The following is a 288,358-nucleotide window of genomic DNA, read 5'->3' as shown; positions in this document are numbered from 1 at the left end:
AGGTTTTGATGGGGTTGTGAAGGTAATGGCTGCTATGCTACTGTTCACAGGTGAAGCACACCTGTGCTTTACGTTCTGCACTTGATGCGTGTAAATGCAACACTGCATTTGATGTGTGGAGTACTGTATTTGATTTGATTTGTTAATTATATAGAAGCTTTTGAATCTAATAATTGCATACATGTTTATTAGTACATTTGAGAGACAAGTTTAAGTAAAAATACATTTAAAGTTTTGCTTGGCTTTGTAGATCAAGTGTTTATGATGGCAATTATCTTCGACATGTATTTATAATTTAACTACATTTTGGTTTGTTGCATATTCTTTTATTGTTGAGTGGAGTATCTAATTAGATGAGATATAATTCTTGTGCAGTAATTTAGTTTTCATGAGAAGATTTTTTGTTTTTTCTATTGTTGTCAAGTAGCAATTGGAAATACTACTGACATCTTTAATGGAATTCATTCCATTTTTTCTGACAAGTAGTAGTAATTTTAAGTATATATCTGGTTATGAAATTGTATTTGGCTTATTTATAATTGGCTAACAAAATAAGAAAGCAAGATGTACCAGGAACAAAGGGAAGAAAAAACAGTTAACAAAAAGAAAGACGATCCATAGGCTACATAAGATAGTAACATATTTTTTCTTGACAAAATGATGAATATAAATTTTTGGAGATTCTATTCATTTCCTTTAATTTTCTATTAATATTTGCTGGTGTCGGAGTTTTGTACATAAATTCTGTCAGAAAATTCAATGAATTATAATATAAGTGAGATTGGATGCAAGAGAACATAAGCAAAAACGAAATAAAGGACAAAAGAAAAAAAATGAGGGCCGAGAGGACCAAACTGAATGATGGCAAGTATGTGATTACACAGAAACTGTCGAATCCACTCCTCTACAAATGTTATAGAGGTAAGTTACTAGCTCTTAGAACATCTGGACGTGGGTTTCATTCCTAGGTTTAGTATTTTATCAAATACGTTTTTATCAATCTCACTTCATCATTAAACTACATATGTAGCATGTCTCAGGTCATAATAATAAAACAAACAAGAGAACTGAACTCATTCTACAAAATACTACATCTACATCCTACAAAAAAAATTTGTTTCTTTTCTATAATTCAAATTTTAATTGAAGATGCAGATGATTAAGGTATAGCAATTCTATATAACATCAAAATAATATAAATGTAGGTGAAAAAAAAACACTAAACAGAATGTTTATAATGAAATACATATTACTTTGTTTTCCAAACTACTCCTGGCTTATAAATCTAGTGAAGGTTCAATTTATAGTTATAAAAATAAATGAATTGCGACAAGGATGGAAAGTAAGTATCTTGAATAATCGTTAATGATTTAAACTAGTTAAGCGAACAAACTGTTTCTAGAATCTGACAGCAAATTAGAATAGTAGATTGAAACTAACGTAAAGGCTCCATGAAGTTTGAACTGAGTCATTCTAAAGTTACATAACTAGTGAAGCATTCATCTGATCAATTTTGAAAAGTTATTAATTAATGATTAAAACTCGAGACTGCTAAATTGAAGTTTCAGAACCGAAAATGTTACTTTGTTTATTTACTAAAGCTAAACAAAGACACACTTACACATCTTCCCAAGTAATATAATTTTAAAAAGTTTTTTAAAGTTACGAACACTGATTTTAATAAAGGAATTATTAATCAGGAAAACTTTGAGCAACAATATTTTGTTTAAACAAAATTAACAATTTTTCTTTAATTAAAACATATACAAGATAAGAGAATGTGATAACATGAAAGAAAATATAAAATTACAATTATCTGGCAGAAAAAATTTACTTTAAACATTTTTTTTTTTAATCTATTCATCATATACTTGTTTCATAATTCTTTACGCTGTAAGTGAAAGATTTGTATTTAGAACACAGATTATTTATATAAGTAGGGACAAAATTAATTATCTTTATATTTTCCAGCCATCTTAACATAATTATTTCAAATCCTGTTCATTGTTTAATTATCATTAGACAGATTAAGTGGTTAATTTTACCTAATAGATACATTTTTCATAATATAGATAAGATAATATAAGACAACATACATGTACAAAAAGACATTACTAAAGCATTATTACATCCATAAAAATTGCAATTGCAAATGTGCTTAACATATTGTCTCATCCATCTTCATACAGATACCTCCTTAGACCTCTTTATACCTAGACCTCCTTAGTGTTTGTTACCCTCATGGTTGTGACAATAATATTGATAAATAACAATTTAAGTATTCAGCCTTTATAGAAACCGGAAGTCCCGCAGTCCCCACAGGAAGCTTATTATTGTTAAACAGAATTTTTTTAAATCTATTTAATATTATTTTACTTAAAGTAAATTTAATTCATTATTTTTGTAATATTATTCATTCTATTGATTCTAATCATTTAGTTCAAATCCAGCTCACACAGTGATAGAGTCTCACAGTTCACAGTTCATCAATTCAATTCACTAAATTTGTGCTTTAACGGCAAATCCTCCACTACATTTTTTTTGAGAGAGATTTTTCGAGGTGAAATATATCTAAAAAAATCTTTTTAGTAATGCTAGGAAAAACGTTATGGCAAAAAAACTTCTAGGTTATGCCAAGAAATATGGGTAAAAATTTGGTTGCGATTTATCGAGTAGTTTTTTGTTTTTCCCGAACAAACAAAAACTCTCTTCCTCTTTATATAATAGTATAGATATAGATATATGCACTCATTATAATGATCTAAATATTACAAGAAAATTGGGCAGAAAGCTCTTCTACGCATTGTTTATAAAATTAAAATTAAAGATATTAATAAAATCAAAATGGTAAAAATAGTAATTATGAATGAAAATAGATTTTCTTCACATCCTAAAATGTTATTATTACAGAAAGCTAAAGTCCTTAATTTTTTTGCTTTACAATGATCTATCCCGATCTATCTGGCACATGTAAAGCACCTTATGTACAAGAGACATCAATCAGAATGCTTTCTCCGAGTATAATAATATTCATTACACAGTCAGTCTCTGGATGGGAAACCACTTCATTACTTTTCTCAATCTCCGTAATAAGCATGCACGCACGTAGCGAGCGGGGGGCTAAGGGGGATATAGCCCCCGAAATTGTCGGGCAATAAGGCCTGCTGCAGCTCCTATTTGCCCGACAATTATTAGACTTTATCATTCAGGGGTTAAATCTATTAAGTTGGGTCCAAAAAATGAAAATGTAAAATTTTCAGCATTTTACATTTTCGTAATGTAACATCTCAAAAGATTTTCACAAAATTTGAGATAAAACTGTAGGTAATCATCTCCCTAGTCAATAATCCCCTCCTACATACCTTAACCCACCGTTACTCTATCTTGCAAGAGTAACGCTTACTCGACGTGTGAGCGCCGCGCTCATTCTGACGCAATACTAATAGAAATAAATGATTACTGGGGATTTCTCACAAGCCAGAAATGCAACACTTGCTTATTGTATTCCAAACTTAAGCGCCGGCAGGTAGAGGCGTTTCAAGAATCTAACGTAAGCATAAAGATAATAGGAAAGAAAATAATATCAATGTGATGTTGACGCCCACACGTCGAGTAACGGCGGGTTAACCTTAAAAATGTCCTAATAATTTGTTGATCTGTTGGACAGATAGTTTTAGCTTTACTTAGCTAATGAGTAATTAATTAATGGCACATTAGATTAATGAGTATTTAATAAAGCAATAATAGGAGTTTTAAATTAAATTATTTTCTAAGTTTTGTGATGAAATATCAATCAGAATCTTTCGAGCTATGGAAAAGTGAACATCTATAAGTGAATGCATGCAATAGACCGTTGTGTTAAACATTTATTCATTATTCATGTTAATTTTCATATAATTTACACCAAGTCAAAGCGAAAAGCGACGTTTTCAATTACATCATTTTTAATAAAAAGAATAATAAAATAAATGTAACCTGCATTGCTAAATAAAATATTTCAAGTGAGATAATGTGTAAATGTGAGAATTTAAAATGTGACATTGCAACTAGAGATGTAGATCACCAGAAATTCGAATTGTTGCTAATAGTCAATTTCAACCTGAAATACGGCAATGATATCACGGAATATTTTATGCCAGATTATTCATTTAAAATTGAAGAAATTGACATCTGTTCTGTTGCTTGCAAATCCTTTGTTAATTTCAAGTCCTTTCAAGATCTGGTAAAAGGGTGTGGAAAAATTGAATGATTACAATAATCACGCATATCATCGATACAGTATTGTCAAGTCTGAATACATTTTACGCGTTACGAGTGGAAAAAATCACGATGTTATAATTCAACTGGATTTTTTGAAGGCATAAGAAAAACATGAAAATGAGCAGCAATAATCCTTATAATAGAAACAATTTTATTTTGTGTGAACAAGAAGTACCTGTGCGAGGTGATAATGACTATCATTATAATGACTATCATTATTAATATGTCCACTATGGACATATTAGCTTAGAAAAACCTGCTGTGAATGACGAAAAATTTCGCAGTCTTTTGCGATTTCTAGCTAACGCTGATGACCAGCCGAGTAAGGGTTCATAAGTACCTAGGTGTTTTATTTGATGACAAGTTGATTTTTAGTAACAACATTAAGCAAGTTGCGGCGGACGCCGTCTCTGTGATGCACAAACTTAGGATTGCTCGGAAGGATTACGGGCTGTCGGGCCGTCAAATGTACTTGGTGTACCGAGGTGTCTTCGAGAGCATGATCGCATACGCGGCGCCAATTTGGGCGCATAGGTTGGATAGAAATAGAGCACCGCTTCAAAATTCAAGGAGTGCCCAGCGCAGAGCCTTGATAGTATGCACTGGTGTTTTTAAAACAACCTCCTACGAGGCTACCACCGTATTGGGAAAGGCTCTCCCAATCGAATTAGTGGTGAAAGTTCGGGCAGCCATGTGGAAGTTGCGAAGAGGTCGGGAAGCCGAGGCATTTGTGATGTGGTTTCGAGCCGGACTAGAACCGGAGCGGAACGGCGATCACAATGCACCGGATCTAAATTTCGTTCAGTTGCTCATTTCCCGCCTGCAGAAGACGCTATGGAGCCTCGCGATGGAGGCATGGCAGCTTGAATGGCACACCACGACTAAGGGAAGATCCTTGTATAGGTTTATATAGGATCTGGGGGGATGGTATGCCTCGAATTCATTTTTAAGGGCAGCGGGTGCCCGAGTGCTCACCAACCATGTGGATTTGAAGCAATAGCTGTTTCGGTTTCGCCTAGCGGCTGATGAGTTGTGTGTCTGCGGGGAGGTCCAGTCGAACGAGCATATGATGTTCGACTATCCTGCTCTTGGGGGGGCCAGAGACCGAGCCACCCTGGAACTTAGAGGTCAGGGGAAAAACTGGCCGCTCATAAACGGCGAGTCAGTGTGGCGAGAGCCGCATTGTCGGACCGTGTGGTAGTTCCTCGATGAAGTTCAACCGTCATCGCTAGAGTTTTGTTAATTAATCTGGGTTATACTGATTCCTATAGCGCCGCTGTGGGAAGTTTTTCCTGAGATAATGGCTGTCCACCAGCCAGATACAAGCTCCAAGCGCTTTAAATGGTGGACAGGCACTAGCTGGCATACAGCGACCGAGGCGTGACAGCCTAAATTGCATCTTTTATTTTATTAACTTCAATGACTTTTAGTAATTAGTAACAAGGTGTGCGCCTCCCCGATCTAGATTTAGTTTGACAAGTGAATAAGCGGATGGTGAGTAGCACCCTGCTTAATCTGCTCACGCTGATAGGTAGCTCTCGGAGCTTTTAGGTAACGAGGTCGCTAAACTGTTTTAGAGGCACAGTATCCGTATCTTGGCACTGACATTTGGTCTATGCTCTAGGGCGACCGAATGGGGTGGTGGCGGGAGAAATGCCAGTTAACCAATAACGCTGATGAACTTGAAAAATCATCTTTTAAATTCTAAAAAGAATGCTTCTTACATAAGTCCGGACATTCAAAATAAGATCATCGATACAAGTGTTCAAATAATACAAGAAAAACTTATAAATAAAATAAATTGTGCTTAAGGTTTTTCTATTTTAGGTGATGAAAACGGCGGATGTTACAAATACTGTGCGATTGTGTTTACGCCAGATACGTTGATTTTGAATCACAAACTCTAAACTGCGGGAAGATTTTTTATGTTTAGTTCCGCTTTACGATGTAGGCGCTGAAAATGTGACCAAAGTGATTTTAGAAAAATCTGGTATTATGGGGCTGAACATGGAACATTGTGTCGGCCAACGTTACGACGGTGGTAGAACATTTTCTGGGAATGTTAGTGGTGTTCATACCCGAATTAAAAGAGATTATCCTAAACCCATATATGTGCACTGCGCTGGTTATCGTCTTAACTTAGATATTATGTATCCCATGAAAATTCTCACGATTAAAAATAGTATGTTACTTGTTGAAGAAATAACTATTTTTTTTTTTTTTTTGCAGTAATTCACAAACAACCGAGGGGCTAAAAAATTAACCGATGAGCTATTCAACTGTCCAATCAACATTATCATTACTGCAAGGAATGAGAGATGACGCAGAAAATATTTTTGTAACTGCCAAGTAATTGTCGCACAAGATTTTTGAAGCTGAAATAAAAACTCCGCGAATAAATGATAAACAAGGACAAAGAGAAAATCACAATACTACGATGACAGAAGAATAATACCGAGTATCTTTTTTTATTCCATGCACCGATACGTTGAAGGAGCATTTGGAAAGTACATTCAATGACAATTCTATCTTCTTAAAAAGTTTTCAAGTTCTTTTGCCAGGTTCAGCTAGTCCTGGAAAAGTGGATGAACTAAAAATCATAGAGATGTATTATGATAATAAATGTTCTGAATCTGTCCTCCAAGCGGAGCATCTTATTTGGTGCGATAAGATACTAGATGTAATTGAAGTATTGGATCACTGCAATAAAGAATATTTGCCGAATACCTATTACTGTTGCAAGTTTTAGCGACTCTTCCGGTAACATGTACTAATGAACGCTCGTTATCCACAATGAAGAGAGCCAAAACGATTGCGCGTAACAAGTCGGGGGATGGAAGATTAAGTTCGTTAATTTCTTTGTCAGTGCACAGAGATATTATGTTAATCCTGTTTTGAAGTTTTAGATATTATGGCGAGAAAGAAAAATCAATGACTAGCTTTCTAATAATTCATATATTTTAGTGTAAATGTGTGAGTGTGAAGTATAAATGTGGATTATGATAAAGATTCTGTACTAACATTAAGATTCTTATTTTCGTAGTAAAATACGTATTAAATCAAAGCATATGTTTTATATTTTCTAACAAAATAAAGTACAAAATACCGTTTCAGTATAAAATGATTGTCATTATTATTTTATCACCATCATCAGCTCCCTTAGCCCCCCGAAAACATCCTAGCTACGTGCCTGGCATGACTTGGGATGCTTGTTATTCTTAAAGTTGGCTATATATTTTTTGAGAATTATTCAAATCAATTTTTTTTAAAAAGAGCATAAGAATATAAGCTTTTCTGAGCTTACAATGACTGTTATATATATACAATCGTAATAAGTAAACAAATTAAACACGTATTTTTGCAGTGTTTTGTATATTTTTAGTCTTTTTTCCTGTGTTTCTGTAAGTATAAAAGAATAACATAAGTAAACGCTTAAACATTTTGTTAAAATACAATCTCTTGCATGAAATTATAATATTGACTGTTTAATTATTATGAGTTTAACAAATAGAAGTCGTAAAGTGATTGATTTATTATTTTTTATCAGATTTTATTTGTAATTTTAGACTTTAATTCACTTCACTGACACGATTAAAAAACCACGTGTTTTTTTACATGTAGTTAAAAAAAATGTAAATGCAGATGTTTGCTGATATCGGTAAATAAATAAAAGAAATTTATTAAATAATAAAAATTTTCAAAATTGAACAGATGAATAAACATAACAATATATAAGATATTTGTTTTATAAAGTTCGTGAGCAAATTGCTAAATTGCTTCATGAAATGAAGAGCAAAAAGAAAGTAACTAAATACATAAGTTAGTTTTTATTCTGTTTCTTTAACTTGAAACATGCACGCGATGTATATTCAAGCAAGTAGCTCAACAATAAAGTCTAATGTATATTACAAATAATGTAATGAAACACATGGGTGTATTTCATTTAGATTACTTCTTTTCACGAGCTAACTTTTTATTTTAAAGGTTGTTAACAGGTTGAATAAAATTTGACGGTCTAATAAAACTTGAAATTAATGTTACATAAATGTACTGACAATTAATTTTCTATATTTGTACAAAACTTAAATTACAACCATAAATTAATTTTTTTTTTTAGTTTTTTTTTACGGGCATCAACTGCTTTGGTCATTAGCTCAATGGAAATTTGTAGCATAACATGAAAAAATGCCATGCCTGATCAGGATTTGTACCCGGGACCTACGGATGAAAGGCAGGGTCGCTACCACTCCACTTGGGAAATCGACAAAATAATAATTATTATTTAACGATATTTATTCTATTATATATTTATTTGCATAATTCCTATTTTAAGAAAATTCGTTAAAAATATATTTTTGATTGAATTATAAAAACTAATTATAAATTTTTTCCATAGTTTATCTCTGAACTGAGATATATTTTGCTTTTAAGATACAGTATTCAGTTAAAATTGCCTCAAATTATGTTTCCGGCTATCTAATGAAAACATTAAGAATAAAAAAAAAAACAATTAAAAAGACCAACACTTGTAATAAATGTTGAAAATATTATTCCCACTGTAATAACACTCCCTCGTAAATTAAACAAGTCTATACTCACCAATTCAGAACGTATCAACTTTTAAACCATTGAGAAATAGAAAAATCTGATAGGGAGTGTCATTTTTATAGATGCTAATTCACCGTATTAAAGCTGGTGCATGAATAAACTAAAATCTTATACTCGTAGTATATGAAAAGCTTGATTGGAATTCAAACTGGAGACTTTCCGAATGAAAGGCTGAGACACTAACATTCCGGAGATCCAAACAGAGGAAAGAATCATCTGTTGGGTAACTATAATATTTTCCATTTGTTATCTATATATACATAAAAATGTTAAGTTCGTTTGTGTACGGCTTCAAAAACTCAAAATGTTCTGCACCGATTGAGCTCAAATTTTAGCACGATATATAACCCGCATCAAAGATTGTTTTCATCTATTTTTAATAAATCTATCTATCTATTTTTAATTTGTACATTTTTAATTTGGAAATGTAAACAAAGGAAAACCAATCAGATCAATGCAAGATGGACGCTGTCAAACACAACGACCAAATTTCTTTGAATTATATTTAACAGCTAAAACATTTGTAATTTATTAAAAAAAAAAAACACGATAAAAAAAATTTTAGCACGATATATAACCCGCATCAAAGATTGTTTTCATCTATTTTTAATAAATCTATCTATCTATTTTTAATTTGTACAGTTTTTTAATAAATAAGAGGCTAATAAATCAGATGGGAATGTAAACAAAGGAAAACCAATCAGATCAATGCAAGATGGACGCTGTCAAACACAACGACCAATCACAAAGAGCCCGTATGGCCGTTGCCAGTGTAAATAAAATCACAACTGATTAAGTAATAAATTTCTTTGAATTATATTTAACAGCTAAAACATCTGTATTTTATTTAAAAAAAAAAAAAAACAAAAAAAAAACACCAAAACAAAAAGAAAAGCCACCAAGAAGGATGACTTACAGTAAATAAATTAAAACACCCAACTTTCTTACAGCCCAGATAGACTTAAGACTATGCAAACATAAAAAGTCGAAATAACCAAATACACAGAAAATAATATCCCTACATAATGATCAATAAATCCTTTGTTAGGTTATTTGTTACATATATATATGACCAAACAATCGTTTTTTGGTTATTTAGCGTTCTTTGATATTTAAAGGCAAAGAATAAAATTCACAAATAGTAACACTGAAACCACACAACTAAGTATTCGTTTTTTTTGTTTTTTCTAACCTCCGAAACCACCGTTATGCATTGCTTCAGATGATGATATGAATGATTTATAGCGTATGAAAATGCCATGCCTGACCGGGATTCCAACTCGGAACCACCGGATTAAAGTCCGAGACGTTACCACTAGCGCCACGGAGGCCCGCAAACATATACGTTAGGAGCCGAATAAAAACACGACTTACCAATATGGCGTTGTGTGTCAAACCAATTTTATACGGACTATAATTACTTTTAATACTTGAAACCCTTTGCAATGATAGAACATTAACTTAAACCTCTTCAAAAATTATTCCTTTTGAACTAAGCCACACTTGGATATCGTTGTTTTTCTATAACACGGCTGGAATTCTTTTCGTTTAATGATAAGAAGCGTTGTCGAAGACAATAACCGAATTCTCTTCCAAAGGATATAATACACCGCTAAACTATTTCTAAATAATTCAAATTCGTGTAATTTAAAGGCTTTTTTTTGCAGCCAACAAATCTTTATATATAAAAATGTTAACTTCGTTTGTGTACGCTTCAAATACTCAAAATGTTCGGCACCGATTGAGCTCAAACTTTAGCACGATATATAACCCGCATCACAGATTGTTTTTATTTATTTTACGCATCAGTCACATACCTGCGACCGCGAGAAAACAGTTTTTTTAACGGTCAGCTGTGTACCAGTGACCGCGCCATCTGCCGGAAGCGAGGGGTACACTCGCCATACTAGCAAAAGACAACCGCATTCACATGTGAAACAATAGCTGTTCCCAATTACTTTGTTTAACAAAAAAAAAAAAAAAACGTATCCACTTGCATCTGATCCAGATTATTAATATAGAGTACGCCTAAAAAATACCAATATGACTATGGAATTTACAGAAGGCAATTACAACGAAGCACTGATAAATATTGAAAATATTTATCAAGTGCTTAGCTACTGTAAATAAAGTTCTTAGTCAATTGGGAATGCGCTCACCCACCCGAGCAGCGATTGCTTCATTTGATGTGGATTTACGCCGTGAACAGAGTTACAACATCGGTGATCTTCAGTCATATGTCCAATCAAACATTCCCAAATTAACGCGTGAACAGAAAGGCATTTATGATCGCATAATGCAAATGATAAATGACGGAGTTGGGGGGACCTTCTTCTTGGATGCGCCAGGAGGAACTACGATAACATTCCTCATTAGATTGATTCTAGCAACGGTTCGATCAATAAATGACAATTATCCTCTTGCGGAATATTAATCAGCCAAAACTCTGCAACGGCACGCGACTTGCAGTTAAGAAATTGATGAATAACGTAGTGGAAGCAACGATTTTAACGGCGCCTTTCAAAGGTGAATATCTCATTCCTCGAAACCGATAATCCCGACCGATACACCAGTTTAATTTAAAAGATTGCAATTCCCAATTCGATTGGCATTTGCAATCACAATCAATAAAGCTCAAGGTCAATCTTTAGAATTGTGTGGTTTAGATTTAGACGCGGATTGCTTCTCACACGGGCAACTGTATGTTGCGTGTTCCCGAGTCGGCAAACCAGATAGCCTTTATATCTACTCAGACAGTGGAAAAACAAAAAAATATTGTATATCCACAAGTATTGCAAAATTAAACTTCTATGAAACGTATGATTTGTTTTGTTTCTCATTTCTCATCCATGCAACCACAATGTGCCACAACGAGCGTGGCGGGTAGAGCTAGTATACTATAAAAACCAGGAATTTTAAAAATATTAATAAATAAAAATAGTAAAAATTATACAGATATAAGTCAGTTTTCAGATATAAGGACCCTTTACCAAATTTTTTCTCAAATGGTATTCAAAAATATTACTTTGAATGTTATTTGAAAAGGTAATTATTTTTTTTAAAGTGAAAAATATAAGTTACATTTCCATTAACTTCCAACTAGGTTTGCGACATAAGACTTCTCAACCTCCTCCTTTTTTATTCGTTTAAAAACTGTAACGGTTTCAATGCTCATTATACAACACAAACCACTGTAAAATATGATGTACCATTTCATATATCATTCCTGAGGTTCAAAGAAATGGACTGGACGTGGTGGATTTATCAACTGGTCTCCAAAGTGACTTAACACCTCTGGGTCATCTGGCCATTTATTTGTATCGTTAAAATTTGTTTCATTCGAAATCTTTCACCAGTTGAGCTTTTTTTTATTTTCACCAGTGTAACCTGAAAGTTTGTTAAATTTTCCGTGGATCAATCTGTATATAAGTTACCGTGAAATGAGGCGATTAATCAAATTAACCGCATTCAGCATGCAAGCACTGATGATGAAAGCTGAAAAATATTTTTATAAAAAAATTCAATAAAGGGCAAACCATCTGACCATTTATTTATATCGCTATCGTTCATCCGTGCAGTTAACATTTTCTGTACATCCTGATTGGCCCTTTCTGAAAAAATGGTTAAAATCTGATTATTTTTTTATATAAATGCGGTGAATTTGATTAATCGCTTCCAATGTTGAATAATAACATATTTGATCTATATATTTAACGATAATTAGACAAGGTTAGAGAGCGAAGCGAGCGTAAGTTATGTTTGGCATAAATTTAAACTTCCTTTTTTTTCGAGGGTTTTTCGTAATCTATTTACTTTAGAGATTGGTAGTAGGTGATTTTTTTAAATTTCTAGTTATCGTTTCAACCCCCACCAGAGCTTATCTGTTTTGTCGACATATACCGGCGAATGATCGAATAAGCAAATATTTCGGTCTTTCACCGACGTATTTGGTATGTGTCGGTCGACATTCACCCAAGAATATCAACATTTGCCAGATATCGATCTTTCACGGTAACATACATACTGTGAGTTTCGGTGATTGATGGTATTAATCTGAGTATACATTCGTAATTTTTAACTCAGATTTTTCTTACTTTTGGAATCAAGGAACTTAAAAACACTAAGAGGTATATGGAAATCCATGGATGACGTCATTATTTAATCCAGAGATTTCTTTTCAATACTACTAGAAGGGAAAGCAATAAAAAATAATAAAATAAAACACTTTACGTAACATTTAATAATGAGCATATAAATATAATTTTACGTACTAAACTTTCCTTCCGACAGATTGCAATTAATTATAAACTTACGTAAAAAAACTTACGTTTTCAATAAAAAATTCAAATAGTGATTATATGGTATACTGCTAAAAGAAAGAGATTATTATAAAGTACCAAATAAATAAAATTGTATATTAAATTATACAAAAAAAAGTTAACGTTGATGGAGTTTTGGTTCAACTAAAAATGAAAATATAAATAAATTTATCTATACGGAAAACTGATATTTTTGCGTAATAACCTCAGGAAATGTAATTACTGAAACTTCTCTTTTTTATCGGTATTACCTGAATTATTTGGAACATTATACTTTAGACTTGTAAAGACTTTAGATATGCATCAGACATTTAAATTTTCATGTAAAAAATAATTTACCTTATAATATTTAGTATGGTTTTAGGAAAAATATTTCTACCGATAACTGTCATTAATTTTTCAGAAATATAATAATCTAGAAAAAGAATCTTTTCTCTTGCAATTTCAGAAATATATTTAATTTCATCAAGAACTTAATAATTTGATTGAATCGGAAATATCAGGTATAGTATGGGATCCAACCAGTTCTTTTTTTTTATGAAATTAATCTGTTGTTTATAATGCTACGCTAGTCATGTCTTCTTTATGGTTTTCCTAGAACCTTTCTGGCAAATGAAGCAGTTCCTATTGGTTGTCCGTAGAATAGTACATCAAACACCAATGACGATATCAATACAAAATATAATTATGTTCCTATATGTATAAAATATTTATTTATTCTAATACAATAAATAATCATTTGAAATAAATCTTTATTTTTAGATATCGATAAAAGCAAACGGATCAAAAATCTCCTTTCTAGAGTGAATTTTCTTAACTATTCTCCCGATTAATTCATTTTTTTAAAGAAAGAGAATGAGGTCAGCGAATTATTTTATCTGTACAATCGCTATACAATTTTATCACTTAAATAGATTAATTTTATTTCTTTAATATTTACTTATGATAAAAAAAGGAACTGACTAGTAGCTGTATATTGTTATGCTTGGCCAAATAACGCTCCCCACTTGTGTATGTCGTGTTAAAGCAGAAATTAAATCCATTTAATCTTGAGAGCGGAAGGTAGACGGATCGAATTAACAACTTCAATTTTAATGTTATCGGTTCATCAGTTCCGACTCCTAACCAACACTTTTTATCAGTTTCTAATGAGTTTTCTTTCTTTTTTCTGTTTAGCCTTCGGTAATTACCTTTCAGATAATACTTCAGAGGATAAATGAGGATGATATGTATGAGTGTAAATGAAGTGTAGTCTTGTACAGTCTCAGTTCGACTATTCCTGAGATGTGTGGTTAATTGAAACCCAACCACCGAAGAACACCGGTACCCACGATCTAGTATTCAAATCCGTGTAAAAATAACTGACTTTACTAGGTGTTAGATCCTTTACGAGGACCGTAAAACCTTCGTGGTAGGTTTTAGAGCGCGTATGAACTGTCAACTCATAGGTGATGAATTGAAACAATGCCTTGTTACTTATTGAATTGTTATTTAATTTCTTGTCGTCTTGACATTTCGATAACATATAATTGAACTTAATAACATATAAGTATACAAATAATATAAGCGTTCATCCGAACATTAGTATGCGTGTCCATCCGGACTGAATGTACAACACGACCGCTCTGGGTCAGATTCTGGTGCCGAAAGAATAGAAGTCGCTACATCATAATGATCACTTCTTGCGATATTATGAAGTAGGACATCGTATGACCATTGCTTGCCGGAGAGCTCTAGCCAGGCAAAAGTGGAACGTAACACTAGGACTTGAACGCTGGAACTCTCGACTTCCAAATCAGCTGATTTGGGAAGACGCGGTCACCACTAGACCGATTCGGTGGGTTAGTTTCTAATGAGCTGAATATACTGATCGGTACGAAAAAAATCCAGTATATTGTTATTTCGTGTGGATGAAAATGGCTACAGGTAGGATTAAAAAAATCTGCATCAAATAAATCGGCTGCTGAGATTACTTACTTGAACGAGAAACTTGAAATAAATGAAGAATTAGATCAAAAACGTTTTAGATGATCATACGATTCAGTCAGTTCATGTACAGAAAAAGCCCTTTCCAAAAATTCCAAAAATTACTAGCTGCTTATTATCAACGGTATGTTTTAGCATATTCAACCAAATTATAATTTAAAATGGATAGATATAGAAAAAATTGTCATTTAAGATTTTATTTAGCTTTCCCTTTAACCAATTTGGTCATAAATCAGTCTGAACGTGACCCTTAAAATTTTTAACAGAATGGAAAAAAACCGGCTTCCGTGGCTCGAGTAGTAGCGTCTCGGCCTTACATCCGGAGGTCCCGGCTTCAAATCTCGGTCAGGCGTGGCATTTTCACACACGCTAAAAATCATTCATCTCATTCCTGAAGCATGCCTAACGGTGAACTCGGAGGTTGAATAATTATTTTTTATTGTAAACAATTTTTTTACAATCACGGGTTAATAAATCAATATATTTAAATTAAAAAAAAAAAATAATAATAAATTAAAAAAAGAGATGATGTTTGATTCTAACCGATGTTCCTTTGCTTCTCAGATGAAAATATTTCATTGATTAAAATTTTATTTGGCTATAACTCTCGAACCAGTGAAAATAAGTACCACTTATGAATATATCGTTGAAAAACTGTCAGTGAGAGAGCTTATTACTGCAGTTAAGAAAAAGTCTAAAATCCAAATGTGTTTGGATTTTGGGCTTTTTGGACACTTTTGGTTCAGTCAATTGCAATCAAAACGGGAGGGGCACAACTACATGTTACAACAGTTCTAAATCCAAAATTTCAACATCCTACGTCTAATCGTTTTTAGTTATGCAATATACATACGTACGTACAAGCGTCACGGCAAAACTAGTCAAAATGGATAATTCCGTTGAAATCTGAAAACCGAAATTTTTCGCGATCGCAATACTTCCTTGTACGAAGTAAAGGAAGTAATATAACTGGCTAACTCCACGGTTACTGAACGTGAAGATGTCCTTGAATATGATTAACGTCTTTAATTTAGCACGAATTTTTAAGTAAGCTGCGAGCATGGATTATTTTAAAATTTTTTCTAACATTTTTAATTTTCAGAATTTAGTTCAGTTCTTTAGAATTATGAAACAACAAAAGTATACCATCCGTATGTCCGCAAAATGTGTCAATAAACTGTATTTAAAATCAAACCGAATGAATTTTATGAATCAAAAGGTAAAATGCTGAGTTACCTTTTTTTTTTTTCAATTAAATTAGTATTGGCTTTCTTACGTTTACAAAAAGAATTATGTAAATTGAAGCATACGATTTTTGTTTCTGATAACACCATCCAAAACGTTTTTTTCAATTTTAAGATTCATTTAATTGATTAAAATATAATCAATAAGGGCGCAAGTTTTGTCTAAAGAATTTTGAAAAATTATGTTTTACCTAAAACTATAGCATTGATGTTATTAAAGAAATATCACACGGTTGATTATTATATTTTTATCTATAAACTGAGTAAATTAAACCGATTTTAACGTAAGCAGAGAATTTTATATCGAATTAATTTCAAACAACATAATAAACAATATTTAAATGACTAATTCATAATTTTTTTTTTAATTAGATTGCAAAATAATGCTGAGTGATAGATAAAATATGTGAAAAGTAACAATAGAAAAAAATTGAATCCATTGTTTGGTTAAAAAAACGGAAATTTGAAAAAGGGTTGATGCTAATATTCAGATAAAGTTTTTACGTTGATGACATTCTACGTGTACAAATTTCATTTTTTAAATGATTCTACATCAACAGACTTTATGTATGTATATATACATAATATATATGTATATATATTTATTTATTTACAATGCAATATTTAAGTAATTAATTTTTTTTTTATCAAAGATACTTCTTAAAGGACAATGCTTTTTTTTCAAAATGTATATTTTTACCAATATATAATTATGTTTTTTTCAAAATGAAGTTATTGAAAACGGTTTTATAATGATTTTATAAACTAGTATAGACTTAGAAAAATCCGTCAAAATTCTACCTTACGTTGAGACACTCAATATTAAGATATAATAAAAGTTTCTTAAAATTACATCAGAGAATACAATAATTTTATCATTTTAAGAAATATTAAATGTATTAAAATAACTTAAAGATTTATGCCAACTCCTGAGGTTACCAGAAAACTATTGTCACCCTAATAACGCCCAAACTATTAAAAATAATAGTAAGAAAAATATACAATAATAAAAATGAAGAAATCTTTCTTAGCGGTGAGGAAGAATTATCTAACAGTTGAGAACAACTCATACCCTCATTAATAGAAAAACAAAATTTACCCTGATTAGAAGGAAAGTTATATAAGAACTTCAAGTCGATAAGTTGAACCATAGAAAAAATAAATTTTTACTTGGTTGGGATCCTTTTACAGAAAACATTTCGCTTAACTTTTTAATAGTGTATCGAGTGGTATTTCTGATGATACTGAACTTTCAGATAAGCTTTAACTGAAAAAGAAATAGGATAAAAAAACCGCGTCAAATTTTGTTCTAACTTTCTACGCAGTTCTCTCGATCCTGTCAACCAGCAATTTTAAAAATAAAATTATATTAATTTGCTATTCTAGAATTTGAAAGCTATCTTATTTAATTTCCAGATTATAGATTAAAATACAAAGTTTACATAGAAAATTTTGAAACTAATATTTTAGTAATATTGATTCAGGAGATTTCAGAGAGCGTATAAATTCAAATATTTGTGGAGAGATTTTTACTTTCCTAGAATCATAGCTCTAGATCAATTTTGTAAGAAGGAAAGTATCAGTCAAAATACAGGGAATGGGTTTTTTTATTTCTCGACATTACATTACCCAGGGACCTCAATAAACAAAAAAAAGTGAGGGGTAATATTCGTACGTACGTATATATGTGTGCTTGAAGCTTAATAACGTTTGACTGGCTAAACCGATTTTGATGAAATTTTGTACACACTCGTGTATACGGGGAATCTTCTGGTAAAAGTTTGGGATCAATATCACCATGGGGAGGAGGTGTTTTTGAGGTCAATTTTCTAAAAATTTTGCAAACATAACTCCATTTTATATTAATCTCACTCAGTACATACGTGCATGCTTATCTTGCCGTCATTTAAAAAAAAATTGCCACGAAATTTCCTCTTCACCAGAAACCATATTTTTTAACCGAGTTTTTTAATTGCCTTCTAGCCATAGTAGTAGTAAAAACGACCTCAAAAAATTTTTTGGGAGCAATACCGATTTTTTTTAATTTATCAAAACCATTTTCGGTTTATTTTCATGTAACATTATTTTTCCATTTTATAACAATACCAGGAAAGTATTACAGCGTTTTTGTCAGCTTTTTTTTTATTTTACCAATGACGTTATTTTTCTTTTCTTATGATTTCGTTCTTCTTCTTTTTTCCAAACGAACAGTGGTTATATAATTTAAAAAAAAATCAAAAAAATTAAATATTAGATAAAACCTATCACATTTGTTATAATGAGTTTACTTTGTAGACGAATTTTAAATTAATTTTAATAATCTAATTTGAAGAATTATGCCTACTGGACTTAAATCAATAAAACTCCCATCATAAAAATTTAATATAAAAAATAATAGACATATATTGAAATATTTAACTCGTAAATATAAACATTTACCGTTTTTAATATTATGCATACGATGTGTTAATTATTATTATTATTATTATTAATTTTTTTCCAAAGATGAGCTTTTCATTTAAAGAGACTAGTATAAAAAGTGATAAATGTAGAAATTTTTATAAAAAAAGAAAGAAAAAAATTATAATATGCTGACGATATGAGACAGATGAGTGTCACATGATGATGAGACTATGACACAGTTGAAGTGTATTATCAACATTTTAAACCTGATTTTTAGAAGATAAATAAAATGGCCATCATAAAATAAATAAAAATTAATTTTAAATTTAACTACTTAGCAATATATTTTTTTTTTGTGTTTCAAATATTCTCTGCAAGCACCGCAGTACCGTAGTAATCTTTCTTTTAATAAACGTTAAAAACTGTTTTTTTTTAATTATATTCCAGTTTACACACAAGAGCACTTGGGTGAATGCCAACACATTTTCAATGACAACAGGGAAAAATTTACATATGAAGAGCTGTATCGTTATACATAGAGCGCTCGTCTTCATGAGTCCAAGTACCACAAGTACAGCTACACAGTGATACACAGGCTTTATTTAAATAATTGCATTAAACGTAACATATAATATTGCACTAAAATAAAAAATAAAAACCTACAAAACTGAATTTCCAAACACTATCAAAGGTCATTTACATCTGATATTATTAATTAAATATATAATATCTATGTGAGAATTCTACTCGGTTTGTTTAATGAATAATTACAGGTTTTAAAAAAATTCAGATAAAATACAACCAAACAGTTTACGAATTGAAATGATTTTATCTTTTCTTTAAAATTAATTTTATAAATCACTTAACATACACGGAAATTAAATAATAATTATAAATTATATTAGTGAGGATCGGACATATCTGTTTAAAATATTTGTTAATCAGAATATATTATTTTTCCTAATATGCACGTTGTAATCTGTTCAACTAGTGAACAATAAGCTACCCTCCACCCACGGTTCAATGAGATGAGAATGATATGTATGACATATAAACTCATTTTCTAGGATTTGAAGCTCAAAACTTCGAAAAAATCAGCTGTTAAACAACCGATTTAAGACGACGAGTTAACCATTAGACCAGCCCGGTGGACTAGTCCGAATATTTAAAAAATATTTATTGGTGAATTTTACAGGTGTGTCATGAATGGGTGAAAATTAACAAATAAAATCTGTCTGTAAAATACAAATATTTAAACTGATTAAATCAATCTTTAATCAGTTTAATAGATTTTCACGTTAGGAAGAACAAATTAAATAATTTTAGTTCGGTACATAAAGTAAGAAATTTCAATTTTTTTTTTTGTTGTAATTATCTTTAAAAAGTAAATTACTTTATAGCCAATTGATAAATAGGGTCATGTAAATGCGACCAGGCCGTCCTCTTCTTCTCTGGTATCAAAAGTATTACAAAGTTCGAGTTCCATACTATAAATAAACGCCTGGATAGAGGAAATCTTAAATTACAGCATACTGATTCTATATATGCATATTTATTTAATGAATGAACCAAAAACGAGTATTTTTTGGTTCTAATAGGAAAAGGAAATTAGGAAGTTACTTGTCTATACCGTAATTAAACGGCTGATGCACGGCTCCTAGTTTTATCTATACTTTGAATAGCAACTTAGTATATATTTTTCAAAAGAATCCTATGGCTGATAAACATACATACACCGATATATATTTTATTCAACAAAAACTAGCAAGCATTTACATTAACTTTACTGAGTGCCGTTATTATTTTAAAAAAAAGTTTATGGACGCAGAATTTCTACTGAATTTGAAGAAATATAAAAGAACAGAGTTTTTAGTTCGGTTACAAAAGTTTATTTTCTCAATAGTAAAATAAAGTTAGCGTACAAGTTATTTATTTCTTATGAATAAAAATAAATGTTTAAAAAGGGTTAACTGTGATCAAATGAGCAAAAACCATTTAAATATATTTAAATGTAAATGAAGTCTGAATATCCTTCACTTTTAAAAGAGAACAACTTTTTTGTTGTCGATAAAGGACAGGCTTAGAGGTATAAATTATTTTAAAATGAATTAAATAATAATTATAAAAATAATAAAAAAGTCGCGACATTAATCCCATTTATAAATAGGCTTCCCAAATATAACTGTTTCATTCTTTCTCAAAGTGGGCGATAACGCTCCCTTGTGGGCGCTGGAGGCCTTTAGAGGGGGGGGTAGAAGGCCCACAGAAAATTGGGGACGTTCAGGAGGTCTAGGAAGGCGACGGCTGATTAAAAAAAAGCCAAATTTATGTTTTGCTGATATTTCAAATTAGAATAAAATACCTACTACGCTAGTAAAAAAAAAATTAAAGGGACAGCTATATTTTTTGATAAAAACTGATATTATTCAGACTAGTTCTACTTTGCAACCAAGAGACTCAAGAGACGATTAAAAAAATTAAAGTTTGAATACTCTACTTTTTGACAGTATACTTCAGATTTAAATAATCATTAAATTAAAAAAAAATCAGTGAGAAGAGAAGTTCTAAAAATCTGAAAGCTTTTCTTCGTGTTTACTTTAACGCATGGCGGAAACGAAATTTTTTCATTAAAATCGTTTAAAAGCTTAAGACTTTAGTTTTAATTTCTTTTTTTGTATGTCTCTACGATTTTTCTGAATCGAAATATTCCACTTTAAAGAGAAAAGGCCAGTTTTATCTTTAATGCTGTATATCTCTCGATCTAAGGTAACGTATTGGTACAAATAAATATGGAAATTAAAGGGTTTTGATCTATCTAGCTGATGTAGCTTTAATGACAAATTGTGAGGTCTTTAATGTAGCCTTGCAGTTTTTGGCTTTTGTCCATTTTGTGCCATGGTATTAAAATCTTTAAAGATTGAGACTGTAACATGTATCACCCGCTCTCAGTTCCTAAGATCATGTATACTTCCAAATAAGATTAAATATGCGTTTTAACTGCTCTCATTTAAAACGTAAGTTTCAACTCAAAAATAGGATATGCCACGTTTAAATCAATAATTGCAATCGCTGTTTTTAAAAGCGCATCTTAAAAAAACAGATTTTTAAGATTTTTAACAGATCGTAAGTTTAAAAAGTTTGGGGTGCTAGAAAAGTGTTGATTCCCAATGTAGGCGGTGGGCGAGAAAGTTTGAGAACCAATGATTTATATGAACGTTTAATTGTTTAGAGTTTACTGTGAGTTATTATTATACTTGTGTTTAGAGGAGCAACTAAAGTATTACTTATGAAATATTAAAATTTTGAATGAAAACTAAAAATAAAAACTTTTCTTTAAAACATCATCGTTTAGATTTAACTTAAATGACGATCATTAATATTTAACCTTTCTCTCTTATTTTTAAGTTATTTTATGATTATTTTGATTTGCTTTTTAACATTTTTAGTGAATTCTTACTTCAACACTGTTTTGAAAATGGTGGGCAGTCATCGAAAGTTCGGAAAACAATTAAACATTTTGGTTATATATATGAGTGTGTGTATGTATGTGTATGCGCGCGCGCGGTGTGTGTGAGAAAAGGAAATGAGTCTCATTTTTTCATTCCCTGATCAAAACAAAAAAAAAAAAAATTATTCTATATTATCTAAGTATTTTTAAATTATTTTGTTTTATCAATTTAATTTAATTCAATTTCTACTCTTTATTTTATTAAATAAAGCTGCGTACAAACAAGCATACAAAAGTTTATTTAAACAGTTCTGCTGTGTTCATACCGATCTCCCTTGTTTCTATTGCTCCCTGGCATCTTCAGTCCTATTCAGGATAGTAAGGATTCACTGTAGGAGTAGAGGAACTGAATCAATAAAACAAATATATATATATATATATATATATATATATATATACACACACAGCTATTTCTCCATTAGATGTTGAAATTATTCACCATCAGGACAATAATACACTTTTTTAGATGTTGTATAGACATAATAATTTTTGTTTTACTTTAGAATAGTCAGTAAAATGAAAATTAGCCAGTATACAATTTTAATGATATGCGGAGAATATTTCAATGAATAACATATGTTAAGAAACGCAAAAAAAATCTAGATAATCTCTATATAAACCTTACTACTCTATTCAAGAATATCAGATTCATTTATAACTATTTTATTTATTTTCTATAAATGAAATTAATTAATTTTGTGTGGTAATTCTAAATTACATCTAATTTATAAACAGGTAAATTAAGAAACTTGTGAAATATTTTACCGAGAAAATAGAATACAGAATCTCTAATAACTCGTTCAATTATAAAAATGATTAATTACATTCAACACATATAAATTTATAATTTTATATATATATTTCTTTAGCGACTTCTCGAAGAAGAGTACGGTAATACTTTCGGTCGCACGGTAGGATTGGGGGACGAAATTGAATTTTGTTTACATTTTGAGGTATGAGGAGTACGATATACCGTTTACTTAAAATATTTTTTTTCTTATATATATTATATATAGCCAATGTATAAAATTTGTGGATCAAAAATTTCCAAAATTAATAAATGCATTTCTTTAAAATTTAGATATGCTGTAGTAGAGCATCTGAAGCTGTGCATGTAAAAATCTGATGAAGATTGGTTGATTCGTTCTTCAGTTACGTTTAATTTAATGTCGACAACCGACAATTGAGGTTATTTTGACTATGTACTGGTGTATTTTTCATTTGCGCTTATGCAGTGAGTTACAGTGGCGAGTGAGATGCTTGTGTGTACGGTCTACTCGTTATTTTTAATTATTTCATCAAATTACGGTTATAATGATTTAATCTTTGTAGAAATAGAAAAAATATTTTAATATTAAATATAATACTTCTTTTGGTTTTCTCATTGAATTTATATTTTGTATATTTCTTGCATAAAAATTTATACAAAATAAAGTAACGAAAGTCGGTCTTTTTTAGAACTGTGCAAGAATTTTTTAAAATTTTAATTACGACTATCATTAAAAAAAGTATTTATGAATATTTAAAATCCATATTTTTCATGAAACGGAAAAAACAGAAATAAGAAACCATTCAGAACTGTCAATTTTAATATTTCACTAAATAATAATAATAAAGTTCACGGGTAAAATTTTTTTTACAACATTTATTTCAAGTTTATTCTAATTAAAAATTTATTTAAATTTATTTTACGCTTGAAAAAGCAAAGCTTTACGTTTTTATTTTGAAAAGTTTACAGTTCATGTGAATTCTTTAGAAGTAGAAGTCGTTGAGTATTTTGATGGCGCAGTATTGCAATGACGTTCGTAAAGAGAGCAAGCACTCACGTCTCTATGTGTTACGGATAATCTTATTACGTATCACCAGCCCTCCTGGATGTCACCGATATTTTTTTCACTATGCATGCGTTTTTAGAAAGCGTGTTCTGTTTTACGAGGTCATTTTATCGAGCGGTAAATACAATTAGTTAACGTACAAACACAAGACACTCAATCGAGTTGTAGACTGAAGAATACAATAATACATTTGTAATATTCCAGGAACCCGTATAAACGTGTAATTGGGTCATATGACATAAAAGTAATGAGCCTAGGATATTTAAACTACATAAGCGGCTCTAAAATAAAGTTATTTGATAACAAAACTGCTTAACCATTAAATTTATTATTCTACATCATTTTCTAGTTCTTCATCAGTTTTAAGTGCTTTAACCTTAAACTTGTTTAAGTAAACAAAAGATATCTATAATTTTTATATTGCACTAACTTACACTAAAGAAATATACCCACAGAGGTTAAGAAAAACAGAGAACACACAAAATGCTTATAAAAATTACAACAGAATATTCTTTTTTAAAAACTTGCGAATTAATAGGCAAGAATAATTAAATTAATAACAAATTCAGTGATTAAAATGAAATTAAAATCGAAGAACTGTTGAAATCTTAATCGAAAGATTTGAATTTATAATTAAGACAACTAAAATTGAAACCTCCTCCACTGTCAGGAAAGGAACTTTACGAAAAAAATATGAAATGAAGTTATAAACGATTTTAGACTTTATTTTTCATCCCCCTGGTAATACAATATACAGTAAGTATCGTTTATAGTGAGTGACATATATAATGACATATACGATATAGTGACCAAAAACTTGTCTCTTGGTTGGTTTGGTATGTTGTTAATACCAACAGTATCGTTTATATTGACATCGGATATAACGACATATCGAGTATAGTGACCTAAAACTTGTCTCTTGGTTGCTTTGGTATGCTGTTAATATATAAATACATTATGTACATTGTTTATAATTACATCGGTTAAAGTGACATATTGGTTATTATGACTTATCTTCCTACTGCAATGTAACATTTTATCTTTTATAATGACGGATAGAAGCGACTCATCAATAACATAGTATATCTATATTGTAGCTACAGAAATATTTTGACGGTTCCTTTTTGTTTACATGGATACTGTAGTTCTACTTTTAACTTCGTGTACCAGATTATTGTAAACTGAAACAGCCACATTCAGTTGTTATTAATCTTTTGCTGTGAGCGTATCATATCGTGCGGGTACAATATTTTATTTTAGGTATCCTGTGTAAATCATTCAATAGTGATTTAATTACGACTTTGCGATAAAAATTCACGATAGAGGAATTTGTATTTATTATTGCTAGTTTTTTGTTTCTTTTTTTAATATATATATAATATTTTTGTGGAACTAAATTATTATTATGTTTAATAATTATTATTACTGTATTACAATATCCGTGTAGATGGCATATTTAAGTAGTACCATTAAGCTACCTAAACATCGGTTATTGTGACTATCGGTTATAATGACCTAAAATCGTCGATTCCTTGGAGATACCGATATAACCATGACCAGTAAACGATATTTGCTGTATAGCAAATATCGTTTACTGGTCATGGTTTACTGGTTATGGTATACGTATATATATATATATATATATATATATATATATATATATATATATACATACAGCAAATATCGTATATATATATATATATATATATATCAGAAAGCGAAACTGTTAAAAAAGTTAAAGCTTATTAGGTTAATGTATTTCTTAAGATTTTAAGGACACCATATGAAATAATATCAGAAACATTTTGAAATTTTCTTCCCAATGTGTGAATTTATTGATTAAAGGACATCACAATAAACTCCTCGGGTTTTAATTTATAACCAAAGAGATTTCATTATCACAGGAACCTAAATACTACTCCCATGTTGGTGAGAACATTCTAGAAAGGATATTTTTCATCCATGACCTCCTAAGGGATGAGCTATCGATTGGGATAAATTGCACCGATTTATAAGTTAATGTTGAAAATATATTTTTTACTAAAATGAAATGAATTATAGCTAAATTTTATTCTGTAAGAAATAAACATGTAAAAAAATACCATGTGCTTTCTAAATTTTAAGTTAAATATACGCCCGTTGACCAGGAAGAAAAAGTAAAGTTTTTAGAAGAGATTGTGAGAGGGGAAAGTTTTAGCCCGAACCAATTTGGATTTAGGAAAGGATATAAAACTACGGCGGCGATAAATAGAATCATGCAGATCGTTGATGCTGTGTCTGGGACGTTGAGAACCAGGTCCATCCCGGCGATGGTGTTGTTGAACGTGAGTAATAAGTTTAACTCACTGCATTTGGGAGGATCCTGAATGAACTTAAGAGAAGAGGGGTCAGCCCATACTTGCGGCGTCTGATTCAAGATTACTTAAGTAAAATAGTGGTGGTAGGCTGTGCTAAGGGAGCCCAGATTCAGATTGAGATGCAGGCCGGAGTATCCCAGGGTTTGGTGTTGGGGCTAACCTTGTGGAATGTAGCCTATGATGGAGTGCTCCACCTGGCTTATCCAGAGGGCGTGTACCCGACCGGTTTTGCCGATGATTTGTCGCTGGTTACATCGGCTAAAAGGGAGGATAAATTAGTGAGGAAGGGCAATGAGGCCATGCGGATGGTACATCCCTGATTGGAGGAGAGGGGTCTTCATTTGGCCTTAGATAAGACTCAAGTTGGTTATGGCACAAAGGAGGCAGTTGGTTCCAATAAGTTTAATGGTAGGAGGTGTGGAGATTGTACCGGTAACCATGGCAAAGTACCTTGGAGCCTGACTCGATAATAAGAGATCTTTTCAGCCTCATGTGGTCGAGGCTGTAGGCTATACAGAAACGTAAACGAATAGTAGCTGCGGTGTGCAGGCTAATGAGCAGGATTGACAGACCGAGTTTGGCGAAAAGGAGACTACTGGTATCGGTGGCTCGGTACGTAGTCATGTATGCAGTTCCGGCATGGAAACCAGCGTTGAAGTAGAAAAAGGCCCCGAAACAATTGTTAAGCCTTCAGAAGCCCTTGGTTATTGGGGCAATTAAGGCTTATCGTACAGTCTCGACCGAGGTGGCGTTGGTAATAGCTGGGATGTCGTCGTGGGATCTTTTGGTGGACAAAATGGTGGAAAGAGCGGAAGAGCAATCGAAGAGTCAGGCGAAAGGGGAAATGTTGGATAAGTGGCAGCAAAGGTGATCCAGGAGTCAGGTGGGTAACTGGACGAGGAGGCTAATGCCGCAGATTAAGCCATGGCTGGTCATGAGACATGGTGAAGTCAACTATGAATTGATGCAATTCTTGACTGGCCATGGCTACTTTAATAAGTGCCTCTGTCATAGAAAGAGAAGGAGGTCGCTGGAGTGTATGTATTGTGGGAAATCCGACACTGTTCAACACACGGTGTTTAACAGTTTTTGATGGGAGTAGGCTAGGAGGGAAGTGCTGGCTACTGTTAGTGCAATAACACCGGATAATGTAATAGAAGCAATGTTTCATAGCCCCAGGAACTGAAACCCAATTGGTAGGATGGTAGGTAATATTTTGAAAAGGAAGGCGATGTAGGAAGTTGAAGAGGAAGAGGATGGTACCTAGTGGGGTAGTGTAGTAGGTGGCTGGATAGCCCTGTTCATGAGGAGTGCGATGCTGAGGTGTCGCACTCCCGATAAGTGAACGAGGACTCCTGAGGTGAGTAGGAAGGGAAAGCGTAAAGATCGAGTCCCGGTCGGAGGTCCCCTGTTTGGGGAACTTCTGACTTGAGACAGGCAATTAAAGACCAAATCCCGGAGGGCTCCTAACCCATCTAAAACAGTTTGAAGCAGGCGATTGAGAGGACCTATTCCCGGCTGAGCGGGTGGTACCCCATGCCGGCATAGCCGGCTCCGGCATGGTCGCCCGGAAAGTTAGAAGCAATGACAGCCCTACGACCGAGTGTGCTTCCGCGGGGGGTCGGAGCCTAGGGGGATTGGATAAAAAAAATACCACCAAAGAACACCGGTATCCACGGTATTGCAACAACTTAAGTTGATTACAATTACCACAAAAATAGGACTTTCAAAATATTTACAAAACAGATTTTATACAACAATTGTTTTTTATAAAATTATGTGTATTTAAATAAATTGTATATTTATTCAAATTTTTCTTTAAGTTTATCACAACTTACAAAAGTGTTTGATTTTGGTGATAAAATTTGTTGTTCACTACGGAAAATATTTGATAATATTATTCGGATAATTCTGACTATAATTAGAATTGTGATGTAATCAATGAAAGCAGACCATGTAAATTAACATTTTATGACGTTTATATGATGAAACAACCGATATAAATTAATCTATCTCCGCTCAAGATTAAAATTGAATTATAAGTGTATATTTCAACGAAAGGGTAAACATTATTGAAATTAATGTGAATTCAGTTCTGATCAATGCTTATTAGCGGTAAAACGTAGAGATGGTATGGAACATAAGTGGTCATAAACTCATTACGTCGTCAAGAAGTTCTTTTATTTTCCCCTACAAACAAATTCAGTGAGATATTCCTTCAAAAAAAAAATTTTTTATTCATACATTTCATTCCTACGTAGAAGTAGAAGAACGACTTATGAATAGAGTAAATTTCAGACCGACTGAAAAAAAGCTTTCTATAAATTACAACTTGATGTAACTTACTAAAATCATAAACAGACGAAGATTTATATTTAAAATAGATAAGATCTTCTTTAAGTTCCAAATAGTTTCTGAAACTTATATAAATCCGTTTAACATTTCAATTGTAAGATAATGATGAAATCGATTGAAACATAACACACATCATCCAAATAAAACCTCAGTCTCAAGAAAAAACAGATCAGATTCTTTCTGAAAACTCAAATATTCAATACGTCTTCCTTGTGGTGGCATTCCCTTCGTATCCGCGCTTCCATCTGTACACCGAAGCAAAATTATCATACCTTGTAATTAATCACTTCGTCTTTTTCTAACTGTTAAGATTATTACTTCATGTTGTATTCTGCCCCGATCAAGTAGTATATAATTTTTTATGGTGTTTGCAATTTTTTTTAATATAACATAATTCTCGTATAAATCACAAAAACCTTTAAGGTTAATGACCGGTTCTTTCCTTTTCCGCTCTTCTAACAGAGGATTATACTCTTAACAGGAGAAATCTTTTTCTTTTAGTACATAAACTGGGCAGTTATATTTTTCCCGTAAAATTCACGAGGCGTATTTTTACAGTAAGGTTCGTTTTGAAATAAAAACAAAACTGAAATACAAGAACAAACTATATTATATACTCATAGAACTAACGTTTATTTTTTACTCTCTTATATAAGTGTCTTCAACTTCAACGCTTTTTTCTTAACGTTTCACTAGCTTCTTCATTCTATCTTCAAGAAATTACTCCGCCAGTGATTTTAACTCCACGCAGTAAGGCCATTTTTCAATTCGTCGTCGTCAAACATTTGGGATGCAAGCTGCTGTTTAGGTGAAGAAAAAGAAAATTATCGCTGGGAGCTAATTCAGGGCTATAAGGAAAAATTTCATAAATTAAAGATCGTAAAACATCAAAGACAATTGTGATACAGTGAAGCGCCGATTTTCCCAGAATATTTTGCCAACTTTTAAAACAAAACATCAATAACACCGGCGGCCAGCTGCTACGTTCTTCATCATGAACATTCATCCACTCTTCTCGAAATGAATGGCACCACTGTCTTCCTTTAGCGTAACTCATAATAAAGATCCGTAAACGTCATAAATTTGGTGTGAATTTCAGTCAGAGAAATGGTTTTTGCTATCAAAAATCGGATTACTTCTCGTACTTTCACACTTGGATAAAGAATTGTAGCACTTATTATAAATGCATGAATAAAACAACTAACAAAATGAATAACGTATTGTTGGTAACAGTTGACTATTGATTGGAAATAACTGAGTTATGCATGCCATTTGTTTACACCTCATAGACGCCAAATTCAAAACGTTGTTATCTTAAAAACACGCATTTTATTAATTTATTATTTATTCTTCTGTGGAATTTAAAAAGTTATCTAAGCGCATGAGCTTGGGCAGGATTTTTTTCTAAAGGAATAAAACACCCTGATAAATTTTATATTAACGAATTCGAATAATTTTAGTAATAGTGAGTCTTCATGAGTCATTTAAAAGACTATTCATTTATTAAAAAAGAACTAGCGCATTTGCTTTATGAAACAAAGTAGTATTTACTATGTATTGAACAAGGGATGAAACCAAGCGATTTAAAAATAAATTTACAGAAATATCATAAGAAAAGTCACATTTAAATATAAATTCAGTGGATAAATTTTTATAGAAACCAAGACGAATAGAAGGTATTATTTAGAATTTAAATAATATAAAAATATTTCTTTCTGCTATTTCCCTATTTTTTTACGTTCTTTTTGAGCTCAGTATTTTATGTAGATCCCTTTTTAGTTTAACGGGTTCCATTTCTCACCACCTACATTATAAAAGCTACAAATAGCCTTGCTTTTCTTTTTTTATTAGGTCAGTGTTTTACATTTGTAAGGCATTCCGGTTCAAACCCAGCATCTTCACTTGACGTTTCTACAAATTGAGCTCCTAATATACCCCCTAGTAATTATTTCTGTTAAAATACTTTTATACCACAGTTTCACAGTATTTTTACTTTTCCATTGATCTACAGGATAATTTCTAGGCGTACCGTTCCACTTAATTATAATAATCTATTTTTATAACAATTTAGAGCTCTTATGCATAAATGATTATAATAATATTAAAGGCCGGCATTATTAACGCATATTTTTTTAAAGAAAAATGCACATAATATAATAATCAACACCGATTATTATAAGTGTCGATTATGTTATGTTTTATTATAATTGAATTATAAAAAATACGTGTCTGTCAGAAAAACTTTTCCACTGAACTAGACAGTTAAGATTATTCCATGACCAACTAAGGAGAGATGTAGAAGTTTCCTGGTTGGAGAGTACAAAATTGTGGTTTCAAATATTTATGCGTATATATATTTTTTAAATTTATTTCGAGATAGAAATCTACCCTATACTTAAAAAGAAATTTTTTATTCCAAAATAGATTAATTACCAAACTAATCGTCTGAAAGAAAAGAAAATTAAGAATTAAACAAAATAAGAAAGAGTGAAGTTGATTAAAAACCAAACAACATTACCTATTGTTCTCAGTATTATTCTTGATGAAACAATACAAATATAGTAATCTGCGAGGATTTTCATGGAAGAAATTTTTTCTTCTAACAGCTATCATAAACCCCCACTTGGAGTTTTACAAATATGACAGGATTTCGTACTTAAAGTTGTTTGTACGCTATATTCATTATTTTTATTTATCATTATTATGTTATTTTCATAAACTTTTTTTAAATACTCATTCCTAGAAATTCTAATAAAAAATCTAGTATTTTTTATAACAAGAAACTAGGCAGTAATAAAATTAACAAAAAAAAATCTGATGACGACACCACATGACTTCCTTGTACGCCTATTAAATTACATATACACATTTATTTTTAAAATGAAAAGTACATAAAATGTTATTTCTTTAATAGCTTCTGATATTTTTTCATTTTATTATTGTTACTGAATTATTATTTATCGTAAAAACCTTTTTTACAATCAGAGGTTAATAATTATTAATAAATCAATATACTGAAATTTAAAAAAAAAGTTAAAAAAAAGGATATGAAGTCCGATTCGAACTAATGTGCAACCCTTGTAACATCAAAATAATTCATTAATTAAAATTTTATTTGGCTATAACTCTGGAACCAATGAAAATAAGTACCGCTTATGATACATCATTGATAAGCTCTTAATGAGGGCTTATTACTGAAGTTAAGAAAAAGTTCAAAATTTAAATTTTTTTAGATTTTAGGCTTTTTTGGACACTTTTTTCAGTAGATTGCAATCAATAAGAGAGGTGCACAACTAGATGTTACAACAGTCCATACATACATACATACATACGTACGTACAGACGTTACGCCGAAACTAGTCAAAATGGATCCAGGGATGGTCAAAATGGATGTTTCCGTTGAAATATGAAAACCGAAATTTTCGCGATCACAGTACTTCTATTACTTCGTATAAGGAAGTCAAAAATGATTGTAATTGAACCTGTTATGACTAGAAGGTTAGTAAATTATTCTATTAATAAAACTTTAAAGAATAATTAGAAATACTGAACAGTAAAACACTGTTATTCTTTGTTGATCTAGATATCTTAAATTTGTCACTTTTTGAGTCTCGGTGGTCATAGATTAAACTATTTAAAACACATTTTTCTTGATTGCTGTTCTTTTTTTTTTACATGGTAGCAATTTTAATTTTAAAACAATGAATTTCAAATAATTAAATGAACAACCTGTTATTTTTGTGGTTTTAATTCAATTGACTTTTAAAATACACATTAAAATAACAGTGTTAGTGTGTATTTTATCAGCAAGTATTTTTACCGTAAAAATACAACACAATTATTAAAATACACCCGAGTTGGGAAAAGTTTGAAAAAATGGATATTAAAACAAAAACATTAATTGAATTTCATCCATTATAATTATGTAGTGCTCTAAACTAATAACCATTAGCAGTAAGAGATTATTATTACAAAATCCTAAACTAGTGTAGAAGGTTTTTATATAGATAATTTGAATAAACTTTAGAAATATTTAAAAAAATTTTTATTAAATTTTTCCAAATAAAGAGACTTACTCACTCGAAATTTTAATCAAATTAATAAAATAAAAGAAGAGAGAAATGGGGGAAAATACGAAAGGAAACTTTTCCAATTTAACTTTTATTCTGATGCTTTTTTATAAATTACATATACTTTAAAATATTTTCTCTTTTAATAAACCCAAAAGTTATTAACTTGGCCCACTTTTAAAAATAGAGCGATTACATTTCGTGCAATTAATACTCATCAAGTCACTTTTTTATTAAAAAAACAAAAAACAAATGATTTGGAATGTAAGCAAAGTACAGTATATACAAAATATTTTAAGAATGAAAAAAAACGAGAAATGGATATTATGAAACAATTTAAAGATGCGTTGGAATGAATTTCTGAATTAGAATTTTTATATGGAGAAAAAATTATTAATTATAAACTTTTTAATACAATCAAAGTCAGTAAGACGATAATTTTTTCTGGATACAAAAAACAAAAAAAATACCTCCGGTGACATTAATAACAAATATGTAATGGCTGAAATTAAGAAAAAGTCTACTTAACTAATCTTATCTTACTTAAAATATGAACAAATTTGTATATTTTAAAAATATTTTTGAGGTAAATGGCTGAACAAATAGTTACCATTTTATTGATCTGAAATTATGAAATCTGTTCTATTTAAACCTAGATTCGTATGTCTTTAATTTAACTTTATTCACAGTTGCTGCATTCAGTATCTATGTAACGATATGCGTTGATCGTCGTCTCAATTATTGCTTTAGGACTAGTCGGGCTTTGACTAGGCAAGCCTAATAACAATTTCATAATGTTTGCTAATGGCTAAAACAATGAAAGTTAGTTTACTCAGTAATATAGCATCCAATGATAAGGCTAAAAATTAATTTTCCGTTATTTCGGAACTGGTTATTTATTTGGTATTTACTTATATAATGGAAATAGATTAACATAACATATTAATATAATAACAAGTAATAATATATTCGTAACTAATCTCTCACCAGAAGCAGTTTTATTTGAGCAGCGAATCATTACTGATTTCCTTTTGTGTCTTGCGTGCTTTTTTTATCTTGTATCTGTAATTTTGTTCATAATAGTTTCACAGTGAAACTATTATGGACATTTGAAACTATTTTTAATAGTTTCACAGTGAAACTATTAACTAACATTATCTTTTTAATCCTATTCATAATATTTTATCGTACTGTATTTGTCCGTATAATAGCTAACCGACAATAATTCTTTTGATTTAATAAACTCAGAAAAAGTCCTGAAAATGGCCTGACTCTTCAGAAAAAAAATTTGATAAAACTAATTTGATAGATAATAAAAACATTTTAGAGATGAGGAGGTGGTTTCAAATACTGAAGATTCATCAGCATAAGGAAGAGATGTTTATACCGAGAATAAGAGTCGGAAGATGACCGAGTCCGTGTGATGATGACGCAACCGGTGATTTCTACCTCGAAAAGTTCAATACCAGAACATATCTTTTCGTCTCAAATCCGATTAAACGTCGTACGTAATCGAGAAGCCGCTAGCATTAAATATAACCTATTCGGCCAGAACTCGAAGTGTTAATCATCCGTCGAAGAAGCGTAGCACCAATTATCACTCCAACACAACCGTAAACCGATTAATTTGAAAATAAAATACTGGTTAGGCCTCAAATTATTTCTCACAGGAACGACGATACGACCGCATTTTGTTCGCTTTAATTTATATTACCGTAAAACAAGAAAGTTATTTTAACTGAAACCAGTTCATTCCACTTAATTTAGGTTTTTTTCGGTCCATCACTGTTCTCTACTAGAAATGAAGTCGATTTAGGTTAAATCCGAGTGCAAGCTATTTGAAAATATCATTTGCGTTAAAAGAAATCGGATTTTATTATTTAAGTCGGTGGATAAATTAATATAGAACATTTTTAATTTTTTCCCCATAAAATATCTAATATGGCTACGTTTAAACATAAATAATACACTAAAAAAAATATTACATAATATTATGTATTTGCATTGAAAGTAATATCGCAACAACATCTGTCTGTGATAGACCGTTATTTTATTGACGGTATTAGAGTTAGTAAAATACCATTGCTACAATTCGTGGACTGAATCTCATTGCGTTGCAGGAACAATCGATTACAAGCAATCACTTTTTTATGGTTTTCTTACTCTTCCAGCTTTCTATTTCGAGATGTTTTATGATAAAGACAATATCCCAAGATTTTTTTTTACGTAAGTAATAACCATAACATAAAAACTAAGACGATTACATAACATACAATAAACAGTTACGGAAGGTTGTATAAATAGTTATTGTTAATGTCTTTTTAAAATATTCTATATAAACAAATCCTAAGTTTTTATTATAATATATACATACACACAAGAATACTTCTTTTTTCCTGTTGGCTCAGTGAAGCAATAATAGTAATTCACTACCGACATTATTTTCCATTCGCCTGTTTCACTGTATTCCTTGCAACGGGCGGATCAATGTAAATGAAAATTATAGCAAGTGGATTTTTGGTTTCTTAAAAAAAAATTTTGGCGAAGATATCTTTAAATTAATTATCTCAAAATAAATATTATTCAGATAGATTATTTTTCATCGGTATTCATAGATAGTCTGATCTTGGCATCAAGTATCATACCATTTCTTTGTAGCTTATAGTTAACAATTAGGTAGATTTCATAAGAAACATATCTATTGTAACGAGTACCATGATTCGACTTCCAGAAAATTTCCACTTATCTTTGCATGTCACATCCCTCCAGGACCCAAAACCACCGTCAGCTCAAAAGTTTATATATATTTCACTTTCTTGTGGACACGATAACTGCCGTAATTTTGCGCCAATCACTTTCAAATTGTTCCTTAAAAATAACTCGTCTCAAAATCTCAGTCGAGTTCATTAACGACCAAAATCGGACCATGGGGATGGAAATGGGGGGGGGGGGGTTTCCGAGAAAAGAAAATATTGCTACAACTTTCTTATTAAGTAAAGCATCGAATTTGCTTAAATTTCGATATTTTTTAAAGTTCCTGCTATTTTTTGGATAAGGGCCTAAAACTTAGGTAAGTAAAGATTTTTGATATTACCAATCATTGGCCCAAGGGCTGGAAAAAATGAAGTTTTGAAGATAAAATAATTATAATTAATAGGCACAATATCGAATCGGTTTAAAGAGGTTGTTAGTCCTCTAAAGATTTTAGAGGACATTTTAGAGAGACAGTTAGTCTAAAACTTTTTTCTGAAACAATTTTTGATTTTTACCCTTACGGTAACGGATGATCAAAATGTTGATGGAGTTGTAAGAAGATGGGGCTTGTCATATGCTAAATATGTGAAAATTTTTTCACATGCAACCATTTTCGTATTGAGTAAATTTGAAATTTTTCTTAACTTTAAAGTGGAAATATTTTCAGGAGGATATAGCACCGGTGAAATCTACAACCCTTTCGGCACCGCCTTCCGGTGTGCCGAAAGGGATTTTTTATTCAGGTAAGAAATTTCCGTTCGATCAAATTTCAATAAATTTACCTTTAATTAATAAAAGCCGAGAATAGTTCATTGCATAATTATGCAAATCAATCCATATTCAGAAGCAATGGTACAAAATTTCATAAAAATCGGTTGATCCAGTCTGAAGATGTCAAGCAAAATGATAACTGACAAAAAATATAAGTCAATTATCAATAAATTACTCTGTAATTAAAGTTTTTGTGACGGCCTCGATGAATTGGTTATTAATGGAAATATTTTTTAGTTAAAATCTTCGTATTTGCATTTGAATAACAAGCAACTGCAAATGATGAACACTTCCTGAATACAGGCGATGATTGCTACACAAATATGGAACATATAATGAAAGCAAAATTACATATAAATACTCAAAACAAAATCAGTAAATTAGTTATAAAAAAAAAAAGAAGTAAATTCTTACCATATTTTTCAACGATTTTGATGAATCTCGTTTTTTAAAACTAAAAAATATAATTTTTACATACTTTATTTATTTTCTGATAAGAATTATGCAGTTCAAATAAACATATGGTAATAAAATGAATAAATTATATTTTTGAAAAAAAGTACTACAAAATAAATAACTCATTACGATTTGGCCAATCCACGCTGAATTGATGAATGTTAATCATTTAAAGTACTACACGATGCTTCAAATAATATACGTATAGCGCCATTTTTTTTTTATCCAGCGCCGTGAAAAAATTATCAACAGTAAACGAAAGATCTGATGTGTAAATAGTAAGTGAAGAATTCCTTGTTCAATGAATTGAGCTATACCCATTGTAAATAGACAATTAATTTGCACCTCCATCAATTCTGAAGTAATTTTATTTTTAGTGACAAAATCTTTGTCCTTCCATTTTTGTAAATTTCCTGTCTAGATAGCGTTATAGCAAACCTAGAAGGGTCTAGAAGGGAAAGTATTATAATCGGTCCAATTTAGACATATTCGATTTTCACCGGATCTTGACGTTTCTTAAGGACCCCGCAAAAAAACTTAAGGAACCCCCAAAAAAAAACAACCGGATGGAAATTTTCCAGATGTTAATGTTCGGATGTACGTGCGTTCGATGTTGCCTTCTAAATTACCTTATATCTCCAGAACTACCAGACCGATTTTGACCAAAATTGGTCAGATTACTTTTATATATGGGGCATCGATGCTATTAAAATTTCAACTTAAAAGGTCATGGGGGTGATGCTGTAGAGCAAGGTAACTCTTAGTATCTCGAGATTTCGCCTAATTAAGGTCATATTTTTTTTTTAGCACATTTGTTAAAATTAAAAAATAACAATATTTATAAAAAAAGATTTGAAAAATCGCCCCCACCCATCACCCAAAAAATGCTTTTGTAGTCATCTGATATGTTATAACGTCACAGGATAGCGGTAGAATTAAATAAATTAATATTTAAAGTATAACAAATTAAGTCGGTCTGTCTGGGTCTCGAACTCGATCTTCCGCTTGACTTGGTACCTGGTGCGATAAGCCTCGCTGCTACACCAGTTTGCCAACCGTACAAGTGAAATTTGTTCTGTGTAAGTTGTGTAATTACATTAGTTTAATTACTAATTGTCGCTGTTAGTACGCCACACCGGCGCAAATTAAATACGGTATGCACACACGCTTTAGCAATTAAACAAAATCAGTGAATCAGTTAAACGAAAAAATATTATCTGTAGGCTACTATTATATAAAGAGGAAGAGGGTTTTTGATTGTTTGGGAATAACAAAAAACTGCTCGATCAATCTCATCCAAATTTTTACTCGTGCTTTTTTGCATAACTGAGAAGGTTTTAGATATATTTCATCTCGAAAAATATCTAAAAATATATATATATAGTAGTGGAGATTTGTGGTTGAAGCACAAACTTTAATGAATAGCGAAGTGCGATTGTTTATCATTGCGTGAGCTGGGTTTGAACTGAAAGATTATGAATACCTTAAACCAATTTCTAGATTTTTTTTGAAATTTCGATTTTCAAGGGTTAAATTGGATTTTTGAATGGTTTTTGAAATCCTGTTATTTTTTTTAATTTCTCGGTAAAATAGAAGAAATCAACCTGATTTTTGGTGAGTGTAATTTTCACGTCAATAAATCAATTTCTAGATTTTTGAAATTCGATTTTGAAAGGGGATGAAGAAAGGTACAAAAAGTTTGAATAATGATTGTAAATTTTCCTAATTCCGACTCTACTATTCGGGGTATTAGTAGATTTGGGCTTAAAAATATCCTATAAACATTTTCTGGGTGATTTTTTAAGGGGCGCAAAGGTATACGACGCTGTGGCTCAACCAATACAGCCACTGCTAACGTTACTGAATGTGTGACTGACGGTGGCATTTGCGGTAACTTAACTAAAAAACATAAAATAAAAAGATTGACCGTTATCGGAAACGCAAGTAACCATATTGCGCGGGCGAAGCTACGACGGAGAGCTAGTTTAAATAAAATGATAAATATTTTAAACTGAGTTGTGTGTAAGCCTTGGATCAGAAACAATTGTGTTGTCAGCTTTTTTTTTCTTTCGATATAGATTTTTTAGGGCTGTTTACCTCGTATTTATTGATTCCATCATTTAATAAAAGATAAATTAAGATTAAAAAACATTTATCTTTATAACTACTTATTTATCCTAGACATTTATCATTTACCTTATTAATTGAGCGACACCGATATTATACATAAGGGACCGAACTAAAGAATAGTAAAAACGTAACATACATCATCGGTCAGTTCCCCGCTTAGTGTTGCTAAAAAATCCTAGCATATCTAGAAGTTTTAAACATAAGTTACTTCCTGTACCGCCTTCATATATTTACTGTCATGTGATAGGGAAAGACCTACAGTATTCTAGATGTTAATTGAAGTAATAAAGGAATGTGGACCATTTCTTTATTGCCTTTTTTTTCGGACATTTCCTATTTAGTAAGAAGGCAATCTTAAAGATAAATAACAGAACAGAGACTTGGTCTTTCCTATCTGCTAATCAGGAATTCTTGTTTGCAACAGCAATGATGAAAACTCATAAAAATGCATAAGAACTAAATGAACAGACACAATTCACAATCAACACTCTTTTTGACCATATTTTAAATACACATCTATCTATTTGAAAGTAACTGCTAGCATTAAAATCAATTGATGCCAAGATGAACTACTTCTACAGTCACTAAAATCTGAAACAGGTTATGACTGAAAACTAGGTTAGGATAGGACTGAAAAAGGTTATGAAAATATCAGAACATTTATTAAATTTTTTAGTTTTACTTAATTGATATGATTATTATAATTATTGTAATATGGTATTAACCTCTATTTGTAATTTTTGTTTTGTTTTTAGGGTATCTGTGAAGCAGCCCTTTTTATATTACACTTGTTCGAAATTGCAACCGTTAAAGTAAAAAATGAACTTAAACAAATTTATATAGTTTAAATTATAACAATAATAATAATATTAATAATTTAATAATAAAAATTATTTGTTTATTTGTTTTGTTTGTGCAACCGAACAGTAACACAAAACCTTTGTATGTTGCACAATATTTCATAAAATCATCTAAGAATAGCCACAAGTCAACAACCCGCATATAAATTAAAAACCCAATATTCAAAATACAATAATAATAATAACAACAATTATATATTCAAATACAAAAAAATAATAATAATCAGAACTTCAAATACGGTAGCTATCGAGTGATAATAAAAACACATTCAAATAATAGTAGTAATAATAATAAAGTGATAATTTCCCGGTGCAAATTGTAACTGATGTTACAAGGAAAATATACCCCATCTCTAAAAGATGGTTGTTTGATAAGGTAGATTGGATGAGCTTCACGGCTAAGACGATACTCCCCGAAACAATTGGAGTTATCGGGGACGATGTCGACGCTGTAACAAATGCGATATTTGAGTCGGCATCGAGATTCATTCCCAAAACATCTGGGAAACTTACGAAGAAACCCGTTCCATGGTGGTACGATGAAATAAGTGAAGCTACAAAAAGAAAGAAAAGGGCGTATAAACGCCTTTAAGAAACGTCCTATCACAGAGAATATTATTGCCTTTAAAAAATACAGGGCGTATGCAACACGTCTCATGACAGATTCGAAGAACCGATCCTGGCAGCAATACGTATCATCCATTGACAGAAGTACTACTGCATCAGACGTTTGGAGGAAAGTGAAGGCGATTTGTGGGCGTAAAAATTTTGCTCCCATAACTAGCCTTCAAGGTGAAGATGAAATTAAGAACACTCCAAACGAAATTGCAGAGCTGTTATCCAATCATTTCGAGAAGGCCAGCAAAACAGCCTAATACGAAGATTTTCGGACAAAAAAAGAACTTGAAGGTCTACTAAACTTCATAAGTGAGTATAATTACTCATATAATGTACCATTTAAATTGGAATAATTCGTGAAAGCGTTGGACAAAGCAGGCAACTCAGCTGCTGGTTCGGATGAAATCCATTATAATATGATCAGGCAATTGAATACCACTGCAAAACACAGATTATTAGATCTCTATAACAAAATATGGCGGGATGGAATGTACCCGCAGCAGTGGAAAAGGGCACATGTTGTTCCAGTACCGAAGAGAAATAAAAATTTAACAGATCCCAATAGCTATCGTCCTATTTCTTTGACGTACGCTATGGGAAAAATACTTGAAAAAATTATTAATAATCGACTCGTTTGGGTTTTAGAAAAAGAAAACCTGATATCACCATATCAAGCAGGGTTTCCGCAATACCATTCTACCACAGATCAAATGATCAACTTAGAGAATACAGCTTTATCACAAGGAAGCATTGTGTCGGAGTCTTCTTCGATCTGCAGAAGGCTTTTGATATGACCTGGCGACATGGAGTAATGCTCCAGATACACGAATGGGCCATTCGTGGCAATCTGCCAGTCTTACTCAGCAACTATATGAACGACCGTACATTCAAAGTACGCGTCAACAATGAATATTCATCTGTAAGAATCTAGGAAAATGACATACCACAAAGTTCGCCGTTGAGCAGTACCTTGTTTATGATCGCCATTAATAAATTGATATTAGCCATTCCAGTAGAAATCAGCAAAAGCGTCTACGTTGATGATTTGGCAATTGTGTATGCCAGCAACAAGACTGCTATGGTGAAATACAAATTGCAACGAGCGATTAACGCTCTAAATGAAGTTGCAAGGAATAATGGATTTCAATTTTCAGCAGAAAAAACGTGCTGTGTACACTTCTGTAGGAAGAGAATTCCTCATCAAAGTCCTATTTTGACAATCGGTAATAATCCAATACAATATAAAGACAATGTGAGATTTTTAGGACTGGTATTGGATAAATCCCTTACGTGGGGATTAAATATACAGGACTTGAGTGATAGATGCAAAAAAGCCCCAAAACATTATAAAATGTTTTCGAACATTAATTGGGGCTCAGATAAAGAGATATTATTGAGATTGTATAAGGCATTGGTTCAATCTAAACTAGACTACGGATGTATTGTATATTCATCCGCTAGGAAGTCTAAGTTCTAAGGTTCGAGTACTTGTAAAAGCCTACAGCCTAGTTGTACGCACTATGCACACCAACGTTCCGGTGGAAGCTGTACGGCAGAGTGTTCTTAAGGATCCATCTTTTTTTTAAAATTCCGGGACCACCGTCAAGTATTGCTTCAGAGATGATGATATCAATGTTTTGTAGCGTGTGAAAATGCCTTACCTGACCGGGATTCGAACCCGGAACCTCCGGATGAAAGGCCGAGACACTACCACTCGCGCCACGAAGGCCGGCCTTGAGGATCCATCTGCCTCTACCCGTTGTCACTCTACTCAACTAGGCATCGTCAGAACATCGCTTCAGAAAATTGTGAAACCGGATTAAAAAATGTTTCCATACAAGATGCAAATGGTTCAAGCTTTTCTACTCCAAGATACTCAGCAGTGCCCGTAGTACGCCATTAGATTTCAATACCTAGTCAGAGATAACAACTTTCCGAATAACTTAATAAGTCATGAGCCCATTTTCATTTAAACGAATACATCGAAAAACAAAACTACACATTTTCGGGTACTGAGAATCCCAAGGAATTGCACTGTAGATTAATATTATAAATAAAAATATTAAAAAAAAAGAAAAAAATACTTAATACGAACTATTTGTGTCATATTTTATAATTAATCTTTATTTTAATATAAATTTTATTGTGATAATTTTATTATGGTGTTGCTAGCAAAGCAGCACTTAATAAAAGTAGCACATCTTCTAATAGTTAGTGTCTCGTAAAGCGTTTGACTAGGAAAATGATGTTAAATGCATGTCATTTTTCTTGTAGAAAGGTATAGATAAAGTAGAAGAGAAACTGTAGGGAGGTGTGTTAAGAGTCACGAGACGATTTATCAGTAGCTGAACTTACTGTGAAATTAAAATCACGTTTCTCGTTAATGTCTTTACAAACCTTCACTTACGGCTGGATATATCCTTAACTTAATTTTTTTTTACATAGCTTAAATTTAACTTTATCCTAATGGTGAGAACTGAGACTAAAAGATGAAGTCCTGTCAAAATGTTTTATTGGTTTAAAAGTTTAAACCAGTTCTACAAGTAACGGACGAGTCATCATAAAATAATAATAATACTAATAATTTTATAATTATGCACAAAAAATAAAAGATAAAAATTACGTAATTATTATAAATAAAATTTAAAGTCATTTTTGCACCCTTACAAAAAAAATAATAAAATAAATATAATGATTTATTTATTATTTGAATTCAACTATCAACACACATCTTTCTGTTTCTGAAAGATCGTCTTTGATTTTTGAATTAACGAGGTCTAAATTTGTTATTACAAATAAGACCTCGGTAATGCGTGAAACAAACACATTAATAAGAAACCGGTAAAAAGTAATAAAAACGCATAAAAGGATTCAACTACCAAGCGAAATGAGGACCTGTTATAACTCGACCTTTTGGCACTTATCTATTTTAGAATAGTACAAAATACCGTGAATTTGAATGTAACGAGGAGGAAAATATGTCCCCCAATAACAAATACTGTAATTTTTAAATAAAATTTTTTTTTGAAAGCTGAGTTAAAACATTAAAAATTTTACAGAGACTGGTTCTGCAGTACAATTTCACCGTTAGATTCGCCCTCACCACACTCCCTACTTGATAGTGACCATTGCATTCCAAAGAATTTTGCAGAAATAACGGGGCACGGAAATAATTGTGTACTTCTAAAAGGTTTCAAAAGAATCTGCACTCGCCAAAAATTCTTAAAATACTAAAAATTCTTAAAGAGTTGAAATATGATTTTAGTTTGATTTTGAGTGTAAAATCATGAGTTCAGAACACAAAAAATGCCGCAGAAGCGGAAATCACATTCAGTAGGAGACAAACTAAAAATTATCGATCGCGAAAAAAACGGGAAAACCAAAGCAAGTTTATCGCGTGAATGTGACATCCCAGAAGGAAAAATTACAGGATGAATGAAAGAGGAAGGAAGGTAAATTTAGAAATTTCGTGGAACAGTTAAAAGTGAAACCGGACTGCAAAGAAAAAACTAAATTAGGTAAATTTAGTGATCCTGATGGCAATTTTGGATTTAAGACTGTTGTAACATGTAGTTGTGCATCTCTCCTTTTGATTGCAATCGACTGGACTAAAAGTGTCCAAAAAAGCCTTTTTCTTAACTGCAGTAATAAGCCCTCATTGAGAGCTTTTCAACGATATATCATAAGTGGTACTTATTTTCATTGGTTCCAGGGTTATAGCCAAATCAAATTTTAATTAATGAAATATTTGGATCTTACAAGGGGAAGGCACATCGGTTCGAATCCGACTTCATCTGCTATTTTTTTTAAACTTTAAAAAAAAATTAAATATATAGATTTATAATAATAAAAAGATATGAAAAAAATCAGAAGTTATTGTGACGTAAAATTTGATGTACTTTTCATTTAAAAAAAAAAGAAAAAAAAAGTGTATATGTAATATAATAGGCGTACAAGGAAGTCATGCACAGTATCCACATCAGATTTTTTACATTTTCATTTCATTCATTCAATTTTATTGTAGAGCTGATTTGTTTACATTCAGTACAGAATGAATCAGAACTACTCTAATCAAAACTATTCGTTTTAAATTGTCGTCTATTTTATATTGATTACTGACTGTTTCAAACAGTTAAAATTTTAATACCTTTGGCATAGTTATTATTATACATTTCTGTTAAACAAGAGGTACCTAATGAATATCTAATTATTCTTGATTTTTGAACTGTAAATTAACCAGTCGATAAGCCAAAGGATGTAACGTACTAAGAATATTATAATAATATGACATTCAAATTAAAAAATAAATATAAAAATAAAATGCTACGTAAAAAGCAGGTTATGTTAAGAAATTATTGAATTTTATTTCTTAAAATAAAAAAAAATAAATAAAAATTCATTCAGCAATGTGATCTCATCTCTATACTTTATTTTGTATTATTATTTTTACCATTAAAATAAACATAAATACAATAAACATTTCTGTGTTGAACGTAGTTAGGAAGATGGAGAACGTAAATGATAACTGATATACTGACATTTCGCTATTTGGATGTATGATTAATAGCGACAGTAAATGCAACGTAATTTAGTTCGGTAATTATTATTAAATTGCAATCAGTCGTTTAGTACTATATCGGTAACAAATTACGAGTACCAGTGAAGAACTGATATTGAATTTACTCTCTGTGACGTTATCATGTACCAACAAAGTAACTGATACATTTATGTATATGTACTTGTAAATACATAAAGTACATCCGTTCAACTCCAAACTTGCAGTGATTCAGATACATTACATTGGAAATTAGATGTTATTTAATACTCGTAACAATAGTAAATAGTTGATAACACTCAAAAATGCGATTTAGTGATAAGTAAAAATCCAAAAATGTTAAAATCGAAAATAGATTTTAATTATATCTAATTAGTAAAACAAAAATTTAATTAATATAAATTTAATGATGATTTTGAATTACAGTTACAGTTTTCCCATTATTATTTTTTCTTATTGTTTTAAATAACTAAAAAATTAAAATGGAACCAAAGTAAACAGAATTAGATTTTTTTTAATTAACTACAACGGGTAAACCCTTACGTAATATTTTATTTTTTAAATGAACATTAATAATAAACTTATAAGATTAAACAGTTTCATATAAAAAAATCTAACAAAAAATCATAGCAAACCAAAAAACGAGATTCAAGCATCCTAAAAATCCAGAGCCCAAAATTAAAAAAAATTGGGATTTTAGAAACTTTTTCTTAACTTCAGTAATAAGCCCTCATTAAGAGCTTTTCAACAATATATCATAAGTGGTACTTATTTTCATCGGTTCCAGAGTTGTAGACAAATAAAATTTAAATGAATGAAGTATTTGGATATTTGGGAATGCACATCGGTTTGAATCAGAATTCACCTCCTTTTTTTTAACTGATTTTTTAATTTAAATATATTGATTTTAATAATTATTAACCGGTGATTGTAAAAAAATATTACGATAAATAATAATTCAATTAAAACAATTTTAAAAAAAATATGAAAAAAATATCAGAAGTTATTAATGAAATAAAATTTTACGTACTTTTCATTTAAAAAAAGTGTATATGTAATTTAATAGGCGTTCAGGGAAGTCATGTGTTGTCCAAATCAGATATTTATTTTTTTTTTATTTTGTAATTCATAAATGATGAAAAATACTTATAACCCTACAATTAATATTAAATAAATGACGTAAAATAAGTTAATGATTTTAACCAAATTCTAAAAGATGTGTGGAAAAAATTGATCAAAAACATTCTATACTAAAACAAAAACCCTACTCTGACATACAGAAGCTAATTTAAAGATTTATTTACATTTTAAGGGTAGCAAATAATAAATTGGAGAATAAGAGAACTCTAATATAAACAGTTTACAAAAATTTCTATTTAAAACATTAACACAGTAGACACGCATAAACGTATAAATAAAAAGAAACTAAACAAACAAGTTAAGAAAGAAGAAATAGTAAACTACCGTCTGATACAAGCAGTTGTTTAATAGTGCTTCGTGAGTACTGTTTATTTGTCAGTTAATATTTTTTATTTTTTTTTTACGATTATTTCTTTTTTTGATTTACTTATTTTGTTATTTTATTTATAATTTCTCTATTGTGTTTGCTAATGATGATAACAATTGAAATAGCTATTTAGGTTTTTGATGAGCAAAACTTGTTCTCGAATTTATTTCAATGTAATCGATTTCTATTTTTTCTTATTTGTTTATACTAAAATATTGTTTTTTTTAATAGATACATAATAAGGTTTTTCTTTTACTTTAATGTTTTTTATTTTGAGCATCGAGATTTATATTTCAACAAAAACCATAAATGGTCATGGCACAATCATTTCGTATACAACCATGGCACAACGTTTTCCTATAATTAACGTATAACGATAACTGCCATAACTAGGACAGTTGTAGGTAGCCTGACATAAATCACAAAAAACATTATAAAATTACATGGAAATTCTCAAGAAGAACAAGCTGTCAGATCAGGAAAAATAAAACAGTGAGTGTAAAAGAGTTTCCTTTTTCAGCGATACAAAAATGTGCAAAACTGCACAACGTGACAAATCGACCAAAAATCATGTAAACTAGCTCTATATAAGTAAAACAACCTTCATTCTGAAGTCAATTAAAATAAATGACTTTGTAAAAGAAATCATTACTCTCAGTGGACAAAAAGTTTTAATCAATCTTAAAGAAAACTATACGCATCATTTCCTTTTTATTTCTCTTCTTAATGTGTATATCACTTATGGCCATTGAATTTCTTTGCTGTTTAAACAGAGAATAAATGATAAATCACCAAATTTTCAAGTAACTTAATTTTCAGTAAGGATAGTATCATTAATCTTTTGAAAGTAATTATATTACTAGAGACACGAAATTAAAGACTCTTTGGTAAGCAGCACTGACATAACAAGTACCCTAACGGTCTATAATAACAAAATTTTGATAAATATTCTTCTCACAAGCTTTAAACTACGTAGTTAATTCAACTAAAAAATAAATCAAATTAGATATTTACCTTCATAGTAATATCTGTATTCCTATTTAAAATCTGATTCATCATGATTTGAGTCAATTTTTAAAACTCAGAAAAGAGTTATCGTGAACTCAAATTTAGGAACAAATATTTAATTATGCGATCAGGTACAAATTTAGAAATTGTTGTAAAAATGATAAAATTAGGTATACAATAAACAAGTGAAAATTTTCTGATTTCAATATTTTTTAACAAAGATAAATAAAGAATGAAGAAAATTTAATTAACAGTGCAAAAGAAAGTGTAAAATACCCTTTAAAGAAGTTGAAAACGATGCTGCTGAGTTTTCTCTACGTTTGAATAGAATTTAAAGTTTAACCCCTTTCCAGCGATAAATTAAAAAATTATTTTTGCTCTTGCTTATTTCTTTAATTAAAGAAAAATACAAAAGTTTTAAATTAATTTGTGGCTCTTGTAAAAAGTTATTTAAAAATGGCTAAAGGTTACTTTAAGGGGTACTTGCTGGTGAGGGAGAGACTTGTGGAGGAATGTTATCGTGGTGAGGGACTCAGCCAACATCAATTCGGCTTTCGTAGGGGCCTTACCACCGGACCTTAGCAATCAACAGGGTCATGGAGTTGATGAATGAGGAGGCGAGCAGTTCCTGGAGGAGGCAATCCATTCCGGTGGTGGTGCTATTGGACGTGAGTAATGCGTTCAACTCGATGCCATTCGGGTGGGTGGTTCAAGAACTTACGAGACGAAACATCAGGCATATTTGGTTAGGCTCATTTAGAACTACTTTAAAGGGAGGATAGTGGTGGGATGTGCAGAGTGTAAGAATGTGGAGGTTACTGGGCAAGGAATACCCCAGGGCTCTGTCCTTTCACCAATTCTGTGGAATATGGAATATGAGACTCTTCAGACTGCAGTACTCAAGAGGGTGTGTACCCTACCGGATTTACAGATGATCTCTCCCTTGCCGTTACTATGAGGACGGAAGAGGAGGTTTTGGCCAGAGGTAATGAGGCTATGCGGCTGGTGTACGACTGGCTATGAGAAAGGAGGCTCCACTTAGGCATTGGAGAAAAAATTAATTGCGATGGCAGGACGACGTCACTTGCGTCCGATAACACTCGCGGTAGGAGGTGCTGAAATTGCCCCTGTGACTAAGACCAGCTACTTAGTGATGGTCCTCCTAGTGGCCCGACACTAGGAGGTCATTCTCACTTCACGTGGTCGAGGCTGTTAACAAAGCGAGAAGGACGGTGGTAGCGGTCACCAGCTTGATGGGTAGGACCAGTGGACCGAGCTCCTCGAAACGACGGCTATTAGTGTCGATGGCAAGGTCAGTGGTGTTATACGCGGTTCCAGGTTGGAAGAGAGCACTGCAGAAGAAGATAGGCAGGCGTAGGCTTGTCGGATTGCAACGACTGCTTGTCATTGGTGTGTCATTAGTGCTTGTCGGACACAGTTTCGACAGAGGCGGCGGTAATTATAGCGGCCTTGCCTCGGTTTGACCTAGTGGTAGAAGAGATCACCAGGAGAGCAGAGGGTATGCCAAGGGGCCAGCCGAAACAGATGGTTCTGAAAAGCTAGCAGGCGAAGTGATAGGTTACAGGTGGGTAGGTGGACCTGGAGGCTAATTCCGGAGTTGAAGCCGAGGCTGACAACAAGACATGGAGAAATGTCATTTGAGCTGACACAATTCTTGTCCGGCCACGGATGCTTCAATAAGTATCTGTTTGAGAGGAAGCAAAGAGGGTCGGATCGGTGCTTCTACTACGAGAGCAGTGACTCGGCAGAACACACCATCTTCCATTGCATCAGGTGGACCGAGGATAGAAAGGAGATTCTTGTGGTGATTGACGAGGTTACACCTGATAATATCGAAGTACCTATGCTGCATGGTCCTAGAAGTTGGGCCATGATCACTGGCATGATTAGTGGTGTTCTGAGAACGAAAGCTTTTGAAGAACTACAATCCGAGGAGGATGGTGAATGAAAAGGGTCTGGAGGGAAAAAGGACTAATTGGGCAAGATAGGAGATTGTAAAAGACTATAGACCCGCTGGTTGTACTCCTTCAGAGGGCTCCCCATTAGAGGCAAGGCAAGGAAAATACAGAGTCCCGACCGTCAGGTTGTTGCTGCTGGGAACCGCATGGGTGGGATGCCGCATGGCTTAGTCCCAGCTGCCCGGATGGTGCTGCTAGGAACGGCATAGCCCAGCGTGGCTATTCGGGTGGTTTGAGACAGTGGCCCTACCACCAGGGCCGAGTTATGCTGGAAAGCTGGGTCTGGCCTTGGGAGGGTGAGTCGAGTAGATGGGAAAAAAAAAACCACCAATTTCAGCAAAGGGAACCAAAGTTCCCTTTGCTGAAATATTAAAGGATGTATTAAAAAGAAAAATAAATTAATTAAAATGCGACTCATTTTGTACATACTTGAAAATATACTACCAAAAGATATTTTCATAAGTACTGACCACTTTTCTTGTCAGTACTGCTGTCAAACAACTATATTGTCATCGAAAATATTTAGAAACCATTTTCCCATCGATAAGAAACGAGAAACAAAAATCTAATTAAATATTTACTTGAGTAAATAAGTAAAAACAAATTATCAAAATAAATTTAAATTATACTATTTTGGATTTTAAACAAAATATTTTTTTTTAAAAACAAGCTAAAAAATTGGCCCCTACAGTACTTCTTAGTTTAAGGCTAAAAAGTATTCTTATCCTTACAACGTTTAATTTACAGTTTATATTGTGTGTGTGTGTGTGTGTGTGTGTGTGTGTGTGTAAGAAATTCATAGATTCTTAACATCAAGGTTAAAATGAAATTATTTTCAGTTACCAAAATAGTAGAGATGCATTTTTTGTGATACTAAAAAGGATTTTTAAGTTCTTTAAATAGGACTTTTTAAACTGTTAAAAGGATTTTTAACAGTTTTTACTCTGATTTATAATTAAGTAGAAACACACAGTGAAACGTATTAAATTATTTTTTACCTAGTAAAACTGTTACATTACATGATATCATATTTTTATATTAGTATATCATAATTTATTTCTCTGTGAATCTTTTGTTTTCTCTCCATCTAAAAATAAGATTGCAGTATAATGAATAACATAATTTTTATTGGAAAATATACCAGGCCTTTATAAACCAAAAAGCTTACGAAAAATTTGACCCTAATAATCATTACTTTTTTTTTTTTATAAAACATTGTTAAATAGAGTTGAAATTCTGATGGTATATCATTTGCAGCAAGACAACCTGTTTCATACTTTCTCTTAAAAAAGTAGAAACATTTTTTGAAGACTTAATGTTGTAGAAGAAAGTAGATTATACTTATTGTATTTAGAGTTAGGCAATGTGCAGTTTTATTTTCAAACCCTCTAAAATTAATACCAATTTCTTTGGTATAGAAAAATATCATTAAAAAAATTCTAATATTTCGAACATTGATGAAATGACCATTACAAGTAACCACCAATCTCTTAAGCTTGTTCCCTTTGTTACTAGAGATTATTTCATTATATCAAAAATTTGGTTTAAATTTGAAACTGAGCATTTTATCTGATATGCATGCTATCAATCAAAATAATTTTGCTGTTAACGGTAGAAAATCAACAAGGATGGAATTTGCCAGCCTTCTGATGTAATCTGAAGAGTTGTAAAAGGAAAACTGGTAGAACTCATATCACTGTAGTAGAGAGCCATTGTGCCACACTTACATACTGCAAGGGCCTAAGATCAAATCAGTTCTATCCAGCATTCAATGCTGGGTTGTAGGGAAGAACATACACAGAACTATGCCAAGCATTCTAACCTTCTACGAGGGCTGTCCAGAAAGTAACTTAGATTTTGAAATAAAAACCAACCTAGTAAAAAAAAGAAATTTTATTATATATTTGAAAGGGACAATTTTAAATTATTTTTCTACATAGTCGCCATTTAAATTGAGGCACTTTATCATAATGATGCACAAGCTTTTCAATTTCTTCTCTGTAGAAATCTGCCACCTTAGATTTTTGACACCCACCTTGTACAAATAACCAAGCTTCCCAGATACAATTTCATGCAGAAAACTTTGTGAAATTTTGGGGAAATGAAGCAAAGTTCTGTAATCATAATACGATAGTAGGTACACTTAATAAACTTAAGGTACACTTAACGATTGATGATTTTCACAAATTTTATTGTTGATTTTGATCGTCAGTTCACCAGTCACAAGGCTAAGCTGAACACTGCGATCCTCATCATGAACATTGTTGCAGCCATTTTTAAACTAAATGCACCACTGCCTCACACCAGCTTCATTCATTATTCCATCTCCGTATACCTCAGAAAGTTGCCATGGTTTGAGGTTTTTTGCCAGTAAAAACCTAATCACTGAACACACCTCACAACCAGTGCGATTTTCTATTGAAGCGCACATTTCAATAATTCACAACAAAAAAAATAGAAAAATCATAGACACATGCTATGACAGCTTGCTGTGTACTGAGTGTAGAAACATTTTGATGCCAAGATGATGGCTCTATCCCTACCCATCTCCATGCTAGGTACAAACATAAGTTACTTTCTGGACCACCTTCATATATTTACTGACATGTGATAGGGAAAGACCTACCGCATTCTGGATGTTAATTGAAGTAATAAAGGAATGTGGGCCATTTCTTTATTGCTTTTTTTTAGGACATTTCCTATTTGGTAAGAAGGCAATCTTAAAGATAAATAACAGAACAGAGACTTGGTCTTTCCTATCTGCTAATCAGGAATTCTTGTTTGCAACAGCAATGATGAAAACTCATAAAAATGCATAAGAACTAAATGAACAGACACAATTCACAATCAACACTCTTTTTGACCATATTTTAAATACACATCTATCTATTTGAAAGTAACTGCTAGCATTAAAATCAATTGATGCCAAGATGAACTACTTCTACAGTCACTAAAATCTGAAACAGGTTATGACTGAAAAGTAGGTTAGGATAGGACTGAAAAAGGTTATAAAAATATCAGAACATTTATTAAATTTGTTAGTTTTACTTAATTGATATGATTATAATTATTGTAATATGGTATTAACCTCTATTTGTAATTTTTTTTTGTTTTTTAGGGTATATGTGAAGCAGCTTTGTTTATTCTCCATATGTTCGAAATTGCTACATTAAAAGTGAAAAAAGAATTACGGCAAATTTATATCGTGTAATAATAATAATAAAAAAATAATTCTCTTCAAAGTCCTAGTTTCATTCTTTATTCAGTAGTAAATGATTGTAATAGCAGTCTACTCCTTCCAGGTTTAACTCTCCACTTTTACAATGCAACAAATTATAACTTTTCATATGATACATGTGATAGATTATAGGCAATTATTCGTATTTAATATTCCATTATAGCAGAATGTAATATAAATGTGAATGAGAAGTTATTTACTACATTTATCAAGATAAGATTAAGAATTACTTAAATATTCTTCTATTGGTGGATAAAGAAAGTTTGCAATACCACATCTTCTTGCTTGAACTTCGCAATACGTGGTAGATGTGGCCATCTCATAGCACCTTTATTTATGAACAGAATGTTCATGGTCTTTGTTCCCGGATTGAAGATGTTAAGGTGTAGATACGTGCACAGGAAATTTTAGTAATGCTTCTGAGAAACGCACCTTCTACAAGAAAGTGGTGGGGTTGTTATCTTCACACAGGATGGCAGGATGGGGTATCAGCTACTAGGATGCCACTAGCTACCCACATCCCTGCAGTCGCCATAGAGACTGCTAAAAAATTTCTAAAAAATCGTAGCATATTCAGACTTTTTAAACATTTCGCTTTTAACTGTTTGACCCACATAAGACGACTATCGAAAAGTAAAACTAAAAATTTATCGTCAGGAGAGATAGCAATTGACTCTCCATTGAGAAGGACTGTTGGAGTGAAAGGGTATGTATGCGAAAAAAGAATACACATTTTGTTTTCTCAGGTGAAAACGTGAAGCCGGTGTGATCTTGGACCAAGTTTCAAGACGAGATATAGTATTCTGTAGTAGTCTCTCAGCTGTGGCTGTTGAATAGGCTCGTGATATATGTAGCAAAATCTCAACAAATAGAGACAGGTGGTTGCATACATTTAGTAATACTGTTCATGGCTATAGAAAACAAGGTGGTAGCACTTAATACACTTCCATGAGGCATTTCATTCTCCAATGTGGTGCTACTCGACAAAGAATCTCCAACACGAACACAGAATGTATGGTCATTAAGAAACCCTAATAAATCCAAGCATATTGATCACGACTACCCATTCTTTAAGGGTGTTTAGGATACCCCGTCAGTAGTAGGGAAATAGGCTTACCCGGCTGCACCATCCGGCTGCCCGGATGGTGCTGCTAGGAACGGCATAGCCCGGCGTGGCCACTCGGGTGGTTTCAGATAGTGGCCCTCCAACCAGGGCCGAGTTATTCTGGAAAGCTGGATCTGGCCTTGGGAGGGCGGGTCGAGTAGACGGAAAAAAAAGAAAAAACCACCAATTTCAGCAAAGGGAACCAAAGTTCCCTTTGCTGGAATATTAAAGGATGTATTAAAAAGAAAAATAAATTAATTAAAATGCGACTCATTTTGTACATACTTGAAAATATGGTACCAAAAAATATTTTCATAAGTACTGACTACTTTTCTTGTCAGTACTGCTGTCAAACTACTATATTGTCATCGAAAATATTTAGAAACCATTTTCCCATCGATAAGAAACGAAAAACAAAAATCTAATTAAATATTTACTTGAGTCAATAAGTAAAAACAAATTATCAAAATAAATATAAATTATACTATTTTGGATTTTAAACAAAATATTTTTTTTTTTTTAAAGAAGCTAAAAAATTGGCCCCTACATTACTAATTAGATTAAGACTAAAAAGTATTCTTCTTATCCTTACAACTTTTAATTTAGAGTTAATATTGTGTGTAGGTGGACACACACACACACAAAACGCGCGTACCGTTAAATATAATACAATATATGAAATCAGTACATCGAAATAGTAAAATCGTACAAAATCTTACAGAACTCCATTACTAAGGGTGGAATGCTGTGCCTGATGAAGTTTACCATGTCCTGTCTTCGGGACATGGAAAAGGAAATATTATTGAAGGACTTCCGAAAGTATTATTTTTATAACCTAAAAAATGGCGTACTTTCTCATTAAGTTAAAATAAAAAACCTTATACCTAATCAATCGTCCTGCACAAAATAACAACCAACAAAGTTTGCGATCAAAAGAGAAAGTTAAATCCTTTAAAAACATAAAGCACAATATACCCAAAGCGCAGCCACAAACACACACACACACATATATATATATATATATATATATATATATATATATATATATATATATGCGCACACACATTAAGACAGAATCGAAGAATTTTCTAGTCATACTTTTGTATTTTTTGGCGTAGAAATCTCCTCCAAGCGTCGAGAAGATAAAATTAGCAAAGCTAAATTTTTTTTAGACGATTAATACACCATATTTATACAGCTTTTATGTGGGATATGATATAGAAAATTTTTAGCGTGTAAAAAATGCCATGCCTCACCAGAATTCGAATCCAAAATTTTGCGGATGAAAGGCTACCATTCTATCACGGAGGGCATCAAAGAAAAAGAATTAGACCGATTTACGTATTTCACTCTGTTACAAACAGAGCGAAAGTAGATAGAACATTGGAAGTCAGTAAAGTATAAATTAAAAGCATACAATTAAGGGCAAAATAATAACATTATTAAAAAATAAAACAGCATATTTAATAGGTATCAGATAAACCTTAAGTACTGTATCTAATATGCTATAATTTTTAAAAACATTTTTTGTACAATCTCTGTCATAAAAGTTTTTTTATCACCGAGTTAAAACATCTGTAGAGTTCCCATTCCGTCGTAAAATATAAAATATAAAACTCGAGTGAGAAGCAAGCATCATCACTTCAGAATCGAGCTGTAAAAGGATTTAATAACGTTGGAAAAATCTATGTATAATTAAATCTCTAACACTTTAAAACATTACCTTTGTTAAATAATACAATTAACTTCAACAAATAAAATCCATTTAAGTCAGATGCTTGATACTATGGTAGTCTGCGATGTATCATGATTACTTATTATTTTTTAAGATATAATTTATAAATTATAATAGTTACTTTAAGTAATTATAAGTCTAGATGTTAAGGTTTGTGTAAAATTGTAAGGCTTACATTTTTAACAAAGACAATTACTTTATACATCATGAGGGTGATTCGTATCTCGTTAAAAAAAAAATTAAATATTAGAAAACAGATCTTCGGAAGTCAAGATTAAAAATTTCAGTAAGAATTTCGTACATTCAGTATCCCGTAGGAAACAGGTGGTTATTATATGTTTCTTAAGTAACATTACAAATTAAGCGAAATGAATGTAAGAATAAATAAAGCAAAACATCCACTTTCAGGGATAATAAGCAAATTGAGTAATAGAGGGAATTCTAATGATAAAATAAATACCAAACTTCATTACACTAATAAAACTAAACACAAGTGAATATCCTCCTAATTTATAAATATATAAAAATTCATTCCGTACCTCCAGTAGTAGAACACATCTCGATCGATTAAATTATTTTTAATTGAATTAAAAAATTAATAATTTCAAGTAATTAAAATATAACAACAACGAATATAAAAAAGAAGTCAACTAACGTGACAGACATGCAACTGGCCGCTCTGTACGGGCTCAGACAAGTCTGTTAACAGAGGGAAGTAGATAGTGAGTCATGCGTACGCGCAGTAGCAGAACATCAACCTACACAGAGAGCAGCAAAACAAGCTATTACATATTTAAATGAGTATGCGCCAACCAACTACAGATTCAAAACAAACTGTAGCGGCGTTAACCTCATCATCTGTTTATCATTATTTAAACCACTTCATGTTACTTGAATGTATAAAATTACATTTATTTGTTTTTTTTAATTTTTTTTTTTAATCGATAACTCTATTACTCTCATTAGTCCGTAACAAATACTAACGCATGCAATGAATTTTACCTTACGTAGATAACATTACTAAATCTACACATACAGATTCCCTGAAAGTGGCTTTTGTTTTTGATATTTCACCTTACTTTACAGTCTTCAATTTCTAGAGTGCTACACCTAAGATGTGGAACTACCAGGTTGTAAAGATATAGTTTGCGCTTTTATCTAGTATAATTTATTTTATAAATATTTAGATGATATTAAATAAATAACTGTTTAAATTTAAACAAATAAAATTAAGATAGATTTTGTTTTGATAAATTTGTATTACCAATTTTTTTTTAATATAAATAAAATCACGAGAAATTTAACAATTTTTTTTACCATCCTACCATAAAAATTAATACCGAATTAGATGGCATTAGAAGCTACAAGAAGTAACATTAAATTATTTTTTAAGATGTCTTATCTTCTTTATAAATATCTTACATATTTTTAGCATGATGTAAAGAACAGATTTGAAAATCTTAGAATTTATTATTTTTACTAGTAAAAATTCTCATCCGCTCAATACAAATTGTCAAACAACTTTACTAATTTTTTGAACACCTATTCAACTTTAATCATGAAGGCCTATATATAGAAGTAGAATAATGGTAATTGTGAGCCTGAACGTCCTCACCCTTAATCTTTTTCAAATTGAATTATGTTGAAAAATATGTTATATAATTAATAAAAGTACAAGTTTCAAAAGCCGGAAGATTGAAATGCCTACCTCATTATTCTTCCTCAGAATCTGTAATGGCAGCAGCGTTGTTATCAGCGGTTTTGGACAACTTCATCATATAGTCAGGATACAGTGAAGCAAGACTGGACCATAAATGACGTACTCGTTTCTTGTAATCCCTGTATTTTCTTTTGAAAAAGAACTCTGCGAAATGCTCGTGCAAGTGGTGCTTACAATTTCCTACCGAGAAACGTTTGAACGCACTTCTCTTCACGCACGATTGTCTGTGTATGAGCTCCCGTGTCCGAATGTATGAAATTAAATTTGTGGTTCATCGCTAAATTTTTGTAGCCCTCGTGTTGCAAACAATTGTATATCTTCCAGCACTCGCTAATAATTATTGTGCCGGGAATAATATACTTTTGTATGATAGGCAATAAGGGTGGCGTGTGTGATAGCTGGTGTAGCTAACTCTACAAGGTATTATATTGTTAAAAGTAAAAATTGTTAAAATTGATTTGGGAAAAGATCTGAAACAGTAATTTGGATTTATAGGGTGTACAAAAAAACACCGGTACTTATAGGTTAAAATATCGGTACTTATAGGTTATACGGGACTCTTACTGAAATACAATAGTTTGCGTATATAAAAATAAAGTCACCTATACGTATAACTAATTGTATATAATTTTTATTTTTAACGTTAATCAGAGAGGTTAGCGAGCGAAGCGAGCGTTGGTTATGTTTAAATTATTAAGTTATTATGGTTAGATTATGTTGATTCCGTGTAATGACGTATCGTGCACTATATCAATATAACCTAACCAAACATAACCTACGCTCGCTTCGCTCGCTACCTTCGTCTAATTAACGTTAAATATACAAATTATATATATATATATTTTAGCTATTTTATTTTACCTAGGTGGCCAGCAAACAACTTCATTGTATCCTGACTATATGATGGATTTGCCCAGAACAGCTGATTACAACGCTACTGGCGTTACTGATTCTGAGGAAGAATACTAAGGTAATTTCACTCCTCCGACTTTTGAAACTTGTAATATTATACAACATATTTTTCAACATACTTCAATTTGAAAAAGATTAAGGTTAAGGAAGTTCAGGCTCACAATTACCAGAATAATTTCAAATAAAAAACGTTTGAGATAATACAATTTTAAAATTAATATAATAAACAGCTGACATTTTTACAGAAGTAAATATAAAACAGTGAATTAAATAAAAATGATAGCTGTAAATTTCTAAGGAATAATCACTATCGGGTATTTACAATGCCAAATTGGAAAGAGGCTGGATTATTAAAAAAAATTAAAACATGATGCTGATTTGTGGTTAATTATCTGTTTCGGAATGAATACGTTAATAAGTCATTAACATGATGTAGGCTTATAAAAATACTGCTATACTGATAGTTAAAAAATTAATACAACAATTTATTACTCACACATTTTAACACATGTCTTAAATAAAATAGTTTTATACGATGTTCTAGCTCCATTTAAGAGTGTTTAAAATATAGAAAATACTATTAAGTATAATACATAAGAAAAAAAAATCACTAAGAAGGTTTATGAGCAGTACTACGCTCGTATATATTTATAGAATTATGACACAAGCATATCTCTTTATTTAACAAAGAAAGAAATTATATAATTAAAATATAATAGGTGGTCACATACGCATAAAAACAATTATTTAAGGTTATTTAAATCTGTTTAAATATTTGCTAACAAACTCCTTTTTTGATTGCATTAATGTAAGAATTATTTTTTAAAGAAGTTGGATAATTTTTTTAAAAACTTTCTCATATCAATTCTTTTAAAATATATATAATTAATTCTGTGTCTGTATTAATAAAACATAAAACTACATATTCACTTCTACTGCGCTACGCATTTCATTGCTAAAATATTTTGCTCAATAAATAGGTATGAAAGTCAATTTATTCACCTCTTTAGTATCGGGTTATTAATAAAATATTAAGTGTTTATAAACCGAAATTTATGTAAAATGACAAAAAGTAAATAATATGATACAATTATTGACTTATCAATAAGTGAAATCTGTGTGACATCTTGAACATCTCAGCGTTCCATGATTGCCTGAATATAACTTACGAACTCCAAACGGATCTAATGGTAGTCTACAAGATTATTATTTTAATCTTGAAAGAGAATTCACTGATAAAAAGCTACCTTGAGGTAAGGTAGTCGTACTAAAATCGGAGCACTATCTTTTCATTTACTTATAGTTAGTTTCCGTCCTTCCATCTAATCGCAATGTAAAAGTTTATACAAATATAAAAGTGTATATAAGATTACTGAATCCTAACGATAAAGAATCTGTGAATCATTTCTCGTTTAAAAAACAATTTAGAAATAGCGATTACGTAAGAATCTAAAATTATATTTGTTATTTTATAAGCGATGCTTCAACGTGTACAACATCGTTTAAGGTTTAAACCTTAGCAATATCGTCTGCAACAGTTATACAGAGCCTAGATTTCACTTGTGTGACGTATTGGAGAAGAGATAAGAATTTAATCCGGTTCTTTTTTCCCACAAATCTTTAGATTATCAAATAAAAATTCATGACTAATAAATAAAACTATAAAATGCTTCAAACCTGACAAAATTTTTCTTACGTCTTAATAAACAAATCTATTAAAATGTTATCAGCAAGAATAATGATTAAAGAAATTTTCTCGTATATTTACAAAGGATGCGAGGTATTTCGTTCGCAGAACACTTTGTAAAATAGTTTCTGTACTCGAGAAACCGCGTTTATATTTGCAAGCAGAAATTTGAAAGCGCATATTATTATGACGTGAGAAATTCTACATTAAGCTAGTTAAAAGTAATTTAAGCTGTTTAAACTAAACTATATACATTTAAGCAAGTAACTAGAACGTCAATCGAAATAAGAAGTTGTATGTTTGTTGTACGTCACTAAGTTGTATCTTATTTCGCAGTAAACATCTACAAACCGCATCTTCATAACTACAGTCAGAATTCTGTAACTTTTCTCATTATATGAATCCATTCATCCTTCTTGGAAGATTCAAGCCTCAATAAAAGTAATATTAAAGAGAGATATTTGCGGTAGACGCTTACCTTTGTACTACTAAGTTATTATTACATTCACAACCAAACCACCCACCAACACCTTCATCACACTGTAAGTGTGTTACAAGCTATTCTGTATTTTGTTATTTGGTGTACAGTAAACGAAAATCTGTTAAAATTGTTATACTTACAGCCAACAACGGCTTAAACTAAATGATTCCATCTAAATTAACAGTCTACAAAGTGATTTTCAGACGAAAATCACTTTTGCGAATATGAATGTATAAAGTACCACCTTCCGCAGTGCATCCAATATTCTGCATTGTTTCGTGCTGAATAAGGAGAATGCTGGCATTATTATATAGAGATTTGGAATGAGAGTTTATTAAGAGAAAAAATAATGTTTTGGAAATTGCAGGCTTCTATTAAAAAGAAACAGTTTGGTGTAGAAACAAGCATCATACAGAAATTAGTTTTAAATAATTTAATTATAATTTTGTATTATATGTGTGTGTGTATATATATATATATATATACAGTCCCAGGTCCTAGCCCCCTTGGAGGAGAAGTTGTGAATTAAAAATATTCATTAGAGAAAAAAGATTAATCCTTAAAGTTCATCATTACATTTCTGTCACTAAGGCAATAAAAATAAGCTATGAATTTTTCTTCGTCAAAGGTATGTGTAATTTACTTACTATAGTTACTACTATTCTATCTTTTGCAATTAGTTTTTTTTCAGATTTCTATAAAGACTGAATACTTTAATTGTTAAATATCAATTTTATTCTTACAACCGTAAGGTAACGATCACTGCGGAGGTTCAAGAAGCGGAGCCCTCTGGCTTGACAGGAACGGCGAGCCAAGCGAGCTCTGTAGCCATGCGGTAGGCCCCGGGGAGCTCCTGGGTCGGCTCTGGAGTTCGCCTGGGCCGACCTGGGCCCCAGAGATCCAGGTGGCTTCGTCCACTGGCTAGACAATCGGGCAAGTAAAGTGTGTTCCAACCGGCTAGTACATACAACAGTATATAAATGTTATCTTTGATATATAAATATATTATTTTAGTTATCTATATTTATATAGATTCATGTATTATCAATGTTTCCTTGAGTAACCTTGATTTTGTATTTTCATTGGACATATTCGCTAGCATATCGGTAGTTTTCTCTACATTTCTGCAAGAATTTAAATTTTATTAATCTAATTACTGCTTTTGTAGTACAAAGTACTTATATAAAATTTAAAAGGAAATGTGATATTTGTTATTTGTAAAAGTAGAATTTTCAACTTCGTTACTGCTTAATGGTTTTTACTTCCTTGTGCGAATTAAAGGAAGTATTGTGATCGCAAAAAATGTCGGTTTTCAGATTTCAACGGAAATATACATCTTGACCATCCCTGAATCCATTTTGACTAGTTTTGGCTGACGTCTGTACGTACGTACGTACGAATCTCGCATAACTCGATAAACGACGCAGGATGTTGAATTTTTGGATTCAGGACTGTTGTAACATCTAGCTGTGCATCTTCCCCTTTTGTTTGCAATTGATTAAATCAAAAGTGTCCAAAAAACCTCAAAATCCAAGACAATTTGAATTTTAGACTTTTTCTTAACTTCAGTAATAATCCCTCATTGAGAGCTTTTCAAGGATATCTAAGGTGTGTGTTTAATTGAAACTCAATCACCAAAGAACACCAGTATCCACTATATAGTATTCAAATCCATTTAAAAGTAACTGCCTTTACCCAGGATTTCAACCTTAAAAGTCTCGACTCTGAAATCTGCTGATTTGTAATGACGAATTAATAGCCCTGAGTCTGCGTGACTATACTTTACTCACACGCCACGAACAAAGGACGCGGGTGCCTACGGGCCCCGAATCCAGAGAGATGCATGGGATATCTGAATACTTACGAAATATTCGTAAGAAATGTGAAGATTAACTACAAAATAAGGAATTTTGCGAACATTCATCGAGCTATAAAAAAATTAAACCTACGTTATAAAATCTAAGAGGTGCTAAGTGAGTACTTTTTTAGATAGGTTCTGAACACTATAATTCAATAATTACACTAAAAAATCTACATCTAAAAGCTAAATAAGCAAAAGAAAAGACCAAAAAAGTGTTATTATGAAAAAAACGTTTTTTTTATTTAGTCAACAGATCAAAAATAGTAACCTATCATTGGTAGCGACCTAATAACCAGATTCCCTACTGTTTTCATTACATGACATGGATTCTCCGATGAACTTTTTTTTGTCCAGCGGGAATGACAGTAGGATAATTATGGCTCGTACGAGCACACATGGGATGAATATGTTTCCTGCAGTAATTTTTTATACTGATATGACTGTTTTTGCTTTTAAAATGCATAACACTAGTAAAAGGATATTAAAATTTATAACAGCTCTGCTATGATAAGAGAGAGTCTTCGCTGTAGTAGATTTCATATCATACCTTTAATACGATAACGTATTAATAAAACGACTATCAAAATATATCCATTTGAGCTGCTTATATTTATTTTTATTATTACGTGTGTAAATAAATAAAACTTTTAAAAATGTCATGTATCAAGAGACCCTCAAAAATTTTAAAAGAACATTTTTATACAGAAAATTGTTTACACAGTAAAATTTTTTTTACACAAATGCAAATTCATAAAATCTAAGTACATAATAATTTAAAATTATACTTGACTATCTCATATATGCAATGACCTAATAAACTTGAAAAAAAAAATGATATTGCTAAAAATCTACCTTTTTTTTGGAATGTAATAGAAATTAACTACCGAGTACGAAGTAATATCAACCTGTGAAAATAATAAGTATTCTTAGCATTTTTAAATGAAGAAATCTTTTTACAAAATAAAGAGTGATTATTATAGTAGGATAAATTGACAAGGGATGTTCTTACACAATATCGAATAATCCTGACATCCGAGGTAATACACGGAACTGGTAACGTCTCAGTCTTTCATCCGGAAGGTCTCGTTCGAGATGGAATTCATCTCGAGTTTGAATCGATCAGGCATGACATACTCATATTTCGTATTTTACATTTTAAGTTTACATATCACATTATGAAGAAAAAGCTTGAAATTTATTTGGTAAATTAGTAAGTCACTAACCAAAAAAATAAATAAAACAGAAAACATCGAGATTTTCTGAAATTAAATCCAAAAATGTAGTTCGTAAAAGATTACCGTATTTTGACTTAAATATTCATTTTACAGGAAAAATTTGCGCCACTGAATCTAGACAAATCTAGAAAATAAAAAGGATATTACTATATTGAAACTACAAGATTTCGATAAATAATTACAATTTTTATAAAATTTATAAAACATATATTCGGTTACAGATACTTTTTTTTGGTATCATGTATGTACTGTACTTTAAAAATAAACTGGAAACGTTGAATATTATTTTTTAAGATACAAATAACACTTTAACCTATAAAAACAATGAAAAGAGTTACAGAAATAATAAACTCAATATTCTATAAAACTATAATTTTATTTTTTCATTAAATTTTACATGTAGTATATAATTTTAACTTCAAATTAGTAAAAAAGTTAGAAACATTTAATTTTAAAAAACATAACAAAAACCAACCGGTAAACAATATTTAAAAGAGAATCGGCAGTTTAAGAAAAAAGACGAGAGATTTAAAAACTCATAATTTAAAAATCTGTTATTGAAATTAGTTTTAAAAAGGAGGTGTTTTTATTATTTGAGATTAGTTGATACGGTGGAATAATGTCACGCTTGAAGAACATTATTATAAATCAGTGCAACAATGGAATCAGATCAGAATTCATTTTTCACCTATTAAGAATTTAAGGATTATCTTTTCATACAATGAAAGTACGTCCTTAAATATACAGTTAAAATTTTCTTTCTCAGCTTTTCCGTCGATATTTATTTTAGGAAACATTAGGTAATGAAATAATGAAGAAGAAAAGATCAGTATAACAAGAAAAATACATTAATATTATTAAAAATAAAAAAAATCTGATGTAGACACCACATGACTTCCTTGTACGTCTATTAATTTACATACACACATTTTTGCTGCACTTCATTTAAATGTATTTCATTTGAAAGTGAGATACGATCCTCCAATTCTTTAATAAAAGTGAACAGTTACACAATTGCTAAAATATTAGTTTTTATTAGCATCAAATATTTATAAAATTATTAATTCAACAATTTTACCTGGAATATTAGGATACAGTAAAAGTCCGTTGATTACTCTTTAAATAAATTGTTTCTCAAAAATCCAGTAATAAAAACTGCTTATTCTACACCGTAAGGTCAAAATGAATTTTTGTAACCAGTATACAGGAGTTCACTAACCGGAATACTTTAATTATTATTAACTTTTATTTATATGAAACACCATAATCTTTTGCATATTACGCACAAGTGAAAAAATATTTTCAACAATCACTTTAAATTGAATACAATTCAAAAATTTATTTTACTTTTCTATCAAATAATTAAATAAAATTATTTTAAAAAAAAAAAATACAATTTTTATAAGAATTTGCTAAGAAAGTCCAAAAGTAATACGATTCTAAATTATAATTTTCAGTTAGTATTAAATAATCACATGTTTCACTAAGCATATTACATATGCACATATGTAATGCTATTAAATTACATTTACACATTTTTATAAGTACATAAAACTTTATTTCACTAATAAGTTTTATTTAATTTTATTTTATTATCATTGAATTATTATATATTGTAATTTTTTTTACAATCACGGGTTAATAACTATTAAATTAATATATTTAAATTTAAAAAAAAAGTTAAAAAAAAAGGAGAAATATAACCAAATATATCCAAATATTTCATTAATTAAAATATTAATTTCTATTGCAATCAAACAGGGAGATACACAACTAGATGTTACAACAGTGCTAAATCCAAAATTTCATTCCTACGGCTAATCGTTTTTGAGTTATACGAGATATATACATACGTACAGCCCTCACGCCGAAACTAATCAAATAGGTTCCACGGATGGTCAAAATGGACATTTCCGTTGAAATATGAAAACCGAAATTTTTCGCGATCACAATACTTCCTTTAACTTCGTATAAGGAAGTAAAAATAGTTTTTTGTAATAATATTAATCAGTTTCAGATATTAAAATCGAGAACTGGCGAAAGATCGTTATTAATATTAGAGCTGCTGAAAAACGTTCGGTTGGGAAAGATGGGAGTTATTATCAAGTAAACGATTCGCTTTTTATTAGGATTTTGTTATTGTATAGGTTAAACAATACAATTTAGGTAGAATGAAGCATTAAAACCTTATATTGGCTTTTTTATTTAGTTTTTAAATAAAAAACTATTATATTACAGAGAAATGTTTTATATAATTTTAAACAAAAAGCAATATTTCATTATAAAGTTTTAATATAACTTTTAAATGGACAGAAATTAATAAGTATTTCAAAGTGCACAACCAAGAAGGCAGATCTACTAAGCAAATAAAAAAAAGATTAAAAGAAAAGTTTCTAAGAGCAAAAAATATTTTATTTGATGTATGTAACGTGTTTAAAAAAAGTAGTGCCTTTACCAAGTAATATTAAAAACTTACAGAATAACAACGAAGCGATGGCTGACTCCAAAATAGTATTACAGAAACAACATGAAAATATCAACATATCTAAATGAAAACTGCTTAAATATTAGAATGAATAATTTTTATTCTAATACTTTAATATTTTATGATAATATTAAGCTATTGTGTTACATACTACTAAAAAAAACGTAATAAAAAATTAGCAGATATTTGTGGCAGAGTTCTGCCTTACAACCATAGGTTGTGGTTTCGAATCCCGTTCAGAAGTGGCATTATTTCGTACGCTACAAAAAGTTCCATTTCATTATCATCCAATTTTTATTTACGTTTATTAAATGTGAATGTTTTCGCAAGTGATAAAAATTGAGAAAAAGTTTTTATCAAATTTTACGCACCATTAGATACAATATTTACACTTCCCATAACATCTCACTTCCAAAAATACAATTAAAGTTGAGAAAAACCAAATTTCCCCTATAAATTAGTGACAGTAAACAATAAGTTAGCCTAGTGCAGCGTTTCTTAACCTGGGGATCGTGAAATTACACGTAAAGAAATAAAAATCTACATGTAAATAATAATGAGATCATTTTATGAGAAAAAATTAATTTATTATAAACATTTTTTTTACAATTAAAAGTACACATACACATGTAAAGAAAATAAATTAATGAGATGCTTGCGTTTGTTTTTCATTTAAACGTTTTTTCATACGTGGATCTACGTTAGAAACACGCAAAAGAAAATTGTTTTCATCTGTTAAAGAACGATTCCGATCGTAGTTTTTAGCGCAACCATGGACGAAAAACGCAAAAGTTTAAAAATACAGAAATAAGACGTGGCGAAAGGGATTAATATTTTCATGCTCCTGTGACTAAATTTCCATATTCAGGTCGACAAACTATCCAAAATGTATCTAAATTTTCAGATGTGAATTGCAGTTGTAACGTTTCACCGGCAGACATTTCCATTAGCTGTTCGTGAATTTCAACTGATAACTTAACAGCTGCAACAACGTTTTCACTAAATGGATTCAGTACCCATCTCTTCGAGAAATCATTTTTATCTTCCGGGAAATACTCCGCAAACTGAATTTTTAGCTCACGCAAATGCATCTTCATGTTATCCAAACTGTAGTGATAATAATGTCTCCTTCATCCATACCTTTCTCGATGTAATCGGAAGTAATGGAAACATATCAAAATTTTTGCTTTGAAGTTGAATAATCCGTTTAAATGTGAAAATACATCAGCTAATTAAACCAACAGCAACATATACTCATTATTCAGTAAAAAAATGAGAATGGCGTTTTTATCCTGGGAAAATATTACTCGTATTAATTCATCTTGTAATTCCAATAAAGGGTTCACCACTTTCCCCCACGATATGCATCCGACTTCTATATGGAAAAGAGGAGATTTTTTCTTTTTGCCCATTTCATCACATAATTTAGCAAGCAGCTATTGTGTAATAGGATTTTAATGAAATTAACCATTTTTACAGCTTTAAAAAGAATTTGATTGAGATTTTCCGGCTTTTTTTTTACCCATGTCCATTCTGTCCTTGGTACAAGATGATCTAGTAATTTTTTCAGAAATCCACTATTCTTTCCTGTTATCGCCTTTGCACCATCAGTAAATACTGCAATACATTTTGTCCAATCTATGTTATAGTTTTTAGTAGCTTCATAACAAAACATCAAAAAAGACTTGTCCTGTTGCATGACCAGGTATTGATTTGCAAAACAACTTATTTTCTTTGATTGATCTTTCCCTACCGCATTCATATCTTCCAAAATATAAGAACTGAGAAATGTTTGCCACATCTGTTGATTCATCAAACTGAATACTAAAAAATTCACATGAACTCACTCACTGAATTATCTGATCGCGAACATCAGCAGTCATGTCGTCGATTCGCCTTGATTCTGTGCGGCTAGAAAGTGCAGTTCTTTTCAATTTATTTGCTTCTTCCACGCCTATTACAACACTGACCATATCAATTGTAGCAGGTTTTCTGCGATTTTATGGGCTTGGATACCTTAGCTACTCTTAATGCTACGAGATAAGATGCTTTAAGTCTCATTTTTCAGAATGGCTTGATTTATAAAAAGAAGCTTGTTGATCTCTCAAAGAATGTAATTTTCTTTCGAAAATTTCAAGGGTTTGCTTTTATGATCTGGATGTTTAGTTTCCAAGTATCAAATTAATTTTAAAGATTCATATCTTCATCAGATAAGTTATCTTTTGAGGTCATCAGTTTTTATCCCCCCCCCCTCTGGAGCCGGACCCGAAACCAAGCATAAACACAGCTCCAGGGGTGCCATCGCCTCAAACTGCTTAGTTGAGAACTGACGATCCCCAGACAGCAGGGACTCAGTCTTCAATTATTCACCATGCCTCTAATGAGGGAAGCTCGTAGAGATCCCTCTACGAGCCGGGAATCCGGTCTGGACGCCACGCCTCAAATGAAGAACCCCAAAGGGATTCCCCACCGGGACAACGGTCTTACTTTACCCCCTCATCGAAGTCCAATCGGAACACTAAGTCCCTATCCAATCAACGGCAGCGGAACACCTAAGCGGTCCTCTCCCTGACCTCGACACGCCGAGAGTCCTCGACACCTACTTCGCCCGGCGACACGGAGTCCTTTACAGTGCAAAGGAAAGCCGCATACGTGCGGCTTGCCACTTTCACCACTACTGCTGCTGCGAGAGGGCCTGCCGATTTCTTCACCGAAATCCTACCCACTGTGGTACTCATTGATGACATATCTGTGTGCCCCTGGAGCTTACAAGAGCACCTCCGAGCCTCATATTCAGTCACTAGATACAAAAGAAGCTTTTCCCTCCCATGAGGTTCACAAAAACAGGCACTGACATTCTCACCCAACACCAACCGAGCTGAATCCATTAAGTGATTGGCAAAACGTTCCTCACCCTGCGATGAGTCCACTAACACCAAATAATTCAGTCCGCCTTCGTCCACTGACCCATCACAATCCATCGCACGGGTATTGCCAGCAACAACCTGATAAGCCCGCAGTGAGTCCGATAGAAGTATCGGGCCCGCCCAGGCATCTCCCCCAGCAACGCCGAGGTGGCCCAATGATCTGTCCTTCGTGCCAGTTCGACAACCCACGCAAAGCCATCAGCTCCACTGACATTCTCCAGTACCACAATGAACGTAAATACCTCCTAGAGTCATCTCTGAAGAAACCTCCGGGGCAATTCGCTGTCAACTACCCCACTTTCCAGTGCTTTCCGCACATCTATCCCAGGAGTACCACCACCCGTCGTTTGAGTGCCCACGTAATAAACAGTGAAATAAGTTTGCGTAGCTTCATCCACTAGGTCCAACTGAGTCGACCGTGCCCTCTTTGGGTCCTCAGATGTATCCTCCAAAACGTCTTGGAACAGTCCCACCATCCGAGCAATACCATCCACATTACGAGAACACTTCCTAATCTTTACATTCATAATTACATGTTGGCTAACCAGAGAACTAAGCTGCCTAACACAACGGAGAAGAATAGCCATATTATTAGTTAGACACCACCTCCGCTTGCCAGGATCAGAAGTCACACCACTCGTCGCCCGTTCCTCCTTGAGCTCCCCCTCTTCCATCGGGGAGGCATACCCCCGATCCAGTTCCGGGGTCTCCTCCCATGAGGAGAAGAAACTTCTACTGCCCGCTTTTGATTTCTTTTTCTTCTCCGTAGCCGGAGGAGAAAAATAAATTTTTGAAGCCGACCGAGAAACGACGCAGTCGTCGGCTTCATGCCTGATCTCCTCGACCGCCATTTCCACAAGACTGTCACTTTCACAACTCTCTGACTCAACCTCACAGACGATAATCCAGGAGGGCCTCCCCTACCGGATCTCCTCATCCCAAAACTGGAGTAATAACCTCACGCGGAGACATCCCTAGTCTGATCTTGTTCATCCATAGTCCAACAAAAACATAAATAAACGAAATCAGTTAATTAATTTAAATCAGTTAATGATTCAGATTAATTCAATCAACCAAGTGTCCGATTAACGAGAATATCCGGAAAACACAAAAACTAGAAGCATTTAAGTATAAATAAAATCTCAAAATCAAAAAATAAATAAAACAATACTAGGAGAGGGAATTTATTTTACAATTTCCCTGCTTGAAACAGCTGATAGAAAAAAATATTAAAATCTTTCTATGTTTTTATAAACATATAAAATTCGAGTTAGGTAGCTCCCTAACTCGAACGTAAACAAACCAAAAAAATAATAGAGGCCAAAGTATTAAAATAAAGTTTAATATTTAAAAAAAACAAAAAAAAAAACACTAAAAACAACGAAACAGAAAAACTCCTAAACGATAATTAATATGAAATTACAGACCAACAAAACGATAAAGGTCACTAATTAGCCCGTACAGAAAAGTTAACCAGTACGGCACTAATACAAACAAAGTAACAAAAACAAAAAACACAGGAACGTAAAATAATTAAATGAAACAACAAGCGAAACAACGAATATCAAAAAGAACAACAAAAGACATGAAAACGAAGACACAGTGGGCATCCAAAGACAGAGCAAAAATAAAACGTAGAGGACTTAAAAGCAAACAACGCACTGTGACTTTCCATCCAATGAGGTAAAACCATAACATAACTGTCATTGTAATCTTGTCTTTTTACCAATCGATTCACGGGATATATTTGGCTCACTTCGTTTTTTCAAATATTTATCTATTTGCATAAGAATATAATAAAAAAATAGTTATATCGAAACCTCAATTATTATTATTTTCAATGAAACTACGCTTTTAAAAATTTAAATGAAGGCACCCTTCGCATTCGAAACTAAACTGAAGTTTTGCAATCCCTTACACTTCATTTATACCGCTGAGAGCACGGCCTGTTGAAACGTATCATATGCACCTTCGAACGTAGCGCACTCACAGCGAATATTATGCAAGCAATCCAAATTACAAAGATCACGTACACATCAAGTTGGAACCTGTAAATTGCTCATTTTTGAACACTTCCTCCTTACATATTCACACCCGTCGCTATCAACACAGCTAAATAGTTTTAACTAGGTTCCATTCGGTTGTGGTTGAAGGGTCGCGAAATATTCATTATATATATATATATATATATATATATATATATATCTTTTTTATATTTTAGGGGTCGTGGAGCTAAAAAGGTTGAGAATCATAGTCGTAATAAATATAATCTATAGTATAATTCTAGTGTAATATAATCTTTATGTCTAATATAATCTTTCGACTTGGTAAACCCGTAAAAATTTACAAAACTCTCCACTAATTCAGAACAGTGCTAACATACTTGTCCTAATGTATCATAAAATAAAATAATAATATCTCAAATAACTTGTTTTTGGGTTATTTTAATAAAATTAATTTTTAAACATTGATTTACTTCCTCCGTGATCAATTCTGAAAATGTTTGATATCGACTCATTTAAAATAAAGGCAATAATAGCAACAACAAAGGATTCAAGTCAATAAGTAAAAGCGGTAGTTTGGAACTACGACTTTGAAGTTAAGAAATGAAGGGAGAGAAACTGATCTCGCCCTGATAACCCCGTTTTTAGAAAAACCTTTATCTTATACATGTTACAAGCGTATGTTACAATTCTGCCAGCTGTTAACCATATTTTCACTCCAATTTCTCGGTCCTTCCATACATTTTTATCGATGCCTCTGTTGGATATTGATGCCTCAGTTTTATCTTCCAAATTATTTATTGCCTCCCACATTTCCTATGTTCATCTGAAATCTATTCACACTTTCATAGATAAATTAATACCCTTCATTCTACGAAAATGATACATCAACACAAATTTACTCCTTCATATCGTCGATCTGATTACTAATTCCTATCTTTTTACTTATCCTGACACTATCTCTTGATTCATATAACAATATCTTTTTCAGAACTCCAATTTCCATTAAATTCATTCACTTTTACATTGTTATATTCATTATGCACATTTTCGAACCATAAGTAATCACCATTTTAAAAATTCCACTTTTTGTTCATAATATAAGCTTGGCATTCAAAGTATGGTAATAAGGTTTTTTTTACAATCATTCCCTTATAAACGTTTTTAAATATTTACTTCTCCTTTGAGTTATCATCTGATAAAATGAACCCAATATCTCATCAGAACACTTTATTTTCAAATAAGATCTAAACCCAGTGCCCCCAACATTCGGTACACAGATTTCTTCTGATTAATAATCTTCACTTAATTATTTACAGAAAAATATTTAATTTGAAACCGTTAAAAGTGAAAAAATCAGTAAACTTACGAATTTCTATAGTTGGAGGGCTTTTAATTAATATTTAATTTTTCTATTCTTTTCAAAAATTCTAAAATGAATAATTTTCATATGCATTTTGGTTTGTAACAAATGTTCTATTTGTAAACGAAATTCACTTACAAATGAAATATTCGTAAAGTCTAATCTACTTTGACGTAACAACCGTAGAATACCTTCGACGTAAAATAACTTACTGCATCATTTAAAAAACAATAATTGTACAAGATCAATTCATTCATACAAGTTTAATTCCCAATGATTGTGTAAAGAAAATAAACTATCTGTCAGGAGGTGAATAGTTAATCATTTTTTATTGTTAAGAGATATACGAATTATTTATTTCAGGCTTTGTTGCCGTTTTTTATTCTTTAAAATGTGATTTAAACAGGCCAAACTGTTGGTTTATTTAATTGAAAATTTAAGGAGATAAGATAACATTAAAATAATGGTTTACGAGACTAGTTCTGATAACCTTCAAAGTACATAATGTATAAATATATATTTATACACAATGTCAGTGTAACAAAATCAATTCAGAATGATCATACGGTGTGCTTCCAACGTGTTCTGTGTATATCACAAGGGAGGGCGGTTTTAGAGATGATAATGCACTGCATTTACTCTTGGCTAGATTCAGTACACCGTGCAGTGTGCGGGCGGTTATCCCGGCTGATATCGATTCCAGTGTACTAGACACCATCTGACCTACATTTCTTAGATTATATAGGGCAGATATTTCCCTTAACCGTACTATATTGTAAATACCATCACGTTGATCTGTACTCGGATATCGTCGGTTTAAACACTTAATTGGAGAAAAAATAGTAGAATATTATTAAACGCGTCGTTTAAATCCTTTTTAGATAAAACTATTACATAAAATTTAAAGAACAGTATTTTATGCAACAAGCAAAACTTATATAGAACAACTCCGCTGAAAAATAAAATGTAAACACATCATATAAAATATATATCATAAATAAGATGTGGTCAATAAGTAATGGCCGTAAATAAATAAATTAATAATTAATACAGAGTAAACCTGTAGATAATGATTTTATTATATACTATATGACGTAAAAATATTTGAAACAATTTTAATCAACAAAGATATTAACAATAAATAATTTTTAACAACTATTTTTGTACTTAACTCAAACATGTTAAGTTATTAATAATTCTATTTATTCGTATAGAAGCAACCGACGAATGTTGATGAATTTTGTAGCTTTTGAAAAAAGGCCATCATTTTATATTAAATTAATTTAATAACCTAAGAAAATTTGTTTTTTTACCACAAATATCTAAAATTTGATCTCTCGGAACAATCAATAACCGAATGTCAAATGTCTATAACCAATTTGAAGAAGAAACAACTACTGATTAATGATATTGAAATGAATTTTTTGTAGCCTGTGAAAAAACATGCCATGCTTGATCGTGATTCGAACCAAAAACCTCCTGATGAAAGGCAAAACGCTACCTGTAGGAAAAATAAAAATTAAATAAAATGATACTTCTATTAAAATACTTCTACTGAGCTGTTTGTGATTTTTGCGTGGTTGTTGTAAAAAAATTTGAATTTTTCCACGAAAATCTTTTGGAAGGATTTATCACAATCTTCCGTTTTAAAGCATCTTAAATAAACCTTACGCTTTACATCAATTTTTTTGTGCTTTTGTATATTCTCTTTTGAAAAATAGTATTATATTAGGATTTAAAAAAAAAGGAATAACGAGTTCTCAGGATATAAAACTAGGTTATCAAATAATTCTTTGAGCTCCATAAATATGAATTAAAGAATCTATCTTTTCCATATTTTATAGTCGCATCATAAATTTTAAGAAATCATATATGAGCTATTACTGCTTTGCGGAAAAAATTATTTTATTTTTATAAATTTTTAAAAGTAATAATACTTTTAAATACAAAACTAGACAAAATATTTATTTCTTTGTATCATGTTGTAACGCAACATAATACGAAGTAATACTATCCTACGACTTAGGATCTTATAATGTTTTGTAAATATTTTTAATTAATTATTCATCCGTCTAAAATATACTGTCAACAATTTAGTGTTTAAAGTTAAATGCCGTCTCTTTTACAAAATATTATTTTGTTGAAGAGTTCTCAAATAATCCTTTTATTATTTAATACAGAAAGTGTTCAGATATGAAATCAAGTAATCGTTACTTTTTTATTTTCTAAAGAGTCTGTGAACGGACAAATTACTTTAATTCCTTATTATATACTTTATTTGATTATTAACGAACGCATTGTTTTTTATTTCTTTAATCTTAAACATTTCACTGAACGAGTAACGTGTTTCATCTAATTAGGGTTCAAAAATTTAAACTATCTAAAGTGTTAAACAAATATAAAAAATTCTTTACTATTATTTACTGTTATTTAAATAAATTACAGTCTAACCTAAAAAAATTTTGTTCACTATATTATTTACGCAACTGGCAATTCTGTTAAGATTCACTACCTTAGTAGTTAAAATGTATGGAGATAATTGTAATAAAGATTGGTCATCCGAGCCGGATGTGTTAAAAAATTGTTAAAACTGTTGTATTATGATATTTAATATGTTTACAGTAATTAGGGTATCATTAATCTCCGTTACACTCAAGGACATCTCTCACGTCACTTTGAAACGTAACTATTAAACAATCACTATTCAATCATTCTCTTGATTAATAGAATTTATTTTGAGTAATTGCCATTATTATTATTATTCTTAAATATACCTTTTCTTTTCTTTCTTTTTTCTGTTTGGGCTCCGGTAATTACCTTTCAGATAATACTTCAGAGGACGATATGTACGAGTGTAAATGAAGTATAGTCTTGTACAATCTCAGTTCGACCATTCCTGAGATGTGTGGTTAATTGAAACCCAACCACCAAAGAACACCGGTATCCACGATCTAGTATTCAAATCCGTGTAAAAATAACTGACTTTACTAGGACTTGAACGATGGAAATCTCGACTTCCAAATCAGCTGATGGGAAGACGCGTTCACCGCTAGACCAACCCGGTGGATTCTTAAACATGCCTAATAGTTCGAAAGATACATAAGCGGCTTTAAGAATGCTGCAGATAAACATGCGGTTTTAAATCATCCATTACTAGAATTAAAACTTATATTAGCAACTTTACCCTTAAAAATAGTGACAGCTATTCATAAAAAGTTAAGTTACGGAATTTTCAAGAAGTGTCGCAAAAGTATGATACTATTCAACCTAAAATCGAAGAACTAGATTCCTATGATGTTGCAAACGACAGGTTTTAGATTGAAGATAACTTATGTATATTAGAATGTAAACTAAATGCATTAATCGATTGTTATATTTCTGATAAATTAAATTCAAATCAAAATACATCTCACAATTTATCCAATCTTATTCAGTTGCCATTTGACGGTAATATTAAATGACAATACTACTTTACTATGTTAAACGGTTTAGTTAAACAGATTTTAGAAGTGATCTGTCTGATATTCAAACTGTCAGTCCTGTTTGGCATCAATGATATTACGCGGCTATATAAACTGATCGAAACAGTTGTTGATAAGTGCGACTACAATATTAGAGTATTCAGGCCTAAAAAACTACGGATTGTTTCAAAGGATGTAGCAGCCTACAAAAAGATAATTAGCGTTGTGAGGGAACACATACTGATCGACCACACCTTCATCAGTAAGGATGAAAGAGACATTCGTTTATAGTAAGGAGCCTACACTTCACTGTTCAAATTGTGCTTATCAGAGAACTTGAGAGTCACGGTCATGAAGTCTGTAGCATAGTCAACGGGAGCACCGAATTATAGAAGAGTCATTATCAACCTTCTTTATTAATATTGAGCCAAGAGATAATAACAAGGAGCTGTTTGGGCTAAAATATATCACCAATTGTGGGGTTGTCACTGAGGCGGCCAGATCGTCTCCAGGGCTGGTGCAATGTATGTTCTGTCAACAGAACAGCCATACGAGAAATAATTGTGCAGCCTTATATGTGTGTATATATAAGGCTGTCCTCGTCGTATATAAGTCTTATATACGACTGACAGATATCTACTCCTAATGGAACCAACATAGGCAGGCTACTTACTTCAATTTGGATAATGAAATCTGATCAATATTACGTAAGAAAATGAGTGGTGATCCAGACACGAATTCTTCTACTCATCCGTAATCTTACGCTGCGGCTGATGGTCACGACGTCCAGAATATCTCTCAGGATAGGCTAGGTAAGCTAACATGCAAGGTAGAGTTTCTCATGCATCAAATAGGAAACTTAATCGAACCTCTTACAAATATAATTTCCAAACGCTGTAAATAGTTTCTGGGAGTTGCAACGTGGATATTAATGATGGTTTAGCAGGTCGGAGAGAACAACTAGGAGCTTGATTAGTTAGTTAGTGAATTCTTGTCTCGACTGTTAATGACATTGTCTTGCTTTCGGAAACGCATTTCACTGATCGGATTTATCTTCGCGTTTGAGATTATTCTATCTACTGTACTAACCATCCCGTTGACAGAGCACACGGAAGTACCGCGGTTATGGTTAAAGACATCATAAAACACCATCAACTGTCGGAGTATAATCAGTGGAAATCCAGGTTTGGCTTGGACCGCTTAGAGTGTCTGAATTACATTCCTCCTCAACACTTGACAACGGTTGCCTCTTTGTCTGATTTCTTCTTATTTATTGGTTCACGTTTTATTGTGGGCCGCAATTGGAATGCTAAGCATCCTCTCTAGGGATCTCGACTAATTTTTTACCTAAAGGCAGGGCTCTGAAGGATTGTGTTATTAGCATGTATCTAAATGTGAATTTCGGAATGCAGCCTACCTACTGGCCGTCGTCGGATCCTAATAAGATCCCTGACTTTTTAGACATTTTCGTATTCCCGGGAATTTCGCGGCTATACACCAAATTAGAAAACTTGTCTGATCACTCAGCTGTTCTGCTCACTATAGTACTTTCTTAATTAAGAAGACTGTGTCAGCAGTACTCCACGCCAACAGGACAGACTGGAATTCGTATCGTTACATCGTAACTGGATTGAAGATGATTTGGTAGTGCATGTTCGGTTGAGACCTGTTGCTACCGATAACGTGACGCAATGTTTGACTTCAATCCTACAGGGGGTCGCTTGACGATCGACAGTGAAGGTTAAACGTGATAGTCGAATGAATAGAAGCCATCACCCGAAGGAGATTATAAACTTTATTGCCACAAAAAGGAGGTCAGGAAAAGGTGGCAACGTTACAGGAGAGCCGACGATAGAACATTTCTAAACAAGATCTCTCGTAGGTTGAAACGGCTATTGCAAAGCTATAAGAATGAGATATTTAGGCGGTATCTTGAAGCCTACCGCCCTTACATAGAGATAATAACTCTTTATGGAGGGTCACGAGAAGCCTCAATTAACCTCGATTCTCACATTATCCTTTAAAAAATACTGATGGGTTTGCACTAAGAGAGGGCAAGGAGAAGGGTGAAATAATTACTGGTTACTTAAGTAATGTCTTTTAACTTAATGAGATACGCAGTCTTTGTGAGGAAGAAATCGTTAGTTTTTTTAGTATCTTGATCCCTGTGGGTTTTCCTATTGTGCCTTTATCTATAGTTAAGCTATTCAAGAAATCTAGAAGAGGAAAAGCTCACGGAAGCTCTGGCTAGATTTTATTACAATAAAATGATCTTTATGCTATCTTAGTACATCAATGCCGTTTAATAAATGGTCTACTTATTTAAAGACATTTTCCGGATAAAATAATTCCAAAAGGAGTGGAAAGCTTCTCAAATAGTCAAACCGGTACACGATGTGGCTTAGTATAAGCCAATAAGCCTGTTCTATTCGGTATTCGAAAGGTTATTCCTTTGGAGGATGTGGCCTGTTTTGGAGCATGGCCGTGTAATTCCTGACCATCAGTTCGGTTTCCGTTGTGGTTATTCCATTATTGAGCAAACACATAGCATTCTTGCAAACGTAATCAGTAGAAGCCTTAAAGAGAAAAAAATTTCTTCTGTAGCCTTCTTAGACGTCCAAAAAGCGTTTGACAAGGTCTGATACCCTGGTCTGATATCCTTTTTTACAAATTAAAAATGAGCATTGCTCAACCATACTACCTTATACTACGCGGCTACCTAGAAGGACGTTTCTTTCAGGAGAAATTTACCAGGAATCGTCCACGTTCTTCAAAATCAAGTTGGAAGTTCCTCAGGGGTCTGTCTTGAGGCCCATGTTATACTCCATCTTTACTGCAGACCTTCCAACTACAGAAGAGGTTACTATCGCTTTCTTTGTAGACGACACGGCTGTCCTCGTAGTTGATCCCAGCCCGATTATAGCATCAAATAACCTACTATCTGAGATGGATTTAGTCAAACAGATGATTGAGTACACGGAGAATATGCGTTAAACAAGCAAAATCGAACCATATGACATTCACAATGAGAGGAGGTGACTGCCCATGGGTCCGTCTTGATGGCGTTGTAATTCCGCAAACTGAGAGTGTGGAGGTAAATAGGTCTACACCTCGATCATCAACTAACGTGGAAAGTTCATATAAGAGAGAAGAGACGGAAATTTATTTAGTTCAAGGAAATTTTCTGGTAGTTGAGCAGACGTTCTCGTTTGTCCTTACCTAATAAGCTGTTAGTATACTCAACAATTCTAAAACCTATCTGGATCTACGGGATTGAACTATGGAGCACCGCGAACAAAAGCAAAGTCGACATCTTACAGCGGTTTCAAAGTAAGCTAGCGAGGTGTATAACAGTGGCACGTTGGTTTATAAGGTAATATGAGATCTAGGATTATTTAGAATTACGGCCCGAGCGGGAGGAAATACAAAGTTTCAGTTCAAAGTACGAACTTCGGCTTAACCAGCACACAAATCAGTTGACAGTGAACTTACCAAACAATGGAAATTATATTAGAAGATTGGACCGACTGCACGTTAGAGACATATATCTCCAAACAGTATCTTAACTATAGCAACCTCGAACGTGAGGTATTGTGCATTATCTATGCGACTCTTAATTTCAAATTTGTCACATATATTGCTCTTTTTTCTTTACACTGATTCATCGTTTTCTTGATAAAAGGAAATTAGGAATAATGTTAGGATATACAGAAGTAGGCTACCGAATTCTAGTAAATAACAAATAAGACACATTGACGTAAAAGAAAAAGCAATATAATTGATGATTATAAAAATGAATCAAATTAAAGTAAAATATTAGATTCAAGTAATGAGTGCGAGGAAAATGAAACTAATGAAAGTAGTGAGTCTGAACAAAATAAAACTAATGATGAAGATAATGAGATAGAACCTAGACGGTCAGTAATAGCAAGAAAGCCAAATAGTAGGTATGTAAATGATGATTTTGTAATTAATTATGTATATGTTAATTTTGTGATGTAACTGAACCAAATACATATGAGGGGGCAATGCTAAGCAGTAAAGCCGAAAATTGGAAAAATTTTCGGCTTCACTGCTTATGATTTAGAGAATAGAAAGCTAAATAGGAATAAAACTTAGAAACTAGTCGAAAACCCAAAATAATGTAATTAAAACAGAATCGGAAAATAATATTTCAGATATATTTAAATAAATCGTTGGATAAAACAAAGTTTGTAAAATTTACAGAAATATTAAATATTATAATAAAGAAAGGACAATAAGATAAAAATTTAAAGAGTTTTGAGTATGTAATAAATTAATATGTAATATTTAATAAATTTGTATTTATTTATGTTGTCGATGCTATGTAATAGATGGAAAAAAGATAAATAATTTCAGTTTTAATAAAATAGTATTAACAATTATAATTTTATGTTACTATTTTAATGTTTGTGAATATTTTATTAAAGTTTATACAATTTAATTCTAAAGAGTATTCAAATAGTTATTCACTCTTAAAATTTAATTTATATATGAACATAAGCAAAAGGTTTTATACATTTTATTAGTCATATACTATAAGTGATAATAGAAATTAAATTCAAAATTAATATGACACCAGTAGAATCTACTGGTAAAAATAATAACTTTAATAAAAGCGTAATCAATTCAGTGAAAGAGAGCAGTTAGCCTTTTGGAAACAATTGTACAGCACAATGAGGTCAGGACTACAATTTTCCAACACAATAAAATTGTAAAGCATTCAATTCAAATCTGCTAGCTAACGAAATTACATTAACCATTATTGATTTTTCATACGCTTTTATGTTTTGTTCGATTTAAAATCTGACGTCAAACAAAATTATTATTTTCTGTTCATAACGTTAAAAAAAAAACATTCTATTTTCATGCCTCAATGATTTTAATTCATTTTTATTAGATTTTCTGATCTTGTTACACTTTCAGTTTTAAGGAGAAAATAGTTTCTTATGGCATCAAACTAACAAGTACAAAGAAATCAAAAGAAATTAAAGTAGCAGTAGATAAGAGAATTACAGGCATTAATATTGTTTTTTAACCAGATCCATTTGTAATTTATATCATAATTCTCTTTCTAAGATCCTTCTGAGATAAACCAGAAGGATTTGGCTGTCATTAGTTGTAATTAAAATTCTTTTAACAGTCTAATTAGATTTCATAAAATATCCTTCTGATAACAAAGAAGAATAAAGAATTCGTTTTCATCAATTTCTTTACAACTTCTTAAAAAGATCATTGATTTTTTATGAATCAATAAACTACACTTCCAAAGTGAATTTACAATACGAAAGTGATTATTGAAGGCTTAGAGACTTAAATTGATTATTGAAGGTTTGGAGGGAAAGTGCATGAAGGCTTATTTTATTTCACAAAATTTTGTACTTATTAATGAATAGAGAATGAACTAAGCCATTTATATTACTGTAAAATTATAAAAACGTCAAATATTTAAAAAATAAATAATTATAGACATAAAATATCCGAATAAAACACATAAGAAAACAATTGATTTTGTTTCTTCCAAACGTTGGATAATTGCTATCTTGGTTTTAGGACTTGCTTGGAAAATCACACAACACGTTTATTCAGAAAATATTCAGTTAGGAATATACTTTGCATGTCAGCTGATGTTAACCCTATTAACAAATATATGCTCATTACTATCCAAAACAATTTTATCAACACTATTGTAAACATATTTTTATATAACATACAAAAATGTTTAACTCCATAAAAACTGAATTAGTTTATCAGAAAGAAATGGAGATTAACATTTTTCGATTGAATGAAATTAACCATCCGCGCGCGCGCACACACGCACAATACATATATTTAAAATGTCACTTGTTAAGAACTCTTGCCTTGAATTTTTATCAATTTATAGGAAGTAAAAACAATCTTCAAAATGTTAAAAATTAAAGAATAAGTAATAGGAACGAGGTAAAACCAATGTATTGCACAAGAAGATTTCCTGATCCTACAAGAATAGGGATGGAAATATTGGAATTAAAACAATTACTAAATTTTTCACGAATTCATGTTTAATTTATTGCCTTATGCCATAGTTCTTTATAATTCCATTTGCCTGTACGGCTTATTACCTTTTTATTTACGAGTACCTTACAAAGGATTCTATACAATTAGCTGGATTAAATACACTTAGCTGTATCTAGAGAATGAGAAATTCTATGTGGATGCAAAATAAAAAATAAAAATAAAAATTGTCATACTTTTCTTTTTAAATCTGATTGACAAATCAAAACTACTAAATTCTCTGATGAAATGAAAATAAAATAACGTTCAATACAATCAAGTTGGATTGAAAATTTTTTACTAATCTTTTTTATTGAAATATAACAAGAATCAGTTATTTATTATTTGTACAAGGATATATACTAGTGATAAGAGTAAATGATGGAAAAAATTAACTTCATCCAGAAATCGTTCTCAGTTTTTACGGAACAAAATGTTTTCTTGGGAGAGAAAGTTACAGTAAAGAAAAAGAACTACTCATGACAACAAGCTAAAAACATGATACACATGCTTCCATGATCGAACAGCTAATTTAGTGTCAAAAGTATTAATTTAGTTATTGTAATAAAATCAGGAAAATGTGGTGAATGGGACGATTTCATTTTTGGGAGAGAAATTCAGTTGAAAAAGGTAATGAAATATGACAAAGCAAGTAATGAGGGGATTGAATAATAATATTGGTGAACATAATGTACCAGAATTTTATTAATTCGAGAAGTGCATTAAAAAAAAATGAACTAAAAAATATGGAAAAGTAATTGGGACAAGAAAAGTGATTTCACTCTAGAAATGAAATCTACTAGTATAAATTAGACTAGGAACAAGAAATTTTTTTTTGAAATATAAGATTTTACTGTGGATATGGAAAGTCTGAATATTTGATAAAACATGAAAAATTGGGAGCCCATAAAGTAAAGAAGAGGGTTTTGAAATGTGGAGTTACAGGAGAATGTCTAATTATATAATTTAATAGATTATGAAACAGAGAGATTTTAAGATGAATCGGAGAAGAGAAACTAAATCCTGTAAAAAAACTAAGATGAATCTACGAAGAAAGAATGAGTGTTGCATTCATACATCTATGTACGTCACTGTCATTGTACTGGAAAAACAAAGAAATCCAAATGGCTTCATGCAATGCAAATTTTTATTTTTCGTTTATTAGGGTAGGGAACCAAACATTAACACATCAAGATATAGTTAATTTATTAATAAAGATGTAGATGATAAAACGATTTATAAGGCACAAAGCAGTCAGTGTGTGCACGATGTAATAGATATTTTGAAATTTGTTTTCAAAATAATCACACACATGAAAAAATTTACGTAAGTTGTTAACGCATCTTCACCTTTAATATAGTTTGTTATTTTTCACCTTTAATAATCAGGCGAAAAATATGAAGACAAAAATGAATTCTACAAACATCACTTGAAAAATTCCAAGTTTGAATCAAGAAATTTTCATTTTAAAAAATCGTTCAAATTATCTAAAGTTAAATTTATTATTTACCTTAATTTTTCAACAAGAAAATGTTACTGTAACTCGTATAATTTTCTATTAACATACGTATTAAGAAATTTGAATAACACGGGAATAAAACAATTTTACAGCTCCTTTTGTTAGTTTATTATAAAATTATGTAAACAATCACTTCAATAAATCAGATACAAATATCAATACTTGCAATATAATTTACAAACATGTTATAAACTAATTATGTCACATCATTAAAATAAATATTCAGTATAAATAGATAAGTATTATAGTCATTTAAGAACAATTACTGCCCGTAGGATGAGATAATTACGCAAAACGATAAGAGTATACTTAACACTTAACATGCAAACGACATTTTAGTATAAATATAATAAACATAGTTCTATTCTTATAACTCTAATAACTTATAAACTTATAATTAGTATAACTAAACTTAATTATAACTTATAATTAGTATAATTCTAATAACTTTACTCGATATCAAAAACAAAATTATTTCAAAAATAAATTACATTATACCTATGAAATAAAATAATATACTTAAATGAGATAATAATAACAAATTTAGTCGCGATTTATTTTTTCTGATAAGTTTGAAGCATATTAACTTACTTCATATTAAGAGTAAACAATTAGGGTGGTTTTAACTTCATTTTTCAGCGACCTATCTTCTATTTTCTAAACTTTCATTCAATAATTATTAAAGTTCATAAACAAAAAAAATAATGTAAAATCAAAATAAGTCGATTTATTTTAGTTACGTTTAAATATAGCGCGATGTAATCAGTGGCAATTATTTTAAAAACTATTAGTAATTTTCAATAATTTTCCAAGCAATACCTGTTTTTGTTAGGAATATTTTTTTCTTTTTTAAATAAAAAATATTTTCATGAGTTGAAGCAGTACAGTCACTTTAATAACGTAAATAAAAAAAAAAGTGTTTTCATAATTAAAATCAACTATATTTACGATGGCATAGCAGTGATATTTGAAAATGAAAACGTAATAAAATATTAACTTGAATGCGGACTATATAACTAACTTTTGCACGAACTTACTTGACGGTGCCACGCCTTCTGTAAGGAGTCTACCACCACCACTTTTGCAGCGCGAGTCTGTACTGAGACATTATGATTTCATTACAAGAAATAATAATTTTTACAAAACTAAATTTAACCTAATGCAGTGTTGGAATAATATGAACATTTTAAACAAATCTACCTATTATATAAATAAATAAATAATTATTTATTTATATTTGGATGATAATGAATTTTGTATCGAGTGAAAACTGTCATCCCTAACGGGGGCTCAAAGCCGGAACTTCTGGATGAAAGACTGAGACACCCCACCACGGACATCACTACACCAAATACCATGGCGATTATACAGTAATAATAATAATAATTTATTATTATTTTTTTCAATATTATTATTATTATTATTATATTTTATAATAATAATAATGTAATAAAAATAAATAATACATAAATAAACCAATAATAAAATATTATTATTTTATCTACGATATACGTATATAAATTTAACTTTTATTTTCCTACATTAAATACATTGGGAACACAAGCCACAACATAAAAATATAAGATTCGTATACAAAAATGAAATCTTTTATAACTTCTTACAGTTATCGCCATCCTTTCTTGGGTGCTGCAGAATTTAAATTTTCTGTATTAAAAAATGTCTACTTTATAGCAGTTAATATATTTTCTAACGCTACTTCATCTCCTTTATAATAATGATTATAAGTACAAATTTTCTTATTCAGCCAAAAAAACCTTTCTTTTTTTTAATTAAAAAAGACTGTCTCTGACTAAAATAGCTGTTGTATTTCTTGAAAAGTGAGTGATTATCGAAAAACTGTCTACACTGGAAAAACGAATTCCGAAATTTTTATGGACTATGTGGAAGGAATCAGGAGATTTCTTCTTCTAATTATTTTATGATTCCATATCTAATCAAGCATAATAGAGAAAAGAATAACGCTTACATAAAATTGGAACTGATCTACTCTAACAGAATATACATTAATCCAAGTGTAGTAGTAACTGCATTAGATACTTGATTGAAAGTACATGGATCGAAATCCGATTATAAACTGCTAATCTCAAACGTGTATTCAAAAATTTTCTTATTTTTTGGGACAAGTACAAAAGTTTGACTTTTTTGGGAATTAGCCTCTTATATATGCCATAATTAGCCAATATATCAGCCTCTTTGCCAACCTATATACTCTTAAGGTCCTATGTACTAATGGCTCCTTCATTAAAAAATTGAAATATTGATATCAAAACTTTTTTTCAGAACGTTTTCTACTTCGAGGACAAGAAAAGTACAGTATTCTTTCAAAAGAGCTTCGAGACCATGTACTCGTATCACTTCAGGGCCTATAATTCATTCATTTAAAAAAAGTAATTATTGTGATATTTACCTTCAAAATATTTTCGTTTTATCATTCTAGTGAAACTACATTTCACCAGATATCGAAGCGGTTTGGATTCTCATTGGACCCCGAAGTTCTCCTTCAATTAATGACAATTTTATGGGCCTCTCGATTAACATAACATTAAACGTAGCAGATATTAATTCTTGACTAAAGTATTTTTATTATACTAAAATATTTTTATCATACTGTATTTTTATTATTGTACTTGTAACATCAAACTTTTTTATACAAAATTTTCGCAGTGAGGTTTTTTTATGTTATGTGTAACAAATAATCATATGGACCAACCTAAATAAATTACCAATTCTGCAGCGGTTACGTTACTGGTTCGGTTTTATGTTGCTCACTTTGTACAAATAGTTTAAGTGTTTATATGAATGAGAAAAATTTGATTCCAATCGCTACTTCCAAATCATGCAGATTTGAAAATATACTGAAAATTTGTTCGTTTATACCAATGAACAAATTTCATCGGTATAAACCAATGATTTAGTAGTGGGTAAATAGAATGAAACGTGGTCCAACCACAACAAATGATCTTAATCCTTCAAATTAAAACCGATAAATATTAATCGATGACAATACACATTCATTCGATCGTATTACATATTCCAGTAGTATTATAGGACCCCGACGCAGAAAACTTCTTAAATTCGATACTCTTTCGTTCAGGAAAATTCGATTACACTGATTTCCAAACAATCGGTAGATACCTCCTCATCTTTTTAACTAATCACAAGTATGAGAACTTTTGACCGATTCTCTAATCACAGAATTGAAAAGAACTAACCAATCGGAACCCACTAAATATCAGCAAATCACAATTCGTTATTTTCTACCCAATCATAGAAGGGAAAAGAACAGACTAGAAGGATACAACAAATTTTTACCAATCACAGTAGGTAACTTTGAACAAACAAAAACAAAATTTTTATGGAAAATACTACAGCGCGACTACATAGAAAATGTTTTCTACAAAACATCGTCGAAATCTGTTCATTTGGTGAAAAGTAAGGTTTGAATGCACCTGTGAAAAAGATAAACGTATTGGTTAAATTTAGAAGTTTATCTGTTTTTGAACGAGTTAAAAAAAGTAACCCAAAATTTGTTTTTTATAGTACATTTTGCTATTTGGAAAAATTAGTACTGTTGTTTTCTTCTGTATTGCTCAGTATTCCGAGTAATAACTAAGTCTATTTAAGATTTCAAATTGTAAGTTATTTTTTTTAATTAGTTTAATCGCACAAAACTTTACTGTATTTTATGAAAAAAAAAATCTTTCATAAATGGGTAAAATTCTAAAGAAAAACATTATAAATAAACTAAATTACTAAATAGTACTCATTAATATCAAACTAGGCGAAAAATACGTAACTTAATAAAAAGAAAGATTTTGTAAATTTTTTTTCTGGTAATGATAAATAATGAATTTCTTTTGTAAAGGTATCTATTCAAATACTACACTTTTTTTATGAAAAAATTTTATTTTTCACGGTTTATAGTTAAAATTTGTATAGAATGCAATTCTTAATAATAGCTCTTTCAGTTTTATTCGATTTTTTTTTTTTTTTTTTTTTTTTTTTTTAATTACGTTATACCTTCTATAAAATTCATTTTTATAAATTGTGATAGAGATTTGTATTACACGTTACAGATGCAATATCATTTTTTTTAAATAAATTTATTCTTTTAAATAAAGCCAAAATTTAACTTCCGCACAGTATCTGAATTAATGATTATTTTAATTAAAGCAGGTATAAAAATTTCATGTTGTAAATTTATTAATAGACTCTGTGTATGGCTGTTTAAGAGTTCTGTGTAATTAAATTATAAAAACTGAATATAAAAAGAAAGTTTTAATTGTATTTGCTGTACATAGCGTAATATAAAATGTATTGATTTAAAAGTTGAATTTTTAAGTACTACAAGTATATTTAATTTTTTCCAAAAATGGTGAAGCATCTCCCTCCTCACGCGTGCGCGTGCATACATACTTCGAGAATTCTCTATAATGCCTATTGATTTCATTTCAGATGAAGAGCAAAAGTAGCGTTGTAAATTTATTTGAAAACTATTTTTTTTTTTTAAATGTACCTCAATTTCCATAACAAACTTGTTTTTACATTTTCTGTGTGTGTATGTTTGCTCGAATAACTAATTTCGCAAATAGAAGTCTCTAAAAGATAAATTAAATAATTTTGCTGAAAAATGTTTTTTATTAATATATAGACCGATATCGTAAAATACTTGCATATGACGTCTAATTGAAAATGTTGAAGTTGAATAACCTATAAACATTATCACATGAGAAAAATAAAGAAAAAATGATAGCTAATGGTTATAATTTACTTAATTTTCCAATTTTACGATAAGCCATGAATTGATCACTTGAATTATTTACTTAATTAAACAAATTTAATAAAAGAAGTAATAGCAGGTTTTTTTTTTTTAGCCTTCGGGACTACCGTCAGGTATTACATCACAGGATGAGATGTGAAATAGCAATTTTTTAGCGTGTGAAAATTCCATGCCTGACCGAGATTCGAACTCGGAACCTCCAGACGATGGTCCCAGATAATGGTATTCATTCCATTCGTATAACGTTTCGCTTAATTAAATTCTTGGAATACTTTTCCTATCATCCTGACCATTACTTTATTAAGTCCCCAATAAGCATATTACATAACTTCTGTTTCTTTTTAATTTCAAGTTTAAATTTGATAGCTGTATTTATATGCACAAAAATATTTATTAAGTGTTGCATACAGGACATATTAAAAAATACAGTCAATAAGTTTTTTAATATATGCAGTATTAATTAAAAAAAAAAAACTGCCGGGATTTAGAAAATTTCTATATAATTTAAATGTTATGCAATTAAAATTTATTATTTACAGCTAGATGCAGTTTATAAATGGGTAACGTAAACTTATAAAGTGTAGTATATCCTTCAAGTATATGAAAATTAATCCCTTAAAAAGGGATTACATTTATTTAATGTTTTCTAAATGATTCATCTTGAATAAGAAATGAGAAAGTAGAATAAACTTTTCAACCGTATCGTGAATATCTTTATGAAATTCCAGAATTTCAATTACTTTATACATGCGAGTGAAAATTATTTGTCTTTCTTTGTTGCGTAATTAAAGCATAAGATCACTTCAAAAGAAACAAAGAATAAAGGTTTTACTACATTCTTAACCGGAATTGCTATTAATCAAAGTTACGACATGTACGAGTATTACAAAAATGTTATTCATGAAATCACCTTGGGGGATACGTTGATTGCGTCATAAAATCATCACCATTATACGGTTATCAGTCCTGAGACAGGTCCTTTACAGCATTTCTCTCTGCATGCTCATCTATTTTCAGCTAAACGTTCGAGTTCGTGATATTTTCAAATTTCCTAGAAATCATCTTTATTTTTTTTTTTTTTTCGTCCTTGCTTCCTTTCTCACACCTTTTACTCATCCTTCTAGCGTTATTTTAATCGACTCTAATTATACATTCCTGGATTGTTAGGCTCTCGATGTAAACAGGTGACCGAATTTTTCGCTCCGCGAATTAGTACTCGTTTTCTTTGTTTTTCTGTTTATGATTTTTTTTTTTTTAGAGTTTGAGTTTGTTTTGCTTACGTTTTTGTGTTTCCTGTTCGTAGTTTTGCGTAAGAAGTCCAGGGCCGGCTGGAGTTCCTTATATTCGGCTGAGGAAGCCTCCGACTTGGAGAGATCCGCGAGTCGTTAGCAAACGTTTCCGGTATGTTGGAAAAAGGACCTGCAAAACAGCGGTGTGTGGAAGGTATGGAGCAGACTTTTATGAAACAGAAGAAGTATTTTGCACACAACACGGGGCTTCTCTTTCGTGGTGTGAAAGAGCTGAATTTGTTGTTTCGACAGCAATCGAATACTAAACTCGAAATTAAAGAATGCTTCGAGGATATGGAAAGAAGTTTTCGTATGTTGGAGTCTTTGGAAGAAGTTCTGCAACGATTAGAAGATGGATCTCAGGGACGAAATCAAATTTTCTGAAAATTCACTACTATAAAATAAATTTTAGTAATGAAAGCTTGCTATTCTTCTTCTACAAGTATTTCACTTCCAACTCTATATAGCTGACGGGTAAGGAATAGAGTTATAAAAAATAAAAAAGGATATTTTTATTCTGATGTAAAAATATTTTCCCCTTATTTTGCTACATGGCTAACAAAATTTTCAATTGTTCTTCTCGTAATATTTCTAAAACTTTTTTTCACTTGATAAGTTAAATTCGTTAATTTACCGCAGAAGCTTTGAAGCTTGTAAGCGGGAATATGGAAATGCAATCTTGTAGCGTATGAACACTGTCATGTCTGACCGGAGCTCAAACCCGGGACCCCTAGATGAAAGGCCGAGAAGCTACCACTCCGCCTCGGAGATCGGCATATTAAAATAAATTAGTTAAAAATAAATAAAGTCCTCTCAGTAGGCCGTACCCACGACGGTATTATATAACTACTTCTATTTATTTTATCTATAATTTTAATTTTATTAATAACATTTATTTTTTACTAAGTTTAAAATTATAAATGAAGAAAGAATCAAAGGATCATATAAATCACACGTATCAATAATTATATAACCCAATGTAGAATAACTAAAGTAAAACGCAATAAAATAACATGTAAAATACATACACATATATATACACACACACAGGCGCGCACACACACACATACAAACACAAATATCATATATTTTATACGATTACAAAAACTTCGACAAAACTCTATAGAGTACTAACTTTCAAACAGTACTTCATAGTTGCTGAAATTAAAAAAGTCTCATAAAAATATCCTAGAAAAACTGCAAGTATTTCGCTGGAACAGTATTTCTAAGCTTTTTTCTCTTTAATTCACTCTTTACTTTTCGAAGTTAAACACATATATATATATATATACACACACACACACACACACAACACATATACAATGGCAGGCTCATCATTATTCATCTGAAATTCAATCCATTACAGTCTACCTTTTCATCAAAAGTTAAAATATCATAATTTTGAAATATGAAGCCTTACGAAAAAAAAATTATGAAGTAAGTTCGTGGAAATAAAAACCAGTCGAAAATATGTTTTAAATAATAAAGAAAAATCATTTGAATTATCCAGACCGCTAATAGAGAGATGAATAATATGTATTCTCTATTTATTTCCTTTTTCTTTAACCAGATCAAAATTTTAATTAATCGTACGCTTAGAGTACGGTTGATGTTATAACTGGAGAATAAAATATTTCTTTTGAAGAGAAACGAATTAATTACAAAATTATTGTAGGTTTAATTAAAATTAACAGCATTTTAAATAAATATTCACTTATAATTAATTGAAGTACCCATAACTTTTAAAAGATATATAAGCTTTAATAAAAATATTTATAAATTATTCATGACTCGCCTTCCATTGTGGAAAAAAGGAGTTCTTGATTTGAAAAGCCTCCGTTTCACTACGTTCTGAGACAGCAAATTGACTTCAGTCCAAGTCATCTTTATCTGTGTTGTTTCTTCTTAATACAGCTTATCCCCAAGTTATTTTTTGGATCTTCTTTCTTTTCCCTAAGGGTTTCAATTCTAGGTCATTTCTTTTAGAGTTCCATCCACTCATATTCAGCGTATTTCATAGCTATTCCATCTCTATCTGATCGACTATTTTTCTATTAAATTTTATACTTGCCCCTATGAAATATTTTCAGTTCATTTAACGTATTTGAAATCAAGACATCTCTATATTAGACGGGCTAGAAATTTATATATATATATATATATATATATATATATATATATATATTTAAATAATAATTATTATTACTATACGTATACATAAAATAAGTTTCAGAAATTACACGTGTAAGTCAGTCAAAAGATAAATAAATAAAATCGCATTAATAATTCTAAAATTAAAATTGTTCCATTTAAAAATAGATGTCCATTCCATTTTTAAACAGTCATCATCGGTAGGTGATGAATTAGGAAATCAAATAACTATTACTTAATTAATATGCATAATTAATTATATATATATCTTTATATATATATATTTCTTGTGTGCGTGTGTATGAAAGTGAACTCCTCCTAAACGGCCGGACTGATTTTGATGAAATTTTGTGTGTGTGTTCAAGGGGATTCGAGAATGATCTAGAATCACAATTTGGTCCACTGGAAAATGCTTTTTTAATTAATTTTTTATTTATAAGTAGTAGTTGATTTTGGAATGTTTTACATTGGATCCGGCAGACTGCACTACCATCGCAGTATCGAATATTCAATAATATTCTATTTTAATTTTAGTTTGTCCCGACAGTTGGTGCTGCGATCAAATTGAGAAAAATATTTCGTAATTTTGTGTTATTACTGTGTTACAAAAAATCGCGAGAAAACAGTTTTTTAATAAATAAGAGGCTAATAAATCAGATGGAAATGTAAACAAAGGAAAACCAATCAGATCAATGCAAGATGGCCGCTGTCAAACACAACGACCAATCACAAAGAGCCCGTATGGCCGTTGCCAATGTAAACAAAATCACAACTGATTAAGTAACAAGTAGCCAGCACTGCGATCGCGTTTAGAATTGTGCGCATATTGAGAAATATTATATTATTTATTGAAATAACGTTTTAAATTGTAATTAAAAAATATACATTGTGCAAATTTGTAAGGTACAGTATTGAAGTGAAAATGTTTTTTAAATTTATTTATGTGTTGTTGATCTTGGGATGGTTAAGGTTCACAATTGGGTCTGGCGTGTGGGTCCGTTAGGCAGAGCTGCGATCGCGTTTTTGAAGTTTATTTTTTAATTTTTGGTTTATTAGTCGAACCCGGTAGTTGGTGCTGCGATCGGATTCTAGGAATTTTTTTTATTTTGTTGCTTTTTCGCATATCAGTTACTTGCGTCGTAGCTTAGTGTTGTTCTTACATTAAAATTCGTATTTAGAGAATAGTTTGAATTAAATCCGATAGGTAGTGCTGTTGTTTTGCCATTTGGATTTATTTACATTCTGACTTTTATAAAGTGAAAGGTTAAATTTTGTTAAATTGCTAATGTTCAGTTTTTTAAGGTTTTATGAAACTTTCAATTGTTGTCATTTAATCTTAAAAGCAACAGCGAAGCATTGCTGAGTCTGCTAGAATTGCGCGCTTATTGAGAATATTATATTATATTATTATTTATTGAAATAACGTTTTAAAGTTTAATTAAAAAATGTACATTGTGCAAATTTGTAAGGTACAGTATTGAAATGAGTATTTTACATGAATTTTAATGATGTATACACATGCATTCAATAACAATCAACTTAATCTACAAATTTAAATAGTCAGTTCTCATTTGATTCTATGCAACTTATGAAGTATTGAACGGCTCTTTGAAAATAAAAATTTAAGTTTGTAAAATAAATTATAACATTTATAAAATTAAAATTTAAGTTTAAATATAGTTTAAAGTATATTTAAAAAATTGAATTTATAATGTTTTATGATTAATTTTATAAAAAGTTTTCTAAAATTATTTTTAATTTACAATTATCTAAAATTTGGTAAAATAGATGTTAAAATAAAGAATGAGAAAAATGATAAAAATTTCTACTAAAATTTTAACTACGTTGCTTTTTTACAGTGTTTTAATTTTTTTATTAATTGATTAATTAAGCTGTTACATGGTTATGAAACATCAAAATTATTAAATTAAAAAAAATATATGTAGCAGGTACTTTTTTAGAATGACGTTAAGTGAAAATTAGTAGTAATGTGGATGAAAATTTATTAATTACACTAATTATTAATTTTACGACGTTTCGATTTTTTAATTCAATTTTCATCGGACATCTCAATATTTAGTGAAAATAACTACACCTAATTAATCAATAAACCCATTACAATAATACAACAATCACAAACTGATAATATCATACTAATAGTCATTTTAATGAAATTTAGAACACATTCCTGCTAATTTAAACTTAATTAAGTTACTTATATTTAGGTGTGTGCATTTATTACAGAATAATGCCGCGTCAGGACAACGTCTGTTGGGTCCGCTAGTATATATATATATATATATATATATATTTAAAAAAAAAAGAATTATATATATATATATATGCGACGATGCCTGATTGCGATGCAAGCATCACATTCTTATGTTATTTTCGGGAATACTCATATCAGGTCGGCTTCAAACATCAAACATTACGATTATGGTAAACTCTTTCAAGGTACGATTGTAAAATATCTTTCAACTCGGAATATGTTAAGTTGTTATTTTAATATTATTATACTGCTATATGGTGATACAAGATCTCTGCCATTTAATAGAAAACACTAAATATGTTTCACGGTAGTCCAATTCATGTACTAGCAAAAATAAATTTTCTTTTTGATAGCTACTTATCGTTGAACGGGATTCCGATTTTGGAAACGGTTCAACTGAAAACATTATACCGAGTGATTTAGAAGGAAAAGAAAATAATTTGGGAACTAATTCTAGAGCTTGAAATAGGGGAAAAAGGTCATACAAACTTATGTCCGAAAACGATTTGTTATAGAGTTAAGGTTACTGAAAAATTTCGCCCTGATTTCAATTCCTCCGGTGAAATGACGTCATACTAACATTTTTAAAGCGTTATATAACGGATAAACGTGATGGTTACTTATGTTTATTGGCTGAAAAATCAAATAAATTAAGCTCCAGAACTGTACCTCTCGTAGTTTTTCATGACATCCGACATAAAATAGAAAATATATATACTTTACGTCTCAGCGCTAGAGGAACATTCTCAAGCAGATGCGGCAATTCTTCTTGAAGAAAGTGCAAGTAGACCTCAGCATTTAAGCAGCCAGGTAATATGAACGGTCCAAACAGCTGATTGTGAAAAAGGCCGCACCATACACTGACGCAAAATCGGTGTAGAAAATTACTTTTCCCTGTTTCAAGACGTTTTACTTTGCCAATGTATGCTCATTGCGTAAGTTGCTGATACCATCTCTGAGTGAAATCTGCCTCGTCGGAAAACAAAACATTCATGTAGAGTTGTTGATTTGTATTCTACTAGTTGCAGAACTCCAAGCGACGCGGACCGTTTCCTAAGTGTAGATGTTGAACTGGGTGTTTATTACAAGGATAAAACTTGTTTTGTTTAATTGTCCTCCAAACATCGAATGCGAAACTCCGATCCGATCCGCTTAGAAAGACGTTGTGTGCTGACGCCTTGACTACGCTGAACTGCATCGATAAAAATTACCTCAATAACAGTGTCGTGCTGGACAGATCGTTCGTAGCCCGTACGAATACTACAGTAGATAGTGAACCTGTTTCCCGAAAGTTACGAAAAGTCGCGCTAATTGTTTTGAGATCTGGAATCCTGCGATTCGGATAAAGTATTTCATATTCCAGTTTTTTTTAAATTTGTAAATTTAAAAAAACAGTAAATTTTGTTTTTTTATCAACAATTTTTTCACATCACAAAAAAAGAGCTTGAGTTTTGTTTACATTAAATAAGTATTTTTTTTGACAAATGTAGTAATGTACTGTTTCTAAATAAAATTAGAATTTTACTAACCTTTCTTGGTTTTATTCTACTTATCTTTTACCATTTTTTTCAGGATTAAATTCTCTACAAATTTTGTTTATAAGTATTACTTGTTTATTACCCATTTAGTATAGTTATTGTACGTCAAACATAAATAACAGGATTTTAACCCAAATTTCTCAAAAAATATTACTGATATGGTTCTAAGACAATTAATTTTATTCGATTTTTCTGGTAAAGAATCACAAGAAATCACTAATTTTGTCCCTTACTTAACTTCACAAACGCAGCATTTTAGGACATATGTTCACAAATAGAATAGGTTATGTAAGTCCCGGGAGAACATCATGATACACTCTGTTATACCATTTGTAACTTATATGAAAATATGGTATTTTTAAGGATAATGTCACATTTCTTGGTTTAGGGTTCCATTCTTAAAACCGTAATCTAAAGGTTTTTAAATCGGCATAAAATGAAGGACTGATATATATATATATATTTATTTATTTTTTAAAGAGATATATATCTTTTATTTATTAATATCTTTTAAAGAGATTTATATATAGTCTTTTAAAGAGAATTAAAAAGTATATTAATTCACAGTGAAGAAAATTTTTTTGTAACAAGTTTAGACACTTTTAATATTTAAAAATTTGTAATTAATGAATAGGTAAGCCGTATAATAAGGGAAGTTTAAGATTTACAAACTGTTAAATTAAATTAGTTAGTTGAATAATTAATAATTCAATATGAACATTAAGAAGAAAAAGTAAGGTCAAAGAAAGGAAAACAAAAATTGATAAAGCAAAAAGATAGCATTATATACGGGTTATTCAATTACATTAATTAATGCTTAACTTTGAATTTTTGAAGCTAGCTTACCACAGCGAAGGACTAATTTAATTCCATTGTTTAAAATTGTCATAAGACGTCAGTAAATAATTGATTATACTTTAAAAAATAGACAAGATTTATACGTGCTGTTTATTTTCAAAAAAAAAGTTGTTAATTTGTTAATTATTAGTTGTTAATCCAAGCATTTTTATTTGCAATAAACGATTATAACGAGTATTATTTAACTAATTAAAGGAAATTCTTTTTAAATATTAGTTGATTAAAACGCCTAACGTTCCCATTAATTATTTATTGTGCGATAACATAAACAAAGTACAGGGATAGAACCCTTAAGGTGGTTGTAGTGAACTTACAGGAAAACTGTTACTTTCATCCTAATCTCTACAAAGACTGTTGCAGAATGATCTCTTTTGATAATAATCCGGCAGCGACATGCGAATTCTATATTGAGCTTTTAGAATTAGAAATTATGTTTTGTTAGTATCCTATTGCTTCATTATTATAATTATTTTTTTAATGCAGTTTACATTTTAAAAAATCATACCAGTACAAGGATAATACAAGAATTGGGAGATTTGAATTAATCAATCAGGATTATAATTATTAATTAGTATTGTTTTCATAGATTTACGTCGTCCAGCTATTAATAATTAAATGAAATTACATCGTCGAATTAAGAAAAATTAAAATTAAATTTTTAGACACTCGCGATTTCAGATTTAAAAAAAATTAAAACTATAAACATATAATAAATGTATATATATATATATATATATATTTTTTTTTTTAATTTATTTCACAAACTATACCACATCGAATTTTGAATAGTACTTACATAAAAGAAGAGAAATAATTTTAATTTGATTTTAAATTACAAATTACTGTTACATTGACCCACATTATTATTAATTGTATTACATATTAGTAGGTTACTCTTTTTGAACGATATCTCATTTCCTAATGTTGATGATGGATAAGAAAATTTATGTGCTTGTATTTTATTTATGTTATAACTAACAATAGAAGAGATAGTAATAGAGTATTACAGTGGTCTATTAACGGCTTCATTATTATGAGATACAGTTTTGTAACACTTATTTTGGATAGATAAATCAAGTATTACTTATTTATTGTCAAAAGGAAATAAAATTGGATTACTATGCATTCCACAAACCTGTTACGTAAAATTACCTTACTTAAAACTATATTTATACTTCATTTAGTTTAGTTAAAACTATATTTATTTATTCATTCATTCATTCTACGTTATATTTGATTCACAGTGAAGATACTGTAACTAAAGAAAAATAAATTACATTTATTAACCCCTAGTTTTGAATGAAATTGCCCAAATACATACCAAAGTGACATAATAATATAATGGAACCATCCAAAAAGTATAAGAATGTTGTTTTTTGAAGAATTCAAAAACAACAAAAGAGCCAAAAGGGTTTTTTCCCCACCCTTTTGTGAGCGGTTTGAATAAAAACAAACATCATCAGAAAGTACCTTTGATATGAAGCATTCAATTATATAAGAAAATTTACTTTCTGAGATCGGGATCCATGAGGTATGACATTTCCCTGCCTCCTTGATCAGTTGTGATCAAAATTAAATGGCGTACAATATTCATGGCATGCCAAATTTCATCCAAATCGGTCCCTCTAGTCTGGAGATATTAAGCAAAAATAGGACAAAATTCATTAATACACACGATACATTATATTTTTCCGGAATTTCAAATATTAGTGTTTTTCTAATTTACGGGAAACATGAAATAACAATCGTAGATTTTTGAAAAAACCCGAAATGCAAAACCTGACCTGATTAGCATACTTTCATTTATGCAGTAAAAATATATGTAGCTTACAGTATAACTTTACAGCGGAGAAAGCAAAAACACTAAAACTAACCGTAAATATAAATTAAATCAGTAGAAAGTATTTTTTTTAAATGACACTAAAAACCACAAGTAATTTAACAGTACAGGATGAATGAAGAATAGGCGAAATAAACAGCTTCCTTTACAGAATAAATCTTAAAATGAGAGCAAAGAAAATGTGTCAATAATCTATTGTATTTTATTAGGTTTTTTACTTATTCCTTTTCCCTGTTTTTTTCTTAGTTCATTACGCATTTACTCATCTTTAGGTATTCAGAAATTTAATAATACAGTTAATTATTCATCAAATAATTAAACAATTCATTTTTAAATTTATTAAAAAATCCATTTTGAACCTGTTTAGTTATTTATTATAAAGTCTTATTCCCATAAAATATAGCATTTAAAAATCCTATGCACTAGATGGAAGAATGACATTCCACAATATTTTATATTTCCGTTAGGACTGTCATAACTTATTTGGATGTTGCTTTCTACCTCCCTAGCATTTTAACTCTAACATCTGTAGTTAAAGCGTTACGAAGTACCTTCATTCTCAAAACCACTCTTAGCTCTGAGTTTTCCTGAGTTAGAATAGTCGAATAAATACCGTTGTTACGCTCCTCCTACTCCCCATACCTACTGTCACGGCCTCTTCTGTCAACATATTCCCAATCAAATGATAAAATTCATGAAAATATTAAATTATGCAAACAAAAGAACGCGTTGAAATATCCTAGAAAACATAGAAATATTTTAAGCTAAAATTAAAACGATAGGACATACTAAACAAATAATCACAATCACACAAGCCGATGTAAAGTTTAAAATTTTTAAATTGTTAAAATGAAGAATTAAAAAGATTACTTTCAAGAAAACATATCATCATTAGAGCGGGAGGGACAAAGAAGAGGCCATGATAATAGGGATGATGAGTGGGAGGAGCATAACATCTCTGTATGTTTTACGATTCCAACTCAGGAAAGTCAGCGCTAAAAATAGTTTTGAGATTGGAGGTACTCCAAAACACGTCAACTACGAATGAGTGAAAATGCTACGAGGTGCTAGGAAGGGCAGAAAATAACACTCAAATCAAGAAAAATAACTGTTTATTTATTTTAATGAGTTAGCGATACGTTAATACAGTTTAGGTCGTCTCCGTAAGCTATCGTTTCATATATGCATAAACTCAGGAAGTAAGGATCCTTACCACAAAAAAAAGGTCTTCATGTAGCCCTGAGGAATGTGGAGCATGATTAGAATAATTTTATTTTTTATAATAACAATCCTCTGAGATACTTTTGATGTCCCGCATTTAGTAACAATGAATTTAATAATAGATTAGGAATAATCATAATATACCAATAACTTAGGTTTCGCGACTAGTAATATTTTTTGTATCATTGTGAAACACTGTTGCTCAAGTCTTTTAGATAAGTATGTCCTTTCAGTTCAGAATCTTAGTCAATATAAAATTACAAAAATTTGTACCCTGGCATACACAATATGTTTTTACATACGGAGAGGATAGGAATTAATTATTGATTTTTTATTTTAAAATTAATTATATTGATTTTGAATTTATGTAAACGCACACTATTGGGTACTGAGATTTTGTTACTTCCTTGTACGAAGTAAAGGTAGTATTGTAATCGCAAAAAATGTCGGTTTTCAGATTTCAACGGAAATATCCATTTTGACCATCCCTGAATCCATTTTGACTAGTTTCATGTTGACTAGATTTAGGACATAATAAAATCCAAAAAAAAATTTTAGTTTTGGACTTTTTCTTAACTGCAGTAATTGAGAGATTTTTTATGATATCATAAGTGGTACATATTTTCGTTCGTTCCAGAGTTGTAGCTAAATAAAATTTTAATTAATGAAATATTTTGATCATGGGGAAGACACATTGGATCGAATCAAACTTCATCTCCTTTTTTTAATTTTTTTTTTTAATTTAAATTTATTGATTTATTAATAATTATTAATCTCTGATTGTAAAAAAATGTTTACGATAAATAATAATTCAATAAACAAATATGAAAAAATATCAGACGTTATTAATGAATTAAACTTTTATGTACTTTTCATTTTTTTTAAATGTGTATATGTAATTTAATATACGTACAAGGATTGTCTGATGTGATACACACATCAGATTTTTTCATTGTTGAAAGAACATCGATTTTAAACTGCTACAATAATAATATCAAGCATTTATCAAAGGCATAAATCACAATCATCCGTAACAACAGTTGTTATTTAATCAAAAATTCTAATTTAATTTCAACTTGCATTCAGTCCTAAATTAACAATAAAAAATAAAAAGAGCAACTGCACTGTAATTAAGGTCTATAACCAATTCGCATTCAAAATCGATCTTAAAATAATTTCTTGTTAGGATCTTTAATGTTTTAGCTTTATTACACTTACTAATTCTGCTAAAAAAAAATTGAAACAAATATTCTGATTACTTCTTAAACGACACTTTACTGCCATAAGTGCGTCAATATAGCATTATGGAATATTTTCCAACTTTCTTAACAGATTATCGAAATATTAAAGTTTTCTTATACACCAAAGGCGGGATTTTAGCTAGAAATAAATAGTCAACGCAATCAAAAGCCCTAGACAGATCAAATTAAGAATCATAACCTTCCACGATCTATCCAAGACCTGATATACTAAATTTGTAATTTTAATTAGAGATGAGTCAGTTGATAAACTTTTATATCAATCAAACTAACTATCTATTAAGACACTTTCATTAAAATGTTCAGAAATATTCTTAGGTTTCTGTAAGCTTATTTATTATTATTCTTAATTTCTGAAATATTTACCTGATAACGAGTTATAATCAATTAATTTTTGACTATGCACCAAGAAGTCTTATTTTTGCACTTTATACTATTAAGATATATCAACCGATATTCGCTTTTCCTCCTTTACAAGTTTTTTAAAATTACTTATTCTACGTTTATAACATTTTTCTACTTCACAATTTCTGGATATTTTAGACAATGTATGACACTTTTATGTGTTGGCTAAATAATCTAAATCCTTGTGTGATCTAACTCAAAGGTTGATTTTTTGTTTATTTTTAGGAACTATTTTATAACAATTTTTTTTTCGTTTACAGATTTACTACTTTCAAACCCTTGTTACATAAATTTTATAAAATAAAACTTAAAATTTCAAAAACTATAAATTACTATATTAAACAAAAAAAAACATGTAATTTATTTTACTGAAATTAATCAGTTAATATATTTTATTTTAATCTTTTACTTAAATATATCCAAAAGACGTTTTATGCATGATATCCATTAAAAAATGAATTTCCTTTCAGAATTCACATGATAATAATAACGTGAATGGTAAAATGTATAAGAAAAATGAAGGGAAATTTTAAAATATATATCCTAAGCAAAATATAAAGACTAACCTTTTCAACTGCAACTGATATAATTTATCTCACTTTTTGAAGAAGTAAAATCGTTACAAAAGACAATATTTACCTTTTCTTCTTACCATTTTCAATATAAATAATTAAAAAATATATATAGCCCATTTTCATTTATAAGAAAATAATATTAAATAATAAAATAAAATTTTGAACTATGTCTGTACTACGCGCGTGCATACAAACGTACGAATACACACGCATTTATTGTTAGCTGTAAAACTAAGAAGAGTTATTGGATTTCTGTTAGCAGCTCTATTCAGAAAAATAACTTTTAGTTAGAATATTTAATGTTTCAGCTTTGTACACTTACTAATTCTGCTAAAAAAATTAAAAGAAATATTCTGGTTACCTTTTAAACGACACTTTACTGCCATAATTATTTTATAATATTTTAATAGAATATATATTTTTCCAGATAACTTGAGCGAAAAATTTTAAAGAAAAAAATTAAACTTTTTACACAGACCATTTGAGGATACTTTTAATTGTCTTTTTCGTTGTTAATTGCTTAGTAATAAATTTATGTAGCGCATCGATTAATGGCTTGAAGTTATTTTTTATTCGAAGTATTTTCAGAAAAAAAATTCTGTTTAAATTATTTAAAAAAATTTAGACAGAGGTAGGTTGATTGTTAGACAGAAATACACAATCTTTCATTCCAGAGAATCATAGCTTACGTTCGGCCGATATCTACACAGTTCTCTCATCACACGTTTTTTAATTTTAACAATATGCAGATTCTTTTCCTTGCCTTACATGCTTTTGCGTTTCTTGTAATTGCCTTTTTTCATACCTGCAGCGTATTTTGTAGGTCTCCTTATGTTACAAACAAAATTTACGTAAGTAAGCTTAGAACAAAAAAATTTTGTAGTAAATAAAATTGACTAAAAACCGCTCTAAAAATTTTAAAATAATACAGTTTTGATTTTTTACAAATTTCGACTTTCTGAAGTGGCGTAAAATTAAAATACTATCAACAGCTTACTGAGAATCCTTGATTTGCCTCCTATTTCAAAAATATGAAATTAATGAAAAATTGAAATAACTCAAAAACTGGAAAAATTTTATTTTTTAACTCACATCTTGAGCTAAATGAAAAAAAAAGAAAGATGTGTGGAGTGCGCCAACTATTCCACTTTAGTCGAAGACTATTATCTATTTTATTTTATAAATATTGGAAGTTAGATGAAGATCTTTCAAAACCTTGAAAATAAAATTTTTATATGCACTATTGTTTATTAATATCTAACATTTTTAGCTGAGATCGGATTATTGAAGCAATATAGAAGGACTGTCTATAGATTCTGAAATTAATCACATGGTCAAACTCATACATGTATTCATTCCGCAGAAATACAGGTTGACTTTCCTAGAAACTGCATTTTATCTGGGGATGATTAATACCTTAAGAGATGACGAAATTTGAATGATGATTTATTAAAACGTTTTACAAAATGCATTTTTAAAAAATTAACAAATAAAAAGTTTGCTGTAAAAATTTTCCTATGGAGAAATTGCTCTGGTTTGGAAAAATAGTTTCCTTTTTGATAGTCTAAAAAAAATATATATATATATTTACATTTAATAATAAAAACAACTCTTTAGTACAGAACAATTACTATTCGGAGTCCCCCGACTGCATTTAAAAATGTTGTTGGACAAAATTTTCTTATCGATGTAAGATCCGGTGAGAACTTAATCATCAGAAGATTCATATGCCTGCTGTTTGAACATCAAGAAAAATATTTTTAAACGAATTAAAACTGTCTGAAAGTTGACTGGTACCCATAATTTTATTTAATTAAATACTGCATAACGATGTTTAGTCCATAATTTCGATACCTTGTTTTCTTCCTTAATTCGATTTGATGTCGTTTTTTTAGTTCAATTTATTTTTTTCTATTTTTTTGGCAGTTATAATTGTTTTTATTATTTAATATTTTTTAGTGATCATCGAGAAAAATTCACGATTCGAAAACTAATGGATGTAATGTATTTAACGTACTGAGTAAAATGAGGAAACTGCAAACAACTCAAATTATTTATTTAATTGGTATATAACATTCTAAACTTATTTCTTAAGCGATTAAGTTCCTCGAGAGACTTTTTATCGTGTGGATCATACAATAATTTTCTGGGATCCAAACAAATAATGGCTAAACTCTCCAGAGGTCTCACGCGATTCGGTGCTACGTAGGCCTGACCCTTGCCAAAGATGTGAGAGCTCAGATCTACAACAGCTCTATCTAGGGTAGTCCCTTGTAGTTTATGTACCGTCACAGCCCAGCACAATATTAGTGACAGCATACGCCGTTCCACTTTGTCTGTCTCCCTAATCAAATTCAGCAATAGTGGGCTCGATCCTCAATCCGATGCAGACAACATTACCTCTAATCGTACTCTCATTAAACAATACAAATACCGTTTGTGGGAGCTCACCGGGCTCAAGCTGGTCTCGGCATAGCGCACGCCACGCGATTTTTCTGAGTATGTCAGCTAATTTTTTTTCTGGTTTGGTTACACTGTGATTTTGTATTATACTAGCAAATACACCGCTTGAATTTTGAAAATCGAAAGATCGGTTGCGAAGACATAACATCGTTTCCGAATAACTGTGATCTGTTAGACTAATAGTGTACCTGATCTATGCAAAAGTTAGCCTTCAACCTATTAACAAATACCCCGTTTGAATTTTGAAAATCGGATGATTGTTTGCAGAGATATTATAAGAGCACACTCCATTGCAGCGCCCCAGGGGCACTTCCTTTGTTACCAGTTAATGGTGATGATTGGTATAGCCTAGCACGAGGTGTTCGTATCACCTCATTGCTCTAGCGTCACACGCAGTACCCATACGAGAAGCTCATTATTATTAAACAGAGATTTTTTGAATTTATTTAATATTATTTTATTTTATTTAACGTTAATTTAATTGTATTATTTTTGTAATATTATTCATTCGATTGATTTTAATCATTCAGTTCATTAATTAATGAGGCTCACAGTTCATTAATTCAATTCATTAGTTTGTGCTTCAACCGAAAAATCTCCACTACTACATATCTGTAAGTTGGTAGTAAAGTACACCATCTCCATTTTTGTCGAAAATGGGTTTATGAGTGAATTGTATAGAATTTTTTATGCTCTTTTCAGTGGTGTACGGTAATCCCCATCAAGTGCAGATATCATTATATACATCTTAGAACAATTTTGTAGCCCGGAGCTAAAGGACACCATCTCCATTTTTAAAATTTTATAGTGGAGCAGTTTGAAGTTTTGAAATGCGCTTTTTGTAATTTCCTTTGCTCATCACCATCCTTCTGTCATAACTTTTCTACTAAAATACGTTATTAAGAAATTAAGCCTCCGTGTATGTATAAAGTTAAGGATTATTAAAAGATTACTGAATTGCAACGGAATGAAATTTTTAAGATTTACTGGGATTCAAGAAGGGTGTCTCAGTTTAAAAAGACATTGAACTGCATTGAAACTAAGACCAAAAGAAATATGTACAGGTATGGATGGTACAAAACCAAAAGAGAATTCTTTTCATTATAGTTTAAACATAAATGATGTAAAAATACAGGTGTAAAGTGATGTTTTTAAACACACTTGTTATATCTAATACAGGGGCAGTTAACGCAATTAAAAAACAAAAACCTGGAGGGATCGAAGAAATAAACAAAAGAGGACGGCATACGTCTGTCATGAAAACACCCGAAGAAATAATTCAAAATGTTATTCAATACGTAAATGTTATTCCAAAATATGAGAGTTACTATTCACTTTTGAAAACTAAAAAACAGTTTTTAAGGCCCACTTTAAATTTAAAGAAATTGTATCTATTGTATCAAGAATTCTGCTGAAAATAAAATATGTAAAAAAATAAAAAAACATTGACTTTATATGGTATATTCAATAAAAAATTCAACTTGTCATTTAAGCAGCATAAACAGATGCCTGTGATTCATATCTAGCAAAATTAAAGGAGGTAATTTACCTGAAGTTAATTTACCTTCAGGTGGTAAAAAATCTATGTATTCAAAGTAACTATGAATTGCACCTGAATTACGGAAGCAGTATGAACAAAAACGAAATGATACTCAAGATACAAAGAACAGCCGAAGAATAAAAGTGTTGATAGCTGATTTACAAAAATGTTTATCAATACCACTGTTAACAAACACCGAAAATTTATACTGCAGGAAGTTGTAGACGTTTAATTTCAAAATTTATAATTCCAATGATAGACTTCATTCTCTATGATGGTGAACAGAACGTGGTGGAACTGAAATAGCTTCTTGCAGTATAAAATGGGCTGAACAAAACATTCCCAATTCAGAAACTGAGGAAATAGTATTAGTTTCAGACAGCTGCTATGGCCAGAACAAAAATTTTACTATTTTTATGTGGTTTTTCTCTATATTTTACACCGAAATCCACAGATAAAGTGTATTAGTCATAAATTCTTGTTAAAAAATCATAAGCGTATGTAAGCGAACAATGTCCACGCGTTGATAGAATGAAACAGGAGAAAATAATGAATTACTTACAGATATTGATACCTAGGGATTGGCAGCAGCTGGTTTGCCAATATTCAAAAGAAGAACATGTTTGCAATACGAAATTACTTGATTACAAGAATTTTGAATTACTACGGTAAGACATCTCCGTCTATTTACTGGAAAGGTTTTAATAAGCAGCCAATATTCCTTTCACAATTTTTTCGCATTAAAGTTCAGCAAGAAAATATTGGTGAATTATTTTATAAATATGAAACTGATGTTGACAAAGAATTTCTTTCAGTTAATTTACCAAGAAATTTGAGAAAGAATGACGTCAATTTCTATATGTTCTTGATGTCCTTAGAGTCGACCTAAAACCGAAAACACTATTGAATTACAAAATCCTGTTAACTCTATTTAACTTAATTATCAACTTATTTAACTTATTTAACTTAATTATTTAACTCTATTTAATTTATTTATCATCAGTGTCATGTTTTATCAAAACATCTGTAAATGCAGTGAAGTAAATGATTTTCTTGAAGAATAAAGCGATGAAGACTGGAGGAAATTATTATTATTAATGAAAGATTTAGTTTATAATATTAGTTTTATTAATAAATTGTACTTGAATATATTGTAGAGAGTTTCGATTATTTAATAATTTTTTATCATTAATTTTAAATTTTTATCGTACAATTTTAATTAACTCAGCTTCAAATAATGGGCAGGCAGGAGTAGGGTTCATAATGAACAAGAAGATAGGGAAGAGAGTAGAGTATTTCAAAACGCATAGTGATAGAATCGTTGTAATAAGGATAAATTAAAACCTAAACCGACAACGATTGTTAATGTCTATATGCCTACAAGCGCCCATGATGATGATGATGAGGTAGAGTGTGTATACGAAGAGATTGATGAAGCAATTAAACACGTAAAAGCAGATGAAAATTTAATAATAGTTGGAGATTGAAATGCAAGCATTGGAAAAGGCAAGGAAGGCAATATAGTGGGTGAATACGGGCTGGGCAAAAGGAATGAAAGAGGGGACAGACTTATAGAGTTTTGCACGAAGTATAATTTAGTAATTGCCAACACCCAATTTAAAAATCATAATAGAAGAATATACACTTGGAAAAAGCCAGGCGATACTGCAAGGTATCAGATAGATTATATCATGGTTAAGCAAAGATTTAGAAATCAACTCATTGACTGCAAAACTTACCCTGGAGCAGACATTGATAGCGACCATAATTTGGTGATAATGAAATGTAGATTGGGGTTTAAAAACCTGAAGAAAAGGTGTCAGATGAATCGGTGGAATTTAGAGAAGCTTGAGTTGGAGGAGGTAAAGAAGATTTTTGAGGAGGACATCGCAAGAGGTCTGAGTAAAAAAGATAAGGTAGAAAATGTAGAAGAAGAATGGGATAATGTTAAAAAGCAAATTCTTAAATCAGCAGAAGCAAACTTAGGCGCAATAAAGAGAACTGGTAGAAAACCTTGGGTTTCAGACGATATATTGCAGCTGATGGATGAACGTAGAAAATATAAGAATGCTAGTGATGAAGAAAGTAAAAGGAACTATCGGCAACTAAGAAATGCTATAAACAGGAAGTGCAAACTGGCGAAAGAAGAGTGGATTAAAGAAAAGTGTTCAGAAGTGGAAAGAGAAATGAACATTGGTAAGATAGACAGAGCATACAGGAAAGTTAAGAAAAATTTTGGGGTACATAAATTAAAATCTAATAATGTGTTAAACAAAGATGGTACACCAACATATAATACGAAAGGTAAAGTCGATAGATGGGTGGAATATATTGAAGAGTTATACGGAGGAAATGAATTAGAAAATGGTGTTATAGAGGAAGAAGAGGAAGTTGAGGAGGATGAAATGGGAGAAACAATACTGACATCTGAATTTAAGAGAGCATTAAAAGATTTAAATGGCAGAAAGGCTCCTGGAATAGACGGAACACCGGTAGAATTACTGCGTAGTGCAGGTGAGGAAGCGATTGATAGATTATACAAACTGGTGTGTAATATTTATGAAAAAGGGGAATTTCCGTCAGACTTCAAAAAAAGTGTTATAGTCATGATACCAAAGAAAGCAGGGGCAGATAAATGTGAAGAATACAGAACAATTAGTTTAACTAGTCATGCATCAAAAATCTTAACTAGAATTCTATACAGAAGAATTGAGAGGAGAGTGGAAGAAGTGTTAGGAGAAGACCAATTTGGTTTCAGGAAAAGTATAGGGACAAGGGAAGCAATTTAGGCCTCAGATTAATAGTAGAAGGAACATTAAAGAAAAACAAACCAACATACTTGGCGTTTATAGACCTAGAAAAGGCATTCGATAATGTAGACTGGAATAAAATGTTCAGCATTTAAAAAAAATTAGGGTTCAAATACAGAGATAGAAGAACAATTGCTAACATGTACAGGAACTAAACAGCAACAGTAACAATTGAAGAACATAAGAAAGAAGCCGTAATAAGAAAGGGAGTCTGACAAGGATGTTCCCTATCTCTGTTACTTTTTAATCTTTACATGGATCTAGCAGTTAATGATGTTAAAGAACAATTTAGATTCGGAGTAACAGTACAAGGTGAAAAGATAAAGATGCTATGATTTGCTGATGATATAGTAATTCAAGCCGAGAGTAAAAAGGATTTAGAAGAAACAATGAACGGCATAGATGAAGACCTACGCAAGAACTATCGCATGAAAATAAACAAGAACAAAACAAAAGTAATGAAATGTAGTAGAAATAACAAAGATGGACCACTGAATGTGAAAATAGGAGGAGAAAAGATTATGGAGGCAGAAGAATTTTGTTATTTGGGAAGTAGAATTACTAAAGATGGACGAAGCAGGAGCGATATAAAATGCCGAATAGCACAAGCGAAACGAGCCTTCAGTAAGAAATATAATTTGTTTACATCAAAAATTAATTTAAATCTCAGGAAAAGATTTTTGAAAGTATATTTTTGGAGTGTCGCTTTATATGGAAGTGAAACTTGGACAATCGGAGTATCTGAGAAGAAAAGATTAGAAGCTTTGGAAATGTGGTGCTATAGGAGAATGTTACAAATCAGAAGGGTGGATAAAGTGACAAATGAAGAGGTATTGCGGCAAATAGATGAAGAAAGAAGCATTTGGAAAAATATAGTTAAAAGAAGAGACAGACTTACAGGCCACATACTAAGGCATCCTGGAATAGTCGCTTTAATATTGGAAGGACAGGTAGAAGGGAAAAATTGTGTAGGCAGGCCACGTTTGGAAAATTTAAAACAAATTGTTAGGGTTGTAGGATGTAGAGGATATACTGAAATGAAACGACTAGCACTAGATAGGAAAAATTGGAGAGCTGCATCAAACCAGTCAAATGACTGAAGACAAAAAAAAAAATCGTACAAAATATTACTAATGAAGAAATGATAATAATTAATTTTTGTTGAGTGTCTGTAACACATAATAATATTATGTTGTATTAGAAGTTTTTGTATGAGAAAAATTATTTTATTCTAATTAATGTCTTTTAATTACTTTACAACACTGTTATAATGAAAAGAAAAAGGAAAAGAAAAAGAAAAGGAACTGTAAAATTGTAAAAATGGACATGGTGTCCTTACCTCCGGGCTGCAGATATATATATATATATATATATGTAATTAACAGAAATTTAAAGTATCAGTACAATAAGTTTTGACAGTGGAGTGGTTCCGAAAGGCATCAACTAAAGATAAATGAATGAAACTAAGAAAGGTAAGCAGTACCAAACATAGAAAGCAGAAAAGATAATACTAATTATTACCTTAACAACAATACACATACATATTTATACAGCCTATGACACTCCCGGTAACGTAAGGATTCCAACCCGGGGTCATATATTTAAATCGGTTCGGCCGTTGAGTTGTTACTGTAGAACATACATACATACATACACCATAATATACGTTACCCTTCTTTTGGGCAGTCATGTAAAAAGACACAATTAAAAAAAGAATTAAGTTTAGAAAAACTCTTGATAATAGAATTGCCATGTTATCTAGACGAAGTACACTTTCTTCCTCTTTTTCCTTAAAATCAAATAAAATCGTTATTTTTATATAGAAACCGATGCAACAATAAAAAATAAAATGTTAGTGGTTGTGTACTTTATTAATTTTTTTTATACTTAATAATTGCCTCAGGAAGGTGAGCCAGTATATCCGCGGATCAACCCTACTAAAGAAGCGAAAAAAGGTTATACGGATTTGTTTTTTTATTAACATCTGCAGTAATAAAAAAACAAAAATGTTCCGCATAAAAGATAAAGTTAAACTCATTTCTGTTATCATAACAAAAGCGTTTCCGACCATCGTAGCGGACTGGTAGCGTCTATGACTTTCATCCGGTAGATCTTTATGTTCGAACGCCAGTTAGGTTTGGCATTTTTCACGGCTAAACACAATTCGTGTCTCATCAGCAGTTGTAATTGGGAGGCTTATCAGTAGTTGCTTAGAAAAAGTAAATAAATAATAAAATTACGGTGCCTTACGAAACAGTAAATAAATTATAATTAGGGATAATAACTGCTGATATGCACAAGATCTGTACTGTGTTCTCCGTTTACGTGAAACAAATTTTCTGCCAAACAAACAAGAATTTTAGTAGTTTTAAAGGAAAAAATTCATCTACAACCCTTTTCCCACCTTTTTTCTACATGAAGCAATCAATATATACGAATACATTCTAGTGTTATTAAAAGCATCATTCAGTGAAACAAATTGTCTATGATTACTGAAACCGAAATAGAGATTTTTCTTCTCATAGCTACCGCATTGAAACGACTGAAAAAAATTTAAATACTTAATGAAATGGACGACGATTCTATTCTTAATTTTTTATGCAATCTCTTAGAATTTTAAAATTGCAGTACCAGGAAAACGATTGAAAAATGAGGGCTTTTCTGTATAATTTTTCTAATACTATAGCTTTTCTTCAAATAAATTGCACTCATAATATTAATGAAGAAAAGAAGGTCTAATAAAGTTTACATTTCTTTTTCCATCTAAAAAAAAATTGTTTAGATATAATTGTAGCAAGCTTTTTTTAGTGATGAACACTGCATGAGCCGTATAGACTAGTAAAATTGAACCCCCAGGTCTACGATACGTTATATAGCGTGTTGTATCTGCTGATGATTGTCAGTAAATATTAATTATTATTATTACACAGTACAATGATCATAAATAAAACAGTTTTCTTACGGTTCATAAGTTTTGCAGTAGTAGATCAAAGGACCAAGTCTCTACACTTATCGTTAAACTGTTTTCTATCTTATTCTCTCAAAGTATTGTCGTGGTTTAATTATAAATTATCGTTAATCGTATAAAAATGGTAAACAAATTAAAACCACGTTATATTATTCCATAAATAACGGATTACAAATAGCATAGACGTAAATAATTTATAAATAAACGTACAATTATAAATAATTAAAATCAATTATTGGCAATGAAGACGTGTAAAACAAGTACAACAGTTAGCGTCGTTAGATATGGATTTGTAGCCGTAACTTCGTATATGAAAACATTAATCAATTTCAAGCAGTCCACAAAACAATAAACCAAAAACATATTAGGTGTTATACGTTTATTGTTTTAGGCCAAGTCAAATCAGATATACCACATTTTGCTGATTGAAGTTTCACATTATTTACCTAACGAGAATATTTATTCATTTAATTTCCCTGAAAAGAGTTACGGGTATTCCAATGTTGTTCATAAAAAACAGTCAATTTGGGGATTGGAAAAAACATTTTTCCTGCTCTGAATATCAAACATATTATTACTTTAAAGATTAATTTAAATAAAACACCACACTAATTTCTTAAAAAAGTGTATATAAATAGATAAAAAAGAAAATAGATCTTTAAAAAATTCCCTTTGTTGGTTCACCTGAAATATTCGACTTCTTTAGGATGACTTATTAGTTTAAATGTGTAAAAAGTTATTAGATACTGCGGGTTACCCACCAGGTTGCTCTAGTGGTGAACGCGTCTTTCCAAATCAGCTGATTTAGAAGTCGAGAAGCGTTCAAGTCCTATTAAAGACAGTTAGTTTTATATGGATTTGAATATTAGATCGTGGATACCGGTGTTCTTTGGTGGTTGGGTTTCGATTAAACACACATCTCAGGGTCTAAGTGGATTGTACACTTCATTTACACTAATACGTATTATCCACATTCATTCACTGAAGTAATACCTGAACGGTAATTCCCGGAGGCTAAATACAGGAAAAAGAAAGATACTGCTGGGTTAAAGATTCTACTCTTTCAGTTACTGTGAAAAAAAAATACATTAGCCTTTATATTTTTAGGATTAACTAATCGCAATGCTCGTATTGAATAAATCACCACACACTCTTAAACTAAAAACACAATTTATTATAATGAAGTAATACGTACATGCTATAATGACAAGGATCAATACACAAGTGATTACGGTGAAGAAATAAAAACAAATTGATATGATATGATCCCAGACGCTGCAGTGTTTTTATCCCTGTTTTGACAACATATTCAATATTCAATAAACATTAAGTAAAAACAAATTCTTCGGTGTACGAATTAGATGGCCGGTTCAAGGCTGTGACAATACGGTGGTGAGATCATTAGTTTTACTGTGTTTTTTTTATAGACAGTGATAGGTAATCGTAGCGTCGTTATTTTGCTGAACACTAATTCCCAATAGTACATGCAAAACAATAAATCACAAAGAGAATCTAAATTTCAAATAAAACGGACAGAACTTCAAGTGGGTATATTATTATAAACAGATAAAACTAAACTGAACAAAAAAAAGAATTAACTAGTAAAATCTATAGCATACAATTAAAATAATTTTAAATAAGGTAATTATTTAAAATAAAAATAAGGTAATTAAACTAAAAATGAATACAAAACTATCAACTGTAATTTAATGAAAAACAAAAAAACACCGAATTAAGTAGATAAATTATTTTTTAGAAATAAATAGATTCTTATGAGATCACAAACAGAAAATAAGCAAGTCAAAGATGTAGTAAAAACATATTGGTAAAAAAGTATTTCATACGTTAAGGAAATAAATATTAATATACCCGTACACATATAAGTATACTACACTTATACGTATGTAAGTTTAAAAGTTACTTGTATGACTGATTACATGCGAGCATCACGTAGCCTATTAATAAGATGCGATTTATCCGAGTACAATATCGCTAACAAAAAATGTTAACTATTTATACTAACTACTTATATATATTAAACTTACCGTTCCGAAGCGACGTGACATGCTGAAACAGGGATGTCGAGGCAAAGTGGATATATGCAACAGGGAGCACATAGCCACAACGTCATCTTCAAACAAGACACGTCTCCTTCCACGACACTCGGTACCGCACAGGCCAGCAGTTCCTGTCCTCTTTACCGCTACAACCTCACTCTTTGATGGTTTTTCACCCTTTTCCATCACAGCATCCTCTTGTTATCACAATTCTTGTTAACACTTTGTACACTGATCAAACACAGACGTTTATGAACCTAGAAAGAAAAAATACACATCTCGTACATCAATAATAATAAAGGAATATTAAAATACGGACACCATCGCATATTTATACAGGTAATGGTTATATAATAAATAACACCAGTTAAATAAAATTTATGTTTTATTAAACTTTTCAAATGTAACTCACAAAAAGTGTCTTATAGGGTAAAAATGTAACACTTTATTGAGTAAAAAAAAATTATTCATTAACATTACAACATAATAAAGTATAATTAAATGTGAGAGTGAATTTTTCACTCCTAAATTACGTTATCGACAGACTTGAATTTTTTGTTACAACAAAATATTTTAGAAAAAGAATAAGAGTAAAAGAATAATTAACACGCTGAAATGAAAATCTTTATCTTCAAAACTTAAACATATACTACCAATAATAATAACTAGTTATGAAAGGAATTAATCAATTTGCAATTAAAATTTGAAAAAGTTTTGTAGCAGTTTTTCTTACGTGTACATCGGTCGCCTACGGTAAACGTTGAGCCTAAACGACCCCTTATATTTTTATCTTTACTTATTTGCCTTTTTTCATTTCATTTACATCATCAAATTTGTTAAATTTTCTTCTCTCCATGGCCAGATGTCATCATGAGGATCTTTTTAATATTAAAGTTGATATTTAAAAATATCAACTTTAATATTTAAAGAAATATGTTCAAAGATTAATAATAAATAAAAAAAGTATATGTATATATTTTTATTTATTTTCGTTTTTCATATATATATATATATATATATATATATATATATATGAACAAATTTAGAAATTTGTATTTTTATAATTATGATTTAATAATTTTTTTAACTATAATTTTTTTGTGCCGTATTTACTTCATAACCCACGTAAATGGTTCGAAGCCTTCAGCGTGGATACATTCCTTCAATGGGGCATCTAACATTTGTAAAATTAACAGTCTGCTGAAGCTTACCAACGCATTTTTTTTTTAATCGAAAAACGCTTTACGCGTTATCATCTCGCCCAGGACAAAACTACCAAATCATTATGCTATTAAAGTATATAGAATCATTCAAAATTTAGCAGAGCAATAATTTGGGAAATGATAAGAAATAGTAAGAAAAATTAATATAAGAAAAACATACAATATTTAAACATACGTCAAGAAACGCTTTATTTTCATGTTACGCTTAGAAAGAAATATTTCGCCCTGATTTCTGTCCCAGGGAGAAAATGAAGCCATAATAAAATTCTTGGGACTTAATTTAAGAGAATAATCTCGTAGTTTTACATAAGATTTATCTGATAAACTAAAGAAAAAAGGTCCCAGAACTGTATTTCTAGTTCATACCGAGAAAATTGATGCAAAACTAAACAAAATTGGAATCGAATAAAAATGCTTTTTTAGCTTTGCTGTAAATTAATTTTGTTAAATTTCTAATAAATAAACAAAAATTCCTATAAAAAATTGTAAAGAATTTAATTATGGAAAAAATGTATGATAATAAAGTCAAAAGAAAACAAATATAAATTTCAGAAATTTGAATTCAATTAATAATGCCAAAATAAATAATAAGAGAAAATAAACAACCTCTAAAACAAACAGATTATCTAAAAAGTTTTTCACTTCATGAGTTAACTGATAGTAACATTAATGAATAAATTAGATTCTATGTAAATATAATTTTGTGAGTGATTTTGTTCTGTTGCAATAAGAGTTTAGATTTTAAAAATAGTTAAATCTGAAAACATAAATAATGGAAGACAACATGAATTTGTATAATTTGGTGAGTGGACGGATGTGGTGTTAATTTACGGTAGAGTAAGTAATAATGCTGTAGCTGCGGTTCAAGAATACTGTGACAAATATAATCAGATCAAAGCGAATAAAATCGTTAAACGTTTGAAGCTGAAGACAGACGTCTTAACAAAACAAGTATGAGTTAATGATAGTCGACAATGGTTTGCAAGAAATAGAAATACTGATAAAGAAATACTCAGTGCTGCATAATTACCGTTTAGTAAAAGAAACAGAAGGTGTCATGTCTTTTAAATGTGTCAAAAACAAGTGTGTAACGAACATTACGGTAGCAACAAAGTGGCGGCTACGTCAATCAAAGATTTTAAATATTTGTTAGTACTTTTAATCATAAACAGGTATTTCAGTAATTTATTATTTCAGGTATTTCAGTAAAATTCCCATGCCGGCGGAAACTGAACTAATTGCTTATGCCGACTTGATCTTGCCGGATCTTGACCTTTGGCTTGACAGGCGGCACGGTGAGCTCGGTTATTACGTGACTCAATGTTTTACGAGCCACGGTGGTTTTGAAAGTTACCTGTACAAATTGTACAGAAGGTCCTCTCCCCGTTGCATGTATTGTGACGGGGAGGATGACGCAAAACACACCATATTTGTGTGAAATGAATGGCAGAATCATAGAAGAACGACCGGGATTAATGGGCTTCAGGTAGAGAATCTTTTGACATTTATTTTAGGGTCGGAGGCCAACTGGAGGAAGTTTGAGACCTTCGCAACCGAAGTCCTCACCGCCAAGGTGGCTGAGGGGTGGAGAAGAGGGTTCTAGATGATGTCAGAGTAGGGAAGGGTGGACAGACCCAGCCGTGACTGGTTGCATGCTTAGTGTGCGGCCAACAATGATCGAGTGGGGACTCCAGGGGCCAGTAGGTGAGAAAAAAGTTAAGCAAGACCCGGTTGCTGGGAACGGCATAGCTGGGCCTGGTTCTTCCCCTTCCCGTGGTTAGAGGCAGGCAATGCTAATTCTCTGGCGGGCGGGCTGGGAACGACTTAGTCGAACCTGGTTACCGTCCGATGAGGATTTGAGGCAGGCAACATAAGATCCAACCCGGGGGGGTGGCGACCTCCCGTGCCGGATTTTTAGCCGGTGGATAGGGAGGCCTCCTTTGAATTAAAGGACACGCCCCCGGGCCGAGTATACTTAATTGGACGTCCGGCCCGGGAATGTAGGGACTAAAAACAAGATGGTATTTCAGTAATAAATAATTATAAGACAAAATGTATTAATGTACTCATAATAATCATTTCCACAATTTTTTTAAATTAATTTTTGTACTGTTAATATTGCAATGTTTTCCGTCACATTTTGGTCTTTGCTGTTTTGAATTAAAGTCGAAATTTTAAATTTGATTTTATTTGCTAAAGAAATCACTACAAATTTTGTCGAAATTTTTTATTGCCAATTTAGTAAATTAACTTACAGCAAGCCTAACAAGGTTTTTTCGAACTTAAAAACTATCTTGGAAAGAATACAGCACAAAGATTTGTTCTATTCAATTTTTTAAGTCAAAAATGAAACAAGATTACCAAATTTGACCCTTAAATTGATCTCAAGAATTTCAGTATGGGTTCATTTTACCTTTGGAGCTGAAATCAGGGAGAAATATTTGCAATAAACTATACCGTGATATTTATGATGTAAACATCCGGAGCGATTTCCGCTTCTTTAGCACGCAATCCATAATATTTCTGTGGGAATATTATAGATTGTTTTGCATTATACTGCTTAATAAAAATATTATTAAAATTACAGGAATAATTACTGAAGTTATTGCCGTTATACAATAAGTTATGTAAGATAAAAGTAGTATCTAAGTAGACAATGAATTTTTTCTGAGTTTTTATGAAAATTATCTTGGTACGTATGGAATTAAAAGATTGAAGTAGACATTGTAATATAAACTAATATATTTTTTTAAGGATTTCATAAGTCTGTTTTACGTTTATGGTAATTTTTCTTAAAACAGTTTAATATAAATTTTATAATTTTAAATAAAAATTAAATATAGTAAAACAATATATATGTAAAATGTAAAACATAATATAAACATATTTTAAATTCGTACAAAGAAATAGGGATAGAATACAAAAAGTGAAACACAAAAAAAAATCAATAATTTCCTACCCAGTAAAATACGATATAAAACAATAGTTTATTTCCCACCCCATAAATAAGTTGTTAACACTTTTTCACAAAAACTGAAAATTTACAGTAGAGCTGATAGCGACGAGAACTAAATTTGTACAAAATTTAATAAACTGTGTTTTTCTTCAATGAACTTTCTTTTACATTCATAAAATCTATTTTTAAACAAAAAATTTGTATGTAATCACAAAAATCATCAAATATTACCAAAAATATATAAAATTTGTTTACAATTAATAAGTACATTATTTGGTAATAATTATATTGTTTGTGTTATCTATAACAATAAAAGCTGACAACAAATATTTTCCTGACGTTGGTTATTTATTCTTATATAAAATAAAAATAATTCTACTTGAAAAAAGTTACCTAATTTTTTTTTGGGGGGTGGGGGTAATTTATGATGAGATTTTATTGTTAAATTATCATTGTATATGATAATTTAACAATAAACCAAAAAAAGGTTTTAAAAATTTTAAAACTCTCTATGTTTTAATCTTTTTCTGCGTCTCACCTCCAAAATCACTTTCCAAGAAATTTCTTTTTTTAATTTTTCTAAGTTTATTATATTAAATGGACGAAGCTAAAGAAAACGCCACAAAAAAAATGTATAACCAATGAACAGTTACCTAAGATTCTTTTTCCGGGGGAGGGGGGAGCGAGGGGGTGAATTAAGATGAAATTTTATTCTAATATTATTACTAAAAGTTTATTTAAACCAAAAAAAACTGAAAAATTAAAAATTAAACCTTGATTCGCTTCGCCACTCCCAATATTGTTCCCAAAGTTTTTTTTTTGAGTCCGTTGCTCTACTGCTACGAAGACATTAAAAAAAAAACGGTTAAAAATATGCAATAAATAAAAGATTCAGTTTTTCAACGTTGGGGAAGGTCTAACAAATTTTTTTTAAATGCTAAGACAAACATGAAAATATGTACTGAGCTTAATATAAAGTGGGATTATGTTGGCAAAATTTTGAGAATATTGACCCCAAAGAAATTATTTACCCCACCCCTTGAAAATACTGTTCCCAAACTTTTACCGATAAATTGCCCCATCATATACAGACTCCGTAAAACATTTCATAAAAATCGTTGTATCCAGTCAAAAGTTATTAAGAAATTATTAAGCTTCAAACAAGAAGCCAACACACGTACATAAGTACGTATGAAGATTTCCCCTCTTTTTTGATTTTGGGGTCTCTGGGTCATGAAACTTTGAAAAATGAAAAACAACTCATACCCCATATTTTGACTGATTACCACTCTTTTCACCTTGCAGCATAGCTCTAGATCTATGATACCTGGAAAGTAAAAATATGAAATAAATGAAAATATATGAATACAAAAATGTATACCGATGAATTTCTGTAGTATTTTGCTCTCATTCTCTTTAAAACTATCATCTATTTTCTTTCTCAACTATTTTCTCAATACATATGACGAAAGAAGTAGGCAAAATTTCTAAATGATTCTTTACAATGAAAAAATACGTAGATGTGAGACAATCTTCCGTTTAATAATTTTTATATCCATTTATAAACCAAATGCAGTAGATTACATATAGCGCAACAGTGGATTGATATCATTAATTGATCGATCATCTACCTATATCAAATAAAAATTATACATTATTTTTTCTTAGATTAATAAATAAATCATAATATAGCATGTTTTTGACCTATTCTTCTCAGTTTCGTGCGAGATTATGCGATGGAGATGAGGATCCTTTCTGAGAAACTGGCCCGAGATATTTCAGATTTGAAGTGGCTTTCCATCCCAAACATTGAGTAGGTGATAACTTTTTTTTTAATTAGTTTTAAAATTCCACATGAAAGAAAACAGTTTTTTAAGACACAGTTAGAGTTTTGTTGGTGATTATTTTCTATGCTTTCTTTCCACACAAAGATCTACCCTGATTTCATTTTTATCTTAAAAGAATATATTTCACAAAAACAAATGAAATATTTCTGTCAGATTACGAACATATTTAATGTTCAGTATATACTTCTCGCAGTATATAATGACGATTATTCAAGGAGCTTGTGCTTCATATACGGTTGTCAACCACTTTTTATTTCAGTAAATGTCTTGTTACCATTTTTTCAAACAATACAATAATTATAAATTAAACAAATTTACTGAGCTTTGAATGCAGAAAGAATCGTGGTAAATCTAAAAAAGATGATAAAATAGTAAAAAATATTTTATTACAGCCAGAATTGCTACGTAGAAACAATCAAACTAGCTTATAACAGAAATCTTGTCAGCCTACGGTTTATGTTTGCTGACTTTTAAATTTAAGGTCTGTAGTTCAGTTCCTGATATAAGGATAGCTTTTGCAATAAAACAGATTATTTTTTCAAGCCTCTGTTTAATTAAAAACAATACTTTAAACATTAAACGATAACGCTACAAACATGTACTGCAGTTAACAACTGGATTTTCTGAAACAGTTTGTAACATCTTCAAATAAAGTATCGAGCTAGAGATAAAGTGTAGTTTGTAATGATAGAAATCTAACTTATAAAGATTTTTTAATAATACATTGAGAAAATTACATAATAAATAAATTCTTTTCGGTATACACATTTCATTCGTGTGTAAACGTGATATATTTAAATTTTATGGTGAAATAAAGAAAAAATACTTTAAGAAAAAGAAGATTACTTAAAAATCCAATAACTTCAATTTTATTACACCAGCATTTTTAAAAGGTTACTAAGTATAAAGAGTAAATGGACGAAGAACATATAAACGTAAAGATATATAAATCTATACAGGACGATGCAAATTATAGAGAAATAAAATTCCCATTCCTCAAACACAGAAGCTATATAAAAGTTCTGGGAGATTGAAATTTGAAGCAGTTAAGTAATAGTTAAACAAGAAAACCATGAATATTACGTATTATAATGTGTACTGAAAGATTATGAAAAAAGAACTGCTTTTATTCATAGACTGAATAAATACTTCTCGACAACTTGGATTTACATTTTATTTTATCGCAGGCATACGAAATTCTAACGAGATTATTACGATTTAAAATAAAAATAATAATATATCATAAATGCAAACCGATCTATTATCTTATTTTTATTTATTTGATTTATTATTATTTGAAACTTATTTTCGAAGTTTAGTTTATTTTATTAATTTAAAGAATTAAGTAATTTTTAATCAGCCACGAGTATACGGCCGAAGTCATAAATAAACAGCATGTTGAATACGGCATGAGCTAAGTTCATATTAAATATGCATAGAAACGAATTGCGGCTTTATATGTGTGTGTGTGAGAGCACACGTTCGCCTTTCCCATTACTTATTTCACATGGCAAGGCTGAAAATATTGCGATACCAATTTATGTATTTGTTGTCTACCATTAATTTCAAATGCATATCATATTCTGTATCGTATTTCTTCTTTAACTTATTCAATTCTATTTTTAAATACATTTAATTTTATATACTTAGAAAATCTAAACAGTATTGCTCATTGAGTAAATCAATAAATTGTTGCATCCAACAGTTTATAAAAAAATATTGATAGCAAAAAAATTATTTTTCTAAAATAGAAAAAACATTAAATTAATAAAATAAAAAAAAAATAATGGTCGAATAATTGAATTGTAAAATTAATTTTTATAAGGCAATAGGTGAAAATATGGAAAATTATCATCTTTTACTTATTAGAACCGAAAATAATTAGCCATTTTAAATTTAAAATATATTCACAAAGCCCTTTAGAGAAAGTATTTTTCTAACATCGTTAAAAATTTCTCTCATTTATTCTAATTACCCAATTTCTTTCCTTAATTCACTTTTTCATCCGCGTTTAATTTTATTTTTCTTAAATTAAATATTTTTACGTTACATACACATATTAAACGTCAAAATCATAATAGTCGTAGCTCATCTGAAATGAACCAAATCCATTCTCGAAAATGATTCAACCATCTTCAAGAACAACACGATCCGTATCAGGCTGACTAGGAAATTAAGGAATGAAATAGGTTATTTCCTAAAGGCCAAATATACGGTACAAATCTACAAACCAGCCTACCGAAATAGAGGTGATATTCAGTTTTACAAATGACACCTTCATACTGTACACTACAAGGACTGTCTGTACAAGCATATACAACGAACATCATACTGTTGGAAAAAAGCAATTTTTACTTACGTCTCTTATACCTCATATGTTTTACATGTATCACAGAAATAAGAAAGGCTGGGATAAATAGTTTAAATATCACTTATAACAGTGCAATATATCCCTTTCTATAGCGATCGATGTTGTACAGTATATATACCGCTTCAACTCCAGAATGGAGAAATTATCTTTTATAAACGAACAAAAACATTCTTAATTCCACTAGGCGTTAGAAGCACTTGAGCTTACGTCTAGCTTCAGATAATCTTTCCAGTCGTTTTCGAGGTAATGATAGAACGTAAAAATGGCAGGCTATCACTCAACGAAAAGTCTTTTCGGATTTCTTTGACGAACGCCTGTGAACATTAGTGATTAATTTCACTTCGCTAACAATAACAACATTGATCATCGTCCTACGTACCTTCCAAGAAGTTATATAGTTAAAAAGATTATCTTTCCCAAATCCCTTGTTTATTATTTTATACAAATTCTCTTCACATATTCTTAATTGGACTAATGGATAACACGGATAACAACTAAAACTGGCAAGCGATCTTCTAATACAAATAAATTTTAAAAATGGTAACTATCAAGGAAAGATTGCATTTTTAAACTTAATATTAAGAGAAGCAGGATGAAAATAATAAAAAGTAACGAGAAAAATATTTTTCATGTTAATCAAATTAACTAAATAATTATATATATATATATATATATATATATATATATATATATTACATATTTTCCTTTGTAGATTGCTTAAGTATTGGATAATGCAATTAATAAAATTTGTATGAGGTACAAGTTGTTCATAAACATATTGCATCGAATACACATGATGGATTCTATATTTACAATCTTTTAAAAATACTTGATTGAGCAACGAAGAGAGTATGTTTTTTATTTTGAGATCCTTTAAATCCAGAAAAGTTTAACCGATTTTCATAAAATAAATATAGAATAATTCTCTCAAACGCTAGTGTGTCACTAAATATTTAAACTTTTAGTGAAAATAAATTATCGTGTTAAAGGACTTTTCGGAAAAAGTACAGCATTATTTTCGGTCACACAGTCGGATTGGGGGGAGGGGGTAAAATTGAATTTTGTTTACGTTTTGAGGTATGAGGAGTATGAAAATACCATTAATATATAACACTTTTGGCTCAAAAATATCCAAAACTACTTGATCAATTTCATTGAAATTTGGATATGCTGAAGTAGTGTACCTAAATTTATGCAAGTAAGAATTTGTTGAAGATTGGTCGAGTCGTTCTTGAGTTATGCCCAATTTTTCCCAAAAATTTGAAAGTTTTGTGGCTCGAGAGTCTCCAAAACTAGTTGATCAATTTCAATGAAATAAATAGATGCTGTAATAGTGTATCTAAAATTGTGCTTTTGAGAATTTGATAAAGATTGGTTGAGTCGTTTCTCAGTTACGCTCAATTTAACATTGACAACTGACAAAATAACCTCAATTTGAGATCATGTTGACTTTGTATTGGCATGTCTTTCATACGAGCTTAGACTTTTTTTAAGTTACAGTGGAGAATGAGTTTAAACTTGACGATTGTGTGTAGTATCTACTTGTTAATTGAACGTATGTAGGCCACCGATTTCTTTGAAAATCAGTGAGTTTCTGACTGCGAAATAATGAGGATATCGGAAACGAAAAGTCGGTTTTCTTGCGTAGAACTGCACAAGAGTTACTTTTTTAAAAATAATTCAACAAATAATTGTATATGAAACTGAGTTAGCATGATGAAATGTGATTAAAGATTCTGAAGGAATTTAATAAAAATAGTTAACTAGTCATCAGCATACGATAAGATAATAGCTAAAGCAAATAATTAAGGTAATAAAACATTGTTATATTACTATTTTATTGCTTTCAGTACGTATGATTGTTTTTTTAACTTAAATTTTATTTAAAAATTTGAATCGATCAGCAAAGAACGCAGCTGGTTTGTAAAAAAAGCTTTCGCAAGAAACGCAAATTTGAGATACATGCGTCTTCATAAAAAATAAAAAAAATAATAAAAAAATGCAAAGAAAATAGTTCTACAAAAGACAAACAAAAATATGTAAAGTGCATATTTACTTATTATCTAAAGACTAACTAGAATATGTATTTTTACCTTATGCTTTCGAATTAATGTTATTGAATTTCGATTGAAAATCCTTTGAATAAAAAGAAACCCGGTTACATATATTAATATTCTACAATAATCAATAATATTTTACAATATATATATGAGAAAATTGTAATTTTTCATTTCAAGAATTTTCACTTAAATTTTTTGAAAATCCTACAAGAAGATACCAGAACTACTACGAAATAAAACGAATCAAGGGAATATATCTGTGTGCTGTGTACGTGGGAACATTTTTTTCTATTGAAGTATTGAAAAGACTATACGTTATTATAAACGAATCATTCAATCAAATAAATGTTTCACAGAAGGCTAATTCTACAAAATTTAAACGTGTTTAGTTTTCATAGTACCTTATCAAATTATTTATAAATTTTCTAGGTATATATAAATTCGGAAATTAGAGTATTTAATATTTGGAAAGCCCTTATCGTTATTTCCAGATATGAGGAACCCAATAAATAATAAAATTATCTAATTAACACTTTCCGTAGATATTCTGATCCAGTACAATTCAAGATAATCCTGAAACTGCAGTGAGAGACATTGTTCGGAAAGCAAGTAGAACAACACTATTAGTCGTTAGTGAAAGAACAATTTTTAATAATATAATAAGAAAAACAAAATTGATGGGAATCATGTTAGCCCTAACAAGAGATAAATATAAAAAATTAATAAAATAGAAATTTTTACATTGTAATTAATGTTATGGTTAACAACAAACTGACAAGGAGAATCAAGGAGTATCATGAAAAATCAAATCGCCCTAGGCGATTCAAAAATCAAATCAACTAATGATTTACAGAGCACATTATTCTGAATAAAAACAACAAAAATTAGCTAAATAAATTGATATTTAAAATGAAAAGTAACAATAAACTTTCGTAGAAATTGGTTTTATTAATGACTTCACTGAGAGTTATAAAAAATGAAGATTTATCATAACTGAAAAAAATCGTTCAATAACTTTTTATTAATATACCGTAACAAAATTGAGCCCATATTATCAAGCCTCACCCACTAAAAACGATCAGTACATATCTTATATTTTACTTTTGTCAACATTTTTATCAATTTTCTTAAAATATACGATTTATTTTTAAAGATAAGATATTTTTGTTATAAGTTTTAAGAAAAATGAGGAAAAAGACTTTTGGGTGCATGTTGACAACGTCCACGTAGGTACCAAACATATATAATTTTTTCTATCCAATAAGTGTTTAAATAAACATAATCGAAATCGTTTGTTTTTATATTTGTGACCGAGATGATAAACATATCTCTCTATATTTTAACTATGTTTTTAATTCAAAGTATTCCTTACTTATACGTTCTGACGAAGCAGATGTCTATCGCGAAGCGCTTAAAGTAGAGAAAATATAAGCAATAAGTTAATATTTATTTTTATAAATATATATGTTCAACTCCTAGAATGAAATTTTTTAGATAACTCATCGATTTGAAAGTTTCAATGGGAATTGAACTTTCAGGAAGAATTTTAATAATCCAAGACAACGAAGACAAATTTTTAGTAAATGAAGCTGTTGTATATTTAAAAAAGTACCGATGAGCAAATTTTTTTTGTTTTTGTCCTACCGATAAAAATTCAAGTCCATATTGGATCTAAGAGACTTCAGTAAGTTATATATCACACAGCATTTATTTAAAATAATATCCGACCAAGATAGCTCCAACATGGGTTAGAAAACACAAAAAGTAATTTTTTCTAATTTAATAAGTAAACAGTTTTCTAGTGCATAAATTTTAACAAAAAGTTAAAGTTACGTAATATTTTTTAAATACAAAAAAATTAACTACTTAGACTAAAATATTGAAAGTAGCAGATAAGATTATTATGAAAAAGTCTGTAGAAAGCTTTTGTAGTCTGGCCTACGCTTTTTTATTATAAAAATATTACCGCTCTAGCATCGGTTTACACGCGGCAATCAGCAATTGGTAGATGAACAGGATACCCGGTACGACACTACAGGTCATTCTGCTGACATGTACCGTGTTGATGCAGCATATGTTATTTGATTAATAATGCGGAGACATTTATTGACTCATTCAGGTACAATCATTATTTGATTTTTAGCAAGTTCTGGTTAACGTTAGCGAAAACTATTGCTTTTGTAACTTCACACTTTTTATTCTTACGTGATCATACAATTATTAACAAGACAGTAACTTTTCTTTTTAATGTAATTTAAAGCGCTCGAACTAACAATTCCAATAAATAGTTATGTTATGAAATAACAGCGCTATAGGAAAGAAAAGCAATACTTAGTTTATTATCTTTATTTAATAAAGATAATATATCTAAAAATAAATTAATTGTAATAGACTAATTAATAAATGGACCTTATAGAAATTTTTTTAACGCAATCATTTTTTATTTTATACCTACTAACCACTAAATAAATCTTTTATTCTGACCAGTACATAATACATAACTTCAATAATACAATAACTTTTGAAGTAGATTTTGAAGTAGACTCCACAAATAAAAAAAGAAAGTACCCCAGCAATCGCCTTAATGAATCACCAGAATCCGTGATAAAACTTTCATCAAATCGGCTTCGTAAGATAACCAAATAATTTATTTAAAAAAATAACTGGTTAAATTCCATATTAATAATTAAACGTATAAAGTACGTGAAATAATTGTAGTACATTAAAAATAGTAAAATTAAATAGGAAAAATTAAATTTAAAAAGTAGTAAATTAAACACGTGAAATACTAAGGAAATAAATAAAATAATTTAAAATCAATAATAATTCAAAAGGCGTTATTATTACTAATTTAATTAATTTTTTTATACACTCTTAACACTCTTCTTTGCTCAAAATAATTATCATTAAGAATTGAAAAAGAGTTAATGAAAATTATTTGAGATCATATTATCGTACATATTTAACAAAGATGCAGAAAATTCAGTTTTTTTATTTTTATTTTTTGTTTATTACTATAATTAAAAATTCATCGAAACAATAATATTTCTGTAGAAAAAAATTCTTTTAATTTTATTTTAAGAAAATAGATGGATCAATAATTTATTAAAAATTGTGATACCATTTTCTAGCAAAAATCGTGAATTGATTGATTATATTATTGTAAAAATAATTCAAAATAATGTATTTTAAAAACAATACAGATCTTATTTCATTTTTAAATCGGTTTGGTTCATTCATTCATCATATTACGTTTTAAAAAGTTTTGCGTGCGCGCGCGCGCGTGTGTAAATTATACAATATATATGGTGAGCAAGATATAAATAAACACGGAAGTTTATTAAATATATTTTAACGTGTTAAATTTCATGATTTTTTTATGTCGATATGAATTTAAGGAAAGTATCTACAATGATTTTAAAATAATAACTTAAGAAGATTACTATCTAAACGAAAGATAGATATTAGATTAAACGAAAATAGAGTCAATTGAAAAATAATTATCGTTCGAAAAAATTAAATAATATAAATAATGTGGATGGAATATCTTGCATAGAGAATATTTATTTAAAGAAGATTTATATAACAGAACCGGTTACATAGAAGTCGCATTCCTTTTTCATTTTGTGAGACGCTTTAATTTTTTCTTTAGCATAGAGTTTATTACATTCTAAAAAAAATTTTGTAGAAGTAAAATTCAAAGTTATTTCAAATGCGAATAAAATTTTATGCTTTTTAATAACTGCTTTTAGGTATAATAGTCATCATAATATTTAAATTGTGTTACAGTTAATTCGAAGCGGTGTCAGCTTTTAAGTTCTACTGTCGTGAAATTTAGCATTATAATCACAAAATATTCAGTATCGTACAAAAATCTACAGAGTTGTTGGGAGAACAAAAAAAATATAATTAAATTGTACGTGTTTGTGTTGTGTGTAAAGTTATTAGTTCAATAAAATATTTTAATTTTGTGTGCACATTTATACAAAATTAATTAAAAAGGAATATTTAGAAAAAAAAATTTAAATACAATACAACAAATTTTTAAATAAATTGATAGAACTATGCATTAAATAAAACACATTAAATCTATTAAGTACAAATGGATGATAAGATGTACCACTATAATTACGTCACAAAAGCAAGTCCATGGTCATGCACACAACTGATGCGTTTTAACAACATAAAATAATTTTAATGCAAATTGCACATACTTCATAAAAGTCAAAGTAGTTAACCACGTGCAAAAAATTGAGTGTTATAAGATTTTCTATTTTATTGATATGTCTTTTTTTTATTATTTCATATTTACCGAATATGAAAAATAAATTTACATAAATATATAATTAAAATTTAGGCCAATTTATAATACACTATTTATTACATAAAATATTAAACACTCGCGGATAATACGTAACACGGAAGTTATCGACGTGAAAACAGTTCCTACTCAGTTAGAAGCGGGAGAAATAACTGGTAACTCTATCTAAGCATTTACCAGCTGATGTATGGAATTGGTAACCACGACAACAGAGATTCTGCGCGTACGCAGAATCATTTCTGAACCAACCACCATGCTCACTCCTCTTTCTCGCCGTCTGTCTGTTAACCTTTTATCTCTTCACTTCTTTATCGTATTCCTTTTCCTCCTTTAACTCGTTAAGATAAATTACTAATGACTACCGAGAGAAAGTACTGGAAGAACAACAGAATAAAGTTATTGTGAACTGACTCCAATTAGAAACTCAGCATTTTAGAAATTTAGACTCTGTGAATATTTAGAAACTAAGAAGATCAGAGTAAGCATTATAAAATGCACTTCTTCAACTTTATTCATCTCTGCTTTATTTCAAAGAAGATTAAAACATTTCTATGAGGGCATTATTATTAACCCGCTTTTAGCTAAAAGTAAGACAATAATTTCATTACAAACACTAACACTCTGATACAATTATAAATATTTAAAAAAAATCATTAAAACTTAAATAGTGAATAGTTCAAATAATCTTATACATAATACAAAGTGTCATGACAGTTTGACTCTCAGCGCACAGTTCAAACAGTTCAATCTAAGAGGTGAATATTGGAGGATACATTGTTTTTATAAGGTAGTTACAGTTTTTATAAGGTGTTACAGTCGTGCAAATTGGTATTTAGACATTTCTTTGGGAATAAAATTATATATATTTCATCATTTTTCAAAAAATCCAATTTGGGTTAGCAAAGTAGGGGAAAAAATCTTTCATGAAACTAAATGAAGTCACACGTAAAGGCCAAAATCCTTGCCAAACTAAATCGACCAATTTGCTAATATGTTTACTAAGACAATGGTAGAGTTTTAACAAAAATTTAATGTTTCTTTTGAAAACTTATTCTAAGTACAGAACTAAAACCCCAAATTAGCCACTGCAGAAGCCTCACAACCGGAAAAATTCTGAAATTTTTTAAAGAAAAGAGCAAATTTTAGTAAGCAAATAAGTAATTCATGATTCTAGATAAAGTTCTAAGGTTCAAGTCTTTGTAAAAGCAGTTGGCTTTATATGAATTTGAATACTAGATTTTATTCTTTGGTGGTTGGGTTTCAATTAATCACACGTTTCAAACTACACATGTTTACCGGTAGATTTACACTTTTAAACTTATTATATCGCATTATATCTGTAATTACGTCAGACTTGGCAAGCCGGCGGTAATTGCATTTGCTTCTTTTTTTTTGTTTTACGTCGGAAGAGGGAAAATCTGCAACCAGACGCCCAGCAGCCCGTACTACTGGCTGTGTGGTGTTTTCTGCTGAAACAGGGACCCATTAAAAACCCTCCCCCTCACACAGCATGGGGATGGGATCGCCTCAACAGGCATACATCATCCCCACGAGTGTCTCGGTTCCACCTCTGTTGTCATCAAGCAGCGGCTTCAAGCGTTCCCCGAGAGCATCCAGCAGCGACGATCCTGTAGGACCGTCACTACCCACCTCCGAGGGCTTGCCCTCCACCACCACTCTCGGACTAAACATCACCCTACCTTGTTTCCTCTTCTTCCATTTTCGTGGACAGTACTTTCCGGAACCAGCAAAAACAACGACTACAACCGTCATTGGAGCTAAGCATAATGCTCATAATTTCCTCCCGGGAGATCTCACCCCCAAACGGTCTATTCGGAGCCCATCTTGAGCACCGTAGGAAGGTATGCTCTGCATCGTCTTCAAGCTCACTATACGGGCACCCCGGCGACGCCCATCTCCCTCTTTTATATAAGTATGCGTTGAACGATCTGTGGCCAGACAGCCAATGGACCGTCCAAAAATCTATCTCGCTTTATTGTATTGTTAGCCAGTAGCGTCACCTCTTGAAGACACTTCGCCGTCACTACAACGATGAGGTCATCCGCGTAGGCTACCATATCCACACCGGGTGGCAAATCCATTCTCAGTGACCGTCGTAAGCCACGTTCCAAAGTAGGGGGCCCAATATTGACCCCTGGGACACCCCCTTTCCTCGGGCACGACGATCTCCTCACCCTATTTCGACAGGATCTTCAGCTCCATATCCACCAGGTATTCTTGAACCATCCGAACCAAGAACGGGGGCCACCTTTCTATCATGCAGCTGACTCAAAATAGCGTTCCATTTGATGCTATTAAGTCCATTTTTTATGTCCACAAAGTTCACCACTGGGATACGTCTGGTGTGCCTCGTCCCCCTAGCCGCCGCATCCGCGAGTTTCATCACTCTCGCTATAGCATCGACCGAAGATATGCCTTTTCTAAATAAAACCATATTGTCTAGCAGACAACCCGCTCCTTCTGAGATCATTCCTAGCTAATCAGTTTAATGTAAGTCGATCGGATTCCCGCAATTTCTGTGTTCTACCAGTAAACTGGTCTGTATCTTTTTCGGTTATCCCGACCACCCAGGGCCTCTCTGCAGGCTTCAACTATAGCATCATGAAGCTTGTCCGGCTCTAACTCATCATGTCCAGTTACCTTCTTCACAAACCTTTCCCGAAGCCTCGGTATCTGTGTCTTACGTATCTTTCGTACTCAGCGCGGCTACTTAGAGGACGCCCAACAATCATTTCAATATACAATCAATCTATTATCGCTGAGCGTCTCATCCTCCAACACCTGGCAATGAACACTGCCCGTAAAGGTCTCTCTAACGAATGTTAAGTCCAAAACAGATCCTCCATCACCCCTATGAAATGTGTGAACGCCGAAGGCATTCACACACACCATGCCAAAAGATGCCGTAACATCAGCGAGTTGTATGCCCCTCTCATCGGATATCTCACTTCCCAGTTCCTGGCATTTGGCATTAAAATCGCTTCCTATAAATACCAGGTCCCTCCGTTTCCTTATTTCTGAAGCTATATCTTACACAAACTCGCCAAATTCCTCTATATGTAACAGTTGAAGAAGGACGTTCCCGTAACAGCGACCCAAACAACTCATTACCTCCTCCCTAATCAGTGACAGTGTACTGTCTAGTCACTACGGTGATGGCACATGAGCATTCTGGATCCGTGATCTATCATCCCTCACAACATTGAAATTAGGTTCAGAGACCAGTAGGAGGTCTCTGAACCTCTGGCCATTGCGATCCATATCTCTCACAATGGCCCACAAGAGATCATGAGATTGACGGCTCCTGTTTGGATCCACTTGCAATATCTTCATGGTTGCTTACATAGAGGGCTCCCCTGTCTGTGGCCCTCCGCACCACATTTCCGGCAGGTCATAGGCTTCCTGCAACCAGACTTAAAATGAACTTGCTTGCCGCAGTTAAAACAATTGTAGGATTTATCAAGGCCTTGACATTTTGCGACCTTGTGGCCCATCTCCCAACATTTGAAACATCTCTCGTCATCAAAGCAGGGTGTTACCCTACAGGACACTATCTCTACGCGCCATCCACTTCTTTACATTAGTTTATCCGCCTTCTCACTATTAATCGTTAACAAGGCCACCTGCGTCTTAGAATGGGCAGGTCTTAACTTAATAGACTGCATTCTCTCATCATCAATCTCAATTACAGCAGCCACAGCACTGATCAGTTCTTCCCTAATTGTTAAGGCATCTATATCCTTAATGTTAATTTTCCGGGTTCGAACTTTCTTTTTTAATGCAAAACCTTAACACCTTGAATCCCCCTTGGAGTTTTTTTAAATAGCTTCTCAGGGCCTTCAGCTTCATCTTTAACTCTGATCAAGATGTCCTCTCCCTGCCCCTTTACGGACAGAGAGAATTTCCGAGTCTATATCCGTATCTCCTCCCTTGGCTTCCCCAAGGAGGTCAGTGAAAGTCTTCTTCTCGTGGTCTGTCGCCCAAACAACTAGAGTCTTCGCCCTTTCTACCGTTGTGCCACACTGGTAGATCTACCTCTTTTGGCTTTAGTTTTAGTCTCTTTTTCAACATAGAGACCTGTCGTCCTATTAGTCCTTCTACCCGCGTATTCCAAAACGTTTCTTGCAATCCTGACTGTTCGCCCTCCTCGATTCCAAAGATAACATCTAGTTTAGCTTGGAGAAAGATTTCGGTAATATCCTTCCTTAGATGTGAAATATTCTTTTTTCTCCTATCAATAACGAGAATCTCCAGGTCATCTCCCCAGAGAACTGTGGCTGACTCCTTACAGGCAAGCAGCTGACCCGTAGCAATCAAATGTTTGACCCTTGGAGACACTTTAAATGTTGACTCCGGAAATCTGCTTTTCGGCTTATTGAGATCGAGTATGATAGCAATATCCCTCTCTCGTTCCCGAGCCGGTTCATTCAGTTCCACGGTCTTGACAAACCATTCTCTCCTCCATTTAGCGGCCATGAGGACATCTATGTTGTCATTCTTGACGCCTTCTTCCAATTGCCATAACAGTTTGCTGCTACCAGCATCAGTCCTGGTCGGACATACAACTTCTCTCAGTTCCAACTTTCTTTGAAATGGGTTTGATTCAACAAATCCTCTAAATGCCATCACAACCCTCGCCATATCTACAGCAAGCTCTTTCTGTTCTCTGGCCGTGTGATTTTTCTCGGGATGCTTAGTGAGCGTACTGCTCACACTAAAAAACTCCTTAACATACTTAACTAGTTCCCCTTGAGGAGTGTTCTCTAGATTAGCCTCAGACTTCTGCTCCATTTCAGCCGGAACCGTTTTAGCAGAGTGGCTCCTCATCCTCTGCTCATTACTCTTCTTGACAGTTGACGCACCACCCGTCAACTTGCAAGTTGTCGAGTGTCTGGAGCTAAAACCGTACTGGAGCGCCTGCTGTTGTTGGCTTCAACTCCTTTTGACCATTTTACCAACCAGGGGTTGGCAAAATGTATGCACTCAAATCCGCGTACCCACTACCACTACTAACACAGAATCCCTGCGCATCCACTACTGTGGCAAAAGCAGAAGGTACAGGAATTCTTAGACCTTTCTATATTTCCAATTAAAAAAAAAATTAATCGCGAAATATACGCAATGGAATATCAATATATTAACATTAGATATCGACTAATATAAACAAATATGCCCCGCCAGTGCTATCAAGCAATGACAAAGCCACCTGCTTACCGTTACCACCCTAGCTATTGTTCAGATAAGATTACAATAGACTACCCGCTGGGAAACCGTCGTTAACAATGAAATATCTATGTTACACACAGTACAACCTCACTAATACACTTACAATTGTTTACTACTAAATGTTAAGACACGCAATTTTAATCCTTATTGCCTACTGGCAAATAAGTTTAAAGTGATAAATACGCCTCAAAAACTCCTCTATCCAAATCACATAAACAGTGGAAAAAAAAGAAAAAACTTCCAAGAAATTTTCCCCTAAACTTTGTCCACGTCCACACCAAAAAAGAACACCAAAATCCAATAATAAAGAAAAAACAAGCAGCAGTGCGACAAACACGTCCGCTCGCTATAAACGCCAACTCAGCACTAGGGAAACTGCATTTAGACAATTACATTAAAGATAATTTCCTAAATTAAAAACTTTGAAATTAACACCTTATATAAAAAAAAAAAAACTAACCTAAGCTGACTGCAAAAATCATAACTTTACAGGCTAGGCCATGAGCACTAATTTGTAAAATTTTAAACAGATCTCACAAAAACAATTCTAACGAATTCATGAAATTTTAGTAAATACAATTTTTTTTTTAATTTTACGGTGATCTTTAAAATTAGCAGAAATTACAGTTTATTTTTAAAACTTTTTTTTTAATAATATCATTAAAAATCGTAACAAGGAACCGTTCGTTTGTTTGTTTGTAACAAATCACGCGAGAACCAACCGACAGATTGCTTTAAAATTTTCTGTTACATCGTGTTATCTCAGGAAAGGTTAATAAGTTAATGTCCTCTTTCATCATTAATTTTTCTTCTTTTTCCTTCCATGCAGTTTTTTTAATCTCATTATGGCCTCTAAGAAAAGATCGAATCTACGATCATCGTCAAGTGCCACTAAGCATAGCTGGGTTTCATGAGAACAAGAAATCAAAGAGGAAAGAGATTAATGCCTGGAGAAGGAGGGAGCCCCGCCCCACGGCTTCACAGTCAAGAAGTGAAGTAAGCCTTGACAGGCTAGTAAGTATATGCTTTAATTTACTTTACTTTTACGAGGTATTTACTTTAGTTATGCTTTAATTTTATATAAATTAAAATAGATTATTTTTTTATTTCTTTTTGTTTTATATGTATACTATAGTTTATACTGTAGTACTATAAGAAAATAGCATTATTGTTCAGGATAAAATGGTAAACTGCATCACTAAGATCAATGTATTACTGATCAAAATTACATTTAATAAACTGATTTCCATAGATCACAGAAGTTAGACCTTCTTATTTTTAGCTATTGATCATATTTTTCAAACGATATAAAAAAAAATGTACAAATCATGCCAAATATTACTCAACATATAGTTACAAACGTAAAAATTCTATGTAAGATTAGAAATAAGAATGACAATTTTAATTAAGATTTAATTTTTGCTGGAAACAAATTATTTATTTTGAGTAGCTAAATATTCTACTTTTAAGGAAAATAAATGTCTACAATGTGTAGTACCCTAACCAGTACAGGTTTAAGTCCTCATAAAAACTCACTTCTGGAAAAGATTATTTAATACTAAAAAAATGATTGAATATTATCTCTATTAAATGCTGTCATTAATATACAGTGTATAAATAAATAATAAATTGCATAAGAATGTAGATATTGATTTCGAATGTCTTAACTATACAAATAATTATTAAATTGCAAAAAGCAATATCACTGCTGAAATCTGTGAACTGATTATTAATCTAGAATATACTTCAATATGAAAATCTCCTCGATCATCATTGAATAAAATTAAAAAATGCTTACAAGCATACTCTTATAATCTTTGTTAATATTTGAAGTGACTACTTTAGTAACAGATTTGGTTGGATTGCTATATCGCTGTCATTTAGCAACTATGTTTGTGATATTATCTTGTTGAATTGACGTACTTGGGTTGGTATTTTCAAGAATTTGACGTCTTAAATCGATAAATGCTAGGGCTAGGAAATCTTGAAAGATGGGAAACTGTTGAGTTAATAGTTTCTCTTTCCATTTTTTAGATGTGTTGTAAGCTAATTTTGTAGTTAAGAATTGAATTACAATGAATTCATATATGATAATTTAGAATCTGCAATACTTCTAAGATCTGCACTTACATAAGATAAATGCTTATCTTATATAAATGCATAAGATAAGATGTAATGCATACAGATTTACTAATAAATCTGGACATGTCCAAAGATTCTCTCTTTAAAGAATTTAATTTTAAGATTCGTTTGGCATTATGAAAAGCGATTATATACTTATTGTCAAATCGCTTTTTTAATATCTCAAGGGCTATGATATAATTTTCATTTGTAATGGGCAATTTCTTAACAACTGCCAAACACATCATTCTTCAAAGAAGAATAAATAATGCAATGCAATGGTAATGCAATGCAATTTTTGTAGGTTAGTCAAATCAAGTCTACTATGAACCAGATCATCGAAAATGCTATAATAATACTGCCAATATACTACATTGCCTTTAAATGTTGGTATATTAATTGGATGCAATTGTAGTTAGCTAATTGCTGTGTTTATATTGGCTTCTCGAATTAGTGTGGAATAAAACTTATCTTCAACCTGATCATAGTCTGATGAGACATCATCAAATTCTGTTTCAAGGCGGGATTGTATATCAAGAAGATGTCTTAATTTGATTTGAAAGGGTGTAAATATCATCCATTGTAACATCAAAATTATCAATGAATGTATTAATTCATGTAAAGGCAGATTTAACAGTCATCCCTGTTTTAATAATTGTTCTTTATCCATTATAATGAAGTTCTTAATAATATAAATTAAGTAAAAAAAATAAATAAAATAATATTACCTCAATTCCAATATAAAATGGCAAGTTAATTAAATCCTCTTTTATATATTACTTGGTTCCAGTTGAAGATTTAAGTGCAATTGTAATTTGAAGAACACATATTTAAATCTGCACTATCACAGATAAATCTTCAAATCCACGGAGAAGTACCAAATGGTTCACGAACAACACTTTTAAAAGAAATCCTAGATCCCCGTGATCCTATGTAGAGTTCATCTATGGCATTACACTTAGTCTGGCCATTGAATTCATCTTCACTCTAGTTGAGCCCCAGGAACTCCACTTTGAAGTAGTGCCAGATTTATGCATCCATGGTGATGTTGGGCACAAAATATCCATTGGCATGACACTTAGTCTATCCCTGGATGCACAACTTAAGACATATTCTATATTTATTAAGGATATAATCATAGATCAATCTCATGAATCAAAATTATCTATGACTGTAAAGGCATATAATAAACCACTTTTTATGTAATTGAATATTATTATTTATTATTAATATAATATTATATTATGTATGTTCAGGCAACATGTTATGTACTGCTGAATCATAACTCAATACAATATGTTATTACTGTCTGAGTTGGTCTAGCATTCATTTGTATTACAATTATTGTAATAACAGGACTAAAGTGCATTAATATTTTTTTTTTTTTTTTTGTAACATGAATGATATTTATAAATACTGTATTAATATTTTTTATTTTACAATTATATGTTCTTTTGCACATTTGTAATTCATGTAATGTTATATTATTTATTTTAATGTACAAATATAAGATTACAGATTAAAACTGTTAATGTTATCATTGTGTTATTACTTATGATGTAATAACACAACTGTTACTGTAATCTTAAGAAAAAACAACTCGTTGATTTTTTGGCGGGCAGTATGTTCAGCTCCACATACAATTTATTTATATTTCTTGTATTATATTTTGGTACTGTCTCGTTTTCTTCTTTTTTGTTATAACTATACATAACATGTTCATCTCATCTCATTTATAATAAAATATGACACAACAATGTAAAACATGTAAAAATATAATCATTAAACAATCATTTGAACAAGTGAAAAAGTGCGTTTTATTTAACATAAAGTTATTATATGGATTACAGTATATAGAATAGTGGGCATGATTGCAGAAACTGTTCGCATCACAATTTTGTGAAAAATCAACTATAAATTTACAAGAATTTTCTTTGCAATACTGTTTTGTAAAATTCTAAGTAAGTAAAATTTATAAAATGTTATTGCTGAAAATAAAATTACTTCTAACAACAAAAACTTCTTTAAAAATCTAACAAAATAAATGAGACAGATGACAGTACTGACCCTATTAATCCAGAGCAACAGCATAAAATAAAAAACTACATATAAAATAACTTTAAATTTAGCCACTGTTATCGACATGTTAGTCATTTAATTAATTAATTAATCTTTTTAAAATCGATAGGAACTAAAAGAATTTTAGTGAATTATTGTAAAAAAACTACTATGAAATAAAATAATGAAAGTAACTGAATAATGAAACAAAATACATTAACCTTTTTCTTAATTATAAAGGCACTTAACTGAAATGGTCATTAGTAACCTTTCATGAGTTCCAAATCACTTCCTAAAATAAGATTTAGTCAAATAATAAAAATCACTAGGCTTACTGGTAATTGAGGAGTAAAATGTGGTGTCCTGTTCTTCACTAGTCAGATATACAGTTCCATATCAGCTTTCAATTTTCACTGCAAATGCAAGTGATTAAGTCCTACATATGGTACATTCATTCTGAACCACAGAAGACCTTTCTATGGGCTTTCCTGCCTATTCCTGACAATTCTTGCCCAACATGATGGTCTCTCATAAACCAGCATCAACTTTTGTATGAAAAAAATGAAAAAATCATTTAATTTGAATTGGAAAATCATGAATATGTTTTTATGTAAATTTAGATAAATGTTTTTCCAGCTTCTCATCCCGTTAAAATCATTGAATTTATACTGATTTAAAATAATATAAAACCATTGCTACTCAGTTGTTTGAGTGAACCACCAGTGAACTGAAATACTCTCTAAAACAAGAAGTAACATTCTCACTTAATTCTAACTGTTTTTACCACTGCAACTAAAAATTTATTTTCTTTTTTTTGCAGATGGTTACAGTTCAACCATTATTTATAAACAACATTTATAAAGACGTTTATAATACAAAAACAACCTAATAAATAGTTATTATATTACCAATAATATGTAACCACTCAATCAATGTAATGTAAACTTTCTGTATCATATTCTATAATCATACAGAAATGAAAGTAAATATTAAATTAAATACATTTCATTACACAACCAAATGGAAAATTACACAACCAAATTACAAACTTATTGGGCTAAATTATTTAGTGTACAAATGCTACAGTCCATGTGCCAAGAGTTTTTGTTATGTACAATTGGCAGAAATGATTTACTGGTAACCCCCACCACTATAGACACTCCAATTCTATCACCTACTTACATTCACCCTTCATCTTTGTTTAATTCAGATTGGTTTGGTATATCTCTAATGACTATTTCAGTATTACTTAATTTTTGTGTACATATTGTTGTTTTGTGATTTATAATGTTTGCAATGGCTGCAAGCTCCAGCAAGAAACAGAAAGTTTCTAATGAAAAAAATCTTGTTTAATGACAAGTCTGCAGGTCTGTATTTATTTGCTAAGGTAAAAGAAACACCTCTATTCTTGATATGCAATGAGTCTAAATCTGTGATGAAGGAGTTTAATATAAAACACCATTATGAAACTAAGCACAATAGCAAAATGGACCAATATCAGGGACAGATGAAGTGACAGGTTTAATGAAGAGACTGCAAATTCAACAATTTTCATTTAAAAAGTAAAATCATCATTTGACTTTTTAAATTTAAAGTGAATTAAATGTTAAGGCTAGTTATCTAACAAACAAAAAAATTGCCTAAGTCCAAACCCTTCTTGATGGAGAGTTTGTAAAGGAGTGCATAGAGTCATCAACTGAAATTCTATGCCTTGCTTAAAACATTTATTTTCGAAAATTAGCTTATCTGACATTACTGTTTCAATGATGGAGGAATTGGCTGAAAACACTGAAAATATTTTGAAAGAGACAGCTTCTAAGTTTGTGTTTTATCCTGCAGCTCTTGATGAAAGTACAGATGTTACAGATACTACTCAGTTGTGCATTTTTATAGAAGTATTGACAAAAACTTTAATACTACTTTAAAAATGGCTGTTCTATTTCTCACAAAAGGAAGTGACATATTCAAAGCGTTATCCTCAACTTTATAGAGATTCAATCTAAAGCTGAGCACTCTCTCAGGAATTGCTACTAATGTGGTACCCATCAATGGTTGGCAAGAAAGAAGGCATCATTGCTCTAATTCAAAATAAAGCAAATTGTTGTGGAAACATGCGGTTAATGCAGTATCACGTATTCTGTAACAAGAACAATTGTGTGTAAAAAATGTTTCTTTTAAGTAATAAATGAAATACATTATAAACATAATCAATTTCATTCAATCTCAAGGACTGAACCATAGGCAATTTCAATCTTTCCTCAGTGATATAGACACAGAGTTCAAAGATGTACTTTAGTACACAGAAGTTTGTTGGCTCAGTATGGAAAAATGTTTTACGAGAATGTTTGATGATCTTAAAAATTAAATTTCTCAGTTCATAGACAATAAAGACAAAATGTTTCATCAGTTCAACGATCCTGAGTGGATGTCTAATTCTGGTTTTTTCACTGACATTTCCATGCACCTCAATGACTTGAACTTGCATCTTCAAGGCAGAAACAATTTGATCCATAACCTATTTGACCAAATAAAAGCATTTGAAACAAAGCTACACTTATGGGAACTTCAGTTAAAAGTGACTTTTCACTGTTCCCTACAATGATTCTCAATGAAATTAGAAACAAAGAGAAATATGTGGATGCCATTGTTTCTTTGAAGTTTGACTTTAGTAATTGGGTTCAAGATTTCAAATCAAATGAACATTTGTTCCTGATCTTTTCTACACCATTTAGTGTTGAAGTTGAGAAAGCTCCGACCTGTACGCAAGTGGAACTAATCGAATTGCAATATAATATGTATTTGCAAGAGAAATTTAGAAATGCTGGACTGTTGGAATTTAATTCGAAACCATTCTTTGTTTGTAGCTTCAAAATGAAGTAGGCAAAATCAAAAGTGAGAAATCGTTTGTCTGTTACACATTTGGAGAACACCGTTACAATTTCTTCATCCAACATTAAAGCTGATATTGAGAAACTAGTGAAGATAAAACAGTGTTTCATGTCTCACTAAACTAATGAAAACTTTCACTTTTCATACAGTGGTACATTACCATAATTGGTCAATATTTTCATATTTGCTATGCGGCCTGCAATTCCAGTCAATTTCAGTCATGTGCACCGTTATTACATAAATGTTGAAGACCAATGATTTAGAATGTTGTTAATGGTTTTTTTTTTATATTGAATTACATAAGTGAGTTGAATTTGTTCTCTTTTCTGTTTATGTGTACGATTTTCATGGTGTTCATTTATATTAAAAAATTATATTTAAATTATATTTATTTTATATTATAAACGTTGTTTTTGCATGAATGTTCCAGAAGTCTCCAAATATTTCATGCAGCTTTCTGGATTAAGGGCTCATAGGCAGTCATGTCTCTTGTTCATAGTGTAAGTGAGATGTAGTCTTATATAGACTCAGGCTAACCATACTTAAGACATGTGGTTAATTGAAACCAACCACCAAAAAATAGTGGTATCCATGAAAAATAAAAATACAATGTTTGAAAGTTAAAAATAAAGATTAAAATATAATAAAAATAAGAATAGAATAAACTTAATAAATGGCAATAGAAATGAATTACGATAATCTTTGGCAATGTTATAAATTCTACCAGTAGCAGAAGCCAGGCTTGTGCTAGTAAGGGAAGGTCAGTTTCTACGAATCATTTCTTTGTTTATTTCTTTGCTTATTTTTACTACTATACTGATTCTTATGGTTATTAATTTTCAAGTAGAAAGAAAGAAAATTAAAAAAAATAATGATTAAATAATTAAATTTATGTAATTTAATTTGAATTTAGAAAAAAGGAAAGATTTTCAAAACATATCCTTAACAATATACTGAATATATTTGAAAAACTCACTGAAAGAAAACCATTTTTCTAAAATGTATCTCCAAAAAATTAGATACGTTAGAAACGTAAAATTCTAAACTAAAAAAATGATTACACTACTGTAGTTAATAAGCAGCTATTTTAGCTTTTTTAAAAGCACATTAAAAATCACCTTTTACCTTCAAATTTAGTTTAAATAAGAATTTTTCTTTAAGAAAAACATAAATAATATAACAAAATGTATTTATATGTTATGTGTTGAAAAGGAAATGATGCATAGAAATTCATTCTGTTTGTTGTTAAGTAGAATTTATTACAATCTGAACAGCTAAATTTTGAGTATATCAGCTATATCAAATTTTTTGAATTGTTTATATGACTTATTCAACAAGCACCACTGATCTGGCACTATACTGGAATGTGCAGGGCAACTGCTACATTTGTGGCTGGAGCTCACATAGGCTGCATTATTGCTGTATAAACAGCACCTATGCCAATTAAACTTAAAGGATTCCTTGGCCTGTGCTCCTGCTGGGGTGAGGATGAATCACTAGAGCATTTCTGCTCAGGTGCTCTATAGTAAACAGAACACAAGAAGTACTCAAAGTTTGCATTACAGAGGAGGGGGCCTTAACTACATTACTGAAGAATGAACAATTGTGGGTACTTACTGCTGTACCATACCATGGACATCAAGCCATCAGAGTTTGCTCTCTCAAAGAAGTAAAGTAAATTTATGAGTTATGTTCTATAATAATGAATATTTTGTTAGATTTTTCTAATACATTAATTTAATTTTTACTTACTAGCTGAATGACTGATTTGTAGGATAATCCAGTTTCCAATTATTTAATGTAGCTTTGTTGATCTGGGTCCAAATTACACTCAGAAAAAACAACTCTGACTATTACTGCTTATATGCTAGGTGATTTAATGTACCACTTATTGCAATAAGACAGTGTACCCAATTGAATCCAGTTTCTATAATCTTAAAATCCCTACAGATCTATATTTTTTAACATACTGTAACTTTCATGTTATGTATATTGTCATGTGTTTTGCAACATCAGCATCAAGTAAGTTATTAAAAGCATTAATTATTAAATGTAATTTTTTTATGATATATGATATATACTTTTCTACAAATAAAATCCTGGCCTAAATTGGCAAATCACTAATTATTTTAAAGATCACAAGAGTGGATAAATTGTTTAAATTTTTTTTCAGTAACACTTTAACCATTTTTAGACAAAAAGTTCAAACCAAAAACAATTAGAAATGCAAAATATAATTTATAAATAAAGATTTTTTTTTACTTAAATCACTTTTAAAACCAATATAAGAAATAAGGACAGTCTCTTCATCCCCACCCATCCCATGATAATTGCTTCAGTTCATCTAAACACTCTTAACTAAATTTTTAAACTCTTTCTAAGGAATATTTTTTAGTCAATTATTTTAGTTCTTGAAAATCAGCCAATTTAAGTACAAAAATACTGACTGGGATTTTTGTTGTGAATAATTAGTTCAGTAAAACCTAATGCACATTCTAATCTAGCTGGTGAATGGATTGCAATCTACCATAACAAAGTTCGATGCTGTTGAAACTTTTGCTAGTAGTTCACTTGGCAGAAACAGCTCAAGTCAATCAACATCAATGAATAATCGAATATACTTATTATTTTGAATGTACTAATCTATTTTCTATGCATTAGTTATTTAAAAGTATTTTATTATTTGAGCAAAAGTTGCCTTACCTCTCCAATAACTGAATAATAATAACATTCTCAATTCACTGTTTGCTGTTTGGCAAGAATAGGCAATTGGTTTTCCTCAATTTAGTAATTTTTTTAACAAGTTTTTATTATTATTTAATACAGTTTGAAAAAGATTCATCTGAAAATGTAATCAATAAATCATTTAATGTTAATTACACAAATACTTCAACAAAACTAAAAATATTCATTAGATTTACATCATTTATGGCACAATATGTTAGTAAAATAAGATGATACAAGTAAATGCTAAAAATGTACTAATTAAAAATAATATTATTAATATTTTACTATCAGTAAAAAGAATAATAAAACCACTTACTAAATACTAAGATGTTTTTAAAATACCATTACTGAATTAAAAGGGACATGCCATATAAATATCCAATATTTAAAAATTATAATATACGCAAGCAGTAGTTTTACTTACATGCTCCTTTTTATAATTTTCTTCCATACTTAATTGAAAAAAATCAAACTGATTTTAAGATTCTGTACAAGATCTACTGATCTGTACCTGTTTTTTTTTCTTTTTTGTAATTTATCATATTGAGCTGTACAATTTTAATTGTCCACTCTCATAAAACTCTCAAGTCATTAATTCTAGAAGATCTTTGTTAAAATTATTCAGTTTATAACCCAACATAGGAAATTTCAAATTTTTTCAAAAGCAGAAAATACAGATTTCATATTACAAATACAGGATTCTATATATGCATACAATACTTTATTAATGATATATATATTATAAATTCTATTCTGCAACTGCGATACAGAATCAGCACCTGAAATTAAATGCCATATCACACTTGGATTAACCGTGATGTATAGTATGCAGAAGATCTGGAAAAGTAGAGATGTCGCATTGGACACAAAATGCACTCGTGCAGGCAATAGTTTTTCCAACTACCATGTACAGTTGTGAGAGCTGGATTCTCAGGAAATCAAAAGGGCAGAAAATCGATGCGTTCAAGTTGTGGTGCTGGTGAAGATTGTTGAGAATCCCACGGAATCGAAGCTAAAATTCAAAAGACTTAAATCGACATACTTTGGCCAAGTCATGCGCACTAATTTCTTAGAACCTTCAATTATGCTCAGTATCATCAGCGAAAAAAGAAAAACAGGATGACCATGAACACACTTGCTTGTTACATCAAAATCAACACCAGCAGGGCAATAGTGCAACTTAAAGAAGTTGTAGATGATAGACTATCATGAAGAACATTTGCCTATGGAATCGCCAAGGGTCGAACACAAATAAACGGCTAATCATCAATCATCACTTAATAAATACATGATTCATGTTCTCCTTTGATGTTACATGCTGGGTCAGTTACAAATACCTGGCTGATTTATTTTTTCATATATTTCTAGAGAGTAAAGGTACTTGAAAAAACTAAGTAAACAAAAATTAAACTTCTTCTTTCAATGCAAATTATTTTATGAGAGTTCTAATATTTAAATAACTTGAAGCTGTGTCACATTTACAAAAAAAACATAAATTTTCTTAGGAGAATTAACAACAAAAAATATGTAGAATACCAAAATAAGACAAAAATAAGAATGGATTTTGAGAAATTAATTTTGTATAAAAATTCAGAGTTCAATTATAAACAGATAAATGCAAGATATGAACTATTATATAGAAATAACTGTCAAAAGTTTCTAGTATTTTTTCACTTTTTGATAATTTATATTCATATCTTTGAATTCTAAAGTGCTACACTACACTATAATGTAGCAGAAAGCCACAAAATGATATGTACATTCTTACTCCTCAGTTTTATGTATTGCTTCTGTATAAAAAGGTTTTCATTAAAATAATTCAGTTGATGCACTTATTTTAATACATTGTGTTACAAAGCAGTGAATAGAAAGCACGTTTTCATGTTCTACACTAGAAACATTTTTTTTTGTCATTTATCTATTATATTTTTGATAAACATAAATGGGCACCATTTAATGCATATTAGCACTGTAAAACAATCTATGGCAAAAAAGAACTGCCTTTAATTTTGATTCACAATTGCATAAAATACAAAACTATCAGTAATATAGTATTAATAGACCTATATTAAATAGTAAATATAGTAACTTATAAGGAATTCCCACAAAGGGTAATGAATTTTTACACTGATTGATGTACATTGATAAATCAAAATATATTTTAACAGAAAGTAGATGGTTGTAGGTACATGACACTATAATATAAAATTACAATGAGAAAAGTAAAAAGAACAATGAATTTTACAGTTAGTTGTTTATGCAACTATCATATATTATTATCCTCATACAAAACTAAAGCAGAAACACAGAAGTACCTTTGAAAATAGGTAATTCAATAAAAAACAGAAGAATAGAAATGTGATGTACAAAAAAAATCTTCATTGGAAAGAAAAAAAACCATTAAACAAGACACGACAAGGCAGTTGTGTAGAAGCCAAATAAGTTTGAATTTCATGAAACTTTGATGATTTGTGTAGTATACTGCTACATGATTTTAACCAAGTTGGACTCTAGAAGCATTTCAAAATTATAATTTTTTTTTTTAGCCATATATCTGGCTTTTTTGTGGAACGTAACTACAACTTCTTAATAGAGGCCATTATTGTCAAAGTTTTTTTTTTTTAATGAAAATAAGCCAACCTTCAAATCAATGCCATTCTGCAAGTTTCATGAAAACAAAATACACCATCCTTACATGAAGTGAAAAAGAACAAAGGGAGAGAAAGAATGGTATACATAAAAACATAATATATAGATTAGTATTTAAAATAAGAAATTGTATGAAGAAATTATTCGAATAATGAAATTAATTGTGGAAAAAAATAAAAGAAAATGTTAAGTATTCATTTTAAAGAATAAAGCTGTAGAATTTATAAGTATATTCGGTGAATTTTTACATCCAATAAGGAGTTCATAATGTCCTGTAAAAACATTTGAAAGAACTTTGTACAAATAACAAAACTTAAAGGTACACATACCTTTGATCAGGAAAACTTTGCAACTTATTTCTTTTAGTAAGATTAATTTTTATTTCTTTAGTTGGCAACTTCACTCCAAGGGGGTTAAAGCCTCGATCTATAGCTTAAAACCTTTTCTGCTATAACATGAATGTTCCTGAAAATTTGAAAGCAATCGGTTAGTTGGTGGACTATCACACTTAAAAACACATTACTCGAAACATGAGTCAGATCCAGTAATCAAAAACGAAAGAGTAAGGCTGTACTGGAACAAAGAAATTACTGATAGAACTATCACATACAATAAATTGGTCATCACATTAATTGAAAAAGCAATGAAAGAAATATTCCTGGTCAAAATCCTCCTTGGCTAGATGGTCAGATGAGTGAAGTGAGCCCTGACTTACTAGTATGAAATAAAATAAGTTATGTTAATCTGACCTTTCAAAATTAAATATTGATGGAGTTTCCCCACTATAAAATCTATACATACATAAGCCACTAACTGCTGCAAATCCTACAAATGCAGTAGTAGTGAAGAGTCCCAACAAATCAAAGATTCACATTTTCAGATTGGCTTGCTTATAAATCTCAGTTTTTCTATTTAAAAATATGTAAAAAGTTTCTGTTTGTCATTTCTAGAACTAGTACAAAAAAATGTCTCCCATACTTGTTACCAAAGAATTGATTTTATGATTAAACTATGTCAAATCATAAAGATCAAATCATTAATTCATCAATTATTTTCACAAAATAATTTATGAATAACTTTTATCAATTTTTTCTTGTAAGTAAAATTGAAAAATAGTTCATAAATTTCAGTGGTTGTGCTATTTAGGCCAATATATATTTTTTAATGAATTATATTAATTTTAATAACAAATTTGGTTGTATTATTAAACAATAATCAGATAATAAAATCAGTAATGATACAGAAACTGAATTTATAAGTGATTTTGAGACAATCGCAGGATATGATTTTCTGTTACCATTTATTATTTCTGCAATTAATGTTCTGATGAAGACGTAATTGTTATAAATATTATTATTATTAACAGTCACACTGAAACTACAATCTCAAAAAGTATTTTTGATTGACACTAATTAAAAAAATAATAAAAGTTGAAACTAACTTATCTGAAATAATGTCTGTAAATGTAATTAGACGATGGATAATATATACACAATATTTAAAGATTTTGAATGATCTCCTTTTGATAATTGTGATATTCATTCTTCAAGAAAATACACAAATATATGTATCACAATATGGTACATCCTTTGGGTGTGCTCTTGCTACTGTTATTTCATATAATGAAAATCACTCCATTCTTTGGGCAATTTTACATGGTATACTTTCTTGGATATATATTGTTTATTACTGTATAAAAAATTGAATTCATTCTGAAAAATAATTATCAAATACATTCTTTTAAAGTACAAATATATTTATTGTAAATTTATTTTTAATAATATTCTTGAGAATACCTTCCCAGCGTTCATGTTAAACCAATACATTGGGATGGAAGGAAAAACATTCTTTTGATAATATAGCTAAGTTCTACAGTGGCACACGAAGAATTTCTACACGACTCAGCATTCCACAAAATACAATATAGAGGATATTATGTGCTCAGGGGCAGCGCACTTAACATGTTCAGGCAATAATGATTTCTTATAGTCTATCTTCAAGAGCAAGAGTACTTGTTCATTTTCTCCAATTATTGCTCAGTAGTTCATAATGACTTTAACTATTACGGATAACAATCATAACTTTATTTTGCTGTTTTCTGTATGTTTCAAAGATGAAAGATACTATTTAATATTTATGTTTAGTTACTTTTTCACATAACTGGAATGTTCTCTTTGCCAGACTAATTAAGATGAACCCTTATTTGTAAAACTATGATTAAGACTGTGCAATAATCAAAAGCTAAGTTTAATAGGATGAATGCTTCAGAAAATGAAAATTTTAGAAGCTTGAATAGCTTTAACTTTCAGTAATTTAATCTTTAGTGTCATTTAGAAAAAAATAGTATTGTAACATATTCTATAGAAACATATCTAACATATTCTATAGAAATTACTGAAAAATTAAAATAGCTATTTTAATATTTTTTGAATAAGATTACAACAATAAATGTTCATAAATTTAGAAATTGCAAAATCAATAGTGAATGAACAATAACTAGCGGGTAATGAATAATATTGTACGTGGAAACGGATTAATTTGAGTTAGCCAAAAAAATTAATAATCTCTGAACTTCTAATTATTCTATATAAAGTTCTCATCATTCTATTTTGCCTACAAATTTAAACACAGTTTAAGGAAAACTCTAAATTCCTCTAACATTTTCCAGTCTTGGAGAAGATACTTTTCACTGCATGTTCTTTGTCACATCAGATTTGGTCTGGTTTTGTAGGCCACTTCCAAAAATTAGGCATCTTTCCATTTTGTTTCATGAAATTTACTTCATATTCATTATCTTTAATGCTTTACAACTAATCTAGGAAATTCTGAACCACCGTGCAAAGCTATTATGTAATTACAAACACAAAAATTTTCACAATTAGGTAAGTCAGAACTATTATTATTAATAAAGTTCATAGGTATTTATATCACATTCATCACTATCACTGGTATTTATTTCAGCTTTGTTGCTCATATTGATACGCAGGTAATATCTCATCAGAAATCTTTTTATTATGTTTTTCTTACGCTTGCCTTTTTTTTCACTGTTTCAACACTTGTTGCATAATTAACTGTTTTTCTTTCTTCTCCATATATTTTTATTTCTGTGCAAATTTTGCTTTTTTTATGATAAGCATCAGACATTTTTTTATTTATACTTATGTTGTTTGACTTTATTCTTTTTACCCCATCATTCTTTTTTGGAAAATACAAGTTTTTTTTTAATGAGATGTGCAAGCATCAACTACTATTTCAGATTTCATTGGTAATAAGTTTTTTAACCAAATCTTTGATATAAAATACATTTTCTGAAGGATCAGAGGTGACAGATGAATTTATGATAATATTATTAACGAAATGGTTATCACAAGATTCTATTAAATCTATATTTAAATTCTATTTATCAGTTGCTTGAGATTCTGCTTTTCAAGAATTGGAATCAAGGTTTTCTTTTTTTTATTTAACATTTAACATTCCATTATTTTCTTTACAAATATTAACAAGAACTACTAATGTTTTTGGTTTCATTCAGTACTAAAAACAATCTGACCTTGGTTTTTGCAGTTCAAATATGCTTTTTATAACATTCCTGTCTTGTTTCTTGTCCAAATTCAGTTATTTCAATGATAGGTCAATAAACAGGATCAATTACTTCAGTTACTTTTATTGCAGTGGTATCAGCCAGCCTCATTCTTTCAATAGTCCTATTTTCTGTGGAATGTGGCATACATATTAACGGCGTCTTTGAAATGTTAATATGATTAAAACTTAAGCAACAAAGTTCAAATCTACGGTAAGTTTAGAGACTAAGTTTTGTTTACTTAAACCAAACTGATATACAATAATGATCATGGACATGTGTTGCAAAGATACCCAACTGCATGTCTATGCCTTAGAAAGTTCATATTACTAACATTTCACTTTTTAGTGATTGCTTTACATACTTTAATAATCTATTTAACACTATTATATTAGAATAGTCTTAATAATAAAGGTGTTAACAATAATTTTTTTATTCAACTATGATAAATAGCTACACAATCATCAACAACAAACATTTGGTGTGCCTGCCCAGTTTTAATGTTTTTAATTATTACTTCTCTTCATGTCCATACATTATATAATTTCAGTAATTTGATTCAGCAAGTATAATACTGTAATTTTATTAAATTATTTCTTTAACTTAAAATAATCTATTAAATTTCATTATTTATTATTACTTTCTATTTCTTTTTTATTAAATCTATTCAAAATATTTACCTTCTGTTGGAAAACTAAGGCCAAACCAGAAAAATGACTAGTAAGAATACAGATACGATTATTTTAAGAGAATATTTTAAATTGTAAAAATATATTGTCATATTTATTCATTTGTAGTGACAGAATATAACATGACACAGAAAGATCATATTAAAAAGTTCTTTGAAAAGCTCTTTTTGTTATGAATTCAGTATACGAATGAATACTTAATAATTGAATAGTTACACCCATCACTGTTGATGAAGTGAATGCTATAAGAAATATAGATACGCTTAAAATGCATGTCATACATATGTAGGGGCCAAATGTTTAAGATGTAATTTTTAAATTAGAATAAATGAATATGCTTTCATATGTGGTTGGCATATACTTGCAAATAGTTATTGATATTCTAAAGAAATGTGTTTAATGTGTCTTAATAAAAGACTAAATTTGCTTTTTCAGATTTTTAAAGGATTGTCCTAATACATACATATATACTAAGAGGGTTGCTGAAAGTCTTATTAAACAATATGGTAAAGGGCTTCCTGTTATTATTGTAAGGCCCAGCATAAGTAAGTATTCTATTCCCGGAACCTTCTATATTAATTAATAAAAAAATAATTAATATGGCACATAAAATTAAAATAAATTCTCAGTCTTCTTCAGAATACCAGCAGCTAGTTATTTTTATCAAATCTGCTGATGCATAAATTAGTGAATAGAATCATAGTTTAAGAATTGTTATGTACATTGCTGAACCCAGGTTCAAATCTAATTAAAGAAGTAATTACTACTATTTGGGTTTGAATACATATATCACTGTTTATCTTTGATAATTTGGGGCTCAGTTATTTTCAATGTCCAAAAACAATTGGCCTGAGATTAGAAATCAAAAAAAAAAATTCCAGTATAAGTGATGAAGGAAAATTCTGACATATTAAGGAAAAGTGGAAATCAAGATAAATGTCTGAAATATTCTTAAATAATTCAATATCAGTACAACAGCTGAGTTACTGTTATAAGCACTCCAATGTATAACTTACTAATATAAGAAGTCCAATCAGCATTAGAAAATGCAGTAAGCTAAGAATTTTTTAGATTATTGCCATTTCCTTTCTTCTTATTAGCATATATTACTAATAAATTTCACTGATAGAAAGTATTTAAACTATAGAAAATAATTTGTAATGTTGTTTTTAGAGTAAATGTGTAATGTGAACAAACAAAATTGGAGTTGAGCTTAAAATACCTTGTGGGGGAACAACTAACTTGAGCTAACTTACTTTTAAGTGAGTAGGGGTAAACAGGAATTACTCAGGAGATGTATTCTAACAAACTCCTAATCATGACTAGCAGATAATTAAGTAGATTTAAAATTACTCATAGCTTAGCTTTAAAACAACAGAAAAGTAAAACACAAGAAAACAATAAATGAAATAAAAGTAAAAGAGAATTGTTAAAAAGTGTGTATAGAAAAAATCTGAGGGGTAGTTATAAACATGTAAAAAATTATTTTTAACAAAAGAGAAAGAGGAGGACCAATTCTTTTGTTAGGAAGAAGAAATTATTAATCTAGAAATACATTAATTGTTTAATAAAATACATCAGATTTTTTAAGCAGAACCAACATGGTTTTAGATAGGTTTTTTCTTTTTAATGTGGTGTTTAAATAGAATTGGATATTTATTCAGTTTTAATTTTATTAAATATTAAACACCTCTGTGCCATATAGTTTATTGTAGTATTTAAATTTGATCGAAAATAATAGGCCTACTAATAGTAGGCCTATTATTTTAAGACATTATAAAATTTTAAGACCTTATAAAAGACAGAATAAAAGTAAAATTTTTTTTATGAATACAAAATCTAAATAAATATTCACAATGTACCTAATATAAAACTGTTTTTTTTTTTATGTTTGTCAGTGGTGGTATGCAATAAAGATTGTTTTTTTTTTAATTATCGACTCTTTTAAAGGCCATCTGAACTAAATTAATGAAAATTAAAAAAAAATGCTTTCAAATATTTTGAACATTATTATGGCAATCTTCAGTAACTCAATGCTATTTTTAATTAAAAGAATGAGTGGTATTTTTGAGTTAAGCAGAAAAATATTTAGTATGATACAAAAAATGTGTCAGATTTCAAACGTGTCAGTTCATTTCTTTCTTTTATCACCACAAATTTATATATACTTAATATTGTTTGTGTTGAAATCTGAGCATTTGTTTTGTGTATTTATGGAAGTTTTCCAGTTTTGGTAGATCTATAACTTTAATTTAATTTAATATCTCTATGATATGGTTAGCAAACGTTGACTATGTATATATTATAGGCTATTATGTGTGTGGTATAGTAATTTGTTTCTCTATGCAATGGTTAACTTGAAACAAAACAAATTGTTTGTTTACACATGCTTTTACTTTATATATAAGCATGATGTACTTTTATTTGCGCAGACAATGACAACTGGAGCCTTATTTAGTGAAGTATTTCTGTATATAAAACCAATATCTAAAAAATTGGCAATATTAAATTTATTACAGAAACTATTAATAGAAGCTTAGTGAATCAGTTATACTACAAATAAACTCTGCCAAATAAAAATCAGTCTTCTGAAAATCAGAACATCTACTCAACAACCTAATATTTTAAGAATTTTCATTTTTATAAGTAACATTATTTTAAATTAAAATATTGTTTTATGTTTAAATTAAAACTATAATCTTTATGATTAACATAACTTAAATATTTTATCTCTGGAACTGGGTTTAATTTTAATTAGTCTACGAACAACTATTGAAAAAAATTGAATAAAGAGAAAAATAAAATCTGTTTATTGAATAAAAAATTTACTTCAGTAACTAGTTTTTGTTTTATATTTTTCAGTCACAGGTTCAAGTAAAGAACCTGTCCCAGGTTGGATTGATAATTTGTATGGCACTACTGAAGTTGGTGTTGGATATTCAACTGGATTTAAAAGAATAATGGAATGTGATCCTAATGTTACAGCTAATATAATACCTGCTGATGTGGTAGCTAACATAATAATTGCTTCAGTATGGAATTTAAATTGTAGGTGAGTTTTAAATTTTAATAAAAATTATAATACAAAAAAATATTTTTAATCATAAATTGAACCAATTTTAATTTTTAAGAAATTAAAACTGGTTTCATGCAAGCAACTCTTTTCTGCAGTCTTTTAAGAATTTCTTGGTAAACATATTGATTTACAGTCTGTGCTGTAGGCAAAAACTCCTTATGGACAATGCCATTACTATCGAAGAAACAAATTATCATGATTTTGATTTTTGATCTCTTCATTTTTGCTTTTTTGGGACGTGGTGAGTTTGAAGTGTGCCACTCCTTGCTGTGGCATTTTGTTTCAGGGTCATACTCAAATATCCAAGATTCATCACCAGTATTAACATTTCTTTAACTGATACACAATTTCTGTCCTCCCAGGCTTCCAAGTTCCTTCTACCATCTCGAGATGTCTATGACGGGTGGTGGATGATGTGCTCGAAGAAGCAAAACAACTATAATTGATTGAGTGAGGCAGAACTTGAATCTCTGCTTATTAAATGATGAGTCATACACTTTGGTTATCTTCGTCTGGTAGATTCTCATGCATCAATTTATTCTTGAGTTCAGCATCCCTACTTCTATATCATACTTGGGTCATGTCCAGAAACTTCTTTCTGTTTCTTCAGAAACAGCCAAGATATGCTGCTCTGCTAGACAACAGAGCTCAGCACTTTTTTTAGCTCTAGATTTTCAGATATCTCCAGTACTACTGTTATTCAATGTTATTTCCTCCTGTAGCGGCCTTCTCCTGTAAATTATTGTTTTAGTTTTTGTATATAAAAACTACACGCATCCGGTTATCTTACAAAAAGTTTAATAATATTATAAACAGCATGAATTCTGATGCTATAGTTCATACAGATGGATCTGTATAAACTAACACGATAATTCTGTTGGTTGTGCTTTTGTGGTTGGCAATAGAACATACTCATGTGTTTGGCCTTCCCAGCATAGTCAGCATTTTTGTCGCAGAGTTGTATGCTATTAATAAAGCCTTAAGTATAATTAACCAAACATATGACATGTAGTCATCTGTTCAGATTCCATGAGTGGCTTGCAGGCGATTAGTGCTACCAGACACGTTGGTGTCTGTGAGATTCACTCTATCATATCTGAGATAAATCAGCGTAACACAAGTGTGAGCTTCTGCTGGAGCATTTATAGCAGTCTTGGTGAATATTTTTAGTGAAAAAAACTGTGTTAAACATGTTATTCATTTTATTTTTGTTGGTATACTTTCAGGCAGCTAAAAATATCAGCGAATGTTGACAAATTTTCACAGTCAGTATCACATTTCTCTACAAGACAATGGGATTTTTCTAACAAGAATACTCAAGATTTGTGGAAATCATTAGATCAAAAAGATATATTTCCATTTAATATTGAAGATATTAATTGGGAAGAATATTTTTATAATTATATGAGAGGAATAAGACAATACTTATTAAAAGGCAATTTGTCAACTATTCCAGCTGCAAAGAAAAGGGCAAAGTGGTTAGTTTTTCTAAATATTTTTTTATTAGGCATTACACTAGATGGTATTCTCTGTTTTTATTCTTCTCTGCTAATCTCAAAAATATTTATAACATTCTTCATCATGCGATATCATTAAACAAATTTTATTATACTTTCAAATAATACTACTTCTAAAAACCTACTGCTCTGAGAATGAGTTATTAATGTTTTATTTTATACTGTTATCAATTGGTACAAGCAGATTTATTTGCTGCATAAATGGTTCTCTTAGTTGATGTTAATCTGTTTTTAATATCATCTTTACTTTCCCATTCCTTTGTGATTTTATCATTTAAATAACAAAAATTCTCATAATTCTGATATGTCACCTCTTTTCAACATTTTTGAACATCTACCTTTATATCAGTCATATTTCATTACTTATATTTTGTATCAAAATACTACCAAAATTTATTTTAATATATTTTTATTTCCACTAGAACAACTATATCATTAGCTAAATCCTTATTTTTAACCTATATTTATTAAACTTGCTTTTTCATTAATTATAAGTACAAGTTAAGAATAATCATAGGCTGAGGTATTCATGTCCAATTCCTTACAAAATTAAATCTTGTAAATTTTCTCTTGCTATTATAACAGCAACTATCTTTCTACAAATTGTATATATTATTCATTAGCTATACACCAACACAATTTTAAATATCTCATTCCATTTGACATTATCAAAAGGGTTCTTAATATCTACAAATAAAGTGAGTAGTATATTTAGGCAGATTTATTTGTCTTAGTGTGCCTCGGTTGATGTATAACAAATAACACATGGATTTTTATTCAGATGATTAAAGATATCACTATACTTTTTTAATAAAATTGAATAGCTTTTTTGTAAGATAAATAGTCATTATTAAAAAAAATGAAAGTACTTTTGTACTAATACAATACTACTATTATGAGATTAAGTTCCAGTTAATCTACATTATTCTGTGGACTGTAGATTAGTATTCAGTGAAATATGAATGCTTTTGTAAAAGTAACTTGTCATCACTGGTTCTCATTTTAAGAGTTCGTGCAATGATAAAAATTAAAAATATGAATTACTCTATTAAAGTGTTTAACAAGTCTCTGCAGGTGGCAAAAGATGGGATCAATCAACAAATGGCAGATAGACCTACAGACTGATCCCAGAGATCAGAGATGGCTGGACATGGGGAACTGGATATGAGTTGAACCAGCTCCTTAACAGTCACAGGTATTTTAAAGCATACCTGTGGGCGTGAATGTTGAGACAATTTGTTTTTTTACAAAAAAAATATATTATATTATAATATAATATATAACATATTATATTATCAAAAATAATAAAAATATTAGTAATAATAATACATAATTGTTTGATTCTCAATAACATTTTTTTTTTGTTTTTTTTCCAGGATATATTTGTCAAATTGCATATTAATATTCTTCATTTTTGTATTTGGGTGCATCATTGTTTGCTGTTGGTTTCATTACAAGATTTGGTTCAATAATTATAGCCTTAATTTATGATTATTTTACATACAGCTCAACACATTTACATGTTCTAAAAATGAAGAAAATAATGCAAGCTTTAAAATATTTAGATAAATATATGAGGGTGATATACCAGTTCAAAATATTTCTTTAAGAGGTGGGATGTTTATATTTAATAACAATAATGATCTAAATGATGAATATGTACATGACTAAAATCACCATTCAATTCATTTTTTTTTTTTTTTTTTTTTTTGTTTTGCAATGTAGATTGTAAAATTAAATATTAGTATTATATGAACCATCTAGGATAATTAGTGTTAAAAACATTTTGCTATTTATCAAATCTTTTATAATTACAATATATAAATGTTTAATTAAAATAAAATAAAAATTTATATATTTAAATTTGTGATGACGAATATCTCCTTCAGTTGGCAGGCATGCTATTGTATAACAAAATATATTTTGTCAATAAAGAAGATGAAGTTAAACTTCATTCATCATGATGAAGTAGCTTACTGCTGCAGATACAATCTTAAAAAATGAAACAAACGTTTATACTTGAAAAATATTCAGCTCAAAAATTTACAAACATTTTTATCTCATATGGAAAAGTTTACAATTTATTACTGATTTGTGGCATTATGAAGAAAGAATTATATAATGCTTAATTTAAAACTTTTAGAGCATTTACTATTTATAACTAGCAAAATAATGTTGCTTAAACAAACTGGTCAAAAAAATTAATTACCAATGCAAAACAAAAACAAACTATTTTTTACCTTCTTATGCTGCTTTGTGATTTATTCATAAATTTTTACTGGTTGTAACATAGGGTGTAAAAGAAACTTATGTTTTAAAGAATACTTATTTATTAGTTTCATAGAGTCATTTCAATCATACCCCTACTATCTACAAGAAAATGATAATGAAATTGGTTTTTATAGCAGATAATGCTATTCATAGTAGCTGTAGAAGTACAATCAGAATACTACCTTTCCTGCAGCAAATGAGAAGATCAATTTGTTTTTTTGAAGTCTTTTTTTTGAGGTCTAGCTTTAAAGCAACACCACGAATGAAATTTTTGTGGATGAATATTCTTTTACCTCAGTCCTAAAAACTAAACAGCTTAAGAAACAAAAGGAAAGGATAAGAAATGGATTGATTTTGGTGAATTAAGTTCAAATTCAACATGAATTTCGCCTTCAAAGTCTGTAAATGTTGTATTTTGAAGGTTGGGTTTCAATTAACAACTCAGTTTGAACTAGTTGGCTAGAGTCTATGCACTACGTAAATAAGCTATTGTCCATCACAACCAAAATACGATCTAAAGCAAAATATCGATCAACAATCACTTTTTGTTAATACATGCTGCAGATGTTTATTAACTAAATCTTATTTTTATTAGGAAATTTTTTTTTAGAAGTTAACATAAGTTAACATTTATATTGACTTTAACTTATTTCTAATCTGATAAATAAATTCATATTTACAATAATCTGGGAAGTGAAATAATATAAATGTAAAGTTTACAATATGTTTATAACATTTTCTTTGAGTTTGGATTTTTATTTTCTTTCAATTTTCATTTGGTTTTGAGCACTGTATGACTGAAGAAAAAGAAAAATACATCCAAAATATCTGTGGATGTACTTTCATTGTGTTCAAAGTTTCTTTTAATTAAAAATTATGACATCATCTTACCCAAATTATTCTGCAGATAAAATAGTACCCGAATCCCTGGGACACCTTAAATTACATAAGCTGATATCTAACACCTCATATCAGACATGCTTGGGAAATATGCAGAATGCCTATATACAAGCAGATGAGGTCATTAGTAAAAATGCAAGAATAACAAATTTCAAGAATAAATAAACATGAATAGCAGTAACATTACCTGAAATTGCTTGGCTCAGTTGTATAATTTTTAGAAATTTTTTTCTATTCTGACAGTTGCAGCACAATGAATTGTTATTGCTATATGTCCTTAAAACACTTTTTGATTTGTAGTTGAAAGGCCTAACATTGCTTTACTGCAATCTCTTCAGATTAATACAATTTTCTCAAACAAATAGAACGATGGGTGAAATAAATCTGGAAAGGATATCCATTCACAGTCTTAGTTAATCATAATTGCTTTATTTGTGTTATAATTTTAAAAATAAATGAAGTATTCATAAATTATTGAAGCAAATTATATGATAGACAGTACACAGTCATCTGTGATGATGACTGTGATAAAATTTATAAATATAATTTAACACTTCTCTAAAATTTGAGATTATTTCACATTTTTACAGTTAAATCTTCCTCAGTTTTACAAAGTACTATTCACAAAATTAAACATAATTTTCATAAGATACACCTCTAATGTTTTTATTCATAATATTATTATATTTTATTTTTCAACGTTTTTCATGTTTGAAAGCTCACATAAAAAAATTTTATCACAAAAATTTGTTGATTACCTTGAATTTTCTGTATGCTTTCAGCTAACTTAAATAAGAAGTTCATTATAATATGTTATTTTTCAACTAATACTCTTCTATTAATGAGAGTTATATTTTTATTATTGTAGTCACATGAAAGTTCACCAATATTATTATTACATCTGTCATTCTTGATATTAATAAATAATTTTTTTATCACTTTAAAATTACATTTAAGAAAAAGTATTTTTAATTATCTAAAATGTCATATATCAAAAGTTCCATTATTGATATTAATAACCGTTATAAATTTTTTTTCTTTCATTCTTGGTTGAGTTAATAAATATAACATCATACAATCAATCAAAATAAATTTGCATGATAAATCATCAGAAGTACGGCTCATAACAATTCTCTCGTGAATTGTTAGTCCAACAACAAAAACAATACTTATTCAGTAAAATCTTAAGGTTCAGAAATGTTTTTTCCCAGTTAGGTTTTGTAAATATTCAAATCTGAAAATGTGAGATACCTAGATTTTGTAACAAGAGGCAATATTAATATTTCCATGATTAGCTTGTAATAAAATGCACTACATTTTTTTTAGCATTTGACAGAAGGCTAGTTACTTGAAAACAATCCTACCAGAAAGATAACATTTAATAACATTATTGAAGGCTATTTGTTTTGCAGTGACAGCAAATACTGTAATATTAACATAATTAACTTGGAATTATATGCAAATACGATAGATGTTTAAGTAAGAAAAGGTAAGCAGCCAAATATAGAGAGTAGGACATAGTTTTGTAATTTTCATCATAGATTTACACTGAAGTTTCAATTATAAATCTTTTGCTAAAGTATCAGGCAAAGCAACTTCGTGTTTAATTGCTTACTCACAATACCATATTCCAGCTGGTCTGAAATAGGTCATCATAGGTCAAAATTGACCATTTTACTAAATTCTTCAAATTGAGTGGCTAATAGTTCAGCAATTTCATTTGATGATCTACTTTACTTCTTCAGATTGAAGGCAATGTATTTGGTTAAAGCAGGTGTAGCTAATAGTTTTTGCCTGCAGACTGAATTAGAAAAAAAACTGTTTAGTATTGGCCAAACGGAATATTAAAATTAAAAAATATTAAATACAAAAACGATTCAAGTAAACAAAATTTTATTATGGAATTTGTTGTACTTTTATTTAGATTCATTAAAAAATAGGTTTGTTTACAAATATATTTTGAGCTGAATATTACTAAATATTTCTTGGCAAGTTTTTTAAATTTCTGTATTTTCCACTATTTAATTGCTTATAAAAAAAAAGCTAATATTGAAGAATTTTTCACAGGCTGCATAAATTCATTACACGGACCATATGTTGGCCATGCCTGGGTGAAAGTATGTATTCTCACAGAAAGCCTTCACTTTCTTTCAAATGTCTGCCGCAGTCATATTTCTGCTAATGGATCACACATTATTGCAATATTTTTTTTTTTTAATCTCTTACACCTTTTTGTAAATACTGTATTTTTTAAAGGCAACTAAAGTTTTTAATGTTGGACATTTCTTGAAAGCATTGTATGTTTTTTCTTTTTTTGATCACTTCACAAATCTCATTATTCCACCATTCATGGTGGTTTCCTGGGTCTCCCTGATGTTCTGTAAATAAGTATTAAAGCCAAGTCAAATATAAAATCAGTTATTGTGATGACATCACTTTCAATAACTCAAGTTTTTTCTGGGAGGTTTGTCTTAGCAATGAAGCTTGTTCAAGCTGCCTTGTCGAATAACCATCTTTTACAGATGGGATTCATTTTCATTAGAGTACCAGTTGAATTTGCACCAAAAGTGGTCACTTTTGTGAAGGTTTTTTCAAAACCTTGAAAGAGTACTTTGATGCAATTGATGCAACTATAAATCTATGCAGGATTTCATTAAGCTTCTGACATTAAAATAAGTTCCTGAGCCATTATTTAATACAACTATTTCAGAATTTATAAGGAGCCTTTCCAACTCTCTTCCTCAGGGATTTATTCAGTCTAATCCCCAAAGAGTATTATGTGCATTAGTCACCCATTAGTAGTAGGGTAGTGGATGGAGGAAGCTGGGCAATTAATTGCATTATGTCATCCTCTTTCCAGTCAAAGTTTGGTAAGTGAATGTTGCAGAGAGTAATCTAATGGGTGCTTCATTCTGATTGTGACCTCTGACCCTTATACTTGAAGGTTGATCTCACAGATGAATATTACACTTTCTTAATTTAAAATATCATCTTGGGGAAAATGGGTTTCTTACAGATATATACAAATAGGGTCCAAATCATTTAACAATCATAGAAACTCAAGGATACTGTCAAATATCCTTGATGCTTCACTGCAAATCAATTTATTTATGTAAGAGGATTAATTTCCGAGTTTGCCTTTTGGCCAACCCTTTATCTTCTCCATCCTAAAAATTGCTTCATTGTCTAAAATTATGTGAAAAAGGAGAAACAGTCACCCCTTATGTTGTTTTAAATGGTCTCTCTGGTTTGGTAAGTAAGATCACCTGAGAAGAAAATGGCATCAAAGGCTCTTTAGAGTTGGTTCTGAAAAAATTACTTTCATAACTGGTTCATCTGGTAGATTATGTACCTGAACCTTAGCCTCAATTTTATATAGTTTTTTAGTCTGTCAGATGCACTTTTATTTTCATTCAAAAGAATTTTAAATTTACTCAAACAACCATTGAATTTATTTGTAAACTTTTTCATGTAAGTAAATACTTAGCAAAACTTCCCATTTGAGAGTCAAGTGAATTTCCACTAAAACCTCAAACACAAGAAAACGATGAATGGAATTATTTACAGTAATGGTTATTAAGCTTCTTATGATAAGTCACAACATTTCGTTCACCAAAAAAACATAACTAACATGATAACCAGTAAAACAGTTTCGTTATGTAATTTTCTTTTCTTTATATAATGGTTACTTTTGTTAATGTTTTTTTGGTAGTTATGATTTTTTAAAAGAACAATAAGAAAAGGCTTATCTTCGCTAAATTACCACCTTCCCTCATAATCACCAGGTATTAAGGTCTGAGTGAACTCTTCTAGTTAACAGCTCTCTGCAAACTCCTTACCTCATTATGAACACATACTAATTTAAATTATTCAAAAAAGAATAAAATTATTCAAAATTAATTATATCAAATCAAATTATTCAAAAAAGAATAATTATTATAAATTTGGGCTTTTGTCTTTGAAACTTTTAACCTGATTTTATGTGATTTTTTTTTAATTCGTGTTGCATTATATGGATTTTTACAGACAAATTAATTCATCACAGAAGCTTACGAGTAAGGTTTTACGTAAGAATGTGAAAATGGAAATTTGTAGCGTATAAAAATGCCGTCCCTGACTGGGATTCGAACCCGAGACCTCCTGATTAAAGGCCGTAGCAGAGATAAGCTTATATGATTTAAATAATATTAAGAGAAATGGAAAAATTACGAAATATTTAACAGATTTTTATAATATCTAAATTCATGAAAAATTAATGCAAATTTCTTCTTTTTTTGTTGTTTAGAAAACTACGTATTCTTATGCCGTTTAATACGGATAGTTAAGTCTAATGATGTTATAAAACTTTTCTCGTTAAATTCTGCAAAAAAACTCTGCTTATATTCTTACATTCTTTAAGGGAAGTATAACAGACTTGTTACCAATGTGGAAATCTTTAACCCCATTTTACCCGTCTAACCATTTAACTATTGTGCTTAGTGCTTTGTGAACGATAAATCTAGTAGAAAATTTTAACACTGTCACGGTTGACTTATCTCTAGCTAACCAGCTGGTTATGGTGCTGTTTTTCCCTCTTCTTTCATTTCGTTTTTTTTTTTTTTTTAGAGGAAGTGCAAAAAAGATTAACTTCGTTCGTGTCTGACAGCTTTTGAGAATAAAAATATTTCCAGAGTTAAAAATAAAAGTTTTAACTAAATAGAACAATTTATTTTTTAATTACTGGAATTTAATATAATTTATTTATTTAAATCTCTCCTCTATGAATCATGAGACCTTGCCATCGGTGAGGGGGCTTGAGTGCTCAGGGATACAGAGCAGCTGGACCGAAGGTGCAACCATATCGGAGAGGTATCTGTTGAGAGCCAGACTAAGGAATGATTCCTGAAAGAGGGCAGCAGCTCTTTCAGTAGTTGTTAGGGGCGTGAGTCAGAATGACTTAAACGGCCATATCAACATCACTCAATCCTCTGAGTACTGCGCAGCTGAAAGCAATGGAAAACTACAGCTGCTTTTTTCCAAGAAAATGTGGCTCTCTGCATTTTCATATAGCAATGATGGAGGCGCCTTCTCTGGTAAAATATTCCAGAGGTAAACTAGTCCCCCGTTCGGATCTCCGGGTGGGGACTACTAAGGAAGGGGTCACCAGAAAATTAAAAAATAACATTCTACGAGTCGGAGCGTGGAATGTTAGAAGTTTAAAAAAGGTTGGTAGGCTAGAAAATTTAAAAAGGGAAATGGATAGGATAAATGTGGATGTAGTAGGAATTAGTGAGGTTCGGTGGGAAGAGGAAGGCGACTTTTGGTCAGGTGATTTTAGAATAATTAACTCAGTTTCAAATAATGGGCAGGCAGTAGTAGGTTTCATAATGAACAAGAAGATAGGGAAGAGAGTAGAGTATTTCAAAACGCATAGCGATAGAATCATTGTAATAAGGATAAAATCAAAACCTAAATCGACAACGATTGTTAACGTCTATATGCCTACAAGCGCCCATGATGATGATGAGGTAGAGTGTGTATACGAAGAGATTGATGAAGCAATTAAACACGTAAAAGGAGATGAAAATTTAATAATAGTTGGAGATTGGAATGCAAGCATTGGAAAAGGCAAGGAAGGAAATATTATAGTGGGTGAATACGGGCTGGGCAAAAGGAATGAAAGAAGGGACTGACTTATAGAGTTTTGCACGAAGTATAATTTAATAATTGCCAACACCCAATTTAAAAATCATAATAGAAGAATATACACTTGGAAAAAGCCAGGCGAAACTGCAAGGTATCAGGTAGATTATATCATGGTTAAGCAAAGATTTAGAAATCAACTCGTTGACTGCAAAACTTACCCTGGAGCAGACATTGATAGCGACCATAATTTGGTTATAATGAAATGTAGATTGGGGTTTAAAAACCTGAAGAAAAGGTGTCAGATGAATCGGTGGAATTTAGAGAAGCTTGAGGAAGAGGAGGTAAAGAAGATTTTTGAGGAGGACATCGCAAGAGGTCTGAGTAAAAGAGATAAGGTAGAAAATGTAGAAGAAGAATGGGAGAATGTTAAAAAGGATATTCTTAAATCAGCAGAAGCGAACATAGGCGGAATAAAGAGAACTGGTAGAAAACTTTGGGTTTCAGACGATATATTGCAGCTGATGGATGAATGTAGAAAATATAAGAATGCTAGTGATGAAGAAAGTAAAAGGAACTATCGGCAATTATGAAATGCTATAAACAGGAAGTGCAAACTGGCGAAAGAAGAGTGGATTAAAGAAAAGTGTTCAGAAGTGGAAAGAGAAATGAACATTGGTAAAATAGACGGAGCATACAGGAAAGTTAAGGAAAATTTTGGGGTACATAAATTAAAATCTAATAATGTGTTAAACAAAGATGGTACACCAATATATAATACGAAAGGTAAAGTCAATAGATGAGTGGAATATATTGAAGAGTTATACGGAGGAAATGAATTAGAAAATGGTGTTATAGAGGAAAAAGAGGAAGTTGAGGAGGATGAAATGGGAGAAACAATACTGAGATCTGAATTTAAGAGAGCATTAAAAGATTTAAATGGCAGAAAGGCTCCTGGAATAGACGGAATACCTGTAGAATTACTGCGCACTGCAGGTGAGGAAGCGATTGATAGATTATACAAACTGGTGTGTAATATTTATGAAAAGGGGGAATTTCCGTCGGACTTCAAAAAAAGTGTTATAGTCATGATACCAAAGAAAGCAGGGGCAGATAAATGTGAAGAATACAGAACAATTAGTTTAACTAGTCATGCATCAAAAATCTTAACTAGAATTCTATACAGAAGAATTGAGAGGAGAGTGGAAGAAGTGTTAGGAGAAGACCAATTTGGTTTCAGGAAAAGTATAGGGACAAGGAAAGCAATTTTAGGCCTCAGATTAATAGTAGAAGGAATATTAAAGAAAAACAAACCAACAAACTTGGCGTTTATAGACCTAGAAAAGGCATTCGATAACGTAGACTGGAATAAAATGTTCAGCATTTTAAAAAATTAGGGTTCAAATACAGAGATAGAAGAACAATTGCTAACATGTACAGGAACCAAACAGCAACAGTAGTAATTGAAGAACATAAGAAAGAAGCCGTAATAAGAAAGGGAGTCCGACAAGGATGTTCCCTATCTCTGTTACTTTTTAATCTTTACATGGATCTAGCAGTTAATGATGTTAAAGAACAATTTAGATTCGGAGTAACAGTACAAGGTGAAAAGATAGATGCTATGATTTGCTGATGATATAGTAATTCTAGCCAAGAATAAAAAGGATTTAGAAGAAACAATGAACGGCATAGATGAAGTCCTACGCAAGATCTATCGCATGAAAATAAACAAGAATAAAACAAAAGTAATGAAATGTAGTAGAAATAACAAAGATGGACCACTGAATGTGAAAACAGGAGGAGAAAAGATTATGGAGGTAGAAGAATTTTTGTTATTTGGGAAGTAGAATTACTAAACATGGACGAAGCAGGAGCGATATAAAATGCCGAATAGCACAAGCCAAACGAGCCTTCAGTAAGAAATATAATTTGTTTACATCGAAAATTAATTTAAATGTCAGGAAAAGATTTTTGAAAGTATATGTTTGGAGTGTCGCTTTATATGGAAGTGAAACTTGGACAATCGGAGTATCTGAGAAGAAAAGATTAGAAGCTTTGGAAATGCGGTGCTATAGGAGAATGTTACAAATCAGATGGGTGGATAAAGTGACAAATGAAGAGGTATTGCGGCAAATAGATGAAGAAAGAAGCATTTGGAAAAATATAGTTAAAAGAAGAGACAGACTTATAGGCCACATACTAAGGCATCCTGGAATAGTCGCTTTAATATTGGAAGGACAGGTAGAAGGGAAAAATTGTGTAGGCAGGCCACGTTTGGAATATGTAAAACAAATTGTTAGGGATGTAGGATGTAGAGGGTATACTGAAATGAAACGACTAGCACTAGATAGGGAATCTTGGAGAGCTGCATCAAACCAGTCAAATGATTGAAGATAAAAAAAAAATCTAATTTAAACCTCTTTTTTCTTTTTACCTCTGACAATACGGCTGGTTCATAACTATAGGGTTTATGTGAACCCTAAGTTACAATAGATTGTTCAGCAATTAAAAATTAATAAACAAGAAACTGAATGTCATGACACAAACTCCAAACAGTCCTTTAAAGAATTAAAAAGTAAAATAGAATAAAAAAACAAAAATCTATCAACAAAAATTTAAAGTACAAGAACAACTTTCCCAAAAATATTAATAAAAAAGAAATCTATGAATTTAAAAAACAATTCACCAAACTAGAAGAAGAAGATAAAGAGAAAGAAATAAAAATGCAAGAAACGTCAAATAGAATCAAAATATTCTAATGTAACCAACGAAAAACTAATCTTGAAATCATAGGCATAAAGAAGCAAAACAAAAACCTACAACAAATTATTTATAAAATAGAAAAGAAACATGTTGAACAAGTTGGGGGAAAAGACATAGAGGAAATCTACAGATATATGCCCAATAAAATAAATTAAAGATAAAGAGAAGGAAATATCATAGTAAAATTCATATATAACTCAAACAAGGATTAAAATGTATAACTAAAGAAAAACAATTATAACAAATATAGATGTAGAGAACAAACTGGATTAACAGAATTTCATATGCATGAAAGCTTCACAAATCAATAAAAAAAATTCTTTTGGGAAGTAATCCATTTAGTTCTTCAAGGAAAAGTCCTTTTTGAATGGTCAGGACTATGAGAAACAATAGATCATATCTCAGTCAAAAAAGAGGTAATGGAAATGAATCAACAAAAACAATATGTATATATAAACCACAGATTTACTTACATCAAAATCTTTACAAATCAACAAAAAAGATTCTTCTGTAAATCAAAACTATACATCTGATAAGAACATATAGTAAAACCAACTCCAGATCCAACTAAATCCAAATATAATTTTTATATAAAGCAAATAAAAGCTTAGGGACCTTTTTCAGTAAGTGGGTACAACCTTTTTCTTTTTCTTTTTAAAAATAATAAAAACATTTTTACATTTATATAATAATAACCAAATAACATTTTTTTTAACAATTATTATTATATTTATTACTGAAATATGTGCCTTTAAATTATTACAAAACTAGGTGGACCTGGAACAATTGTAGTATTGATGAGTCTCTGTTTTCCAAAAGAAAATATAATAGAGATTGAATGTTACCACAATAGCGAGTTTTTGGAGAAATTTATCATGAAACAAAAAAATGTTTCATGTGTGCTGTTCCTGATAGAACAAAGGAGACATTAATGTCTACAGTTGTAGCATGTATTGAACCAGGTACTAAAATCATATCAGATTTATGAAAAGTTTTGTATAGAGATTGTATAGATGTAAAAGATTGTATAGAAGATTTAGAAGGTATGAATTATATACTTACACAAATGACAATAGAAATAGACAAGTCCTCATTTTCAAAAAGAAAGTACAATACGGGCAGAATTCTTTCAAATCAGTGGGCATTTGTAGAGAAATTATAAATATAATCTAACCAAACTTATCCTACACTCGTTTTGCTCGCTAACCTTGACTAATTACAAACAGATACAGAAAACCATAGTGAAAACTTTGTTGATCCAAAAACAGATGCATATAATCAAAGTAATGAAAGTTTGTGGTGGTGAGCTAAAAATCACAATAAGAAGGAATGTGACCCTAAAGAGCTATTGGGTTATTTTAATAAAAATTATGTTTTGGAGATTAATTTGGTTATTAAAAAACAAAAAAAATATGGGTACTTTGTTACTTTTTGAAAAAATTGGTACCCACTCACCGGAAAAGGACCAAGCTTAGCCACAATTTTATATATACTGGTTTTGATGTTTCTTCATTGGACAAAAAGTATATATAACACTATAAAAATTTATTTACATACTCAAACAAAAATGAATCTGAAAATGCAAAATCATGAAATATTAATGAATAATAATGAAAAAATATATAATACAAATTGGAAAATACAACAGTACAAATAATAAATACAAGCCTAATCTAAATATAATCCTCATTAAACAGAAACAGCTTAATGTAAACTGGTGTACACTAAATATGCAATTAAAAAGAATGAGAATTGAAAAAGACATAATTTGTCTATCAGAAGTCAATTTATGTAAAAGTAATATTTATAATGTAAATGGATATAATAAAATATCAAAACAGAGAACATGAAGAAAATGGAATTATAATATTTATAAAAGAGAATGTAAGGTATACAATCCAAAAGCCAAAACTATAAAAAGTAAAATCTATAGAAATTGAAATTATCAAGAGTTGAAAAAAAAATCACTTAATAGTAATACATAGACCACTATCAGGAAGCATAATTGAATTTATTGAAGAACTAGAAGAATATCTGAAAATTGAAATAAATCAAGGGAAAATTAGCAGTGATTTTAATATAAATACAATAGATGAATCATTAATTCTAGCAAAAAAATATCTGAACACACTATCTGCATTATGGATTACTACTAAGCATGATAACCAAACCAAAATCAGAAGAATTTGTCTAGAAAACCTTAACTCAATATGAATAGATCACATCAATTACAATTTACTACCAGAAAAAATAATACTTTATCCTCTTTCAAAAAAAAAAAATTTTTAGTTGAAAAAAGACCCAAAAAACAATTGTTTATTCTGAATCCAAAAAAAATTGATGTACAAAGAAACTGAATACTATTTGTTACTCTCAACATTACATAGTAAAGTGTATAGTGAGTACAGAAGGGTCTCTTTACACCTGCTATCACATCAGCCCTGGCTACCACATTACCAGTTATAATGGTGGTGTAAGTTCAATTCCAAAATCATTTTCTATTATACATAATCTGCAATAAGCCATGACCATAGTGCCCAATCAATGTAGGATCATTATAAAGATGGCTACATTTCCAGGTCTACTCATTTTATTACATTTGTTTTTGTTTTCACTATATACAATATACTATATACTATATACAATAAATTAAAGAGTAAACAAAATAATCGTTTAAACAACCGAGTAAAAATATTAAACACCTCTTATGATTCCTGAATCATTCCACTTTTGAAGTGAATGGCCAATATGAATAAAGGGGATTAAAGTTAAGCAAACTGTTTTAAATACTAAATAATAAAATAGCAAAATAATAGATGTTGCTCTTAATGATTGAGTAGCTTACATTTTCGTGTTTCTTCTAAACCATTTGTTTTTTACATTTGGATTCAATTACAAAAAAATGTTACTTTAAATAGATGTTCTTAACAATTGAATAGCATGCTTTTTTCAAATTTTTTCTTAACTAATTGTTTGTTATAAGTTTTTTATCTTTTTTTACCTCATAAGTTTGTTATAAGGTTTATCATGTTTGCATGAATCACCGATAAATATGTTTTTAAAATACATAGGGCTCAAAAATCTACCACACTCTTGAGTCAGACTGACATACCTTCAAACATAATTTTTTCTTAGCTTTAGACATTATTTTTATTATTATTATTATACTACAATTAACACTGCATATTTTTTAAATCTTTTTATTTGTTAAAACTAATTTAAATTGTTTAGTTTTAGGTGCTGCTTGGTAATTTTGATAATTATCAATATGTTATATATAGTGCCATATTATTTCTCCAAGTTCCACATTGAACTTGTTAGAGCCTGCCTGCCAAAATGCCTTATAGCTACTCTTCAAAGTCATAAGAACAAAAGAATTGCAGTCTTTTAAATGTACCAACAATATGTAAAATATTGCAAATCAAAGTTCCAAAAGAAACAAATATGACTCAAATCGAATTGGCAATTGAATGTTTATTTCCAGATGAAAGAGATCTTAATGTCAATAATCATAAAACTGAGGAGATGCACATGCTGTTCTTCAATTGTACCCTTAAAAAGAATACACCATACAGATTTCAAAGACTAGCATTACATGACCATGTTGATAGGTTGTACTTGTAATTTCCGTTCAAAGAAATTACTTAAAAATTTTACATTCTAACATCATTGGGTATGTTGTGCTATTTTGATGGAAAATGCAATGTTTTCACTGATGATTCTTTAAATAGAAAATGATTGGATCATGATCAAGAAACTGTTATTGGCCACAACTTTACACAACTTATTTTCCACAACTTTACTCTATGATCAGTTCAGTTCCCAACATTTCAACAATAAACTTGTACATTGACTGTGGCATATCACTAGTATTTGGAATAAAACATGAAAAAGTCACATTCACTGTTAGCAAAATGCAAAAGGGTTTGCTGGAAATGGTAAAAAAAAAACACATTGTTAATTTTCCTAAAGACTTGAATGTGAATTTTATCAGATTAGATGTTGCTATTTACAAAAGAAATGAAGTGTTACTTTTACCTTACATCGTAATGTATTAAGGTAATCCGAATCCAATGAATATGCTCAACCAAAAGGCATCGCCCCTAAAAAAATTTTTTAAATGTGAAAAAACAAAATTATACAATATTCAAAATGAAAAAAACCCAAATTTATTATTTCGGTGAACATTAATTCATTGGTGTCAAACATCATTATTCTGAAAATTCCATAATCAAACATGATGTTGATAGGTGCAGTGAAAAGCCAGTAAGTGTGAATGAAAAAGCACATTATTGTAGGTAAAGCTACTCAATCAAATTCAACAATTTCAAACCAGTTCAACAAAAAGCAAAAATTGAAAACATACATGACAAGAGATGTAAAAATGAATTTGATACATTTGAATGATAATCACATGAAAATCAGACAAAATAATCAATGGATAAACAATAATCAAAAGGTTGCCTTTAGATCAATAATTCAAAACACTACAACTTATTTACCTTATGAAACTATTTACTTTTAACAACCCAAAAAGAGAAACCCACTTCACTATTAAGTAGCCACTTCTCATTAACTACCCAAATAATATATATAATACTCATAAAATAAAATACATTCAATATTCATGATGAAAGTAATTAATCAATTGAAGAGAATAAATAAACAAAATTTACTTATTTACCAAGAAAAATTATATTTTGCCATATTTTCAACACTATCATATCAAACTGTGTGAAATATATAACTGTAATTTAGCCTGGGTCATTGTGATCACTATCTTTGGATCACTTCAGAAAATGTTTTATATTGTTTATCTGATGCATTTTAGGTGTTAGACTGGCAGAGATTGTTAACCCTAACTGCATGTGGGAGATTGATAATTCAAGGCTGAATACTATACCCAGCCACCATTTTGTAATGAATAGTACACACCCGGCGGTCCAGGGTTCGAATCCCAGTCAGGCATGGCATTTTCACACATGCTACAAATCATTCATCACATCCTCTGAAATAATACCTAACAGTGGTCCGAAAAGTTAAACAAAAAAACAATAATCTTATGGGAGTTTATCAAGCTCACCGATGTTTTTATAGATGCGATATTATAAGATATAGACCACAATTTGTTTAAAGCAATGTAAACAAGAATAATGCTTACTCGTATGTACAAACTTAAACAAAAAAATTCAAATTGTGATAAAAACGAAATGTTTAATAATAAATAAAAGTAATAAAATCATTTGTTTAAAGTAATAAATAGTATTTAATAAATGAAAAATAAAATAGTTCAATAGGCATTGCAAAATATTTATAAAATATTTTTTGATCATACGGTGACAGAGGAATATTTTGCAGAGGTATTTCAGAGGTAATAATTTTTTGTGTTAGCTGGATGTACAAGGTGAAAAGATGAGTCAGCGGGTAAGTAATGGGAGGACGGCATGAGACAGAGAAGGTTGATAAACAGAACGGGTTCATTGCAGCCTTTACCGTTTCTATAGTAAACCATGGGAAGTATGCTCACTTGCATACTTAAATTGTGTACATACTTCTGCACTAAACACTATTTTGTTTTTTTTCAATTATTATTTTATTAGGGCATGTTTTATAACATATTTTTAGAAATACCGGTATTTTTACTTTATCGACTGCAGCTCTATTGCTTCTACGTAAATGCTACAACTATAAAGAGTTTGTATAACATATTCATCGGCCCAAAATTTCTATATCGGGTTTTTTTGCAAATGTCGACGTTTCATAACCTCCCCGAGTCCAAAAAACGGTTTTTGAAAAATCCGTAGAAATTTAGGAAAGATGTATGTACATTTGTTGGCCTGTATTTTGATTAATATCTAAGTGTAATTAGTGGCTGAACGAACATTTTCTTCGAAAATGGCCCAAAAATTTTCTACATAAGGGACTAGATGCCATTAAGTTTTGGAGAAAATTAAAAAAGGGAGGGTAGTTGTTGCCATTTTTAATTTTTGTTTTATGTGTAGTGGTCGAAACTTTTCTCGCGGTTCTCTTCATTAAAAATTCCAAATTTTTAAGTCAATCAATATATGGGGGGGGGGGATATTCAATATTGTATCTAAAACGAGTTGACCAAAAAGGTTGAAATATGGCACTAATATTTTTCTACATACATGTATATTTTTCTCCCACGAAAAAAATGAGAATTCACAGGTTCGTGAATTAATTTCATTGTTGCTTCCATTTTCATTGGGGAATGTCCTTCTTTTATTAAATGCGCTACATAATTAAAATCTTGTTTTTGATTTTTAGAAATAAAATGGAAGAAAAAGATATATAGAAAGTAATGGTGTATATCCAATATAAAATGTTAAATGCAGTGCAACATACATTGACAAACGGAAAGGAAATTAAAATTAAGATGTAACTAACACATGAGATTTTTTAAAAATACTTTCACAAATGTGTTAAAGGAAGAAGAATGAACATTTTACAATATCTAAAAATCTTTAAATTAAAAAGTAACAATAAAACGATCATAAATGAACAGATCAACAGACAAGCGGGTGTCCTTTTCAACCTCAATTTATTAAAAGCAGAAAATAGATAAATAAAATTAAAAGATAAGTATAAAAATTAATTTCGAAGTCGAGAGTTCTTAGTTTCATGTCCCAGTAAAGACAGTAACTTTTATATGGATTTCAATACTAGATCACAGATACCAGTGTCTTTGATGGCTGGGTTTCAATTAACCACACATCTCAGTAATGGTCGACCTGAGACTGTACAACATTACACTTCATTTACATTCATTCATATAATCCTCTGAAGTAATACCTTATGGTCGTTCCGGAGGCTAAACAGGAAATAAAGATAAGGCATGATGTCAAATATAAGGAAGGGCGTTGAATAAACGCTATATAAAGATTAACAGAAGATTAAAATTACTAATACAATATCATTTTTGACAATGAAGTATTTCGAACACGCGTCAACAAATTATAAAAGAATAAAGCTAAGAAAGGTAAAGAGTGCTCAAAACAAAACCTATAGTGATATTAGCAGAAAAGATAATAGGAATTATTATTTTAATAACTGCAATATCAATCATTCTGAGAATTTCGTTGACAGTATTAAGGATCCAAATACCAAAAAGGATTTCATTGCTTTCGACGACTGAAAAACAATCGAGAGTGCGAAACAAACAGGGCAATGATAGATCCTATTTAAATGAACTTACATGCAGTACAAAAGTGTGAATCTGTGTGAACAAATACAACGCGATAAGTGGCATAAATCCCTCCTAACGAACAGGTGAGTGGCATATTTGATTACGGAATTAGTAATACTTTTATAAATAGCAAGGTCATTTAAAAAAAAATACATGTTAGTTACAGTAAATTATCTAAAAAGGATTTTTTTTTCAATTCAAGAAACAATTAACTAGGGAATAGAAGACGTACATCAAATAAAATATTTTTGAGGAAAAGTCAACAACGGAAAGTTTATGTAAGTTGCTGTTCCTTGAGAATACTTAGAATTTCGATTATTAGAGACGTTGGAAAATCTTACAACGGATGCGTACAGACGTATGTTCTTGAAATCAGATTTTTGTGTAACCTTACTCTCTCGTCACATTTATATTGAAGAATATAAAGGAATTGTTTTTGAAAATTTAAATATTCTCCGATCATTAATTTTGAAAGGGTGTATGTAGTTAGTGATACTGAAATTTATAAGAAATAGATTTAGTCTAAATATAATTTGCTACTCATAGAAATACTTACTTAACTCCTAACAGAAACACAGTATGAGGAAAGAGGGGAAACCAGGTGAATTTAGTTCAATTATTATTAATTCTTATTTCAGAAGCCTATTAACACAATAATTTTTATCTTTTAATATTAATATTATTTAATAATAAATCCGATTGCTTGATATGTTCATGCATCCTCACGCGTTCAAGTAAAGCGCCAAGAGTAGTGTGGCGCGTGACTACAATCGGCCTGTTTCGTTGAAGTTCGGCATCCTCACTTGCCTGTCGCGAGACAAAAGTCGTAGGGAAGTCACCCGCCTAGTGACTTTCCGGTCGCCATCCCCACCCATCGTTCATTAGCAGTTATGGTATGGAACGGAGGGGGGGAGCTATTGTGTCCTTGACACAATAGCCGGTTGACCAGCACGATGATCAGCTGTTTCGAAGAGTCCACGAGGTTAGCGAACGACCCAATAAAGTCACATATACACAAACGTAAATCCCTCGCGTGTGAAAACGTTTCTCTTCATTAAAAACGCACTTTGCAAAAGTATCTTTTATTTTTAAAATGTTATTCGCTTACTGATGTAGTATTTGTGTTTTTTCCTTATATACTAAAATAGAATTTATAATGTATTTTTATTTTTTTATTTATGAGGTCGTAATACAAATAGGCTAAGCTGATGCATACAAATTGAGTATCAAGCATGACTAAGGTGCACTTATTTCATTAATGATAACAAATTAAAAAGCTCAATTTACTAATAAAGTAATAAAATATATTTATTTATTTATTAGCTTACATTATAATTTTGGGCAGCCAAATATATTTAGTGCCGACGTCCGTTTATCAGGACTCTAGTAAAAATTATACGAAACCGTAAACGAATGTTTTTTCTACACCGTTTGTTATTTTTTCTCAGAAAAAAACCCGTTCTTTCTGTTAATAATAAAATGCTGTGTATTTGGGCTATACTCCAATCGAAATATAGATCGGTCGGTTAGTTGTTTTCCGTTTACGATTGGTTATGTTGTAAAAGCGTCTTTGTTAGTCGGGTTATGTTGTGCTTTGTTCCAGTTTTGCGATATTTTAAGAACAACGAGAAACGTTGTACAAGTGGACGAGGTAAAGATAGATAAATTAATATTTAGGTGTACCATCTTATCGATAAAGTTAGTTACGTCAATAACTGATATTTTCTTAATTATACCATTTTTACGAAGTAAAAAAAAAAAAACAATAAAAGTTAATTTTATATACATATATATGCGCGTAGTGCGTGTGGTTTTAAACTTTTTTATACGAATATTTGTAAGAGAAGAAACAAACATAACCATTTACCTAAAAAAAATTATTCCATGTACTAATAAAACACGCGTTAAATTAATAATTTAACTTTTAAAGTTCCAAAATGGTAGAATGCATAAAAAAACTCCTAAATTTCCTTGTTAACAAAGTTTTCCAAAATAACGAAAATACTTTCTTACATAGACAAATCGTAGTTCTTTACTTTATTATTTACAGCAAAAAATACGTTAAAGGGAGTATAAAATAAAATAAAAAACAGACATACTTAAAAAGTTTAATCTGTACAAGATAAAAACATTTACATTAAACTAAAGGAAATTACTTTTTTTTTTCGTTTTGTTTAACCTCCGGGACCACCCTTAGGTACCGCTTCAAAGGATGAGATGAATGATTTATAAAATGCCATGTCTGACCGGGATTCGAACTCGGGACCTCCGGATGAAAGGCCGAGACGCTACCGCTCGCGCCAAGGAGGCCGGCTAAGAAAAGGAAATGACTTGAAGTACGTATTATTCTTTTTAAAATAAAATTTGACGCGGACGCCACATAACTTCCTTGTACGCCTCCTAAATTACATATACGCATTTTAATACGATCGGAGATTAATAATATAAATAAATAAAAATGTAAATGTTAGTTTGTTCAAAATCTTAAAACTCCGAAAGTTCTTCACCGATCGCTTTGAAATTTTGACACGACGTTGCATTCGAATACGCGCGTGTTTTTATATACCTAAAATTTTACACTTGTTTTAGGTAAAAACATGTTTAAAAAAAAAAAAACAGCGCCATCTGTTGGACGTAAAAGCAACACACACTATACTAAATATTTTACGATTCCATTTTAATGTTTCCGATACGCGCGGAGAAAAAGGAAGAAAGGGAAAAATCTAAAAAGGGAAATGGGGAAATTGGGAAAAAGAAAACGCAGAAAAGGAAATGGGAAAGGAGAAAAAAGGAAAGCTGAAGGGGAAATATGGGAAAGAGAGAGAGGAAAGTAATTGAAAGGGGGAATGGAAAGGGGAAATGAAAATGGAGACGCGGGGGAAAGGGAAAAGGGAGAAAGGGTAACAGGGAAAAATTAACTTTTGCGAAGTCCGTAATGTTCATTTAGTTTTAATGTTTTATCAAACTTTCAATTGTGTTCACTTAATTATATATATATATATATATATATATATATATATATATATATATATATATATATATATATACTCAAATCTAGCAATAGCGAAGCATTGCCGGATCTGCTAGTTATTAATAAATCAATATATTTAAATTTAAAAAAATAGTTAGAAAAGTTAACATTTTTTTTTCAATCGGAGGTTAATAATTATTAATATATCAATATATTTAAGTTAAAAAAAAGGTAATGAAGTCGGATTCGAACCGATGTGTCTTCTCCTTGAACGACCCAAAAATTTCATTAATTAAAATTTTATTTGGATATAATTCTGGAACCGGTGAAAATAAGTACCGTTTAAGATATATCGTTGAAAAGCTCTTAATTATGGCTGTCAACTGCAGTTAAGAAAAAGCCCAAAATCTAATTTTTTGAGGATTTTGGGCTTTTTTGGACACTTTTGGTTCACTCTATTGCGAAGGTGCAAAATTAGATGTTACAATAGTCCTAAACCGATGTTTCAAGATCCTGCGGCTAATAGTTTTTGAGTTATGCGAGATAGATATTTTACGTCGGTCACGCCGAACTAGTCAAAATGGATTCGAGGATGGCCAAAATGAATATTTCTGTTAAAATTTGAAAACCGAAAATTTTCGCGATCACAATACTTCGTACAAGGAAGCAAAAATCGCAATTTCACGGTCGGCCGTGGGAAAAGGAAATGAAATATTTACAATTGATATCGCATATCGTTTAACATTTCCATGTGTATTTATTTTTATCAACACATTACGTCATTACTTTTAACAGTATATGTTTATAAATCGGTTGACAGATTTCGACATTTAATTGCGATTAATGACCGATTATAATGTTCTGATTCATACAGAAATCTTTCCCTTTACATTTAAACCTCTACGTACCGGATGATCATCTGAAAAGTTACTACATTTAAGGTCTATTTACGCACATCAGTATCAATGTTATCCTGATCGATCAGCGACGCCAATTAGGACTGCAGTACTTACTGTGTGATATGTACTACGGATAGATGTCGGATGTTTCGCGTCTTCCCAAATCAGCTGATTTGGAAGTCGAGAGTTTCAGCGTTCAAATCCTAGTAAAGCCGGTTATTTTTACACATATTTGAATACTAGATCGTGGATACCGGTGTTCTTTGGCGGTCGGGTTTCAATTAACCGCAGATCTCAGGAACTGTCGAACTGAGAATGTACAAGACTACACTTCATTTATACACTCACACATATCATCCTCAGTCATCCTCTGAAGATTTATCTAAACGGTAATCTTACCGGAGGCTAAACAGGAAAAATAAAGAAAGAAAGATGTCGGATGTGCGTGAATTTGCATCACTGATCGACCACGGAGAACACCGATGTGTGTAAATAGACCTTTGTTATTCAACAGCTTTCAGTCTCTTCGTATTTCTATTTGCCGGCAAGTATACCGTTGTCGGGGGAACCTTTCTACAGTTATCTTCAAAGGGAATGAAACCTATACCCTCTCTGCTACACCTACCCCAAACTCAAGAATCTTATTTGGCAACGGTAACATTTAATTCCATTAATTAACAACCCGAAAAAATAATGTAATGTAATGAAGGAGCTGGCGGATTTTAATTCTCTTTTCACCAAAATTCATTATTTTTCGGGTTGTCGATTATTGTAAATTAATAGAATTAAATTTTGCTATTGCCATATAAGATTTTTGAGTCGGGGTAAGTGAAGCGGAGAGAATATGTTCCACCACTTTGAAAATAATTTTAGAAAGGTTCCCCCTGAGAATGGTATACATGCCTGCAAACAGAAATACAATTGGACTGATATCTGTTGAATAATAAATGCGGTAACTTTTCAAATGATCGCCCGGTATTATAAACTATTATTTAATTATTTGTTGAAACGTGCTTTACGTTACTGCGTGAACGGAACGCAGCAGTGAAATTGTTTAACCTTGAAAGGGCACTGATTGTTTTGGTGGAGGGGAGAGTTGTTGACAGTGCTTCGGCAAGCAGAAAGTCGTTAACATTATTACACGTTATTATTAAACGAATACTTACAACCGGTATATCTTTTTATTAATTTATTCGTACAGACGACAAAGATCACATTTTTTTCCATTATGTTTTTTTATTTTTTAATGTAATGAATTTTACACCGTACCGTAAATAGAATCCAGAACGTTTTATCCGACAGTAATGTCCTCTCGCGATTATTTTCATATCGTTTACTATAATAAAATTAATATTACCTTATAATTTATCTGCCTGTTTCATTATATATCTTTATTACAATATATAATGAATGATTTGAAGCGTGTGTGAAGATGCCGTGCCTGACCGGGATACGAAACCGGGACCTCCGGATGCCGGTCAGGCATGGCATCTTCACACATGAAGAATGCCTAACGGTGGATCCGGAGGTTAAAAAAAATACATATATATTACAATAATTGAAGCTAAATATATAATACTGTGCCGATTTAGTAGAAAAACATGTGAATTATTTAGTTAACTAAAAGAGTGGAATAAAGATTCTTCCGCTTCCAGGTTCTTCCGCAGGTTCCAGGAGGGAAGAAATGATCAGTTTAAATTACAACAAGCCACCTGCCACCTGTCAATTACATTCATTTGTAAAACGAATGAGTTTTCAAATACAGCCTACCTATTAAGAATAGTACACGCTGTTAATCAACCGCCGGGAAGGGTACTCTTATATAATTTTGTTTCATTATTATCTGTTAATAAATAACTGTACTTAATAATTTATATTCATACGAACAAAGACCACGCTTTACTCCTAAAAAAATGAATATACGATTACGTTACCGCTCGGATCACCGTGCTACAAAAATTAAATGATACAATTACTATAACACTTAGTTATTTTACTAATCCGATTCTCAATTACCCGGACTTCCGTGTTTAATTTATCCGTAAAATATGCATAGTTTTATTGTGCAGCAAAAAAAACCTAGTTCTGTTAATTTTACAGAGGTGAATAAAGTTATTATTTAGGAATGTTACTACTCTTTTCAGCACAAATAACATACATTCTTTCATTTAAACGAATGAATAGAAAACATAAAAAAAATAAAATTATCTGTAACAATAATTTTATCGTTTATCATACAGTTCAGAAGTAATGATTGCGAAAAGTGAACATTGTTTCTGAACAAATTATTTTGTAATTTAAATACACCACTTTTCTTTCAAAATTATTCATGTAATTTGTGATAAAATTGCTATCATTAAAGATTGTTAATTTTTTATCCATTCGATGGCATAAGCATGTTTGCCTGTTAAACAGAAGGCCCCGTGTTTGATTCCGATATAATCCCTCCTAATAACGAATCAACCTTCAATGTAGTTACTGATCCGACTTAAAAATTAATATATCTAAAATGGGATATGATAAATTTCATGTTGAAAACCTCTTTCTAACACATGAAATACACTTGGCTTACATCAGTAAATTTATACAATAAATTTTACTTCCCTAGTTAATTAATGGGCAAATAACCTATATAACCAAGCATATAACTCATTTCATTTTTTGTTTATTTTTGCGATTCTGGTTCTCAACTATTTAAAACTATTTGGATACATTGTCAACAGATAAACACAGTAAATAATTATTAATTTATTTTGTAAAAATAAATGATTGTAAACTGAGTTCTAACATTTTTAATCTAATAAATAATTTGAATATAACAAATAAAACAAATGGGAATTATTGTTTCAAAGATGTTATAATATTCCGTAATAATATTAATAAAAAAAATAAAACTCACCTTTGCCAATAATAACAGACGTCTCATACAAAAGATATAAACTGGATGACGTTAACAACTGGATTAGGTTATGTTAAAAAAGAGTGAATATTAACTAGAGGCACTAACTGAATGCGTATGCGTAATCAATCTATCTACCGACAATTTCCCGCTAGTCCAGTACTAGAGTTGCTGGCTTGGTAGTTATTTCTCTGTTTACACTCATTATGTTTGCCTGTTTTCTCTCCACTACGGCGCGACCGCCAACAACAGACATCTTCTAACGAGTACTTTTAAACATTAAAGTAATGAAAAAATTATTCCATCTAATTTTTTTTTTTTTTTTTTTTTTTTTTTTTTTTTTATTAACAACTCACCATCCAGCGTAGGTTGTCTAATATTAAATTAGTTTTACTATATTGTTATTATTTATCAGACTTGACGAACTTATAATTACATAAAATATTAAAATATCTTTTATAAATGCACCTATTACTAAAACAGCCAGCGTTATAATGACATTTTTACTTAATTAATTTTATCTAACAAACTGTTAGATATTATACCTGCAAGCGCATCAATAATTCTTGTTTAGTGGCACTATTATTTTTTAAATATCTAATCAGGAATTAAAAAAACAGGGCATCTTTTATGACATAGATTACAAAAATCATGAATGGTACGTAAGGAGGTAATGATTAATATTATTTCTAAAGTTCAAAGTTATCATATCTAACCGACTTCCATATTTTACAGTTCAGCAACATTCAATATTCAAATCAAATGGATGTGTGTGTACGCGCGTGCATACACGTACACGAATCTACTTATAAATGAACTTTAGTATACACGTAAAGCCTAATTTTATTTTATTTAGATCTTTTAAAATATAATTCTTTGTTTTTAAATAATACTTGGCTATCAATGAATAAAACACTTTAATCCAAAGATTCTATTAAGTGACATGAAATTAGATTTTGTTGGGTCTCATTTTCATTTTTATAATCTATTTTGTCACCTCCGTAATATAAAAAACAAATGATGTACTGAAGGTTTTGGGTTCTATTCTCGGCTTGGACACTAGCTTATATGTTTAATGCTTGTTTGAGTATTGGCAATTAAAAAAAGGTTACTCAAACGATTTTGTCCGGATTTTTTCTCAGCTTGGAGACAGTTCACAGTATAATATGCTTATCCGAGTATCGTCTTTAAAAAACACTATTCATGATCTTAAAGCCCCGGGATTGACTCTTGGTCACTACAAATAATTACTTGCGTAATGCTTCTGTCTCAGCTTGCTTATATTCATGTTAATATTAGATACGGAATTGATTTGTTCTTCACAGTTCAATTTTATTTACTTAATTATCAGCTGTAAACAAGTTTGATTAATATGTTGGAAAGAACCGATTGAAACGCTGAAGGTCTCGGGTTCGATCTCAACTTAGACATCAGCTTACAAATATACAGTTTAACCAGATTAAAAAAATACAATACAATACAATACTTGTATTGTATTGTATTCCACTCTTTGAATTAGCGACTTTTTTTTAATATCCTCATTTTTAATTTGCACATAAAGTAATACTTAAGATAACAAATTCAAAAATAAATAAATAAAAACAATCAGACGGTTAAAGCGAAAAGTTGAACGTTTTATCTGATATTGTCGACTTATTTAATTATTTTATAAAATAGCATACTCAATTCTGCTCTATTCTGGGATGTATTAACGTGGTAGCCTGTCTAACCTTGAACGTTTATACCTAGATGGAGTGAGGAAGGGTTACACAACAAAGAGACGCAGGCCAGACAGCGCGGCAATTAACGGTTATCGTCTTCACGCATTACTAAAACAAATATTCATAATCTGTTCGTCTTTATTAATTAATTCGATTGACATCATATTAATATCTAATTTTTTTTTCTCTTTAATTATGAAATGAAGAGGATGTAAAAATATTGAGTCATGTTTTTATTTTCAAACGGTTTATTTTTGTAAACACGAATTCAACACTGTGATTTATTAATCTATCGTAACGTACGTATTTTTAAAATTTGACAATGCAATAGTTAAAATGAAATATTTGAACAGACACAGATTTAATAACTACTATGTCAGATAGTTTATTTATTGTGTGTAAATAACACACAATAGCGGTTTTCGGCTGTAATAACCCACTCAACAGTTTCAAAGAAGGGGTTAATAAAATCTCTCTCTCTCTCTCTCTCTCTCTCTCTCTGTGTGTGTGTATATATATATATATATATATATGTGTGTGTGTATATATATATATATATATATATATATGTGTGTGTGTGTGTGTGTGTGTGTGTGTGTGTGTGTGTGTGTAGCTTGAAGTACATTATATCGAACTATGTTCCCCTTCAGTGATCCTAAGCTTTCTATGAAAGAATTACTGTTAAAAATTTTTTTTTTTTAATTTCGTCCTATTTTAACGAAAATAATAAATATTTCCATCAAAACAAGTACCGTATACTTTGAAAGTAATATCTGCGCAAGCATATGTAGTTCTTCATATTTAGTTTATTTTTTATTGCATTTAAGTACATATGTTAACATTTTTATCTCACGTATTTTTCAAAAACATTTTTTCTTTAAATCTTTTTACTCGATAGAATCGTGGCACGTTCTAATTTAACCATATTGTTGCATATTCCTCAGCTTTCTATATATATATATATATATATATATATATACACACACACACACACACACACACACACACACACACACAAGTATATAGAAAATATAAAATATATTGATGTAAAATAAAAATATATATATTGGTTTGCTTGGCATTTCTCCCGCTACCACTCCATTCCGTCGGCCTAAAGCATAAGACCGAATGTCTGTGCCACACACGGCAACTGAATCTTGGCCCATGCATGATGTTTTGACGGAATAGAAGGGTTGTTTTCCTATTTAGCAAACCCCAAGAGTACCAGTGCAGCTACCAAGGGGAGCTTATTGCCTCGTCTAGAATTCCTCCGAGCAGCTTTCACAGCTCTCGTGAAGGGTTTCGAAAATATTGCCTCAAAGCTTAAGGAAGTAACCGTAGTTCAGAAACTGGCCCCGGCGCAGCCGCGTAGGTATACTGAGGTGCTTAGAGGCATATTTAATTACGATTTGAAACAGCTTAGAAAGTACCATAGTTAAGTATACCTGATTACATTTTTGAAGTCGTAATTTCTTTTTTCAGAAAATCTTTGAAATTTATTTAAGATAGTGCAATTTTGATTGAAAATAATAAGGATTAAAGCAAACCAAATCTAATTATCAATTAGAAATTCTTTTTTTTTTGTAAAAGATTATTAATTAAATTTAAAAAATTTCTATTTAAATAAATATATCGAAAATAGTTTAAAAGTGTAGAATGTAAAAAACTATTAACTCAAAAATTGAAACTAAATGATTCAACATTAATAATATAAAAAGATATCTTTAAACAATGATAGAGTTGAAGAAAAACTGTAAGTAGTACGGTAACTTTGTTGGTAGTAGTGATTGTAAAGTAATGTTTACATTAAAAGCGTATATTGCGTAATTGCTGATTGTATATTATTATTTGGAAGCTGATGTGTGATCAGATTCTGCTTTCGTCCCATACCAGTTGGTTCTTGCTGCAATCTGTCAAAGCAACTGCATGTGTCAAAATATGTATTGTTACATTTAAGAAAAATTATATATGTTTATTAATTGCTTCCATTATCGGTGTAATAACCAAAAATAGAACTTATATTTTAACTTATCTAATACGTACAAGTTTTTGATAAGTTATTAATCTAGTATCAGTGTTATTAATGATTAACGTTGTCATATTCAATAAATTACATTATAAATGTAATTCAGAGCCGTAGTTAAAATTAATCAAATTCTCTAGCGTATTCGCTGTGTTAAGTAGTGTTCTATATGAATCAACAGTTTAGGAAGAATTCTATATATAAACTATGTAAGTACTTCTAATAATAATATTTTATATTAAGAAAAATAATACACTATTAAATAATGTTGTTTGGACGTAGGTTAATGTTAATTACGTGAACGTTAAGTTAGTAGCAGAATTGCGAAAATTTAAAAACTAAACGTTTTGACATTTACACACTTATAAAGTTTTAACATTTACACACTTTTTACTTAAAAATTATCATTTTTAGCTTAGCCAAATATGTTTTTATTCTTGTAATTTAAGTTTAAACTGTATAAAATTTATATATATAGATTACTTTATAAAAATACAAAATAAAAATGCGTACTTTTAAAATAAAATTGAAGAGGGGGTTACTGATTCTTTTGAAGACTAATTTTGGTTTTTTTTTAAATGATTTTTAAATTAGAAGACTATTTTTTTTTCTATTTAAATGATATAATTGCAAATTATTATTTCTTTTAAATATGAGTATTTTATTGAACTTCTGTTTTTTGTTTTATAAAAGTTATGTTTTTGTTAATAAGAAAATCTTTTACCTGTGTTTCCATCTGGTGATTAAGTAGTTATTTATTTTAGAAAGGTAAAGTACCTTTGTTGTTCAGTATCAAATATTTTACTAACATTTTTTTCACTTTTTTAAAACATACATTAAACAATTAAAAGGAATATAATGTTATTCCTAAACTAAATATTATTTAGTTTTATATATCTTGTTAATGTATCAAATTTAACAGTGATAACGTTTTTCAAACATAAACTTTTGAACAGAATTTGATGAGATTTAAAATTTTGACATATTTTTAATTGTTCCTGTGGTCATGTTCAATGACTGGTACTGCCATTGTTTCATCTTGGATTCAATTGATGTTATTATTGGCAATTTTTTTATATTAAGCAAACATCTCTTTAGAATGTGGTCAAACAGCATGTCGGATTTGAATGTGTATTCATTGTGGACATTGTTCTGTTTTTGTGTGTATATATTTATTAAGAGTATTGTCTTTAGTGTCTGTACCTTTTCTCCACTTATCCCATGTTATTGTTTTTACCTTTTTGTACATTAGTTTATACAACCTGTTTTTTCTTAATTTTCTTCATGTGAATGGTCTCATAAAGCCATTTCTTCTTTGCTTTTTGTGTTGCTCTTCTTAATTCATTATTCAGTTTTCTCCACGGTCTCTTATCTTCATTATATTTCTTGTAAGACGAAGAAAAAGATAATAAGTTGGTAACCTTGGCTTCCTTAACCAAACCGATGATTAGTGTTTTATTGTTTTTTTTTATGGAATTTTTCATATTCACACTGAATTCATTTGCTCTTTGGCCTTTATTTATTTCCTTCAATAAAATAAATAAAAGAAAAGTAAATAAATACATGTATTAAGAGAGCCTTTTATAATGTTTCACAAACATTTAGATATAAAGTATTTTTACTTAATAGCTTTTTCTGATTTCATGAAGAAATATGGTTAACTTCTTCAGTTACATTGATAAACCTATGTTTTAAAATCATATTTATTGTATTTGATTCATTTTAGGTTATTTATTTTTATCTTTTGAATCAAATCTTATCTTTCAGTGCTTAATATCCCAAACAAGCTGTATATTAGTTAACCAGTTTATTATAGTCTGTAAAATCTCACATATTTATTAGCCTAATTGCGTTTATCATTTTACAGCATTAAATGTATAACTGTAAGCCTATTTCAAAAATAAAGTAAACTAATTTATTTTAAGCCAATTAAATATCAGTCACATTTAATCTAACTTTTTCATTATCTAAATTTTTTTAACCATTCTAAATAATGTTATTGAACTTTTCATCTTATTTTAGTTAAGGATGTCTTACATTTTCTTTAATTTTCATTATTTACATCAGCTAATAAAATAATTAACTATTTCAGAGGCATATTATCGCAAATCACCACTACACAACAAATGTTATTCATATTACTTAGTCCTAGAACAACCACGAAAAAAACAAAAATATGGCAGCAAACAGTCTTACTATAATGTAATGTTTATTAATAAACATTATGTAGCCCTTATGTTGTCAAGAGCAAGAAAAATATAATATTTGCACTAAACCATAGTTAATTAATTATATTCTATTAAACTATATTTAAAATAATTCATCAACATCTTCCTATTAGTATTTTAGGATATGACAAAATAACAATTTTAAGTCTTAGTTATGAAACATTTGTGCATATATATTACAAACAATATAATCATCATTATCATTAAAAGTGAATAATGATAATGTCTTATTACGCTTCAGTTTCCATTTTTAACAAATTACTAGCCTTTTTAAATAGCTTTCCATCAATTTATTTTCAACAAAGTTGTAAGATTTTCTTTCACAAAAGTAATAAAACCAAAATGGTTGTAATTAATGCTACGCTTTAGTTAATAAACTCTGAATTATGTTTATCATTGTTTGAGGTGTACAAAAAGTTGTGCTTAATTATTTGCATTTCTATCTTCTAAATTGGTATTCTGTATTTATGTAATATATTTAGCATCTTCATAAATTTATCTTACTTTTATTTCATGTATAAACAATTATTCTTCTATGAAGAGTGTTGTGGGAGGTGTCTAAAAATTTAAGGGGCTGATTCAGGACATCAAAATTTAAAAAAAAGTTCATGTGGAAAAACAATCCAAATCACTTAATTTTCCTTCCTTCTAACATTTGGTTTTTTTTTCAATAAAAATTTATATCTTAAGAATAATTGGAATAATTTAATAAAATTTTGTGTATGTGTACTCAATAATACTTTCAATAATACTCAATAATTAACTTTGAAAATCCAAAACGGCAGCCTTTTAACTTCTTATCATTAATAGCCCCCATAGATATTTGTTTTATTGAATTATGTTGTATTAAATTAAAATTAAGTCTCTTATTATGAACAGAATTGAAATTTATTTGTTCAGATTAATCGCCAAACATTTTCATTTTTATTTGTTTAGACTCACTTAAACAATTTCATCTGTAACAGGTAAAATTGTTTAAGTGGATTGTAAAATTATGTAGTCTTAAAATTTTGCACTTGTTTTACTAAAAGTAAAAATAATAATTAATTATTTTAAATTCACAATAGTGAAGGAAGAGAAAATGAGCACAAAATTGTCAGACTGCATAATTTTGCAGTCCATTTTCCTAGGATGTTACCTAGGAAATTCCAAGTATTTTCCTAGGTTGTTTTGTTTATTCTAGAGACATTTCTTAGTAAATAAATTTTTTAAATGTACGAATGACAAGTTCCAGCTGAAATAACTATGGTCTGCAGTTGACACTCATTCATTTTAACTAAATCAGGCGTGAAAAATAATGATAAGCGATATTACTCTTACTTCTTCCATTATTTCTGTTAATAAACATAATCTTTAATAGATAATATCTGAATAGTAAAAAGCTTTTTGAAGTTATAATTCGAGGAAAAATAAGTCGATCCAACTGAAAAAGAAAACCAGGGAATTTAAAAAAATAATATTAAAAGAAAAAAACAGTTTATATTTAATTATATGAGTATGTAAAGTATAAAGTAACTAGCCGTTTAACCAGAACCTGGAACCTTGAGGCTCAGGTCAGCCCAGACAAATCCTGGAGCCAACTCAGGTGCTCCTCGGGCTTCCTGGGGCTATGAGGCCTACCCTATAGCCACAAAACTTGCTTTGGTCACCATTCCCATATACCCAGAGAGCTCCACCCCCTGAACCGTGCGGTGTATGTTATCTTCATGGTTGTGAGAATAATACTGATAAATAATAATTATAGTATTCAGGCTGTATAGAAACCCGAAAAAGGAACTAAGTTACAAAAGATAGAATAATAGTAACTATGGTAACTAATGTGGTACAAATACCCAGTTACAATTTTGAAAATCATAAAATTGTGTGGAGAGATATTATAATAGCATCTCATTGCACCTCCCAAAACAGTGCCCCAGGGGCATTCCATTTGTTACCAGTTGATGGTGAAGATTGATTTAGCCTCTCACGAGGTGTTTGCATACTTCATCACTCTAGCCTCACGCGCAGTTCCCACAGGAAGCCCATTATTGTTACAGAAATTATTTTAATTTATTTTAATATTATTTTATTTAACATAAATTTAATTCTATTATTTTTATAAAAATATAATTAGATTGATTTCAATCATTCAGTTCAAACCCAGCTTACACAGTGATAGAAACGCACAGTTCATTAATTCAATTCATTAAACTTGTGCTTCAACCGGCAAATCTCCACTGCTATATATATATATATATTTTATTTTTGAGATCTTTCGAGATGAAATATATCTAAAAACCTTCTCATTTATGCCAAGAACATGGCTAAAAATTTGGTTGCGATTGATCAAGTAGTTTTTTTTGTTTATCCCAAACAAACAAAAATCCTCTTTCTCTTTATATAATAGTATAGATTTATAGATACCCATTAATTTGGATTTTACATAGTCTGTTACGGTTACAAACATCATTTTTTTAAAGTCATTTTAGAACACTTCACACAAGCAATAGTAGAGTTGAAGAACAGTCTGTTTGCAGTCATTCGCATACTATTTCTTATTAACTATCAAAATATAATATAATACTCATAAAATAAATATTCATGATGAAAGCAATTAATCAGTTGAGAGTAAATAAAAAAAATCTAATTATTTACCAAGAAAAATCCTGTTTTGCCATATTTCAACTCGTCACTGTTAGAAAACCTTGTGAAATGTATAACTGTAATTTAGTCTGGGACATTTGTGATCACTATCTTGGATCATTTCAGAAAATGTCCTTCAGTATTTTTCTGATGTATTTTGGGTGTCAGATCGATAGATATATGAGGTCTATAAATAAAGTAATAAGACTGGTTCAGAAAATCTTTTTATTTACAATCCAATTATACATGGACTCTATCATCTTTGAAATAGTTCTCTTGGGAAGCCATGCAACACTTCAAACGGTTTTCTCACTCTTCATAGGTATGTTGGAACTCAGAAACCGGAATATCCTTCAGATGGTCGGTTACATTTTTTTTTTGTTTTCTACTGTTCCAAAATGCAGTCCTTTGAGATGTTTCTTTTTAAAGTCAGGAGCAGGAAAAAGTTGCAGGGACTCAAGTCAGGTGAATAAGGTGGTTGTGGAACTGTTTTTTTGCCAAAAACTCATTAATTGAGAGGGCAGTGTGACAAGGTGCATTGTCATGATGCAGCATCCAGTTGTCATTGATGGCTGGTCTCATGCAAGCAACTCTATTCTGCAGTCTTTCAAGAATTTCTTGGTAAACATATTGATTACAGTGTGTCCTGTAGGCAAAAACTCCTTATCGATAATGCCATTATTATCAAAGAAACAAATTAGCATGGTTTGATTTTTGATCTGCTCATTTTTGCTTTTTTGGGACGTGGTGAGTTTCAAGTGTGCCATTCCTTGTTGCGGCATTTTGTTTCAGGGTCATACTCAGATATCCAAGATTCCACCCTGTTGTTTTTCTGTTCAACTGTGAGGTTTTTTGGAACCAATTTTGCACAAACATTTTTCACTCCAATTTTTGTCAAAATTTGACGGACTATGATATGCTTCAAATTCAATTGTTCTGCAGTCATTCTGACAGTTAATCGCCGGTCGTACCATATCAAGTCTCTGTTTCGCTGTACATTATCGTCATTTTTTGACGTTAACGATCTTCCAGAGCGTAGAACGTCTGCAATTGATTCTCGACCATCTGAAAATGCATTAAACCATCTAAAAACTGGGGCTCGTGACAGAGCGTCATCTCCATACGTCCTTTTCAATTTTGAAAAAGTTTTAGTAGTATTCTCATCGAGTTTAACGTAAAACTTGATTGCAGAACGTTGCTTATAATTAGTATCACTCATTTTTGTAACGCATAATAAAAATTCGTTTCACAAAAGTTTGTTTACGTTTCACGGGGCAACAATAGATTAAAGATATTAATACTTAATATAAATCAGCTTTCATATAATTATAAGTTTACTAGTAAGTTTATTTAAGGTCGACCGTTTCTGAGGTGTGTGGTTAATTGAAGCCCAATCACAAAAGAACACCGGTGTCCACGATCTAGTATTCAAATCCGTATAAAGTAGCTGCCTTTACTATGATTTGAACTTCAGAACTCGACTTCGAAATCAGTTGATTTGCGATGACGAGTTCACCACTACACCATTCCGAAGGGAAGATACGGTAGACCTGAGTATTGAAGACTACACGTTTACCGGTTCATTTGCAGTTACACCCCCGGTCTCGCCAATGACTACTTTTTTTTTTAGATGAAGTGCATCGACGGCTTTAGTCATTTCGCCCTATGATAATGGAAATTTGTAGCGTACGAAAAAAAGCCATGCCTGACTGGGATTCGAACCCAGGACCTCCAGATGAAAGGCTGAGTCGCTACCACTCCACCACGGATATCAGCATTTTAATTGTTAATGCTAATGTAAATTAAAAAAACGATAGGTAATTACAATTATGAGAAACTTTTTATTCTTTTCGTACTTTTTGTTATTTGAAAACGTAATTAAAAAGTTTTTTTTCTGAAAAAATACGTCTTTATTTTATCAAATTTATTTTTAAATAAAATCATATTAAAGAAAAATCGAAAAAAATGAAATTTAAAAAAAATAAAATTCAACTATTTTAGGCAACTTTTAATCGATTATTTTTTATCATCAATAGATGTTGGGAAGCTGATACGGGTGGAAAATTTTGCATATAAAAGAAAAAAATGTATAATAAATTTTTTTTTAATGTTTGTGAAATACTAGAAAAAGAAAATATTTGTTCGTTGCCTAAAAACTTTAGACAAAGATATCAATGCAAAGGAGTAGTTAACTTTTGTTTTTAAAAATAAAAATTCTGAAAATAAAAAACTAATTTGTGTGTAATTTTGAGTAAATCTTGATATCTGAAAATAAATATATTAATTAATTCCTTTGTGTTACTCATGTTATTGAGGCATGGGCATGTTAACCGTACAGTGTATTACAAATTATGATATGTCAACAGTTTGTACGTGATAAACTAATTAGTAGTGTGTATGCCGGTTACCACATAGAGCATAATGCGAGTGCGTATGCCGGTTTTCATCGAGCAATATGTGACCTTCGGCAAGTGTTTGAAAACATGTTAGTTGAATTTTATATTACTGTTTATTTTCTTGCACCCATCCAAGGACAACAAAATCAACGTTGTCAGATTCACGGAGCTGATCGTCAGACAATGCATTTATTTATTTTTTTATTATGTCTGTGAAGTGGTTACTGATGTTAAGCGATATAATATTTTTTACTTTGTGATACTGTTTTACTACTCTTTAACACACAATCTATTCGAAATGCAATAATGTTATGTCAGTGGGGAAAATTTATATATATATATATATATATATATATATATATATATATATTTATATACGGCAGTCTCTCGGGAGCTAATTCTATAGCTAAAAATAGGAAAAAATATATAAACATAGGCCAGAAAACGCTTCGTTAACTAGTTCGGCTAGCGAAAGATTTCGTCCGGATTTCGGTTCCTCCGGGGAAATGAAGACTTCCTGAAATTCTGGGAAGGTAAATTAAGGGGCGAATTTAATTGTTTTTTATGATGTTTGACCTGAAAATATAAAAAAAGTGGGTCCCAGAACACTGCCTCCATTAATTTTAAAGATAACCGACGTAAGACACAAAAACTGAGGGTAAAAAATAATACAATGAAATTGATCTTGTAGTTTTGGAGATTTTTGTGTCTCAAAATTTTCAATTTTTGGAACAGTTGAATGTAGCTCAAGAACGACTCAACCAGTCTTCACCAAATTCTCACATGCTCAACTTCAGATATAGTACCACAACTGACATAAATTTCAATGAACTTGATTTAGTAGTTTAGTAGTGTTGTGACTTTCAAGCCACAAACTTTATACATAGGTCTATACATATATATATATGTTTAAGGAAATTACATTTTAAGTAAATGGTATTTTCTACTCCTCGTACTTCAGAACATAAAGAAAATTCAATTTCATCCCACAATCCCACTGTTCAACCAAAAGTAATACCAAAAAGTAATTTTTCTTTGAAAAGTCTGTAAAAGGGCGAGACATAAATTTGGTCCTTACAGGATATCAGTGAGTGAGTGACAAATTGGTGCCATAAAAAAATATCAATGTAACAAATATTTCAAAGGACTTCTGATTAAGCATCACCAAAACATTTTTTTCAATTCTTTAATTGCTGATTTATCAACTTATGATTTTTAGTGTCTACTCAAGGTTTATTTTATATATATGTATTTTTATTTTTTATTTTTATTGGGTTTAAAAAAGGAAAGCTAATGATTTTGGTCTTACTAGTTTAGTTGTAGTGAATATTTAGAAGATAACAGTTTAAGAATTAAGATTGCTAAATATTACACAAGAGGATGTACTGTGTAGCTATACAGTACCCTTTCTGAATCCACTCTTAACAATTTGAGACTCTCGGCTTTTTATCAACCAGTTTAAACAAATGAATTTTGTTCATAGTAAAAGATTTAATATTTTATATAACAAAAACACTATTTCATAAAAGTAATAATCATTAAAAGATTTTAATCACTACCATTTTAAAATTTTAAGAGCTAAAATTTTCAAATATTTATCTTCTGGAAGATATTGTGGTACACATTATATTTCGTTTAAATATCGCCATCTACTCTAAATAAATTAATTTATTGAAAAAACACCTAATGTTGGACAGAGGGAAAATGAGTGAGATAAGGAATTTGCCCACATGAACCTTTTTGTTTATTTTGATGCCCTAAATCAGTCCATTCAATTTGGCCAACACTTCCCCAAACACCTATACTGTTTTATATAATAAAGCTAAAGATGAGTGGAAAAAGATGGATCAAATTTGCTGATGAAATTAAAATTGAAGCTGGACGTATTAAATTAATTTGCAGTTAGCAAGTATAACCAACGAATAGTTAGTTATTCTTAATAGCAAAACATGAAGATGTTTTATTGCCATCAAGTTGGTACAAATGCATCTAATTGCATAAGTCTATTTTCTATTATCTTTCCTTGACTTTACTTTCAAGGTTTAAGGGAGTTTTTATATGAGGGAGAAGTGAGTCTGGTTATAATTACAAAAAGATTATTGATTTGTACTGGAAATAGAACTACAAACCTGTAACAGATTGTAATAATATTAATGCAATCAACATTTGCAGTCAAGATGATCCTGATTTTAAATACTCTGTTTCTCATATTAAAAAAAAAAAACATTATTTTTACTAACATTAATTTTTCTGATATTATGTTCAGTAAAACCAAAGAAATTTTAAATACTTCTTTCCAATAAATCATCAGGTTTTGCTTGTTTTCAGAACTTTGGCAACCAAGACAGAAGCCATTTCTAAGCTAAGTAATTTCAAACATGCTGAAAATTTTTATAGAACTGCACATAAAACTGAGGGAGTCTCAATTTTTGTTTAAGATTAACTATTTTAATAAAGTTAACATTTATTCTGTTGTAGAAGAAATTAATTCTGAATGTTTTCCAAAGTCTAAAGTTGTTGGTAATTAAAGAATTAATTAATGGTAAGTTATATATCTTTCTGTGAAGTATTAGAAACTGTTTTTAAAATTCCTAATAAATTTTACATTGTGTACGGAGACTTAAATTTTAACCTTCTAGACAATTCTAATATTGTAACAAAAAAACTAATTTAATTTGAGTTAGCAGGACTAAATATTTCTACATCACAGTCAAATAGAATTATAAGTACCTTTGCTGCCTGTATTGGTAATATTTTTTACAAATTTACTTACAGGTAATTTGTTGTTGTTTTGCACAAATTACAATTTTTCAGACATTAACTGTCAAAATGCAGAAGAAAATTTTGAAATAAAGTAAATTTCATGAAATAAGTACTTTTATTCTTTTAAAGAAGTGGTCAATGAACATATAATTAAAAGAAATCTTGTCAGAAACAAATTAGGAATGTAACAAAATTAGCCTTGATGAAAAGTTTAATGATTTTCTTAATGTTTTTCCAAGTTTTCTCTCTTCTTAGTTTCTTTGCAGCTAAAATTCTTTAGTAAAAATAAATAGTTTAAACACAGAAAAGGCTTTAGAAAAGAATTAAATTTTCTATAATTAAACTACAAAAAAATGATCTAAATATAATTATCTGATAACTTTCAAAATTATTTAAAAAAAATTTAAATGAATTTATATAAAGTTATTCATAAAGGTAAAAGATTATACTGTGATAATATTTAGTTCAAACAACATCCTCTGAAATAATACCTAACAAAATTGAGTTATTTTTTTAACAAAGTTAAAAATTATGTGGGGATTTGTTAAAAGTAAAAGTGCATTCCGAAATAAGACAAATCAAATAACTTCACCAAAAATACAAAAGGATTCAACTAATGACCATTATTCACCCTCTATTTTTGTAGCAGAACAATTCTATAAATTTTCAGTATTTCAAACAGCAATAACAGTGATCCATTTCAAACACAGCCATTTTTACTTTGAATGTTTTTGTTGATAAATCAGTATTTTTATTTCCTGTTATTTGATAGCCAGTAAATAAAAATACCGTTTTAATACTTGTTTTATTTTAATAAAATAAGTAAATGTTAAAAATGTACACAATCTGTAAATACTGATTAAATCCTGCCAATATTAAAAAAAAAAAAAAAAAAAAAACCATAGATGCTGTCATCTTTATACAAATTTAATTAAGGAATCTCAGCAATGGACATTTCCCAGCTGCTTTAAAATTTTCATTCTTATTCATGTCCTTAAGAAATGATGTTAACTTAATTAGAAAAATTATAGCCCAATTTAGATATGTCTGTATTTTCCAAACTGTTTGAAAGAATTATGAAAAATGGACTTTTAAAATTTATTGCTAAGCATAGCATATTTACAGATTTTCAGTATAGGTTAAGGAAACGTTTGTTTACTGATTCAGATATTTCCATTTTTACATTCTTGTACAAAGCTAAGGAAGTATTGTGATCACAACAAATTTTGGTTTCCAGATTTCAATGGAAATATCCATTTTGACCACCCCTGAATCGATTTTGACTAGTTTGGCATGACATCTGTTTGTATGTGCATACGTATGTATCTTGCATAACTCTAAAACGATTAGCCATAGCATGTTGAAATTTTGGAATTCAGACTGTTGTAAATCTAGTTGTGCACCTGCTCTTTTGATTTCAATTGACTGGATTAAAAGTGCCCAAAAAAGACAAAAAAACAAAAAAAATTGATTTTTGACTATTTCTTAACTGCAGTAATAAACCCTCATTGACAGCTTTTCAATACTATGTCATAAGTAGCACTTATTTTCATTGGTTCCAGAGTTATAGTAAAAAATATTTTAATTAATTAAAAATATTTGGATCTTACAAGGAAAAGAAGGCACATCGGTTAAAATCAGACTTCATCTCCTTTGTTTTGATTTAATAATAATTATTAACCTTTGATTGTAAAAAAAACGTTATACGATATATAATGATTTAATAGTAACAATAAAAAAAAAGAAAAAATATCTGAAGTTATTAATGAAATAAAATTTTATTATGTACTTTTCATTTAAAAAAAATGTGTACATGTAATTTTTAATAGGCATAAACTAAGTCATATGGTGTCCACATCAGATTATTTAAATAATATTTTAAATGTTATTTAAATAACATTTAAATAACATTAAATATGTTATTTAAATAATAACATATTATTAAAAAATGAAAATATATAAATGAAAATATATATATAATTTATATCATTTATATAATTTATATATATATATAAATGAAAATGAAAAATGAAAATAAGTCTTTTTGCAGTAGCAAAAAGACTTATTTTCATTTTTCTTTTTTTTGTGATCTCTGTAAAACATTCAATTTAGTTTCATTTTTTTTTTTTGCCGTTTAATAATTTTGGTGTCTGTGCTCTTCGAGAAGCATTTGAACCTTCTGACCTTAAACAGGCTGTTGAAATTTATGAGCCTACAGATCTTTTTTTTAAACTGATATACACTTTCTTACACTGTGTTAGATAGATATTAATGCTTTAAAGACACTGAAATCTTCTTTTATTCACGTGTTTCATGCCTATGATCAGAGGAAACATTGGAATATCACCATGGTAATGAATTTCATATCTATCAACAGGTGAAAGGTATGATTCCATTTAACTACAATCATCTTTTTAGAATAAACAGAATTTAAGAGAGTGGATATTTATAAACACAGCAACCAAAATGTTTATAAATAAAAAAAAAAAACAGTAAAAACTGCAACAGTTTTGTTCTAAAACACAGATTAATATATTAAACTTTTGTAAATCAATTCACAAAAGTAGAACATGTATAAATACTTTATAACTGACAAGTAAAATTTTACACAAATCACTATGAATCAAGTTCAGAATACGTTTGAACAATTGTGAAATTTATAACCTTGACAAAAACAAGATATTTAATAAACCAAGATAAATCTATTGTTTAACTACATATTTATGATAGCTGATGTTAATAATACCACTAACTGGGCTGAAGAAAGAACTGATAATTATTACAGGAAGTGTTTGGAAGAATAATTTCCTAAAGTTTGAAAGTGAATTGTCAACTATTTTTCTTATCTTTAAGCTACAAATCAAAAGTATTTGATGGTATAAAGTTATATTTATATTAATAATTTTTAGGAAAAATGTGTTAAAACAGTAGGGGGCAGGAATAGTTTACAATCAGAAAATGTTGTTCTTGATTCAGTTCTCTTTAGAATAAAATAGTCATCTGGTAACATGGATTGAAAAAATGTTGGCAGATTAATTTGTTGTTTATTAATTAATTAATAAACAGATGGAAAATTAATTTAATGGCTGATTTCAAAAAATCACAAAAAGTAAAAATTCCTTAATTTTCCTTAAATTCTAACTTTTTAAAATTACACCAAATTAAAAACACCTAACAATCTATTAATTTGGGACAACCAACAAAAATAAAAAAATGTAAGAATATTTTAAATAAATATATTTAAATTAAAAAAAAAAGAGATGAAGTCTAATTAGAACTCTTGTACCTTCTTCTCTTTGTAAGATCCAAATATATCATTAATTAAAATGTTATTTGGCTATAACTCTATAACCAATGAAAATAAATACCACTTATGATATATCGCCAAAAAGATTTCAACGATGGCTTATTACTGCAGTTAAGAAAAAGTCCAAAATCGAAATCCTCTGTATACAATTTTTGCCCTGTTGATTGCAATCAAAAGGGGACGTGTACAACTAAATGTTACAAGAGTCCTAAATTCAAAATTTCAACATCATACAGCTAATCATTTTTGAATTATGCGAAATACAAACGTACATACTGACTTCATGTAGTAGTCAAAATGAATTCAAAGGTGGTCAAAATGGATATTTCCGCATAAATCTGAAAATCGAAATTTTTCACGAACACATTACTTTTTTTTACTTCGTACAAGGAAGTAAAAAAATTAAAATGTGTATTAAAAAAAGATTATGAATTCGTGTGAATTAATAATATATTATAAATATAGATAATTTATTAATTTTTATTTATTTTTCCTTTTTTATTAGGTTCTTTATAAGTTCCAAAATAATACTGGTTTTAATACATTTAGTAAGATTTACAATTTATTTGTTTCCCGGGTAGACTTTAAAAATCAAAATGTCGGCAGTAAGGATTTTCCGGTTTAATATTGACGTGACTGCGGCAAAGTAGCGTCCTTTCAAACGCTACGTTAGTAGCTGTTATTCAATTAATTTAGTGGCGTCGGTTTGTGTGTTCTGTAGGTCGCCAATGCTTACTACGAAAACTTATTTTATAGATCTACTGATTGGTTTTTGTGAATAGTGAAATAACATTTTTCAGCCTTGCTCCTCGTACTAAAAGTGTGTAATGATATATACATATTTAATTTGTTCTAAATAAGTGGATGAAAAAAGTAAGTAATGGCATTTAGTTAATTTTGTTGAATTACTGTAGTAATATTAAAGTTAGTTTTTGAAGGCGGCCTTATACATTAAATATTTGTAGAGGTATGCTTGATAAATTGTGATAAATGAACAGGTATACTGGTATACTAGGTAAATTGAAAATATAAGTGATTATGACGTTAACATTTATAGTTAATTTGAACCAAATTTAGACCTAAATTTCTGGAAACTTTTTTTACTGTTTTAAACTTATTTTTTTTGTGTTCATCGACTAAGTTTCTTTTCATTATTTTCTTGTTATCAGTTCTAATCAGAATGTAAATGATTTTATTCAAAATTATCAGTTGCATGTTGGTTATTCCTGCTGAATATTAAGTACCGCTAATGATTTCCCAATTCTAGCTGTCTATTTTAATGGTTTGCTTACAATGTTTAACATTTGTACATAAAGAAACGCGTAAACGTTTATGAACTGAGACAAATGATTTAAATTAAAGTTTCAAAAATGTTATTCATAAACTTAAATTTGTTATACAAATGTGAAAATCATAGTACATTATATTTATTCATTTAACAGCATAACAAAAAAAAAAACAAAAAACAAATAATACTTAGATTATTAAATTATTTTCAAATTGATAAAATGTTTCTTGCAAAAATCTTTTGAAGCACCTTTTTATATCGGCTTCCTCTTGTAGGAATGAGGTAAAATATATATATATATATATATATATATTGTATATTGTATTTTTGTGAATTGTTATATGCTGTTAATAAAAAAATTAATTAGCTGCATATGATATTTGGAAGAAAGAGTTTTATTAATCTGAAACAGACTAATATAAAAACTTTAAACATAATTATTTAAGTTTTCCTTTTATAAAAAAAAATTGTTAATTTAGTATCATCCATTCAATTCAAGTGACTCTAAAATTTGAGTTCTTTTCTAAATTATAACATTTCAAAATCTCTTCTAATTTACTTAATTTATACGAATTATCCTTGAGTTTTCTTAAAATTATTTTTTTAAGTTACCAGATTTTTCCTTAGAAATTCTGTAGACCTTACATACTACACAACACCTCTCTAAAACTATGCTTTCCTAGTGTAGTGTCTTAATTATGGGTTTTTGAATAAGAATTTCTTATTTTGTTGAAAGCCACTTTCATTTTTTGTGTTTTGGTTTTTACTTATTATTTCACCTAAATGTTTAAATTTTTGGACCTGTTTGATTCTTATTCTGACATTTTCATGGTTTGGATTCTACTTTTATTATTGGAATCAATTATATGAAATTTGCAGCTTGATTTTGTTTGTATATTTTTCTAATTCTTGAATTCTCTAATGTCTATTGCCAAAGTTACCAAATCATCAGCAGATGCTAAAACATTTACATTTAAACATTTAGATGTTGTGCCCCATTTTTATTAAGTATTTGTATTATCCTATTCTATTTCTCAGTAAATTTTTCCAGAGTGCAGTTGAACAATATTAGTGAAGAGACCATCACCTTGTCTCACTATAGTTTTTGTTTCAAAGGGTTTGGAAATTCTTCCCAAAAATTAAAATTTTGAGTATGTTTATTTTATTATGTTTAGAGTTTTATTGTTAACATTTAGGAAGTTTTATCGCCTTTAGGAAAGTTTGCAAAAATAAACTATTAATTCCAGATTTGTAATTTTTTTATACTTTTATAATTATATAATTGTTTTTTTTAATCAATACCAATTGTTTGTGATCATTATTTTCAAACCATCTGTGGTGGAAATATGTGAATCTTTTCTAAGCTCAGCTCTCTCAAACCAGCTGATATTTTAAAATTAATTCAACTTGAATAAAAAGTGGTTTTACTTTTTTTAAAAAAAAGGTAACGAAAAGTTTAAGTTTTTCTAATTTTTACAATCTGATGTAAACAATCATTTTTGTAAATGGTGATGTCATTTTTAAGAATTTTTTTAGACTTATTTTTTAAAGCAAATACATTCTGGTTAAGTATATTGAAATTAGTATTTCAATTATAATAAATAAACATAAATTAATTTTGAATTATTCAGACTAATTTAAGTAAGAGTTTTGGTAAAACATATACTGCTCTTTTCCTATTGAAAAAACTCAATATTTAAAAAAAAAATTTTTAACTCTTACGATCAGGAGCAATGTAAACATCAATTTTAGCTTTGTACCATATTGGGTGCCTATAGATGTGGATTGAGAACATGCCAATCGGCAGATTATTATTGTTTATAAAGTACATACTTAGTCGTAAATTCTAATTTTATTGAAAATTATTAAGATTAAAATATAATTAACATCATAATTTTCCTTCAGGCTTTAACATTGTTCTATTGTTTTTTAATTATAGTAAATCTTTATTTTTATATTTTCCAGACAGAAGTGATGCACCAACAAAGATTAAAATAACATGCCCAGGTATATAAAGAATTTATGTAATTAGTAAATGATCATAAAAAAGAATCAACATCTGAAATAACGTTAAAGGTAAGAACTCTTATTATTTATTTAATAACATTTCAGAATAAAAATCAATTCCATATTTATGATAGAAGGTAGATTTTAGCATCAAAAATTATATAATTTTGTGTTAGCAACGATGAAAACCAGAAAAAGATTTTTCCTACTTAAGGCACGGTTTCATAGATTGCATTGTGTGTGTGTGTGTGTGTGTGTCTCTCTCTCTCTCTCTCTCTCTCTCTCTCTCTCTCTGTGTGTGTGTGTGTGTGTGTGTGTGTGTGTGTGTGCGCGCGCAAAAAAATTGTTAAGTTATCAGTGGTCCCACAACAGCTACCGTCTTCCTTGGAGCAAGTTTCATTCCTTTCCTCCGTAACCAGACACTGATTCATGTTATTGCAATATTGGCGGTGTTTTCCACCTGTCTTTCCGTGCGGCTAGCAAGTAGTAGTGCCAGGTCGTTGGCATACGTGACCACCACCTCTGCCCCCGTCTTGAAGCTCCATCTTCAGGAGGTCGTTGTATACCGTATAACACAAGAGTGGACCTAGCACCGACCCTTGTGGAACCCCCACACGTAGTGACGAAACGCATCACCCCATCTGTATAGGCGATGATACTCCGATCGTGGAGATAGTTGTTAGCTATCGCCACCAGATATTCACTCAGGCCCCTGCTCCTGATCCCTTCCAGGGGACACTATAAAATGCGTTTCGCCAGGTGCCTACCGCAAAGTCTTGACCCAGTCCACAACGTAACGAATAGAGTCAACGGTCGCTTTCCTTTGAGAGTCCTCCCCTCGCCAATTTCTTCCCATATTCGGTTCACAGTCAGCCTCTCGCAAAGCTTCACCAGCTCGTTTAGAAGACAGACTGGTCTGTACTTTTCCTACTGATGTTTAGTAACCGGTTTCGGGAGCAGAACCAGTCTAGCCTCCTTCTAATTTTGAGGGAAAGTCCGATTCGTCAACGTCTTGTTCACGAGCTCTAATACTACCCAGGGGTGGTGGCTCACCAGGTTGTTAACGATAATGCCAGGAACTTCGTCCGGCCCCGGGCCCTTCTCTCCTGTAATTCTCAGGGCCGCAGTCCGCAGCTCCTCTTCCGAAGGCCTGGGAATCGCGCTCTCGATCTCCACCCGGTCCAGATACATGACTGGGAAGTATACCAGCTCTCGTCGTTTGATCCTTGGAAAGGAGGGGGAGTCGCTTACCAAACCTTTTCATGACGATTTGATAAGCCCTCCCCCACGGTTTGTCAATCAGATCCTATATCAAGCGATCCCAGGCCTTCCGGATTTCCTCCCTGAGGCTTCTCTTGGTCCGGTGATATTCTTCCTCAGCCAAACCCTCTTATATGATCACTACTGTAAACCACACGCACTGATCTCTATAAAATTGTGTAGGGGATCCCGTGTATTGGAATTGGTAAAATTTGAACACTAAATGAGTGGTAGAACTAACTAAAATGAATCGTCGCTTGCGCAGATGTAATATAGGGATAAAACCATGTTTTAAACCGATGCAGTAGAAGTATTCTGATTTTGTATTTTGAACGCTGATCTCTATATAAATTTTCTATAACTGTCCGTAAATTTTTGCTTGTGTAGCAAAAATGACCGTTCTTTTGGTTATCTGACTTAAGTACGCATCCCTACAATCACTATTATAGTCGCGCATGCCTACAATGGTTTTATTTATTTCTCAGCCGCTCATTCCGCAGCACTGGAGTATGCTTCAATATTGAACACTTTTTTCCTGTTTATCATCGGGGAATTACCGTCAGGTATTACTTCAGGGGATGATATATACGAGTTTTAAGTGAAGTACAGTCTCAGGTCGACCATTTCTGAGATGTGTGGTTGAACAGTGAGACAAGAAGAATTTGTCAGGGACCACCACGCATCATCTTTACCGTTGGACACGTCCGGCCTGGACAAGTTAGAGTTTCACTTTAGAAACCTACAGACAGTGACAAGAGATGTCGTAGACGAGGTATCGAGTATGTTCTGATCACGTTAGAAAGATTGTCTGAATACGTAGAAAATATATGCAGACATGTTGGGTTAATGGAAGGTCCGAGTAAGCGTAGAGTCTATTGGCGGTCCTCTGTCATAGCCGAAAGGAGAGCTGCAATTCTTGGCTCGAGGAGGAGGCTGCAGCAAGATACTAAAACGAACGGTAGGGTTGACGAGGGGCCGTGTTAGGAAGGCATTAACAAAGGCAATAAAGGACGCCAAGGTCAGAGCATGGCACGAACTGCTGGAAGACCTTGAAGCAAACCCTTGGGGGGTGCTTACAAACTTGGGGGTCCAATCGGTCATGGACCGATTTGGACGATCAGCCCCGCTCTTTCTAGTGAGGTGGCGTTGCGACCTCAACTCTTCCCAGTAGTTGAGTCAGAATAGAGAGAGATGACAATTAACACAACGCGAGGTTCACGATCGGGGAGCTCAAGAATGCTGTGGTGACATTACACCCCAACAAGAGTCCAGGACCAGATTTAGTTCCAGGTAAAATAGTCAAGGAAAAGGTGGCCAGATACCCCTGGATTGTGTTAGACGCCTTTAATCAGGCCCTAGAGGGCTCTCGTTTCCGGTGTGCTGGGAATTGGCACGACTGTTTCTGGTACTGAAGAAGAGGGATACAGAGATGGAAGGAGTCACGTATCGACCAATCTGTCTGTTAACAAACACAATCAGTAAACTATTTAAAAGACATTGTTGATCGTAAATTGGCGGAATTAGAAATGACGGGGGATTGTTCCCTAGACATACGATTTTGTGAAGGGGAGGTCCACGTTTGATGCGTTACAATACTAACTAACTGGTCTGCATACTGAGCGGGTGGCACCTGGCGTCAAAGGAGGATTCCTTAGTGGTCCTGCTAGACGTCAGGAAAGCTTTCGACTGTCTCTGTAATCAACGAAGAATTACGAGAAAGGAATATTAGTAATTATCTGAGGGGCATAATAAACTCTTATCTCCTCCAGAGTAAAATACATGTATGTACCGAAGAGGGCGAAATTCCGGTAGAGATATTCGGGGGGGTTCCACAAGGGTCTATCCTTGGGCCTTTGACGGAGTATTGAGACTGGAGTTTGAAGGGGATGCCAAACTGATAGCTTATGCCGACGGACAAGAAGTGGAGGATTGTGCAGCAGTCGCGGTCGATAGTATACAAAGATGGCTTGAAGAAAAAGTACTGACATTAGCGCCTAATAAGTCACTGGCGGTCGCCTTAACAGGCAGGAGAAGAATCAGAGAAATAGGAGTCAGAGTAGATGGCATGATAATCCTCATATCTAGATGTATTAAATATCTATGCGTATGGTTGCAGATCGTAGGCTACATACGGAGCACTTGAACAAGGTAACGCAGCATCCCGAGGCTGTGATTGGTAAGCTAAGCAGGCTCATGACCACATACTGAGGTCCATGTTCATCGAAAAGGAGACTGATTTTTTCAATCGCAATGACAGTTATTTTATACGTGGGGCGAGGCCTTTGATAAGAAGAACTTAAATAAGATATCTGCTCTGCAGAGAGCTGCAATACGAATTGTGTCTGCATATATGACTGTATCGATATACTGATGTAATAGATGGGACGAGATTAGACACTCATTTGGAATAAGTCAATTGCATCCGGAAAACACGCTGCAGTACATGCTAAAAGGAAAACATAAATGGGATAACGTAGCCTGTATGGTAACCAGAATAATACAAATCAAGGGGAGAGACGCTAGGGAGTGGTATGGGGACAGTTACTGGTGGTAGGGAAATGCAAGGCAGCCCTGCCTATGAGAGGGCGGTTCGTTGAGGTGGGCCGCTCTCGATGATTGACCATTGAGTTAGGGGAAAATTGAAAGACCGGAGATCCCTCCTTGCTTTTTGGAGGGGGATCTGGTTTGAGATATGGTGCAAAGGAAAGATCGAGTCCCGGCCTACTGGGTGAGCGACCCCCACAAGGCACGGATTCACCGGATCCTGTGGGGTCCCGGGAGGTTGGAGGCCATGCAACCATTTAGAATTGCAATGCGTAACTGGTGAACCATCATCGGTGGTCTTGGGGAATAAAAACCACCAAAGAACACTGGTACCCACGATCTAGTATTCAACTCCATATAAAAGTAACTACTACCTTTACTAGGATTTGAACGTTGGAACTCTCGACTTCGAAATCAGCTGATTTTCGAAGAAACATTCACCGTAGACCAACTAAACTTGTGGGATCAATATTGAACATTTTATTGTATTTTACACCATAAGGATCCCTTATCCAGTTATATAGAGATCTGTGATATACAATATTGTATGATATTGCTAACAATTGCGCACAAATATGTACTTACTTCTTCGACCCTCCAGATAATATGCAAAGCATTTTAAAGCTAGACCTTTAATGTCTGCACTATACATTTTATCTAATACAAGCAAATGTTTAACTGTATCTGTTGATTTATGAATATCAAGAAATAAGCCAGAAATCTTTAAAACCGTAAAAGTCAGAAACCATAAAATTATTAGCAATTTTACTTTCATCAGAAACAACTTTACCATATACACATATTATTGATAGTTTATTTTTGATAGCAGACATACCAGTTCACTGATTTATAATTCTCCACTGATTCTTGGCAGGTAATTCCTTCATATTTTTAAAATATTGTTTTTTAGCTGTCGTAATCCCATCAGTCTTTTTCTTCAGTTGATCCCCAGCAGTGCTATCCATAATTTAATTTTGAATAAAGTAGTAAAAGTTGATTTGTTGAAGGACACTATTGGAAAAATATTTTTTAATGCATATAAACTAATATCTTTTCACTTTGTATATGCAAATTACATAAAAATTTGTCATCTACCATCAACCTTAAGTATTTAATAAAATTCACCTGAGATGACTCAGTTGCATTGTAATTCACAATCACCATTATAGTATATTAATGGAGCTAATAAGCTGGAAGCAGACGTAACAATTAGATATTTGGATTTTAAAGCATTAAGAGCTAATATATTGACATAAAACCATAAGCCTGAATTTTCCAGATAAGTCTGAAATCTGAAAAGATTTTTAGATGAATATACTAGAGCAGTATCATCTGCAAAACATGTAGCTTTACCATAACATTTATGTAAAAATAGGTCATTAATAAATATTATAAATAGAATAGGTCCAAGAACCGTATCCATTAAAAATATTCTCAATTTCATTCTCATCAGAATCAACGTTACCATTTACAAATTTTATTTTTAATAGTAGGAATACCAGTATAGGGGTTTATCATTTTTCACTGATTCTTAGTAGGTAATAAATATTTTTAAAATATTAAATTTTAGTTGCCATAATCCACACATCTATCTTTTTTTTTAATTTAATGTATTCAGTATAATTTTGTGGCTGTGAGGATTTTTACACCCTTTCTTATACAATCCATCTGAGAAATTGTAATGCACAGCCCAACTTTTGTCCATGGCATAAATTAAAATAACAGATTTTGATTAATTAATATACCGTAATAAAATATCAAAAAAGTTATTAAAACTGAAAATCAACATCATTATCAAGAATTTTACAGTCACGTTCATATAAATATGACCTTAATTTATCATAATCCAGAACCTCTTTAAAATCATTAACAAAATTATTTTGAGTTCTGTCCTTAGAAATAAGCAATGGCAACAGCCCTATGACCATTAAAATATCAGAATAACAACACTACAAATATTTTGTTTATATAAACTTGATTTATAAAAAATGTGATAAATACAGGTTAGCTTATTATCAGTAACTCTAGTATCCGAGCGATGATAATGTGAAAACATTTTTCGCCAAAAAAAAAAAAAAATAGTGTAACAATTAACTAAGGAGCTGTACCCATTCATAGTGAGTGTTTCTAGATATTGTTAATCATTATTATCCATTCTTTCATTAATATTTATGTTAATATTAACCATTAATAAGGTATCGCATGTTGGAATTGTAGGAAGAAGAAGGTGAAGGTCAAATTTCATGTCTAATTTTGCTTATTCCAGCCATAAACACTGAGAATGTAAAAACTAAACTAAATATATTCCAAAAGAATAACATCTATCCAGTACACAAACTATTGTCATACAAATAAAACCCTCCATTACAGATGCAAAAAAATAAGCCCAGTAGCTTTAGAAAAATTACTACACACAAAAAATTATGTAATCCATTATTCTATATAAAGAAGCCTCATCAACTGATTTCATGCATGTTTCAGATAGAAAGACAATATCTTGTTTAATCTTCCAGCTGCTTACCAAACACAAAAAAGTATCAAAATTCTTAATATTTTGGTGAATTATCAAGCTATTGTTTACATCATTAACACTCTTCCACAACATTGTGATAACTTCCTCCCATTATCATAGCAGAATTTAAAAATTCACGTCTAACGAGTAACCAGTAAAAATGAATTTGCATAACATGTACAACAAACATAATTTTTTCACACACACCCATAGATATCACTAATATCTCCTTGTCAATTAAGTACAGACAAAACAACTGTCTCACACACGCATTCATACACTCTTATCACACACAGATTCCCATAACCAAAAAGAAAAAATCATCAGTCTATCTATCCAGAGAAAGACACTACTCGTATGAAGCTCCTAAACAAATCGTAGGTTAACTCTTCATTAATTACTGGTGGTATACAATAGAATACAAAGTGAAAATGCTTAACTTAAAATATTGTAGAAAAAATTGAGTAATTACTGTAATTAAGTAATTGACTGTTTCTATATAATACACAAGCAGAAATTGAATTGAAAAACAAGTAATTTTAGTAACTCAACAGTCCCCTTTAAGATTCTTATTTCACTACATTTATGATTTAACTTGTATTCCAATAATCATTAACAATATGTATTTAATTATTACATATGCACTTCAGTACATGGCTTTAAGGATTTAAGTCTGAAGATAATTATAAGGATGACTATAACTTTAGCTGCAGACATATTATTTATTTAACAGTACCATAAGTTTTCCCATTGTGGAACACAACCTTTCTCTATAGATTTAGCTGGCCACCTTGAAGCCTCCAATTTTCAGTAGACATAGATTCATTCATGTAAACAAAGTTATATCATATCAATTCTCCCAACTAATATCTGAAAGTTTTAACAATTTTACTTTAGGAACTCAACTTTAGTTCAAAAGCAATTAAATTTGACTATTCAATAGTGGTAGTCTGCAAGTTTCAGAATTTCTTTAAAAAATTGTGCGATAATTGTCAATCATTACTTCATTTAACTGCAACCCAATTACAGGTGATATTCTGTTCAAAATTTCAAAAATATACCCAAGTTTCCTCAAAGGGATCCCAAGTATATTTTCTCAAGTACTGGTTTATATTATTATTTTTAGTATTTAAGTTTTTGACAAATTTTATTTAACTTTAAATTTTCATCATTTATTTTCAACAGTTTATTAGAGAAATATATTATAGTCATGTTATTCCATTTTTGAATTTATGGACGTATCATTTCAATATCATCAATTGATAATCCTTTTTTTCGTGTTTCAGTTAAAATTTCCTTTTCAATGTTATCAGATTTGCTTAAAATCAAATCCAATTTATCTTCAACTGATAAACTCTTTAATTTGTCTTTCCCCTTTCTTTTTCTCTTTTGTACCAGAACTTGTTCTTGATATCATTTGAAATTTATGAATTATTAATTCTGTTAAAAATTTTACTTAATAAAAATTTAATTTTCAATAAATACTACCAGTGTTATACTACACAGATAAGGTTATAGATGTTGAAATACTTAGAAAATACTGCCAGTGAAAATTAAAAAAATGCTCAAGAAAAAGTGGAAAGTACTGCTTTAGGATGAACTATTCTGGAGGAAGTTGCAGGTGTAGCAACTTCATATTTGATGATCTGCGAGTAATAGTAAAGATAATTCAAAGTACCTGGGTGATAGTGATTGCAAAGCCTTCGTTTAGGTACTTGAAGATTACAAAGGAAAAAACTTGAAGTAAATTCCTATTTGGTACTGGAAGATTGACTGATAGGGAAATAAACAGCTTGCAGAATTATTTTGGTCTTTGTCTTGCTATTTGATGAAACCCAAACAGTTTAGAAAAATGAGAAGACATGGTTTACATAAAATATACATTTATCAAAGACCGCACAAAAATTCCTGTTGGGGAAAAATTTCTGGTGCAAATTCAATAGATGCAAAATCACAGGTGAGCAGTGTACTCATAAACATTCTTTACCACCAGCTGTAGCTCAAGTTATCAAATCAATCTTTGAAAGCCTATCAGATAGAAACCTGTTATGGAAATATTTACATGTCATTACCTAAAATCCCATGGAATCTTTTTATAGTCATCTGGAACAGACTTCCCAAAATGTTTTCATTGGACTTTATGCATTCAAAGTTGAAGTATATGGTGCTATCTTGTTCTTCAAAGTTGCTTAGGAAATTATGTTTAAATAAACACTTAGTATTTTAACCCGGTCATAGTGCACTAAATATCTTCAAAGAAATTGACAGAGCAAGAATTAGTTAGGGACTATTTCATACAGTTCTATTTCTGAAAATTCTTATTCTTTAGTATAATTTTGTCAAAAACTTGTTGAGCTAGGAGATGAAATTTATGCTAGAACCTTATTAGAATGTTTAAATTTGCTCTTTGTAGCTATTAACCATACAACAGAAAAATTTGTTCATTATTTTTTATAGCAAAAACAGAAAAATTGGGTAAATTAAAAAAGTTTTGTTTAAAGTTATTTAACTATACAAAAGTCAGTAAAAAGTGAAAGATATGAGGTAAATAACTTTGTTTTTGAATAAAAAATGTATCATAAATATTTCTAAAAATGTACAATTTACATTAATGATGTAGTCTATATTACCTCCCCTTAAAAAAATTAAAAAAGTTTTCAATTCTAGTGATGGGTTGATCTCATAGAATCAAATATCCAATTTAATGGTATATTTTCTTACAGTCGGGTTTTATTTTTTGTAGTTACAAGTTAGTATTGAATGATATTAGAATGAAGGGATACCAAGGGTGAAATTGGGTAGAGAAAAGGGTTATGAATCATATTATATAATACTATAGGTTTTAATTTTGTAAGTATATTATGTTTTGTTATTTGTAAATTATATTTGACATTGATCTAATTAATTGGTCCTGGGTAAGACTTTTAACTACTTCAATCTGCTTCTTCTCTTACACTGTCTACTTCCTTGAAGAGATAGGAACCATGAAAATTGTATCACTCACAAACATATATTTGGGCAATATAATTTCCAACAAGATCCCCATCTATTGTGCCACGGTGGTGGTATCCTTAAATAGCCAGCTGCTTCTTTATTGGTACTAAGTGGGATGTAACCTAAGTGGGTAGTATGTGGGTTTCCACATACTACCTGCGGTAGTATGTGGAAACATTGTTTTCTTACTAGTAGTTGTATAATAAGCCAGAAATTAGCTTAGATGCATACTGTAATATAATAATTAAAAAATATAATAATATAATTTAAAATTACTTAGATTTAATTTTATCATTATATTTTTGTATTACACGTGACTGGTGTTGTGGTTAACTTGTTGCAAATCAGTTGTTTAACAGCTGATTTTTGAAGTTGAAGGTTCTGGGATTAGAATCTTAGTAAAAGCTATTTAATCTTAGTAAAATGGGTGTACTTTGGTGGTTGGGGTTCAATTAACTACACATTTCAGGATTGGTAGGTCTGGGTCTGGTACGAGACTACATTTCATTTGCTTGTCACTTATATCATCCTCATCTAATTGGGCCATGGGGGTTGCTTATTGTTCACAAGTTGAACATATTGCAATGTACCCTTTAGGAATATAAAAAAGTTTTGTATAGTACTATATTTTTCAATATTATTATTTTTCTTTCTCGTTGATTTTATTAAAATCTTATTTAAAAAGTAAAAGCTATGCGTGAAATTTAATATTGTTATATTGGTATAACAATATTTGTTATAATATTATTATATTTAGAAAGTATATGCAGAAATTATCTTGTTAAGATGAATTTTAGAAGTACAAACTAACCTCCACTTCAGCTACCATGTAATCAAGATATCAGATCTATTTGAATTCTGATTAAAGTTAGTAAATCATTATTGATAGAAATGGAAATATTACATAATTTATTACATCTAGAGGTCTTCACAGATAAAATGGTTTTGGTATGCATATGTGTTTGCTGGTACAGAAAAGATAACTTCTCCCTCTCTTTTACTTAAGTAACTTTTAAAGCAGAAGGAAAGTGATCAAAATATAGTTATTTGACCAACAAAAAATGCTTTTGCTGTTCCCATCCTGGGCAAAATTACTGTAAACCGATGAGTTGTGGGTGGAATGAGCATGTGCTGCCTGGAAGTAACTTTTACTGCCCCTCTTACCGCTTTCTTTATTGGTAGATTGCCCATACTTACTATTTATCTCTTTTCCTATTCACTTGATGATGAGTTATGTGAATGCCAGTCAGATGCTCTACCTCTATCTGTGGTCACTGAGACCTTGACAGCCAATGCAAAGACCTTTAATTAGCAAATGTATTGCCTTTCGACTTGACTATCATGTAAATTTTAATCATCATTGTGTGAATGCCCTGCCAGAGAAATCAGTGGACTTAAAAGTTTTCATGATCACGATCACAAACTCGGTTCATTTTGTTCTGTTTTGGGTTGCATATGTAGTGTGATGGACTACTACTATACTTCTATATTATTAATAATTATTTTTAGTGGTAAGTGTTGTATTGTGTAAGTCTAAAAAATTCATATGCAGTATAATTATCAGGATGAAAAAACACAGAAAAACTATACAGTTTATATTTTAAATTTCAAAAGAAAAAAAGAGTTTGTGATCATCTAGCTGAAAGTGTTGCTTTGACATCACAGGACAATAAGTGACTAAATGTATAAGTAATAATGATTCACTCTCAGATAACAATTTACCTAGCTCAGCTAAAGAACAAAAGTTTAGTAATGCCTAGTTTGATGATCCTTATTAAAATCTTGGATTCCGCCTATTGATGATAAAAAAACAAATGCCGTACTATAAATAGTAATATTGAAATTAACAGTAGCAAGAGTCTTATGAATAGATATGCAAATACCCCTTAGTATAAAGCAAATGTTGAATATACAAATCACCATCTTTAGTGTAGCCACCAGTCATTAACAGCATCTGTTCCTCATTACATAATAAAGTTACTGAAGCAGAATTGCAGAGCATAATCTTCCTTTAGAATTAATGGGTACACTACCATCATTAATATAATAAAAGCAATTGCTCCTGATGTGGTTGCACTGATACTTTATATTTAATAAGTAATGCTTTAGCGGTTGATGCTAGAAATATCTTATCAGAAAAACTCTTTCTCTTTGATTGCTGATAAATCAATAAACATTTCTTTTACAAAATCATTAGCTGTTGCTATGAGTCAAAATGGTAGAAGACTCATTCTTGAGCATCACTGACAAGTCAGTAGTTCATCTTTGTTCAAAACAATTATTTTGCTGCTTGAAAAATTGGAATTACCACTTACAAACTTGTTAGGATTTACCACTCTACAGAGAATAATGCCTCTGTAATGATGGGACAGCAAACAGGAATTCAAGCTAGGCTTAAAGAGTTGAATGAACATTTATATATATATATATATATATATATATATATATATATATATATATATATATATATATCTAGATGCATTTGGTACAGCGTTAGTTTGTAGACTTCACAAGCTTGTACTGTAAATACCTTCCACATGCTGTTGAAGAGCTCTGTAGTGACATATTCAATTTTATTCTAAAGAAACCAGAAAGATTAGAAGAATTTAAGGTGATTCAACATTTATTGAATCTTAAAGCTCATAACTTAAATTAGGTGAAATATGATGGTTGTTTATAAATGATGTAGTTCAAAGGATTGTAGAACAGTCGAATGTTTTACTGTCTTATTTTAATTTTTGTGTTGAAGATGGAATAGAGCAAGCCCGGTCAATTTTAAATTCTCTTCAAGACCCTGTCATAAAGGTGTATTTTTTTATTTGTGGCCATTTTCCTACCACTTGTGACACACCTAAACTTAAAGTGTATCAGGAGACTTCATATAGGTTTCATCAGTTGCTCTTAAATCTTGCAGACAATAGAGGTTCTTATACTGCATATAGAGGTTCTTATACAGCAGCTGAAGAACATGGAATAAATTAAAAAAACCATAAGGAATTTTAAGTCAAGTGTCTATCCTTCTATTTTGGATTCTGCAAACAAGTTTTGAAGAGAGTGGATTTTTTTCAATCCTCTTATCTTCTGTGCTGAGCCCTGAAAATTGCAAAAGAAGTGTTAGTATCATGCTATTAACTGTACATTTCCCTAATGTAATTGCAGAAAGTGTTTTGATGTAGGCGGGGAATGACAGTTATCCAAGTCCACAGAGTTATTGAAAGAGAATCAAGAATTTATGAAATTTTGGAACACTGCTTTTGAAATGAAAAATCCTGTTGGTGATACATCATCCCAAATTTTACAACATTTTTTAAGGTAATGCTCTGCTTACCACATTCTTATTCTGCTGCAGCAGGAGGTATCTTTTCTGCTGTTGCTATTAACAAGACCAAATTGTGAAACAAAACTCCAATCCTCTACAATATGGGCTCCTAATAAAGGAGAAACGTATAATCACTACACAGTGCATTTTATCGTAATCTTTCTTTCTCTTCTATAACTCATACAAATTTTATTAAAATTTTAAAACTTATTCACTCTATAGATAACAAAAAAAAAAAAAACTAACCGCTCAAAGTTGTCTAAATTTTACAATTTGACCAAATACACTCTAAACTTATTCTCTCCTAACTTTCAACCAAAATAGAATTACAAGTAATAAGTAATTATAAGTAATTTTGAACGTAACTGGTTTATTTATAAATTTCCCTTGCGATTTCGAATATACTTAGTGTCCGAATTTCGTGCATATAAAACTGTGTAGAAGCTGGTGCAAAATTATATTTCTCGTACAAACTAATTTACAGGTGAATTTTAATTTTTTTTATCTCTAAATAAAAGAAATAACTTTTACAGATTTAAATGAATTTACTAAGAAAAGATTTCTGAAAGAAGAATCTCAAAAATAACTAAAAATTATCTTTAATCGCTGTAAACATAAAAAATACGAAATAGATAAATCCTTATTTTGATTGGTATATATTAATGCATTACATAGCTCCACGCCAGGAATGTATACAATTAATTAATTATAAAATGAAAAGATCAGTTTTGAAGTTCGTATTTATTATTTAATACAGTGCAATAATGTTAAGATTTATTCAAAATTATTCACGATTTCAAAGGCGTTATTGAAACAATAACAATTTTAGCACATTTATGTTTATATTTAAAACGGGATGCAGAAAATTCAAGATGTTTATAATAATAACAACTTATATTCAAAATCATCGTGATAACATAACCAACGGTATATTTGGAAAATCATAATCTGTTAAATTTGTGAAATATTGTTATAATTTTTATAAATTAATGAAATTCAATAGTAAATTTTGAATCCATTTAAAACATCCTACCACGTAACTTTTCACGTATATTATATAATTTACTTATGAAGGGCAAGAAAAATTTAACTGGTAATCGTAAAAATAAATGCGTAAAAATTTATTAATTCTTGTACAAAACCTTATTATGGTAGAGGCTAAAGTAAGAGAATGTAAAATTCGAACAAACCGGTGTTCACGAGTATTCAATAATAGTGCAATTTTGTCAAATTTATTTAACTTTTGCTAATTCATAACAGTCATCACATAGCATTCGTTAGAAAAAGAATGAGATACGACCCAAAACTCGATTCAATTCCTCCCACAACTAAGCCACTAAAAATAAACCAATGACAATTCACATTCATCCTCGCATAGATAACACTTACCCAACTTCGTCACTACAGGTTATATTATTTCAGCAACAAACCAATCAGCTTACAGCATTAGCCTAAGCAATCACTAATAAGAATATGATTTAAAATCAAAAAATATATTTTTTTAACGCAGAAATCACAGCTGTGAAAGAAACTGACCAAATGAATAGGAGTGAAGTAATGCAATAATGAATTAATCAATAAAAAGGCAATCATAATCCTTTTTTTAAACCACGTATAAGGTGTGAGTAAATACATCTGTCGAAATACAACAAATTTCTCCTGATAAAATACGGACCGCCTTGAACGCTGTTAACGCTTTATCATATAGGTACAATCGTCAAACTTCGCATTTCATAAGACAAAGAATGACAACCATCTGGTAAACAATTAATTGTGACCAAACCAAGGAGAGATATGAAATTTTAGTATAAGAGCTTGACTAGAAATATGTAAACGTCAGTCAGTGTTAGAGTATAGTTAACATTTTTAGGAGAGACTAGTTGGAAAATATAATGGATGTTTCGTAGATAAATTGTTACATTGTCATAAATAAATGTTTAATATTAAAATTATTTCGGCAAAAATTAAAGTTAAATATCAGTTTCATAGATTTTCAAATCTCTCTATTACCTTACATTCGTTTGCAACTTTAATGAAACATTTAATGTTGCATTAATGCTACAAAAAAATGTTTGCAACATTTAATCTCTGCATAATTACTATTTTGTCATCTTAATTCGACCAGAAATCTCAATGATTTGACAGGGCAACGCATCTTAAATTGTTAATGGTGATTATAATGAATGATGTTCGTCACATCGCGAGAATATTTAGCCAACATCACTCACTGTATGCGCTTACAGACCAGCATACAAATGTCTGATTTATTTATATATTGATAAGGAATAATAAAATTGTTTTAGAATTAAAACACATCATCATCTATATAAACACTGAAATTCACCCTCGAAAATTTCTATTTACGACAAATAAGTTTGGAATTTTATAACTGAATGTGCTACAAAACTGGTTGTTACCCCAACTTCAAGAAGATCTGAATGACTTTTTTTATGGAAGATGATGCCCCACCTCACCAGCATTGGGGGTCCAACATTGTTTAACGGACAACTTTTACAAGATTCTGGATTGGAAGAGGTGGATTAAAAGATCTTGTTCATCATCTATAGCCTCCCAGGTCAGTCGATCTTACTTCCTGCAATTTATATCTGCAAGCATAAATAAACAAAAAGGTGTTTCTACACCTATAACTGGAATTTTTCAAGATCTGATGCATATAGTTATGAATTCAATAACTAGGGATAGGTGTGCGCACGCACACACACGCGCGCACGGTCACGCTTACGTATGTTTTCCATAATGTGAAAATGAGATCCATGCACGTTTTGAAATGAGTAGAAATATGTCAGGTCTTACCAGATATTACACTAAAAGGCAGATCTGAAATGTATCTTAAACATATTGAATTTATTTAATTTTAAACCACTTTTTTTAACTTTATGTTGAAATACATGCAGTGAATCCACTCCATCTTGAGTTCAATTTCTAGTCCACAAAAGAATTTCTTATCTAAGTTTTTTTTTAATAATTAAGATATTTTAAAAATAATAATAATTTTTTTTTCAGAGGGAGGTGGAAATACATTTACACACGGAAAGTCGGACTCCAGCTGATGGTATTATCCAATCACTATCACCAGACTATCAACTAAAACCACTCCCCTTTCTACCAGGACTCGACCCAGAACCGTTTAACACATTACTTCTGGTCAAGTCCTCCGATACTAGCCTGATTAGGTGCTACCTAATTTTCAGGACTACCAGGTCAACCTTTTTGGTCATGAGAATATTGTTGATGAATCGGGCTACGCTTTCCCAGCTGCTCAGATTACGTAGCATCATTGCACAACCACATTGTGGGGGCTCAGTGCTTCGAGATCTGCCTATAGTGTCCCTCGACCTGCCGCCCACCAAGCACATTTGAAAAGGGCAGTGTCATCCCATACAACGGGGCAATAGAAGCAGTCTGGGGATGGCGCTTTTCCTATGACATGGAGATAAGCGAAGTACCCGTCACCCATTAAAAATTGGGTCATGTAGTACTCCACCTCTCCGCGCCGCTGCTTCGTGCATGGTCTGACCAGAGGGATAAGCCTTGCGGTCCATCGTCCTCTGATCTCATGCTCCTAGGTTTCTTGCCATGCGAGGAACGTGTGAGTGCGTTCCTTGCATGGCAATTGTTTTTGAATTTCTCTTAGACTCTGTGGACTTGAAGAAAATCTTACCAAAATTCTGAAAAGTTCTGGAATTGTTACATAAACTGATATTAAGGGACTACATTAAAAGTAGTATGATAAATGTTAAATTTATTTAGATGATATGTGACAGATGTAAACATATTATTTTTTTAAAAATTATTAATAATAACAATCATTCATTACATACTTATCAATAATTAAAATTCTTTAAAAAACATATTACTACTTACAATTCTAAACAAATGTTCAAACAATTTCATTCAAAAAATGAAAATTACAACTAAATATGTATTTAGATCGTTCAACAATCATCATCAATAGTTAAAAAGAAAGTAATTAAAAATAAATGTAAATTAAAAATCAAAATATAAAAAAGTTGTAAATATTGAATAAATTCTGTATTAGATGAATGTATATACTTATTTTTCATAATTAATTCCTTTTAACTGATTATAATCATTTTACAATAAAAAAGTCTATGTAATTGTGTAGATTTTCATTTTCTGCAAACAGTTCTTGAGTGTTTCTTTTTGCTATTTTATTTCAAAATTCATTTATCACAACCCTTTTTCTTTATTTATTTTTATTTACATAATTAAAATATACATAAAAATAAAAATATAATTTTAACTTAAAAATAATATCTTGACATTAAATTATATGGTACATAATGGTAACATTTCCTTAAGAAAAAATATTGATTATAATAAAGATACTAATATAACAATAATTTCCTACATTACAGTCTCTCATTATTTGCAAATTTAATACTTATTGCTTTAGTTATTTTATAGTAGTAAATTATTAATTATTACAACAATAGAATTCAAGGTAGTGTTTGAAATTTTTTAATTTAGAAAAATGGTTGAAAGAATTAATAATACAGAATCAAAGATGTAGGAAAATAATGGCAAAAATGAATAAACAGATGACAGACATATTTAATTTTATAATGAATCCCATAAAATGAAATTCTGCATCTAACAAGGGAGTTGTTTGCCAATTTTCATTTTTGAGCAATAATAGGCACAACCTTTTCTGCCTTTAACTTGAAAAGCTTAGGGTTAAGTCCCTAGTTAGAAATTCATTGTAAACACAGTAATTGTTATTAGACGTCAGCCTGTTACAGTTTGAATGAATAGTCAGATATATTTCTTTGATATATTTATCAATAGAATTAAAATAAAAATTTAAAAGGTTGAAACAGCAGTGTTACTGTAAAAATATATCTTCAAAGAAATATAAAGTACTAAAACTATTGAAACTTGTATTTTTTTCAAGCAGTGAACAACAAATAATTAAATACTCAAATAATTAATGCTCAATGGAGTGGAGTTTTGCCTGAATAGTACCCTTCAACTGAGCCAATAGTAAAGCATAATGATGATCCTCTCTTTTTATAAACATGCTTCAAAAAAGGAGGTGTCCTCAACTTGACCTGTAAGTTTTTTAAGCATATGATCACTTCTTATTCTTCATCATAAAAACAGACTATGATAATTTTATGTTTACTTTAGTTTTTTATGATTAATAAATCACATAAGCAAAAAGCTTGTGTGTGGTAATATGAAATGGAAAATTTGTAGCATAAGAAAAATACAATGTCTGACAAGGATTTGAACTGGTACTTTCCAGATGAAAAGGTGAGATGCTACCATTCCATAATGGAGTCAACAGAATTTTGTAAAGGAGATTTTTTTTAGAAGATTTTCCTGCTAGAAGATAATTTAAGGTAAAAAGATTTTTTAAATAAAGAATTATATGGTCAATGTAAATATCTTTGTGGTTGATAAAAATAACTTATTTTTTTCATAATCATCTCATAGCTTAGAATTGGATTGTTGTAACATAACTAATTTGGTGACTACATACAGAATAAAACTAATTTTGTTTTACTGAATTATCAAAGAATACAATGCTCTTTTTTCCATGTCACTGACACATAAGAGTTTTTTATATTAGCTTGCGATAAATTACTAAAATGTATCACCCTTGAATAACAAAGAACTTATTACAAACTTATTTACGTTTGTACTGAATCAGTATTTACTATTTGAAACTATATATTATAGTAATATTTTTTCATATCTATTATAATAAATAAATAAAAATCTAATAATATGTAAGTAAATAAATATTTTTGCTTATCTTGTAATTAAATGCTGTTAATTTTATTATAATAATGAAATATAAGTACTAGAGGAATAATCACTAAAAACTAAATAAAACAAATTGAATGATCAAACACTGAAGCCATTGGAAAGCAACAGAACAAAATTATAATACTAGTAGTAGTAAGAAAAATAAGCAAACTTGAATCACAAAAAAAAAACAAACTTAATTGTAGTCATGATTAATATGAAATGATAATAGACAATAGCAACAAATAAGATAAATAAAAAATAAGTAACAAAAATTAATATCAGTTATTTAAAAAAAAAAAAAAAAAAAATTTAACAACTCAATATAATCTACTTATAAATAGGTTTTCTTAGATACCTTAGCACAAACTTTCTAATTTAATTATATTAACTTAAATCCTAATGGTAATAAAATACAATAACAAATACTTGAATGCTTTTCTATTAATATATACACATAACAATTAGGATAGCTTAGCTAGAAGACTAAATCCATTTAAGACATGATTAAAACCACGTAGATAATATTCTATTCAGTTTCAGTGAACAGTATGTACACTTTCATCAATTAGGATAATTAATGAAAGCTAATGAGTTATCGCACCATTACAGACAGAATTTTATAAAAACATAAATATTTTAACACACTACAAATCAGCCAATAAAATAAGTCAAAACCGATTTCATCCAAAATTGAGCTGTGAGGTACTGATGTTGCTGTCTATTGAACTTCAACAACAAAAACTGAATAGGTACCAACAAAAAATCAGATTCAGTAAAAAATAATTATATTTTTAAGTAGATCAGAACCTGAATTCTGCAATAAAATCCAGGAAATACTTTTAAGACTGGAAACCTATTAGAATAGATAGGAGTGAAGAAAGTAAGAAATTAATTATTAAAGTATTTTTTTTATTAATGACTTCTTGGGTTTTATTATGAGATCCATTTGGTAAGTTGTTGGCCTGACAAAGAAGACACATTATTTTCAGACAATGTTTTTTGAAAAAATCAATACATTTAGACCAACAATTTTCCATATTTTTAATACCATCAGTGTTAGGAAATACGTTGTTTCAATATGTTATTCAATAAATTACTTTTCATAATTTATTATGTGGTTAAAGTCATGTTCATTGTATATTGGACGAGTCTAATAAAAAAAATCATCATTTTTTTAAGTTCATTAATACTGAGTGTTGTATACATTTCTAGGTATAACTTCCCGCACTAACACTCAGTCTAATCCGATTTATCCAACTCTGCAAAATCAGCAGTTGATTCAGCTTTGACCTCATTATTTGAAGTGAATTTTTATCTGGTGAATAATTTCTTCAGGTTTGGGAAGAGAAAGTAAAATTCTGGTAGTCAAATCCAGTGAATACACACATCCACTTTGAACTGTAGGTGATGGAGTTTTGCAGCAACAACAACATAGATATGCTTACAAGCACATTATCATTGTAAAGAGCAGTTCTTTTTGGGCAGATGTAGGTGTTTTGCCTGAATAATACCCTTCAACTGAGCCAATAGTAAAGCATAATACTCCTCAATGATGATCCTACCATTTGCCAAGAATTCTGTGACCACATCACAAGAATCTCAATAAACCATAGCCATGACTTTTCCTAGAGATGGAACCATTTTTGCTTTCTTTGGTGCATATTCATTTGCTCCAACCCATATTTGGACTACTTTCTTTTGGTTTGATTTCTAGTAGGTAATGGTGAATCCATGTTCCATTTACTGTTATTGTTGAACTGCATTTTCTTTTTTGTAAAATGTAAATTTTTTTAAAAACTTATTTTCATTAACCCAAATAGTCTTTCACCAACTTACTTTCACTAACACCAATTTATAATATTGGTCCTACATAAAATAAGAAACAAATTCAAACAGTAACAGAATTCAGAAACAAAAATTCAAAGATTCTTCATTAACACAAACAGTAACAGAATTCAGAAACCAAAATTCAAAGATTCTTCATTAACACAAACAGTAACAGAATTCAGAAACCAAAATTCAAAAATTCTTCATTAACACAAACAGTAACAGTAACAGAATTCAAATTCAAACTGACATTGAATAGAAAACTTTTTCACACTCAAAATATTGTGTAAAATATATTAAACACAGTCTATCAAAAGGTTTACAATGATAGCAATCTCGCATACTTCAGTTGGCAATCATTTATTAAATATGGTATTGTGGATTTTTGTGACAATTTAAGAGCCCAAGCGTTCATCATGAATGTTTTTTTCAACCATATACAATTCAGCAGCCAAATTTTTACTTTCAAAAATGATACCAGACAGCAAAGACTCCTCAAAGTAGAATCTAACAGCTGGTACTTTAGTTTTAGCCATTTTTAAAAAAAAAAGAAGCAAAACTTGTTTGCTTTACTCATACTTTACAAATATCATATTCTTTTGGCCTTACTTACACCATCTTTGTGTCAGGCCAAGAACATATTGAATGTCGCTAGTATATTATCATTCAAACACTAAAGATAAAAAAAATAATTTTTAAATTAATGAATAATATATTGTTAAAAATTCAGTTAAAAAAAAAAAAAAGAATAAAAAAGGTTAAAATTTATTTGTGTATTACATACACAACAGCTTATAAAAATTGCAAAAATACATTTACTTTTCAAAAACTATACGTTAAAACGTTTTACATGATATTTTCTTAGAGTATTTACGTTTTACATCATCATTTTTACGTTTTGCATCATTATTCATTTTTGCCACCATTCATAAATTTATTGGAACTCCTGGAACCTTTCTAAAAACCTACTTCAGATCCTTTTTTTTTGTATAGAAGTCATTAGCATCTTGTATGGGTTTTCCTTCAGAATTAATTTAAATAAAAAAAAGAGTAAAAATCAGTTGGTGCCAAACAGAGAAAGTGTGGTCAATGAAGTAGAGATATTACAATGTGCCATATCAACAAACTGCTTATCCAGATTGAACTGATGTGCTGGCAACCTCTTTGGAACAATGTATTGACCACACATAATATGCTTTCAGACAATTGTGGCAATTTCTCAGTCATATTCAAACATCTAATTCTATTTTCAATAGGTTATTTTTAATCATTTAGAGCACATTCAATCTTTCAATATTTCCGTGGTGAATGATTACCTACTATAAACTTCATCAACTTGAAGACAGCTCTCACAAAAATGCTTGCGTCATTCTTAAATTTGTTTTCTCTATACTATTTTACTTTATACTTTTTGAAATAATTCTGGATGTAATTTGTTAAATGAAAAATGAAATTTAACATTGTGTAGTTTCAACAACAGACTTTTAAACTTTGACAGTGTAACTCAAACATACAACTACTATTGATATTGTTCAAGAGAAAATAAAAATCATGTAGAAAATAAAGACAATCAGAGAAAATAAAAATAAATCACGGTTTTGTCCATATAATGATGTCACGAACATTGCTAACATATGAACTAATAATTTTATCTTATTGCTGTTTAAAAAAAAAAAAGACGGCGATTCTGAGAACTTTTTGAAGCAAATTTTCTATAAAATATATACATAAATAAAAGACAATCTTTATTTTGTGTATGCCCTAATAACTCAAAAACTACGTAACCGATTTAACTGAAAATTTCAAAATTTATTATTATTTGTCCCATAAGTGTTTACATATTAATTTCATGTTATTAGTTTACATATTTAAATAACAATGTTTCCAGAAAGACAAAAAAATATTGGTCTCACAAAATAACTGTTCAAGGAAGTCAATATTGACATAAACAACGATCAGTATAGATAATGACAATCGATATAAACGATACCTCTCTATTTATACAATGACATTAAATTTAATAAAAGAAGTTTTAGGCTATTTATTTGCACTTTTTTTATAAATTATATAGTAGTGAGATTGGTGAGGTTTGAACTGTGGTAAACATTATGGGAATCTAAGAAGAAAGGAAAATGAAGAGTGAATTAATATTGTACATATACTGTTCGTAATATTGTCTGTTTCACTGTTTTTGTAGGTTACAAAAATGTAAAAAATAATATTAATATTTATATAGAAGATAAAACTTTTACTTTTTAAAAATAACAATCTATCCAAAATGATAAAATATTGGTCAACACACAATTTGAGCCAAGAGAATAAAAGAATACAGAAGAAATGAAAAGGAGGAAGAAACAGTACAATGAAATAGATTACATATGTCAAATTTAACACTAAATTTATTTAATTCATACACTTAAATGTAACAATAGCAAGAAGCACTGCCAGGTCCACTAGTTATAAATAAAAAAGGGATATTTCAATACTGTTTAACAAAATTAGTATTTGGTTAAAAGTGGCTTTGATAAAGGTTTACCCCAGTTGAAATTGTAAAAATTATTTATTAAAGAACTGAAGATCATTGCTAAATCTATAAAAATTAAGAAAAGATTACAAAAAACAGCATGTAACTAACAGGCTGCAAATAAACCTGAACTAATATATCACCTGTGATATTGCAGAATCTTTGTTCAAATCGTTTTCACGATACTGTTATTTTGAATTTCATTTGCGCAATCATGTCACTGGTATACTCTTGGTCATTAAAATATCAGCCTAAATCATTTTTATAACCAGTTTATACAAAAAAAGTACATTAATCAAAAACTTTAACAGAGAGAATTTTTTTCCTTAAATGAAAATTACAGAGATTCTTATTTTAGTCTGTGACATTTTGTACAATTTACTCTGCTCAGATTACAATTCATTTCTTTGTTTGCTTTTGTTTCTAAAGTCATTTAAAATAAAAATATTCAACTTCACTCATACACTAAGAAAGAACATGATCATGAAGTGTTTTCTATATACAAAAGGAGTTCCGCAGAAGCTGAAATTCATATGCTGTTCATATCATATAATATTAATACTTTAAAAATAAAAAAATTATGAAGACATAATTGAAATTAAATTAAGCATGATTTTAATGAAAAATTCAGTAATGGTTCCCCAAGCATTAAGAAGTTGGGTAAACATCTACTTCTGTTCATAATTTTAAATGTGTTCATGAGGTAATTTTGCAGGATAGAGAAGATAATGGCGATAAAATTACTGTTAACCAAAGTTTCAGCTATATAAAACTTGTATATAGCTGAAATAAACTTGTATATAATATTCTATTTGCAATAGAATTAGCTATAATAAAGTCTCTATCTATAATGAAATCCACTGACTAACAACTGTCAGTGTAGAGTTGAGAGTTGATTTATTAATAATAACACTGATCAATATGATTTTTGTCTCATGAGTACCAATAGGTGTATTTAATGCAGTTTTTTATCTTTTTCAAATATGTATTCGGAATCACCCACAGTTTTTTTTATTATTTTAATTCTTTTAATTAGTTTAAAACATTTTTTCGTCCATTTGTTCACTGTAAAGTAAAAGCTACTAGAGCATTGTAATTATGATGAGACCAAATGAGTTAACGCAAAGGGTAGTGTTGCTACTGTTGTGCAGGTTCAGATGTGTATAGACATGTACAATGTGACCTAGTGTTGCACACACTCATCAGAACGAAGCCAGTTGTAAGGTATTAGTGAACCAGTAAACACGTCATTGTAAGTGCTTTGTGTGTCTGAATTATTGTGTACTACATATTTACAACTTCATTTCTTTTAATTAGTCTTTAGTTACAAAATGCCTAGAGTTTGTTTAAATCATTCTAACAATTTTTGTTATGTATGTGGTGAAGTGATGCTCAAGTCCCAAAGGTGAAACCTTACTCCTTTAGTAAAAAAATGTTATGAATTTTATTTTGGGTGTAAAAGTCAGGGACCAAACAAGGACCTGGGCCCCACATATCTGTTGTTTGTCATGTTCTAGGCTTCTCACTGCATGGAAAAATGGCACATGCCACACACCATTTTCTATCTCTGTGATTTGGAGGGAACCCAAAAAATCACTCTTCTGGCTGTTATTTCTGCTTAACAAACATTAAAAAGGTTACTCAAAATCAACACATACAGTGGTGTACCCTAACTTGCAACCTGTAATGAGACCAGTTCCACACTGTGAAGAGCTGCCCATACCAAAGCCTCCAGAACGTTTGACAATAAATAAAGAGAGCTCAGAGTCTGATGGAAGTAAGGAAGAAAAAGAAACAGATTCTGGTAACACAACTTTTGAACAAAGGACAGTTTATCTGAGCCTCATTTACTGACTCAAGAAAATCTTAACAATCTCATACAAGATTTAAATTTATCCAAAAAACAGTCTGAAATGCTTGCTTCCCGGCTAAAAGGATGAAATCTTCTTCAAAAGAGTACAAAGATATGTATTTATTGTAATCATCATTTTGAATTTAAAGACTGTTTTTTGAAGAAAATGGCTTTGTGTTTTGTAACGACATTTCTTCTCTTATGGAGACAGTTTGTAATGAAGATAAACCAACAGAATGGCACTTGTTCATTGATTCCTCTAAAGTTAGTTTAAAAGCTGTGCTTCTGCATAATGGCAATAAATTCTAATCAGTACCTGTGGCTCACTCTGCTATTATAAAACAAACATATAAAACTTTAAATTTATATTGGAAAAGCTTCAATGTGCAATGTATGAATGGAATATTTGCGGTGATTTGAAGGTAATTGCACTTATTCTTGGTATGCAGCTTTGTTAAACAAAGTACTGTTGTTTTTTGTGTGATTGGGATAGTAGGGATAGAAAAAACCATTTCATTAGAAAAGAATGGTCTAAATGTGTATCACTCAATGCTGAACAGAAAAATGTGAAACATGACCCATTGTGTAACCCTAAAAATGTGTATCTACTTCTGTTATACATCAAATTAGGATTAATGAAGAATTTTGTCAAGGCCATGGACAATACTACTGGTTTCATGTGCTTAAAACAGAAATTTCCTAAAATTAGTGATGTAAAAATTAAAGAAGGAATATTTGTGAGTCCACATATACGATCACTAATACATGATGAAAAGTTTGAGGAACTATTTATTGAATCCACTGGAGAAACCAGCTTGGCAAGCATTCAAAAATTTTACTCAGAGTTTTTGGGGAAATTGAAAAGTGGAAAATTATCGTGACATTCTCAACAATCTTATAACATCTATAAAAATTTGGGTTGTAATATGTCCTTAAAAGTACACTACCTGCACTTGCACCTAGATTTCTTCCCGGAAAATTTGGTACAGTTAGTAATTACTATGGGGAGCACTTTTATTAGGAAATTTCAGTTATGGAAAAGTATTTGCCCTGAAGTATCAGGGCAAATGGAATCCTAATATGCTAGCCGATAATTGTTGGACTATCAAGAGGGTTGCTCCACAGGCAAAATATAGCAGAAAATCATAATTTCTTACTTTCTGGGTGAGTCAGATGTTTGAATATTGTGTAGTTAAGAATGCAGAAAGTATTAAAATGTTTGAAATTATAAATACCTGCTCTCGGAAACCTTGCATGATGAGGAAAAACCGATATATTTGATTTCAGAAGAAAGAATAATATCAAAATCACACATTTTTCTTCCAGAGACAAAAAAAAATTCTTTTTTGTTCCCCAGCGAAACTGAAACATTTTTTAAATGTTCAATTCAATCATATTCATTATGATAAAGTAACACTATATTACATGCAGAACCTTTGAAAAATTTCAGCATTTAAATCCTTCCTATCCACACAAAACATTTCCTTACTGTTCAGCAAAGAAAAATGAATTAAGATGAACTGACAAACAAAAGTAACAGAGATCTATTATTACTTGTACTAAACAGATCATATAAGCTAACAGTAACTCATTTGGTTTAAGCAAGCAGTAACAGCACCATAAAGAAAGAATAATTCTTATATAGCAAATAATTTCTGACATGCTATCATGTTATAAAAATTTGGTATTATTATCAAGTATCCTTGAAATATTACACTTACAATTACATATAAAACTGAGGTAGATAAATTTGTTATTTTTTCATTCACTAACAGATACTGCAATACAGACAGCTGATTGATTTTTTCCAACTCCTGACCAATGAACATTAGTATGCAGTGTAGCTGAATAATGGATTAGGATTCTGTCATAAATAAGGTTTAATATTATGTAACACTAACAGACTTAATTATAATTTAGCCTATCCAGTGCTAAAATCAGTGGCTATAAGAAGCCTAGATAGAAATTATTAGAAAGGAACCATGGCTACAGTACTCCACCTCATAAGCAGGCATAACCTGTTAATGACTGATGTAGTAGCTGACAAGATTTAAATTATAATATTAAACATATGCAGCATAGTCAACCTTCTTAACAAAGGACCAGCAGTTTTCTTCTTACCACAGATCCATTAAAATTTGTAATAGATCTGAAAAATATTCAATTCTTAAATAAGGAATCAAGTGCAAGTTATTCTATCCTTTACATTTAATAATATTACTATCGATATCAACTTATATTAATTAATATAACTATCAGTCTTCACAACCTCTCTCTAAAACTATATATAAAATAAAATAAACTAACATATAAAATGGTAAATTTCAACATATGAATCATATTGAAAAATTAATTTTCAGTGCATTACTCATTAAAGACATTAAATAAGTTTAATCAAATAAACAACATTCAGTCCAAAATATGTTATACTGCTTCTTGAAATAGAGCTGATAAACTGTAAAAAAAAGAATAATATTTTTAAGCTATATACATATTAAATTGTACAGGGTGAGCAACATAAAACCGAACACATAGTGAAACCACTACCCAACATTATTTATGAAAGACTCTCACACAACTAGTGTGACTAGTGGATGTACGTATATGTTACTACTAATTGTTGTTTCTGTTTGTCAGATGGTTACATGTCAGTGTAGTATACATTTTGTTGCGGTGCAGTATTGTGAGTGCAGTTGTGTTTGTGTAAAACACCTTATTCAATCCAGGAGAGGATAGCTACAGTTGAGGCCTACATTCGTTCTGGGTTGTATGAAGAATCACATCAAGTATATGTAGAAAAATTTCCAAATGCCTGAATTCCAGCGAAGAGTAGCATACATGATTTAGTTAAATAATGGTGTACAACAGGTTCAATTTCAAATGCAAAACGAAATCATTAGGACTCCACAGGCCACTGCCGATATTGAAAAGAGAATTACTGCCAGGCCAAAAAAAACTATACACAATTTATCCCAACAATCTGGTGTTAAATACACATCTTGTCATAAAATACTTCATGAATTAAAATTGAAACCATATCGTGTTACAACTGTGCTTCAACTGAAGGAGACAGACAACAAGCTGTCAGCAGAGGACGGTAGCTTCCATGTTCCCCAGAGAGATCTACTTGTGATTTTTTTTCCTTAGGAGCTACTTAAAGGAAGTTTATGCATCTAATCCCTCACAATATTAATGAACTGAAGGTGAACATTAATGAGAAATAAATGCAATTGACAATGTCTTGTGTGACGACTTTCAATATGATCAGTTGAGCACAAAAGTGCATCGATGTCCAGGGTGGTCATTTTGAACATCTTTTGTAACAATAAGGTAAATAAATACAACATTTAAATTATATTTTATGTTTTTCTTATTTAATTTATGCGTATCAATCATAAAATTTCATTCCAACATAGCCTACTGATTCTGCAGCGATTATGTTACGGGTTCTGTTGCTCAGGGTTGTTCAGGGTTATGTTACTCACTGTGTATTATTCAAAGTAAAAGCTACAAATATAAATTTATTTAAAGACTAGTGGTTAAATAATACAGCTTTGTTTAGTTGCCATAAATATTGTTTTTTTTTTTTAAGAGCCACTTTATCAAAATGTTCTCTTTTCCCCTAGGATGTTTCAGTCTAGTACTACAGTGAAGTTATAGTAAGATTCATTCTATCACATCTTTCAAAACATGGCAATAATTCATTTTTATCTAAATAACAACAGAATTTACAAATTGAAATTTTTTTATTTGCTTATTTAAGAAGCACAGAAATAAAAAAATCCAATAATAAATATTTATTCACCTCAGCATGTTAATTCAAATATATAAAAAAATGTTTATTTTTATAAAATGAAAATAAAAATACTGTCTTTTGCACGGAATAAACATTTCAGTTACGAGAGCTTCAATAAATCGCAAACTTGTCAGAGAACATGACGTTCTTTTTTATAATTGTTCTCAGAAAGCATTCAGTCAATAACTGACACGCATAAACACAGTGATCAAGGCCATTTAAAGTCCTTCTGCATACAGTCTCGCATTGTCCATCTTGTAATGCTTAATTCTGCAGAACGTCTGGGCATTGATTTCATCGGAGATTGTTGAATCGATGTCTCCACAGCAACATGTCTCAGCTCAAGTACTCGATATCCCATTACGTGGTGCATCAAGAACACTTCCCAATGCAAAAGCCTTCTTCTCCCATGTCAGTAACATTTGCTGTGATGGTGATGATTTCCCAAAATGCACAAAGAAGTTATTCATAATATTCTCCAATGTTTTACCAGTGTGTGGACGTTCATGAACCCATACACAACCTAACAAATGCTCTTCAACAGTGAACATACTCATATCTGCCATCATTCCATAGTCAACTACTACTAAGGTCATCCCACCATGAATGAACACATTGGATGACCCCCACCATGGCTTATCCTCCCCATCTTTTCCAGCAGCACTGAACAATATCAACATTGAGAATTGGCAGCAGTAGAGAGCCCAATTAAGCTGTATTTATTAGTCTTAGTATGGGTGGGGGACTTCCCACCCATTTAGAACAAATATATATACTTGTAGCGTATCTTATTAAGAAGAAAATTATATAAAAATTTTAGTAGAAAAGTTGTATTTTCAATTAGTAGTTGAGAAACAAACTTAAATTAGTAAGATTTAGCACTTCATTATTGTTCCTCTGAGATTCAGTTCAAAATTATGGCTACATAATAGGAGACAACGCAATAGTCTAAATAACATTTTGCAGAAACCATTTACAAATATTTTGTAGACTAACAATGATCAACTTGGAATATTTCTTCATTTCTTATTTTTTTTATAATACTATTGTAAACATACTACAACCAAAACTAACACTAAAATCTGATACAATTTCACAGATTGCATTAACTACTTTCAAAAATAAACTACTTATAAAAAGTCAGATCTGTGAATTACCACTACGTTGGCTTACATCAAGTAACTCATGAAATATTTTGCAGTTGTTTAGCACAGATCGGGATCATAAAAATTGGGAAATATATATTAACTAATTTAACATTGTGAATAGTTTCACACAAACCCTATGGATAACAGAAATGTTTACAGTTTCTAACTACGATGACAAACCATATCTAACACAGAAAAGAATTAAATAAATATTTAACAAGCAGATTAAAAAAAATCATTTTATTTGTATTAACCTTAAAGCTTATGCACAGATAAAAATTATAATTAATTCCTAACAAAAATCTTTTTTATCAAGTGGTCCTCCCAAAATATTGATCTTTCTATATGTGTTCATATTATGTTACCTAAATGGTAACATAATGATATAATGGAACATAAATTTTTAGGTTGTAATATTTAATGTTTTATCTAACAATATAATCAAAGAATCATTATTATAAATTAAATAAACAACTACTTTTATTAAATGCATCTTAATATCTTTGATCATTGTTATAAGTTATATATTTTATTGGAATATCTCTGGTGATATCAAATGATGAAGTACAATAAATTTTTCTTAAAATAATCTCTACCCAAAAGACTGGAGCAAAACTCATATTTTTAAATAAAAATTGATAAAGCAATACAAATTATATACCAATTATTTCTACAAAATAAAATATAATTTAAGCACTGATGTGATTTTTTTCAATTGTTTGATTGTTTATATATAAGCAACATATATTTATATATGGAGTGTACTGGGATGTATTTTCCAAACTTCAGGAAGTGATTCTGAGCACCAAAATGAGCAAAAAACCTACTGCAATTAAATTTGGCAAATCTAAGAATAGTGTCTTGTTCTACAAAATAAAAAATTTTGAAAACGTCACCTTCAAAGATTTCAAAATGGCCGCAATCTTAATTCTTTAATCTTCAATAGCTTTGTAATTATTTGTTTGATCAAATTTTCACTTTTACAAAATTTTATTTTGAACAAAAGTACACCTTATTCATAAAAATCTATTGATATACAATTGAGTTACTGCAGACAATTAACCTGGCAGTACACTTGGGCACCGTAATGCAAGCTGATAATTTTTTGCCTGTTTTAATTTCCTCCCCTAAATGTAATAAAAATTGTTAATATTTTGTCGATTCTGCTTTCTTTTTTTTATCCTACATAAGAATTTGAGTAATCGCTGCCCCTGAACCTTGTCAGCAAAAGTAAGCAAAACATGAACCTCTCTCCACCTAAGATACGTAATACTAGAATGGCTCTAAGCAGATTAATGATTGCCAAAATGATGAAATAAATCAGGAGATATTAGTTAGTGGTCTTAGGATGCTAACTGAGAATACCAAGCTCCAGAAATAACTACTGAGGAAAATTATGAAGGGTGATAAAACTAGATAAAATTTCAGTATACCAATTTTATCATTTTACCCTGTTTATGTAACATAGTTTAATCTAAGCACTTTCTTAGAAAACATAATCAAAATCTGTAATGTGTTGCAAAGTTCTAAGTTGATATGCCAATTAACATATACATTTAATGAAAATAACCACTTCAATGTATTCATTTTTATGAGTATTCAACACGATGAAACAATGATGGCAACTGAATAAAAATCAAACTAAATAAACTTAACCAAGAACTCTGCCTAAATAATACACTGCTGTTTAAAATTAAACTCATATCAAAATCCAAAATTTGGACTTCATAAAAATACAGGAATGTACAGATTAACCCTCCTAAAATAATATAATAATATCAATAACAAAATCCATGCAATACTCCCTTATTTTCTTAGAAGTTAAAATAAAAACTGAAATCAGGTCGAAAATACAAGCCATTTTAAGTTTTCAGTAAATAAACATAAAATGCTGAAACAATTTTCAATTTAAAGATTAATAATTCATTCTTATTGCATTAATAGAAATAATTAAAAAATTCACTAACTAAATACTAAATTAATTAATTAATTTAATCTAATTAAATACTAACCTTTTGGACAAGCATTCATCACATTATAAGTTCGTAAAACATTCAAATAACCATACACTGTTTATCAGCTTGTTCATTTTAGCTTATAATCATCCATCCATTGGCTGAACATTTTTTTCTTTATTTTCTAAAACTTATATGATTAAAAATTAAAATGACTTGATAGGTAGTATCATTGATGATATGTTTACTACAAAACTATTTTTTTTAAATCAGTGAACACAGTGTATTATACTACAGTGTATTATTATATAATATCACAGTCAATACTTTTTTATTTATTAATAATTTTAAAGTGTTATCTGAAACAAATAAAAGTGACTAATTATCATTAAAAATATAAACAAAACAAAGTAATAATTTTAATAATTATAAGTAATATTAATCACCATTTATAGGTATCTGATATAAAATCAACTCAAGTTGTACCAGAAGAGCATATAATATGTAAGCAATGATATTGATTTCCCACCACTAGTTTAGACAGCAAGTACTTAAAGCAAAAGAAAAAGAAAAGCATAAAACATAGACGGAGTTATGAAGGATGTAATACCATAAAAAAAAAAATACTTTGAATAAATTTTCTCACTATTCTCAAATTTAATATTACAATAATTGAAATAGGCACAATGTATCTAAAACGTTTCTTGTTTTAGACAAGTGACACTATCTATCAACAAATGGCAGAACTACATAATAGTTAAATCACTCATTAAGAGGTGGTACTTGAGAAGTAAGAATTTTGACTTGAATTTTTTATTTTGTTCCAATTTTGTGATGGAAAAGAGAGAATTTATAAAATTTTCTATAAATCTTCAAAAAAAATTCTCCAGCAACTTAATTTGATAAAAGCAACATGTAATAGTATCCTTATGTGCGGTAATGATTGGCTATTGGAGTGTTTCAAGTAATTAAAATGGAAATCATTAGTTGATAAAATTTGCTTTCTGGCAAATTTGAACAAATCAAACGGTTCAAAGACATAAAGATTGAAAATTATGCATCATTTAGAAAATATATTAAAGTTTCATAAGATTGAAACAATTAAAGAAACATTTTCTTGATTTACGATTTTTGTGGGTGAAGCTATATACTACTTCTTACCCAATGAAATAGAAAAATTAAAATCAATATGATATATAGCCAAGGGCTACACAAATAAATAAAAGTCAATTTTTTTTAAAAATGCATATAACATAAAATTGTTTATGGAATTTTACGGTACTGTAACTACCATACTTTAACTTTGGTGATCTATAGAAACCAGTTTGTTAAATGCGAGATTTTACCTTTCACACCTCTCATTTTCAACATCCTACTCCCTAAGATGTTGAAGGTATAGCAGAAACATCAGGTTGAAGAAATACAATCTATCACATTTTCCAAGAGTTTAAACATTAGATTTTGATTACTTCAATGTATTTGTGATAATACAAAAAAGTAGATAAAAAATTATAAAAATGATATTAATCTTGTACTAAGATTTCAGATGAGATGCAAAAAAAATTAGGAAGACTTTTTTTATCAAAAGCAATTTTTTCTTTCTTTTATGCAAGCAATTGTTATGGAAAACATGGTGAAAATTAAGCAGTTAAAACTGCAGCATAAATTCAATAGAAAGAATAAAATTAATACCATTGAAGTTTTTTGTTAGAGGATTATGTACTACTATGTTACATAATGCCAGATGCACACAACTATTTTTTTATAATGAACAACTTCCTTTTTTTTCCTGGTTAGCCTCCGGGAATTACTGTTCAGGTACTACTTCAAAAGATGAATAAGGATAATAAGTATGAGTGTAAATGAAGTGTAGTCTTGTACAGTCTCAGTTTGACCATTCCTGAGGTGTGTGCTTAATTGAAATCCAATCACCAAAGAACACCGGTATCCACAATCTAGTATTCAAATCCGTATAAAAGTAACTGTCTTTACAAGGACTTGAACGCTGGAACTCTCGACTTCCAAATCAGCTGATTTGGGAAGACGCATCCACCACCAGACCAACATGGTGAACAATCTGAAAAGTTATCGCCTAACTTCCCAAAAACAACACTGCTATTGCACAGATTACATTAAAGGAGAGAATAAACATTTTTGGAAAACAGGCCATTTTACATACAGTACACAACAAACACCATTTGGTTGAGATCCATAACCTATGCCTTACAAAACAAAAAAATCTGATATGGACAAGAAACTTGACTTCCTAGTACGCCTTATAAATTACATATACACATTTTTTTTCTGCACCTTGTTTAAACTTATTTCATTTGAAAGTGAGATATGATCTTCCAATTCTTTAATAAAGTGGATAGTTGTGTGTAGATGTGATATCCACCACAATGAAATTGTGGTGAATATCACATTTTTTGTGGTATCAATATCAGCATTTTATGTTAGTTTATATATTAATTTTGTTTCATGTCGCTCAAGTAGATACGTAGTGTAAGTGAGAACGTGTTGTATCCGTAACCATGTGCACAATGTTCGAATCCGACTTCGTATACATATATTTCTTTTAATTTTTTTTTTTAAATTAAAAATATTGATTTAATAATTATTAACCTCTGATTGAAAAAAAAATTTAATTAAAATGAATAGTATAGAAAATTTTATTTCGCTAATAATTTCTGATTTTTTTTTCATATTTTTTTTATTGTTATTATTGAACTATTATTTATTGTTAAATTTTTTTTATAATCAGAAGGTAATAATTATTAATGAATCAATAAAATTAAAAGAAAAAAAAAAGTAAAAAAAATATTTGTATATTAACTTGGATTCGAACCAATGTGCCTTCCCCTTGTAAGATCCAAATATTTGATTAATTAAAATTTTATTTGGCTAAACTCTGGAACCAATGAAAATATGTACTACTTATGATGTATCGTTGAAAACCTCTCAATGAGGGCTTATTACTGCAGTTTAGAAAAAGTCCATAATCCAAATATTTTTGATTTTAGGATTTTTTGAACATTTTTGGTGGTTCGATTTTAATTCAGTTGATTGCAATCAAACGGGGAGGTGTCCCCATTAGGAAGTCCTAAATACAAAATTTCAACATTCTACAGCTAATCGTTTTGGAGTTATGGGAGATACGTTCAAGTAAATTTGAAAGTGAATCATGAATAAAAATGAAAGTCTTGCATGTAAATCTAAAAATGATATCTACCAAAATAAATTTTTAGAAAATAAAGTTTTAGAAAAACTATTCTTAAAATGCACAGTACTAATTAGCACAGTACTAATTAGTTTATCAATAAATACTGATTGATAATAGTAAATTGCAAAACTCACCGAATTATACCAGTGCTATAACATTAATATATTCTGTAACAATCTCCATGGTGAAGAAGTACAAACAGCTTTACTACGTGGACATGGAAGACTTCTAAGACATTCAGCTAATTTACGATCGCATTCACATAACCTTTGACCACATGATGGTCCTAATGCTGTAAAATAATAATATTAAAATTAATAGATACACAGTATTATATTGAACTCCATAAAAATACAGGCTGTTCCTCACAATATGAGGGTAATAGAAAAATTTTAAAAACTGGAACATGTAAAGAATCTTAATGGATTCAAAGTTATGCAAAAAATAAATTTTCCCAATTCAATTTCAGATTAATTTTTTTGTTGTTTGTGTGACTGATCAAATGTATAAAATTATTGAAAAAAATATAAAATTCTAGCAAATGTTAAGATTGAGTTTTAAGTATAAAATATTCATCTCCATATTTCATAGGTGTATCACAAATACATAGTGATAACATTATGGCTGAACCAGAAGTGATATAATTAAGTTTACGGTGAAGATCAAAAGACTGCTCCAGTCTGAATAATGAATTAATAAAAAATTTGATTATCTAATTTTTCAGTAAAATGTTTTCATTCTTGATAAATTGCACTTGAGAACAAGTTACTCATAAGGTCAATTTTAAAAAATTTCAAGATGTTTCATTGTAAAATTGTCACAAATATGCTTGGGATAAAATATCTTTGTTGGTAGACTGTTAATAACCGATCAAAAAAAAAAATTTAGATGACCTTGACTTAATCAGTATGAACGTATGGTCAGAAAAAAAAATAGAGTTTTAAAATAACAAAAGGTGAGATATACATAGATCTCACCTTTCCATAAAACCCATGAAGTAAGTGACAAAAACTAAAAATGCTATTAATGGTAGATTGAAATAATTGACGTGGGCATTACTGACGAAAAAATGCAAAATATATAGTTGAATACTGAAAACCTAATACTGTAAAAATGATAAATTGTACTGCAGATTATTCTTTAATGCAGAATTATAATACAGAAAACTGAAATATAAAAAAAAAAACTTAAAGTATTGATGAAATGTATTTTTTAAACCAGATACATAAGTGGGATGAGGAAAATTACTAATTTTTACTAATAGATTGCCTGACTCTGTTTATGCAACAATTGGAAAAGAAAATTTTTTAAAGACAGCATGTGCAATGGGTATTACTCAATAAACTATGTGATGTCTACAATAGGTTAGAATGGACAGGACATCCAAATTGGATGTAATCCTAAACTTTGCTCTTTTTAATCAGATAACTATACCAGATATTATTTCATCGTATAGCATTAACATTCAACATCTCAATTTCTCCCCCCCCCCTACACGAGGGAGAAGAACCCTTGTGACGTCTCTGGTCGCCAAACCACCCCCTCTGTTCCTAGCTAAGAGTAACTTAATTGGAGGAATTTTCGTTCAACAGTAAATATTTCCATTGCAATGGAAAAGATAGAACAGCAGCAAATCACATTTAACAGTCTAAAGGAAGCCATCAATTTAAAAGAGAGCCTTCTGAAAAACCAGCATAGTTGCAGGAGAGGACAAGAATTTAATACATGGTTTGTCATTGGCATCACTAGGGAAATAAAAGCCAAAAGGTGGTGGAAAAGAGACTAAAACGTACTATGCTCTTGTTGCATACACACTCAACTCAGTCAGGTGGAATAACATATTAAGTGCCCTGGATAGTCCATCATACTGCAATCTGAGAAGACCTGTTTATAACTAACACACAAATGAGGTAGTACATCATATTATCCGACAGTGTCCTGAAGTGCAACTATGTAGCTGAAAACACAGAAAATTTCATTTTCTGTGTTTAGTTCTGCATTTAGTGCAGTTGTTTTGAGGAGTCATGTGGTTGAATATAGCTATTAAGAATATATTGAAAGAGATATAAGCAGTAGCATACTGAGATCTGCAGGCCATTAACACATGAGGTTTTAAAATAATGAGGAAACTCTTACCTTTTTAAAGAAAAAAAGAAGCATGCTCTGATGTAACACAGAAGAGCTTCAGCTGTGCTTTCCTTAGTAAAATAATGTTTAACAATAGTTTGTTGAGGTCAAGTAACTGTACTGAGATAGGGTAGGCTGAATCTGAAGTGTATGGTGATTGCTGAACTAGTTATATCCTGAACAAAGATATTAGTGACATGTGGCTAACATAAAGATGAGGCTAGGCTGTGACCTACCTAGGTTTCAGCTGATGCTTCATATATAATATTAGGTTCGGCCATAGCTGTGGGTAATTAAAAATAACAGTAGGGAGGTAACTCTGGTGACCTAAGTGGGGGTGGCGTGAAATTGATAGAGTAAAGCAGACTCAGTTGTTGACTGTCTGCTATTCTGTCATTAGCAGAGGAACCCTGCAACAATGTTAACTCCAAGTATGATTTAGATAAAAAAAAACTGTGAATGTGAGTAAAATTGAAAAATATGTTTAGGATATTAAAAAAAAATAATCAACAAGTTTGTGTGAACACTAGTTAGACATTTCTACATTATAACACAGCACAAATACTATTTACAGCTATTTAAAATAAATACAAACAAACTTTGTCAGCTGAGTTTAACAATAATGAAAGGGATCTTTTTATTAGTATTATACATCTATACAGAAAAAAAAAATATATATTATAGTTTGTTTTTGATAAATTAATTGGATTTTAAGAATATGGCCTTACATGTGTGAAGTAGTATGCAAATTTGTTAAAAAACACAATGAAGACTTATTTTACTGACCGCATAGAGGTCTTCTTCTGTAACAAGTCCAAACATATGGTACAAAGTATTCAAGAAACATTGGACAATCAGCTGTGGAGTAACACCAATCATGCATCTTACAATAACTGCAACAAAAAATTGAGAATTCCTTAAAATATTATCATTTTAAAAAGTTAACACGCTAAATTAAGCAATCAAAAAATATTAAACAAACAGTATCATAAAAAGTGACATGTAAAATAGACCCTCTTCCATACCCAGTAAATACCATTTACTAAACTACATCAATGTATTTATTATCAACGAATAAATAAATCACACTTATGAAAAAAAGAGCATACAGTCTCTGATGACTTAAAGCATCAGAAATCCACAAAAAGGGAAGTGGCTACAAGACCTTCCAAAATACAAAATTATAGTTCTAAAGCTATAAGAAACACAAAGTTTTTTAATTATCATATTCCCAGATTTATAGATGCACATCAATGAAATATTTTAATGACATTAAATCACAAACAGACTAATTTAATTCATAACATGTGATCTTTTCTCTTACTTTTTTCCAGTAATGATTAAAAACTATTTCATAAAAGAGTTTCCAGTGATTTAATACAACTTGATTTTAAATTACCAATTTGTATTTACTTTCATATAACTGATTCAACGTTGAAATTAAATTTTACTACATTTTTTAACATTTTCATGATTATTTTAAATAAAAGCTATATAATTTTAACTTTTACAACAGTATTTTTTATACATAACATTGTTAAAGAAACCTAAAATGTAAAATGACACAAGGAACCATTCAGTGTGTAAAATTTTATATTTTATCCACAGCGTAAAATGAGCACCTTGGTAGATAATGTCTTGTAAATTTTCATGGATGACTGAATTGATTTTGTCTGCAACAAGATAAAACTTTCACTATTTCACTTTGAGATATCTCAATCTATCGATAAGTTTGGTATTGTTAACTATTTATTATGTCTACGTCTATTGCAGTCTAAAATATACATCTTGGGGTTGTTTGAAAAAGTCAAAATGAACTGATCATTAGATGTCTGTCTGCTTATTTTTACTGGCAAATTTTTAGTAAATATAAAAATAAAATAAATGAATAAATAAACAAAAAGCACAATATTAACATAACAAGGATGTGTTCCTTGTGTCAAACCAGGCAACACAATTATTTTCATGTTACATTACAAAATAATTTGACTTTCAAGAATGATCCAATGTTTCCGTTGATTTATTTTTTTATTTTTTAATAAACTACCTCAAGATCTAAAAGATTTCAGGTTCAATTTATTTAAATGAAATTAAAATAATTTATTTTACATAAACATTATTACTCTCTCAATGAATTTTAAAATAACATCAACTGATTATTAGATAAACCTAAATGTTATTAATATCACTGATAGACAAAAAACATTTTTTTTCATGTTTCTCTAAGTGTGATACCATTTCTTGTATTGCTTTTTTGCATACATTACAGATCTGTAAATACAATTTTTCTATCACCCTTAGTTTTATAAAAAAAAAAATAAGGAAAAATATAGTTAAAATCTGTAAAATTTATAATTTGACAGTGTTAGAATGATTTAGTTGATGGTTTTCTTTTATAAATAATCTCAGGCACATCCTGAATTAATGTCCAACAGTAATCAGCTAACAAGTTAATATTCAATTTTTCTTTATAGCAGCTTTCCATTACTGAAATGTGTTGGTGTAAACATTCACCATGTTCGTCACTTACATCTCCAAGATTGTCCAGAAAAAAAATCCAGATGTGAGTGGAGGAAATGTATTTTCAAGGACATATTACATCCCATTGCTCTGTATGAAGTCAGAAGTTGGATAACAATAACATGGTAATTGTCATATATTTGTTTGCCGAGAAAATGTTTGCAAACTTCTTTAAATGAAGCCCAAGCTGCATTTTCTACATTAGTTAACATTGAGTTAAATACATCATCTTTGACCAACTCTCTTATTTGAGGACCTACAAATATTCCTTCTTTAATTTTTCCTTCACTTTCATTCAGAAATTTCTGCCTGATGCATAAAAATCTGTGACTATACTTCTTCATTGCTTTTAAAAAATTTTTCATTAGTCCAATATGGAGAAGGGGTAAAAATATTTTTTTGGATTCAACTAAGGGCTCATAAATAATATTTTTCCCATTTGGAGTTAAGTTGTCTCGTTTCTTCCACTCTTTGGTAACATAATGTTTATCCATAGCTTGGCTGTCCCATTCATAAAGAAAACACATGTACTTAGTATAGCCTAATTGCATGCCTAAAAAAATAGCTATAACTTTCAAATCACCATATATGTTCCAGCTATGTTTTTTACAATTTATATTTTCAAGAACGTCTTTCATCACATTATATTCTCTTTCAAATTAATGCTATAAGCGATTGGTATCAAAGGATATTTGTTACCGTTGTGTAGTAGAACCACTTTTAAACTATACTTGAACAAATCTATGAAAAGACACCAGTCCTCAGGTTTATGAACTTGTTCTAAGTGCAATATAAGCTCATCAATATTTGTGAAATAAACCAAATTATTTTCATCAATAAAGTACTGAGAAAGTACTCATATTCATAACATCAGATAGTAATAATAATTTCTTGCATGTTATACTTTCGAGCTGTTGTTCAAAATTATTAAAATATTTTTATAAATTTGAAGAAACACTAGTTTCATACATAACCTTTTAAGTAGAGGGTCTTCCTTCCATGGAGAACTCCATCAGTAACACCCTATTCTGCATCAAAAATATCATTATGTTGATGCATAATGATATCAAATAACAGTTATTATTATCATCAAGGATATCAAATAACAGTTATTATTATCATCAAGGTTATCAAATAACAGGAAATAAAAATACTGTTTTAAAACTTGTTTTATTTTAATAAAAAAAGTAAATGTTAAAAATGTACACAATCTGTAAGTACTGATTAAATCCTGCCAATATTTAAAAAAAAAAAAAAAAACCATAGATGCTGTCATCTTTTATACAAATTAAGGAAGTTGCCAGCTGCTTTAAAATTTTCATTCTTATTCATATCCTTAAGAAATGGTGTTAAATTAATTAGAAAACTATAGCCAGATTTATATATGTCTGTATTTTCCAAAGTGTTAGAAAGAATTATGAAAAATGGACTTTTGAAATTTATTGCTAAGCATAGCATATTAACAGATTTTCAGTATAGGTTAAGGAAACGTTTGTTTACTAATTCAGATATTTCCATTTTTACATCGTTGTGCAAAGCTAAGTAAGTATTGTGATCGCAAAAAATTTTTGTTTTCAGATTTTAATGGAAATATCCATTTTGACCACCCCTGAATCGATTTTGACTAGTTTTGGCGTGACATCTGTATGTACATATGTATGTATTCCCCATAACTCAAAAATGATTAGCTGTAGGATGTTGAAATTTTGGAATTTAGACTGGTGTAACATCTAGTTGTGCACCTGCTGCTTTGATTACAATCGACTGTACCAAAAGTGTCCAAAAAAGACAAAAATCCAAAGAAAATTTGATTTTTGACTATTAAGTAACTGCAGTAATAAGCCTGTTTATCTTTTCAATTCTATGTCATAAGTAGTACTTATTTTCATTGGTTCCAGTTACAGTAAAAAATATTTTAATTTATGAAAACTATTTGGAACTTACAAAGAGAAGGCGGCACATCGGTTTGAAACAGACTTCAGCTCCTTTGTTTTAACTTTTCTTTTTTTTTGTTCTGACTTAAATATATTGATTTAAAAATAATTATTAACCTTTGACTGTAAAAAAAAGTTTTACGATAAACAATGATTCAATAGTAACAATAAAAAAAAAAAAAGAAAAAATATCACTAAAATTTTATTATGTACTTTTCATTTAAAAAAATTGTGTACATGTAATTTAATAGTCATAAAGGAAGTCATATGGTGTCTACATCAAATTATTTAACAAATATTTTAAATAATGTAAACAGCAAAAAGATTTTATTTTCATTTTTTTGTGATCTCGGTAAAACATTCAATTTAATTTCATTTTTTTTTTCGCTGTTAAAAATTTGGTGTCTCTGCTCTTAGAGAAGCATTTTGAACCTTCTAACCATACACAGGCTGTTGAAACTTATAAGCCTACAGATCTGTCTTTTAAACTGATATACACTTTCTTACACTGTGTTAGATAGATATTAATGCTTTAAAGACACTGAAATCTTCTTTTATTCATCTGTTTTCTTTTATTCATGCCTGTGATCAGAGGAAACATTGGAATATCACCATGGTAATGTTTCATATCTATCAACAGGTGGAAAGTATCATTCCAATTCCACTACAATCATCTTTTTAGAATAAACAGAATTTAAGAGAGTGGACATTTATAAACACAGCAATCAAAATGTTTATAAATAAAAAAAAACAGTAAAAACTACATCACAATTTTGGTTAAAACACAGATTAATATATTAAACTTTTGCAAATCAATTCATAAAAATAGAACATGTATACATACTTTATAACTGACAAGTAAAATTTTACACATCACTATGAATCAAATTCAGAATACCTTTTAACAATTGTGAAATTTATAACCACACAACACATTACAAAAACAAGATATTTAATTAACAAAGATAATGTAGATAACATGTATTGTTTAACTACATATTTATGATAGCTGATGTCAATGTAATACCACCACTAACCGGGCTTAAGGAAGAACTGATAATTACAGGTAGTGTTTGGAAGAATAATTAACTTAAAGTTTGAAAGTGAATTGTCAACTGTTTTTCTTATCTTTAAGCTAAAAATCATTAGAAAGTATTTGATCATATAAAGTTATATTTATATTAATTTTTAGTAAAAATGTGTTAAAACGGTAGGGGACATGAATAGTTTACAATCAAAAAGTGTTGTTCTTGATTCAGGTCTCTTTAGAATTAAATAGTCAGATGACTATTTTATTTCAATTCGTGTTACCACTGGTAACTCGGATTGAAATAAAATGTTGACAGATTAATTTGTTGTTTATTAATTAATTAAACAGATGGAAAATTAATTTGTTAATGGCTGATTTCAAAAAACCACAAAAAGTAAAAATTCCTTTTTTTAATTTTCCTTAAATTCTAACTTTTTAAAATTACACCAAATTAAAAACGCCTAACCATTAATTTGGGACAACCAAAAAATTAAAAATTGAAGAATATTTTATATGTTTATAATTGAACATGATTGACAATAAAAGGTTAATATACCCCATTTATAAAATATTCGGAAATATGAAAACCGAAATTTTTCATGAACACAATACTTCCTTTACTTCGTACAAGGAAGTAAAAAAATTAAGATGTGTATTAAAAAAGATTATGAATTCATGTGAATTAATAATATATTATAAATATAGATAGTATTTTAATTTAGTTTTCTTTTTCATTAGGCTTTTTATAAGTTCCAAAATAATATTTCTTTTAATACATTTAGTTAGTTACATTCATAAGTATTACAATTGGCTTGTTTCCCGCGTAGACTTTAAAAATCAAAATGTCGGCAGTAAAGGATTTTCCGGTTATTAATGCGATTGCAAAGATAGCGTCTTTTCAAACGCTATGTTACTAGCTGTTATTCAATTAATTTAATGGCGTGGGTTTGTGTGGTGGTTTAGTTCTCCAATGCTTACTACGAAAAATTATACTATAGATCTACTGATTGGTTTCCGTGAATAGTGAAATAAATTTTTCGCACATGCTCCTCTTAATAAAAGTGTGAAAATGATATATACATATTTAATCTGTTCTAAATAAGTGGATGAAAAAAGTAAGTAATGTCATTTATTTATTTTTGTTGAATTACTGTACGTAATGTTGAATTGAGTTTTTGAAAGCGGCTTTACATATTAAATATTTGTAGAGGTATATTTGATAAATTGTGATAAAGAGGTATACTAAGTAAATTAAAAATAGTGATTAAGAAGTGATTAAGAATAGTGATTAGAAATAGTGATTAACAGTGATTAAGAAGTTAACATTTGTAGTTAATTTGAACCACACGGTAATTTAGACCTAAATTTTTGGAAACTTTTTGTTACTGTTTTAATATTATTTTTTTGTGTTCATGGACTAAGTTACTTTGTATTATTAAGTTACTTTCTTGTAAGTTCTAATCACCATGTTAAAGATTTTATTCAAAATTATCAGTTGCATATTGGTTATTCCTGCTGAATATTAAGTAGCACTAATGATTTCCCCATTCTAGCTGTCTATTTTAATGGTTTGCTTACAGTGTTTAACATTTGTATATAAAGAAACGTGTAAACGTTTACCACCTGAGACAAATGATTTAAATTAAAGCTTCAACATTTTTTATTTGTAAACTCAAATTTGTTATATGAATGTGAAAAGCATAGTAACTATATTGAATAAATATAATGTACTATGCTTAACAAAAAAAAAAAAGAAATAATACTTAGATTATTAAATTATTTTCAAAATGATAGAATTTTTCTTGCAAAAGTCTTAAGCTCCTTTTTAAATCAGCTTCTTCTTGGAGTAAATAGGAATAAGGTAATATATACATATATTTTACTTCATTGGACCTGTAAGTCATATTCAGTAATATATATATATTTTATTTTTGTGAATTGTGTATGCTTTTAATAAATAAATTAATTAGCTGCGTAAGACATTTGGAAGAAAGAGTTTAATAGTCTGAAACAGACTAGTTTAAAAACTTTAAACATAATTATTTAGGTTTTCCTTTTATAAAAAAAAATTGTTAATTTAGTATCATCTATTCAATTTAAGTGACTATAAAATTTGAGTTCTTTTTCCAAATTATAACATTTCAAAATTTTGGTAAATTTCTTCTATTTGCTTAATTTATAAGAACTATACTTGAGTTTTGATCATTGAGTTTTCTTAAAATTATTTTTTTAACAGTTACTAGATTTTCCTTAGAAATTCTGTAGACTTTACATACTATACAACACTTCTGTAAAATTATGATTTCCTAGTGTCTTAATTATGGGTTTTTGAATAAGAATTTTTTATTTTGTTGAAAGCCACTCTCATTTTTTGTGTTCTGGCGGCTATTACTTCTTTTTTTTTTAAAACATTCAAAGTAATTATTTCACCTAAATGTTTAAACTTTTGGACTTGTTTGAGTGATTGTTATACTGAAATTCTCATGGTTTGGATTCTACATTTATTATTGGAATCCAATATATGAAATTGGCAGCTTGATTTTGTTTGCACATTTTCTAATGTTTGAATTCTCTAATGTCTATTGCCGAAGTTACCAAATCCTCAGCAAATGCTAAAACATTTACATTTAAACATTTAGATGTTGTGCTCCATTTTTATATTTTCTTTTTTATTAAATATTGGTATTATCATATTCTATTTCTCAGTAAATTTTTCCAGGGTGTAGTTGAACAATATTACTGAGAGACCATCACCTTTTCCCAGCACAGTTTTTATTTCAAAGGGTTTGGAAATTCCTCCCAAAAATTAAACTTTTGAGAGTGTTTATTTTATTATGCTTAGTGTCTTATTATTGACATTTAGGAAGTTTTAACGCCTTTAGAAAAGTTTACAAAAATAAACTATTAATTCCAGATATGTAATTTTTTTTGTACTTTTATAATTACTATAATTGTTTTTTTACCAACACAAATTGTTTGTGAATTTTATGTTATCATTATTTTCAAACCATCTATGGTGGAAATATATGAATCTTTTCTAAGCTCAACTCTCTCAAACCAGCCAATATTTTAAATTTAATTCAACTTGAATAACAAGTGGTTTTACTTTTTTTAAAAAAAGGTAAGGAAAAAATAAGTTCTTCTCATTTTTACAATATGATATAATCAATCATTTTTATAAATGGTGATGTAATTTTCAAGAATTTTTTTAGACTTTTTTTTTAAGTAAATATATTCTGGTTAGTATATTGCAATTAGTATTTCAATTATAATAAACATAAATTAATTTTGAATTACTCAAACTAATTTAAGTAAAAATTTTGGTAAAACGTATACTGCTATTTTCCTATTGAAAAAACTCAATAATTTTTAATTTTTGTAACCATTGTGATCAGGGGAAATGTAAACATCAATTTTGGCTTTGTATATCATATTGGGTGCCTATAAATAGTGGATGGAAAACACACCAACAGGCAGATTATTATTGTTTATAAAATATAAATTCTAATTTTACTGAAAATTGTTAAAATTAAAATATAATTAACATAATTTTCTGTCAGGTTTTAACATTGTTCTATTGTTTTTTAATTATAGTAGATTTTTATTTGTTTATTTTCCAGACAGAAGTAATGCACAGAGATTAAAATAACATGCCCAGGTACATAAAGAATTTAAGTATGATCATAAAAAAGAATCAACATCTGGAAAAACGTTAAAGGTAACAACTCTTATTATTTATTTAATAACATTTCAGAAAAACAGATATGAAAAATCAATTGCATATTTTAGATAGAAGGTCAACAATTTCATAATTTTGTGTTCTATTAGAAATGTTGAAAATCAGAAAAATTGATTTTACCTACTTAAGGCATGGTTTGATATCATAGACCACATCACACACACACACACACACACACACACACACACACACACACACACACACACACACACACACACACACACACACACACACACACACACACACACACACACACACACACACACACACACACACACACACACACACACACACACACACACACACACACACACACACACACACACACACACACACACACACACACACACACACACACACACACACACACACACACACATATATATATATATATATATATATATATATATATATATATATATATATATGTGTGTGTGTGTGTGCCAAAAACAAAATTTTTAAGTTATCAGTGGATGAATCAGCACTGATACACTTTAAACACATATTGATCAATTTATTTGTTATAATTGTTTGTTTTTTTTTTTTTTTCAATTTTACTGATCCTTGAGATTTTGTTAAATTAATTTTGCTTTTGTAATTGCTAATTTTTTACTTGATTTAATGATGACATACTGATAAGGTTTTAAGATTTATACTAATAGAGTATACGCATGAATATTGTTGGAGATGCATTTATTTGATTTTAGAAATAATCATCAGGATAAAACATTGTCAGTATTTCCCGTTTCATTGTAATTGTCACCATCATTTTGTTAGTTTTAGAAAGGATGAAATTACCAGTTGAATGAGACTATGAATTTGAGTGGGGTCCATTTGTATGTAAATTTAATTTTGCGTTGTAGTGATTACAACAATGCCTTCCTGAGAATAATTCCAGGTACTTTCTCTCCCATGGGAAAGTCAGCTTTTTTTTTATTTATAGATAAGACCAGTCATTATTACTGATGTGGAATGATTTTGGTACTTACATATTAATGCCACCGCAGCTACAGCTTTATTTAAAATTGAGTATTTATTTTATTGAGTCTATTAATTTTAAGAAATGGTTATTTATATTTATTTATTTTATAAATATAATTTAACCAAACTTAACCTACGCTCGCTTCGCTCGCTAACCTTGACTTATTAACACAGCAATTTTTGAGTATTTATTTAATAAATTCAGTAATTATTGTTATTTAAATAATAAATAATTGCACAAGGTTAAGTTTGGTTAAATTATATTTATAAAATAAATAAAGGTTATTTTTATTTAAACTATATCAGCCCATTTTCCACCGAAATCCTATTGACTACTTTGTTTTTAAATAAAGCTGTAGCTGCGGTGGTGTTAATACGTAAGTACCATGATTTTTTATTGGCATATTAATAAATGTACTATATTTTATACTATTAATAAATATAATATATCTTTGCAATAAATTAATTTATTGCATCAAAATTGTCTTAAACTTGAGCTGCTTTACTTTACTACTGCGGCTGAAGATACCTGAGGAAAGTTTTGTTTGTGAATATTTTAGGTGCAACACTTCATTAAAACCTCTCCTCCCACTTTATTTCTACCTGTTGAGTATGGGTATAATCTTGACATTTGAAGGTTATCATTTCATTAGTCATAAGGAGGATTCAACCAGTGTAATTTTTCTGTACGTGTTTTTTTTAAACATTTTACATATGCTTAAATTGTTTTTGAAAATAAATAAATTATTGCTGAGGCATCTTATTAATTACATCTGAAGATGGGCTGCTGTCAGATAATGAAGGGTGTGAACAAAAGAATATTGTTGAAGTTAATAATATGGAAATTATTCGCAAATACAATAATTCCTTTATATTGTACAAGGAAGTAAAAAAATTAAGAGATGTATGTGTATCAAAGAAAGATAATGAATTCATGCAAATTAATAATATATTATAAATATAGATAGTATTTTAATTTCTTTTTTCTTTTTTATTGGATTTTTGATAAGTTTCAGAATAATATTGGTTGTAATACATTTAGTTAACTTTACATTCATAAGATTTACAATTGTTTCCCGCTTATACTTAACTTTAAAAATCAAAATGTTGGCAGATTAAGGATTTTTTGGTTTAATAGTGATGTGATTGTCTGAAAGATATTGTCCTTACAAACGCTGTGTTTATAGTTTTTACTCAATTAATTTAATGGCATAGGTTTGTTTGTTGGTGTAGTTGACTGATTACTACAAAAAATTATTTTATAAATCTACTGATCGGTTTCTGTGAATATTTTAATATATTTTGTCCACAGTCTCTTACTAAAAGTAAGGAATACTGTATATTAATCTATACTAAACAAGTGGATGAAAAAAGTAAGTAATGATGACATTTTGTTAATTTGGTTGACTTACTGTACAAAATAGTAAAGTGAGTTTTTGAAGACTGCATTGCACATTAAATATTTGTAGAGTTCTACTTGATAAAATGTTATCTAGATAAATTAAAAATATAAGTGGTTTTTAAGAGTTAACATTTGTATTTAATTTGAACCACATGATAATTTAGACCTAAAGTTTTACGTACATTTTACTTGAAACTTTTTTTTTACAGTTTTAATATTATTTTTTTGCGCTCATGAACTAAGTTCTTTTGTATTATTTTTGCTTGCTATCAGTTCTAATCACCATGTTAAAGATTTTATTCAAAATTATCAGTTGCGTAATGGTTATTCCTGCTGAATATTAAGTAGCACTAATGATTTCCCCATTCTAGCTGTCTATTTTAATAAAACGTGTAAGCTTTTACGAGCTGAGACAAAGATTTAAATTAAAGCTTCAAAATTTTTTATTCATAAACTCAAATTTGTTATATGAATGTGAAAAGCATAGTACAGTATATTTATTCATTTAACAGCATAACAAAAAAAATAAATAATACTTAGGTTATTAAATTATTTTCAAAATGATAGAATTTTTCTTGCAAAAGTCTTATTAAGCTCCTTTTTAAATCAGCTTCTTCTTGGAGTAAATAGGAATGGAGTAAATAGGAATGAGGTAATATATATATATATATATATATTTTTTACTTCATTGGACCTGTAAGTCATATACAGTATGTACAGTATATATATATATATATATATATATATATATATATATATATATATATATTGTATTTTTGTGAATTGTGTATGCTTTTAATAAATAAATTAATTAGCTGCATAAGACATTTGGAAGAAACAATTTTATTAATCTGAAACAGACTAGTTTAAAAACTTTAAACATAATTATTTAGGTTTTCCTTTTATAAAAAAAAAATTAATTTAGTATCATCCATTCTATTTAAGTGACTATAAAATTTGAGTTCTTTTTCTAAATTATAACATTTCAGAATTTTGGTAAATTTCTTCTAATTTGCTTAATTTATAAGCAAAGTTTGTAATTTTCATGAATTTTTTTAAAGCAAATACTGGTTAAGTATATTGCAATTAGTACTTCAATTATAATAAATAAACATAAATTAATTTTGAAGATACCAGAGGAAAGTTTTGTTTGTGAATATTTTAGGTGCAACACTTCATTGAAACCTCTCCTCCCACTTTATTTCTACCTGTTGAATGTAGGTATACCCTTGATGTTTGAAGGTATTATCGTTTCACTAGTCATAAATTTTAAGTAAGAATTTTGGAAAAATGTTTACTGCTCTTTTCCTATTGAAAAAACTCAATATTTTTTTTAATTTTTGTAATCATTACAATCAGTGGCAATGTAAACATCAATTTTAGCTTTGTATCATATTGGGTGCCTATAAATAGTGGATGGAAAACACACCAATAGGCAGATTATTATTGTTTATAAAATATATGTTATAGTCATAGATTCTAATTTTACTGAAAATTGTTAAAATTAAAATATAATTAACATAATTTTCTGTCAGGTTTTAACATTGTTCTATTGTTTTTTAATTATAGTAGATTTTATTTGTTTATTTTCCAAACAGAAGTGATGCACAAACAGAGGTTTAAATGATATGCCCTGGTACATAAAGAATTTAATTAGTAAATATTTATAAAAATCAACATCTGGAAAAAAGTTAAAGGTAAAAGTTTAAAATGTTTTAAAATTTCCCAGAGAATTCATACTTTTTCTCAATAAAATTCACTGATTATTTTGGGTTCTCTGAGAGTCAAGGTGGGAAAGTTGGGCACAAATTCATATTGCTTAGTTTCATGTTTGAAAGTCCCTTAAATTTTAAAGAAAAACATTCTTTAAACTTTAAGGAACTTTATTCTGCTATAACTTATTCTTACCACTACAACAGTGTTAGCCATACATCTCGTCACTCCCAATTGTATGTGTATTTGAACAGTTAGTTGTTTGAAGCAAATTTATTCTGGGAATTGATTTACATTATCAAATATAACAGTATGACCAACGTAGTCCACACACTAATTCCTGCGGCTAGAGCACAAAAAGCGGCGAGATCATGTAAAATAATTTTATGTTATCAAATAATATATAATACACAGCTTGCTAAGTCAAACATTATTACAAATTCAATTGGCAGTGTCTATCGATGATTTAACAATTATTAAAATCTGAAATACACAACAAATATTAGGGTAGATTATTTAGTACATTAACATAACCCTTAACATTAATAATCACCACCATCACTAATTTTACATTATCAAACATTTTTACAAATTTGATGGCAGTGTCTTATCGACGATTTAAAGATTATTGTAATCTGAAATACACAACAAATATTAGGGTAGATTAAGTACATTAACATAACACTGACAATTAATAATCACCACCATCACTAATCAGCTGTCATTGACAACGATCAGGTCCGATCACCATTATTCATTGAGCACCGATCAGGTCATAAATCACCGTTCATTGAATACTTGATCCCTATTCAATGAGCACCGATTAGATCACAGATCACGTTTCAATGACTACCGATTGGGTCAGGTCAGTCATTGTTCAGCGATCATCTTCATCATCATCATCAATAACAGTTATCAAAATGTGTAAGAAATCATTTTAAAATAATTAGGTACACCTCGTAATATGCACTATGATAAAGTTCTCTACACACAAATTCCTGGTCAAATTGTCCATTATTATATCAGATTGGTTGAATTAATTCTTGATTGGTTGTGTTGCGAAAATGGCCGTTCTTTTGGTTATCTAACTGGAGTAAAATAACGATCCCTACCATCACTTTTCATTCCGTGGCGCTGGAGTATGCTTCAATATTGAACACTTTTTCCTGTTTATCTTCCGGGAATCACCGTCAGGTATCAGTGCAGAGGATGATATTTATGAGTTTTAAGGGAAATGTAGTCTTGTACAGTCTCAGGTCGACTATTTCTGAGATGTGTGGTTGAACAGTGAAACAAGAAGAATTAGCACAGACCACCATGCAATCATCTTTACCGTTGGGCACATCCGGCCTGGACTAGTTAGTTTCACGTTGGAAACCTACAAACAGTGACAAGAGATGTAGACGAGGTATCGGGTATGTTCTGATCATGCCAGAAAGATTGTCGGAATACGTAGAAAATGCATGAAGACGTGCTATCATAAAGAAGAGCTGCAGCACTTGCCTCGAGGAGGAGGCTGTAGCAAGATACTAAAAGGAACGGTAGGGTAAACGAGGGGCTAAGAGAAGATTACTGCCGTGTCAGGCAGGCATTAACAAATGCAATAAAGGACGCCAAGGTCAGAGTATGGCACGAACTGCTGGAAGACCTTGAAGTAAACCCCTGGAGAGGGTGCTTACAAACTGGTCTTGGACCGATTTGGACGATCAGTCTCCCTCTTTCTAGTGAGGGGCGCTGCGAGTTGTAGAGAAACTCTTCCCAGTAGTTGAGTCAGAATGGAGAGAGATGACAATTGAACACAACGCGAGGTTCACGATCGGGGAGCTCAAGAATGCTGTGGTGACATTACACCCCAACAAGAGTCCAGGACCAGATTTGGTTCTAGGTAAAATAGTCAAGGAAATGGTGGCCAGATACCCCTGGATTGTGTTAGACGCCTTTAATCAGGCCCTAGAGGGCTCTCGTTTCCCGGCGTGCTGAAAAGAAGCACGACTGTTTCTGGTATTGAATAAGAGGGATATAGAGATGGAAGGAGTCACGTATCGACCAATCTGTCTGTTAAACACGATCAGTAAACTATTCGAAAGACTGATTGTTGATCGTGTATTGGCGGAGTTAGAAATGCCGGGGGGAGGATTCTCCCCTAGACATAAGGTTTTGTGAAGGGGAGGTTCAGGTTTAATGCGTTATAATACGTAAGTAACTGATCTGCATACCAAACGGGTGGCACCTGTTGTCGAAGGAGGATTCCGTTAGTGGTCCTGCTAGACGTCCGGAAAGCTTTCGGCTGTCTGCCCTGGCCTGCAATCAATGAAGAATTACGAGAAGGAATATTAGTAATTATCTGAGGGGCATAATAAACTCTTTATCTACTCCAGAGGAAAATACATAAGAGATAATTCGGGGGGGTTCCATAGAGGTCTGTCCTTTTAGGCCACTACTGTGGAACTTTGCCTTCGACGGAGAATTGAGACTGGAGTTTGAAGGGGCAGGAGAAGAATCGGAGAAATAAGTCAGAGTAGGTGGCATGATAATCCTCATATCTAGATGTATTAAATATGTAGGTGTGTGGTTGCAAATCAGTAGGCTGTATACGGAGCACTTGAACAAGGTGACGCAGCGTGTCAAGGCTGTGATTAGTAAGCTAAACAGGCTCATAAGCAGATACCTGGGGTCCATGTTCCAACATGGTCCAACGAAAAGGAGACTGATTTTGTCAATTGCGATGACAATTATTTTATACGTGGTCCCGGCGTGGGCCGAGGCCTTTGATAAGAAGAAGAACTTATCTCACAATACGAATTGTGTCTGTCATATACTGATGTAATAGGTGGAACGAGATTAGGCACTCATTTGGAATAAGCCAGTTGCATCCGGAAAACACGCTGCAGTACATGCTAAAGGAAAACATGAATGGGATAACGTAGCCTCAATGGTAACCAGAATAATACGCTATTGAGTGGGATAGGGACAGACACTGGTGGTTGGGAAATACAAGGCAGCACTGCTTATGAAAGGACGGTTCGCTGAGGTGGTCGCTCTCAATGATTGACCATTGAGTTTGGGGAAAATTAAAAAGACCGGAAACCCGGGTAGATCCCCTCCTTGCTTCTTGGAGGGGAACTGCCTCCTTGCTTCTTGGAGGGGAACTGGTTTGAGATCCTGTGGGGTCTCGGGATTAGAGGCCAGGGAACCACTGAGATTCGCAATTCGTAACTGCTAGATCATCATCAGTGGTCTTGGGAGGGGGAAACCACCAAAGAACACTGGTATCCACGATCTAGTATTCAAATCCGAACTACATTTACTAGGATTTGAACGTTGGAACTCTCGACTTTGAACTTTTGTGGTCAATATTGAACATTTTATTGTATTTTACGTTATAAGGATCCCCTATCCAGTTAGAGATTAGTGACCACGTAAATCTTGGTCCAATTTTGTTTAAGAAATGACGTGATTACATTTTACATCTATTTAATGAACAAATTTGAAAAAGTTGAACATCAATTTGTAAGATGTTTTATCAATTAAAAGCAGCTAGTGTACGTGTATTCTTCAGGTTTTTGGTGTTAAGCGTAAGTATCAAATTAGAAGGGATCGCTGGATGTAATATATTAATTAGAAGCGATTTTCAGGTTTGTTTCTTTTGCTACAGATTTCAGAAATCCTGTCGGACGCCCTTACTGGACTTAAGTCTTGTTTAAAGCAAGTTGATAACATCTTATTCTCTTTAGAGGATAATATCCACTAAGGTAAAAATCAAGTTTTGTCAATGCAGTAATTTGATTTTTGTAAATTAAGGAATCTGGAGGGAGAGACTTGTGCCAAGACGGGTTTTGAATATCCCTCGCCGATGTGGTACTTAGAAAAAACTGAGTAAGTTTATGCTTTGAATAGGTTTACGTTAAAAAAAAGTGTAATACTGCTTAGTAAGAAGTCCAGCATTTTTGCAGCTTGTATTACCAATATCTATCTGTTAAAATTACTTAAAAGAGGAGTCTTACTCGGGTAAATAAATCTTCAGGTAAAACCTAAAAAAGATGTAATAACTTGGAAACTACATTTGCTGAATTTTTGTTACCGAAATATTACCGTGCGCGAGCATTTACTTGCCTATGTATTTTAGTAAAAATTCATTTTGAATAATGAACTCTACTAAAATAATATTTCATACTCTTGTACATATGGATATTTTATGTTAAAAAGGCAATTATGGCTCTGTCTTCATTGCTAGAATTATTACGGCAGTATCAAGTAAACACTGGCTGTGGTGGTTGTCAATTTTAGTTGATCATTTGTTTTTATGGTTAACTACAAAAAAAAAGCCCCGAAAATCCCAATATGTATTTAAAAAACCTGCAGGTAATCGAGAAATAGATGAAAAAAAATAGTGTTAATATGGATCTCTGTGCTAGTTTAAATATAAGTTGAGGTGACATTTCTAGGTTATGTCAAACGTAAAGAATGTAAGTACAATCTCATAACGAGATTTCATTAGTTCCTGGAGCTTTTGAAATACAAAAGACAACAGTAAATATATTTATTTTCAATTGTTAATACATAATACATACATGAAAAAGACAAGAAACAGTACACAATGCACGTAAGTGTAACCCATCGGGTAAGTCTAGTGGTTAAACTTGTAGTTACATATGAAAATATACTACCCACAAAGCCTAAAAGCTTGACCATAGGTAGGAGTACCAGATGAACAATTATAATTAGTAAAACATTAAAATAAAAAGACCTTAATTCACTTCACATCACACATGCACTGTTTTCTTCAGTTATCTTTCTCTCACTTAAGACAACACAATATCTTTACATTTTTACCAGGTCGGTGTCAATCTTTATTGACATCGACAGATACATACTATTTAAATTGAATATGATTGCAGTCAACAACTTGGTTTATTAATGAATCTAATAAGCTTTACCATAAAATATTTGCGAAAGCGAAAATAAGTCATTAATAAAGATTATGAATAGAGTATGCTTAAGAACTGATTACTGAGGGGACTCCACAGTTCACCTGCAGGATATTTCTAGTGCATAGTTGTGCACAACTATGCACTTACTTAAGCCCACTTACTTCAGCCCTCCAGATAATATGCAAAACATTTTAAAGCTAGACCTTTCAGCACTACACATTTTATCTAATAAAAGTAAATGTTTAACTGGGTATCAAGAAATACCCAGAAACCATTTAACCATAAAAGTCAGAAACCATAAAAAATTAGCAATTTCACTTTCATCAGAAATAACTTTACCATATATACATATTGATAGTTTATTTTTGATAGCAGACATACCCTTTTACTGATATATAATTCTCCACTGATTCTTGGCAGTTTATTTTTAAAATATTGTTTTTTACCTGCTGTAATCCCATCAAGTAGTAAAAGTAGATTTGTCATATAAAAAATATATTTTTAATATGATAAAAATTTTTTAATGCATATAAACTAATATCTTTTCACTTCTTATATGCAAATTCCATCTACCATCAACCTTAAGTATTTAATTACCTGAAATGCCTCAGTTGCATTGTAATTGAATATGAGCACAATCACCATTATTGTATATTAATGGAGCTAATAAGCTGGAGACAAATGATAAAGTAAAAATTAGATATTTGGTTTTTAAAGCATTAAGAGCTAATTTGTTGACAAAACCATAAGCCTGAATTTTCCAGATAAGTCTGAAATCTGAAAAGATTTTTAGATTAATATACTAGAGCAGTATCATCTGCAAAAGATGTAGCTTTACCATAAAATTTAGGTAAAAATAGGTCATTAATAAATATTATAAATAGAATAGGTCCAAGAACCATATTCACAATTATTAAAAATAATTCACCATATTAAAAATATTCACAATTTCATCCTCGTCAGAAACAACTTACCATTTACACATTTTATTTTTAATAGTAGGCATACCAGTATAGGGCTTTATAATTTTTCACTGATTCTTAGTAGGCAATTCATATTTTTAAAATATTGAATTTTAGCTGCCATAATCCACACATCTATCTTATTCTGAAATTTAATGTATTCAGTTTAATTTTGTGGCTGAGGATTTTTACGCCATTTCTTATACAATCCATTTCTGAGAAATTGCAATGCACAGCCCAACTGTTGTCCATGGCATAAATTGATTAATGATAATGATAATCCAACATAGTTTGATTAATTAATATACCTTAATAAAATATCTAAAAAGTTATAAACTGAAAATCATCATTATCAAGAATTTTACTCCAGTCATGTTCATATAAATATGACCTTAATTTATCATAATCCAGAACCTCTTTAAAATCCTTAACAAAATTATTTTGAGTTCAGCCTTAGAAATAGCAATGGCAACAGCCAGCCCTATAACTATTAAAATGTGTCAGAATGACAACACTAGAAATATTGTGTTTATATAAACTTGATTTATAAAATATGTAATTAATACAGGATACAGGTTGGTTTATCATTATCAGTAACTAGTATCCATTTTTTGCCCCCCTCCCCCCCCCCCAAAACAATAGTATAAAATTAACTAAGGAGCTGTACCCATTCATATGGAGTATTTCTAGATATTGTTCATCATTATTATCCATTCTTTCATTAATATTTATGTTAATATTAACCATTTAACACATTAGAATTGTAGGAAGAAAGGGAAGGTGAAGGTCTTCAAGTCTAATTTTGCCTTATTCCAGCTATAAACACAGAGTGTAAAAAATAAACTAAATATATTCCAAAAGAATAACATCTCATCTGTATCCGGTGACTCACAATCTATTGTCATACTAGTAAAACCCTCTATAACAGATGCAAACACAATAAGCCTAGTAGCTTTAGAAAAATTACTACAAAAAAAAAAGAAGATATATATCCATCTATTGTATATATAGAAGCTTCATAAAGTGATTTCATGCATGTCTCAGAAAGGCAATATCTTGTTTAATCTTCCAGCTGCTTACCAATGATAAAAAAATATCAAAATTCTTAATATTTTGGTGAATTATTAGGTTATTCTGATTCATTAAGAAGCTATTGTTTACATCATTAACACCCTTCCACAGCAATATGTGATAACTACCTCCTCCCATGAGAATTAAAAAATTCACATCTAACCAGTAACCAGTAAAAATGAATTTGCATAACATGTATAACAAACACCATTTTTCACACACATCCATAGATATCAGTTTATCCCCATTATCAATCAAGTACAACAAAACAACTCACACATACACACCACACACTCATGAACCTTTTTCTTATTTTTGGCTATAGAATTTGGAATTGCTCTATGTATTTTGTTGATTACTCTTTCCATAGTTTATACTATGTATAAATTGTATAATTTTGTCATTCAATTTTTATTTCAGTTTATCTTAAGCTCTGTTTGTTTTTAATTTTTATTATTGTTGAATTGTGAACATTTCTAAAATTTGAGTGTGTTATTTTGTCAACTTCTCAGACAGTGATTTGGACCGTGAAAATTGCTTGCACGATCACATTTTTTTTTGGTTAGTTCCAGCTACTTAAAAATATTTTCTTATAATTATTAAAAGTATTTTTAGATTTTGTATATTAAGATTTGTTATAGTTATTTTTATTAATAATGTTATTATTTTTCTTTGTGCAACATTTTAAGTTTTAAATTCTTCTGTTTTGGATGTTCTCGCATTTAGGGCAGTCCAGCTTCCAAGAATTTAATCTTCAGCAAAAGAATGTGGATGGCTAAAAGGGGAGGTGTAGAGGTCATCAGAATTATTATTTTGTTACTATTAATCTATAGTTGCTTTGATATTCATTTGTTTTGTGTGCATGATTAAGGTTATCTCTATGTACATGGATATGTATGTGATTTGTATGTATGATAGATTGGCAAGTGTTCCTCTGGAGAGCTTTCCAGTGTTCATTGTATGTTTGAAACTGCATCCTTTTTACAGACATAGACATTATGTGGTTAAAGAAGTTCAGTTTATATTCCAGAGGTTGATGTGTTGTGTTTGGCAATTATATTTTTTATATATAGCCCAATTTAAATTACCTAATTATAACATTTAAAAAAAATAGGGATTAATAAAATAGAATGTGAGGAGTAAAATTGTAAAAAAAACTATAAAAAATTTCTAAAAGCTGTTTTACAGCTTCTAAAAAGGTTTCACAAATATTTAAAAGTATCTAATATAATCACTCATCCTGATCATATTAGAGGTAATAAACACCTAATTTCAAATATAAATTACACAAAAGTAAGTAATGATAGATTTAAATCTCTTACTCTAAAGAAAATAACGTAATACAGTCAAAAATACAATCGATGAATAAAGTTTGAATTCACAATGATTTTATTATTGAAATAGTACATATAATGAAAACTTTTCATATTCAGATTTAAAAATTTATTCAAATTAAAATACCAATAACAACAGTTCCATTCTCTGTATCAGATTATAATAGCAGCAGTATGAACTCATTTATATAAGGTACTGAGAGGATGAACATAACTGTCTATATTTTAATTATTTAAGATATGTTTTTTAATAATAAAGTAATAGCAAGAGAGTTGCACCTTATTTGGTATCTCACCAAATATTGTTAAAAGGATTAAAAATATATGGATAAAAAATTAAACTGCTTGTAAGAAAACAATCCATCACAGATAAAGCTATGGAATAGGATTCTGTAAGACTACTACAAACACACCATTACTGGGTTGAAATGAATTAAAACTGTATTTTTCAAGCCTTTTTCCCCTTTAAGAGCCTGGAAATTGTTCTGGTATTACAAGGCATGATAAGAAAGTAAGTTACACCCCTCTATAAAACAAACACATATTTATGAGACAATCTTTTTTTTTATTGAATAAAAAACCTACATATTTCTATCTATTTTTCAATATAATCACCAAGCTTTTTCTAAACACTTTTCATACTTTGTGACAAGTTTTTCAATTCTACTCTCATAAAAATTTCATCCAATTTCCTTCAACCATTTAAGGACTTCTTCTTTCAGTTCATTATCATTAGGGAATTGCTTCCCTCCCCAATGTCACTAGAGAGAACCAAACAGGTGGTAGTTGCAGGTTGCTAGGTCAGGGCTGTAAGGCAGATGAGGCCGCACTTCCCACTTGAATTTTTGCAGTAACTCTTGTGTCATATGAGCTGAATGAGGAGTAGCGTTGTCGTGAGGAAAACCGACTCCATCACTCAATTTTCCGTGTCTTTAATGGCTTTACGCAATCTTTTTAAAGACTCAACAGTAAGATTCGGCATTGATTGTTGTTCCTTGGGGCATAAATTTACTTTAAATAACTCCCTCAAAATCGAAAGACTATCAGCATAAACTTTCGAACACGTGGGGATGTTTTCACTTTTTTTGGCTGGGGCGAATTTTTGTGTCTCCATTCATGTGATGCTCAAGATTGTAATGAAGCATCCAGCTCTCATCCCCTGTGATGATTTGTTTCAAAAATTGTGTACCAGTCCTGGAATAATGTTGAAGAAGAGAAAGAGCAGATTCAAAACATTGATATTTGTGGTTACCGGTCAACAGATGTGGCACCATCGTGCACACATCTTATGGTAACCTAGCTGATTGTGAATAATCACAAACACGCTGCCATAACTGGTATTGTGTTTGTGTTTGTAAGTTCACTTACAATCTCTTTAATTTTAATGTTCCAGTTACTCAAGATCATTTCATTGACACATTCCACGTTTCCTGACGTGTTTGCAGTTGAAGGACACCCAGCATGCAGTTTGTCACTCACATTTGTTCTTCCGTTTCTGAACACTGGCAACATTTTGTGACCATGGGACATGACATTGCATTCTCACCGTATATCTCAACAGTTTAGTGATGAATTTCACAACAGTTGTAATTTTTTGCCCACAAAAATCGAACTAATGAACGCACTTCTATGCTGGATGAAACCTCTAGAGGACATGCCATATTGACAACGACACTACCCACATACTGAGTGTTGTACAGAATTTCTGCTGGGGGACCGTGAAGACAACAACACAACCAGTGCTCTCCACAAGATATTAATATATCCCTTTCACTCCAACAACATGGCAAGGGTATAACTTTTTTTTGATCAAGCTCTTGGACATTACCAATAAAATATTACAGTATTGGAATCAAGTTCTATATAACAACTCCTATGGAATAACAACTTCCACTCAATTTGAAAATAGTTCTTTATCATATCTAATAATTCTTAATTGTAAATATGTACTATTATTCTTCATGTAAACAATTAGCATATCTTCACACAAAATTATTATTCCTGTACATAATAATTCATATATACTCAAATTCACTTCACAGAACTTAATTAACAATAAATAAGTTAGTAAATTTTCAGGTAAATTATATAACTAAAACACATTTTAAAAAATAACTTACAAAATGATCAGTCATTCTCTTTGATCGTTATCATTTTTTGGTATCACTGTTAAGTATATCTTACAAAAATTTGGACATGATCTCATAAGCTTTTCTTTAGAACTTTGCCCAAAAATCCTGCACCCCCAGTAACTAGTATTGTTTCTCCTCCATAAAATTGTTGTATTGGAGTTTCTGATAAACTGGTGTTTATGCTGCCTTTAGATGTCTCTTACAAATAAAGACTTTACAATAAAACACAGTATCACATTTTTAAATACAATAATTACATTTCCAAACTACATATTTTGTAAACTACTTTTTATTTAGAAAGATTATATAAAGTAACCAATATAAAACAATCATTTAAAAAGTAATAGAAATACCAGTTAGAAAAAAGTGATTATTTTCTTTGTTAGGTAACTAAATAGCATAATTTTTCAGAACTTACTGCCTTTACATTAAATCTGATTAATTTTTTTATGTTGTTTTGTATCAGTGCTAAATGACTCATCTATAAATTTGGAATACTTTCCTGATTGATTTATTGTTTATTTTACTGATCGCACTTGCTGGAAGTCAAAGTAAAATGTTTCAAGGTGATTCTTTCTTAGCTGTGAGTTCATCTGTTGTTTCACAGTCCTGATTCTGAATGTTTTCCTGACTGTAACCGTTTAGAAATCCGTTTGAAGGATAATATCAGAATGCCGTTTAAGTCCTCAAACAAATCCTGATTGTATTTAACACTACAACACACTATATAATCAGTAATATATATATATATATATATGTACTGCTAAATACTAAATAAATAACTAAATACTGCTGTATACTAAAATATATATATATATATATTTTATCATTATATATCCCTATATAACACATAATCCCTATATTACATATCCCTATATCCCTAGATCTATAAACATAGATCTTAAAAAAACTTAAGTTAGTAAGGAATGATATTTTATGATTAATAAAAGTCAAACGAGTAAATGCAAACAAAAGATTATCTTTACATAAAAATGAACTATTTTTTCTTACAAAAAAATAATACAAAAATAGTATTTAAATTAACAAGAAATAATTACTTTAGAGGCAAAAATTTGATTTATGATACTATTCTATTGTAGATGCGATTATATATTATATTTATCAATGCTATTACACATACAGCTGCAACATCCTTCATATGTGTTGGAGTATCAGCGTTGAACATGTTAATAGTTTCTTACCTATGCAATGTGTTATTAACACCACCGCTACCATCAGTTAAAAATACAACCCGTTATTCATTTGTCAGTGAAGTTAAGCACAGAATACCAGTAATGGATAAGTTATTATAATAAAAAAATTAGTGTTAACATGTAAGATAAATTATAATTATTAATGACCACATTTGCTTATATAAATGAAAAACTTTTATCGCTATTGATAGTTAAGAAAGGGAATTACAAAAATTAAAGAGGAGGTACTGTTTTGATAAATGCTGATTGTATAAAATCACATGTCTCTGTGTAAAAAAAAAATTAATATATAACTTTTTTCATTAGTTGTGCTTTTTATTTATTTATTATTTCATTTGGTAGTGCTTCATTTTTAGAAAATTGTAATTTTGTGCCCGTTTTTCAATAAGGCTTCATTGAAGTTTGTTTTCATTATTTTGAACTTGTATTATATCATTTCGAGTGTCTCGGTGAAGATTACAAGAGTAACTCTTTAATTATTATAATAATGTATTTCTTTTTCAATTTTGTAAAAGAATTGTATTATATTGTTATTTTTTCATTATCCTTAAAAAAAAAAACAAAACTAAACAACGGGACCGTTTTATTTGATATTTCGATTTATGTATTATTACTAACTGCATTAATAATAACATCAATTAAACAAATAAAAAAATATGGTTAAACATAAAAAAAATAATTATGTAAACTTGCCAAATTTTATTTATAGCTATTATTGTAATTACGTATTATCATATTATTATAATTGAAATCCTATGCCAATTAATAACGCCAAGTAAAGTCAGACTTTCTTCAGAGTTGTAGATATATATATATTAAAAAAGATTTATTTTAATTATGCTACATTATAATTGTAACCTAATAATATGATTGTTTAAGAAAATTATGAACAATGTTGGAATACTGTCAATTTGTTTTAAATTATTTATTAATTATTATATAATGTATTTGTATTAGCCAATATGTATTAATATTATTATTATTATTGTTTTTACTTTTAAAATATAATTTATTATGTAAATTTTTAATTAAAAATAAATAATTATAATTTAATTATTGCTGAGTAGGTAGTATTATATTCATAAATATAATATATTATGAAAAAGAAAATATACACACATTATACACAATTACTATGATTAATGTATAATTATTATTAAAATACCGCCCTATATATTATAATATTGTAACATAATTATATATTTTAAAGCTGTATAAGATAATTATATAAATTATATATAGTTAAATAAATCTTGTATCCTTTCATTTAACATTTTTATGTTTTATTTATTTATTTTCCTAAAATTATTTATAATTTAAAAATAATTAGCTACTTATTAACAATTATTATGATATTAAAATGGTTGTGTAGTGAAATAAATGGAAATGCTTTTATATTTTATTTACTTGAGTTTAGACTTTGTTAGTATGAAATATAACATCTTTATACAATGTGCTTGGAAAGTAAATATACACTTGTACAAAAATATGTAACATCGACTTGATCTTATAATAGTAGTTGGAAATGGTCCCCGTGAATTTACACATATCTGCACGCATTTTGCTTTCCACAAGAAGAAAACTTCTGTTTTTTAAAATCACTAAAAATTTTTCTTATTCATCATTCCTTTGACAGGAAAATGACAATAAGGTACAGAAAAAAAACACTTTTGATATATTTTTTTACCAGTGTTTCATTGACGAAACAGTGCGTAAATCACATACATAATTTCTGGTACAAGCAATTCACTTCACTAGCAAGATAAATCAACAAAATCATTAAAGAACCGCATTTCTTAATGCAAGGAAGAATATTCATCATACCAAAAAACAAACAAAAAAAACACAAAATCCAGCCAATTGCATTCTTACCCACATTATACAAGCTAATCGCATCTATAATTACTCAAGATAAGCAAACATTAGACATAAAATAACATGCTCACCGAAGAACAAAATGGACATTGAAAAAATAGTCAAGAATGTAAAGAAAATATAGTAATTGTTAGCATAATCATGAAACAAGCAGAGAAAATGCAGCAAAATATAACTACATGCTAAATTAATTACAATAAAGCATTTGACTCCATCCGACAGAAATGCCTACTGAAATCTTTGGAAATCTACAATATTGATCCATATCTACAGTAATTTTTACAAACAATCGTGCAAACATGAAGGACAACAATATGTTTAAACACAGACCAACAAAAAATATAAATCAAAGACATCAATATCAATAGAGGAATATTGCAAGGTGACTCCCTTACCACCTTATAGTTTTGACTATATTTCAACCTTCTTTTAAATATACTGAACAACACACCCTTTGGCTTCAAAATAAAAAATTTCTTTTGGTACGCCGGAAGGCAGAAGTAGATTTCATCAGTGCTGAGTAGGGGATAAAAAAGATCTTCACCGTAGAGTTAAGAAAAGCTTCAAATTTACTCGATACGACAATGGTTGCAAGTGAAAAAATTTTCACATGTTTAGTATACGACAAGCCCCGTCTTCTTACAATTCCAGTAACATTTTGGTCATCCCTTGCCGTAAGTGTTTGTCATATCAAAATTGTTTAGACAAAAGTTTTAAGTAATGTTTAGTGGACTAACAATCGCTTTAAACTGTTTTGATACTGTACCTATTAAGGGAGGTATGATTGTTTTGTCTTTAAAACCTCATTTTTTCCACCCCCTGGGCCGATGGTTGGTGATAACAAAAAAAATTACTTACTTAAGTTTTAGGTCCTTATCCAGATAATAGTGGGAACTTTAAACGAATTTGATATTTTACTTAAGAAAGTTATAGCGATATTTTGTTTTTTCAAAAAAGCCCCCCATTTTCATCCCGTGGTTCAATTTTAGCCATTAACGAACTTGACCGACAATTTGGGAGTTATTTTTAAGGAACAATTTGAAAGTGATTGGTGCAAAATTACGGCAGTTATCGTGTCCACAAGAAAGTGAAATATATATATATATATATATAAATGTATTGATAAACTTTTGAGCTGATATTTTTTTTGGGGTGTGGGAGATATGAAATTCAAAGATATGTTGAAATTTTCCAGAAGTCGAATCACGGTACCCACTGCAATAGGTAGCTTTCTTATGAAATCTACTTAACATCAGAGGACTCTGCAACACATGATATGACACTATTAATATATATGGATGGCATAAAGTTTTATGCACAAAACAGAAAATAAATGCCGTCACTTCTGAAAATAATAGAAGAATTCACATGGAATTTGGTATGGACAAATGCAAAATACTTCATGTAACCAAAAGAAACTCCAGACAAGTAGAAATAACAAAAATATTCAACAATAAAACACTCAAAAACATGAAATGACAGGAAACATACAGGTACATTGCTTTTGAACAAAAACAAGCATAAATCACAAAAACATCAAAGAACGGTACAAAAAGAGATACACACATAGGCTAACAGGTATACTCAAATCAAAAGTTAATGCCAGAAACATAATCAAGACAATAAACACATAAAAAATGTATTCTCTCTACTTCTTTGGCATAATTAAATCATCAGACGTAGACCTGGAATATCTAAACCGGCTCAGCAGCAGCACTAAATTAACAGACAACCGTAAATTACATCCAAATTCAAGCATTGAAAGAATTACAATTAGTTGGAAGAAGGAGGAAGAGGAGTCGCAGAACAAAAAATATTACATAACAGGCAAATAGAAAATCTAAGATCTTACTTCAAGAACAAAAACACATCATCAAAGCAGTTAAGAAAGCAGACAGGGAATATACATCACTCAATCTAAAACAACACTCATACAACCACAGTACAACAGAAGAAGGAAACACGGGCAGGAAAAGTACTCCATAGTAATCGCTACAACACAATACAAGAATCAAACTTTATCATATAAGGACTCATAAGAGGACAATTATTTCCAGAAACAAGGATTTGCACTAATCATATAGGATAGAGAAAGAGCCGTGTAAACTACGGAAATACACCGCGGAAGAGAATGCAGAAATAGAAAAATGCAGAAAATACCTACAATCCAAAGAAACTACTGAACAAATAACAGGAGTTTGCAAAGTACTTGTTGGAACAGACCGAAAGACAAAACAACTGCAAAAATAATGTATATACAAGCGAACAGAGCTGATGGAGGGATAGATTGGTATGAAGAGCTATCGTGGAAAAGAAGAAATAATAAAAGTGGTAGTGACAACAAAAGAAGAAGCCGTATTTAAACAGCTACCTTCTAAAAGAAAAAAATTCTCCTAATCTCTTAACTATGTAAACAAACTTTATGTATTAGCTCTTTAAAAATTAAAACTTTTATGTTCCTTTTTGTATTTTAAAAATTGTTGTTGGTAGTGCCAGCTCTTTTTTTAGCGATTTGAAGAACAGAGCTCACTCACTCGATATTGAATTTAAAAAATTGATTTAATCTAAAAGATTTTATTAACGATTTAGTTTAAAGTGAAATTAATAGTCGATCAGATACGATTGTTATCGATTTTACTAGTGACAAACATAATATTAAAGTAACCTTTACCTGTGTTTTATATATATATATTGTAAAGTTGGCTACACGATGGATTACATTTATTCGGTTAATATTTAAAAGCCATGAATTAACTGAATTCGTGTACACCAAAAAACAAAAATATTATTTTGCTAATTTAGCGTACTGCTTGAAATATTCTGCCTGCGTCTGTTTGTACAGGTGTAAGATATTTGTTTGCTCTCCCCAGATGTCGGTTCATCCTATATTTTTAGTCTCCAAAGTGTTACAGATATTTAAAGTTTAAATATTTGCTTAGCAAATCCTGTTTTAAATGGATTTCATGTTTTAACTGTTTTCCAGTTTCTTTTTATATAAGATATAGTTTTATTTTTAAGTAATAATGTTACTGTACTAGTTTTCCAAATTCTGTTACTGAACGGAAATTTCAAGCGTGTCAGAAATTTATTTATTACTAATGTAACAGGAGAAAAAAAAATGAAGAGTTGCGTATGCCGTTTAGAATTTGGGAACTTTCTCGAAAATCCAACAATTCCTCAAACAAAATCTGTGGCGTGGAACGTGAAAACATCATCACAATTAGACAAACCGCGATACGTTACTGTGGGTTTTCAAACCGATAGGATAAATAAAGCTACAAGGGACGCGTCAGAATTTGATTCGTGTAATGTGAAAAATATTGAAGTATTCATAAATTCAAATCATTATCCGTACGAGGATTTAGAAGGGAATCGAACGATGATGTATAAGATGTTCATAGACTTTCAAAAATTTTATTATAAAAAGATCGATTCGCCGTACACGTTTTCAGATTATAAAAACAAATATCCGTTGTACGTGAGTGATTGTTCGAAACAAGATGAATCGGTTAAAATAAGTGTTATTGATTTGAAAATTAAAACTGAAATAGAAAAAGAACTTTACACCTAATACAATAGCGTATTGTTTATTAATTTATGAAAATATAGTTTCTTACTCACCATTAACAATGAAAAACTAGTAAAATACGAGACAAGCGAAGAGTCATAGGCTGTAACCAGAGTAGCTGTTAGATAATTTTAACATATTTTTTTTGCGTTTGCAGTTAAATTTCACGACGAAAGAAATTTAACTGACGACGAAAGAGTGGATTCAATAAAAATATAATAGTAAAACACTGCTGATTTTTTTGATGAGAAATTATTATTTAATATATCGAAAATCCCTGAAAAATACGTCCTCATACGGCATCATTTTGACCTTTGATCCCTTGACAAAATTTATTGTTCTTTGTTGTAATTTTTGGAGTCATTTCAAACCCGTGTTTTACTATGTATTTTACAGTGAATGCACTCTTTCAGCGTAAAAATTTAACGAAAAACAGGAAGTAATTGTGGATGGGTGGTCTCCCTTTAATTTTCCAGCTTTCTGATGAGGGGGTCAAGGTCGAATTGATGCCGTATGTGGACATATACTACTGCTACAGTCTTCGCTGATGCAGCTTTGAAACCCCGGGTCAAAGAAATATTTTCATCTTCTGATAAGAATTTAATCCTTCACACTTTTCTTTATTTACATCAGGCAGAAACCGATTACATAAATATTTAAATGATCTTGTTGAAAAAATTAAGTTTTTTATACGTAGCGCTGATAGACCTATGCTCTACATAATTTTTGTGATTACGCATATTCATTAACTCAGCCATTTTACAACGCGCAGCACTTGATTCTACTTTTCAGGTTGATCTGAGGTAGCATTAAGATTTCTGTAGTAATTATTAGAAGAAAAAAGAAGCTTTTTATTCACTTCATCTAAGTATTTTCAGATACCAAAAAATATTTATGTATATTTTACAGAAAATACTCTTCAGGCCGATAAATACTCTGAACGTTGTAAACACCAAAAAATTTTAATTTTTTTTCACAAGAAGCGAATTTTTTTACTAAAAAACGGACGAGAAAAAGTAAATTTTTTTTTATTCACTTCACCCATTAAGCGTAATAAATTCCAACATACACACTTATGTAAGGGATTTTCCCGGAATCGATATTCTGTTGAGTCAGAAAAATAAATGTGTCTAAACGGGTCACTTTTAGAACGATAGTAATTCTTTTCCAGTATTATTATGCTTTTCATTGCAATTTTCATTTCAACCACTTCTTTTGCAACCAATTTAACTAAAATTCAAGATCACAACTACATAACCCACAAACCAGATTTTTTTTAAATTTTAATTTGAATTTTTATTTAAAATGTTCTCAGAAATTACGTTTTTATCACGAATATTAAAAGCATGGAGCGCCCTTCATTGTATTACATAGAAAATTATGAATGAAATGATTATAAAATATAATGTAATACAATAAAGGACGACCCATGCGCCCTTTTATTATTCGTGATATAAATCGTAAAGACATTTTGGATCTCATGGGTTATACGACCGTCCATGGGTTATCTGTCCATGTTCGGTTATGAGATAACCAAATAACTATATATATATATATATATATATAAATTTATATAATAAATAAATCTAAAAGTATAAATATAATCTAACCAAACTTACCTACGCTCGCTTCGCTCGATAATCATGGTTAGCGAGAGAAGCAAGCGTAGGTTACGTTTGGTGGGTTTTATTATATATATATATATATATATATATATATATAGCACACATATATATATATATATTATTTGGTTATCTCATAACCGAACTTGGACAAATATTTATGGACAGATATTTATTGGATATTTATAGTGGTGGTCGTGTAACTCACAAGACCCGAAATTTTGTTAATAAATTCCTTCAATATATATTATTATAAATAAATGTTCACATAAAAGTACAATCAATACCGTCAGTAGAAAACAGATTTAAAGATCATAATTATCAATATAAAACGTTATTTGAATTTATTCAAAGAGTTTATTATAAATATTTATTCTTGATTTAATATGAAAGTAAAATTATTTTTATTTTTTTTTCATGCGTCTAAAAAAAGCGTATTTTAAATTTTAAAAAAAATTATTTTTTATTTTTTGAGAACGCTATTTGAGATTTACTGTAGATGTATTATAACTAATTGTGAAAATATTAAATGGCCACCATTTTGACAGGGTTGTCTTAGTCCAAAATTTTTTACCCCAAAATTCTTGTTTTTTTTTTTTTTTAGAGCACGGGTGTTTGGTAATCTAAAACCGAAATATAAATCGTTTTGAGGTTGGAGCATTTGCTAAATTTTATTTTACATATTTATTTTTTAGTTTTGATTGTTGGAACAGTTATGTAAGAGGTACTGTTGATTATTTCTTTAATTATCTCTAAAAAAAGCATTAAATGACCGCCATTTTAATTAGACTTCAGGTAGCCTGATTGCTTTACATCAACATTTTTGTCTTTCAGTCCTCTTTAAAATTATGTGTCATAATCCTATTGATGAATTTAACTTTTCTATGTTTAACTGTTGAAAAGTTATTTCAGGATTGCCGTATTTTGTTAAGATTATGTATAATAGTCGCCATAGAATTAACAGTATATTTTATGGAAACGTTACTTTTAAACGAATGTGACTGCTGGAGCGATGTTTTAATTTGTTAAATGAGTAAAGATTTTAAATTTTATAATTAATCGATTTCATATAATTTGTTTTATAAAAACACAAATGTTAAAAGACAGACTCGATAGAAGCATGCTCGGCTATTAAACCGAAAGGTCTTTGGTTTGATTCCCGGCTAGGTTTTAAAGAAAATTTTAAATAAATCAACTTCAACGTAGTCAATAATATAATGCTGACGATTAAAAAAAAATTTGTCTATTAAAACAAGATATCTAATTCTTTATTAACTAACCGTGCGAAGCCGAGTAAAAATTCTTTTTTGTTGAATATTTAGTAAAATTTATCAATACATAAAGACTTGTACATGTAAACGAAAAATAAAACTATTTTGATTAAATATAGTACACATTATATAGATCACGTCAGTATAAGTAACAAATATAAAAAGAAATTATATATATATATATATATATACATTGGAAATTGTTTTGAGCACATATTTACGTACACGTTGAACGGGATGCAAAAAAACTCATATTTTTGATTGGTATTATCAAAAATTCATCAACAGAATAATATTTTTCCTGTAAAAGAAAGATAACAAAGTTAATGAACAGAGCCCGTGCGAAGCCGGGTAGAAATTCTAATATATATTTTTTGTTAACATTTAGTACAATCTACTACTTACATTTCATTACTGTTTTTATATTATCTATTTCTATTAAAACAACACACAGTAAAACTGAAAATAAAACTGTTAAAAACGAACGTGAACGTAGGCTAACCTTTCAATCTTAAAATTCAATAATAATTTGGTTAAATTATAATAGACGTATTTAATTATTAGTAACCAAAAAACCATTAACAAGATTTTCTTAAAATTGCTGCAATCATTGCTTTTTAAACGTTCTCTCAATTTTTTTACTCACTAGGACTGATTTAATTTCACCTAACCTATCTTTGCCCGAACATATGATCAAATCAAATGTGCTACATATATACGTACGGCTGCATTAATCACAGCAGTTTTTATTGATGACTATTTTTATTGTTTTTATAAAAATAAAGATTACATTATTTTTATAAATTATAATAAAATATATTATAATTAAAAATTCAATTCACTCATAATTATAATAAAAATTCATAAATAAATAAAAATTATTCACTCATTAAAATTCAGTGAAGAAAAAGAAGTAAATTAAGGGAAGATAACGACGATCTTGTTTTCGACGTTAGTCGGTTAACGTATCTCTTCGTCGTCGCAATTACGGAGTAGTTAACTTCAAATCCGTCGTTACTTTAAAATAAAATGTAAAACTGACCAGGATTTTAAGTTAAAATTAGGGTAAGCTTATTGAATACAACATATTAATGCTAGGAATATTGTTATTTCATAGTTTTAAGTATTTTAAATTGAATTATTTAATTAAAACTTTAACGTAAATGTTTACTGCGTTTTAGTAGACAACGTGGCACATGCCTTTGTTCAAAATTATAAAATGCAATGAAGCATAATAATTCATTTAATATTTTATCTATTTTTAATATAAATATCCATCGATTGAATTATATGATGATATATTTTGTATTATATTTTAAATTAATATGATATGTTTGATAAAAAATAGTTTTTTCTAGAATGTTCCATGCTTTCATGATGACACATTCTTTCTTTTTTCTATTACAGTAATGTAATTAAACATTTTTATGTATCAACATTTTCAGATTTTTCGCTATATTTACTATTTATTTCTATAACATTTTTTTTTTGTTTTGATTGAATTTTAAAAAAAGATGATGAAATTAAATGGCTGCTACCTTACATAATGTAAGATTATTCATTGTAAGCTGTTGAAATTTTTCCTGTAATTTTATTTGATGCGAAACTGAATGTTTCATATGATATTTACTTTAATTGTTAAAGTTGTTGCAACAGAATGAAATTGGGTGTTACCTTAAATAATCCAAGATTATTTAAGGTAACATTGTACGCAGTTGAAATTTTCTCTACAATCTTATTTGATATGAAACTGAATGTTTCATTTTCTTATATTTACAGTTGAATTGTTAAACTAGTAACAGCAGTATGAAATTACTACTTATATCAGAGACTTATTTTACCAATTATTGAGAGACTGGTAGAATTTATGCTGTTTTAAAGCAACAATTTGAATCTCTTTACTTGAGATTACATGATCACTTGTCATTCTTAAATAAACAAAATAGATTAATATTATTTATTGTTATTTCAGTATTTTTTATTTGGGCATAACATAAACCATTGTTTTATGTTATTTCTTCTGTTAAATATGAGTAATTATTATTTTATTTCATGAGTACTTTATTAATAATTAAAAAAAAAACCTTTATAAACACAATAATAATGTTATTTACAAGTTTTCTATAGTTTATATAATTTTTTTTTTCAAAATTTCTATAACTTTTAATTAATGGTAACCTGATTACTATGTAAATTTCAGAACAGATAATCATCTATAGAAGATTTTATCAAATATAATGTAAGAGTTATCAAAATTCTATAATAAACAAACAGATGTAATTTTAAACTGGAAATTAATTTTTTTATTGTTTATTATATTGTAGAACTAGCTGTAAAAAAGGTATGTAAAACATGACTATATATTGAAAAGAAGTGGAAAAAAAAATTTCATTGATGTTTTTTGAAAAATTCCAATACCGGATCATACAATTTACTTCTCGCATTAAATAATTTTTAGGAGGATTTTCTTTAAATCTGATGTTTTTGTAACGATCATATTTGCTATTTTTAACTGATTGTACAACTCTATTCATTAATAAATGTTTATCTTACGGTATAGCCGTGGTTTTGTTATTCGGTTAGCTTTAGAAGACGAGTAGTGGAGTTTTTTGGTTTTTACATATGTATTGCGCATGTTCTGTGTGTATTTAGTTGAAGTGCCTAGAAAAGTGGTCGTTTGTAAGAAGAATGTTGTTAGGATACAATTATACGGTTAGCCCTTCAAAAGTACAGCCTGATTCTAATGATAATGATTCAAGACTACTTGACTGTGACTAAAATATTAGGGACGATTAGAAAGTAAGTTACACCCGGTCTATGAAAGGAAAACATATTCATAAGACATTTATATCGTTTTTACATCTGTATTGCGCTTGTTCTGTGTGTGTTTAGTTGAAGAGCAAACTTGCTCGTTTGTAAAAAAGAATGAAGTTAGGATGTAAATATACGGTCAGCTGTTCAAAAGTCTAGCCCGATTCTAATGCAGATCCTAAATTTTAAGAAATTGTTTGTGATAATTATTCACAATCATCACCATATTTTCTAACAAGTAATAATAATTTTTGATGATAAATATAATATAATATAACTATTGCTTCAATAATATCATCAACATAATTTTTCTGATGAATCAAATTTTTTTTTCACGTACATGTGTAACATATAAAAATTTTTTCTTCAAATTAAATTCAGCCTGTTTCAAAGAGTTGTTCGGTGTGATTAATAAATACACGATGTTCAGTATTAATTCCACAACGTAGTAAACATTTTTGTCAGTAACTTAGTGCTATATATATTGTTGGTTTACACATGTTGATTTATAATTATAAGATTTTATTGGAAATCATAAATCTAGTTAATTAATATTATAATTGATTATTGTTTGAGATTTATAAAATATGTTTTTTTTTTGTGTTTCAGATGCAGGAGGTTTCATTTAACTACTGTACTTATTTTTAAGTTATGCCATTTTCAAGCCTTTTGACCTGATTACTATATCATGTTAAGTATAATTTAAATAGCGGTAATGTAAAATTTTGTTAGCATCGTCATATTAACTAACAGTATTTTTAGATACGAATATTAGATTTTATTCGGTAATAGGCACATAGATTATTAATAAAATCATACATTTTTGTTTAAGATTTTAAAATACTTTTAAAATTATTTTTATTTTTTTTTTGTTTCAGATGTAATTGTTATCATTTAAAACTCTAATCATTTCAAAAATCGATGCTTTCAAGGCTGGTTGACTGTGAGTAAAATACGAGGGACGACCAGAAAGTAAGTTACACCTGGTCTATGAAACAAACATATTTACAAGACATTTATGTAATTTTTTAAATCTGTATTGCGCTTGTTCTGTGTGTGTTTAGTTGAAGTGCCTAGAGAAGTGTTCATTTGTAAAAAAGAATTTAGTTAGGATGCAAATATACGGTCAGCTGTTCAAATGTCCGGCCTGATTCTAATGCAGATCCTAAATTTAAAGATAATGTTTGTGATAATTATTCACTATCATCACCATATTTTCTATCAGTTAATAATAAGTTTTTTATGATAAATATTAGATAATATAACTATTGTTTCATTAATATCATCAACATAATTTTTCTGACGAATCAATTTTGTTTTTCAGGTACATCTGTTACATATAAAATCTTTTGCTTCATATTGAATTCATGCTGTTTCAAAGAGTTGTTTGGTGTGACTAATAAATACACGATGTTCAGTATTAATTCCACAACGGTAGTTAACATTTTTGTCAGTAACTTAGTACTATATATATTGTTGGTTTACACATGTTGATTTATAATTTAAAGATTTTATTGGAAAACATATATGTAGTTAATTAATATTAGAATTGATTATTGTTTGAGGTTTATAAAATATGTTTATTTGTGTTTCAGATGCTTGAAGTGTCATTTAAGTACTGTACTTATTTGTAAATTATGCCATTTTCAAGCCTTTCGAGTTGATTAATTTATCCTGTTCAGTATAATTTAAATAAAGGTAATATACAGTTTTGTTAGCATCGTCATATTAACTAACAGTATTTACAGATACGAATATTAGATTTTATTCGGTAATAGGCACAGAGATTAATAATAAAATAATACATTTTTGTTTAAGAATATTAAAATTCTTTTAATTTTTTTTTTTTTTGTTTCAGATGTAATTGTTATCATTTAACACTTTACTCATTTTAAAAAAGGATGCTTTTAAGACTGCTTAATAGTCAGTAAAATACGAGGGACGACCAGAAAGTAAGTTACACCTGGTCTATGAAACAAACATATTTATAAGACATTTATGTAACTTTTTAAATCTGTATTGCGCTTGTTCTGTGTGTGTTTAGTTGAAGTGCCTAGAGAAGTGTTCATTTGTAAAAAAGAATGTAGTTAGGATGCAAATATACGGTCAGCTGTTCAAAAGTCCAGCCTGATTCTAATGCAGATCCTAAATTTAAAGATAATGTTTGTGATAATTATTCACTATCATCACCATATTTTCTATCAGTTAATAATAAGTTTTTTATGATAAATATTAGATAATATAACTATTGTTTCATTAATATCATCAACATAATTTTTCTGACGAATCAATTTTGTTTTTCAGGTACATCTGTTACATATAAAATCTTTTGCTTCATATTGAATTCATGCTGTTTCAAAGAGTTGTTTGGTGTGATTAATAAATACACGATGTTCAGTATTAATTCCGCAACGGTAGTAAACATTCTTCTCAGTAACATAGTGCTATATTTTATGTGGGTTTACACATGTTGATTTATAATTATAAGATTTTATTGGAACATATAAGTGTAGTTAATTAATATATTACTTGATTATTGTTTCAGATTTATAAAATATGTTTATTTGTGTTTCAGATGCAGGAGGTGTCATTTAAGTACTGTACTTATTTTTAAATTATGCCATTTTCAAGCCTTTCGTGCTGATCTTTTAATGCTCTCTTAAATTCAGATCTCAGTATTGTTTCTCTCATTTGATCCTCCTCAACTTCCTCTATAACACCATTTTCTAATTCATTTCCTCCATATAACTCTTCAATATATTCCACCCATCTATCGACTTTACCTTTCGTATTATATATTTGGTATACCATCTTTGTTTAACACATTAGATTTTAATTTATATACCCCAAAATTTTCCTTAACTTTCCTGTATGCTCCATCTATTTTACCAATGTTCATTTCTCTTTCCACTTCTGAACACTTTTCTTTAATCCACTCTTCTTTCGCCAGTTTGCACTTCCTCTGTTTATAGCATTTCTTAATTGCCGATAGTTCCTTTTACTTTCTTCATCACTAGCATTCTTATATTTACTACGTTCATCCATCAGCTGCAATATATCGTCTGAAACACAAGGTTTTCTACCACTTCTCTTTATTCCGCCTAAGTTTGCTTCTGCTGATTTAAGAATTTCCTTTTTAACATTCTCCCATTCTTCTTCTACATTTTCTACCTTATCTTTTTTACTCAGACCTCTTGCGATGTCCTCCTTAAAAATCTTCTTTACCTCCTCTTCCTCAAGCTTCTCTAAATTCCACCGATTCATCTGACACCTTTGCTTCAGGTTTGTAAACCCCAATCTACATTTCATTATCACCAATGCAGTATCACCTGGTTTTTTCCATGTGTATATTTTTCTATTATGATTTTTAAACTGGATTCTTCTGATTTTCCTCTTTAAATTTTTTAACCTACCAACCTTTTTTATACTTCTAAGACTATGCATTTTGAAATACTCTACTCTCTTCCCTATCTTTTTGTTCATTACAAAACTTATTCCTGCCTACCCATTATTTGAAGCTGAGTTAATTATTCTAAAATCGCGTAACCAAAAGTTGTTTTCTTCTTCCCACCGAACCTCGCTAATTCCTACTACATCTACCTTTATCATATCCATTCCCCTCTTTAAAATTTCTAGCCTACCAACCTTTTGCAGACTTCTAACATTCCACGCTCCGACTCGTAGAATGTTATTTTTTAATTTTCTGGTGACCCCTCCCTTAGTATTCCCCACCCGGGGATCCGAATGGGGAAATAGTTTACCTCCGGAATATTTTACCAAAGATGCCACCTCCATCTTTGTTATGTGAAAATGTAGAGAGTAACATTTTCTTAAAAAAAAAAACTGTTGTAGTTTTCCATTGCTTTCAGCTGCGCAGTACTCAGAAGATTGAGTATTTTGATATGGCCGTTTATGTCCCCCTGACCTATGCCCTTAACAACTACTGAAAGAGCTACTGCCTTCTTTCAGGAATCATTCCTTAGTCTGGCTCTCAACAGATACCTCTTCGATATGGTTGCACCGTCGGTCCAGCTACTCTGTATCTGAGCACTCTAGACTCCTCACTATCGGCAAGGTCTCATAAAAGAGTTATTGTATTAATTAAATTTAAAAAAAAAAAACATTATCTTTATTACGGTGTTACACATAAGAAAAAGCGACTTTAAAAAAATGTTTTAAAAAGTTTTTTAAATAAATTATTTTATCACTCTTTTAAAGAATTACTGGTAATATTCTTTATTTAACAAGTATGCAAATAAATAAATATAGATAGCTAAAGTAATAATAACATTCTCACTTTAGTATTAGTAATATTAAACATTACATTTAACTTGATTTTTATCACTTTTCCTTTAAATCTTTTCTACAGCTGTATTATAACTTTGAATTACGCGGCTGGAATTTGTATCACAGGTTGGAGAAGGTTACGACACTTGCCAAGGCTAGTGTGGTAACTTATTTCGTACTCGTGCAACAATGGCTATCATATAGGCTCGTTGCGTAATGTATTATTTATTTACTACAAACCGTTCAATTTGATTCAGTAACTTTTTTAATCGTTGTTTTACATTTACTTGAATAAACAACAACATATATTATTAATTGCTTTATTTTAATTCCCAATAGTTTTTTCAATTATTTTCATGTTTGTCCTCAAATCTTGCATCCTTAATTTAACACACTTCCTGACATTGCCGATTGATGAAATTTTGCACAGTTACTAAGCTCGGGTATCAATACAATATTCCACCATTACTTTTACAAACATTTCCGCTTCACCATGCAGAAACTTAATTTCGTTATTTAGTATATAGTAAATGCTTAATTGAAAATTTGTTTGATATATTAGAAATTTCAGTATATGATGTTATCTTTTGAAATTCAAATTATCCTACTAATTAAACTCGTGCAATGTATGATAATAATTTGATTAATCTATGACTAAAAAGTATAAAGCAAGCTTTTAAAAATCGTTGTAATGTTATTAATACTATTTATGTGTTCTTTTGCGCGTACAAAAAATTTATGGCTAGTCACAGCAATATATATTATATCCCAATCTTTACAATTTAGACTATTTACACACCTTGTTTATTAAATTTAGAGTTGTTATTATTTAACGTTTATTATAATTATTATTAATATATTTAATTAATTTATTATTTGTAATATAGGCCGGGTTTGTTAATTTTTTTTTGTAAAATTTTCGAATTTTTTGACCATATGGCGTGTATTCATTTTTTATATACATTTTTTCAGTTTGTTCTGGCAATAATTTTATATTGTTTATCGTATTAATTTTATTATTTATTCCATTATATAATTTATTTATTGTATTAATTATATCCATTTGTACGGGCAGTATTTTTAATTTTTTAAATTTCTTTATTTAGAGAAACTTTATCATATTTTATATAATATATTGCTCTATATAAGAATGCATTAAAAACAGCCATCTTTTGGGACCATGGATGAAATGAACTGTAATTAATTACTGAAAAGTTTGAAGAAGGTTTATGAAATATTTGTAATTTTATTTTATTATTATATATTTTTATGTTTAAAAAATTTAAACAATAGTTATTTTCTGTTTCCATGGTAAATTTTACATTACATGATTAAGTGCAATTACTGTGCACTGTGACTGTATTAAGAATACAGTCGATATTACTTTGTTCAGACTAGATGACTTTAAAAACTGTCACGCAGGTCATAAGAAAGGAATGGATAAGACAATGAGTAAGCTTACGCATTTATTTATATTTATAAATATATTTTTTATTATATATTATATATAATAATATAAATTTATGAACATATTTATATTTATTTTCTCCATGTCAAGCTAAATTTACTTTAAAATTTATGAAGCGGAGAATCAAATCAAAGAACTAAGTAAAATGATTTCATACAAGTAGAATAATTTACTGTTAGAAATAATTTTAATTAAATCTCTGAAAAAAATTGAAAATTGACTCGTTGAAGAAAAAAGATACTATGTGGTCTTGCAAATGAAATAAATAGATAAGTATTACTCGAGTGCTTATTGACTTTAAGAAACTTATAAAAAACTGTATACCTTGAGTGTATCAAACTCGCGTCTCAATCCGATGGTTACGCTCTACATGTTGATTTGAAAATAATTAAAAGGTAAAGATCTCCATGGCGGAGAGGTAACGTTTTAGCCTTTCATCCGGGGATCCCGAGTTTGAATTCAGTCAGGCATGGCGTTTTTCATACGCTATAAAATTCAATTTCCATATTCCAATGTACAAGCTTCAAAAGTTTTTGTGATGATTAATAATTTAAGAAAAAAGAAAAAAAAAATATTTCTACATTATGCTTTAATAACTTTCTTATTCAAATATATATATACGCGAAATTATTAGGCCAGAAAAAATTTCATCTCTATGTTCAAGTACTCTAAATGTAATTAAAAATAGATCAAAGAGCAAAATTTATTATTATTGAAACTAAAATTACTTGAATAATAATAATTTATTTAAAAATACGTTTTATATAAAAGGGTTAAAAACTGTTATTGAATAGAAAACATGTATGAAATGAATGCATAAACATACATACATGTACAATAATAGAAAACATGTAATGTGTTTTAGTAAGTTAATTTTACGCCGCAGAACAATCAGATACAGGAATATAAACACACTAGCCCCGTTCAATGAACATAATGTCAATGGGACAATGAAGAATTTCCAAAGACATAGAGAATACAATCTCTCGCATATTGATACAACATTCAAAATCTACATTAAAAGTGTCCTTTCATCCACATTAATACGTTTAATCCAATGCTTTCACTACCAATGTTTTCTCTCTCTCACACACACACACACACACACACACACATTATGCTTTAATGTGTATATATATATATATATATACACATATATGTATATGTATATATATATATATACTATATACAATCACGTATATTATAATATTATATTATTAAGATGTAAATCACGTGATTTGTATATATATATATATATATATATATATATACAATCACGATACTATTAAGACCGAAACTTTAGCACCTCATTCTTCGATCCTACAAGAGGGGGAAACCCAATCTTATATCAACACTTATTCTGATTCTTTGGACATCCAGAAGTGTATATTTTAATCCTACCAGGATTCGGATTATGAGGAGTAATTCTAGCCAACTCTTCAATTAGTCGGAATGATGATAAATCATTTTGTGGTTTTATATATGACCAAATTCTATTTTTTTTTTAGTCTGAATATTCATAAGATCAGTATCATTGATGTCCAATTGTTTTAATAGTAATTGATGGTTTGATTACTTCTTCTATTAGGTATAAAGTTTTAATTGATGGGATAGCGATAAAAATTAAAATGATTGCTGGTATTGTTGTTCAAATTGTTTCTATTATCTGATTTTCTGTTAATATATTATTTGACAATTTATTTTTTGTTATTGTTGTTATTATAATTGTTACTGTTACTGTAATGGATAATAAAATTATTATAGTGTGATCGTGGAAATCTAATAGTTGTTCTATTGGTCTGGCTCTATTTATTATGTTAAATTTTATTCATGATGATATTTCTAAGGAAATTATTTTTTAATTTATTAATGAATTTTAAGTTCATGGCAATTTTCTGCCACTCTTAGAACGGCTTAGTTACTAATGGTAATTCATTGAATGAGTGTTCAGGGGGTGGTGTGATTGAAAATCATTCAATTGAGAATGATTTATTGTTTTTGAAGATTGCAATTCGTTTAAATGCTATGGCTTCTCACATAATGAATATGAATATTATAATTCTGATTATTGAAATTAATGATCCTATTGATGAGATTATATTTCATGTCATGTAGTTGTCTGGGTAGTCAGAATATCGTCGTGGTATTCCTGCTAGTCCTAAAAAGTGTTGTGGGAATCCTATAGATCAGATCATTGGGGGGTTTTTTTTTTTTGTTATTACTTGTATTGTGGCCATTCATCTGAAGATTTTAATCCCTGTTGGTACTGCAATAATTATAGTTGCAGAGGTGAAGTATGCTCGTGTATCAATGTCTATACCTACAGTAAATATGTGATGTGCTTATACAATAAACCCTAAGATACCAATTGCTAGTATTGCATAAATTATTCCTAGATGTCCAAATGTCATTATTTTTCCTCTTTCGTTAGTAATAATATGGGAGATTAACCCGAATCCTGGTAGGATTAAAATATACACTTCTGGATGTCCAAAGAATCAGAATAAGTGTTGATATAAGATTGGGTCTCCCCCTCCTGTAGGATCGAAGAATGAGGTGTTGAAGTTTCGGTCTGTTAATAGTATCGTGATTGCTCACGATACAATTAACATCGTGATTTACTATATATATATATATATATATATATATATATATATATATATAGTAATATGTATTAATACTACGTGCACGAAATTCGGAAAAAAAATGGGATCAGTGCAAGAATTATTACTTTATGATAACTGTAATTTAAATAACGAATCGATTACGCTATACAATCCTTTTTTTATTCAAATATTCCAATTTGAATCGATGATAAGACATGGTGCTTTAAATGAGATACATAGGAATTAGAATTAGCTCTTAATACAAATTTGTTCGACGTATAAAAGTATTTTATTTCTCGATGGATATATATATATATATATATATATATATATATATATATATATATATAGTTAGGGTACTAGGATATTCAATTTTCACCTCTTGAGAATAATGTATCTTGACAAGATCGAAGAATTTGACGTCTGTCACAAACCTAAGCTGAAATTGGGTTCTACAGTTTTTTCACTCTTGACCTATTCTTTGGCTCTCATGGGACATTGAGTCGTATAGGAACTCTCGCTTTAGAACAGTGAGGAGGAACTCAATTTCTCTGTTAAATGTGTACTGACAATAGTTTTCATCTCGCTGGCTTAATCTCCTTCCTTCTATTTTTTTTTTCTGTTAAAAGATGGATTATAAATGCGTTTATGCGTAATTCTCTTCCTCTGCCTTATTCCGAGCTCGTTATTTTCTTTTTTATTTAAAAACTAAAGATATTTACTTAAGTGTCTAATGGTGGTACTGAAAGAAAAAATGAAATTAGGGATGAGGAAGAATGCTTGGCAAGTGCATGAATTTCTTGCAAAAGTCTACTAGCTCTTTACGGTGCGATAGTTTCTGAATAAATTTGAGTGTTATTATATATAACCACAGAAAACTCATTATATTAAGTGTTTTTGCTTTCCACACAACAATTATAAAGAAAAAGAATAACAATAATAAATTTTACATAACAAAAAGCAGAACAAAAAACTTTTTGTTCTTCTTAACAAAAAGCAGTTGATTTACAAGTATAATCACTTATGTCTTTTTATGTTTTTAGTAAAGTTTTCCTTTCGCCTATGTTAGTTACTGATTTTTGATTTAATTAACACATAACATGCAGTAAAAGTACATGATTACAAATGTTTTTGTCTTATTAATATGTCAATAATTATATTGTCCAGAATATTTTTGAAAAAAAAATAGGTAAAAAAATAGGTTTTGTATTTTTTTACTGCATCTTTTATTTCGTCAGAGAACATCATTGGGACTACTACAAACCGAACCATCGCGCCACGTGGTCTCTACTTGGTTAAGATCATCCGAAAAAGATGGTGGAAGATTTCCAGGGGTGAATAATTACCTCTGAGTCTTCCTCAGAACAGGTTCCCGGCCACAAGGTCAAGGTTAATAAAAATAAACAAACCGTAGTTCGAGGTGTAGGGCCAGCAATGGAGGTGTGAATGGAGAAAAGATACACGAGGAGCTGTGATAATACCGTAAGGTGGGCCCGGCAATCCATGTTGTGTGAGAGGGGGGTTTAGTGGTAGGCCCGCAAGGGTTTCCCTCCGACGACGAAAAAAAAAGAAAAAAACCAGCTTTCAACTTAAACATTAAATGATTTTATACATTAATATGATTAATTAACATTTGATAATTTTTTACTACTGTAACGTAGAAACTTTTAAAAATAATATTTAAAACCTTCTTTGTCGGATATTCGTATTAGCAAAGTATTTAACATATTTTCCACTTCCTTCGTTGTATCCTAAATTTACAGCCGAAAAAATAAAATGTTAAAATTTGTATAAAATAAAATGTAAAAAGTTCTATTTCTACATTAAAAAAAAAAATATATATATATATAAATATATATAACATTATTAGTCATAAGGTGAAAAGTGTATGGAAATTGAAATTAAATTAAATAGAAATTTTTGAAGTAAAATTCGGTAAAAATTATTTTTTCACAAACCCTCTTTTACTTCCTTGTACGAAGTAAAGGAAGTAATGTGATCGCGAAAAATTTCGGTTTTAAAATTTCAACGGAAATATAAACTTTTATCATCATTGAATCCATATTGACTAGTTCAGGCTTGACATCTGTATGTATGTATCGGCTTAGCTCAAAAACGATTAGCCGTAGAATATTAAAATTTTGTATTTAAGACTGTGAACATCTAATTGTGCACCTACTCTTTTGATTGCAATCGGCTGGGCCAAAAATGTGCATACAGTCAGACCTCTAAATAAAGCGGGGTTTCAGTTTTTAAACATTTGGATTTTTCTTAAATGCAGTAGTAATAAGCATATTGTAGTTGAGAGCATAAGTGCTTGTTGGGTTACATTTGTTACGTTGAGTGTGGCTTTTTCGATCATAGGAAAAACATCTCCCAGCCTGCTTCCTAAGTAGTAGTTACTTCACTTTGTGTTTTAATTTCTAAGATTTGTATCACCAGAGAGCGGAGTTCAGACCGTAAGTTTGGACTGTTTAATCGTTCCAGCATGTGTGGTCTCACAAGTTCCCAAGCGAAGCTTTTTATAAAGGTTCTTCTATTTTTAATTTTTTCTTTACTTCGACGTTTTGACCCGTTTAATAAGATCAACAGTCGACTCCAGCAATGTCTAAAATATTGTAGAATAATCTGAAGGGCCAGCGGTTTGTTTTCCTTGCGCACGTATATGTATGGCAAAACTGGTCTAAAATCAGCACCTTTAGTGGCATAACAACTCAATAATTTCTAGAAGCTTTACTGAAATGGGATTATTCCATTCAGGGCGCATTGAAGATAATAATAAAACAATTTTCTTATTTTTTTAGGTGGACAGTATGGAAAAATTTTCAAGAAATAATAAGTCAGATGTATAATTATGTATATATAATCTTATATACATAATTATATATATATATAATATACGGGTAACTCTATTACTACTGCCATACAGTATTTAGTATCTTAATAACGAATATTCAAGTACAGATATCCTACTGAAAAATACGGTATATACACAGACAAGAGTGTACTAAATTTAACTTTACTTTTGCAGCACTACACAATTCACACATTTGTAAGGCTACGGGAAGAGGAGATAGTGCAAACAACATCTTTCAAAAGTGACCGGGGAACAGAACGAACGCAGTCGCAAACTGAAAAATCGAGCGCTTGGAGTTTCCACGCCTGGAATATCACAGGCGGCCGTCGTGAAAACCAGCATCATGATCGCAGTATCCACCGTTAACAGGAGAGGTCGTAAGTATGTGTAATTTCATTCAACCCTACCGAAAACTAAATAACATGACATCGAGAAGTTCCTGGTTTAGAAAAAATATCTCCAGAACTTTGTGTGTGACGCGGTGAAGTAAGTGCAATATTTTAAGATTGGGTGAAACGAAGTTCGCACGTTCTTTAACTCCGAGGACCAGCGGCAACTTATCACGGCTGGACCATCTGGGGCTGAATCGACGCATTAGATCCCTTCAAACCCGGGACGCAATTGCGTGTAAGGTCAGGTGAAGAGATTGAATATTTTTTTTATTGAACCATAAAAGAAGTGAGTCTGGCTGCTACTAAGTTTCCTTAAAATTCGTATTCAATCTATAAATAATCATATGTTTACTTATGGAATCGAGGACTTTTTAGCAGGTGGTGTGGTATAAAATCAATTGCGTCAAACAGAAGTATGAAGAGAGATGAACCGCTAAACATGTGAAGGAAGAGGGGAGGAGAAGCATGCGCATCATTACAATTTGTTTATAGTACTGGTTATGATTGCAAGGAAAATAATCTTTATTACGATTATTTCTTTCGAATCGTATCGAAGAAATCGATTCCTGAAAAGAATAAAAAATACTGAAAATATTTTAACCTCTTCAGTATTAAACAAATTGATATTTATAAGGATATATATATATATATATACATGTCATAATAAATATTTTATTAAAATCCATCTTATAAATGCGGGGAACTGCACGCCGATCCCCTTCCCAAAATTTTTTTGTTTTAGTGTAATGTCAGGTGAAGAGACTGAATTTTTCTTTTATTGAACCATAAAATAAGTTAGTCTGGCTGTTACTAAGTTTCCTTAAAATTCGTATTCAACCTATAAATCCAACGTATGTTTACTTATGGAATCGAGGACTTTTTAGCAGGTGGTTGGTATAACATCAATTGAGTCAAACAGAAGTATGAAAAGAGACGAACCGCTAAACATGTGAGGAAGAAAAGAGGAGGGGCATGCGCACCATTAGAATTTGTTTATAGTACTGGTTATGATGGGAAGGAAAAGAATCTTTATTCGGACGAACGATTATTTCTTTCGAATCGTATCGAATGAATCAATTCCTGAAAAAGATAAAAGATACTGAAGGGGATTTTAACCTCTCCACTATGAAATAAATTGATATTTATAAGGATATAAATATTTTCTTAAAATCCATCTTATAAATGCGGAGAACGGCACGTCGATCCCCATTCCAAAAAAATTTTGTTGAAGTGTACAACCATATATATATATGCCATAATAAATATTTTCTTAAAATCTATCTTATAAATGCAGGTAAATGGACGCCGATCCCCTTCCCAAAAATGTTTTTGTTCATGTGTACAACCTCTCCTGTTGGAGGAATCGCCGCGCGGTGCAATGCTACGATTCCTCCAACGAATTCCGGAGTTGGTACCGGCTTCAGGAGTTCAAAGAATATTTTATTTATTCAACATCCATGCAGAAATGTAGTAGAGAGAGAGAGAGAGAGATTGACTGAGAGAGAGTGAGAGAGCAGAGACTTTAAATGAAAACAATTGAAAATTTGATAAAATTAAATTGAACTTCACAATATTTCCCTTTCACATATTCTCCTTCCCCTTTTTCCCTCTCCCTTTCCGCTACACCCTTTCGCCCTTCTCCCAGTTTCTTTTTACTCTTTCCTGTTTTCACCTTTACCGCATTTTCCTTTTTACCTTTTTCCGCTTTTGCCCTCGCAAAAATAGGTCAATTAGTTTTTGGCCTTTACCGGACACACATACAAACATGCCTTTTATATATATATATACACCGGCTCCATCTAGCGGGAATAGTTTTTGCAAATATATTTCTAATTCATATTCTGAATATGAACCACGTCGGTCCATAAATATAATTTTTCTAATATGTCAACCCAAACACCATCTAGCGGTTCCAAACTAATTCTGAAACCTTACCTGTCATGCGTCCAAGCGTTCCCCAAAGTTTCTTCGCTATCGGATGAACGGTTTAAGAAGGTAAGAAACGTGCAGACAGACAAACATTCATATATATATGTGTGTGTCATTATAACTAATTTATAAATTTCCATTTTATAAATTTCGGGGAACAGCGTATGCCGTTCCTCCTTTCCAAAAATTATTACTATTAGTATGTAATTACGAGTATATATATGCGATTACACCGCACATATCACTAGCTTGCGACTCGCGGGCTGGCTCACTTAACTTTTTTTTTGACCACGGCTGGACCATTTGGGGCTAAATCGCCTCATTAGATCGCTTCAATCTCGGGACGCAATTGCGTGTAAGATCAGGTGAAGAGAATGAATTTTTTTTTATTGAACCATAAAAGAAGTGAGGCTGGCTGCTACTAAGTTTCCAAAAAATTCGTATTCAACCTATAAATAATCAATGTTTACTTATGGAATCGAGGACATTTAGCAGATGGTGGTGGTATAACATCAATTGAGTCAAACAGAAGTATAAGGAGACACGAACCCGCTAAACATGTGAAGGAAGAGGAGAGGAGGAGCATGCGCATCATTAGAATTTGTTTATAGTACTGGTTATGATGGGAAGCAAAAGAATCTTTATTCGGACGATCGTTTAGAAAAAGATAAAAGATACTGAAGGGGATTTTAACCTCTCCAGTATGAAACAAATTGATATTTATAAGGATATAAATATTTTCTTAAAATCCATCTTATAAATGCGGGGAACTGCACGCCGATCCCCTTCCCAAAAATTTTTTTGTTGAAGTGACAACCTCTCCTGTAGGAGGAATCGCCGCGCGGTGCAATGCTACGATTCCTCCAACGAATTCCGGAGTTGGTACCAGCTTCAGGAGATCAAAGAATATTTTATTTATTCAACATCCATGCAGAAATGTAGTTGAGAGAGAGATTGACTGAGAGAGAGTGAGAGAGGAGAGACTTTAAATGAACACAATTGAAAATTTGATAAAATTAAACTAAATTTCACAAATTTTATCTTTCAGATATTCTCCTTCCCCTTTTTCACTTTCCAACCTCTCCCTTTCCCGCTTCACCCTTTCACACTTCTCCCAGTTTCTTTTTACTCTTTCCTGTTTTTCCCTTTTCCGCTTTTGCCTGCGCAAAAATCGGTCCAATAGTTTTCTGGCCTT

The 288,358-nt window shown here is 30.2% G+C and overlaps 1 protein-coding gene and 2 long non-coding RNA genes across 5 annotated transcripts; 1 reads left to right on the top strand and 2 right to left on the bottom strand.

Moving 5' to 3' along the window:
• Window positions 1–138,341: 138,341 nt before the first annotated feature.
• Window positions 138,342–180,467, bottom strand: LOC142319158 (uncharacterized). 2 transcript variants are annotated; one of them, XR_012755117.1, is made up of 4 exons: window positions 180,280–180,467; window positions 146,215–146,350; window positions 143,213–143,351; window positions 138,342–139,757 (listed from the first exon to the last, which is right to left on the bottom strand). It is a non-coding gene; the product is annotated as an uncharacterized LOC142319158 (long non-coding RNA). The 2 variants fall into 2 exon arrangements; XR_012755118.1 differs by lacking the exons at window positions 146,215–146,350; window positions 180,280–180,467 and adding an exon at window positions 147,327–147,567.
• Window positions 180,468–183,898: 3,431 nt separating this feature from the next.
• On the top strand, window positions 183,899–262,114 carry LOC142319156 (uncharacterized). 2 transcript variants are annotated; one of them, XR_012755116.1, is made up of 6 exons: window positions 183,899–184,232; window positions 200,593–200,703; window positions 218,554–218,650; window positions 246,619–246,716; window positions 258,524–258,592; window positions 260,525–262,114. It is a non-coding gene; the product is annotated as an uncharacterized LOC142319156 (long non-coding RNA). The 2 variants fall into 2 exon arrangements; XR_012755115.1 differs by lacking the exons at window positions 218,554–218,650; window positions 246,619–246,716; window positions 258,524–258,592; window positions 260,525–262,114 and adding an exon at window positions 216,288–217,245 and having other exon boundaries at window positions 183,914–184,232.
• On the bottom strand, window positions 235,537–243,559 carry LOC142319805 (basic phospholipase A2 2-like). Its single transcript, XM_075357484.1, has 3 exons — window positions 243,555–243,559; window positions 238,301–238,407; window positions 235,537–235,679 (listed from the first exon to the last, which is right to left on the bottom strand). Exons 1-3 carry the CDS (start codon window positions 243,557–243,559, stop codon window positions 235,537–235,539), a joined length of 255 nt encoding a protein of 84 aa, XP_075213599.1.
• Window positions 262,115–288,358: the final 26,244 nt, after the last annotated feature.

The sequence above is a fragment of the Lycorma delicatula genome, chromosome 2, assembly GCF_047948215.1.
Source record: "Lycorma delicatula isolate Av1 chromosome 2, ASM4794821v1, whole genome shotgun sequence".
Taxonomy (NCBI): domain Eukaryota; kingdom Metazoa; phylum Arthropoda; class Insecta; order Hemiptera; family Fulgoridae; genus Lycorma; species Lycorma delicatula.
This window is presented reverse-complemented; position numbering and strand designations above follow the sequence as displayed.

Excerpts from the sequence above, each read along its gene's own strand:
- LOC142319805 (XM_075357484.1), bottom strand. Across the intron at positions 235,680-238,300 it reads CAGAAGAAGACCTCTATGCG|CATTAGGACCATCATGTGGT; the intron begins GTCAGTAAAATA and ends ATTATTTTACAG.